This window comes from Pteronotus mesoamericanus, unplaced genomic scaffold (assembly GCF_021234165.1).
Source record: "Pteronotus mesoamericanus isolate MK-2021 breed Mesoamerican mustached bat unplaced genomic scaffold, CSHL_Meso_final scaffold_174, whole genome shotgun sequence".
Lineage (NCBI taxonomy): Eukaryota > Metazoa > Chordata > Mammalia > Chiroptera > Mormoopidae > Pteronotus > Pteronotus mesoamericanus.
In genome coordinates this window covers 14,580,350-14,868,707 of record NW_026555309.1, presented here as the reverse complement: position 1 = coordinate 14,868,707, position 288,358 = coordinate 14,580,350, and the positions used below count along the sequence as shown (strand labels likewise).

The 288,358-nt window shown below is 40.4% G+C and overlaps 3 protein-coding genes and 2 pseudogenes across 5 annotated transcripts in view; 2 read left to right on the top strand and 3 right to left on the bottom strand.

Annotated features, from left to right (window-relative positions):
- Positions 1 to 40,981: 40,981 nt before the first annotated feature.
- GEM (GTP binding protein overexpressed in skeletal muscle) lies at positions 40,982 to 52,733 on the top strand. Its single transcript, XM_054590265.1, has 5 exons — positions 40,982 to 41,084; positions 42,432 to 42,771; positions 49,107 to 49,183; positions 49,985 to 50,189; positions 51,573 to 52,733. The coding sequence occupies exons 1-5, from the start codon at positions 41,064 to 41,066 to the stop codon at positions 51,848 to 51,850; spliced, it is 921 nt and encodes a 306-aa protein (XP_054446240.1). The 5' UTR covers positions 40,982 to 41,063; the 3' UTR covers positions 51,851 to 52,733.
- Positions 52,734 to 74,619: 21,886 nt separating this feature from the next.
- LOC129084137 (synaptosomal-associated protein 23-like) lies at positions 74,620 to 75,211 on the bottom strand (annotated as a pseudogene).
- Positions 75,212 to 86,534: 11,323 nt separating this feature from the next.
- CDH17 (cadherin 17) lies at positions 86,535 to 173,686 on the top strand. The gene is made up of 18 exons (XM_054590135.1): positions 86,535 to 86,591; positions 117,598 to 117,669; positions 125,422 to 125,520; positions 135,256 to 135,390; positions 136,244 to 136,382; positions 138,843 to 139,001; positions 139,107 to 139,306; positions 141,735 to 141,866; positions 142,198 to 142,348; positions 146,507 to 146,722; positions 150,189 to 150,265; positions 152,166 to 152,357; positions 161,381 to 161,625; positions 164,064 to 164,194; positions 166,431 to 166,670; positions 169,134 to 169,250; positions 169,374 to 169,487; positions 173,586 to 173,686. Exons 2-18 carry the CDS (start codon positions 117,619 to 117,621, stop codon positions 173,684 to 173,686), a joined length of 2,499 nt encoding a protein of 832 aa, XP_054446110.1. The 5' UTR covers positions 86,535 to 86,591; positions 117,598 to 117,618.
- Positions 173,687 to 207,852: 34,166 nt separating this feature from the next.
- On the bottom strand, positions 207,853 to 208,875 carry LOC129084030 (5'-AMP-activated protein kinase subunit gamma-1-like; annotated as a pseudogene).
- A 72,477-nt stretch (positions 208,876 to 281,352) lies between these two features.
- Positions 281,353 to 288,358, bottom strand: part of PDP1 (pyruvate dehydrogenase phosphatase catalytic subunit 1) — a 9,244-nt gene continuing 2,238 nt past the window's right edge. For all 3 annotated transcript variants that reach the window (XM_054590264.1, XM_054590263.1, XM_054590262.1), the window contains one exon: positions 281,353 to 286,169. In XM_054590264.1, coding sequence (XP_054446239.1) covers positions 284,512 to 286,125 — 1,614 coding nt within the window. In that variant the 5' untranslated portion in view covers positions 286,126 to 286,169 and the 3' untranslated portion in view covers positions 281,353 to 284,511. The remainder of the gene's footprint in view (positions 286,170 to 288,358) is intronic.

Below are 288,358 nucleotides of genomic sequence, written 5' to 3'. Positions count from 1 at the left end.
CCTGCCTGCTCTCAGTTCTTTCAGCCTTGACCACCGAGTAAAGTTTTCACGGCACTCTGCAAGACGTATCCCAGCACCTCCAGCAGGGCCTTCCCTAGGTGCCCCTGCGTCAGTTCACCTTTAGGCAGAGCTTCCGTTAGGGCTTGAATGCCCACAGCCCTCGCTTCCCTCGGGAGATGTTCTTTGCTCAGGGATCATGACTCATGAGCTACAGGAAGTTCTTGGCATGCTCCCTGCACACTGAAAGAAAATTAACAGCACAGAACTTGTGTTTGCTGAAGGAGAAGGACGTGAGCAATGACAGCAAAGTTTCTGGCTGGAAAACACCTGCTGCTCCATAGGGAGGCAGGGTCCTGGTTTGGCAGAGTCCCGCACAGAATTGTGGGTCAGGCAGGGGGCAGGGTTTGCATGGGGAGGGAGTCTAGTGTGCTCCTCTAACCCATTGAACTTGAGTCTCTTGTCAGGTGCTCTGGACTTTATGTTTCCACTGGGTTTCTCACCTCAACCTGCCTTCCTCAAAATGCTATTGTGGATTTGTTTCTTCTCTTCCTCATCAAATCATGAACCTTGTCTTGGCTAGCATTGAGGAAGAGAGTAACTGGTTATACTGAGCCTCATGCAGCCTTACAAGGGCTGTGCTATTAGGAAGTGGTTATCATTCATTCATTCATTTTTTTCAAACAGTGAATATTAAGATATTAATAATAAGAGCCCACTGTGTTCTAGATTATGGGATACAATGGTAATCCAGTAATACCTCTTCTTTAGCCAAATGGAGCTTACAAGAAGATCTGTTTGGGGTGCAGGTCAGACAATTAAACAGGCAATAACACCACAACACGAAAGCGGGGGGGGGGGGCAGTGTGTCTCAGAGCATTTGTTTGGAACATCTAATTGCTTGTAGGTGTACGTAGGGCTCATTAATTCAGAAAGGAAAATTCTGATGGTGGCATTTCAGGCACTGCAACAGACTACCATGGGAAAAGCTGATGCTATGAGCCATGGGTTCCAGTCCCAACCTTGTTTCTAACTAGCAGAATGGCCTTAGAAAGTCAGTTTACTTCTTGACCTTGTTTTCCTTCTCAATACAAGGGCATTGTCTCAGGGGTCACTAAGGTCGCTGTGAACGCTAAAATATTTGGTAGGGCCCGGCTGCATCTGATGTTTCTTTAGGAGGCTAATACTTTGTAAATTTTATTTTATTTTTAACTTTATTGAGGAATAATTGACAAACATGATATAATTGTATATATTTCAAGTGAACAATGTGATGACATGATATATATGTGCATATATACATATATATTTACATTGTAGAATGATTACAAAGATCAAGATAATCAACACATCCATCACCTCATATAGTTTATTCTTTTTTGTGTGTGAAAATGCTTAAGATCTACTCTCAGGCATACAACCCTGTATTATTAACTATAGTGGGTGTGCTGTACATTAGATCCTCGAAACTTATTTTTGTAACTGAAAATTTGTACCCCATTTTCCTCTCCTCTCAGCCCCAGGCTAATACCATTCCATTTTCTGTATCTATGAAGTTGGCTTTTTTTCTCAGATTTCATATGCAAGTAGTACCATACAGTATTTATTTTTCTCTTTCTGGCTTATTTCACTTAGCTTAATGCCCTCCAGTTTTATCCGTTCTTCATGTAGTAGCAAATGGCAAGAGTTGCTTCTTTTTATGACTGAACAATAGTCTATTATGCATATTTTATTATGGAATATAGATATAGATATAGTTATAGATATAGATATATCACACTGTTTTTATCCATTCATTTAATGAAGGACATTTAGGTTGTTTCCATGTCTAGGCTATTGAGAGTGATACTGCAGTCAACATGGGAGTGAGGAGGCTGATTCTTAACCTTTTTGGATAACAGATCCCTTTGAACACCGTTGTATTTCTTCCAAAGAAAATGTCCTTAAGCCACACAGTATTTTGCATATAATTTCAAGGAACTTTCTTAGTGTTATGCAACACCTGGTGAATTTCCAGTGACTTTGACACAAGGGCAGTAAAAGCAAGTGAATCTCTGTGGAACGTAGACACCAACCCTTCAGCCGTGAAGGGGGTATTGGAGTACCTCAGAAATAATCCTGGGAAATGTTTCGCAGGACCCCTCTTACCTTTGTGTAGGGGAGCTTCTTGGCCTTCCAGGGCTCTTAAAATTCCCTGAGGAGTTGTGTGGCGGTGTAGGGGGGTTGTTGAAGTGTGGCCACTGCTGTTACACTGTGGGGGCGGGGATGCAAAGCCTGCCTCTGCCGAGAGCTGACTGAGTGACTGAGCAAGTCTTCAACCTTTCTGTGCTTCTGTTTTCCCATCTGTAAACTGTTGACGATCGTAATGCCACTCACAGGGTTGTAAGGAGAATTAAAGTGAACCCAGGGTCTGGCACATAATAAGAGCTCAATAAATCACAGTGACTGTCTACATGAAAGCAACCCTGTGTGTTGCTCTTCTGTCTCGCAGACAGAGGAAAGAACCTTGATTGAGACATGGAGAATAGATCTAAAATTACCACCTCCATACTGACTCTATCAGCTGCAAGTGTAGAAAGACCCAACAAAAAATGATTTACACAAATAAAGACATTCAGTATTTCATAGAAGCAGATGCCTGGAGCTGGTGGTTCTAGGGCTGGTTAATTTGGGGGGTGGGGCGTGGTAACCATGACCTGGTCTCTTCCATCCATCTTCTCAGGAGTCTTTGGACTTCAGCTCATTGTTGAGTCTGTCTCTTCAGGGTCAGAAGATGGCTGCTGTTGCCTGAGGCATCAGGTGTGGAGGGTTGCCTGGTCAACAAAGAAGGTGTCTCCTTCCATGGAGCTCTTTTAATTTGGGAGGAAACACCCTCCCATGAAACCCCTCAGGCCCTGCTTCCCTCAGCAGCGTTCCCTTCAGGACTCTCTGGCCACGGCTGGATCACAGGCCAGTGCTTGTGTTCCAAGGGAGGCCGCGAGGGTCTCCATAAACTTCAGCTGCGCCCTTGAGTAGGAGCATGGCTGCGTGGGAGTTTTCGGTGCCATCTGCTTCACTGACATTGGGGTGGCCTTGGCCCAGACGTCTCTCACATCAGCATTCCAGCCCCATCCTTGTATGTTCCTTCTACAACAAACCTGTCTTTCTTTTAGTGTAAAATGTATTAAAAATTTATAGCATCCAGTGAAGTTGATGCTTTGGGAAGATGCACCTGAGGTCGCCTGTGGCTTCTGTGTCAGTGGGTCCATGGGGTCCCTGGTTTGAGAAATCCAGAGAAAATAAATTTTCAGTAAAATACACTGCAAAATTCACTGAGAAGCTTTTTTAAAAAATGGAGGGATTCCAAGAGAAAATTGTGAACCCCCACATTTCTAGCTTCCAAGTTCGTTGGATGGAGGTGGTGGTAGAAAGTGTGATTCTGGTGGCAGCGCAGGACTTCATCTGGATGCAGAGAGTGACGGGCACGTTAGGTCCCAGGCTGGGGGGTGAGGGTCTGTGTCACAGAGCCCTGGGTCCCGCCGCAGCAGGAGTGTGGCAGCTCAGGGGCCCGGCACTGGGGTGCAGGCGTGGGTGGCATGCTGGGAGGGCCTCTTTGTTTTTTGCTGACCAGAGAAGGCTGCAGGGCACATCTGGATTTACTCAGCGGTCAAGTGGTTAATAAATACTAAAGTGTCCCCAGAAGATGTCTTTGGTTTAGCAGTTTACAGCTGGCTTAGAGGTGCATGTGTTTCGCCACCCTGGGGGCATGGCATTCAATCATGAGGGGTTTGTTTTTCATTCCAGAGATTGGTTGGAAGCTGGCTATCCAGGAGATAACATTTTTTGGACTTTGAATCAAGTGGCTCTTTTCATAAGAGTGCCTCTTCATGGCCAGGATTTCTCTCCTCTTGCCAAGGGAACGTCTCCTCCAGGGTTCATGACAGGCCTCTCCTGTGTGTCTGGAGATGAGTCACAGGAGAGTGTGGCTCCAGGACCAGGAGCCGGGGAGTGTGTGGCGTGGGGAGTGGGGCTGGCAGCTTTCGGGTGACAGACCAGGCTTTACAGGCGACAGACCAGGCTTCACCCCTGTGCTGGTGAAGGGCCTCCGTCTTGCGGGTTTTTTCCCCCTCCCAGGTACTGTGCGAGTGTGTGTATGTGCGTGTATCCAAGAGGGGCCTGATTGCCCAGGAATGTGTTCTTTCTCAGTTGTCCTTCTGTCAGTGTTTTCTAGAGTGTGTACAGGTACAACGCTGCATGCTGTGGGGGTATGGAGAGGTAGAGGGCCGAATCCCTGCCCTCTAGGATGGGCAGTCCAGTCCAGAGGACGAGACAGCAAACTGACAAGACTTAGAGCAAGAGTCAGCCCCTGCTGGGACACACGTAACTCAGGGGGGGCCGGCAACTTTAGAAGGGAGGCTGAGCTGGCTGTGGTTAGTGGGAAGTTGGAAGGTGGAACAGGGAGGGCTTCCGCAAAGGGGTCAACTGTGCTGGGCTTTAAAGGCTTAGGGAATTTGGGCAGCTTGATACGAGTAGTAGTAACGATGGCAGCCAGTGAGTAAGCCCCCACAAGTACAAGCGTTCTGCTAAGCATTTTACAGATATTATTAATTCAGTATACAACAACTTTATGGTGGATACTACTGTATCAACTTAATGGATGAGAAAACTAGTTCAGAGAAATTAAGAAACATGTCTGAAATCACACATCGTAAGAGAGGGCTCTAAAATTTGAACAGAAGTGAGCCTATCCCCTAAGTCTCTTAGTATCCTATGAGGTTAGTGGGAGTTCGCCATGTATCTCTTGTGTTTCTGCATGTCTTGTGAGTAGGCATTGGTTATGCTTTGTTTGGCACTATCTTTTCAAAGATGTTTGTACAGCAAACTGCCTCGGAAGATAACAATGACACCTCCTTCCAGAACAAGAGGTAGGCATGCTCACTGCTCACTGGAAAAGTTTCAGGGTCCTGAAGCATTGGATTCTTCTCCCGTAGGGCAATCTCTGTGTGAGCAAGTGGCCCTCTTCACGTTGCCCTGTGGGAGCTGGAGCTTGGGAAACCCATGCTGAATATGCCCATGATGCTGCTTGCTGCACCATGAGTGATAAGGTCCTTTGTCTCTGACCCAGGAGTCTTGTGTGTTTTGCCAGCATCCATGAATCTGCGGTAGACTCAGTTGTTAGCTTGCAAGTGGAACACAATCTCAGACGCTTTGTAGTTATTAATAGAGGTGTGTACGTGTGTGTGTGTGTTCTTGCCTGATGCATGGGAGTAAGGGAAGGCACTGGGTAGAACTTAGAGGGTCAAGCTGTGGAGGCAGGAAATGGAAGCCTTTGGTGGGGCTCAGTATGTATATGAGTTTGCCCAGCATGGAAAGTTTATGTGAGGGAGAAGCAAGAGATAAAGCTGGAGGAATAAACATAGAGAGCTTGTGCACTTCCTGCAAACTGAAAACGTGAGCACATGAGGAAAAACTACTAGACAAGGTTGGTGCTGGGACTGTTTCTTCAGCATTACATAGGACCGAATTTTAGTGTAGTCTGACACCTGTCACTGACAGCATGCTCTGAGCACTGGCTACAAGGACACCAGCAGCCCATACCCAGTCCCGCCTTGCTCAGTTGCCTTATGGATAATGGACCAGTGGAGGCCCTGATTTTTACTTCCTGCCGGCCCATTTCTCTGTTCCCAGACAAGTTTGGGCTTCAGCAGAAAGCACTGAAGCACCCTCAGCTCCCCAGCTCCTAATACAGGGCTGCTGTTCAAAAAGTTTTGCTTTGTCTGGACTGCTGGTTTGCCCAAACTGTGGCTGAGCATGATGGCCTGCCTGGCACCCTTTCTCTGGTCAGCCAGGCTGTACCTTGCCCCTTTGACTCCTTCTAGCCTTCCCCATCCTAGTTCACAGACCCAGTCAGGTCCTGGTTATTCTTGTTGCCTGCCTGGGTTGCATGTAACTTTTCAAGCATCACCTACCTGTACTGGGATGCACAGTGGCAAAGATGAAGAAGCCTTTGTGTGGCTGGCCATCCAGTAGGGGTGGAAGATAGCTAGGACTACTTGTACAGCCTCCCCCATGGCATAGCTGACCCCTAGGAATGTGTCTTCCCTTTCCCTTTCTTCCTGATTTGTAGATGCATTCCTTCTGCCCTTGAACCTGCTGAAGCCATAATTCTTTACCTCAGTGTGAGGATGCAACGTGGTATCTCAATTGACTGTGAAGTTAGTGTAGGAGCCATGGCAGGATCTGGAACTAGTGAAGGGAAATGTTGAGACAAGAGCAGCCTTTGGGGCCTCTTTGGCCCTCACCATTTCCATTTATGCCTGTCCTACTTCCGATGGCCAACACCACATCTCTTGTCTGAGGACTTGCTTTGGCTTCTGAGACCTACTTTCCACATTCACCAGGTGGGTTAAAAATTCCAGGGCATTGATGCCTTTGGAGACATGAACAGACAAGAGTGAGTATCAGTGAGCTTTGATATGATCCGAGTGGTGTACAATGTACGCGTAATTGGAGTCTCTGAAGGAAGATGGGGCAGAAAAATATTTGAAGAAATGGTTGCATCTTAGTTCATTGTATTAATGAACTATAATTTATTTAATCATTTTCTGTTGTTGGGCATTTAGGTTCTTTTCAATTTTATATTATTAGAAATAAAATTCTAATGAATATTTATTACAGAAATATTTTACAGAAATATTTTAGTACCTTTGTATTTCCTTGGGATAAATGCTTACAAGTCTGTATGTTGGGCCAAAGAATATACACATTTTAAAGACTTTTGAGACTTATTTTCAGGTGGCTCTGGAAGAACATTAATCCACTGTACACTCTCACGAGCATCTCATGAGGGGCTTGTTACCCTTTATGCACACACATTGGCTGATCTTCACCCATTCGATAGGCAGAGTGGTGTTTTATTATTGCAAAACTGCATTTCTTTGATTATTACTGAAGTTGAGCATCACTTTTATTTATCATTTACAGAGCTCGCTGCTTATGTCCTTTGCCCACTTAAACATTGTATCCATTTTTTTCTCAGTGATGTACGATCTTTCTTTATATGTTAGCTTTTATCTGTCATTTGTTTGCAAATATTTTACTTTTTGGCTTATTTGTTTTTGGCATTTTGGATCCAATGCCAGTGTGGTTCATTTCTAGTCATCTTTTGATGGACAGTACCTGTTAAAAGATAAACTTATGCATGTTAAGTTTTAAGAGTTTATTGAGCAAAAATTAATTCAGATGGGGCAGCAAGCAGTCTAGCAGGCAGTAGTTCTGAGAGCTGTACGGAATGAAAGACTTTTATAGGCAGAAGGGAGTGGAAACAAGGAAGTTCTACCAGACAAAAAAAAGCAGGTTGGTTATTTCAAGGTCACTTTCTTTTTACGGGATGGCAGGGGTTGCTCGGGCAGATGACCTTAATTTAATTAGTGCTGATCGTGTGGTTCCCGGTTTAAGATTCCATTTCTGGGAGAGCCGAAACTCACTTAGCTAAGATTCTGTTTGGTGACATGAGAGTTAGCATGTTTAACCATTCTGGGCCTGATGTCTTATTACTTTTAAATAATATCTATATGATGTAGAGAAAACTGTTTTTATTCATCTCTGTATTTCCAGTACTTTGCATGGTTGGTGAGTCACAGATATTGAATGAGTGAATAAATGAATGAGTGAGTGGAGATTCACTGCAGATGTTCAGACACTATGGATGTCTGAATTTGGACCAGAGTTTAATTTAATCCCCTGAATTCAAGCCCTCTGTGCTCTCTCCTGGATTTGTTACAATCTGGGTTTATAGAGGCCATCATAAAATTTGGTTATCCTGGAATTCTCTGCAGCCCCAGGGCTGATTCCTTCTCAGACAGGCTCCTGATACCAGCCAGGCTCTAGTTTCACTCTCTTGGGGCTGTTTACCAAGCCAAGCGGGATCACCCCTTAAACAATGTCTTCTTTAAAATCTTCCATAATTAACAATGGAGAGCCTACTGCTGGGGGAAGAGCAAAAATTCTCAAGGGCTCTGCTTTGGCTTGCCTGTCCTGAAGCCTCATGGAGTAGAGAATGCTGGAAGAACATTGCCAAGACTCGGGACCAAAAGGAAGGTAATTCAGTAAAATCTCAGAATCTTCCTAAGGAATGACTCCTCCCCCCGCCCCCCACCCCCAAAAAACCCCTTTCATCAGTGACTAATTGTTAGGAAATCTGTAGGTACTTTGCAAGTCTTAGCTTGGCTATTTTCTTTAATTGCTTTCCTTTGAACATATTGACTGTTTTTACTTTGGTGTCCCTGACTCCCCTTTTTTTCTTCACTCCAGTAGCTATAGTTGATTGAATTCACTTAACGAATTTACTCAGAGTCTGCATAATACTAGGCCCTTTGTGGGAACATAAATGTAAGTTGTGGTCTGCCCTCAATGTAATGAGTATAATAGCAAATAACTTACAATGCTCCAGACAATGTGCTAACAATTTTACACATATTATTGTATTTGCTTTTTCACAATGATTCAAGGAAGTAGTAGTCTTATTGTTTTCATTTTACGGACAGGAAAACTGGATATGGAGGTCCAATAACTTGCCTTAGTCACACAACCAGAACTCAAACACACATGCATATGGCCTCAAAGCCTTAGGTCTTAGCTGCTACATTGCATTCACCTCTCATGACCTGCCTGGTGATTTATACAATGAATTTTTAGCTATGAAATCTTAGAACACAAATAAACCCTACAATAAATTATTAAACGAATACTTTAATGCAAAACTATTAACAGATAAACCTTTATATTCATGCACAGACATAGCCACAGAAGGTTTTCATTTTCAATTATTTGTATTTTTTAGTTTTCAGTTACAGTTGACAATCAATATTATTTTTTATTAGTTTCAGGTATAGAGTATAGTGGTTAGATATTTATATAATTTATGAAGCGATCTGCTGATAAGTTTAGTACCCACCCGGCACCATACATAGGTATTACAATGTTATTGACTATATTCCCTATGCTGTACTTTACATCTTTATGACTATTTTGTAACTGCCAATTTATACTTAATCCCTTCAACATTTTCACACAACCCTCCAACCCTCCTCCCACCTGGCAGCTATCAGTTTGTCTTCTGTATCTATGAGTCAGCTTTTGTTTTGTTTGTCTGTTTTGTTTTTAGACTCCACATATGAGTGAAATAATTAGGTATGTGTCTTTCTTTGTCTGACTTATTTCACTTAGCATATTATCCTCTAGATCCATCCATGTTTTTGCAAAGGGTAATATTTCACTTCTTTTTATTTTTGCCAAGTAACATTCCCTTGTATATATGTACTACATCTTCTTTATCCAATACCATTATTGTCAAGAAGATGCTTAGTTTCAATCTTCTTAAATTTATTAAGACTTGTGTTGTGCCCTAATATGTGGTCTATCCTAGAAAATATTCCATGTGAACTTGAAAAGAATGTATATTCTGCTGCTTTGAGGTGAGGTACTCTAAAAAAAATCAATTAAGTCCCTCTTGTTTAATGAGTCATTTAAGGCTGGTATTTCCTTGTTGATTTTTGTCTGGAAGATCTATCCATTGATGTCAATGGGTGTTAAAATCCCTTACTATGACTGTATTACCAACAATCTCTCTCTTAATGTCTTTCAATATTTGCTTTATATATTTAGGTACTCTTATGCTGGGTGATAAATGTTTACAAGGGTTTGATCATCTTGTTGGATTGATCCTGTAATCATTATAAAATGTTCTTCTTTGTCTTTTATTATAGCCTTTGTTTGAAAATTTATTTTGTCTGATATAAATATTGTTACCTCAGCTTTTTTTCATTTGCATTAGCATAAAACATATTTTTCCATTCCCTTTACTCTCAATCTGTTTATGTCTTTTGGTCTGAAGATGGTCTCTTGTAGACAGCCCAAGTCGTGTCTTGTTATTCATTCAACTACTCTGTCTTTGATGGGAGCAGTTAATTTATTTACATTTAAAGTAATTGTTGATAGGTATGTAGTTATTGCCATTGTATTATTTCTATTTATGTTCTTTTATTCCTCCTTTTTCCTCCAGAAGAAGTCACTTTAACATTTCCTGTAATACTGGTTTGATGATGATGAACTCCTTTAGTTTTTTCTCCTGTGGGAAGCTCTTTACCTCTCCTTTAATTTTAAATGATAGTCTTTCTGGGTAGAGTAGTCTTGGTTGTAGACTTTGGTTTTCATTACTTTCAATATTTCATGCCAATCCCTTCTGCCCTGCAAAGTTTCTGTTGAGAAATCAGCTGACAGTCTTATGGAGCTCCATTGTAGGTAACTAACTGCCTTTCTCGTGCTGCCTTTAAGATTCTCTCTTTGTCTTTAACCTTTGGAATTTTAACTATGAGTGCCTTGGTGTGGCCCTCTTTTGTTTCATCCTGTTTGGGACTCTCTGTGCTTCCTGGGTTTATATGTTTATTTCCTTCACTAGGTTGGGGAAGCTTTCCATCATTATTTCTTCAGATAGATTCTCAATCTCTTGCTTTCTCTCTTCACCTTTTAATATCACTAGATGCAAATGTTGTTATGCTTTCCGTTGTCCCAGAGGTGCCTTAAACTATCTTCATTAATATTTTTCTTTTTTTACTTTTCCCATTGGGTGTTTTCTGCCACCTTGTCATACGTACTGCTTATTTGATCTTCTGCTTCATCTAATCTGCTGTTGATTCCTTCTAGGATTTTTTTTTTTTCATTTCAGTTATTGTATTGTTCATTTCTGACTGGTTCTTGTTTTTATTATTTCTATGTCTTTTTTATGTGCACTATCTTTCTCTCTCTCTTTTTTAAATCCTCACCAGAGGACATATTTTCATTGCTTTTAGAGACAGAGAGAGGGAGAGAGAGACGGGGGGGGGGGGGGAGAGAGAGAGAGAGAGATTGATGCACAAGAGAAACATCAATTGGTTGCCTTCTCTTACATGTCCCAACTGGTATCAAACCTGGAACCTGGATCTATGCCCTGACGGGGAGTTGAATCCGTGATTTTTCAGCGTATGGGTAGATACTCCAACCAACTGAGCGACATCAGCCAGGGCTGTGCTTACTATCTCTTTGCTGAAGTTTTCACCACCTTTCTTGAGTATTCTTATAACTATGTTTTGAAATTTGTGTGTGGTAGGTTGCTTACTTCAATTTTGTTTATTTTTTTTTTTCTTGAATTTTGCTCTTTCATTTGGGACGTGTTTCTTTGTCTCCTAACTTTGGATACCTCTTTCTGTTTGTTTCTATATGTTAGGTAGATCTGTTATGTCTCCCAGTCTTGGCAGGATGACCTAATACAGTAAGTGTCCTATTGGGCCTGGTGGTCCCATCTCCCTAATTACCTGGGTCAAATGTCCTAGGAGTATTTCTAGTGTGTCTTTTTGTGTGCTGTACTGATACCAAAACCAGACAAGGATACCACAAAAGAATTACAGGCACATGTCTCTGATGAACATAGATGTGAGATTCCTTAACAATTTATTAGCAAACTGAATTCAACAACATATAAAATATTATACACCAAGAGCCCTGACTAGTATGGTTCAGTTGATTGGGCATTGTCCTGCAAAGTGAAATGTCACTGGTTTGATTCCTGGTCAGGGTACATACCCAGTTTGTGGATTAGATCCCCAGTCAGGGCACGTATGAGAGGCAATTGACTGATGTTTCTCTTTCACATCAATGTTTATTTCCCTCTCCTTCTCCTTCCCTTCCCTTATCTCTAAAAATAAATAAATAAATAGTTGTTTTTTTTTTTTTTTTTAAAGAAAGCTTATACACCATGACCTAGTAAAAGTCATTCCAGGATGCAAGGTTGTTTCAACATCTGCAAATCAATCTTCCTGATATACCTGATTAACAAAATGAAGGCTAAGTATCATATAATCATATCATATGTGCAGAAAAAACATTTGACAAAATTCAATAACCATTAATTATAAAAACTCTCAACAAAGTGAGCATAAAGGGAATGTACCTCAACATAATAAAGGACATATATCATAAAACTCAGCTAATATCACACATAATAGTGAAAAGCTGAAATCTTTCCATCGAAGATCAGAAACAAGGCAAAGATGCACACTCTTGACACTTTTATTCAACATAGTATTGGAAGTTTTAGCTATAGCTATTAGGAAAGAAAAAGAAATAACGTTATTAAATCAAAAAAGAAAGAATATACATCAAATCAAAGAGAAATAAGTAAAATTGTCACTATTTGCAGGGGACATAAAATTATACATAGAAAACCCTAGAAACTCCACCAAAAAACTGTTAGAACTAACAAATGAGTTCAGTAGAGTTTTAGGATATAGAATTAACATAAAGAAATTTGTGGCATTTTTATACACTAATAACAAATGATTAGAAAGAGGAATTAAAAACCAGTTCCATTTCTAATTGCATCAAAAAAATAAAATACCTGGGAATAAATTTCACCAAGGAGGTGAAAACCTTTTTTCTAAAAACTTTAGAACATTGATGAAAGAAAGTGAAGAAGACACAAAAAATTGAAAGATATATTCCATGGTTATGGAGTGGAAGAATTAATATTGTCAAAATGTCCATTCCGCCCAAAGCAATCTACAGATTCAATGCAATCCCTATCAAAATTTCAATGTTACTTTTCATAGAACTAGAATAAATAATTCTAAAATTTGTATGAAATCACAAAAGATCCTGAATAGTTTAAGTACTATTGAGAAAGAAGAACAAAGCTGGTGGTATCATGCTCCTCAATTTCAAAGACTATTATTAAGCCATAGCAATCAAAACAGTATGGCATTGGCATAGAAACAAATGCATAGATCAATGGACTAGAATAGAGAATCCAGAAATAAATCCACACATATACATAAAACTAACTTATGACAAAGAAATAAAAAATATAGAATGGGGAAAGCTTCTTCAATAAATGATGTTGGGAAAATTAGATAGGTACATGCAAAAGAATGAAACTAGGTCCCTATCTTACACCTTACACAAAAATTAACTTAAAATGGATTAAAGATTTTAACGTAATACCAGAAATCATAATATTACTGTAAGAAAATATAGGCAGTAAGCTCCTTGACATCAGTCTTAGGGGTTTTTTTTTTGGATCTGACTTTGAAGACAATGAAAACAAAAACAAAAATGAACAAGTGGGACTACATCAAACTAAAAACCTTCTGCACAACACAGAAAACCATCAACAAAATGAAAAGGCAACCTACTGAATAGGAGAAGATATTTGAAAATCATACATCTGATAAGGCGTTAGTACCCAATATATGTAAAGAACTCATACAACTTAACATCAAAAACAAACAAACAATCCAATTTTAAAAAAGGAGCAGAAGACCTGAATAGAAATTTCTCTAAAAAAGATGTCCAGATGGTCAACAGACATATGAAAAGATGCTCAACATCATTAATCATCAGAGAAATGCAAATTAAAATCACAGTGAGATACTACCTCACACCTGTCAAAATGGCTATCATCAATAAATCAACAGAGCAAGTGCTGGTGAGAATGTGGAGGAAAGGGAACACTTGTGTTCTGTAAGTGGGAATGTAAATTAGTGCAGCCACTATGAAAAATAATTTAAAGATTCCTCAAACTCTAAAAATAGAAATACCATATGATCCTGTTATTTCACCTCTGAGTGTTTATCCAAAGAAATCCAAAATACTAATTGAAGATATATGCGCAGCTATGTTCATTGCAGCATTATTTACAATAGTCAAGATATGGAAACAACCTCAATGTCCATTGATGGATGAATGGATAAAATGGCATATATATGTCTGTGTGTGTGTGTGTGTGTGTGTATCTCAGCCATAAAAAAGGAATAAATACATTACTTAGTCATAAAAAAAGAATAAAATGACATATATATGTCTGTGTGTATGTGTGTGTGCGTGTGTATGCATATATTACTCAGTCATAAAAAAAATTAAATCTTGTCATCTGCAAAAACCTGGATAAACCTTGAGGGCATTATACTAAGTGAAATAAATCAGACAGAGAAAGACAAATCTTATATGATTTCACTTATATGTAGAATCTAAAAAGCAAAACAAAGAAAAAGCAAAACAAATGAACAAACAAAACAGAAACAAACTTATTAATAAAGAAAACAAATTGATGGTTTCCAGATGGGAAGAAGGTTGGGAGGATTGCTAAAAAAGGTAACAGGGATTAAGAAGTACAAATAACCAGATATTAAAATAGTCATGGGGATGGTACAGCATAGGGAATATAGTCAATAATATTGTAATAAATGGGGGTGTCCAACCCATCGCCCAGGGCTTCATGCGGCCCAGAATGGCTATGAATGCAGCCTAACACAAAACTGCAAATTTACTTAAAACCTTTTTTTTTTGCTCAGCAGTTTTCATTTGTGTTTGTGTATTTAATGTGTGGCCGAGACAACACTTCTTCCAGTGTGACCCAGAGATGCCAAAAGTTTGGACACCCCTGACGGAGACTAGACTTACTGGGCTGATCACTCCACAAGGTATATAAATGTCTAGTCACTACGTTGCACACCAGAAACAAATATTATGTCAACTGCCATTGAAAAATAAATTTAAAAACAACGACAAGAACAGGGCCAGAGTGAGTGAGCATAAGCAAAAATTTGTTTACCTGTTTTCAATATTGGTGGCATAACACTATTACTGTTACTGTAAGACATGTTAAAAGCACTTAGGGACCTACTTGAAGGGGCTCCCTCTGGCCAAAGAAGAATAATTTGAGCTTGAAAAAGACTGGTAGTTGAAGTTAACCAAAACCTATCAAATATATTTAAATCCAAGGTTTCTTAGCTTACAAATGTATATATTTAAATGTCATTGATAACCATTGGAAAATGATAGAGGAATAATTTATGTTGAAAATGTGCAAAGGACAAGAGTAAATCAGATATTTATTCTGCCTGCTCTTTTGGAACTGTCCTACTGGGAAACCATATTGTAGGAGAGGGGTAGAAACTCTTTATATATGTATTAGAGGTAATAAATTGAAAAAATGACAAAATCAGCCACCATTTTGCAATCATTGATGTATTAATAGATCTATGCATGGACCCTCAACATCCTTTGATATCAACAAAGACTGAAATCTGTACATCTTGTGTCTCCTGATGAAATAATACATCACCACCTTGAAACACATTATGCTAAGAAGCCAGTCACAAAAGGCTACATATTGTTTAATTCCATTTATATAAAATGTCCAGAATAGGCAATTTAATAGAAACAGAAAGTAGATTAGTGGTTGCCTAAGGATGGTGAGAGGATTGCAGGTTTGGAGTGTGATAGCTAGAGGGCATGAGGTTTCTACCTGGGATTATGAAAAATGTTCTAAAATTAACTGTAGTAATGGCTGCACAACTGTAAACATACTAACATCCACTGAATTGTCCACTGTAAATGGGTGAACCATATGGGATGTGAATTTTATCTCAATAAAGCTTTTACAGAAAAGAAAGGAAGAATAGAAAAAAAAAAAAAGAAAGCACACATCACCTATGTATAGTCTTGTTAAAATGCTAGAACCCAAGTCTGAGCCAGTCTCTGGATTCAGATGCCCATGTGCAGCATTACAGAGAAGGTGAACAGCGGGAGTCTGCATTCAGCGAAGAATGGACTACATGTTCTTCTATGGTCAGGGCAAGAAAAAGGAAGAGATGGAGGGGAAACCTTTCTAAATTCAAAAACCCTTAAAAAATTTGAAATTACCAAGATCAAACTATAATGTTTAGGGATGCACATTTGGGTAATAAAATGATTAAGAAGCCAAGGAAATGATTACTCGTGATCCCTGGGAGTGTTGAGATCCAGAGGGTGAAATGGAGGTGTTTCTGTGGTGGTTGTAAATTTTTATTCCTTGAGCTGAGTGGTGGTTAACTTGAGGTTGTTTTCATACGTATTCATGAAGCTATACTTTTGTATGGTGGGTTTCCTGTGTCTTTCTTTACAATAGAATGGGACACTAATAAAAATTTTGTTTACAATATTTTGATTCATGTAAATTCGATTTTGTGTAGAACACTCATGTGCAGCTGAAAGGAAATGTAGCCAGTCTGGACCAGTGTGGCTCAGTTGGTTGGGCATTGTCCCACAAAGCAAAGGCTCACCAGATTGATTCCTGGTCAGGGCACATGCCTATGTTGTGGGTTCAGTCCCCAGTCAGAGCCCATACGAGAGGTAACCAATCAGTGTTTCTTTCTCAAATCAATGTTTCTCTTTCCCTCTCCTCCCTCCCTTCCCTCTTGCTAAAAATAAATAAAGTCTTACAAAAAAATAAAAGAAAGGAAATGTAGTTATATGTCAAAACAAACAAACAAAGAAACCCGAGCTTCATAAAGTAGAATGTTCCAAACATCAAGGTCAAATGAAATTTTGTTTTCTACAATGGCTCAAAATTACCCTGTATTTCAGTTAGCTTCATATGTAGGTTGTGCCTTTTTTTTTTTTTTTTAACTTTCATGCTCTCCTTTTCCCCCACCCCACTCTCATTTTCTGTTTTTCGTTTGTGGACAAAAGAAACATATAACTTCACATTATCACCAAGACATCAAGCTGCTTAATCAGACTATTAACGTGACTTCATTTCTTTTTGAAGACTTATTCTTTGAGCTCTTGGATTTATTGTTTTAATTTGGGCCTGACTACTTCCTAAGCTGCTGTACAACTGTTCTCCTGGGCCTTTTTTTTTTTTTTTTTTTAAATCGAACTATTGGGTTAGGTCCTCTGTTTACTGTGTCCCATGTTTTCTTTTTCCTTTTTTTTTGGATTCCTTTTTATCATTTTGATTTACTGGTTACTATTAAAAAAATTAATTTCCAAAAAGATAGTCTAGGAGGTCATTCTTTTTGAGTCCTTGCATGACAGACAATATTATTTTTACCTCACACCTCATTGAGATTTTGGCTATGTACAGAATATTAGGTTCAAAATAATTTTTCCCTTAGAACTTTGAAAACTATTTTCTAACATCTATTGTTGCTGACATGTGACATCAATCTAATTCTTATTTTTTATAGTAAGCCTTTTTTTTTTTGGGTCTCAGGACAAAAGGATTTTCCTTTTGTCCTTGGTGCTCAGAAATTCACAATGATGTGTGGATCTTTTTTATTTCTCTGCTCAGGACTTGCTGAGCCCTTGTAATCTGAAGCCATATATCTTTCTTCAGCTCTGAGAAATTTTCTTCTGTTATTTTCTGTTTTCCACTCCTGCATCTTCACTATTTCCTTTCTTAAACTTATATGGAGGATACTTCCTGGATAAGTCCTTATGTATGACAACATTTTGCTTATATTTTCCATTTCTTTGACTTTTGTTTTATATTCCAGGAGGTCTCAGACTTTTTCTTATGGTCTTTCTAATACCTTAAAATTTTTTAGTTTTTTTTTAATTGTTCCTTTTTTTCACAGAAGCCTACTTCAGGTTTTTTAGGAATTCTTGTCTTAAATCTTTCTGGGTATACAGATTAAAATTATTTTAAGGTTGTCTTCTTGTTACTTAATTAGTATTTTCCCTTTGAGGTCAAATGTTTGGTCATTTAGGTTCTTTTATTTTGTGCTGCTGGTTTCCAACTCTGGTATAGGTCTGGTATAGCTCCTTTAAATGGAAGCTCTCATCGCCAGCCTGAAGTTAGTGTGTGTGGCCTGGAAGCCTTTACTATAGGGTAGATGGTCGAGGAGGCAAATGCTAACTGAGAAGTGCTGGACTCTGGGTTTACATATTAGTCATGGTTATTTAGATGCAAGGGAAATTTGTGTGAAAGATATGGGGTAGCATATAAAGTCTAGGAGGGTAAAGTGGAAAAACCAGGGTCAGGGGAGGACAGGAGCCAGGACTCGCAGGAACCAGAACATTTCTGAGGCTTTACCTCTAGACAAGAACAAAAGTTTAGGAACTGTGGACCATGGGAAAGGAAATACCTAAGGAGATAGGCTTTTTATGGTTAACCGGGCTCAAATTGAAAAGCAGAGCCTAGCAACATTTTCTAAACAGTGGCCTCTCATGCAAACTGCACTTCAGAGAGAAGCCTGCACTCACCTGCCTGCCTCCTGCACTGAATTGCCTGCCTACACTGATTCTGCCATCTGAGCCAGCCCTTATAAAGGAGTTCTTAAAATCATATTGCAACCAATAGGACTGAGACTTACTCTGTCCATTTGGAGCTGTGCCCCTATATCCCGCATCAGCATTTTTCACTGACCAATCAGAGCAGCTCTAATCTCAACAATTAGGACAGTGGTTTTTGGACCAATCAAACTGTGAGGATGGACCAATCAGTGATGAGGGGCGGGGACTTCTGCCTGTATGTCAGCTGCTCTGCGGTACCAGGGGCGCACTTTCTGTTTTTAGGGAAGATTGTGTTCCCCTACTTGAAACGCCATCGATGTCTCAGTGGGGCAGGCGGAGCACACAAGAGCAGAGCAAAGCTGTCTAACAGGAAAGGGGCCTGGCCCCAGGGCTGAGTCCCCTCAGGGTCTCTTCAAAGCTGTGCTGTTTCACAGCCCTGCTGTTTTACAGCCTTGTTGCTTTATAATTGAGCTGTAACACTATTAAGCTTTTCCACAGCTGTGCTGTCCTCACAGCCATGCTGTATCACAGTTGAGCTGTTTGCACTGAATAAAATTTCCTTCTTTACCCCACCCGCACACTGGGGATTCCTGATGGTGTTGAATTGGTGCCAACAATCAACAGTTGATAGAACCAACAGTTTCTACTGGTAGTAGAAAAAACTTGAGCATCATTTAGTCTTGGTGTAATCTGTTAGAGAGATGATTTGATTTGTCTCATTTAGGCTAGATGTCCACCCCTTGGCTAAGAGAGGAAGGCACCTTGGTCCAAAGTTTCTTGACTGGCCAGGACAATGAAAGATGAGTGGTTTCCCGAAGCAAGGTTAGGGTTCTAAAAGAAAGAGGAATGAAGGCAGGACAGGCAAAATGATGGGTACCCATTGCAGGTTCCAGCACGTGAACCAGCCAGCTTGATCCTCCCTAAAGGGGCCATTCTCTTTCTTTAGTAAGTGTATCCTGATTTTTTCCAAGTAGTCCTTCAGATGACAGTTGATTTCCAAGTGTAAAAGGGGGAATGTTCCTGACTCACCAACTATTCCAGTGCTAGGCCCTTTGTTCATCACGCTGATTTCTGCTCTACTTCCTCCTTCCACTTTGGCCCTGCGGATCTTGTACTCAGAGTGCTCCAGAATGGCTCCAGCCTTAGCTACAGCTTTCTTTGCTATGCCTTCTGGGATCTTGCTGCTTCTTCTCTTGCTGCTCGCTAGCATAATTTCATCTGCTGTCTTTGTTTCCAGAACTTTAACAAATTTCTGACCTATTGAAGGCTTCCATTATGTGATAAATTTCCTTTTTTCCCTTCTTTCCTGACATGTCAATGTGATTTTTGTAAGGAGAGGAATTAAAAGTCTGTTTAGCCTGCCATCTTGTATCAGAAGTCTTAATATATAGATTAATCTCTTGATTTCTTCGAATATTTCCATGGACAGTGGATTTTAAGGACTTTCTTGTTCTTGGAAAATAATCCACATTTGTTGGAAGTTAGGTGGGAAGCCCCTAGACTTTTCCTTGCTCAAGATGTAAGGAAGGCTTACTACTTATTTAATGCTCTACACTTTATAGCTGGCACTCCACAGATCCAGGCACAGGGTGCCATTGTATCTCGGCTATTGTCCGCCAGCTGGGCTGAGCTCATTGCTGACAGAGCTCTCCACATTCATCTTCTCCCTTGACTTTTGTGCTTGCCTGGATACTAAATTTTAAGGACAACTTTCTTCCCTCATCTGTTAAATTCTCAAAAGATTAGGTTCTTTCTATCCTGATAACCTTCCAGCTGAATAAAATTTTAGCTTTAGGAAATGGAAGGAGCTTACAATAACTTAAAAAAAAATAGAAATCAGAAGATGAAGATTTTAGCTCTGCCTTCATCACTTACTAGTGTATGACTTTCAGGAGGTCTCTGGAGATTTGGTTTCAACATCTGAAAAATGGGTAGGAATTTTGCCTTAGTTTTCTCCACCTGGCTGTCATAAAGATAGTATTTTATTTTTTAAAGACTTTACTTATTTACTTTTTAGAGGGAGGGGAAGGGAGGGATAAAGAGAGGGAGAGAAACATCAATAAACAGGAGATATATCAATTGGTTGCCTCTCGTACACCCTCAGCCAAGGAATCTGGGCTGCAATATAGACATGTGACCTGACTGGGAATCAAACCTGCGACCTTTTGGTTTGCAGGCCGGTGCTCAATCCACCGAGTCACACCAGCCAGGGCAAGATAATATTTTAAATAGCACTTTGTAAATTACTGTATCAATGAAAGCTGTTGTTCTGAAGAGTCAGCACTGTTGAAGCAACTCTTACAATTGTTTTAAGCCTATGGGCTCTGAAAACCAGATTTTAGTGGCAAGGTATAATCTTGCAAAAGGGAGAGTTGGTTCTAAAGGTATATTTATTTGTTTAAGAAATATTCACCAAGCATGTTCTCTGTGCCTGTCACAATGCAAAGCACTGGAGAGACAATGATGAGTGAATCAGCATGGTGCCTGCCCTCGTAGGACTTATAGACTAGAGGGGAAGAGATGCACATTATCCAGATAACCACCCAGAATGTAAATAGTCTGGAGCAGAGAATTTGTTTTGTTACTGCTGTGTCCACAGTGCCTAGAATGCTTAATAAATCATTAGAAACATTTGTTAAATATATTCTAATCCCTAGGGAGGAAAAGTCCAGAAAGACTCAAGAGTAAACACCCAGGGACCTAGTGTAGCCTTGCGGGTTGAGGACTTCCTAGAGCAAGTGATGTTTGAGCCAAGATCTGAATGATGAGTGAGAATTAACTTGGAAGAGGTGGGAAAGGAGTGTTTCAAGCCCAGGATTTAGGGGAGGAAACAACTTGGTATGATCTGGTGACTGAAAGGAGGTGAGTGCTTGACTAGCCTAGAAAGAGAGGTAGCAGGAACGTGGAGGGAGCCTGGAATGCAGGGAGAGACAGGGACTGTGTCTCACAGGGACTCCTGGAACCTTGAAAAGAGTGTGGTATTTAATTCTAAGAGCAAGAGGAAGCCAGTGACAGGCTTTGAGAATAGGAAGGTCAAGTCGAGATTTATTTTAAAACAATAACTCTCTGGTCTGTGAATTCAGAGAGAAACACATTAGGAAGCAGTGGATGAAATTCAGGCAACAGACGCAGTAGTTTAGAGGCAGGTCATTCTGAGAGAAATGGAGAGAAGTGCATGAAATCAAGAACTATTTTGAAGTAATACCAGCGGGACTTTGTGCTGGTTTGGATGTGAGAAAGGTGAGAGGATGGAAGAGTTAAGCTTGATCCTGAGTTTTTGGATGTAGCTGAGTAGATGGAGTGTCTCTATTGAGAGAGGGAACTTGGAGAGTAAAAAGTACCTTCTAACAGCACAAGCCCTTGGATGAAGTTCAGGAGTCTGTCGTAGAGTTTTCCTTTATAGTTCTCACTTCCTGCCACCCCTTTTATCTTCTGTCTGGTTTTATGCTGTTGTACAATGGTTGCCTGCAAGAATACCAAGCAAGCTATCCCAGAAAAGCTCATTGAACAAATTAAGAAGCTCAAATAACAACGACTATTATATCACAACAAGAACAAAGAGAAGGGCGGGGCTCGTTACACACCTAGGATAAGGTGCAGGGGCCACACTGCCTGAGTCCTGGGCTATGCAATGTTTGCATGTCCTGTCTCTCTCTGCCACATTAGCATTTTCTGGTGTGGTTACAAGGACCAAGTTGAAGTTCGAGTAACAACCAAAAGAAGGTACCTGGGACCAACACAAGGCATTGGGGCAACTACTCCCGACCACCCTTGTAGTTCACCAGGTCGCTGACCAAGCACTGTAGACTTTATCTGTGCATGTGTGGGGCCAGAATGAGAACATTGTGAGTGCCACCAATGGTTGTCCAATCTAGGGGTACCATGGCTGCCAGCTCAAACGTGGCATGATCATACCTTATGATTTGGCCTTTCTTTCCCTTTTTAAATCTAAGTAACATTCTTGCTTGTTCTATCACATATTCCATTTATTCTTATCTATTTTTAACAGATCTGACAGGTCTGTTAAATACTCTTTGTACTTAACATATCTTAAGAATTCTGTCTAATTCTTACAAGCTACTTGTTGACTCATTATCTATGTTTAATACTTCCTATGAGTTTTACTCATACCTTTTATAACTTACATTTTATAGGTTTCATCTGTTCTTCTTGTTTTTCTTTTTTTATAGCAAGGTTGAATAGTCTCAGTAATAAAACACACATTATAAACTCTATTTAAGGTTGTTTGAGTTTTGTAAAACACCTAGCACAGATCCTAGTACATGATAGACATCCAAAATAAAGAATAGATATTTAACATGTTTATATTTTGCTTATAGCATGTCTTACTTTAGTCAAACAAAATATGTAAAAATATGGATTCAAAGGTAAGTTAGGCAATGCTTATTTACTCTGCAAAATGTTGTTTCACTTTATAAATGATTCTCCATAGTAAGGTCTAGTGTATTAAAAACCTGATTCAGTTTATAACAATTGTAATTGTATACATGATCTCAGGTAACTTTTACATAAAGTGAAGTACACTTAGATTGCATAGGGCATGGTTTATCATCCCTCCTTTTCAGTGGCCTGTTACTGTGCCCTACCTCATAGACAGCATTTTTAAAAGGCAGGAAATAACCACTCAGAACCTTGAAACTGAAAGGTTAGGATACTAGTTTGGTTGCTATTGCAAAGGCCAACATAATAATGGCTTAGACAAGATAGAAGTTCCTTTTTGGGGTAGGCAGAGTAATGGCCCCCCAGTGATATCTATGTCTTAATAACCAGAATGTATGAATGTTGCCTTACATGGCAAAAAACAAAAAGAAAACAAAAAAACCAACAAAAAAGAAACAGGAAAAAAACCTTTGTATAGGTGATTAAAGTTATAGACTTCGAGATGGGGAGACTATCCTGAATTATGTGGGTGAGCTTTTTAAAAGCAGAGACTCTTTACTAGTTGTGGTTAGAGAAGGATATGATAATGCAGGAAGGTCAGAGATTGGCAAGAGATAATTTCAACCTGCCATTGCTGGCTTTGATGATGGAGGAAGGGAACCACAAACCAAAGAATAAGGTGGTCTCTAGATGCTGGAAAAGCAAAAAAAGGAAATTTTTCTTGCATCTAGGGAGGCGCCTAGCTCTGCTAACACCTCAGTTTTAGCCCTGTCAGACCCGTGCCCCTCTTATGACCTATGGTACGGTAAAATAATAAACTAGTGATGTCTTAAGCTATTGAACTTGTGGTAATATTTATAGCATCAATAGAAAACTAATAAAGACTTGGTTCTTGAAATTGGGGTGCTGCCATAACCAGTACTTAACATTTTTGAAATAGTTTTGGAATTGAGCAGTGGGCAAAAGCTGGAAGAATTTTGAGGAGACTAGATTGCCTTTATCATACTGTTGTTAGAAATATGGATGTTATATATGAACTGTATAAAATGGGCCCCAGATTGTTTGCGATGAGCTATAAGCAAGTGTGAATTTTTTTAGTACTGGACTGTGGTTGTGTTTGCTTCCAGATGTTGTGGAATAGAACATCAGAATTATAGTTATAAGCAGTTTATATAATTATATCTAGAATTATCTATGTTATTTTGATGATACTAGGGGCAGTATAGAGAACTAGCACAACTTTTCAAGCAGATGTCAACATTAGCTTCATTAAAGTTTAATTATTTGAATAAAACAAGTTTTTATGCCAATGAAAATGGAAAAAAACGGGGAAACCAGTTTCATAAGAGTGGAGTTTATCATGATGTAGTACCATAATTTTAAAAAGTACTGTAGTTTTATTATTTTTGAAATTTTATTTTATTGATTATGCTATTACATAATCAAAGAATTGTCCCAATTCTTCCCCATTTGCTCTCCCCCCACCCAGCACCCCCCACTCCCGCAGGCAATCCCCACAGCTTTGACCATGTCCATGGGTCACGCATATGTGTTCTTTGGCTGCTGTATTTCCTATGCTCTACTTTATATCCCCATGAATATTCTCTAACTACCAATTTGCACTTCTCCAGCCCTTCACTCTTATTGCCCATCCCTCTGACTCCCGTCCCATCTGACAACCATCAAAATATTCTCTGTATCTCTAATTCTGTTTCTGTATTGCTTGTTTGTTCATTTTGTTTTTTAGATTCAATTGTTGTATTGGCAGTTTTAATTTTGAAATCCATCTTTCACCTCATTGACAATCGATTGACTGTATTCCCGAAGACTTGTGCATTTATTTAACAAGTTTTAAATATATCCTCCGTATGCCGAACCTTTTCCTGGGCACTAGAGAGAAGATAGCTCATTAAGACGTGCTCCTGCTTGAGCAGACTGAAGCAAATGGCTGCACATTTTCCTCATCCCCCTGTCCTGTTCCCTCAGCAATGTGACTTTGCCTTTCTTCCCACCAATAGATGAAGTCTGTTTTCTAACTCTTGATTGTGGGCTGAGCTTGTGACTCACTCTGTTCAATAGAATGTGACAAGGGAGATGTTTATGGGAGTTCCCAGCTATGGGAATCCCAGGTCTTGTAGCCTTTAGTCTTGCTTTCTGGTAATTTTGCTGCTCCTCTGGGAAGAAGCAAAGGCCAGCCTCCTTCTTAACTGGACCACGCAGAGGGAGAGAGGGAAGCCCAGCTGAGGGCCAACACTAACTTCCTGTTATATGAGTGAGGCCGTTTTGAATCATCCAATCCATGATGAATTGCCAGCTGATAGTTGTCCCATGAATAAGCCCATATGAGACCAGGGAAGAACCAACCATCTGAATCTAGCCCAAATGGATGACCCATAGTCTCATGAACTAATAGTAAATTATGGTTGTTTTAGGCCACTAAGTTTTGGGGTGGTTTGTTACACCACAATATATGATTGCTGTGAGGGAGCTCACTGTTTAAAGAGTGTATTTCCATGGCTTTTTCATTCTAAAAAACTTACCTAGGAATTTTATATTTAGGTTTGTGATAATTCAATTCATTGGGCTTCTTACATTTATATATATTTTATTTTGCTTTTTTAGTCCAAATTTTCTGGGTGTCTTGTACTGCTTGTGGATTTTGCTAATAAGGGTGTATTCAATTTAGATCTGGTGTCTCAAGAGAAATTACCATTGGGTTTATGTTGGACTCCTACCTGGCAAAAGCTGTTTTACACCACAAGCTGGAAGGATGCAACCTATGACAGGGAGGGACTAGCTGAGCTGGATTTGGGTTCATTGCAAGAAGCAGGACTGTAGTTCTGGGACAGGTCTCTTCTCCCGGCTTCTGGGCCTGAGCACGAGAGTCATTCTGACCAGTGTTCCTCTTGCGGAGGCAGTGTATGAAATTGGATCATGCTCCATTACTGTAATAGAATTTTACATTTCAAGGATGCAAATGAGCCCCGAAAAGGGACTCTTCCTTGAGTGACATGTAGAAGAGATTGCCCTTCTGCGGTTATCAATCAGATTGAACTCCCCATAGCTTGATGGAGTTTTTCCCAGTGACATGCCTGATCTGCGCTGGCACACCCAGGGCCAGCTCATTTCTAGTTCTGGATAAAAGAAGCTCATGACAGCAGGGGGTCTGCTTCTTCGGTACAGGGCAGCGATTTTTAATCAATGTGCTGCAAGAATTTTTTTCCCCAGTGTTTCTCAATCTTCAATGTGCTAAAATAAAATCACCTGGAGCTTGTTAAAATGTAAGTTCCTGCACCTCATACTGGAGCATCTGTTAATTTAGGTCTGAATGGGGCCCAAGTAAGTGTTTATATTAATCATACCACTAGATCTATGGACTTTGAGAAACACTGTTCTAAAATAAAGTTTAGGCTATTAGACAATGTGGTTATCTCGCAACAATCACCACCCTCCCGCCTTCTTTTAAGCTTTATTTTCATTGTTGACACTATTACAGATGTCTCCATTCCCCACCCCCTTTTGCCCACCTGCCCCTATCCCCTGCCCCCGCTTTCCTGTCGTCAACACCACACTGTTGTCTGTGTCTGTGAGTGATGCATATATGTTCTTTGACTAATCCCTTCACCTTCTTTCATCCAGGCCCTCGCTCCCCCTCCCCTCTGACAGCTGTCAATCTGTTCGATGTACCCATGCCTCTGTTTCTATTTTGTTTGTCAGTTTATTTTATTCATTAATTTCCACATATAAGTGAGATAATATGGTATTTTTGTCTTTCTCTGACTGGCTTATTTCACGTAGCATAATAATCTCCAGGTCTATCCATGCTGTCATAAAACATAAGAGTTCCTTCTTTTTTATGGCTGTGTAGTATTCCATTGTGCAAATATACAGCTTTTTTATCCATTCATCTACTGATTGGCTATTGTAAACAATGCTCTATGAACATAGACATGCATATATTCTTTTGAATTGGTGTTTTGGGATTCACAGGATATATTCCCAGCAATGAGATTGCTGGCAAGGATATGGAGAAAAGGGAACTGTAGTGCACTGTTGGTGGGAATGCAGACTGGCACAGCCACTGTGGAAAACAGTATGGAGTTTCCACAATAATTTTTTTTCTTTTTGAGTTTTATTTTTTTTCCCCATTGCTATTTAGTCCCCTTATACCCGCCTCTGCAACCACCACACTGTTGTCCCTGTCCATGAGTCCTTTTTCCTTTTGGCTCAACCCCTCCTCTCCCTCTCCTTTCCCCAGCTGTCATCCTGCTCTCTATGAGTCTGTCTCTATTTTCCACAAGAATTTTTAAAACATGCAGTACCTGACTATTTAGTCAAGAGCACTGACCTCTTTTCCCTTAGATTGTCAAATAAAAAAATGACAACAGCCAACCCAACATTTGCTGTCCAATGTGAATGAATCAAATTTATACCTATTTTTTTCATTAGATTGGCAAAAACTAGAATATATTTTTTGGTATGGCGCAGAATTTTTGTAATTAGATTATGTGTACCACGAGATGAAAAAAGGTTGAAAATTGCTGATACAGGGAGGTGCTTACCAGTTACTGGATGCTTTCAGTCATGAATGAATTGGAAGCTGGGCTTGTATCTAGGCAATCAAAATATTTAGGTTCTTTTGTAAGACCCTACACATTTTGTGTGACATGATGTATCTCTTTCTAAAACTCCCATTGGTTCTCAGTGATATATTTTTTTGTTCTCAGTGAGATTCTTTCCTCTTACTTCATTTTTGTGTATTACTTTCCCCCCTCATTTATGGGAAGAGTTGGAACATTTTAACATTTAATATTATTTAGCTCATGTTTCTCACTGCAGGGCAGGAAAGAAAGATACTGCTTGCGTCTACTTGTTTAAATAAGCAATTTACAGAGGATTTTACAAGAAGAATCACAATCTTATCACCAAGATCATAAAACCTTAGTCACTGAGAAGTACTATAGCAGTCTTGATAATTTTGTGGTAGTGAGTGTTTTCTTTTAATCTATCAGTTGCTTGCCCTTTTTACTTTAATATTCTCAGGAGCTGGTAATTAAGGTGTATGAGGCTTATTAAAATACCAGTTGAGGGTACAATAGTATACTGAATAGTACAGTAGTAATTTTAGTAAATATATAAGAAATGCTAAACTAGTCATTGTTTGAAAATTTAGAATGGTGTTCGCAGAGATTCCTAGGCAGCTCATTTTATGTCCAAAGAGTATTTGGAGATAGAATGGGTCTTTTATGGTCTCAGTCCTAGAAGCTCATGATACCTTTTGAGGAAAACTACCAGGCCATAGCTTTCTTCTAGGAAAAGCAGACGCAGACAGTTCTTTATTCTCAGTTCCTGTTCTGTAGTCACATAACCCCAGTACCTTGACCACAGTTAATAGGATAATAGATCCACCGTCTGATGGATTGGTGCCTGATCCAAAGAGAGCTACAGGTCAGTCGAGATCCAATCCTATCTACATTTGGGGAGAGTCCAAATGAATTTCATTCATTTACAGAGATGTTGGTAATAAAGTGGCACAGAGGCCAAAAGACATGGAGATGGGCAGTAGGTAGCAACAAGAGTAGCTATAGGTAAGCAGAAGCCATGAGGTGGAGAATATGAGAGGGGAAAAGCTTAGTGAATATAGTGGAGACTATCAGTTTCTGAGTCACCATAAAGCCGTGCCCCAGACAGGAAGCAAGGGAAGCCTTCTGTGGAGAGATGACAATATACCCGAAGACAAGTAAGTACCTTTTGTGGTGTTGCTTAGTTCACTGCAACCCCTTTCACCTGGGAATGCCCTTCTTTCTCGCTATTATGGCTCCTTAGGGGCAGCCGTGATTGTGCTATAAAGCTCCACCTTCCAGGCCTCAGCTGAGTGAACCAAGGATCACAGTTTCTTCTAAACTGATCTAGTCAGGTGCTCTTTCTTGGGACTTTGAAATTGTGTCTGAGAGGTTGTCTCTGTCTGTGGTAGGAGAAAAGACACATAAAGCTGTGGGGTAAGAAGGCAAAGCTGGTGTGTGGAGAGAAAGGAAGAAACAGACGTGCGTGGGGAAGCAGACAGGGAGAGGCTATGTAGAGAGATGGAGGGACACAGTGTGAGTCTTGGTTTCTGCTCCCTCATTTCCATTTCCTTGCTCTGTGCCCTCAAAGTCTGTTAGTGCCTCAAGATGCCTGTGTTTTTATATCTGCCACCACTTTTTTTTTTTTTTAAATTAAGGTGGCTTAATGTAGTGTCCAGTTTTTGTGGTGAAGAGTCTCCACAAACACAGAGCTGGTGCAGTAACCTGTATGAAATTGTGCTCCATGAAGCCCGGCAGGGCAGCTGTCAAGATGGTTTTCTTTCCTCTCTTAAAATAAACTCCCAGCTGAGCATTCCTATTTTCTTCCAATCTAGAAGGGACTAGCAAACAAATATCCTCGAAGAATCTGACATAATGGAACGAATGGAGTTAGACCTTCAAACACCAAATACCAATTTCTATTTGAGGCTACTTCTGCTATTCTCTCTTCTCATTACCTTTGCTCTGTTTATGGCTTTGCTTGTGGGAGGCAGGGGCTGTCTTGGTGCAGGAGGAGCAGGGAGCCCCCGCTCCATTTCTCAGGCTCAGAGGTCCCTCTTTCCCCAATTAAAGTCTCACTATGACCCTGCCCATCTATGCTGACAGGATAGGCCTCCTTGGTACAACATGTTGGTTCAGTGATTGTGAGTTTGTGGAGGGCAAGGATTGTTTTGCTTTTATTGGTTTACCCTGGAGCCTAGCACCTGGCCCAGTACCTAATAGGCCCTCCATCAAAATTTATTGAGTCAAAGACTGAATAAATTGCTTTTCTCAATGGCAACTTGAAGGTACATAAAAGCGGAATATAAAACCTGAAACCCAACCATATAGTAAGTGATAGCATCTGAGGATGCAAATGGATAGAAGCCTAATACAATTCTTTAGGGTAATAATTATGATGACAGTATCTTCACTATGCAACTTCTTAATCCTCAAGGTGTGAATCCCTCATGTGGGAAATGTAGATAAGAATATTGGGTCTACGTGCCATTTGCAGGGAATTTCTTTTCTCTACCCCAGACTGTGCTTTAATTTTGAAAGAAACATGGCAAACTCAGTTGCCACTGGGTTATGTATCACTCCTGCTGGATTCCCCAAGGGAGATGATGTCACAATTTCTCGGAAGCTTCCACTTATTTCACTTGTCAGAGGAACGTTTATATTTTTCATATAAATTTTAATGGGCAGAAACATTTGTTCCCCATCCAACTATGATGTTTCATGTAGAGTATAGATGAGAATTCCTTGGCTGAGCACCAACCATATATGCTTTGTATTGGATGCTGAGAAAAATAATGTAGAATAAGGGCAAAGTTGTGGAGAGAAGTGAAATGACCAAGGAGGAGAAAGTAGAAGTGGTGAATAGAAGGAAACTTGGGCGACTGTCCCTCCTGGGCGGTCTCACTGGCCCTCGTAGATCCCAGGCCTACCCTCTTCCTTGGGGAGCAAAGCCAGTGGGCCTTATGAACTTCTTAGCTCCATTTTACAGAACCATTCTTTCTTGAAATTGGTGCCTCTCGCCCCATGTATGGGAAAGGGCAGATGTGCAAGAATCAGTCACGGCTCTGGCACCCATGTGGCCTTGAGGCTGACACAGCTGGCTTCCTGTTTGCTCCTGTACCATGAGAGGCTTCTCCTCCCTCCCATCACCTGAACTCCCGGAGGAAATTTTAGCTCATGGGGTTGGACTAAACAAAACTTTAGGCTTGCCCTCCATAGTGCAGAATTCAGAGGACGCTCTGGCCACCTTTGGAGCCATCTCTCAATACCCCTCTTCCATGTTCTCCAGCCTCTCCGAATGACTGACAGTCCCCCAAATGCGCATACTCCCGAGCCTTTGTGTTGGCTATTTTTTAAAATTGGAATGCTAACAGAGTGATCTGCTCAGCTTCTCTGACTCCATCTTTTTCAAGTCTACTTTGTTCCCATGGCCTTCAGGCTAATAACTTCTGCTTAGTTTTGCATGTAGACATGCTAATCATTAAAAGATTCTGCTTACTGCCTGAGTTTCACAAAAACAGTCCTTTACGAGAAGACTGCTTCTCCTGAAGAGATAAGGGAAGTATGCATTGTTTCTCAAAGATTTGCGGGAACCTTGTGACAGGGATCATATCTAGGATCAAAAAGACTAAGCACAATCTTCCTACACCTCTGCTGGCACCCAGATGTATGTGGTTGTCAATCACCACTTGCCCTTCTTGTTTCCCCTCCCCCTTCCCGCAACATAAAAGAAGTCTGAACTCTAAGTACTTCCTTCCTTAAAGTGGGATTGAAGAGTAGGTCTCCTGTCTTCTTGGTTGGTATCTTCTGGATTAATAAAACTTTCCTTATTCCAAACTCTGACTTTTTGAGTTTTGGCCTTCAGAAAGGGCTCATGGACTTTGGAAGGGTAACAGAATGCTTTCTATTTCCTGGTCCCTGTCCATGTGGTGGTATATACCTGTGCACAGAACATGCATGTGAATACATACACATGCCACTTGGCCAATTTCCCTCCATACTTCAAAACTCAGACTGCAGTTCCTTCTGTGAGGTGTTCTCTGACCCACTCAAATATAGTTCATCATCCCTTTCTGGCTACCCCGCTGTTCTGCACACATGCTCTGTGACAGCATCTGTCATGTTATTTGGATGCTTTCGGATAGAAGGAGTCTGGCTCTGAAGTCAAGTTGATTGGCTACAAATCACAGCTCCATCACTGGGCTGTAATCCTGGGAAAGTTACTTAATATCCCTATGCCTCACTTTCCTATTTTGTAAATGGGAATACAATTAATAATAATGAGGTAGTGTGGTGAAAAAATTAGATGATACATGTAAATCACTTAGCAAAATACCCAGCTCAATAAAGGAAAGCTATTAATAAATTCTTAACTCTTCAGTTTTACTTCCCAACCATCCTGTACAGGAACTGTCTCTTATGTACCCTGTATTCCTAGAGCCTGGCATGTAATAGGTTTTTCACATCTGTTTGTTGAATTGAATTGTAGAATTGATGGCTCCCAATAGCCTACTGGATTAAGTCCATGTTCTCTGGAATCAGAAATTAGAGTTAAAATTTTTATTACTTTCTACTTATTAGGACCTCGGGCAAATTAAACTTTTTATGTTTTAGTTTCTTCATCTGTAAAATGTTAATTATAATAGTACCTAGAGCTCATAGGGTACTTGTGAGGATTAAAAGAGATAATCCAATGCACAGAGCCTGAAATATGGAAAGATTTCAATAAATGTAAGTTGACACTCTTCTCATTTGTGTTCTGAGTATTATTATATTTAAAGGCTCATCATAAATATTATTATATGAACTCTTTCCCAATCACTCTAGGCAGAAGTAATTAAATTTTTTATTCAATCATTCAAAGTAATTACTAAATGTCAACTATAAGCCTGGCGCCACAGTAGATACTGGCTGTGCAGTAGTAAAGAAATCAAATATGAGCTCTGCATTCATATAAAACTTGGGGTTTGAGGGAGTGATAAACCTTAACCTGTTCTAAAGTCTTAAACCCATTGAGATATAGACTGAAGAGACAGATAGATGGTGGTCAAAATACCGGCTTTACAGCTGATTTTGCTGGATTGGAGAACACGATGTGGTCTGCCAAATTCAGTTTTCCTGTTACTTTCCTTACAGAATGAAGCTCACCTGTCTGTCAGATAGTTTGGTCTATACTTAACAGAAAACTTAACTGGTGGTAGCTTATCCTCTGACAAAAAGCCTGGAGGAGGGGGCCTCCAGGACTCTCTGCAGCTCAGTGATGTTTTTAAAGACCCAGGCTTTGCTTCTCATTATCTGCCTGTTGCCCTGTGGTCTCAAGTTCGCAGCTTTGGCTCCAGGTTGAAGCGATCCTCATACCCGCATTTCCAGGAGGATGGAAGTACAGGACAGCAAAGAAGGCTGTGTTTTTTTACTGAGGAAAATCTTTCCCAGGAGCTTTCACATAGACATCCCTTTACATTTTTTGGCCAGAACAGGATGACATGCTCATATTTAGACCAATCCCTGGCAAAGAGGGGGAGGTTACCTTGCCTGGCCTAGGCTATTTCATCCTCTAGTACCAGGGGTCCTCCATGTGTTAGAAGGAAGAGGGGAGAAAATGCTGCCCGGAGGTCATCCCCAGCAACTGTTTACACAGAGAGCACCTGCAGGCGTCTCCCCACCACAGCTGTGTGCTGCCTGGAGGGCTATGAGGAAAAGAAGCCACCCCTCCCACAGGCAACCTGGCCCCCGATAAGCAAGGAGGAGGCCTGATTTCCCGTGCTCTGTTTCTTCGTTGATCTCTCCAGTCGGGAGGGTCACGCCTTTCACATTGGAAGGAACACGCATGGGGAGGAGACCAGGGCAGTGGTGCTTCCCAGTACAATTCTTCCCAAGGGACAGGAGAGTAGGATTGGCATGTGTGCAGCCTGGACCCAGGCAGGCAGGTGGGAGGAAAGGCTCCAGAGGAGACTGTGTGGTACCCGTTTCTCATTCTCCATACGCACAGTCATCGTACCCTCCCACCGCCTTGGCATCAGCTTGTGCTCTGTGTCTTCCTCTTCCTCTGGCTTCCGAGGTCCTTAGGGATGTGGCCTTGTACCCTTGGCTGCGTACCCTGCACCACACCTCACCTACATCCTTGCACACATTAAGGGTTCAGCACATGGCTGTGGGTCGCTCAGCTCCATTGCCTCGGGCAGAGGCCCACTGCATTGAGGCCTGCAGAAGGAGGCATGGCCTGCCAAAGCGTCGCAGTGCGATGCCACCGTCGGGGAGTATTAAAGAACTGACTGGATAAGGTGGTGCGGGTGTGTGCTCTTTATTTATTCAGTTGTTCGTCAACAGTCACATCAAGTCCCCCCTGTGTGCCAGGTTTACCCTTAGGAGCTGGATAAAGAGATGGACACGAGGTACTGCCCACTTCCCCGCAGCTCCCAGTGTGAAGGAAGCTGGCTGCTCTGTGCCACCTCTGTATATGCCAAAGCAATATTGCCCGATTCTGTTCACTCACTTCCCACTACCCGGGGGCTGGGGAAGCAGCGCTATGCCTGTCTCTAGGAGCTGTGGAAAATCGCATTGCAAGGGCCAGAGTGGTAGATGAGAGTTAGACAGACTGAATCTGCCAATTCCAAGCCATGTAACCTTCTCCATAATCTCAGTTTCCATGTCTGTAAAGTGTAAAGTAGTACTTACTTCAGAGAATTGTGGTGAGGATTAAAGTAGATTTTGACACACAGGCTAGCCACTGTTATCATTATTCCATCTGTTAGCTTTACCACCTCCAATACATGCATCATTTTGGGTTAAAATGATACCTGGATTATGTAGAGAAAAAACGGCCTATGTTTGTTAGTTGAAAGACTTTTGCCAGATTTTAAATTATGAAGGAATCTTTTAAAAATAATAGTAACTTAGACATAACTTTTCATCAGTTAAGGAGTTGATTCATTTTTCTTTTTAAAAAACACTCTGGATAGTAGTTATTGTAGGGCTGAGTTCAGCGCATCAAACCAATACAAAAAGTCTTGCTCCCCTTTAAGTTTTGGAGAAACAATCCAATTGTTTAATAAGACTTAGTAAATCAGAAAGATGTGAGAGTAGAGAAGCAATTTTTGGTGAGCTTATTTGAGCCAAACTGACTACAATTTTTGGGAAGCAGTATCTCAACTGACTGAGAAATGCCTGAGAATGGAATATTAGCACCTTATTTTATACATTACAATCAAAGAAAGAGCCCTAAGTGGGTTACATGAAGTTTATTGGGATAGATTAGGGGAGGCAGGGGAAAGCAAAGCGGAGCGACCTCTTGGATTGGATAAAAGGTAAAATGATAGACACATACTTCTTTTACATAGGTGGGTAAAGGATAGTTAATAAGCAACAATTAACATGATAACAGTAACAACAAGGGGTATGTGGTCTTAGTTTGTGCATATGGAGTTTGGGAAAAGGAAAGTTACTTTGATATTCCAAAGGTATGTTATCATAGATGGAAAAAAGACAATAGACAGGCTTAGTTAAAGTAAAGATTGACCTTTGTTAGGGAAAAATACTGGCCTAGTCCATGACTGCCTGCCATGAACTGCTTTTAGTTAATAAGTTTTCATTTCAGACCATCCTTTGTGGTTACTGTAGCTCTCTGAGTTTGTAAGTCTGCCTGGCAGGCCTCCCCTGAGCTTATCAGGTTAATATGCGTCCCCTTTTCTTCCACAGTTTCTTCTACCAGACCATATATTCTATGAGTGTAAGTACCTTACCTTCAACCCTCAGAACACCTCCTGGCATAAGGCAGAGGCTCAGTAGTTATAGTTTAATGACTGAAGGAATGGGAGAACCTATGGAGAGAATGTTCGCTTTCTTCAAGAGGTTCCCCTTGGCCTTTTGAGACACATTCTGTCCTTCCCTGCAATATTTTCGAAGGACCCCTAAAGCCTGCAGGAAGCTGGGCTAATCGAGTGGAGGAAGGGTGACGGCTACAAATTTTTTTCAATGGAAAATTAAATATGTTCGGCAAGAGTCTGATGAGAAGCTGGGGCTGACCTAAAAGAGGCTGCAGCTGGAGGGAGTGTCCACTGGATTCCACAGGCCTCTGGATGTTGAGGGGTTATTCTTAGCCATCTTTTCTTCAGTTTTGTTTTTCCTCTTAATCAGAGCTGTCTTGATTTTGCAATTGGAACTTTTTTCCCCCTTCTGTAAAGCAATGATTTTCCATATAGTAATCCTTTCCTTCTTTAGACTTCCCAGAGCGGGTGGGTGGTTCTTTTTGTGCTCAAACACTTTGCACAGTGCCTCCCCCCCAGCTCCTCCCCAGTGCTTTTGTGGCTGGTGGAGATCTATTGTGTGTGCTGGAGATTTGACGCCAGCTCCTTGTTTGTCTACAAAGAACTTAACTATACCACTCTTCTTGCAATTACCTTTTCTTACTAACGGCAGTATGAGTACATTTCTTGCCCTTCCTCCCTCTGCTTCATGTGTCCTGAATTCTGCTGGGTTAATTTAACTTCAGTTTTCTTTAACAGGCAGCAAAACCCAAGGCAGGTGGCCAAGCTCCAGTCCTTGGCTCCTGCGTCATAATTGTAATCATTCGCACTGACACAGTGCTCTGTGGTTAACAAAACACTTCCACACTCAGTAGCTCTTTAGTCCTCAGAACAACAAAGCCAAGGTCTCTGGGGTTTGGTGACATCCCTAGCATCCCGTTCCAGGAAGAGGAGAGGCCTTGGTTTGAACTTGCTTTTCTGATGCTAAATCCCCCACATTGTTTTTCAGCCCTTTCAGGGGTCACAAAGTCAGATGCACTTGGGGCCAGGTAGGTAAGTGAATGAGAGAAGCTGACTGGAGTATTATGCTTCAGGGAGTAGTGAGGACTGTGGGGAATTGGAGAGCTTGCTTTGCCTGAAGGCATCAAAATGCAAAAACATTTAAAAGCAATTAAAAACATTTATTATATCCCCTATTCAGTGCTCAGTCTGAAATCTACCTCTTTGTTGGTGGAAAAGGAAGGACATGTGAATGGTGTCACCTTTACCTCTGAATAGCATCGATTTGGTGCCATGAGTGAAATGTAACCAAGCATACCGGGGCTCTGCCTCTTAGTGCCTTGACATATGACCTGACAATTAGTGTTAAAAGAAACAGGTTTTTATTAACAGGGTTCCAACCTGGGGGTGGGGTGTGATGCGAGGGCACTCCTGCTCAGAGCCCTCCTTTCCCACAAGACCCAGAGGCTCCCTTGCTTCCCAAAAGGCTACAAGTCAAAACCATGCCCAGAAGTTCCCCATTGCCTTATCCGTCCATCTCCCAGTCACACAAACAGGTCTCCATCCCCTCTGGAATGTGCGCTTGTGGGTTTCACAGTCACCATCCTCTCACAGTTCTCTCCTTCAGGATCTTGGGTGCACTGTTCTCAGCCTCCATGTAGTGGAGTGGAGTGTTCAGGAAAACATGTGCTGTGTTACACCGCATCGTGGTGGGGTCCAGGGAGGCACACATGCCAAGAGAATGGCTTTTTTTGTACGTCCTTAAGAGAAGCAAAAGTACCTCCTCTCTCCCTACAGACTGCATGGCTTCTCCCCTTTTCTCCTTCAGCCCACCCTCATTTTAATGGTTGGCCTGGAATTTCCTGCGCAACCTCATATCCAGCCCCTTCTGTGATGTGTTAGTGTCTGCCATTTTTGCCAGTGCCTCCATATATTTTACCTTCTTTTGGCTGCCTCCCTTAGTCAGGGCGAAAGTTCCCAGTGACTCACAGATATCCGGGGTAGGCATCCTCCCCCCTGCTTCTCACTCAGGCACAATATAACCTTCCCTCCAGACCCCGCTGTGTCATGAATCTCTGAGTGGTTTCACAGTCACATATACAATTTGCCCTGTTCTTCCCTTCCGGAAGTCTTGGCGATAAACTTGCCATTGTATCTTAAAGATGCAAAGTATCTTAACCGCTGCACCATCTACTCTTTCCTTTCCCCAATCAAGAAATATGGGGGTTTTCTCCTATTTTCAGGGACCCTCCCTCTGCATCCCGTTACATGAATCTGACTTTGGTTGTGTGAGTCTACAATATCGATGAAGCAGTATGGCACGTCGAAGGTTAACTGAGTGATTCTAATGCCTTTAGGATAATATTACAGATATACAGATCCTGGGCCTAGAGTTTTCAAAGGATGAGATTCAAAGTAATATTATATTAATGGTTGTGTGAGTCCCTGATGTTCTAACCCACCTCTTTCCTCCCTCTTCATGCTTTTTTTGAATTTGTGAACAAAAAAGGGGGTATGTGGTAAACCTGACAAGTCCAGGGGGCTACATGGCAGGCCTGACAAGCTCAGTGACCAAAAATAACCACACAGGATGGTCTGATCACAATCTGCTACCTAGTTAAACCATAGTGGGTAGTCACATAATGGTAGTCACATCCCATTATGTGACTACCCACAGAACTCTAGCTTCCTTAGCAAAGGTCAGTCTTCACCTGTGTGAGCCCTGTCCACAGTTCCTATGCATCTAAGATAATATACTTTTGAAATATTAGAGTAATTTTCTTTCCCAGGCCCCTCAAAGGTACAACTGCAGGCACCAGAGCCTGAGACCACAGAACCCCTCATTGTCATCTTGTTGCCTACACACCATCTCTATGTGCTGAAAATGTTAACTATTCTGTACTCACTAATGCGTAAAAGAAGTATTTGATTCTCCATTTTGCTTTTTGCCCAATCTTAAAGATTTTCCTGCTTTTATCCCTCCACGCCGCCCCCCCCCCCTTTATTCTACCGCTAAGGGATTTCAGGTTACCCTCCTCACAACTTCTCCTTTGATTCTAAATGTATAAAAGGAACTGCAAAACTGCCATTCTCCAGAGCACTTTCTCAATCCACTGAGATCGTGCTTTTCGGCATTTCCTTGGTGCTAATAAATTCTTGTAAAACTTTTCTATAGGTTTGAATGTTCTTTTTTGACAAATTCATGGGACTTGGTGGCTGAGGTCTATACGCTGAAAGTGAGACAGTGACAGTGATAGAGACTGTAGTCAAAGCCTTAAAGGAACCTCAAGGTCACTTTCTCTCCCAGGACACAAGACCTGGGAAAAAAGAGAAAGAAGAGCCTAAACTATGCCTTTAAGCAGAGAAATCTCACCCATTAGTGAAATGTGTTCCAGTGATGGTCATGGGCTTTGGCCAATCAAGTAAAAGCTTCTCTTTTGAGATGGTTGTGGTGGGGTTAGCATGGGAACTGGGTTGAAGTGTATCCCCTACTCTAAAAAGTGTAGTGGTTAAGACTGTGATCCCAGGGAGCACAGCTCTACTACCTACTAGCTCCACGGCTTTGGACAAGTTATTTTACCTCACTCCTCAGCACCTTCATCCATGAAACGTGGGCAAGTGCAGCAGGGATGAGAATTAACTGAGATAAGGTATGCACGCAATTCAGTAAATGTTTTTGTTGTTTTGAGTTCTGTCTCCTAGCCATAGGCTCCTTCATGTTAGCTAGAACCTGAGGAAGCCTTGAAATGCTGGCAGAGGAATATGAAGAGAATAATTCATAGAACAAGATATGACAATATTCTGCCAATTTTTCCTCTTAAAAATTTACCACTTGTCCAAATGCCCTGATTCCATGTTTTTTATTTTCCAGTTTCATACCCTCAGATGGTCCCAGTGAGCTGGAATCTTGGATGAGGTAGCTGGGACACCACTGGATAAGATTTGGCTCTCAAATATGATTTTTGCTGGGTGTGGCTGTGATTTTTGTGTAAATATTTGCTCAAACTTAACTGTTATTCAGTGGAAACTCTTCCTAATTAGTTGTTTTCTCACTTGGCTTCTTGCGGGACAGAAAATTTAAGAAGACAGATTCTTTTATTCAAATGCAATATGGCTGTACTCACCCACTCAAATCTGAGCTGAATGCTTCCTCCCGCCCTCATCTTTACAGAGTTTGTTTTCACTGTGTGCCTCACATATACCAATGAAAAATAGTTCATAGTGAGTATTGCCTAGGTGTAGAATTCAGTTCTTGTTAGTGTAAAGAATTGGGCTCTTGTCAATGGGCAAAAGTAGCATTGGGAGGCTACATGACATGCTTATAAACTGATTTATTCTTAATTTTTACCCACATAATGTTTCTTTTGAAACCAGTTGGCAGTGTAGAAGGCTTAGCACAGCAAAAGCATGGATAATTCTGAAATGCAGTTAGTTAACAAGTCACTTTACCTGTGTTATAGCATGAAGTCAGCAATACACTCTTTGGTGATTTCTCTTTCTCTCCCCTCAACGCCCCCTCCCCCCTTTCTTTCCCGACACCTACTGTCATCCTTTCCTGGCTAAGCCTAGAAGGAAAACTTGATTGAAGTGAAAGGCACCATCCAGGAAATTACAATATCCATGTTCTAGGTCCAGCTCTGCCATCTACTCACTTAGTGGTAGTCATCCTTCTGGATCTCAGCTTCCTTATGTATAAAATAAGCAGGAGGTTGCAGTTAAGGCACCTGGAATGAAAGAAGCTCTAAAGTCTCTGGATTCCCCCTTTGCCAGCTTAGGGCCTGGTAGGTCTCAGCAGCTGTAACCTGGACAATCCCCAAAGCAGGTAATTGCCTGCAGGATAATAAAATGGACTCTACTCACAGCAGTCTGGCCACACTCAAATAGATGCTGGTGCCTTTGGCTGCTTTTTGGAGTCATCAGCCAACAGAGAGATGAAGCTGGCTGGAAAAAAGCATGAAAGTGTTGGAAAGGCTAGCGTAGTGTCATCTCCAAATGCAGCATCTGGGGGTACCCATGTCTCCAGAAAGAAGTTACTGAAACCCTTCAGCTGGAGGCGCAGTGCAAAGAGTCAGGCACACCAGGTTTTGAATCTTGACTCTTGTCACTTATGTGTGACCTTGGACAAGCTCTCTGGCCAAGTGTCATTTTTTCCTCCATGGAAAGAGAGTAGCAATATATGTATCTTGCAAACCGTGTAAGGATTGAGGTATTGCAGAGGCCTAACAGTACCTAACCTACTGATTACAGGTACTCAGAGGGACTTGGTAAATGGTAGTGGTAGCGGGTGTTATTATTACCCCGTGCCCTTTATGCACAAGGACTCTCCGTGGTCAGTGGGCCCCAGCGTCTGGCCCAGGGATCCTCCCCGCGGCTGGGAGGCACTGACTGGCTCCATGCCCAGGCCCAAGCTCCTGGCACAGAGACGTTGCTGATTTCAATGCTGATTACATTCCCTGCTTGAGGAGCCTCAGCATCCTGGCCCAGAGCAGGAGGGTCGACATTTAGCACAATTTGGTAGAGGTTGATGAAGTTATTTTTCGAAACCGCCCCTTTCGAGGTCTTGTCCCCTTTCCTCACCTCTCTCTGGTCCGTTCTCTCTGGATCCCTGTCAGAAAAGGGACACAAAAAAGTAGTGCAGGGCTCCCCTTCTTCCCCGTTCGGTTGAGAAAGTGACAGGGGCTGGCACAAGCAGCTTTCCTTGCAGAAGGCGCGGCTAACACAGTCCTGGCCACTCAAGGTGTCTCCAGCCCCATTCTAGAAGCTAAGGTCTCCACGCGCCTGGCTGAGCCCTGTTTTCTTTTTCTTTCCTTCTTTTTCTTTTTTGTTGTTTATTTGTTTGCCTGTGTTTCGCAAAGCCGGGCTCACAACACAAACCTGCCTCTTCATGCTTTTCCGCACAGTTCGCAAGCGCTTCGCGGGTCAGCTAGATGAAGCGGCACTTACTTCAGTGTATTTTTCCATCTCCCTGTGTCCACCAGGTGAAATAAAATAAAACAAAGTAAATTGCCAGCCCAGGATTACACTGTCGTTATTTTTCAAAAGCAGCTAGGAGTCACATGATTGCGAGTAACTGATTTAGTGAAGCGGTTGCAAGTCGGGGTTTGCTGCAGAGCCGCCCCTCCCGCCGGGGGCGCTGACGTCACGGAAAAGCCCCGCGCGGGCGGGCCGGCTATAAACGCCGAGCGGCGCGGCCGCGGGCCCGAAGCGGACGGCGGCTCCGCGAGAGTACCCACTGCTCTGCGGCGGGGGATCGTGGCGCGCACCCGCGCTTGGACGCACAGATACGCGGATGCCCACCTGGCCGAGCCAGGTAAGGGTCGCTCTGGAGGGGCCCTCCCGCCAGCGCCGCGGGGGAGTGATTGGGACGGGAGTGGGCGTTCCCAGCCCCAAAACTTTCTAAGTTGAGATCGGAGCCCCTGGAACGTGCTTTTGGCTCTGTGGCAGGCAGAGTCAGACTTCAAGGTGTAAAGGAAGCCATTTGTTTTCAGCAGGTTCTTTAGTTCAATGCTATAGGAGGGTCACCTCCTCCTAGAGGGCAGCCCTCAGTGATACTTCATGCTTTTGTTGTTTAGATGAAAGTGTGCCAACTGAGGTGCTGCTTGTAAGATGAAAAAATCGGACCGGTCATCTTGGCTAGAGGTCGACGTGTTTGGGTGCGGAGTGTGGGGAGAGTGTGCGAGGGGGAGTGTCTGTGCTCTTCTTACTTTCGTCAGTGGATTAGCTGATTAAAATGAAAATGCTTCTACTCTGTCTCCAGTAGGCTGGCAGAACAGACCTCTGTACCACGGGAGGGAGGGAGTCTTGCGAAGGGAAAGCTGTTGTCAAGTTGTTGAATGTCTTTTAGGAGAGCCTTTGGCCTTCTGGTCTGCTCCAACGTGGAAATCTGAGTTGAATTAAGGAATTCTGGGAGAGGACATGGTTTAATGAGAGTGAAGCATTTTCTCTGCAAATTTGATAGGTCTGAGCGTGAGCAGGTCATTTCCCTGCCAGGATGACAGGGCTTGAGGCTGGGATTTTTAAACAGTGATCTCTTTGGGCAAGAGGGCAGAGCTGAGGCATAAACCTCAAACAGATTCTTTATTGCCCCCAAATAATAGATTATTTGGGCAGTTGGAGAGCTTTAGGGCAACTTGACTAAACATGGAAGTTCCAATCAGTGCTTGTCAAGTCCAGCCAGGGGGAGTGATGTCATTGCCACGTGTTTCCCACCAAGGCACAAAAGCCTGCTGGACGCTAGCGCAACTAGAGCCATGTTTAGACAAGAGCAGCTAACCTGGCCCACTGGTTCGCAGCAGCATTAGCTCGTGGATTTTCAGGCCGTTCCTGGAGGCTGTGGATCCTCCTTGCTGCCTCTGTGCCAGCTCTGAGTGGGGGTCCCAAGGCTTCCTGGAGGATGGAGGAAGCTCCAGGGCAGTGGGCAATGCTAACGGTACTTTTTTCTTTTTGCAAATGAAAGTCTTTTTGAGGAGCTAGTTACGTGTGTGTGTGTCCAGTTGAAAGCCTGTTGGATTTGGGGACTGTTTCATTGGTGTTCCTTATGTTAGGACTACTTGGATCTCATCCCATTTAAAAGAATATCAGATGACTGTGTGTTTGAGAGCCCTGAGGTCTTGCTCATGCTTACTACTGCTAACATTTTGGCCATTTTGCTCTCCAGGACCCAACAATGACTCTGAATAATGTCACCATGCGCCAGGGCACTGTGGGCATGCAGCCCCAGCAGCAGCGCTGGAGTATCCCAGCGGACGGCAGGCATCTGATGGTCCAGAAGGAGCCCTACCAGTACAGCCAGTGCCACCATCACCCTGCTGCCCCTGAGGACCACTGCCGCCGGAGTTGGTCCTCCGACTCCACAGACTCAGTCATCTCCTCCGAGTCGGGGAACGCCTACTACCGGGTGGTGCTCATAGGGGAGCAGGGGGTGGGCAAGTCCACTCTGGCTAACATCTTTGCGGGCGTGCATGACAGCATGGACAGTGACTGCGAGGTGCTGGGAGGTAGGTGGCTCAGCCCCAGCGGGCTTTTGTCCATCAGCAGTGGTCCAGGCAGAAAGAGCAAGTGGGTGGGTACTTTATCTGCAGAGCTGACAACTGCGATTGTGCATTCTCGGCGCTGGCTGGGGAGCTGAGTCCCCAGAAGAGTCCTGGCACAGGCCTGTGGGACAATAAAATAAAAATGCTTACAGGTAAAACTCTGGGCCAGAAGGGGAATTTCTTAGATTCCGGCTCTAAAGGGACCGGGGGCACTGATTAAAGAGGGCAGAGTGAGAGGGCGGGGCTCCCACGTCTGGCTTTTGCCAACTCTGCCCTGGACTTTTCAAGAGCAAAGTGTAGATGTGGCTTTTCCCCATGGTTATTCCTAAAATCAAACTGATTTGTAAAATGGACACATCTGTTCATTTCCACCGATGTCAGAGTTTTTTGAGGGTGTTTTAAGTCTGCATTTGAAATAGTACAGTATTTTTAAAAGTTTTTTGAATGACAATAATGATACATATGTTACAGAGTTTTACAGTTTTTCAAGACAATTTTCCCTGTACAGTCTCATTTAAAATATTTATTATTTCAACCCTGCCTAATTCCAGAACTGATTTGAGGTGACATAGTCTCCAAAGTGCATGTATGCCTCAAGGATGCGTAATGTGTAGCGCTATATTTTGGGAAGTGATAGTAAGATCCTAATTGTCACTGGAATTCACACTGTGTCTTTCAGCCATGACTTCTGTCTTAGCACACTTGACCAGGGTGGGTGTATGTCCCTATTCGCGTACATGACCCAGGGTGGTTGCATATCCCTCTTTGCAGCTGTAGAAATGAAAAACGAGTCTTCCAGGGCTTGCCCAGATGGCATGGTCTTTCTGTACTCTCAGATGCGACTCACAGCGGAATCACTCAGGTCTGCCCTGTACTTGTTGCCTAGGAATCTTGCTCCATCCTTAGTACTGTCTCCCCGCTTCCATTAACTGTTTATTATCCTTGATTGTCTCCAGTGTCAGGGAACTCCCTGCTTCATAAGGCAAGCTCCTGAACTGGGCTATAAATGATGACTCATTAGAATGTTGATTTCACATGCTGGAATCTCAGGGACTATAGATAAAAGAGTCAAGGAAGGAATAGGATCAGCATTGTACGCTTGCTTTTCTCTTTCTTTGTGAAGGCTGGTGGATGACTGCGGCCATAGGAGAAAGGGAGGAACTAACAACCTAGGGTGCACATTTGCAGTGGGAGAGGCACTTTATTGGGGTGTTTATATCTGCTACTATTTATTTTGGCCCTCACAAAATTTTGTACTCACGTAAGTAAACCGAGTCTCCGGGGCACCAAGTGGGTTAGCTGGGATTAGAACTGGGGTTTTATAATCTTAGTTTGGTGGTGTTCTCATTCTTCCATTGATGGGGGACCTATGTGCCAGGCACTGTGTGCTAAGTACTTCTCATAAGTATTTTTGATAATGTTTATAAAATTGAACCAATTTGCTACTTATTATCCCTATTTTACAGGTGAAGAAATGGAAGCTTAGGAATTCAGGTGGCCTTCCCAGGGTGAAAAAGCTAGTCCATGGTATGGTCAGGATTCAAACCTAGTTGTTGTTGAACCCAAATCCTATGTCCCTTCACTGTTCCCTGCAGCCCTGGATTTAGTGTCCAAATGCTATTAAGTACGACAGCATTTTGGACTGGGTTCGGCCACAAGTCTGGCTCTGTCTGAAGCTCTGTGGTGAATAATGTACAACATACCTTCTTAGGAAGCCACTAAATGGCAGTGGCTATAATTCAGAGCAGGAAATTATAATTATAATTTGAATTATAATTCAAATTCATGAATACTTTAAAAAGTAACAATTAAGTGCTTTGGGGATTGACATAAGGAAGAGATCAACTGAAAATTTTTGTTTTTGTTTTTTTTTTAAGAGGGAGAAATTGCAGAAGTTAGTGGATAGCAGACTTTCAAAAATGTTTGTTAATCACATTGGAATGGTATTTACGTGGAGGGTAGTATCACAGGCATCATAGAAGGTTAAGAAGACCAACTCGTACCTGGCCTTTGGAAGGCAGACTTCTGTATTTGGGAAACCTCTTTGTTTCATGGAGGGAAGGGATGGAAGACTCCCTTCCTTATCTGTTCAAATAGAGAATCTTTTTTTTAATCCTTTTTATTGGGGTGACACTGATTAACAAAATTATACAGGTTTCAGGTGCACAATTCCACAACATATCATTTGTACACTGTATTGTGTGTTCACCACCCCAAGTCAAGCCTCATTCCATCACCATTTAGCCCCCCATACTCTCCTCCACACCCCCCACTCCCTGCCCCCTGGCACACTGTACAGTGTTGTCCAAGTTCACACGTTCTTTTTTTTTCTCTCCAAGCAGAGAATCTTTGACAAGAAGCTTCTCTGGTGACCTATCTAAATGTGTCCTATTTAAGTAACTTAATTTATACCATATATGATTACATCCCTTATCTGTAGATGGCATTGGAATCACTAGTTGGCTTTATGTTTCCCAAGAGGAGGATGTTGCAAGGCACACATCTACACTGTCCTTTTTTCCACATTAACCTTAAGAAAAAAATCTATACAATACTCTCATCACTGTTTCTCCTAATAAAGATGGATGTTGGACAAATATATTGCAATAATCTTATAACTGTGTACACATTTAATGCCATTCACTTATTTATCTATTTGTTCATTTCCAGTTACTGAACATATACCTTGGAACTTGGTGAAGCACTTTGGTTCACGTAGGGTCATGGGGCTTCTTCCCTAATGATGCTTACAGTTTATGCAATGGAGACCATACAGTTTATGCAATGGAGACATACCAACTATAACTCAAGATGGGGTGTGATAAGAGTCTTGAAAGAGGTACAAGGACAATACCGTGGGAGTTCAGAGGAAAAAGGGTTACATCTGGTTGTGGAAATCAGAGAAGGGTTCATGGAAGAGGTGGTCTCTGAGGTGGATCCTAAAAACAACTAGGATGTGGAAGTTTTTAGATAGGTGAGGAAGCACAGCACACGCACACAGGAAGTACCTGAATGAACACTGGACCCCCAGGCTGATGATGTGGGCTTGGATCCCAGCTCCCACTGTGAATTAGCCAGGTGCTCTTGGATAAGATATGCTCCTTAAGCTTTCTCATTCGTAAATAGGGATGATACCTACTGCATAGGTACTAAGACGATTAAAGGAGATAACATCTTAAGCATGTAGCGTAGTGCCTGGCACATAGCAAGTATGAAATAAACATTAGTTAGAGCTGATTCTGAATCTACCATTTCCTTTCCCTGGGCCTATCTTCCAAAACTTCCATTGCTTGTAATCCCTGTCCACTTTGGTCACTCTTAGCTGGGGCCTGTGAGACACAGGAGACATGAGCCTCTAAAGGAGAGCACAGTATTCTTAGAGTAGGTGTTCCCTCCAGGGTTCCTTGGGAAACCTTGGGCTGTGAAAGCTAAAAGCAGTTGGGAGTTTTGGGGACGAGGAATGTGGAGCCTCAGAACCTTTGGGGGCTGCAGGGTCTGATTTGAGAACTGTGTACCTGCCACAGAGAGCACCCGAGCCAGTCTTGGGCAGGAAGGTCCTCCAAGTGCAATGGGGGTCACGTGAGGAAAGACAAATCGAGATGCACCAGCCCAAGGAAAGTGGCTATTGACCACAATCGCCCAATTGTAGAAACTCCATCCCACCCCATCCGTTTGACCTCTCTCGACACATACAGTGTGAGTGCATACGCTCAGCTTCCACGGAAAGCACTGGAGAAATGAGAATGTCCCCAATCTAGGTTAGTGAAAAGCCTTGGGTGCCAATGGGCTTCAGCCCTTTCTCTACACACCTTAACCCATGGCAAATTTCAAAGGACTCTTCTAGAATTTCATATTCTTTTATTTTCCTTCTTTTCACCTGATTAGCAGTTGAAAAAGCTAAAAGGTGAGTGACTAAGGGAGGAAAAGAAACCAGAGCTTGGCAGGTCAGCAAGAAGGCTGTCAAGCAGGATGCTTTGTGTGTTTGAAGACTCCTTGAGGTGCGTAGCTGGAGGCAGTGTTTAACCCCCTGCGTGGGGTATGTGCACAAAGCAGGGTGGAGATGTATCCTTTTAGGCTCCAGAGTTTCCAACACAATGATTTTCCAGCAGTGGGAAGTCCGGACAGAATGCTCCTGTCAGGAACCTTCCAGAATAGCAAAGCAGTTTGGCTCTACTTTTACAGGTGTAATCCTTAGTCCATTTTTTCCTCAGCTTGCTCTGATATCTCTTAAACCAAGAGGTGGTTTGTGTGCCTTTTCCTTTAGCTGTTGGAATACAGTATCTTTTTATGTCAACTGCTAGGGATTCAAGCAGGTGCCTTGTACCTGCTTTTGAGTGGTGGGCTGAAGGCAGAGAAAGTGCTTTGTGAGTTTCCTGGGTGCAGGGAGAGGTTTTAGAAAAAGCACTCCTCCACCCTGTCCGTGCTGCTCAGGCTCTGAGTTATACAGCCATTTGGTTATGTAGGTTTGCCTGTTGAGGTCATGGGGTCTACTCCCCAGGAAGGCGGTCCCATGCGTGCTGACTCTTGTGGGAAGCAAACGTGATGGGCGATGGTCGTAACCGATGTGTAATGCCCCAGTGAGAAACAGTTAACCGCTGGCTGGGGAATGGCACCTAAAGGAGGTGGGGAAGCTGACAGAAGCTAGTTAACTTTCTTCTCATTTGTCCACGTTTTCCTTTCTCTCCCTTTCCTGATTCTAGTTCCTAGATGAAGAAACATTAAACTGGGAACATTGCATTTGAGAACCCCTCACTATAATTAAAAAAAAAAATAAGAAATGTCCTGGTTCCCCCACTGTAGTGCTTTTAAGGTAGGACTTACCTACAGCAGGAGTGTGGCAAGAGCCAACTGTTGGCATCTGAAAAAGTGGTGATAACAGTAACATGTATTGCATTTCTACTTTGTACGCAGTTGTCACTCAGGTGTGGGTACTTTTATCAGTCCTGTTTCACAGCTGAAGGTCTAGAGAGTTTACGTGGTCCAGAACGGCATAGCTAATAGGGGATGGCACTCAGATTCTAATTTAGGTTTGCCTGTGCTCACAACCACAATGCTATGTTTATGATTCATCCATTCATTTGATAAGTATTTACTGAGCACCTGCAATATCCCGGGCACTGTCCTGCGTGTTGGGGATTATAGCAGTAAACAACACAGATGCCAATCTGTGCCTTAACACTCTGGGAGAGAGAGGGACATAAAACAATAAAATAAATTAAATGGATTGCATGTTAAATAGAAGTTAAGTGAAATGTTATTGCATGCACAATAACAAAAATAAAACTGGGGAGTAAGGAATATTAGGAGGGAAGAGGTTTTGCAATTTTCAGCAGATGGTCAGGGAACGCCCCATCCAGAAGGAGGTAAGGGAACAAGTCTTTTGGATATTTGAGGGAACAGTTTCCAGGGAAAAGGAACAGCAAGAAATATGAAAAAAAAAATCATTACAAAAATTGCAAGTTTCAAACAATGTAATTCAAAATAGGAAACCTCATTGTGAAAATAGAGTGGATGGGCTCAGTTTTGGAGTTGATGGGTATCTTGCAAAAATTCAGTTAACGCAATTCCCCGCCCCACTGGGCTTTCTGGGCTAGAGCTGCTCTGGCCCATGGTACTGTGTTCACCCTTTGGGCTCAGTCTGGGCTTAAGTGTAGAAAGGAAAGTTTCCATTACCAAGTAGAGCTGGAGGTTGTGCTGTACTTAGAAAAACAAGCCTGTTTATTCCAAGGGAACAATATTCTTTTAAGGAGGAAAAACTTTAACCAAAACAGGGATAGTCTCAAGATTTTTTTATTGCATGTCTCAAAAAAAGAGAAATGTCTCTGAGCTCAAAGTTCCCGAAATTGCCAGTGAAAGGTCAGTAATCACCCCATTGAAAGGTATAGTGGATTTCCTTGTAAGGCTTACGAATGGTGCTCACAGTTCCACTGGCCAGTTGGTGTCTTCTCACAGCATCGGAGCTTGACTCTGAGTCAAAAGCTCTAACGTGAGTTTACACTCATAATGGTTTTCTGGTATAGAAGGTCCAGCAATGATGAAAACAAATGCCTTTCTTGGCAAGTGGTTTAGTGATACATACTCAGGGGACTTAGGTGCTCTGTTTATAAGTACTGGAGGAATATACGTAGAATATTGTTCAAGGTGATAAATTGTAATCTGCCTTTATGACTATCTGGATATTTACATAATTAATTACATATTTAGTATATTTATTTTCTAGCATATTTTTTTACATGATCCTCTTATATAAGGGTGTTGCTATTTGTCTGACTCCAATATCACTGTTCTTTCTTTCCTAGAAGATACATATGAGCGAACACTGATTGTTGATGGGGAAAGTGCAACAATTATACTCCTGGACATGTGGGAAAATAAGGTAAGCAGAGCCCGAAGCTCTCTGTAAATTCCTGCGCGGTTTGCCTTCCAACAGGCTTTTGGGGATGAGGGTGACCTTGGCCTTCTTGGTGTTCCAGATGAGGTAGGCTCATTTTCTTGATTAAAAGCTTTTCTTTCTGAAGTATGAGGCTATTCTAAGGAACAGGTCATTCACAAATAAGCTTTGAATAATAAGTAAGTTGCAGCGATTTGCCCCTAGTTCTACTCAAAAATACGAAAAAGTATATTTGTTGTAGGGAAAGTGCCAACAAGAATGAATGGTAATTTTAAACTATATAAAACCACATTATATGAAGTTGACAGTCTCAATCCTAGCCTTCAACATTTGCTTTGTAAAGATTTTGGGCTTCTGTGCATATGATCATATGCTGGACTATCTGTTTGTTGAGAACATTCCTATTCTCACAGAGGATTCTTAATTTTATCACTTGGGAAGACAAAAGGGAGTTTTTTGGAAGTCAGAAAAGGCACATTTTTAGGAGCTTCGATAGAAAATGGAAATAATATTTGGTAGAGTCCTTGTCTAATTTATCAACTCAAGCTGTAGGAAGAATTGGACAATAAAACCTTTTTGGCATAAGTACCTTACGGGCCAGCAGTCTTTACAGCCACTGGACATCTTGCAGACATGGAAGAACAATGCATTTTGGGAGCTGGAATAAGTTTCCTTTCTTTCTTATATCAGCAAGGGTACTTTAGGATACATGTATTGTCTCTTTGCAAACTGACGCTTCATTTACCAGGCAACCTGTGCTCATGGAAGACCTTCTCATTTCATTAGGGGGAGAACGAGTGGCTCCAAGACCACTGCATGCAAGTTGGGGATGCCTACCTCATTGTCTACTCCATCACAGACCGAGCCAGCTTTGAGAAGGCCTCCGAGCTGCGAATCCAGCTCCGCAGGGCCCGGCAGACAGAGGACATCCCTATAATTTTGGTTGGCAACAAAAGTGACTTGGTGCGGTGCCGGGAAGTGTCTATTTCAGGTAAGAGGAGTGGTGCTAATACCTAGAAACAATCTCTGAGTCCCCTGCATTTTCTTTCACATGACTGTTCTTCCCTCCCTCTTCCATAAAGTTGGAACAACGGACTCATTCAAATGCTTTATGGTGTTTTACATACACTCTGAGACTCCTGTGTTCCCAGCTGATCACCTCTGCTGGGTGCTGCTCCCTTGTTCATCTGGTCTACGTGCGGGATTATAATCTCTCCCCACCCAAAGGTTTCCCTGGAATTCCTTTAGGGAAGATATCATACTCAGGGCTTTACTGGCAGTCTCAAACCTTTCTCCTGGCCCTTTCTGCTTTCCAGGGAGGTCTCAGGGGTTCAGAGAAGTAGAAATAGTATCCTCATGCAAGAATGAAGGGAATTCTTATTTAGGGGAACTGTCAGAAGGAGTTTCTCTGAGGATAAAAATTCTACTCAGGCTGCTCCTACCCTTTGCTTCCTTAATTTCAGCTAAGACATCTTTTATTGGGTTTGGTACAACGGGTAAAAATACAATATTGCATTGCAAGGTTCCGCTCAGGAGAAAAGAAACCTATTAAAGGTTTAATGGATACAACTTGTTTGGGAATGTCTTACTTTTAGGAAATGAGTGTCTACAGTAATCATTTTTTTCAAACTAAACCTTGGGCATATGCTCATTATACACAATGGAACATTTAAAATTTAGACTATTCCAGAAAAGCTTGCTTGTATGTTTGTATAGTTTGTTGTAACTGTTACCATATATTTGCAAATTCCTCAAAATTTTTTCAAAATATCTATTCAAAACTTCAAAAAAGTGTTGTTTTTTTTTTTTGAAGAGAGAAAGCCAAGTGGTAGGATTCTTATTTTCAGTATTTTCAGTTCAGGAAACTGAGTCAGGAGAAAGCTGAGAATGTGAGCTTGAGAATGAAGCAGGCCTGGATCCACATGTGCCACCCACAGGCCCTGTGAACTCCCTCGGGTTTTCAAAGACTGCCCTTCTCTCCACTGTCTTTATCTGAGAGGGACAATGTATTTTTTAAGGTTGTGAGTAGTAAAAAATATTTATAAAGCAGCCTCCAACACATAGTAAGTGCAATAAATGAAGGCTATAGTTTTCACTGTTACAGTACTATTTTGATGAGATGGGACCTTCATACAGTGAATTTGGTGGACCAGGTTTAAAGCCCACCTCTCCTGCTTCCAGGAATCTTCTTGTGAGACTCTTTGCTTCTGTTTATTCTATTTATGCCCTGGGAGGACATGTGGCACAGGGGCCTCCCATACTCATTGCATGTGTGACTCACTTAGAGTTACAGTGAGGGCCATTTAAAAGCATGAGTGTGGGATCATACTCTGCAGCCCTCCTAACTCTCTTCTTCCCCACTCCATCCCTGCAGAAGGGAGAGCGTGTGCGGTGGTGTTCGACTGCAAGTTCATTGAGACCTCTGCCGCTGTCCAGCACAACGTGAAGGAGCTCTTCGACGGCATTGTGCGACAGGTCCGCCTTCGGAGGGACAGTAAGGAGAAGAATGAGCGGCGACTGGCCTACCAGAAGAGGAGGGAGAGCATCCCCAGGAAAGCCAGGCGCTTCTGGGGCAAGATTGTGGCTAAAAACAACAAGAACATGGCCTTCAAGCTCAAGTCCAAATCCTGCCATGACCTCTCTGTGCTCTAGGCACCCAGAGTCACCCAGATGTCTCCCTGATGGACATCGTTGAAGGCCATTGGGACTGATAATCTATATTAGATTGGATCATTAAATATTGTTAGATGTGGCTCCCCCTAGTGCAGCTGTGAATTAATGCATTACCCTTATGGGCAAGAAAATGCATGGGAAATGAAAGATCTTTGTAGAGTCAGCATTTACAGGAAAAGACTGACCTTGCTACCTGAACACCCAAGACTCACTAGAGGATGTGTTTGGTGTTCACATGTGTTTCCCCTTCCCTTTGGATAGTAGAGGACTGAAGTGTATAAAAGAATGCTTAGATAAAGAACTTTACATTATTAAAAATTTCCCCAGTGTTTGGATATATGAATTTGAGGCCAATGGATCATAAACAAATGTAGTAATGTGTCATTCAAAGGAATGTTCAAAGGAGAGAGAACTTGTTTCTCTGTACCCTATATTCCTGGAGCTGGGACTGTGGAATTGGGCTCATCATGACTATTACTGCTCCATCAAGCTATGAAAAGAAATGGTGGACCTTGCTGGAAACTAAAGCTTGCAAACCATTTTTGTTCAGTGCCCACAGCTGTGGAAACAAAAATGTGTATCATTGGGAACTGATATATGTACCACTATTGGTTTCAAAAATCATGTCTTTACTTCTGTATCTTATATTTTTTTATTCAGGAAAATCAAGTTCAACTTAGTTAAACCACATTTTATGCTTCATTCTTTTTACAATCATAAGGCCATGATAAGAATATTTTTAAAATCTGGATTATTGATAATCTGGAATGTAAAAAGCCAAAACTTTAAATATAATCAAAGGTCTGAATTTTTATAAAACACAAAACATAAATACTTCCAGTACTTTGCGTTGACACTTGTATGCCACAGCTCTGCTCTATTTATTGTTATTTTGCAAAACAGTAACCATTTTAACATTTGATAAAACATATTTATGACATGTTTCTTAATAAGAAAAATGTCCATTTTATTACCATTTTCTATCTTTTTCAGAATATGCAAGTTTTTACCTATATGTCTTATAATAAAAGAAATAAAATTTTTGAAAAAAGGTGTTCTCAAATGTTTTCCCTCCCCAAACAAGATGATTATGATGACATATTTTGATAAAGCTTTTAGAATAAGCACATTCTAAAGAAATATACCTATCATTTTATTTCTTCTTTTCATTAGCAATAGCCCAGTGTTCATCTGTTTTAAAGAGTATCCTTGACATCTCTCCTTTTGGAACCATGAGTCACAGTAGTGCAAAGTCATTTTTGGCAGATATAGTTGGGAGGTACTGGTGGGTAGCCTAAATGCTAAGTTGCAGTAAAAGCCAGATTGATTTTTTTACTTTGGTCTGGCAAATTCCTGGCTGGACAGATGAGCCTTGCTTTGCTCCCTGAGGACTCATGATCCTACGCTTGACTAAAGCATTAGAGGAAATTATAGAGGATTAAGAGGGGGGAAAAAAGAGAAAGACACTGATCATTTTCAGCCTGAGATCTAGCCAGGCAAGGCTTTAACTAAATTCCCCTCTCTGATAGTATTATGGTTTGACATGAATCATGTGACATCTATCCAGTCGTGGTATGCAACCCTCTTGCTGCAGTGGAATCTGCTCTTATTCCCTTTGCACATCTCTGGCTCTTACATGTTCCCTCTCTCACTCTCACCTTATCTTCCTGAGTTTGTCATCAGACACACTAATAGTTATAATCATAGGGCTTTGCCTATTGGCTAAAGTGACAGTTTTAAAAAATGTCTCTGCTTGACTTTATTGGCCCTTTTTCCTCTCCCAAGCTGAGAGCAAGGGTTCCCATCCCTGTGCACTTTACATCATTCCCGGCCCCCCCCCCCCCCCCCCCCCCCGCCAAAGACTTCATTTATTTATTTTTAGAGAGAGGGGAAGGGAGGGAAAAAGGGAGAGAAACATCAATGCGTGGTTGCCTCTCATGTGCCCCCTACTGGGGAACCCAGGCATGTGCCCTGACTGAGAATCAAACCAGCAACCCTTTGGTTTGCAGGCTGGCACGCAATCCACTGAGTCACACCACCCAGGGTGCACTTTATATTTTTGAACTGCACAAGGAAATTGCACAGGGAAGTGATGAGGAATGATTCAGGTTACACAGGCCTGGTCTTGGCTGGGCCAATTAACATGAGTGTATCTTTGGAGTAGTTACAGATTAAACCTTTCTGGCCATCAGTTTTCTCACCCACAAAATGGGGTTGCTAATAACACTTATCTTTTAATCTACCATAATGTAAAGAGGTCGAGAGATGTCAGTTTTCATTGTTGCCTGTCTTCCATTGTGTATAAATTAGAGTCTGTCTCCCTCAATTGGAATGGAAGTCCTTAAAATCAGGGATCACTACTGATTTCCCATTTCATCTCTCTACTGTCTTCCTCTTCAGCACAGTGCCTTGCATCTATTAGGGCTTTTACAGTTTTTCATTGAGAAGAACCTTGGATAGGTTCTCTCAATGGGTCCATGATGGTGGTGGGCCATTTTACATCAAACCTATTAAAGAGGATAAACGACTTGTCCAAGTTTGTTCAGATGTTAAGAATCTGAGTCAGGATTAGGGTCCAGATGTGGCTCCAAGTCATTTGCATATTCAGTATACAAAACTGTTTCCTGTGGACACAGCCCTTTTAGTCCCATGGATTCCCACATACACTACACACACACATCATAGCACACACAAATCACAGGCATAGCACACACAAATCACAGGCATGTCACAACAACCACACAGCACACACACACAATGTACACATAACAAACAGCACACATATATCGCACATCAAGCACCACATACACTTACCCTACACATACACATTCTTTATCTACACTATTCTCCATTCTCATGGATTTGACCTTCCTCCTCTCTCATTTCAGGCCTTCCCAGTCAATGGCCAACAGTTCCCATGCTCTCCAAGCTTAAGGACAAGTTCAGGATGTTGCACAATGCTCCCTCAGCTTGAGCCAGGCCAGAACACCGCGGGTTGCGTTACAACCTGAGAGACTTTTTGGTTAAGAGCTATAGTTCTGGAGTCAGACAGACCTGGGTTTCAGTCTGGTTTCATCCCCTACTAGATGTGTGACCAAGAGTAACTTCCTTATCTTTTAGCCTCAGTTTCCCCATCTGTGACATGGTAATAACATAGTGCCCACTTCGCAGGGGTGTGGTGGGGATAATCTGTGACCTTAAATGTGGGTGTAGTCAGTTGAATTGTGTCCCCCCAACTCCAAAATTCATGTCCACCTCAAAACGTGACCTTAATTTGGAAATAAGTTCTTTGTAGATGTGATTAGTTAAGGATCCCAAGATAAAATCATTCTGGGTTTCGGGCGGGCCCTAAATCCCAGCAGCTGCGCTTTATAAGAGAATGGAGAGAGATTTGGACACAGAAGGGACATGTGGAGAAAAGCGTGCAAAGGCAGAGGCAAAGGTTGGAGTGATGCAGCTGCCAGCCCAGGACTGTCCTGGACACCTGGGACCAACAGCAGCTGAAGACTTTCAAGAAAGCATGGCTTGTAGACAGCTGATTTTAGATTTCTAGCCTCCAGAATTGCAAGAGAATACATTTCTGTTGTTTTAAACCACCAGGTTTATGGTGAGGTCAGGAGCCCTAGAAAATGAAATACATTAGGTTATTAACGGCGAGTTACTTAGCCTCTATAAGCCTCGATTTCTTTATCTGAAAAACAAGGATAATACCCATCTCAAAGGATTATAACGAGGATTAACTGTAAAGCGCTCAATTTATTCTAAGAGATGGAGAGCGAGTAAACCAGAAAATAAGTTGGAGAGCCACTGTAGAATACAGTGATTTGTAGGCTGAAAGTGCTGGATTTGCTTAAGAAGTCTTAGATATTTTCAAACAAGGGTGTGACAAATGGAGAGCTGCTGCTTCAGGACATCGTCCAGGAGAGTTGATCTGGCAGGACCGGGAAGGGATGAGGCCCCCCATGAGAAGACCAGTGGAAAAGCCACCAGAACACCTAGCCTAGTGCTCCGGGTAACACACCCGAGGCGGAGGGAAGGACGTCTACAATGGGGAAGCCACCCCTCAGGAAGTCCATTTGATCTGCTCATTGGACGTACAGAGTGCATATATGTGGCAGTGTTCAAAGTTTTGCACAAGGAGAATTCACAAAGCAAAGTGGCCTGAAGCCTCAACAGCCAGACAACAGTGCAAATGACAGAGAGACTGAGAGAAAGGCAGGAGAGCAGGCAGACCCCACTGTCAGCTGGGGCCCTGGTAACAAGATTACACTAGGATGAGGGTGTGGATTCCGACTTTGTGACTGCCTAGAAAGCAGCCACAAAACAGCAAGGGACCGTAACCATTAGTAACTGTCAGTCTAACTCCCGGGGAAAGAACGAAGTTAATGTTACACACCTGCTTTTCTTGTAATGTGGCTAGAGAAAAAGGTATGCAAACCAAGGACTTGAGGTTTTTAGCAAAGGACTACTGTAGTCTGCACAAGTGTCTCTGCATGTGCATGCGTGCATCCATGTGTGCGTGCATACAAGTGCCCACGTGTATGTGTGCTGGGGAGGGTTAGGGGTGGGAGAGAGAGGGCTTCCAATGAAAGGAAAAGTGAAGTTACTTCAATAATCAATTACACTGTCATCTTATCTGGTTCTACCTTCCAGTATATTCCAAAAATGGGGCTGCTGTCAGTGATCTGATTTATTTCAGTATCTACCAAGGACATGAAATATTTAAGCGGCACATACCTTTCTGCCACACAAGACAATTGGTAACTTAAGTTTGCTGGGCTTGTGGTCAAGTAAGTCAAAATAAAGTGTGCTGGTGTCTTCTGTTTTACTGAAATTTTTAATCGCTGGCTTTGAAGTTTATAAAAAAATCAAAATGCAGGAGGACTGAGAGTACTTTCCCTAGTATCATCCAGAGGTCCCAAGGGAGTTGTTTGGCCTGGAGAAACCTGGCTGCCTTTTGGGTAATTCGAAACAGTTTTGGAGGGCACTTTCTTGACAGCTATTGGGTTGGCCCAAAAGTTCATCTGGTGTTTACTGTACAGTGGCTCTAACAGCACTTAGTTGCCTTTAACTTCATTTGATATAATTTTGTTAGATTGTATTGTGACAGTTGTCATATCAGTGTACATTTAAAAAAAAACTGACCAAAATTGATTAATTTTTCTGTAGCCATTTTAATATTGAAGATGGAAGAAAATATGCAACATTTTCAGCATATTATGCTTTATTATTTCAAGAAAGGTGAAAATGTCACTGAAATGCAAAAAAAGGTCTGTGCAGTGTTTGGAGAAGGTGCTGTGATTGATAGAAGGTGTCAAAAGTGGTTTGCAAAGTTTTGTGCCAGAGATTTCTCTCTGGATGATGCTCCAGGGTTGGGAAGACCAGTTCAAATTGAAAGTGATCAAACTGAGACATTAATTGAGAACCGTCAACATTATACCACGTGGGAGATAGCTGACATACTCAAAATATCCAAATCAATAAAATTATTGGTGAAAATGAAAAAGTGTGTCTTTTATTTCATGAGAAAAACCATAAGGACTTTTTGGCCAACCCAATATTTGCAATTTTATATATGGACACACACACAGGTACATATATATATACACATACACACCTATACTTACATATATACTATGTGTGCACACATACTTATGTTTACACTGGCCTCATTAATAGGCAGGAAACAATTGAAAAGATGGCAGGTGTTTTAAGATAAATATCTGATGTAGGAATTATAGTCCTCACTTGAGTGTTGACATAGGACACCTAATCAGGAGTATCCACAGACAAAAAACAAGGGCAAGTATGTGAATGTCGGAAACTGGGCAAGACGCAGAGCTGTGAGCAGTGTAGCATAACCAGTCAGCTCTAACTTGACAAAAACATGCAAGCACATAGGCTTGAAACCAAGAGGGAGAAGTAGAAATCTTATTAAAAAATTCCAAGGAAATTGCCTTGTGATTCCTCTATTTGATTATGAGATGGAGCTGGTTGTTTAATATTCTGTGTTCCAATATTTGGTAACAGCAAAGTGAGGAGCTTCGCCTATTTGAGAAATGATTGGGCAAAAGTAGCTTTGAGTTGAGGTGAAAACAAAGGAGTGAAACTAAGGTGCCCAGATTTGTTTTGAATAAGAATCGCAACACCACAAAATGCAACCCAAGGAAGCGGGTGAGTGGCCTAAATATAACCTCACTTAGCACTGGGTGAGGGGCACATGTGACTGTCATGTGTGAATTAGCTGAGTCACAGCCAAGATTCTTGGCCATAAGGATGGCAGTTAGCTAATTGTTACGGTTGTAGCAAATGAACATTTGTTAAGCTGAGTACGGGGTGTGGGCCAGTGAGTGGAAGTTCCAAAAAGACCACAAGAGAAATTGAAATAGAGAAGTTCATTACTCATGGGTGTGGGAGAAAGTACACAGCACGCTTTGAGAGACCACGGGGGAGGTCAAGGCAGGGCCTGCCGTGAGAGAGGCAGGACCTAGGGTGCATGCCTGTATCAGGGTCCTGGGTGGAGTGTTTTGGGATTCTCTGGCTATGACAGAATTTATTAATTCAAACCAAAAAGAGCAGGGATTTTTGTAAACTGTGAGAGGGTCTTATCTAAGGGGCGGGGTGGGGAGGGGGGTGAAAAAGACCATTGTCTTCAAGGGCTGCTGGGGAAATTATATCAGGAACTTCCATTTGCTTGTGAGACTCTGTGAGCCATTAATCCAGGGCATGTACTTGCATGAGGGGGCTAGTGTCAGTTTAAGGCCCCTAGCTGGTCACGTGGCCAAACAAAATGGATGGAGCTGCTTAGCTAAACTCTCGACAATAATGTTAATAGATTATTCTTGGTTCCACGGCAGCACATGCAAACCCATTGACTCCAAAAGATGACAAGTTTTGAGCTTGAGGGGACCTGAAATACCAGGCCTCTTTCTCTTTTTTGCACAGAGAGAAACTGAGACCCTGAATTTGCTCAGGGTGACTAAGTGATCTAGTTGAGTTGGAACCCAGGCCTCCAGATTTCCAGTTCAATGACTTCACGCAAGAGTATGCGCTATGCACCTGGGCCCACCACGGGGGTCAGGCAGCTGCCCCTCTCCCTGGCTCAGAGAGGAGCTCCGCCGCTCTGCCGGGGCCTTCCCTCTTCCTGATGCCATCCTCCAACCTTGGCCCTTCTCAGTGCACCTATCAAAACGTCCTGGTCTCAGGCTCAGGCTTCTGCCAGGTGCAGGAATTGTGTAAGAGGTGTTGATAACCGCAAATATCTTAACATCCAGAGAACACTGGTCTTGGAGTTCAAAGCCTTAGATACTAGTTCTGGCTTTGCTGATCATTAGTAAGCTTTAAAATCCTCACATATAAAATAAGAAAATCGATACCAATCCCACAACGTTTTTAAGTGCTTGATAATCTCCAAAGGTTATTCAAATCTCTCCCAGGTTATTAAAGTGCTATGCACATATGATGGGGTATTAGAGTTGTTTGCATATCAATGGCTTAAATAATGTTTGAGGGAGTATTACAGGAGTGTATCTTTTGGAGTAGGAGGGCCTCTCCGTGCCCACCCCCAGCTCACCCTTTGAATTCCAGTGTGTTGACACTCACCTACTGGCGCAAACATTTTTAATTTTGATGAAGTCCAATTTATCAATTTTTTGGTTGCCGGTGCTTTTAGTGTCATATCCAAGAAATCATTACTGAAGCCCGTGCTATGAAGGTTCTGTGTTTTCTTCTAACAGTTTTATAGTTTTAACTCTTATGCTTAGATCTTTGGTCGATTTGGAGTTATTATTGTATATGGTGTAAAGTAAGGGCCCGACTTCTTTTTTTTTTTGAATGTGGAAAATAGGCTTCTTGCATCATCTAGGGTTTACTGGTTGCAAGCAACAGAAACGGAGATAGGCAAATTATTGGAAGAATTTTAGGCAGTTCACAGAATTAAGGGAGAATTTGAATGGTAAAATCTCTGGGACTGCAGAATGCCCAGGTTTTAGGAACCTCAGTAACAGGAACTCATGGACTATTTCTAATGGTGCTGCGATCTGAGAGGCTCATCTCCACTAATCTGTATATGTGTCCTTCAGTGCTGGGTGTCATGTTTTTGCTGGAGTCCTGTAGGTGGAAGTGTTTGTGTGTGCGTGCATTGAAGATGAGGTAGCATTGTCACTGAATGGTCTCAATAAATAACACCACATGAAATGCAGGTCTGAGTAGATGAGAGCAAGGAAGTTGTTCCTCCGCTAAAAAACCAGAATTCTGTTACAAAAGAGGTGAGAGGTACTGTAGGCCAGACAATTAAATGCCTACTGCTTTTTTTTCTCTCAAGAGTTTTTTTATCATTGTTATTAGAACATGTGACATGAGATCTACCTTCAGCAAATTTAAGTGCATAATACAGTATTGTTAACTCTAGGCACAATGATGTACAGCAGATATCTAAAACTTTCTCTTCTCGTACAACTGAAACTTTATACCAATTGAACAGCAACTCCCCATTTCCTACCCACCCCCCAAAATCACCATCCTATTCTCTGCTTCTATGTGTTTCACTACTCTAGGTACATCATTTAATTGGAATCATGCAGTATTTGTAGTTTGTAACTGGCTTATTTCATTTTGCATAATGTCCTCCAATTTTGTCAACGGTGTTGCAAATGGCAGGACTCCCTTTTTTAAGGCTAATATAACATTCCATTGTATGTCTGTGTCACACTTTCCTTCCCCATCTGTTGGTGGGTATTTATGTTGTTTTTACATTTTCTGTTGTGAATACTTTAGATAATTTTTTTAATTTAAAATTTTTTTAGTTTTTAAAAATTACAGTTTCTATTATTTTGTATTAGTTTTCAGGTACACAGCACAGCGGTTAGACAATTATACTTTACAAAGTGTTCCCCTGATGTTTCCAGCACTCCCCTGGCATAGCTATCTCTTTACAATATTGACTTCAGTTTTTTCCGATGTGTGGGACTGCCGGATCAGACGGTAGTTCTATTTTGAATATATTGGGGTAACTTCCAGAATGTTTTCCACTGCGGCCATACCAGTCTGCATTCCTACCAAGAGTGTACAGCGTTCCCTTTTCTCCACATCTTCACCAGCACCTGTTATTTCCTGTTTGTTTGTTTTTTAATTTATCCATTACAGTTGACATTCAATATTATTTATATTAGCTTCAGGCGTGCAGCATAGCGGTCAGACACATGCATAACTTATGAAGTGATCCCCTGATAATCCTCGTGCCCACCTGGTACCATGCATCGTTATTACGATGTCGTTGGCTACACTCACGATGCTGTACTTTACATCCTTGTAACTATTTTGTACCCACCAATGAGTGCCTCTTAATCCCTTTCCCTTTTCCACACAGCCTCCCACCTCCTTCCCATCTGACAACCATCAGTTTGTTCCCTGAATCTATGAGTCTGTTTGTGTTTTCTTTGTTGTTTATTTTGTCCTTTAGATTGCATGTATAAGTCAATTCTTAGGGTGTTTGTCTTTCTCTGCCTTATTTCACTTAGCATAATACGCTCCGGGTCCATCAAATTATTGCAAATTGTAAGATTTCATTCCTTTTTATGGCTGAGTAACATTTTATTGTAAATATGAACCATAGCTTTCTTATGCAATTGTCTATTGAGTACTTAGGTTATTTCCATATCTTGGCTGTTGTAAATACTGTTGCAATGAACACAGGGGTGCATATACCTTTTCCAATTCTTTTTTGATTTTTTCATATAAATACCCAGAAGTGGAATTGCTGGGTCATAAAATACTTCTATTTTTATTTTTTGAGGAACCTCTGTACTGTTTTCCAAAGTGACTTTACCAATTTGTAATCTATCCAAGCATGGAGGTTCCCTTTTTTCTACATCTTCACCAACAGCTGTTGTTTGTTGAGTTACTGATGATAGTCATTCTGACAGGTTGAGCTGGTATCTCATTAGGGTTTCAATTTGCATTTCTCTGATGATTAGTGACATTGAGCATCTTTTCATATGTCTATTGACTATCAGTATGCCCTCTTTGGAAAATGTCCATTTTTTAATTAGATAGTTTGTTTTATTAGCATTGAGTTTTATTGTTTCTTTATAAATTTTGATTATTAACCTCTTTTTGGATGTATCATTGGCAAATATCTTCTTTCATTCAGTAGGATGTCTTTTCATTTTGTTGATGGTTTCCTTTGTGTGCAAAAACTTTTTAGTTTGATAGTCTCATTTTTTAAATTTTTTCTTTTGTTTCCACTGCTTGAGGAGATACATCAGAAAAAAAATTAAAACTAAGAGAAATATCATGAAGTTAACCAGCTATGTTTTCTTTTAGGAATTTTATGGTTTTGGGTCTTACATTTAAGTCTTTAATTCATGTTGCGTTTATTCTTGTGTACAGTATAAGAAGGTGATCTAGTTTCATTTTTAGCATGTATCTGTCTGGTTTTTCCAACACCACTTATTGAATAGACCATCTTTACCTCATTGTATATTCTTCTCTCCTGTGTAATAGATTAATTGATCATATAGGCTTGAGTTTATTTTTGGCTCTGTATTCTGTTTTATGGATCTATATGTCTGATTTTATGCTTAACCATGCTGATTGGATTACTATAATCTTGTAGTAGTGTTCGACATCAGGTAGCTTTGTTCTTTTTTAAGATCGCTCTGACTATTTGGGGTGTTTTATAATTACATATAAATTTTGGGATTATTTGCTCTAGTTCTGTAAACTATAATACCATTGGTATTTTGATAGGATTACACTGAATCTACATCTTGCTTTGGGTAGTATGGACATTTTAATGATGCTAATTCTTCTTATCCTTGAGCACAATATATGTGTATCTTTTTATTTGTATCTTTTTCAATTTTTATCTTCAATGTTTTATGGTTTCTGAATACAGGTATTTTGCCTTCTTTGTTAAATTTATTCCTAAGTATCTTTTTCTGATGCAATTGGAAAAGTGAGATTGTTTTCTTGATTTCTCTTTCTGAGAGTTTGTTATTTGTGTATAAAAATGCAACCAATTTCTTAATATTAATTTTGTATCCTGCTACTTTGTTGAATTCATTTGTTAGTACTAATAGTTTTTTGGTGTTTCCTTAGTTTCATGTCATCTGAAAATAATGACAGTTTTACTTCTTCTTTTCCAATTTAGATGCCTTTTATTTCTTTTTCTTGTCTGATTAATGTGGCTAGGACTTTCAATATTATGTTGAATGATAGCAGTGAAAATGGACAACGTTGTCTTGTTCCTGATCTAGAGAAAAATGCTTTTAGCCTTTCCTCATTGAGTATGTTAGCTGTGAGTTTGTTATATGTGGCCTTTATTATGTTGAGGTATGTGCCCTCTATTCCCACTTTGCTGAGAGTTTTTGTCATGAATGGACCTTGGATTTTGTGAACTGCTTTTTCTGCATCTACGGATATAATCACATGATTTGATCCTTTATTTTGTTTATGTGGTATATTACATTAATTGATTTGCAGATGTTAAAGCAACTTTGCATCCCCAGAATAAATGCTACTTGATTGTGGTATATGATCTTTTTAATGTACAGCTGAATTTGGTTCATTAGTATTTTGTTGAGGACTTTTGCATCTATGTTCATCAGAGATATTGGCCTATAATTTTCTTTCTTTCTTTCTTTCTTTCTTTCTTTCTTTCTTTCTTTCTTTCTTTCTTTCTTTCTTTCTTTCTTTCTTTCTTTCTTTCCTTCCTTCTCTCTCTCTCTTTCTCTCTCCTTTTTCTTCTTTCTTTCTCTCTTTCTTTCTTTCTTTCTTTCTTTCTTTCTTCTTTCTTTCTTTCTTTCTTTCTTCTTCTTTCTTTCTTTCTTTCTTTCCTTCTTTCTCTCTCTCTCTCTTTCTTTCCTTCTTTCTCTCTCTCTCTCTTTCTTTCTTTCTTTCTTTTTTTCTTTCTTTCTTTCTTCTTTCTTTCTTTCTATGTATTTGTCTGGTTTTGGAATTAGAGTAATGCTCGCCTTGTAAAATGGGCTTAAGAACCTTCTCTCCTCTTGACATTTTTGGAATAGTTGAAGAAGTATAAGTGTTAATTCTTTGAGTGTTTGTTAAAATTCACTTGTGAAGCCATCTGGTCCAGAACTATTGTTTGCTGGGAGTTTTTAAAATTACTATTACTATTTTGTTAGTAATAATTGATCTGTTGAGATTTTGTGTTTCTTCTTGATTCAGACAATGTTGGTGTGGTGCTCTCAGTTTGGCTTCCTAAATCTCTTAGCATTCCCTCTTACTCAACCCAAACTGAAGTTCTCTGGCCTGTGGGTGGCACAGTGGAAGCCTGTGATAGCCCTGTAGAAGCCCCATCCCTTCCCAGGCTCGGGAACTACCACCACATTTGGCATCGAGTCATTTCTGTTTCTTACTTCAGTGCGACAGTGCCCCCATCTTCTCCTCCTCTGGTACTTAGTGATTCTGCACCAACAACTTGGGGTAAGAGGAGTACAGGCCAGCAATCGAACTTCAGTTCCATGGGGGAGAAAGGCTGAAGAACCTCGGGCCCTGTCCCCAGAGGTTCTGATTCAGCAGCAGAGCAGCGCCCAGGACAAGCTTCCTGGGAGCCTGACCTGTCAGTTCTGGTTATGCTTTGATGAGCATAGCCTGGGACAAAGGCCTGAGAAGTCTCTCAGGGGGAGAAAGAGCTCAGTCTTTTGAATAGCTGGCCTCCCAGCTTCCAAAAATGGACAGTATTCTTCTTCTAAAGTAACAATAACATAAAACCGATATGGTTCAATTTTTACATCTTGATTAAATTTGCTGTGACTCACCCCGTAGAGGTGTGTTTTAGATGTTCCTGTGAACACAGAGGAGAGAGTTTGGCTATTGTGGTCTGGCAGGTATTGGCATGATTTTGGCCAGGTACCTAGTTTGTTAACTCTTGGTGCCTGTCAGGCTGCCGGCCTGAAGTGAATGAGAGCAGAAAGACATGGGGGCTGGGTAGGGGCCTGTGCTCGTGGGGGTGGCTCATCTTCCTTAGGGCATGGTTGTAAACCTGTCATTGATCTGAGGATTTTTTGTGACTTTTCTGAGGATGTTTTGTGACTTTCAAAATGAGTGTCTTTTTATTTTCTGTTGACAGCTGCCCCCTTCCTGCTTCCTACTTCTCCCAATTTCATGCAGACAACTGTATTTCTATCATTTCACAAATGCTGGTGTTTGAAAAATGAGTGGCGGACCACCAAGAGCATAGCAAACCCATCAACTCCAGGTAAGGTGGGAATGATTATTTTTTAATTCCAGAATAGGACCAGTTGGCAGGATGATCTGAGGCTCTCTGGAGGCTGGTTTTGGGAGGGAGCAAGGGGCACTTTGCTAAGAGCCTCCTAACTCTCTGACTAGTCTTGCTTCTCAGAGGGTCAGGTCTGGGGATGAACGATACACACACTGAAGGCAACAAGCTGGGACACAGAGAATGAATGGGCTGTGGTGATGTTCCTCGTACGGAGGCTGGTGTTTTCTAGAATTAACCAGAAGGCAAGAAACTAGAGATCTGGGACCAGCCTCGCCTCTTCCACAAATGTCAGCATTATGTTTCAGGACTGTTTCCTGTGTACACTGAAGAAGATTGAGCTAAAACTGTTCATGCAAAAATAAACATTTACCGAGCTTTGATTATGCAGCAGGGTCTATGCTAAAGGAATGTGACGCTAAATAAAGCATGTATATGATCTGGTGAAGGAGACTTCCGAAGCTGTTTGCCACTCAAACATTCTGTGAGTCTATAAAATGGTACCTTTGACCACTGTGCGTTCTTTCCCATGCGTTACTACTACTGCGCTGTGAGAGATGTTGTCCTTCCCACTGTGTGGGAGCCAAGTGACTTGTCTATGGACACTTGGCTACTAAGCAGCAAACTGGATTTAAACCCAGATTTTCAGATTCTCAGTCCTGTGCTCTCTTCTCTGTAGCTCGCTGTCTCTGACTCTGCTCCCTCCTTGTAGATTTTCCCACCCAGTGAGACAATAGCTATCATTTACCACGTACTTATTTTGGGTCCTGCTACACACATTGTCTCGTGGACTCTTACAGCAATCTCGTTAGGTGCTACCATTGCTGTCATTTTATAGAGGAGGAACTGTGATTCAGAGAAGTTGAGTGCCTTGCAGAGAGTCACACACCTTGTCACTGGCATTTGATCCTAGGCCTGTCTGGGCTGCTCTGCCGCACTGCCTTCGGGGATCATTGACAGTGATGACTGAAAGGACAACGGACTGTTGTTCTTTTGGAGAGCTGACAGTGGTGCCTTTGGCAGCGTCCTTCCTGGGCTCCTACCGGAGGAGGAGGAGAAGGCCAGAGGACTCCAGGGGGCTGGTTGTGAAGAGGCCTGGGTCAGGGAGTGAAGGCCCGGAGGTTGGGGCTTCAGGGGGAAATATGACAGACTTCCAAGCCCCAGAGACATCCTGGGCCCCTTAGATCCAGAGGCCCCAACAGGACTCAGCTTAAAGGCAGGAGCCCCCTGTCATTTGCCCAGAACGGATGCTGCTGACTGGCTGGCGTAGCTGCTCTGGAGGTTGAGGCCCTCCCTTTCCACCGTGGCCGCTCTTCGGGGCTCCTTCTTGCCACAGGCCCCCAGAAGGCCTTTCTTCCTGAAGCCTGCCTGTGTCGCTCCCCTCCCCTTATCCAGTACTTGGAGGTTCTGAGAACAATTAACCCCTAGGCTGGGCCGTACTCCCACCTCGGGGCTCCTGCTTAGCCTCATGCCATCATGGGAGGGCTGAAAATAGTGGGGTGTGTCCCCACTATACAGATGGGGAGTGTAGGCTTAAAGGTGATAGAACTCAGCTCCTTAACTAACAGAGGGAGTTGGGCCTGAAGCCCGACCTTTGTTCCTGAGGGCAGGGTACAAAGAGCTGGCCCAGCAACATGGGGTAACCTTGCTCACCTGCAGTTTGTTTTTAGGCACTTTATCTCACCTACAACAGCCCAATGAGGCAGGCAGTAGGATCTCTGTTCTACAAATGAGGACAGATTAGGTAACTAGCCCAAGGCTGCTAAGCTTTGGGATCCCTCCAGCTTGTCCCCTGTCCCTTCTTCCCCCACTCCCACTCTGTGATTTTCCAAACTTGTAAAGGTCAGTCAGGCTGGCAGTTCACTGGATATGAGTGACACTCAGATGGTTCTTTATGGTGAGCGGCTAGAATTTGGGGCCCTAATTGCCCTTAGAAAGTTGACCCCTCAGGCCCTGGTTTTTAATTATCTTGCAAGCAGCTGCGAAAAGCTTAGACTCAGTTCTTAGCAACAGGAAGTGTGTGGGATGTGCAGAGGCTCTGAAGGGACCTTTTAAGGTAGCTAGCAGCTTGGGAACAGTTACAGGCAGAGTAAGCAGAGCAGCTCGCAGATAAACCCACAAGCGGTGGGGCCCCAGAAGAGGTAGCTTTGACAGTTGGTGAGGTCACCCTCGGGTGGCAGATGCTAATGCATGAAGGTCACGACCTCCATGGAGATGGGCATGAGGCATATATCTGTGAGTCACTGTGGGAGAGACTTGCAGGCATGCCCCAAACCCAGGGACTTGAACCAAGCTGTCTCTGTAGCCGCCCTTCCATAAAATACATGATTAATTATGATAAGACTTTCTTACAAATGTGAGGCTCCAAGCTGGGCTTGCAATTAGCATGAAGAGAAGGTGCTTCACATTCAATTATTTGTTACTTGGCCTGCCTGATCTCCTAAGGCAAATCTGTGCTCAAGCTGTAAGGATTAAATTCTCTGGGCCAGGACCAGGGGGGACTGCAGCTCAGGATCCTTCCAGACCGGACAGTGTATTTGAGAGCTGTGCAAACCCAGCAGATGTGGAAATAATGAGCTTAATTGTCCTTCTTGCCCTCCTTTGGAGATCTGGGAAGGTAAAATCAAGCCTATTCTTCTGGCATTTGAAAGAGGAATCAGGTGGCACAATTTTGTTTTGTTTTGTTTTGTCTTTAACCAAAGAAGCATAATTTTTATGGGGAAAATTTCCAGTGTATACAGATGATGTGGACCCTGCATTGGCAGAGACAGCAGCGGGAGCACAAGCTGTGGACTGGGCTCCCCTGGGTGCCTGATACTCCCTGTGACCTCCGGCTTTACTGAACCCTGTCAGCTGTGTCCATAGTGCAGTGGCTATCATGTTCGCTTCACACAAACCATGTCTTAGTTTTCCCATCCAGTACACGCAGAGGAACATGTTGGAGTGGGTAAGGCTTGCTCTGAGCTTCTCGGCCAAGTACGGGCTCTGGGGAGAAGCAACACATCTCGGGGTGGAATTTGATCACTGGAGTGATCCCGGGCTGGTCCCAGCTCCTGATCTGAGGGCCCAGTCCCACCAGATAAGGGAGGACAGGGTGGTCATGGGAACGCTAAGGCAATGGCTCTTCTTGAGAACAGGGTGTACGGGATGGAGAAAGCCAAGGCGACTGGTCACTGGGGTGAAAAATCCCAGGTGGTTGGTGGGGATAGCATTTGGATGGGATGGGAGGATTTGAATCGGGATTTAAAGTCACTTCAAATAAGGACAGGATTCAGTGAAATGCTACTGCCCAGGAGGCCTGGGAGTCTGGAATTTCAGGAATAGTGTTCAGAGGTCTGACCACCTAATTAGATTTACTTAGACAGCTGGAGTCAGACAAATCCAGTTCTACCTCTTCCCTGTTGAGTCATCTTGGGAAGGTTATTGAACCTTTAGATTAGAAATGTTTTCTCATTTATTATATAAGAGTAATAAATACCTCCCTGTTAGGGCTGATGTGAGGATCAAATGGAATAGTGCCAGCATGTCGAGGATCTGCTACAGGTGTGTTCCTGGGCCCTCCGGCCTAATGGAGTTGCCTTTTCTTTTCATATCCTGACAGACCCCTCTGCAGCCTGTTCCACATACTGTGGCTTGTCCCATCTCCCCTCCTTCACAGCTCTCTGAATTTTGGGGTTGAATCTTGTTTTCCTCCTGATAATCTCACTCTGGTTTCCTGCAGAATTTTCAGTTTTCCTCTTTTTTTGTTTTAAATCCTCACCCGAAGACATCCTTATTGATCTTGGAGAGAGAGAAGAGAGAAGGAGAGAGAGGGAGGGAGAGAAATGTCTATGTGAGAGAGAAACATTGATCAGTTGCCTCATACATGCCACACCCCGACTGGGGACTGAACATGTAACCTACGCATGTGCCCCGACTGGAAATCGAACTTGCAACCTTTCAGCTATGGGATGACGTTCCAACCAACTGAGTCATACTGGCCAGATTTCAAGTCCCTTCTTCATCTCCTGCTTTGCTTGTGCTCACTGTTCCCCAGTCCCTTTATTCACTAGGAAAAGTATCATTAACCAAGGTGGTTGCATTTATTGGAGATTTGGGCCTAGTTGGAGTGGTTCAGGAGCATTTACAGCATGGACCAGACAACAACCTAGAACTGAGTATTAGGTATTACCCTTCTAATGTCTCTCAGTCATTCCACGGGCCACCTCACCAGCCACCTGTATCAGTTAGCTATTGCTACATAACAAATCATCTGAAGTTTACTGGTCACAATTCTGGTCATTAACAATTGAGGATCAGTTATGCAGTTCTCGTTTAGCTGGACTCTCACATGGATCTCCAGTTAGCTGTGGGTCAGTGTGCTGATCTTGGCTGAACTTGCACACGTCTGGGGGCTTGCTGAGAAGCAAAAGCTCTATTTTGTGCGGTCTTTCAACTTGTAGCAGGTTAGTCCAGCCTTGTTCACATGGCAAATGAGTGGAAGCATGGAGGGCCTCTGAGAGCCAGGCTTAGAACTGGCACTCTGTCACTTCTACTGCATTCTATTGGTGAAAGCAAGTCACAGGGTTAGTCCAGATTCAAGAGGATCCTACTTGTGGAAGAGAGGATCTGCAAAGTCATTCTGCGAAGGGTGTGCACACAAGGAGGAGTGAAGTATTGTGCTCATGTTTTGTAACCTGCAAGACCATCTTTTCCCCTCAGGTTACCACCTGGTGTCCTATTGTTGGATCTTCGGTCTTTCCTCCTAGACTGTCTATCTCTTTCCAGATATTTTCTCCCTGTTCTAGCCACCGCCCCCCGCCCCGCCCCGCCACAACTCTTCTTCCTATTTGAAGAAGATTCCAAATGCTGCCAACTTTATTATGCAGAATATTTACTGTTCTTTGTCGACATTTTTTTTCCTTTTCAAATCATGCTCACACCAAAAATGGTCCTAAGTGTGTTGATTAAAGTAAACCAGTGGTTCTCAGCCTGCTGGGCATCAGAGTCACCTGGAAAGCTTTTGAAAATTACTGATGTCTGAGACACACGCCCAGATCTGGAGTAGGTTTTGCACATTGATATTTCAAAAAAAATACGCCCTAGGTGGTTTTAACAGGTAGTTAGAGTTGAAAAGCCACTGAAATAAACAAAAGTACCATGTCTCTCTGAGATGAATTTCACCCCTTCCTTAAAATATAGCAACCTTAGAGACTAATTTTTAAATTTAGTGAGCAAATTCCTTCTTCATATTATATTTGTAACATGTCCAGAGCATTGCATGTACTCATTAAATATAAACTATCATCCTTTTTTCATCATAGGCAATATAGTGGTAAGGAAGGTGGACGCCAAAGCAAGACCAATTCATCTATCTCTGTCTCAATTTCCTCATCTGTAACATGAAGATAACTAAAATATTTATATCATAAGTATCTGCCTACCTCATAGGGTTATTGTGAAGATTAAATGCCTTAGTTGTACTTAGACACAAAGTGACTGCATTCAATGGTGAGTATTATGTAATTATTGTTCCACTCATTCAGCACCTCATACTTTAATACGCTCACCCTCAGTTTGCTTTACATCTGGGATGACAATGGAGAGAGAAAGGTGGGCATGCAGTCACACAGGAGCATGCTAAAGTAGGAGGGATGCCGAGGAAAGACATTCCCAACACTCGGGAGAGCCCTCACCTCCACCAACTCTAGATGATTAAAAGCATTAAGAAAATTCTCTGGCAAGTTTGGGTATCTTTTTTCTTTTCCAAATTGAGTTTTCTTCAGCCCAAACATTCATTTTAATGGAGGCAGCCTCAGACTTGTGCAATTACTTGAGTAGTGCGTAATTGGCATATTTAGCTCTGTTCGGATGTCCTGGAGATAATAGATGTGATCAGGGATGCAAAAATCTGGCAGGTTCCTGAGTTGGATCCAAATGCCAGCAAGGGGGAGGGGCAGACAACACACTGAATCAGGGTGGATGGGAGAGAGGACATCTTGGAATCATTGAGTCAAAAGCAACAGGACTCTTTGGTATCAAGACTCACATACAAGGAAAGAGAATCCTAGAGAATTAAATATCTCCAAAGTTACGTAACTGGTGACTGGTAGGGGTCAGGTTAAGGCAAACCCTGGGGATTTTAACTGTTTTTGTGTCCTTCCCTGTGCCGGGCTTGTGGTAGGTCTTTATCTTTACTACCTTAGTGGTATCTAACTCCTCCAAGTGGCAGGGATTATTGGCTCCCTTTTGTAGTAGAGAGAACTGGGCCCTTTAAGAGTTATGATGTCACACAATTAAGTGAAGAGTTAGGCCACAGCACAGCCATGACACCACAAGGACTGTTTAAGGCATTGGAATGACATTTTAAAAAACTCCTATAAGATTTCTATTCCCCTTGAAATGCACTGCTCACTTCTCTGAAGATGCTGAATGAGATTATCTCCATGATATATGAGTTTAGGAAGACTGAGTAAAATAATATATATCCGTTCCAAAAAATAAAAAGCAGAAAACCCAAATTTGACATGTGAAAATAAACTAGAGCTCAATTTAAGGTTTTAATTTCTGATAAAATAGGGTCATTTTTGAAAGAAGCTAAAAGTTAATGTGACCTGAAAGCAGAAACAATACCGTATATATGGGAATGAGCAATGTGATCTCATGTTTTAAATAACCAATTATAACCAATTTGGGTTAAAACTTGGCCATCCCAGGACAAGTCACATATATGGAGAATTCTGGAGGTAAGACATGGACAAGATCTTATTTGGTGAAAAAAAGAATTGAAATTATAAAATACAGCAGTTCCCCTTTATCCACAGCTTTGCTTTCTGTAGTTTTGGTTACTCATGGCCAAGTACAGCCTGAAAATATTAGATGGAAAATTCCAGAAATAAACAATTCATAAATTTCAAATTGTGCACTCTTCTGAGTAGCATGATGAAATCACGTGGCACCCTGCTCTGTTCTGCCTGGGAGGTGAATCATCCCTTTGTCCAGTGCATCCATGCTCGGCGAGGCTCCCTGCACGTGAGTCACGTAGTAGCCCTCTCAGGTATCGCGTGGACTGCGGCAGGACTGCAGTGCTTGTGCTCAAGTAACCCTTATCTTACTCAATGATCATCCCGACGTGCAAAAGCAGTGATGCTGGCGATTTGAATCTGCCAAGGGGAAGTTGTAAAGTGCTTCCTTTAAGTGAAGAGGGGAGTACTTCACGGTAAGATATTTTGAGAGAGAGAACATTCACATAACTTTTGCTACAGTATATTACCATTGTTCTATTTTATCATTAGTTATTGTTAATCTCTTACTGTGTCTAATTTATGAATTATACTTTAAGTATGTATGTATAGGAAAAAACATAGTCTAGAGGGTTCAGTGCTATCTGCAGTTTTAGGCATCTACTGGAGGTCTTGGTATTTGCCCTGTGGGGGGACTACTTACTTAGAAAATATGCAGTTTTATTATTGTCTCTAGTATAAATTAATGTATGTGATATTATGCAGAATAAGATGGGAGAATAAAAAATGACAAATTTGAACAGCCCAAGTCAGTCTCATAAGTGTTAAGAGATTATAAAATTAGAATTCAGTGTAGTAGAGTGGTTAAGTTTTTAGACTTGGGAGTCAAACCTCCTAGTTTCAAATTCTGATGGAACCACTTTACTAGTTGTGTTGCTTTATGCAAGTTTACTTGTTTCCTTACCTAGAAAATAGCAATAATGGTATTAGATATATATCTTGTAGTGTCATTTTAAGATCTGAATGAGTCAGTGCATTGGGCTGGCCAAAAAGATCATTTGGTTTTTCTATAAGATGGCTCTAGCAGTGCTTGGTTGTCTTTAACTTCATTTGAAACAATTTTGTTAGACTGTATTGTGATATTTGTCATATCAGCATGCATTTTTCTTATCAAAATTGGTGAATTTTTTTAAATATTGAAGATGGAAGAGAAACACAACATTTTTGGCATATTATGCTTTATTATTTTAAGAAAGGTAAAAACACAACTGATATAGAAAAAAAGGATTTGTGCAGTGTATGGAGAAGGTGTTGTGACTGATCAAATGTGTCAAAAGTGGTTTGTGAAGTTTCGTGCTGCAGAGTTCTCTCTGGATGATGCTCCACGGCTGGCTAGACCAGTTGAAATAAATAGCGATCAAATTGAGACATTGGTTGAGAACAATCTACATTACACGATGCGGGAGATAGCTACTCTAAGTATCCAAATCGATAAGGTTATTGGTGAAAATGAAAAATGTGTCTTTTATTTTATGGAAAAAAATAAATGGACTTTTTGGCCACCCCGATATTATTATCTTCTTCCCAATGCAGGACTATCTTATTAGGAACCCTTTTCTGGTCCCTGCCCTATTGTTAGCAGTATGCTTTTTGAATTAAGGCAGCCATTTTTCTGGTTTCTGGTCATTATCTTTGCACTGGACTACCAAGATTACCTCTCGTCAGCAATAATTTACCACTAACGCATGGCTGCCTTGGTTTAAGGACTGACTGCTTCTGCATTGTTTTTCAGATTAGCCTTGATTTTCAGAGGTTTGGCAAACATGCACTGCACCCTTGTTTGCAATAAGAGGCACTGCGGAGGGGAAGACATCTTCCTGTGTCACTCTCGCCAGAAGACGGCCATGCCAGATCCAGCTTGCCTTGGACATGCCTCTTGGGCCATACCCCATGGGTTGGTTTGTGATTTTCATGTCTGCATTTGGAATGCCTGTGGCTCTGCCAAGCACTCAGCCTCTTATGTCCTACTTGGAGATTAGGCACTGGAAAAAAGCAGGTTTAAGGTTATCTGGGGGGCACAAGGAGAAGAAAGAGATAGACTGCTATTGCAGCCCAAATACCAACACAAACATTAAAAGCAAACAGCACAAGGGATTCTATTATAATCCCCATCTTATGTTTTCCTGATTCAGTGTTTCCTCTTGAGGACAGCGAGCTATAAATAAGGGTGGTTCTGAGCATGAGCCAAAGACATGGTTTCCCAAGAGGATCCCTGGTGTGGGTCACCCAAGGTTCTAGAAGGGGCCAGTTACAGATCAAAGAGCAGCTTGGCTGTTGGCTCCCTGCTTCTCAGCGGCTCTATGGAACAGCTCTGCCACAAGCTACAAGCAACCGTTAGTCTCAGTTTGGGGTTGGCAGAGATAAGAGACCACGTCATCTGCCTGGGTGAGAGCCCTTCCAGGGCCTCAGTAAAAATCTGTGACAAGTGATGATTGTTAAGAGGGTGTGACGGATTGGGAAATATGTCTTGCTACCAAAAACGTTGTTGAATCTCTTTAGAAGAGGACGTCTGGTTTGCAGTCAACAGGCTTGGGTATATATCTACATGAGTACTCTTCCCCAAGATTCCCCTAACTAGAGATTACATCATGCAACAACATGTAATCCTACACACTTACCATCACAGGTTTCTTTTCCTCTTGACCTCTGGGGTAGCATGAAGAGAAATCACAAGTGATATGGACTTTGAGGAACTGTGATCAAATTTAGATTTTTCTATCTATTAGCTAGATGGGTGCTAAGGCAAGTCGCTTTATTTGTTGATTTTGAGGCTCAATCTCATTACCCATGTCCAGGGCCACATTTTTTAGATTTCCTAGTATACTGCCCACTTGAGTCAGATTCTCTTCCATTTCATCTTCTCTGGCATCATCTGTTATATGCTTAATGTATTCACCACCTGCTGCTCCTCTGTTGGCTTGCTGAGGCTGACCATTTGTCACTCGGCCTGGCTGTTTAGATACTACATTGTTAGAAGAGTTGTCTCCACCATATCCTCATGTTGCCTTATAGGCTTTACCAGACTCAGAGTTCTTTGTCCTCTTTCTTTGTCCTATTACATGGGTAGACACAAAGGCCACAGTAATTGTTGAGTTCTGTTAAAGTCTTCTCTGCCTCTCTCATGTCTTTATTTATTTGGTCCATTCTTTCTTCTATGCAGTTTAGTTGTTCCCCTTGTTCATCCAGCATAGTGATAGTCTTGATTCCTGCATCCTGAGACTCAATGGCTAAATTCAGGATTCACCTTGTACTTGCCAGACACTCCTCAGTAACCTGGTGAGCCCTCAGCTGAATCTCTTCTGATGACAGATTATCCATGATGAATTAAAACTCTTGATAGGCACAGAAACTGAAATGTGGATATTCAAGCGATTCCAGTCACTCCTCTCTGGCTGCAGTAGTTCAGACACCACCAGACTAGACTATGAGCTGTACCCTTCCTGTGTCTGCACACACCAGAGTGTTATGGATATTTCTGTAAGGCTGTTTTTGGATGCATTTAACTTAAATTGAGTAAAACAGATTGCCCTCCCTAATGTGTGTGGGCCTCATCCAATCGCTTGAAGGCCTGAATAGAACAAAAGATTGATCTCCCCTGAGGAAGAATAAATTCTGTCAGCAGATGGTCTTTGGACTTGAACTGCAACATTGTCTCATCTTGGTTCTTCAGCCTGCTGGCCCACCCTGCAGATTTTTGACTTGTAAGCCTTCATGATTTCATGAGCCAGTTCCTTAAAAGAAATCTCTTTTCATATAGATATACATTCTATTGGTTCTGCTTCTCTGGGGAACCCCAGGTGATTCAGGGATGGAAAGATAATGAGAAGGTGTATTCTCTGCTTGCCGACATCAGCTGAGAGATTTCACTCAACAACAGTGCTCACTCATTTTTTCTGTTTTAGAAGTCTTTTTGTCTTATGTTTGCTTTTCATTTATTTGCTTACTTAGGATAAATTAAAAAGATAAAACGGAATAGCATGGTGATTGCTGCACTATGTTCATGTGAATCTTAAACTAAGACCAAAGACACATACCCACTCTCATAAAGACAAAATAAAAGGCGACACAAGCCAGTTTCCACCAACATGGTTCTATTATAATCATCTACAAGGCAAGGCTCATGCTGTTAGTAATTATAATAGGATAATAGTAATAATAGTTGCCACTTAGGAGTCCTAAATAATTATTGGGCATATATGGGACTTTACGTACATTATTTCCTTAAACACAGTAATGGATTTAGGAGGCCTTCCCAATGTATTGGTTAATCACTGCAGACACCCAAGTTGTAGTGCTAAATTTCTCCCTAGAAATGACATACTTTGAAAGCGTGGTGTCCAGATAATTTTCAACCATATTCTTTCTGGTTCAGTTTTAAGCTTGTCTTCTCCAAAATCTTCCTGTGATGGAATAAGTACGTATGGATGGCAGAGGTCGTATTTATTAAGATTCAATGGCAGAAAAGCCAGTGTGGTCAGAGAATGTGTTATTGTGGTTAATCAAATATCCGGGTTATATAGATGTCTTATAACCATATGCAGCTGAGCAGTTGACAGATAAATTTATTTCAATAAGATATATTTAACGCTCTGCCTCTCTGGAATATAATTGCATTTTGATGAGTTATAAACCTCTTTAGGAGATCTCATTGCCTTCGGGTCATCTTTACAGTCATCAATTCTCATTGGATTGGATCATTACCTTCTAATCAATAGGATGCTAAATAAATGAACTTTTATTTCATTACTTGCCACAGGGGAAAAGGGGCTGCATTTGTCCACAAAAATGTTCACAATCTGTTTTAAAATGATGTGAGTCTGATAGCTCCGGGGGCAGGGCAGGTTGGGGGGTGCAGGGATGGAGCAAAAAGGGAAAAGAACTCATGGACACAGGCAGCAGTGCGGTGACTGTGGGGTGGGCGGGGAGGGTGGTGGGTGGAAGCGGAAGAAGGGATAGGGGGCTAAATGGCAATGGGAAAAATACAATAAAAAATAAACTATTAAAAAAATAAAAGTGATGTAAGGTGATGGGAAAAAATGACCATTGTAATACACTTTCTCCTTACGCGACGCCCATCCGCACCTGCCAGGCTTTCTGAATGCTTTTGTCCTGGATTTGCTGCCTCTAGAACCAGCTGAAGCATGAATTGTCTTCTGAACTCACTTGCCTTCTGTAACAAGGTTTTCATCCTTTCCTGGGTAGTGCTGTTGCCTTTATTTCAAGGGTTAGGATTTTCACTCGGGAAATGCTCTGCATATAACCCCTGCAGTAACACCCAACTGTTGGTGTCCATGAAGTGCTGCACAATGGCCTGCCAATCACAGACAGTGGAGAAAGGGTTCCGCAGGCTGACTTCCCTACTTAGGAGGCACGCTATGTCCTTCACCTGCTGTGTACCCCTGAGAAAATTTCTTGACCTCTCTGAACCTCCTTTTTCTTATCTGTAAAATGGCGGTGTTTGCGAATGCCTCTGTCGTGGGGGAAGGGAAGGGTTGAAGATTCAACAAGGTAATTCATATAAAATGCTTAGTACATGGTCTGGAGTGACAATTCACAAATGGCAGTATAACTGCTTATAATCCCATCATCAACTCAGATTTCCCTGATAATTAAAAATATAGAACCTCAAACAATATTGTGAAAAGCTAAAGACATCCCCACAGTATCTGCAAATTCCTGAGGCTTAGTCTCAAGTGGACAATAGGATCCTTTCCCCCCACAGCCCCTCTTTCTTCAGGTCATGGGCTCCTGAGTCTGCACATGTGTTTCTGTTTCACCCTGTGCCCAACTGGCCATGAGTCCCAGCTCAGGTGTTACGTTACTTAGATGCTGGCAAAGGAGAAGAATTCTTATACTTCACCGCTAATATTTGAGTACCTTGACCTCCAAATTTACTTTCTAATTCAGGAGTCTTCATTTAAATTTTCTGAAAGGCCAGATCCAGAACATGAAATAAGAGGATTCAGCACACAATGTTATGGTTGAATAGTCTCTTCTCAGGCAGCTTTCCAATTCAAATGTGCTCATTAATGTTTTAAAGAAGTAAATGCCTTGATTGTTTAAACCATGATTTTCAACTAGTGTGCCTTGGCACACTGGTATGCTGCCAGAATTATTAATACATGCAGCACCTGGCTAGTTAGGGGCACTTACCTCTTTTCCCTGAGATTGTTGAATAAAAAATGACAAGCCCTGGCTGCTGTGGCTCAGTGGATTGAGTGCTAGCTTGCAAACCAAGAATGACAATAGCCAACACAACAATAGTGTTGAATTGTGAATGAATCAGAATTATACTGTTTTTCTCATATTGGCAAAAATGTAAAATATTTTTTGGTATGCTGTAGAATTTTAGTAATTAGTTTATGTGTGCCATGTGATGAAAAAGGTTGAAAATCGCTGGTTTAAACAGATTCACCACTCACCTACCATTGACCCAGATCTTCTACTTGAAAACAAGAGCTAGAAGGTAGAAAAAGTCAGGGTGTGTGTGTGTGTGTGTGTGTGTGTAATATTATGTAATAGAAAATTTCAAACACAAATAAAAGTAAAGAGAATAACATAATGACCCCCATGTACTCTCACCAAGCTTTGGCCATGATCAGCTCATGTCCAGTCTCATCTGTGCTTCCCTGTACCATACATCCCCACCGCCCAAATGGATTCTTTGGAAGCAAATTCAAGACAGGAAACCACTTTATAATTCTCTCCATTTGTAACTCTAAATGGTAAGTCCTCTTTGAAAACTGAAACTATATAATCATTATCATGCCTAAGAAAAAAAGAAAGAAAGAAAGAGAGAAAGAAAGAAAGAAAGAAAGAAAGAAAGAAAGAAAGAAAGAAAGAAAGAAAGAAAGAAACATTGGGATTTCCCTAATTGTATAATTTTTTTTTCCTTTTTAAAGAATTGGTTTGTTTCTATCAGGTCAAAATAAGTTCCAAACATTCTCTTAAATATCCTTTAATCAATAAGCTTCTTCTGTCTCTTTTTTTCAATTTACATATGAAAGAAAGAGTCATTTGTCTTCTAGTTTCTCACATTTTGTTTTTCGCAATGAAAAGTCATTTGTCTTGTAGTTTCTCACATTTTGTTTTTTCCAATTCTATCATAACTGTTTCCTCACAGACTCTTCAACAGGACATGTAGTTTGGGTTTTGTTAATCTGGAAAATTCTTACCAGAAGAATTTTCGTACTTATCAGATGAGCTATCATATTGTCTATATCCTTTATTCTGACAGCATTTTCTGTAAAGCAGTAGTTAGACCTACAACCTAGAATTGGAGGTTTGATTGACTCAGGTACAATTTTTTTTAGTGAACAATTCTTCATAAGTGGTATTACACCATATGAGCAGTTGTCTATTTGTTGTAGTTCATCACCTTTGTCTGGTTCCATTATTTCAGTAGGGGGTTTCAAAATGGCAATATTCTAATCCCACCATTCCTTCATTTATTAGCTGGGAGATTTCTATAAAGAGAAACTATTCCTTAAGAACTATTTGGTCACCCCCAGATAGAGCTTGTATAGTAAGGGCAGGTCAAATTTTTGATTCCTTCCTTGTATTTACATGTTTTCACAATAATGAATCTATCCCATAGCATCTTTGTTGTTGAGTATAATTATGACCTCATATTTAACATATTTGATGTGTTTCAATTCATTGCAGCCATTATTCTTACTTGTTCTAAAAATTTTCCATTTTTTTTTTAACTAGTGAGAGCTTTTTTCTCTTGGCTTCTGAATCCTTTGATAGAACTCTGGTGGTATAACTTCCTTCCTTCCTGGTATAATAAATGTTCTAGGCACATTTTATACATTTCCTGTGCCAGACCTAGAATCAGCAATTCCTCCAACTAGGCTAGTTCCTTTTGTGAAAAATGATATTTGAAGATCACCAGCTGGCGTTAGGGCTGCCTGTTGCTTAAGAATTGATCATTGTTTCTAGGCTGTGTCAGTGAACAGACTGATAAACATTTAGGAGAAAATATATCATGAGTTTCTGCTAATACTTTGAATTTGAACTTAGTATTGCAGGTTTTTAAAATCTAACTTCTTTGATTTTGTATTTGTATATCTTCTTTCTTCTGCCTAACATCTTGGTTCCAAACAATTACTTCTTGCTTTACCATCTCTTGGTTGTTGAAATATTCCATTATTCTAATCTTCAATCTTCTGTTTGTTTCCTTTTTTTTTTTTTTTTTGGTAATAGCTAGTGCTGCAATAAACAACCTTATATATACATTTTTGGATAATTTTTCCAGTGTATCTATGGGATATATTCTTAAAAGTGAGATTCCTAAAACAAAGGGTAAATATAATTTTGCTAATATTGCCAAATTCCCATTCATGGGATTGCATCATGTTGCATTCTAGTAGCAATGTGTGAGAGTAACTGTTTCCTCACAGACTCTTCAACAGGACATGTAGTTTGGGTTTTCTTAATCTGATAGGTAAGAAATACTTTTTAATTTATATTTTTCTTACTTTTAGTAAAGTATTTTATTTTCATATGTTTTAGGGTCATTTGCATTTCTTTCCTACAAACTGTTATGTTTCTTGTCCATTTGTTTACTTTAAAAAATTATTTGCTCTTTTTTGTTTCTATTTTAAGAAGCTTATATAGATTAAATATATCAATCTTTTCTCTGTTATATGTTGCATTTATTCTTTCTAGTCTATCAATTGTCTTTACTTTGTTCTTAGCAAAGTTGACCACAGAGCCGCTTCTGTAGAAGCACATTTTCTTCCCTAAGAAGCCAGTTTGGATGCTCTGGGGGGAAAGGCGCAGTGTGTGCAGGTGGAACACAAATGAAACAAGATTGGAGAGGAGCTGATAGCTGCTGAAGCTGGGTGATGGCCCAGGAGGGTCATTGCATTATTCTTTCTACTTCTGTTTATGTTTGAAAATTTTTCTATTACAAAATGTTAAAATGAGAAAATCCAAGTCTCATATACAGCCTGCAGCATTTGGTATCTGACTATAGATACTCTTCTGCCCCTTCTACATCTACCCTTGAATTGAATTAATTGCCAGCAGAAAGCTACGGACCGACCACATTAACTTAAACCCCTGTAGAAAAGTCTTGACTAAGTTAGCTTTTATCCTTTGCTTTTATCAACGACGGATGTAAAAAATGTCCTCATGGAGGTTGTTTCGGCATCTTCCATAAAATCACTGCAGAGAGACTGTCTCTTACACTGTAAGATCCACTCTCTTAGAGTCAGAGGTTGGACCTGCTTCAGGTATAATTCTTTTCAACAAAAACCCTGTGGAAATAGCACTGTATACTTTTATCAGGAGGCATATTGTGACCAGTGTCTATCTGTGATGTGTCATCCATTGATGATTTTTGCCTAGACTTATTTCATGATAGTTTGTGAAATGGTAATATTTAAAAAAAAATTTAATCTTTATTATATTTTTTCCATTACCATTTAGTCCCCTTATACCCCCCTCTTCCCAGCAATCCCCACACAGTTGTCCCTGCCCATGAATTATTTTTCCTTTTTGCTCAATCCCTCTACCCCTCGCCTCCCCTGCAACTGGTAATATTTGAATTCTATCATTCTCACTTCATTTACCTACTGAAACACTTCTTTCAGAGGAACTTCCTTGTGACCCTAGAGCTCCTCTCCACACAGCGTGGCAGACATCATTTAAAACTAGGAAATGCTAAGGGAATCAACCACCAGTTGTCTTCCTCAAGCTCAGGAGGGCCCACTGGGCCCAGGAAGCTTCTGAAAGGGAGAGCACTGCATTTGGACAGAGAAGCCTGCATGAATTTATATGACTATGACCTGGAGGGCACCTAGGAGGGTATGAAAAATAGAACCGGTTAACATTGCCTACCTGAACAGTAGAGAGATTGCCCAAAGCAACAATGTTAGTTTTGGCAGAAACAATTCTCCAGTGATTTTTGAAAAAAAAAAACCAAAACTGTTGTAAAACAGAGTTGGTGATGTATTAAGGCCTCTTTTGGTTGGTGGCACTAAAATCCTCAAGGCCAAATGATCAGAGAAAGGGTGTGGCCACAGTGTCCAGGGCAGGAGTTGTGACCAGGACATCCCTATAAACCAGGAGCAGTGTACACAGTGGCAAAGATCTTGAGTCAGCATATCTGAGTTCAAAATGCTCGCTCTGTAATCTACCAACTTGTTGACCTTGAGCTAGATCTTTGCCTTCTCTGGGCCTCGGTTCTTCAATTTTAAATGGGGGTTGGAGATTGTTACCCACCTTTCAGACTTGTGCACATTAGAAGTAACATAAGGCAATTATTTTCCCATGGCCTGGCACAAAATAGACATTCACTAAATAGAGATTATCAGGATAACGGTTGAATTACCAGAGTAAATAGTTAGTCGAGAATTGGGGCCCATCCCTAGATCTAGTAGATGAACACTTCAGGTGGCAAAATAACTTCTGGAGCAATTAGATAGGCTACATTTGAAAATTGTGCAAGGTTTCTGCTGGGGAGAGTTGTAGGTTCCACAAAATTTGAAGACAAAGCTACAGGGCTACGAAGTCAGGGCAACTATCTAGTCAGCTACCAGTAGAAATCAGAGTTCCTGCTATGCTTTCGGAAGTTACCTGGTGAGAAATGATGTGATCAAATCGTGTTCACTATGATGTTTAATGGCTTATCTCAAGCTCTCTCACTGATGTCTCCTGTATTTTAGCTTTTTAAATAGAAACTTATAGAAGGATTTGAGCTCAAGTTTCTGTGGCTTCCTTTGTATTTGGTTTGATGTGTTAATGATACCAGGTTTTAATTTTAGTTATCTAGTAGCCTTTGTAATAACTTGGGTGACCAGCTTCCTAGTTGCTTAAGCTTGTGACATATGAGGTCGATTGCTGTTTGCTGTTGGTCTGAATGTGGTTGGGAGGCACGTGGGAAAATGCTGTTAAGGCAGTGGAGTGGAGTTTGAAAGGCTCTTTAGAAAAGTAATGAATGGACACAGGCTCTGGGGAACAACGGGAAGACCACACGGGAAGAAAGGGGAGAAGGACTCTTGCTAGTGGGCTGTCAGAAGGTGCCACATGGTTTTGGATTAAGAGCTGGAGATTGCGGTGATGCAGCGGATGGTGCTGGGAACCGCTAGAGGCCTGCCTAGCCAAGTCCCAGACTTCTGGGTTTTTCTTCTGAAGGACTGTACCCCTGACTGGCCTGACTGGGCAAAGGAGTGGAAGGCAGGACTGTGTGTATTGTTCATCTATTGAGTTGTTCTTGTTTGGAGCATCTACTAATCATGCTGCTGGAAACATTCTAGGCTTCAAATGCTTTCCCAGACTGGTTCTTTTCCACGTGAAACCCTTTGGTGGCTAAGAGCAGGGACTGTGGATTCGGCAAGCCAGAGTCCGGTTTCATTTCCTGGCTGTGAGACTTTGGGCAAGTCAGCTGCTGTTTTATATGTCGAACCAGAAGTTTCTGTCATGTGTCTCACACTATGGGCATCCGAAGTCAGCATCTTTCATGTGACTGCAAGTTCCATGCTGACTTGACCTACTGGGGATTCAAACATCTACACAGAAAGAGCTTGGTGGTCTACTATGGGACCTGCTGAAACACCATACTCGCTTTGGAGCCTGAAGGCTGGATCCTGGAAAACTGGCAGAAGCCGGTGAAGGGGTAAGAATTCTTACCAAAGCCAGCTCTCCAGATGTCACTCTAGTGTCAGGCTGAGAGGGGAAGGTCCTTGTCCCCTGCTTTCTAGTTTAGATTCGAAAGAGAAATCTTTGGGCGAACTAGTTCCTTGGGTTTAGTGATTTTGGTAGAGATTTTTGTTGAGTACTCTTGTTTTCTATTGATCCATTTTGCTCTCAGAGATAGATGGTCACTGTTTTCTTTTCATTTGTCATGAGGACAAGAACCATAGGCGCACTGCCGTTTTCCTTTCGTCTAGTTCCATGTCCTGAGAGCTTGGCTTTGGAACCACTGAGAATCTTTTCTCTGGAGAGATGCATGCAGCTGGCAACCAGCTGAATAGCTTAGAGATCCGAGACATACAGTGACAAGCAGCTTTCTTTTTGTCTGATTGTGCCAGCTCCCATGAGAGTTTGCCATAAGAGGTCCCAGTCCATAAGGGGCCTTTGTTGTTTCAACCTTCCTTGTCTTCTAAGTGCTGGAATAGTCCGAAGCCAGTAAGCACCTGCCTGGTGTCAGATTAGTGTGTCTGTGACTGGAGGCACCTCACATTCTCGTGGGAAACCAGAGACAAGTTTGCACTAGACCATGTTTACTGCCTGTGACAATGCACGTTTACTTTCTCATGCTAACTTTTGGAGAGAGCTTTCTGATTTGTAAGAACTGCATATTTTGAACCCTCTTTTGGGATACCTCTTCCATCCATGTTTAAGCCAGAAAAAGGCTTATTAGTTTGAGCTGTTATTGAGATTAATGTAAGATCTTATTCATCAATGGCCAGGTGAGAGATCTTTTGATTTGAAAAAGCTTCTATGTTTGAAAAATTTTTTTAGAACGTTCTCATCCTCAACAATTGTCTTATTGGTGCCTATGGAAAGACCAAGCTGAAGAGAGGACATGAATGAATATGGTGAAGTCCTTAGCCTTAGGGACTTCCTTAGGAGATGAAATTACAAGGCTCTTTCCACCTCTACTTTCACAAGGTGTCTACCAAATTTAAAGAAGAGTTAAAAAAATCAGTGGTCCTGGAGTCCCTACTCACAGGGACCTTGATTGGCTGCTGAGTCCTATTCTTCCCATCTGTGATTATACTGTAGTTATCAGGCAGGATCTGGGCTTTGACACTTCCAGATTCTTGCACTGGCCGGAAAGCAAATGTCTGCTGGTAGCAACCACCTTGAGAAACTGCAGGTCTCATTCACACGGGCACTCCCACAGCCTCACAGAATTCGGCCCACACTGCATGGCCTCGGTGTCTGCCAAACCCTGGAAGGAAGGTATGCCTGCCTAGCCCATATAGGCGCATTTCTCTCACTGATTCTTCCCACCACACTGGAACGCCTGTGAGGAAAAACCATACCTGTGCTCCATCACTTTGTTTCTGGGGACGTCTTTCCAGAACTGAGTCAATTCTGCTAGGCCTGTGCCAGATAACTGTTCCATTTCTGCAGCCATTATCAGAAACCGGTTTTGGACAGAGACTGTTAAACCTGCATTCAAAAAGGGCAGCTGATTATAAAAAGGATTAGATATGCAGCTTAAGGCATTATTCTAGAAAGAAATTAAGGAAAAAATAAGGATGTGGAACTACCTTAAAAATAAAAAGAAAAAGTTCTAAAACTGAGACCTTCCTTTTTGAATTTCGATTTCAACTGGCATCAGTTTAAACAATCTTACTCGTTCAAGAACAATAAAAAATTAGTTAATGCTGGGAAGGACTTCAGAGAGCCATTTGCCTCTCTCATTTTACACGTGGGAAGAGAGATGCCTGCAGCGCTGGGGCTGTCATGTGGCAGCTTCCCCCCCCCCCGGCCCCCCACTGTGGGGAGAAACAACTGCATCAACCGATGCACCGGGTCACAGCTGCTGTTGCTAGGCTTGACTCTCTATTTTTCTGGAGCAGTTGTTCTCACCTGTTTATAAGCACAGCAGTCACATAATAACCTTTATGCTTTTTGGGGGAAATGGCTTAAAAAGGGGCTTTGAACAAAATCAGCAGTTAATACTAACCCAATTTACAAAATAAGCTTTGGTGATTATGCATAGAGCATATCTTTCCCCGCCACTAGGAGAAAGGAATCTTAAGATATTTAAAAAATATTTACTTATCTTTTAAGTCCAGTTGTTACTTAGCCTTCCTTTTAAATAAAATAATTACTCTGTCTGTCAAAAAAAAAGAATGAAAAGAAAAGTAATTAATGGGAAATGTTTTGATCTCCAGTTTCCACCTTCAATTTACACTTGAATATCTTGGTATCATTTTTTTTTTGACAGAGTCCAGAGCTCCCTAACAAAGATCCCTAAACTACCTTTTTTTTACACCTTGATTAGGCCATTGCAGTTATGAGCACAGAATAGGGGGTGTAATACTGGAAGTCTAATCAAAGATTTCCAAATCCGTGTTGGTGAGACATATAGAAGTCAAAGAAAAGCATTGGAATTGCAATTCAAATCTCAGTTTTCCATTCTCCAAAGTCTGTGGTTTTGGACACTCTGCCTTAAAGAATAGTAGACTACTTTACTAGGGATCTGAATAAAGGTGAGAGAGATGACTGGGCTCCCTGGTAATTCTCCCTACAGTCCTTTGCTTCATGAACAAAAAAAAAAAAAAAAAAAAAAAGAACCAAAAAGCTCTGTATTTCAAAAGCAGAAGAAAATTAATGTTAAAGTTCAAGGCCCCTGTAGACCAATGAATGTTAAATTCTAGAGCAAATGTCAACAATTCAGAACTGATGTATTGGGAACCACATAATACCCCAGCAATAGACAGAATGTTCTGTCATGAGGGTGGTACATTTTAGAAAGCCCACTGAGTCAGGAATAATTCAGTTACTGCTGGGGGCAAGGTGCACTTGGTGTCATTTATACCACTTTGAATAACATTGGTTGTTAGACCTGGCTTGTCTAAGCTGAGCTACAGTAAAGCTAACCACTTCCTGCTTAGCTCTGAGTTGAGCTGCAGTAAAGCTAATCACTTCCTCATTTTCTTCTCCAGACAAGCTGAGAGTGACTGGATATTCCTCAGCCAAGTGATACTATTGCTTGATGACGAAGGAGGTCAGGAGGAAATCTAAGAGGGTATCAGCCGGAGAGATTTGTCCGTGGGACAAAGTGGTTGGTGTTATCTGCTCGTGGAAATGACCCCCTGGGCAGATTTATCAGTTAGGACAGGATTCCCAGTGATGGAACTATCAGAAAAAGTGGAATGGGATGGATGGCTGGTGGGAATGTTACGGGGGTGGAGGTACGGATATTGTGGCTGTGGGTCTGTGAGCTGATCGATCTGCACAGGGAACTTGAGCCAGCCCTGTCGGATTGCTGCTCCTCGTAGGTAAGTAGAGTGGTGAGATGTGCTCGGGATGTTCTTCCCGGAGTTCAGCTGAGGGTAGCTGTTAAGTGCTTTGCCTTTTTAAAAAACAATCAGACTTAGATTCTAACATTGAAGAACCTATTTTTATCTTCTTTGTTCCTTATTTGTAAGATCATAATAATAATACCTATACCACAGGGTTGTTGTGAAGATTAAATGAGATACTATGGTAGGGGGGGCGGTGCCTGGCAAAGGGTCAGCATTAACCTGGAGGTTCTTAACCTCAGCTCTGGGCCTTGAGGAGAACTTTAAAAATGTTGCCAGGTTTCACCAAAGACAAATCAAATGACAGTCCCAATGATTCACACAGCCAGGGTTAAGAGCTCTGGTGCTGAAAATTGATTATTTGTATTCAGAAAACTCTTTCAGGGAGTTGATAAGAATGGCAGATTTTGGTTAACTTTTAGTCAAGTCCTGTGTTGTTAACTGGTATTGGTTTTCTTTTATATAGTGGTAATTTAGAGAAGGTAAAGCCACCTGTCATGTAAATTCGTTTGCATATAATCCTGGTTCTAGGCAATTCCCCTTTTTTAACTCATGCTTAGGGAGGGGAATTGGGAAGATCAGGAAGTAACCCCCCCCCCCCCCCCGCACCCCCCTCCCCTTCCTGCCAAATGAAAAACTCCCCAAGAGTCTCTCTGGAATCTGCCTTTCTGAGACACTGCCTATCTAATCAGGTTCAAACCAAGGGCAGGTGGGGTAGATGGGACCCCATAAATTTAACTAAGGTTGCTCCGCTGGGCCTCCTCCAGGCTGGCGTGGGTGAGCGTTCACTGGGAAGCTGGGCCTTCCTTGCCCTTCCTCTGCACCTGGGCTCTCCTGAGGCCTGGCGCGGGCAGTGGGATTGAGTGGATCGCAGATGTGAAATTTCCATTTCTGTGTTTCCTCCTGGAGTAAGGGGAAAATTCAGGCTTAAGAGAGCAGGACTTTTCCAGAAGTTCTCCTGGGTTGTTACTGGAACTAGGCTTCATGTTATTCAGAGTGGAAAGACCTAAGGAAAAAATTCGGCACCGTCTCCGAGTTACTAGGCTTCATCATGTACAAAAATAGTCTTCCTTTTGGGGCAGGCAGTGAGGTGGAAGAGTCTATCTAGTGTTGAACTGCCCGAGCTGCAGCCACGGAGAGAGACTGAAGGGCACCCTGGTCGTGGTATTTTCTCCTCCTTTCTCTGCTCAGGGCAGAGATAATCTTCATGTACTGAAATGTTCTAATTCACACTTCATAAAGTAAAACATAAAAGCGGAGATCAAGTAATAAGTAAAAATAAGTGTATTTAAATGAAAAGAAATCAAATGAGTAAAAAACATTGAAACATCCATGTTAATAGAACAAAAATGATGTGTTCTGAATTGACTGGGTTCAAAATGTTTAGCTTATATCTTGCGTATTCATATCAGGGCAGGATCGGTTGTGGGAAATATATCTTCCTTTTTTGTTGGTAACAGCTTTATTCAGATGAAATTCGGATACCGTAAAATTTATCCGTTTAAAGTGAATTAGTTTTTGAGTATATTTTCCGAGTTATGCAATAATCACTGCAAACAATTTTAGAGCATTTTTTTCATCACCCCAAAAGAAACCCCATATTCTTTAGCTATTACCCACAAACCACATTCTCTGACCCCAGGCAGCCATTAATCTACTTCCTATCTCTATGAACTTGCCTATTCTAGACATTTCATATCAATAGAATCATATGGTATTTGGTGTTTTCTGTGTGGCTTTTACTCAGCTTAATGTTTTCAGTGTTTATTCATGTTATATAGCATATACTAGTACTTCATTCCTTTTTATGGCTGAATAATATTATATTGTATGAGTATATCGCATTTTATTTATTCATCAGCTGATGAATATTTAGGTTGTTTTCATTTTGTCTATTATGAATAATGCTGCCACAAATGTTCATGTACAAGTTTTTGTGTAGAAACATGTTTTCATGCATCTTGGGTGTGCATACTTAGAAGTGAAACTGCTGGGTCAAATAGTAACTACGTTTATGTTTTTGAGGAAACTTCCAGACTGTTTTCCAAAGTGGCTGAACCATTTTACATTACCATCAGAAGTGTATAAGGATTCTGATTCCTCTATATCTTCTTCAATATTTGTTATTATCTTTTTTAATTTTAGCTACCTTAGTGGGTGTATCTTAATAGGTGTGAAGTCATATCTTAATGTGATTTTGATTTGCATTTTGCTTATTCCTAATGATGTTAAGTATCTTTTTATGTGTTTGTTAGTTATTTGTCTACCTTATTTTAAAAGTGTCTGTTCAGAGCATTTGTCCATTTTTCATTGGCTTTTGTCTTTTTATTATTGATCTGTTGGATTTCTTTGTATATTCTAGATATGTGATTTGCAATATCTGTGTATTATCTTTTCATCTTTTTTATTCTGACAGCATAAAAACTCATTTTTCAATTATAGTTAATATTTAATATTACTTTATATTAGTTTCAGGTGTACAGTACAGTGGTTAGACACTTACGTAATTTTTGAGGTGACCCCCTGATATTCTAGTACTCATCTAGCACCAAATGGCATGGATACTTATTATAATATCCTTATGCTGTACTTTACATCCCTGTGAACCTTGTAATTACCAATTAGTACTTCTTAATCCTTGCCCATTTTTTCACTCAGCCCCCACAACTTCCCTCCCTTCTGGCAACTATCAGTTTGTTTTCTCTATCTAACAGCCTGTTTCTGTTTTGTTTGTTTATTTGGTCCTTTATATTCCACATATAAATGAAATCATACGGTATTTGTCTTTCTCTGTCTGACATTTCATTTAGCATAATACCCTTTAGGTCCATCCATGTTGTTGCAAGTGGCAAGATTTCATTCTTTTTATGGCTGAGTCATATTCCATTGTATGTCTATACCACATCTTCTTTATACACTTGCCTATTGATGAGTACTTAGCTTGCTTCCATATCTTGGCTATTGTATATAACATAGAGGTGCATATATCTTTTTGAATTAGTATTTTGGATTTTTTCAAATATATACCCAAAAGTGAAATTTTACGTCATAAAGTAGTTTCATTTTTTATTTTTTGAGAACCTCCATACTGCTTTCCACAGTGGCTGCACCAATTTGTAATTCCACCAACAATACACGAGGGTTCCTTTTTCTCCAGATCCTCACCAGCACTTGTTGTTTGTTAATTTATTGATGATAGCCATTCTAACAGGTGTGGGATAATGTCTCAGTGTGGTTTTAATTTGCGTTTCCCTGATAATTAGTGATGTCGATCATCTTTTTCATATGTCTACTGGCCATCTGTATGTCCTCTTTGAAGAAGTGTTTATTCATGCTCTCTGCTCATTTTTAAATTGGATTGTTTGTGTTTTTTGTGTTGAGTTGTATGAGTTCTTTATACATTTTGGTTATTAACTCTTTATTGGTGAATATCTTCTCCCATTCAGTAGGTTGTTTTTCATTTTGTTGATGATGTTTTTTGTTGTGAAAAACTTTTTAGTTTGATGTAGTCCTATTTGTTTGTTTGTTTTTTGTTTCCTCTGCCCAAGCACACATACTGGAAAAAAAAAATTACTAAGAGAAATGTCAGAGAGTGCACTGCCTGTTTTGTTCCAGGAGTTTTATGGTTTTGAGCCTTACCATTAATCCATTTTGAATTTATTCTTATATATGGTGAAATAAGGTGTCTAGTTTCATTTTTTGCATGTATCTGTCCAGTTTTTCCAACATCATTTATCAAATAGACTGTCTTTACCCCATTGCATGCTCTTGCTTCTTTTGTTATATATAATGGGCCATATCAGCATGGGTTTATTTCTGGGCTCTCTATTCTAGCCCATTGATGTATGTATCTACTTTTATGCCAGTATCATTCTGTTTTGATTACTATAGACTTGTAGTATAGTTTGATATCAGGTACCGTGATACCTCCAGCTTTGTTATTTTTTCTTAGGATTGCTGTGGCTATTCAGGGTCTTTTGTGGTTCAATGTGAATTTTAGGATTTTTTGTTCTAGTTCTGTGGAAAATTTCATTGGTATTTTGATAGATATTTCATTGCATCTATAGGTTGTTTTAGGTAGTATGGATATTTTAGCTATGTTAATTCTTTCTATCTGTAAGCACAGTATATACTTCCATTTATTTGTATCTTTAGTTTCTTTCTCCAATGTCTTATAATTTTATGAGTCTTTTACATTCTTGGTTAAATTTATTCCTGGGTATTTTTTTGGATGCAGTTGGAAATGGGATTGTTTTCTTAGTTTGTCTTTCTGATAGTTCAGTATTGGTGTATAAAAATTGAACCAATTTCTTAATATTATATTTGAATCCTGAATTCATTTATTAGTGCTAGCAGATTTTGATGGAGTCCTTAAGATTCTCTCTGTATAGTATCACCTCATCTGAAAATAATGACAGTTTTATTTCTTCCTTTCCAATTTGAATGACTTATTTCTTTTTCTTGTCTGATTGCTGTGGCTAGGACTTCCAATAGTATGTTGAATAAAAGTGGCAAAAGTTGCCAACTTTGTCTTATTTCTGAACTAAAGGAAAATGCTCTTAGCTTTTTCCCATTGAACATGTTAGCTGTGGGTTTGTCATACATACCCTTTATTTTTCTGAGGTTTGTTTTCTCTATTCTCACATTGCTGAGGGTTTTTTTTTAATCATAAATAGATGCTGGATTTTGTTAAATATTTTTTTGCGTCTATTGATATGATTTTTATTCTTCATTTTGTTTACGTGGTATATCACACTGATTGATTTGTAAATATTGTACCAACCCTGCATCCCAGAAATGAATGCCACTTGATCATGGTGTATGATCTTTTTAATGTATAGCACAAAAGCTCTTAATTTTAATGAAGTCCAATTTGTTTTTTATCTATTGTTATTTGTGATTTTGAGATTATAGCTAAGAAACCATTGCTAAGTCCACTGTCAAGTAGTTTTACTCCTATTTTTCTGAGGGTTTTATAGTTTTATCTCTTACATTGAGATCTTTGATCCATTTTGAGTTAATTTTTATGAATGCTATGCAGTAGGAGTCAACTTCATTCTTTTGCACGTGAATATCCAGTTGTTTCATCACTATTTTTTGAAAAGATTAATTTTTTTGTCAGGAAATACTTCTTAAAGACATTTTCAGAGCCAATCCCAATGTTTTGGTGTCTAGTGACAGACTTGAAAGCAAAGAAGGGGAATTGGTGTTTATTGAGCTCCTAGTGTCTTAAGTGCTCTGATGTCCTAGGCAAGGAGTGGGAATCCCAGGCATATGCATTGCTAGTCTTCTATTTGTACCCGTGACAAGAATTACTAATCAATTACAGCACCATCTCTGGCTAAGCCTTGATGACTGCCAGGGCTAACATGCAGGGGTGCTCTCCCAGGATGATCTGTTTGGGACGAATTAAAACATTAAGGTTAATTTTGGATATGTTAGTTTTGTTGTGCATGTGGGACATGAGGGTACAGCTGTGGCAATAGGTGGTTGGATATAAAAGACTGGAGCCCAAACTGAGGGAGAGATCTGGACTGGAGAGAGAAATTTGAGACTTTGGCCTATAGATTAGGGCCAACCCAACCTCCTAGAGAGATTGACAAGGCATCTGATAAGCCCACACATATGACTTGGAGGGGACTGGCAGAGATGTAGAAGTAAAACCAGGAGAGGTTATTGGCAAGGAAATCAAGGGTAAAGGGAGATTCAGCGAGAGCTACTGATAGTGCCAAATGTAATGAAGGTACGATTAAGTGCAGACTGGAGGGTGTCTCTGATTATCATGACCAGGTGGTTGTTCACCTTGGCGGGTGCAGCTTGAGTGGGATAGTGGAGGTGGAAGCCAATGATGCAATGGTCTGAACAGTAAACTGAACATGAATAAAGACTTATGTTGATGAAATCTGATAAGATGGACAGAACTAAGTCTCAGAAAACCAAAACATTATTGTAATTTCTTGGAATTTAAGGAAAATCTGGGGTCAAATAAAAAGTTTAGTAGACTATGAGAAAAATACATGAGGCAAATCAGCCTGTTTGTGCCTGCCATTTCTAGTCTGCATGTGCAACACCAAATCAACCGCATCATTGTCTGAGACATTCCTGCAGAAATGAGCCCCAAATGGTGGCATAAAATTAAACTCAGGTACAGGCCTTGCTAAGAATATTTACTGGCAGCTAAAGCACAGAATCCCGAAGCTAGTGTTCCTATAAAAGGGTCCATGACCAGATTGCTTTAAAAATGTTGAATCCTGGGATGCATCCCAGACCTACTGAACCAGAATCTCATGGTGTAAGGCCCAGGTTTAATAAACTCTCCAGGTTTAGAAAGCTCTGGAAGCCATTTGTCTAATATATGGCTGGTGATGTGGATATTTACTAACGGTTCCATTCATAGGATTCTCCAGCAGTTTTATTACATGGATAACTAGAGCCAGATTAACTTGCCTATTGTACAGTTGCTTGGGGCAACCATCTCTAAATAGAGTCAAAATATTCCTGGAATAAGCAAGTGTAAACTGGGTCCACTTTTGTCTAAATAGATAGTAGATGGGGAATCCCTTATTAAACTCTATCTTTTTTTGAATATTTTTAGGTGGCTGTAAGCTAAGATTTGCAATCGCATTTTATAAAATAAAATTCTAATGATTTATTTTATTCCCTAAGTCTTAAATCACTTAACAATCCTTTAAAGAATTCTGGTTTGGAAGATTACTCCTGACTCTCCCAAAATAACAGCAACATGAAAACACAATCTCAAACAAACCCAGAGACAAGTATAAGAAATACATAAAAGTGGGGAGTGTTTTGCTTAAATTTATTAGAATATGGACACTGTTCTAAACACTGAAAGTCATTAGGGAAAATTCTGCTTCAGCCTAAAATGTTCACTAGTACAAAATTAGTTTTACCTCATTCCACTATATATGAAATAAAAGATGTAAAATATTGTTTTGAGGAGGTGCAAGATCATTCACTTGTGTTCCCATCAGCCTTTGTTGATCCTGCATGTCATTCTCACTGTCTGGAATTAATGAATCAAATACACATAAGTGAAAAGAGTTCAGTTCTAAAAAGTATTTATTGAGTGCCAATAGAAGACATAGTTTCTGCCATTATGAAGTTAACAGGATCAAGACAAATATTAAATGTTATTAAAAATATTACACACTTTTATTAGGTGAAGTTTGGGTGTTGATAGACTCATGATAAATGTTCTCAAAATACATGATATGTAGCACAAAAAAAGAGTACATATTAATATGCAAATACATAAAAATGGAAAGTTTAGCATCCATGGATTCTATTTACTTTGAGTTTTAAAGAATAAAAATATTAGAAATGCAACATATTTTGAATTTTAAGAATAATTCCACATTTCATCAATTTTTTTTTCATGGGATAATATCCAAACTTTATTTCTTGCAAACTAGCATTGCTCATAAATTAAACATTACTTAGAGATTTTTCTAGGGCTAATGTTGGAGCAATGGTTAAAACATTACTTGGACAAAAGTTCTAAAATGTCTTTAACACCATGAAGCTGTTAGGCAGAAGTATTTGCCCAAATCCTTTCAATTGTTCACTGGTTTCCATTATATAAATTATTTACCTTTTGCTCAGATAAAAGGAACCAGTAATTTTTATCAATTAAATTTTCTTATTCCTATTATTACTGAGTCAGCATTAAGTGATTGAACTACCATTAAAATGAACTCCTCGAATGCAATGGTGTTCACCCTGAAACATAGGGCAGAACATGCACGCTCTTAATCTTTGGATTTAATCGGGAAGAATATATAAATGATGAAACACAGTTCTCAGAATCTTGCTAACTGGTTCTCCTGGACAGCACAGGAAAAGCCTTTATTATTTAAAGGCATGATCACATGTCAATTTCTCTGATGGTTGGTTTTGGCCTTTTTAGAGTTTATCAATTTAATTTTCTGACTTGAAAGTCCAGTTTAGGAACTTGACCATCTCCCATCTGGAATGGGCTCACTCAGAGGTATTTCATTCTATGGACTTTTTATTACTCACATGGAGCTGGAAGGAAAATAATCAGGCAGATTCTAGAGTTGTGATCAGTAAGTTGCACTTTGTATCAGACAGACCAGGGCTGGAGTCCTGAGGCTGTAATCACAGGCTGCATGACCTGGGCAAGACAAGGCCTACCTCTTTGTGCCTCTGTTTTTTATCTGTAATATGGGCTTTACTTCATGAACATGTTGTAACGGTTAAGTGAAAAAACATATTTTTAAACCAACTTTCCAATATGCCATAAACATAGTTGTATAATATTGCTGAAAAACAATGCTTAAAAGTGATACATATATACACTTAAAAACTTTATTGACTTAAAAGCACTTTATGCATTCATTATTAAAAAGTTACCAAACAAGAAACAAACTCATTTTAGAGCAATGCCATGAAATGCTTGCCAGTGATTCCAGAATGTGAAACACATAGGTGGAAGCTATTTGATTTTATAGAACGAGATCATTGTATTCAGCAAATGGGAAGACAGAGATGTTAAGCATTTGAGAATCACTTAGCCTTACTGATTTCATTTCCCTAAACATAGTTAGGTTGGCAGTAAGACACAGGGAGAAGGATCCTTCCTGGATCTGCTGGTCCACCAAGTGTGTTGACCTCTGGCATGAGACTAAGTGGTTTTACTCTCAGGATCCCCAAGCTAAAGGAGGCTCAGATCAGTCATGAAGTCTTCTCAAGGGACCTGGGACAGAGGAAGCCTCCTAGACAGTGGGCTGTGCTCTTGTGCTTTCATTGTGCTAGATATGCACCTAGAGACAAATGGGAAACACAAAACAGCTTAGGAGAAACCCAGAGATGAATATCAGAAGGTCAACAGAAACACTGTAAAGTGTAACACATTCGACACAAAAATAACATTGTTTCTCATCTTCAGTGTGGATCCCTGAAGTGACTTGAGGGGTGCAAATCAGAAGTCAGTCTAACAGCGGCCTTGACTTAAGAAATGTGGAGCTATTGGCTTCTATTATTTAACTGGAAATTTCATTTTAAGTGGAAAAAAATAACTTGCTGTGAGGTAAATCCATTCTTAGAATTGTGAGAAAAAGGATATTCGTATATGCAGAGCTGGGGAAAACTCCTGAGACTGAAAGTCTGTCCCTGTGAGCAGAAGGCTGGGACAGACTGAAGAAAGAGGCTGTCCAGTCTGGTAATTCATAGAGCTTATAAAGGGAAACTTACATAAAAGGCATGTCTTGGGTGGTCGTAAAATGAAATGAAATGCTGAAAGCAACCCCTGTTTGGCCCGAGTCCAGCTTACAGGGCAGACTGTGGTCGTGTCATGGAACAGTTTCTCCTCCACTAAGGACTTGGTTGTGTTTTAGGTGAAGACTACTTCTGACTATTTCTTACAGACTTTGAAGGGAACCCTAGGATCTCAGAAACAGCTGCAGCCAGAGTGTCTTCAGTGGCGCCTTCTGAGTCACATCCTGTCTCCTGTGGCTGGTTATCAATGAACTGCGTCATTGCTCAGACATGGCATCCTGAACTCTATGTTTGAAAGAGAATCTACTCAAATATTAGTCAATTGAGTTTTCTGTGGCCACGCTGCCAAGTGTTGGGGTGGTGGTGCAGAATATGGATGAAACTCTGTCTTCGCTATCGTGGAACTCATACTCTAAAGATAGCTGAATAAACAGAAAGCTTTTACATTTTAACTTCTCCTTGTCTTTCTAATTTACTTATCTACACTCAAAAATTCAAACCAGCTTTGAGGTGTATCAGTTGTGACTTCTTTTGGTACAAATCTATTTCTTTCCTGGAGTGAATGTAATAATACCTTTTATGACATCTGATGGTTCCTGAAAATCAATAAAACCAGTCAATGATTAATGTTTGACTGAAGGTGAAGGGAGAGGCTTCCAGAACAGAGTAGTGCAGACGGAGTGTCCTCTGGGGAGATACTCAAGTCCCAGCAAGAGTCTCAACAGCTGAATGGAAGAAAATAATTTTTAACAGTTTGTTATTTACATACGGAAAGGTAAGTGTTTACATGTCTTTACTATGATGATAACGAATTTCCTTGAGAGTGAAAAAAAATAGATTGTGGAAGGGGGTACTTAAGAAGTCTCTGGACAGCCCTGGCTGGTGCGACTCAGTTGGTTTGAGTGTTGCCCCATGCACCAAAATGTTGCATGTTTGATCCCCAGTCAGGGCACACACCTAGGTTGTGGGTTCCATCTTCATTCTGGCTGGTATGAGAGGCAACCAATTGATGCTTCTCACAGCAACGTTTCTTTTTCTCTTTGTTTCTTTTCCTTACTCTCTCTCTAGAATCAATAAGTATACCTTCAGATGAGGATTAAAAAAAATCTTTGGACAAATTTATTTCTTGAGGGGTGCTATGTAATATTGCTGGGAAGGGAAGTTTATTCCTGGTGTGACAACATTTGCTTATGGAGCTTTCTTTCTTTCTTTCTTTCTTTCTTTCTTTCTTTCTTTCTTTCTTTCTTTCTTTCTTTCTTTCTTTCTTTCTTTCTTTCTTTCTTTCTTTCTTTCTTTCTTTCTTTCTTTCTTTCTTTCTTTCTTTCTTTCTTTCTTTCTTTCTTTCTTTCTTTCTTTCTTTCTTTCTTTCTTTCTTTCTTTCCTTCTTTCTTTCTTTCTTTCCTTCCTTCCTTCCTTCCTTCCTTCCTTCCTTCCTTCCTTCCTTCCTTCCTTCCTTCCTTCCTTCCTTCCTTCCTTCCTTCCTTTCTCTCTCTCTCTTTCTTTCTTTTTCTTTCCATTGTTGTTCAAGGTACAGTTGTCTCCATTCCCCCCCCCCACACCACTGTCCCCTGCTCCTCTGACCTTCTTTTCATTCATCTGTCTGTCACAAATTCATTTGAAGAAGTGGCTTTGGTTGAATCAGACTTGGTAGTGGAATTAAGAAAAGGTTGAGCCGTTGGATATTTAAATGAGTATTACACCCATTCTTTGTGGTTAAAATATGAAAGTACGTAGCCTTAAGATGCTCTGGCTCTCGTATCCTGGAAATTGGGGGTGGAATGTCATTCTCACAGTGTCTTCTCTCAGGGGTGGTCTTCAAAAACCAAGCATCCTAACTATTCTTCAGAGAATGAGATTCAATGTAGAATTCTTACAACTGTCTGGGATACAGCAGGGGAGGGGAAATGCATGAGAGAAAAGAAACCTTTCTTAAAAGTAGTAGAATGCAAATTGAAAAACAGAATGACAGACCTGCTTTCACAGGGAAAGCAAAGCTTGATGTGTGTATTTGTCACCTCATGGAACTTCGTTCAGACGCAGGTGGATGTACTATCTGCTAATGAGTGATTATTTTGAGACGTCAAGTCCCAAACAGCCTATCAGTACCTTCAAAAGTCCAGTCCCTACAGTGTTTCAGTTTTTTCTTTATTACGAGAGGTTGACTTTCTGGGGACAAGTGCCCTCTGTGATGGGGGATATGGAGGAGGAGGTTGGAAGGACAATGCATTCTCTGATATTTGCTCGTCTTTATTTTTCTTCAAAAACTTGGATAGCAAGTGAAAAATAGTTTGAAAGAAGAAAATACATGTTTAGCTGACAAGGAAAATGGATGCATTCAGCTTCCATCAGGAAACACAATGAGTCTTTTTACTGAGTAAGTGTTTATCATGGTTTACAAGTTATAGTTTATGAGTCGTCAGGGTTGGGCAGTGGGTTAGGCCAGTTTTATCATTTGCCAGCTAGCAGGCACTGAGCAGATTGCTAGAACTCTCTGAACCTTCATTGTCTCATCTATAAAATGGAGATGCTTGCCAAACCACATAGTTGTGAGAGTAAATTAGGTAAGCCCGTAAAGAAGTCAGTGTCGTTAGTTCTCCTTTCCATGAGAAAGTTCAAGTAGGTGACTCAGTCAAATTGCGAAGCTGTTATTTTATTCTCTAGCAGGGGAAGAACCTATAATGCTGCAATATATATTTCATGGTGCAGGACAGCAACTAATTCTGTGCTAAGAAGCTGGGGCCCCAAAATATAAGAGAATGATAAGACAACTGGGATTTACTTTTTTTAGGAGGCATTAAAAAACCCCTCTGCTGGTTTATATTAAGTCTTTTGGTGAGGTGGGATGTGGCATCTTTGAAACTTGCTGAGATGACCTCTGGGAAAGGTCATTGTTGTTCAAGGTAAAGATTGCATTTTTGGTACCTCCTTCTTTTCTTCTCTTTTTTTTCCCGAAGGTCAAAATATATTCTGGCAGCAACTCACCTCCTGTTTCACTGTTGAGAAACTCTCTGGAAAAGAGAGTGTGAGCACAACTTTTCTATCATGTCAACAGATGACTCTGAAAAGGAAGGCTGAGCATCACCATGCTCTTTTCTCCAAAGGCCTACAGATATGTGCTGTTATGGGTGGTAGTCTATACGGGTAAAAACATATAGGTGTTTTTACTGGCATAAAATTGCATTTGTTTAGAAATCTCTGGTGTCAAATTTAGAATGGGGTTAGTTGTTTTGTTACCTGTTCATTGAATAAACAAGGAAAGAGGTATTGAAGTTTGTTAGGGGACTATCTATATGTTAGTTGTAAGAATAAATGGTAATGTTTATTTAGAGACAAGAAATATTAATAAAAGAAGTTAGTCACTAAGTTGTTGAGGTATTAATTACACTGAAGTTGATTTTTCACTTAAGCATAAGTAACAGATCAAGCTATACTTGGTTGTTATGTATATGGCACAAAGAAAGCTTAATTTCTCTTAAAATATTCTGTAAAACTGACATGGTGAATTTTCTTATTCATGATATTCTGAGTCAATAATTTATGTATTTTATATATTTTATTTATTTACTTTTAGAGAGAGGGGAAGGGAGGGAGGAAAAAAAGGGAGAGAAATGTCAATCTGCAAGAGATACATTGATCAGTTGCCTCTCACATGCCCCAAACTTGGGACCTGGCCTGCAACCCAGGCATGTGCCCTAACTGGGAATCGAACCTGTGACATTTTGGTTTACAGACTGGCACTCAGCCCACTGAACTACGCCATCCAGAGCTCTTTCCATATTTTAATTATTTTAAAACATTAGGACCTGTACTTCTTGGTTAGGAAACAAAGAAAAATCAAAATGGTAGATTCGTGCCCTTAAAGAATTTTAAACTAGTCCTGACTGATGTAGTTCAATTTGTTGGGCATCGTACCAAAAAGCGAAAGGTCACTGGTTCAATTCCTGGTCAGGGCACAAGCCTGGGTTATGGGCCCCGACCCTGGTCAGGGTACACATGCAAGAGGCAACCGATCAATGTTTCTCACACATCGATGTTTCTCTCTCTCCCACCCTTCCCCTTTCTCTAAGAACAAATAAATAAAACCTTAAAAAAAATCTTTAAACTAAAGATGAGCATGTCTTCCTCACATGGAGGGTCCTGTGCTTGGTCTTGGCAGTCAGATCTTCCTTCCTCACTGAGCTTGGATTCCTGCCCTGTGGGGTGACAACAAGGTCTACTTTATAGAATTGTTGCAATATTTAAATAAATGAGTTGTCCAAAGTCCTTAACTTAGTAAATGCTCACAAATGTTAGCTATTTTTTGACATTTTAATTATAAAAATTTAACTCATGAGTGAGATTTTACATGGTATGGTACCTCTTATTAAACGAGAATTAAATTTATTTTTCCCTTATTCTCTTGTTCATCCACGTTGTCAGTTATGATTTAATTACAGAAATCAGACTATTATCCTGCCATACTTGAGTAGATTGCACATTTTTGTCATTAGAACCTTGCCTCAGGTTCACCTTATAAAGGAACTAGTACTATTGAAAGTGTTTTTTTAATTGTGTATGATTTTATTTATCTTATTATCATTTTAAATGATATTTTATTGATTATCCTGTTACAGTTGGCCCAATTTTTTCCCCTTTCTCCCCTCCACCCAGAACCCCCCACTCCCTCAGGCAATCCCCACACCATTGTTCATGTCCATGGGTCATGCGTATAAGTTCTTTGGTTACTTCATTTCATGTACTGTAATTTACATCCCCATGTCTATTCTGTGACTACCTATTTGCACTTCTTGATCCCTCACATCTTCACCCATTCTCCCCACACCCACATCCCATCTGGCAACCATCAAAATGCTTTCCGTATCCATGATTCTGTCTGTTTTTCTTGTAAGCTTAGTCTGTTTTTTAGATTCAATTGTTGATAGGTATATTTATTGAGATTTTATTGTTTGTAGTTTTGATCTTATATTTTTTCTTAAGTCCTTTCAACATTTTTGATAATAATTGTTTGGTGAGGATGAACTACTTTAGTTTTTTTTTGTCTGGAAAGCTCTTTATCTGCCCTTCCGTTCTAAATGATAGATTATCTGGGTAGAGGAATCTTGGATGTACTTCCCCAATTTTCATGACTTTGAATATTTCTTGCCAATCCCTTCTAGCCTGCAAAGTTTCCTTTGAGAAATCAGCCGAAGTCTTATGGGAACTCCCCTGTAGGTAAATAATTTCTTTTCTCTTGCTGCTTTTAAAATTCTCTCTTTATCTTTAACATTTATCTTTAACCTTAATTCCATGTCTTGGAGTGGGCCTCTTTGCATCCATCTTGTTTGGGATTCTCTGTGGTTCCTGAACTTGCAGGTCTATTTCCTTCACCAAATTAAGGAAGTTTTCTTTCATTATTTTTTCAAATAGATTTCCAATTTCTTGTTGTTTCTCTTCTCCTTCTGGCACCCCCATGATGCAAATGTTGGAATGCTTGAAGTTGTTCCAGAGGCTCCTTACAATATCCTCAGTATTTTTTATTCTTTTTTCCTTCTTGTTGCTCTGGTTGGTTGTTTTGCTTCCTTATGTTCCAAATCATTGATTTGAGTCTTGGCTTCATCCACTCTACTGCTGTTTCCCTGTAAGTTGTTCTTTATTTTAATTAGCATATCCTTTGTTTCTGACTGGATCTTTTTTATGCTGTTGAGGTTGTCACTAAGTTCCTTGAGCATCCTTATAACCAGTGTTTTGAACTCTGCACCTGATAGACCGCTTATCTCCATTTTGTTTAATTCTTTTTCTGGAGTTTTGATGTGTTCTTTCATTTGGGCCATGTTTCTTTGGCTTCTCATTTTGGCAGCCTCCTTGTATTTGTTTCTATGTATTAGGTAGAGTTGCTTTGACTCCCTGTCTTGGTAGCGTGGCCTAATATAGTAGTTGCCCTGTAGGGTCCAATGGCACAGCCTCCCCTATCACCCAAGCTGAGTACATGAGGTGCGCCCTTCATGTGGGTTGAGTACACCCTCTTCTTGTAGTTGAGACTTCACTTCTGTTGGCAGGTCAATGGGAGGGATTTACCCAGGCCAGTCAGCAGCAAGGACTAACTGTGACCACTGACCACCAACCTCTGCCCTCTGTGGAGGATCAGCTGTGCAGCGTTAGGGTGTTGGTACTCTGATATGGCCTGTAGCTGTTCACTGGGTGTGAAGGCTCTGGGGTTTCCTGGGTGGTGCAAGCCAAGGTCAGTCCCCACCTGTGTTCTGCCCAGGGCCACTCTGCCTGAGCTATAAAGCAATCTGAGATGGCTGCTACTTGTGCTGGGCTTGGAGATTCCCAGGTGAAGCCAAGCTGTGAATCTAAGCTGGCAGCTAGTGCTGAGCCTGGGGCCGCTTAGCAAGATGTACGGGGACTGAGGGCTCACTGAAGTTGGCTGTTGAGAGGATTTAGGAAGTTGTGAAGCATAAGCCAAGACCAGCCATTCATATGGAAAAATCACTGTTAACAGCTTGGGTAGATTCATAAGCTGGGTGGGACGAGTCTCAGGAGATCTCCCGGGTGGGGCAAACTGTGTTAGCCAGGTTTACAGACTCTCAGATGTAGTACCAGCCTGCTGGTTCTGTGACTCTGTGGGGGAAGAGTTCAGAAAAGGGACAATGATCTCTGTCTGCCTTTCTGTCTGGGAGGAGTCTGTCTTACTTACCTTGATGCCAGACACTTCAGTTCCTCTTGTATGACACTGGTGCCTTTCAAGCTGCTATCTGGTGCTAGAGCTCAGAGAAAGTGAGTCTGATTAAGTCCCTGTGGATTCTTTAATAGGAACTGGTTAGGATTCCAGCAATTTCTTCCACCAACTTAATCCCCACTGGTTTTTCCATCCAGAAGTTATGGGGACTTATCTTCCTGGCACTGGAACCCTGGGCTGGGGGGCCTGGTGTGGAGACTCCTTGCTCTTGAGAAATCTGTCTTGAATTTTTATCTACCACACGTGATGTGGGATTGGCCTGTTCCGCATCTCTGCCTCTTCTACCTGTCTGGCTGGATGTGGTTTCTTTAGTTCTATAGTTGTCAGGCTTCCATTCAACTCAATTTCTGATAGTTCTGAGTGATGATTGTACTATAGTTTAGTTGTAATTTTGATGTGGTTGTGCATGGAGGAGAGCTGTGTTTACCTATGAGACCATCTTGACCAGAAGTCTCATATTTATGTATTTTAATTAAATTTATTGGGTGACATTGGTTCATAGGGTCATACATGTTTCAGGTGTACATTTCTATGATATATGGTCTGTATATTGCTTTGTGTGCCTAACACCCAAAGTAAAATCCTCTTCTATCACCATATGTTTGGTTGGCCCCTTTACCTTTTACTAACTCTCCACCCCCTTCCCTCTGGTAACCACCATGCTCTTGTCTGTGTCTATGAGTTTCAGTTTTATATCCTACATATAAGTGAAACCACATGGTTCTAGCTTTTTCTGACTGATTTTGCTTAGCATGATATTCTCAAGATCCATCCATGTTGTTGCAAATGGCAATATTTTACCTGTTCTTATGGCTGAGTAGTATTCCGTATATATGTACCACATTTTTTCTTTAAATTTTAGTGTCTAAACCCAATGGGGTGGAATCTAATTTGGACTTGCCTCATACTGAATTTCTGAAGCCAGAATATGTGACTTTATTATCTTGACAAAATGCTCATCTGTACACTTTATAATCCATGAAGAAATGTTGTCTAACACATGATGAAACACTTTGTCAAAAATAATTAAGCCACATTTTATGAGAAATGGCAATTCATATCTTCCTCTTTAGTCCAGGGAAACCCTTGTGATGTTTTGATAGACAGAAAAGAAAGTTCTTTGCCAGCCTCCCTCCTCAGGTTTCTGAGGTATAAACCTGCACATCTCAGGGAATTCAATGCTGGCATCCTTTCTGCCAATGTGCTTAGACTGTTAGGGAAGCACCAGGACAGAATAGCCATTTGTTCTACCTATGTGGCTGCTTTCCTTCCTTTTGACCTAGTCAGGACCACCTTTCCATTCAGGGCTTGGGTGTCCTGTGTGAGTTTGAGAAAAGGGCTCCTCACTCCAACTACACCTTCTCTTGCTTGCTCTGGGGGACTGCCGGGTGGAACAAAAGCTATCCAGGAATAAATATTCCTTAGAACTCATTATTCTTAACTTTGATAATAATAATTATGCCAGTGATTTGATATTTATTTTTTTAATCCTCACCCAAGGATATGATTATTGACTTGAGAGAGAGAGTAAGGGAGAGAGAAGAAATAGAGAGAGAGAGAGAGAGAGAGAGAGAGATGCATTGATGTGAGAGAGAAACATCAATCACTTGCCTCCCATAGGTGCCCCAACTGGGGATCAAACCCACAACCCAGGTATGTGCTTGACAGGGGTTCTAACCTGTAATCTTTTGGTGTGTGGGGCGATGCTCCAACCAACTGAGCCTCCTGGCCAAGGCCAGTGATTTGTATTTAAATTGATCATATATATTTAAAACATTTTAAGTCCTGTAGGGGAGCCATCTCTATCCTCCCTTGAGCCCATTTACCCCACCATGAATCTATAGATAAAATTATTTTATCAAATAATCACCCCCACTTATAATATTTATAAATCCAGGTTTTCATATACTGAAAGATTGGCATATCTATTTAGCGAGAGAAAAAATGCCCACATTTACGTGCATGTGTGTGCATGTGTGGAGTGGGGGGACATCTATCCCTCCTTTTCTGCATTCCTTCCTCCCTCCTGATCAGCCCGAAATGCAAGGCAGCGGCCCTGATCTTATGTCTACCTGTTTCTAGCTTATTAATGGCCACTTTAATTTGGTCCCTGATTTGGTAAGAGTGCCAATTTGATCCTCTGTGACTCTTCTAACTTTAAATTATATAATTGGTGTCAGAGATTTGTGAGTGAGGTCAAAAGGAACATGATGGTCTGAACATAACTTGATGAACAATGGTGTGAGTGAGCTTTTACTGATCTTTAATTATCTCTGGTCTTGCTTTATAATTTATGCTGCTCTTAGCAATATATAATGCAAAGGTGAAATAAATGGCAGACAGGATATTTGGTGTTGTTTGGTCCTGGTGGTGTTATGAATTCCAGTCACATCTTTTCCTGCCCATATCACCTATGGTATTTGAAAACAAATTTGGCAGATCTCTCCTTCTTCACCTTGTTTGTTCTTTGGATATGCATGGTGCAATTTTAGGGCAGGATGAATTAATTTATTTCCAAGCCCTTAATGGATTTTTTTAAACAAAATAGGAGAGAGATAGCTGATTCTATTTAAAGCTTGCCTGTAACTTAGTTTTTTGTAAGGGAGGAAAAAAAAACAATGCTTGTGTATTGGGTTACTTTCAAGTTTTGAGACATGGGACATGGGAATTCCCTGTCCTTACTCAGACAAATTGGGAAATGCCAAGACTGTCTAAAAGTGTCTCTTGGGAGCACTGGAGCCTAGCAGGAGAATCAATCAGTCTTTGCGGGGACCTCCTGGGATGCTGGGGAACTGCATGTGTAACCGCTGAATAAAGCTCCATCGAGACTACCTCTGTCCTGGAATAGTGGCTCCTTTCTCAGTGAAAGCTAGAGTTTCTTGGTGTATTATTTTGCTAAGGCTGCTGTAACAAAGTACCACAGATGAAGTGGCTTAAACAACAGAAATTTATTGTCTCACAGACCTGGGGGCTGGGAGTTGAAAATCAAGGTGTGACTTTATCTTCACTCTATGCTTGTTTCTGTATCCAAGTTTTCCTTTCTTATGAGGACACCAAGTCATATTGGATTAGGGCCCACTGTAATGACCTAATTTTAATTCATCACCTCTACAAAGACCCTATCTCCAAATACGATCATATTCTGAGGTACTTGAGAGTTAGAATTTCAACATATGAATTTTGAGGGGTGGAGGGGAAGGGACATTATTCAGCCCAAACACTTGGCTTGATTTAAAAAAAAATAGGAGACTGCCAAGGTGAAGGCCAGAAGGGAAACGAGGAGAGATGGTACAGCACAGAAATACATGAGCCATAGGAACTAAACCTCCCAGGTACTGTTTCTCTGGGAAGGGAGAGTCATGTTGGCATCTGTGTAGGAAGAGTAGCCATTCAATGAAAAATAATAACTTTTCTGAATTTTTGGAATGATATGTGACAGATGAACTCATACCAGATGGTAACTGAGGATATTTTTGCCTTGGAAGGAGAATAATGTATGAATAAAAGTATAGGTGTGGAATTAGCCAGAGAAGGTGATCTTGAGCAAGTCTAACTTCTTTTTACACTCACCTTTTGATTTTCCATTTTTAAGAGGTAAATTTAATAATGCTTGCTTCATAGGGTTCTTATGAGAAATCAGTATGCCATATAGAAGCCTCAGCGTGTATGTGGCAAATTGCTTTCAATAAATGTTGGCTGCCTCTGTGTTGTTATCCTGCCTGAACGCAGATTTAGGAGGTGGAGGACTCTCAGTGTTTTGAGGACTGTGGTGAATTAAACGAAAGCATCAGCCTTAAGCAAGACCAACACCCTTGATCCCATATTTTTTAGTGGTCCATGGTTAAAATAAGTGGTGCTGGCTCCTCAAAATTTCTTTTTGTTCTTTTTTTCAAAACCTTTGACCTGTGTTACTAAGGCTGTGCTTGGCCTCTCACAGTTGCCATAGAAACTGTCTGAATTTAGTCTTTGAATCTGAGGGAAATCCTGAAATACAGCAAAAGTTCCAAGGAAGTGATTGGATCAATCATTTCAAGTAGTTGAGATAAAATGCCACTGAATTATCTGAAAAGCTCCTCCAGTCCTTTTTCAAATAGTGTTCATGAGGAAATCTATCAAGTATGTATGGTTTGGTGGTTTTAGGCCATTTCACTTATAGACTATAGTTTCCTGCCAGCATCCTTAATCAATTTCATATCCATGATCCAGGATGTGAAATTGACTAGTGGAATTATGTCCATGCAAGAGGAAATATAGGCAATACTTGTTTGAGAGGCCAAATTCCTCTGGCATAATCCAGCATTAATGTCGTTAGCGGTGGGGATGTGGCTGTGAAGGCTGCTTTTGAGTGTTCTTGTTATTGGGACCACAGAAAGCTGGGGACTAAGCAAGGAGATGCCTGTAGACAATGTTTAAGGCTGTAACTAAGCAAACTTGGGTGATAGAATGGATTTTATTTGACAAATACTGTTAGAAATATTAATTCAGTGAATCCCATAGCACTCAAAAGTAGATACTATTATTACTTTTTAATCCTCACCTGAGGACATGTTCATTGATTTTAGAGCAAGGGGAAGAGAGGGATAGAAAGAGACAGAGAAACACTGACGTGAGAGAAGAACATCAGTCGGTTGTCTTTCATACATGCCCAGACCAGGGACCCAAACTGCAACCCAGGCATGGGCCCTGACTGGGAATCGAACCTACGATGCTTGGGCTTATGGGACAACACTCCAACCAACTGAGCCACACCAAGCAGAGCTAGATACTATTATTATCTCTGCTTTACAGATGAATAGACATGAGTCAGTGGAAGAACCAGGATCCAAAACAGTCAGTCTAAAGCCAGGTGTTCGAGTTCCTAACAATCAAATGATTGTGTGAGAGGTTTGTTTGCAAATAAATCATGGCACCCTAGGCACCAGACTGGAGAGCAATGACTTCTATTTTTCACTGGAAATCCTTCTGTGAGGGATAAGACTGAACGTAAATGACACAATAAAGGATAAGGGCATTGCTAATTTCACTTTTTATATCCCATCAAAACACTCCAACCAGTAGCCTGTCTAAACATCTGAGTAAAATAAGCAATTTATTTTATTCTTATTTGCTTTTCTATCATTCTGTTTATATGTATTTTGAAGGTTAAAAGTGCTAGAAAGAAAATCAAGGTGAAATGATATATATTAACCAGTTTTTAACCTACTTAGCAAGCAGATATTTGTTAGTGTATTTAAAAATAAAACAGCCCCTTTTGCCAACAATTAAAAAGTCATTACTTTGCACCAAAATAAGTCTTTAAACCTCAAAGTGGTTTTCTTTAATACTTTGTTTATTCTAAAATCTATTCTCTTAAGCATTAGACAAATTAATAGAATATCAATGTTAGATATTCACAAATGTTTTAGAATTTAACAAACATCTGGTGAGAGCTAAATATATGCAAAGCATACTGTGAATAGCCATAAGAGGTTAAGAAATAACAATTTTAAAAACCAGGCCTTTGCTTTGAGGGATTTTATTTTCTAGTAGAGACACTAACGCTGACATGTAAATAAACAATGAAAAACAAGATGCAGGCAAGAGGGGCTTTGAGAAGAAGATACTTCTGGCTGGAAGACAGGGATGAGTTCACAAAGGAAGATTTCAGTCCCAGCTCTGTGGAGGCAGACTCTGCCCTCCTTATTTTGGTTCCTGAGTTTTTAGCAAGGGATCTAGAACATTATAGAAGCTTTTTTATAACAATTCAGTGCTTTTAAAATAAATGAATACTTTGGACCCCAATGCTAAGATATGAGAAGTAGAAGATGAGGTGAAGACAGGTACTCTCAGTGCAACTTCATGAAGCAAGTATCAACTGTCCATTGACTCCTGGTGGGGGCCTTGTGCCAGGTGGGGAGAACAGCATGGAGGCATGGAAGCTCAGGGTGCAAAGTCCACCTGAGTGTGCGGCCTCCTGGGTGTGGGGAGGGTGTGGGAGATAAGGCTGAAAGAGTCAGTTGGGGCCAGCATTGGAAAAAATCTTACACTGAGGAGTTTGAAGAGAAAGATTTCCAAATATGCTGTTATTGTCTGTATTTTTACTTTCTTAAGCAAATGTTGGTGATTGGCGATCATGTTTCTTTTGCTAATATAAAAAAAAAAAGCTAGTTAGACTTAAGAATAACAGCTTATTCTTTCACATATGTTTTATATTGCAATATGCTAGAACCAAGGGCTGTTATTTGTTCTATGTTTTTCCAAACCAGATAAGCAGTCTAAAGCAGTAGAAATGTGTCTCTCTTGTGTTTAACATAATGAGCTAGTTCTACAGTGATGTTTGGACACATCAGCCGAAGTAATTCTGAGGCAAAAGGTAATTTTTAAACATTCAAAGAATTTGTCCAGAAGGATTTTAACTAGGCTCTTCCTTAAAATAGCTGTAGAATTGTGGGGCAATTAATTTATATAGCATGTATAAACAATAGCTACATTTTATGTCTCTCTACCTCTCTGTGCCTATATCTACTTCTCTGCAGCTATCCCACTACATAGGGGGTAGCAGAAGCAGTCAAAAGTGCTTTTGAACTTTGGAATCTGATGGATCTGATTGGAAGCATGCAGTATCACTTGCTAGCTATGCGTCATTAGGTGAATTGCTTAACTTTGAACCTCAATTTCCTCAGATATAAAATAAGAATAATAATTCCTAACTCATGTTGCCTATGAGAAACCAATGAGCCTACATTTATTATTGAGTAATTGCTATGCACTTTCCATTGGAGGAAACACAGGCACAGAGATACTAAATAGTACACCATGGCCACACAGCTAATAAAAGGCAGAGCTCTCTGACTTAGAGTCCCTCTTCAGCACGACTGTTATTATGTTTGTAACGGAACTTCCATAAATCTACCACACAGATGATGCTCAATAAATGCTCATTTCTCTCTTTAACTCCCAGAGCATTTGGAAGGCTAAAAATGGGATAGTACTTTTACCTTTTAAAAGTTTAAATATAAGCTATCCAAATATAAGGCATTTAAAAATTTCAGGGTCTAATTTTTAGAGTGGTTAGAATTTTAATAACTGTTTTTCTATACTGAGTATATTAGTAATATGTTCAATGTAGAAAAACTTAAAAAAATAAAGACCCAAGATCATCCATAATCCCTAAAGATAATATGGTGATTAAAATGTTAGTAAAATGTTTTTTTAAAAATTGAGATAAATTGGTATGTAACATTATATTAGTTTCAGGTATACAACATAATAATTCAATATTTGTATATATTATGTAGTGATTGCCACAATAAGTCTAGTTAGCATCTGTCACCATACAATTACCCCCTTCACTCATTTTGTCTACCTCCATGCTCCGTTCTCATCTGAAAACCACCAATCTGGTCTCTGTATCTGTAAGTTTTTTTTGGTTTTATTTTAGTTGTTTCTTGTTTTTTTGTTTCCACATGTAAAATCATATAATATTTGTCTTTCTCTGACTTATTTCATTTAGCATAATACACTCAAGACCCATTCATATTTCCCCAAATAGCAAAATTTCCTTTTTTATGGCTGCGTAGTAGTCCATTCTGTGTGTGTGTGTGTGTGTGTGTGTGTGTGTGTGTGTGTGTGTGTGTGTGTATTACCATTTCTTTATCTAATCAGCCACCAATGGACACTTAGGTTGTGTTCATATCTTGGCTACTTTGAATAATACTTCGATAAACATAGGGGTGTATATATGTTTTCAAATTAGTTTTTTTAAAAGTAAATACCCAGAAGTGGAAAAGCTGGATGATATGATGGTTCTATCTTTAATTTTTTGAGGAACATCCATACTGTTTTCCATAATAGCTGCACCAATTTACATTCCCACCAACATTACTTGTGTTCCCTTTCTCCACATCTTCACCAACACTTGTTATTTTGAGTGTTTTTTGTTTTTTTATTATAGCCAACCTAGCAGGTGTTGGGTGACTAGCTCATTGTAGTTTTGATTTGTATTTTCCCTAACAATTAGTGATGTTGAGTATCTTTTCATGTGTCTGTTGCCATCTGTATGTCTTCTTTGGAAAAATGTCTCTTCAGGTCCTCTGCCTATTGTTAATTTGATTGTTTGTTTTGTTTGTTTGTTTTTCTTATTGAGTTGTTTGAGTTCTTTGTATATTTTGAATATTAACCCCTTATCAGACATAATATTTCAAATATTTTTTCCCATTCTGTAGGTTTCTTTTTCATTTTGATGAAGCAGAAGTTAATTTGATGCAGTCCCCCTAGTTTATTTTTGCTTTTGTTGCCCTTACTTTTAGAGTCAGATACATATATTCAACACCAAAATTGATGTCAAGGAGCTTAATGCATATGTTTTCTTCTAGTTTTATCATTTCAGATCTTACATTCAAGTCTTTAATAAATTTTGAGTTAATTTTTGTGCATGGTGTCAGATAATGGTCTAGTTTCATTCTTTTGGATAGTGTTCCCAACAGCATTTATTGAAAAGACTGTCCCTTCCCCTTTGTATATTCTTGGCTCCTTTGTCATAAATTAATTGACCATATATTTGTAGGTTTATTTCTGGACTTTCCATTCAGTTCCATTCATCTGTGGGTCTGTGTTCATGTCAATACCACATTTTTTGGATTACTATAGCTTTGTAGTATAGTTTGAAATCCAGGAGTGTGATACCACCAGCTACATTCTTCTTTCTCAAGAATGCTTTGGTTAGTCAGGTCTTTTGTAGTTCCATATAAATTTTAGAATTATTTGTTCTAGCCCTGTGAATAACGCCTTTGGAATTTTAATAGAGATTGCAGTGACTTTTTAGATTGCTTTGGGTTGCATAGACACGTAACAATTTTAATTCTTCCAGACCAGGCCTACAGAATATCTTTCTATTCATTCATTTTCTTTAACTTCTTTTATCAATGTCTTATACTTTTCAGTGTACAGGTCTTTCACCACCTTGGTTAAATTTATTCATAGGTATTTTATTTTTTGATGCCATTATAAATGGGATTGATTTTTAAATTTATTTTTGAAAGTTTGTTGTTAGTGTATAGAAACAGAGCAGATTTCTGTATATCAATTTTGTATCTTGCAACTTTACTGAATTTATTTGTTAGTTCTAACAGGGTTTTTTTTTTTTTTTAATGGAGTCATGGATTTTCTACACATAGTATTATGTCATTTGCAAATAGCAATGGTTTTACTGCTTCTTTTCCAATTAGAATGCCTTTTATTTTTTCTTCTTGCTTAATTTCTGTGGCTAGGACTTCTAATACTATGTTGAATAAACATGGGGAGAGTGGGCAACCTTTTTGTATTCCTGATCTTAGAGGAAAAGTTTGAAGCTTTTCACCATTGAGTATGATGTTAGTTGTTGGTTTGTCATATATGGCCTTGTTATATATGTTGAGGCATGTTCCCTTTATAACAACATTGTTGAGAGTTTTATTATAAACTCTTATAATTGTCAAATGCTTTTTCTGCATCTATTGAGATAATCATTTGATTTTTATCTTTCATTTTATTAACATAGTGTGTCATGTTGAGTAATTTGAAATGCTGAACCATTCTTGAATCCCTGCAATATAATCCTACTCAATCATGGTGTATAATCCTTTTAATATATTGATGAATTTGGTTTGCTAATTTTTTTGAAGATTTTTGCATCTATGTTCATTTTTTGGTGATGTTTTCTCCTGGATTTCATATCAAAGCATTGCTGGCCTCATAAAATGGGTTTGTAAGCATTACTTCCTCTTCAGTGTTTTGGAAGAGCTTGGAAAAGATAAATATTAAATTTTCTGTGAATATTTGGTAGAATTCACCAGCAAAGACTTCTGGTCCTGGACTTTTTTATGTTGAGAGATTTTTGATTACTGATTCAGCATCCTTATTAGTAATTTGTCTATTTAGATTTTCTACTTCTTCCTGATTCAGTCTTGGAAAATGGTATATTCTTTGGGATTTATCCATTTTTCCTATGTTGTTCAATTTATTGGCATATAATTTTTCATAGTTTATCTTATGATCTTTATAGGTCAGTATCCTCAACAAAAAAAACTCTTTCATTTCTGGTTTTATTTAGGTATTGAGCCCTCTTTTTCTTCTTGGTGAGTCTAGCTAAAAGTTTTGTCAGTTTCATTTATCTTTTTCAAGAATGAGCTGGTAGTTGCGTTGATCTTTTCTATTGTTTTTAGTTTCTATTTTATTTATTCTCTGATCTTTATCATTTCCTCCCTTCTACCAACTTTGATCCTCATTGCTTCTTCTTTGTCTAATTCCTTTAGGTGTAAAGTCAGACCGTTTATTTGAGATTTTTTTTCTTGTTTTTTAAGGCAGGCCTGTATCACTATAAACTTCCCCTCTTTGAACTGCTTTTGCTGTGTCCCATAAATTTTGGACTGTTTATTTCTACTGTCATTTGTTTCAAGGTATATTTTGATTTCTCCTTTGATTTCTTTATTGACCCTTTGGTTGTTCAGCAGCATATTGTTTAACCTCCACACATATGTGGGTTTTGTTTTTTTTCAGTTTTTTTTCTGTAATTGATTTCTAGCATTATACCATTGTGGTCAGAAGAAATGTTTGTTATTATTTCAATCCCATTAAATTTATTGAAATTTGTTTTGTGACCTAAAATGTGTTATTTTGGAGGCTGTTCTATGTGCAGTTGAGGAGAGTGTGTATTCTGCTGCTTTTAGATGGAATGTTTTGCATATGTCTATTAAGTTCGTATGGTTTAATGTGTCATTTTAGGTTACTGTTTCCTTATTGATTTTCAGTCTGAATGATTTATCCATTGATGTAAGTCTCCTGCTATTGTTGCATTAATGTCAATTTCTCCCTTCAATCTGTTAATATTTGCTTTACATATTCAGGTACTTTTATGTTGGGTGCATAAATATTTATAAATGTTATATCTTCTTATTAAATTGACTCATTCATCACTATGTAATGTCCTTCTTTGTCTTCTATTACAGTCTTTGTTTTGAAGTTTATTTTTTCTGAGGTAACTATAGCTACCCCAGTTTTCTTTTCATTTCCATTTGTGTGAAATATCTTTTTTCCATCCCTTCACTTGCAGTCTGTGTGTGTTCTTAGGTCTGAAGTGATTCTCCTTTAGGCAGCATATGGATGAGTCTTGTTATTTTTATTCATTTATCCACTCCACATCTTTTGATTGGAGAATTTAGTTCACTTACATTTACTTACTGTTATGTGCTATTGCCATTTTGTTGCTTTTCTGTTTTTTTTTGTAGTTCCTTTTTTCTTCTCTTGTTCTCGTCCCTGTGGTTTGATGAATTTCTGTAGTGCTATGTTAATATTTCTTTTTCATTATCTTTTGTATCTCTACTTAGGTTTTTGCTTTGTGGTTACCATGAAGTTCACATATCGTAGTATATATAACAGTCTATTTTAAGTTGATAGCAACTTAGGTTTGAATGCATTTTGCAAACCCTGCATTTACCAGCCTTCCATGTTTTGTTTTTAATGTCATATTTTATATCTTTTATTTTGTGTGTATATCTTAACTAATTGTTGTAGTTATAGTTAATTTTATACTTTTGTCTTTAACTTTCATACTAGCTTTATAAGGGCTTAATCTACTACTAAGTAAATTTAATGTATATTTGCTTTTACTTATGAGATTTTAACTTTCATATGTCTTCTTTTTACTTGATAGTGCCTTTTATTTTCAGTTTAGAGCAGTCCCTTTAACGTCTCTTGGAAGGCCAGTTTAGAGGTAATGAACTGCTTTAGCTTTTGCTTGTCTGGAAAACTTTATCCTTCTATATGAATGATAACCTTGCCAGGTAGAGTATTCTGGTTTGGAAGTTTTTCCCTTTAAGCACTTTGAACATATCATGCCACTCCCTTCTGACCTACAAAATTTCTGCTAAAAAAATCAGCTCATAGTCCTATGGGGGTTCCCTTGTTCACAATAACTTGTTTTTCTCTTGCTGCTTTTAAGATTCTCTCTTTATCTTTAACTTTTGACATTCTAATTACAGTATGTCTTGGTGTGGGTCTTTGGGTTCATCTTCGAATCTCTCTGTGCTTTCTGGACCTGGATGTCTCTTTTGTTTCCCAAGTTAAGGAAGTTTTCTCCATTATTTCTTCAAATTTTTTCTGCGCCTCGCTCTCTCTCTTCTCCTTCTGGCACCTCTATAATGTTATTCCACTTGATGTTGTCCCGTAGGTCCGTTAAGCTATCTCCATTTAAAAATTTTTTTTCTTCTTCTCAGTCTGGATGGGTTACTGCTTTGTCTTCCGCACTGCTAATCTGTTCGTCTACTTCATCTAGTATCTGTTGAACCTCTCTAGTGTATCTTTCAGTTCAGTTATTGTATTCTTCATCTCTGTGACTTCTGTTTTGTATTTTATTATATTACTATCTCTTTGCTGAAATTATCATCCTATGTTTTCCCGAGTTCAGTGAGCATCTTTATGACCATTACTTTGAACTCTAATAGATAAATTACTTACATTTCATTAAGGTTTTTTGTCATTTTTTTCATTTAGAACATATTCTCTGTTTCCTAATTTTGCCTGACTCTCTTGTTTGTTTCTAAGTATCAGCAGGAAGAGCTTTTTCTCCCAGTCTTGAAAGAGTAGCCCTGCATAGGAGATGAAACTTATTGTTTAACCTTACTCATTCTCTTGGTTGTCTCTTCAACCTTCATGATTGTGTAAGAAGCCCCAGTTATTCTTAATAGGTATTAGTTTTGGAGGGTGTGCCAAGATCTGTGAGTGTTCCTGAGGGAGGGATCTCAGTCAAGACTTAGTTTCAGGCTGAATGGAAGCTAAACCTACAGGCAACAGCTTTTAAGGCATGCAAGTTTACCCAATACTATGGAATCACAATTTTGAACCCTGCTGGCTTCCAGACCAGGTGATATAGAGGTTTCCCCTTGGTGTCAGTTATAAAAATTAGGACTCCAGACAAATCTCTTTCTGGGAGGTACTGGTGAACTGTAGAGAAGCAAGAGAGAGAGCAAAGATGGTGTCCTTCAGCTCACATTTCCTGAGAGCACTTTCGTGACCACTAGATGTGTGGTATACATGAAGCCTGCCCCTTAGGCTGAAGCTCCAGGACAAGCAAATAGGTCTTTTTTACTGGGATACTGAGAATGTGTTTTAGTCTGCTGTTTTTGTAGTGCCCTGGGGGTGGTAACCTGCCAATAACAGTTTTTCTGATTGTTTCAGACATATGGGGCTCAGAAATACAATCCTGTCTGGTCACAAGAGCCAGGCACTCCAGGGGCATCACCTGTGTGGATTGTATACACCTGCTGGCCTCGGCAGGGCCATGGGAATGCTTGGTGTGACGCAAAGGCAGGGCGTGCCCACTGGTGCTAGCAGGTTAGAGGGAGCATGTAAAAATTGTGCTCACTAGGGCCAGGGGTAGCAAGGTAGAGTGAGCATGCAAAAGTGATCCTCACCAGCACCCCTGTTCCTGGAGAGGGTTCCAACATGCTCCTGCCTTTCTGGTAAATACTTTAAGATTAGTAAATGAATTTCCTCCACACATGGTCTAGGTGCTTTTAACTGACTGCTTTTGCACTGGGTCCCTGGGTGAGTGAATCTACTTCAAGCCCTTTAAAAGTGAAATTGCCACTGCCTGCAGCCTTATGATTGGACATAAACCCCATTGGTTTTCAAAGCCAGATGGTTTAGGGGCTGTGTCTCTGGCACAGGTCCCAAGGGTTGGGATGCATCATGTGGGGCACAAGTTCCTCACTCCCCAGAGAGAAGCTGTATATTTCTTCATGGGTTGCCATGCCAGGGATGGGGTTATTGGCAAGACCACATCTCTCCTACTCAACTCAATGTGGCCCTTTTATCCTTTGCTGTGGGGGAGATTTTCAGCCAGTCTTCAGGTCCTTCCCAGAGAGAATCAATTCACGTGTAGTTATAGACTTTTGTTCATGAGACGAGGTGAGTTCAGTGCTGTCTTCCTGTGCTGTCATCCTGAATTGCCTCTGATTTTTTGAAAAAATTTTTAAAATTTATTTATTTCTTTAGTACTATGTAATAGGCAACAACCCTGCTTTATAGGCAATGTGAAAAATTTGTCTCAGGTCTTAAAATCTATAGTCACCACAAATCTCTGGATGAAAAGTATAATTTCTGTGAAATGTGAAGTGACAGGAGCAAAAGGAAAATAATATTGAACAGCAGAAAATAAGGACTGAATTTTGGATTCTTATTTCGTTGGCGTTGGAGTAATAAGAAGTACATGTTTTTCTTAAGTATATTGGATAGTTAACAATAATGTTTAGAAGACCAAAGAGATCTTTAAATAAAGAGTTGTGAGCATTCTCGTGTTCCTTCTGCTTGAGGAACCTCATATACTTGTAGCTTTGAATCAGAACCACTAACATTTTAGTATCTAGTTATATTGGCATTTGCTAAAGCATAGCTTTCCCAACCATATGATGGCTGAAAATTAAATTATTGCCTATCATTAAGACCCTTAAGTGAACATTATAATAAAGTGTAGCAGTTAAATAAATGGAAGAAGCATGAGCTTTATTGGGGATGTTGACTTGTATGTTGCTATGAATGAAGCATTGTGAAGCTTCTGGAAAACTGGATAGTTCCATATAAAGGCAAGCCTGGTCGTTAGGGATCCCATTCTATTATGTTTGTAACTGGATATCATCCAGTGATTTTTTTTTCTGGTTGGAAAGATGTGCTTTTAACAGACTGGTAACTAATCACTTTTATCTCTGGTTCATTCACAGGAGATTGAATAAAAGAAAACAATGATGGCACAAGCCCAACTGCGCTACTTGTGTCTCCTCACACTTTATTTGGTAAGAGAAGAGGATGTTCTTTATTTATTTTCAAAAATATTTTCTCCCATCCTTCTACTGCATGCCAAGAACACAATGGTGTTACCACTTTAAAAAAAAGTTTATCAAAATTAAATCATATACAAAAGATGCATAGTTTGCCCCAATGTGACGTTTTGATGAAATGTGTCTATACTCTCTCCTCAGCTCTTAAAAGCCAATAATGCTTGGTCAAGGTTTAAAACAAATCTATCTACTCAGGTCTAGACCTCCATGTATAGCTCATGGAATCTGGAAGTAAAGGCATACAGATACATATATTAGTCTAAGTCCTTTAATTGTGACTTTTTGTTGTTCTCTTTACTACAGCCATGAAAAATTATCACTGAAACACACACAAAAGCATTTTCTTGATTTTCAACCTTGCTCTGCTCTGTATTTTTTCCATATATATTTTTTGGAGATTTATAGTTAAATTTGTCTTTAGCTACCTGTTGAATTAACCCTCATGACTGACAGTCTTCTATAGGTTGAAGCTGGATGAAACCTGGAGAAATATAACCTTTGACTTTGGGTGGATAGAGAAGTGCCATCCTGATTTTACTCATGAGACTCATGCATGTCATATATTTGCCAATTTGTGGTATTATGAAGCAAGATTATGGGGAAAGCTTTGCTTTCTCTTTAGAAGAGTGCTTTTAGATGCCCATAACTCAAAGCATGTATTCCTTTCTTCTGTGACACAAAAATAACTTGTCAAATTTCAAGTCCCAGAGAGTTTCCTAGAACCCACAAAGCTCAAAATATTTACAGAGTGAAATAGAACTAAACTTTTGAAACTATCAGAGACTTCCTCCCAGGGTTGGAGGTGGAGGAGCAGATAAAATGCTGTTCAAATTTTATGAGCAGTCTGCATCCTCAAAGGCCAGGGGCTCAAAGCTTGTTTCTAGGACTCCCTAAAGACTGTGTCAAACACCCCCACTTGACTTCTGTCCTCTTCCTACCCTCTTAAATGTCCTTTGCTCTCTATAGTATCATAGGGTTGTGGTGAAGTTATATCTAGCTTCAAACTTGGCACTGTGACTTGCCAGTGATAGGAACTTGGGTGAGTTACTTAAGTATTGAACCTCAGTTTTCTGCCCTGTGAAATGAGTCTGATAAGAAAACTTATAGAATGTTTTGGCAATTAAATGAGATAATGCATTTATAAAGTCCTCATATCAGTGACTGACATGGTCTAAGTACTTAATAAATATTAACTATTATCATTACTATAGAGTTTTGTTTTTTAAGTATATTTTATTGATTATGCTATTATAGTTTTCCCAATTTTTCCCCTTTGTCCCTTCTTCCCAGGACTCCCCTTCCCTCCAGCAATTCTCCCCTTAGTTCAAGTCCATGGGTTATACACATGAGTTCTTTGGCTTCTCCATTTCCTATCCTATTCTTAACCTCCCCCTGTCTACTTTGTACCTATCAGTTATGCTCCTTAATCCCTGTACCTTTTCCCCCATTCCCTCTCCCCACTGATAACCTTCCAAATGATCTCCATTTATGTGATTCTTTTCTTGTTCTGGTTGTTTGCTTAGTTTGTTTTTGTTTTTGTTTTTTAAATTCAATTGTTGATAGTTGTGAGCTTGTTGTCATTTTACTGTCCATAGTTTTGATCTTTTTAAATAAGCCCCTTTAACATTTCATATAATAAGGGCTTGGTGATGATGAACTCCTTTAGCTTTACCTTGTCTGGGAAACACTTTATCTGTCATTCCATTTTAAATGATAATTTTGCTGGATAGAGTAATCTTGGTTGTAGGTCCTTGCTTTTCATCATTTTTAATACTTCTTGCCAGTCCATCTTGCCTGCAAAGTTTCTTTTGAGGAATCAGCAGATAGTCTTATGGGAGCTCCTTTGTGGGTAACTGCTTTTTTTCTTGCTGCTTTTAAGATTCTCTCTTTATCTTTAATTTTTGGCATTTTAATTGTCATGTGTCTTGGTGCAGTGCTCTTCGGGTCCAACTTGTTTGGGACTCTCTGTGCTTCCTGGACTTGTATATCTATTTCCTTTGCCAAATTAGGGAAGTTTTTTTTCATTAGTTTTTAAAATAAGTTTTCAATTTCTCGCTCTTCCTCTTTTCCTTCTGGCATCCTTATGATTCAGATGTTGGCATGTTTAGAGATATCCTAGAGTTTTTTTATTCTCTCCTTGTTTTTCTTTTTCTTTTTCTTTTCTTTTCTTTTTAAATTCTTGTTTCTTCATTCTGTTCTCGTTGATAGTTTATTTCTTCCTTATATTCCAAATTGTTGACTTGAACCCTGGCTTCCTTCCCTTCACTGTTGATTTCCTGTGGATTTTTATTTATTTCACTTAGTGTAGCCTTCATTTTTTTCCTCATACTTTTGCCACACACAATGAATTCTCTGAGTATCCTTATTACCAGTATTTTGAACTCTGCCTCTGATAGGTTGGCTATCTCCATTTCGCTTAGTTATTTTTCTGGGGTTTTTGTTTTGTTCTTTCATTTGGGCCATATTTCTTTGTGTTTATTTTGGCAGGCTCTTTGTGTTTGTTTCTCTGTATTAGGTAGAGTTGCTTTGACTCCCTGTCTTAGTGCACCTGTTAGGTTGTATGGAGTGGAGCCTTAGTTATTCACTAGGCTGGAGCAACCCTCTTTCTCTTGTATGTAGGAGAGGGGTCAGAGAAGGGAAAATGCTGCTGTCTGGCTGCTGGAGGCTTGCTCAGCACTCGCCCCATTTCCAGTCACTTTACTCCCTTCCTGTATGCGACTGGCACCCCTCTAGCTGCTGCCCCAGTGGTCGTTCCCAGAGTGGGTGGGTTTGTGTATGTTCTAGGTCTGTGCAGGTCCATAATTTCTTTTTCTTTTTCTTTTTAACCTTTTATGTATTTAAAAATCTATCAATAAAATATATTTAACATAATTCACTTTATATGAAATTATTTTGATTTGTTGGAAAACAGCTATCTTCATATAAAGACTTAATCATTTGTTTGAATAGATGGTAACCACCCATGGAAAATATATGTTAATAGATATATTAACTTATTGTTAATATGTTAACAATCTATTTTTTAGGTTTTTTTTATTGTTGTCTGAGTACAGTTGTCTTCATTTTCCTACCACCACTTCCCCCCACCCCAGCCACTTCCACCTTTGGTTTTGTCCCTCAATCCTAGCCTCCTTTGGCTTTGTCTATGAGTCCTTCATACATGTTCCTTGATGACCCTTCCCCTTCTTTCTCCTGTTATCCCCCTCCCCCATCCCCTCTCCCCTCTGGTTACTGTCGGTTTTTTCTTTATTTCAATGTCTCTGGTGTTATTTTGCTTGCTTGCTTGCTTGTTTTGTTGATTAGGTTCCACTTACAGGTGCGATCACATAGTATTTTTCTTTTACTACCTGCCTTATTTCACTTGCATAATTCTCTCCAGATCCATCCATGCTGTGTGGGCCTTTTAAAGGGACATTCCCCGAGAGACGGGCAGTTTCTTCCACTGCCCCAACCCCACTGGTTTTTACAGCCAGAAGTTATGAGGTTTTATTTTCCCAGGGCTGGAGCCCTAGGCTGTGCAGCCTAGCCTGGGGCTGGGATTGCTTGCTCCCAAGGTACTCCTCCCATTTTTTATCCACAATATGTGAATATGGGACCACCTGTTCTGCCAGCCACTGCTGCAGCTGCCTAGCTGCCTCACTGCCACACTACATCCTCTCCACCCCGGCTCCCCATTTCTCCCCCTTCAACCTGTCTGGATAAATATGGCTTCTTTAAATCCTTGGTTGTCAGACTTCCATAAGTTCAATTTTCTAGCAGTTCTGGGTGTTTTTTTGTTTGTATTTGGTTAGTTGTGATCCTTCCTATGGTTATACAAGGCGATGGAGCATGTCTACCTATGCCTCCATCTTGACCAAAAGTCTTACAGCATTTTAAATATTGTGTCTCAAACCATATGGACACTGACCTCCATGAGGAAGAGACTGTGTTTTTGTCATCTTTGTAGTCTCAGCACATAGCACAGTGCCAGGAATAAGGTAAATTAAATATATAATTATGGCCTTGTATTAGGAAACAACAATGAAATCTAAGAGAGAGAGAAGATTCTATCACAATAATTTGACATTAGCGGGCTCATCTGCTTTTTGTCTAAGAAGGGGACATATATTTTCTTCCTGGATAAAAGTTGAACGTAAGTTTTTCTTTTCTCTAGTCTCATTCCAGTAGGATTTCTACCTATAGTGAGAAGTACTGCCTAAACCCTGCTGAGAGCAAGAGCCTTGCCCCAGAGACAGCCACAAGCACAGCTGTCTGAGGTTGAAGGAAGACACTGCTACCAGTGTGGTGGGATTTCAGGGGCGTTGAAATCCCTGCCTCCACTAACCTTTACTCCTAGACCCTTTAGTATGAGGAATGGAAGTTTATTTGAAGCTTCTTGCCTTAGTGTAAGGCTTTCTTCAGCAGAGATAGTAATTTAACATGGTTCTCTATCATATACTCTATACTGCAAACGGCTCTCTTGTTATCTTCTGAGAGCTGGTTTTTTGCAAGGAGGTTAGAAATACTGCATGAATATATTGCAAGGTCACTGAAGAGAGAGCAAGTAAGTAATCCAGGGTTTGGGAAGGACACTGAATAGGGAGGGAGGCAGAGAAGTCAGGGAAAAGCTACCTAGTTTAGAGTTTTGCCTAGGACTACGCTTCCAGAGGAAGAATAGTTTGGCATTAATACTACATAATCAATGCAGAGAACTTTTGCTGGAAAGTGCAAAGGGGGGGACTACCAGGCAGGCAGATCTGGCAGTTGCACATGTTCTTTGATGGCCTGGAAAGGAGCGTAGCTGCACTGTTCATAGATGGGACTTGGTGGTCTGACAAGGCCGGCTCTGCCTCACTCTAGCTGTATCAGTGTCTGCTGTGCGACTTCTCTGGAAACAGTTTCCTGATATTGTTGAGGACTAGAAGAAATTATGTGCATGGAGGGTCCAGTCCCATAACTGCCACACAGAAACCCTCAAAAATGTCAATTTCATTCTCATCCCTTTCATTTCACCTTTTTGTGCAAGATGGTGGATATTATTCTCTCCAACTCCTGAATAAACCCTCTGGGCTGTTCACATATTTCCACCGCACTGTTCTTAGTTCTGGCAGTATGGCCTGATGACTCATGGTGTATACATGGATTTTGAAATCTTTATAGCCCAAGTAGCTGTGTTAATGGGCAGGAAGAAATGTTGATTGCCCTGATCAAAGAACCCAACTTTGAACTTTGCACTGAGAGGTATCCTCCTTTCCTGATAGGTGAGCCAGCTTATCTGCATAGGAAAAATGCAGGCTGGTTTCTGAGGTTTGTCTGACTAATGCAGTTTTCTTCTGGATACTATCACTGGTGTGATCAGCTGAAAGGTTGACCACCTGCTGATGTGAGTAGAAAGCTGATGAAGGCAGTTTTTGTTAAGCAGAAGCCCCACAGAAATTGTTGCCTTGGTCTTGTAAAAACCATAGTGGCACCTGGCTATCTGCACGCAGTTCCTGTGCCCCACCTTCCAGAGGAGCTAATGGAGCTAAAGATGGAGAAAAGGAGTGGAAAGTGGAGAAGACACCCCAGAGGATGATATACTTCAAAAGGAAGAGATGAGCTAGAAGTCCATAGAATTATTGTGTTGGTACAGAATATTTTAGCTTTAAGTAACAGGAAGTTCGGCTTTAGAGGTCTTCAATAAATGGGGGTTTATTTTCCTCAGATTAACAAGAAGACTAAAGAGGCAATCCAGGGTAGACGTAGCAGTTCTGTGATGTTATTAGAGACTTGGGCTTCTTTATCTTTGCTCCACCATTCTCTGAACTGGTTTGTCCCCTCATGGTTTCACGATGTTTTTCACAGCTATAGACAGGTCCATTTTCTGAGCAACAACAGGGAGGCATGAAGGGCAATGCCAGCCATGTCTGTCCTTTTTTCATCAGGTAAACAAAAACTTGACCAGAATCCCCCAGAAGACTTTCTCTTTTGTTTCATTAACTAGAAATGGTTCACTTGACCACACCCTCCTAGCTACAAGGAAGTCTGGGAAAGCAAATACTTAACTTTACAAGGGAGAAAGGTTGATAATGACTGGGGACAGCTAATTCAAAAGCTTGCTGCTACACTGACAGAGAAGAAACCAAATTCCAAACCCTAATGTTCTCCTATGTTATTGTTCCTTTACCAGGCAGCCAGTATCAACTTTAGATTCAATGAACCAAGGGATTTCTTTTAAGACTATTTGTTCCCATCATTCTCTTGCTAATTATTTTTTTGGGGGGTGGTTATTCCCAGCATTTCCATGGCAAGAATATATTTGCTTTCCCTAAAGATGTGGAAGACAAATTCTCTCCAATTTTCACCCACTTCTTCCATTTTTGGTGTTACCTGTCTAGCTCAAAGGCCACTGACTTGCCATATGCTTCTGATCCTAACCTATTCCACTCCTGGTTTCCAGCACAAGTAGGAGGTCTGAAGAACCACTCAGGAAGGAGGGCAAACCGGCATCAGATATGGGGGCTAAATCCCTCCTCCCAGAGGATGCCCCTCCATGGGTGGGTGTTTGGCTGACTCTCACTTCCTGTCTGCCACCTGCCCCATTCTGCCCCATGTTTCCTTTCAAAGATGCAGTCATCCTGGGAACAAAGGGATGGCAGCAGCATGTGCTGAATGCCCCCCATTCTCCGTGGTTGGAAATGGTGAGAGTCGTACCCTTGCACACACCCTGGATACAGCTGGCTTCCTGCCAGTTTGTCTCTGCTGCTTTTGCTCTCTGTGGTGTATAGTGGGCTTATAGTGGCTGAGAGGGCCAGTTTAAGAGTCACAGATTTTAATTCTGCTTCCTGACACAGTACCTGGCAAATTACTTAACTTCTCTGAGTCTGAGTCTCATCACCTATGAAACGGAGGTATTAGTAAGAATTTACCTCCCTATGGTTTTTGCCAGGATTAACTGTGTTTAGGGCAGATCTCAGCACTTACTAATTTAGCTACTGTTCCAGCCACCGCTTACTACTATTCCAGCCTGGATTTGGGCACCTGCATGGGGCTGCTTGTCTTTCAAGTTCAGGGTCTTTGGGTTCTAGAACTATTGTGGGGCTATTGCTTAAGTAAACGTTTGCGCTTTTATTGTTTTCTAAATGAGTATAGATTGCTAATGAAGTGTTAAAACAGTAAGCTTTTCTCAAAGTTACAGTTCAAATTCAAATCAAATTTGACTAAAATTTACCATATTACTATGTGCCAAACAAGTATTGCAGTAATCATATCTGTGTATTCTTCCCCCCCACCTTATGAATTCTGTTGTCCCTGGGGAGACTGTGAGCTTTAGAGAGCTGTGAATCTTCCATGAATTCCTTATAAACTAATAGAAGTGAAGGAGCCTTTGTTCAGTTAGATCCCTGTGTATGTGCTGTGTCAACAACTTACAAACTTTACTTTCAGCAAGTAGCTTAACCTCTCTGATCCTTATATGTACCACAGGAGTTAACATTCTCCCTATAGGGCCACTACTTGAATGGTTCGATGAGAAAAGCTATGCAAGGCTCATCACAAGCCATTTTGACATAGTAAAGCCTCAACAAACATTAGATCTCTTTCCGCCTATTTTTAACTAGATTTTACATTGTTTTCTTCCAGGTTAAAGTTTTGTGTTTCACTTGTCAGTCCTGGAAACCGTAATAAAACTAGCAAGTGATACTTTCATAATAGATAGTGATGCTAATTTTCTTTGTCTTTTTTTAACAGACAACTGGATATGGCCAAGAGGGGAGGTTTAGTGGACCCCTGAAGCCCATGACATTTTCTATTTTTGAAGGCCAAGAACCAACTCAAATGATATTCCAGGTAATGGCTACTTTTGATCACTGTCACCTTGATTTCTCCAGCTCTCACAGTAGACTTTTACTCTTATCTACTCTGCAACAGGAAGTAAAATAAAGGCTTGACAGATCTCATGATCAAGAATAATATCAGAAGCTATGTTAATAAGAGAGATGGGTGGCCTCAGTATTGTAAAGTGTTGTCTGACACCCTCATTTGGATTTCTTCAGTTGCGTCTGGGGCAAGCTCTCCCGTCCTGGGAGAGGGGATCTCGGTGTCTGTAGGCTCTGCCTTTCCTCCAACGGTGGGAAGAGAACCAGTTTTGGGAGTGGGGTGGCCATCTGGCTGTCAGGCTTAGTGGTCATGGCTGAATGTTTCTTGTGTGTGTGTGTGTGTGTGTGTGTGTGTGTGTGTGTGTGTGTGTGTTGGGGTGGAGGAGTAGGAGATGAAAGGGATTTCCTTCCTAGGTTCACAAAATCTTTGTGCTGGGAAAGACCTCAGAGACTTTTGATACCAAATGGTCGTTTTACATATAGGAAAACTGAGGCTTACATAGGTTAATGGCAGAGTTGAGACTAGAAAACAGTTGACTTCTACTCTACCATACTCTCTCTGTCTATATTGTATTGTGGAGATAATGCAGGAAACCTGGCTTTGGTAAGATGTGCCTTTGAACTCTTTTTTACAGTGTTGGGGAAGAGTTGCAGATTCTCTCATTCAGCATCACTTGAAATATTGGGTTGGCCGAAAAGTTCATTATGTTTTTTCCATAAAATAAAAGATGCTTATTTCTCATTTTCAACAATAATGTTATTGATTTGGATATTTTGAGTATGTTGGCTATATCCTGCTATTGGCTTCTAGTGGGTAGCAGCCAGGGGTGCTGCTAAATATCTTCCAGTGCGAAGACAGATCCGCAGCAAAGAATTATTTGGCCAAAATGTCAATAGTACCAAGAAATGGCACAAACCATTTTTGACACATTTAATCAGTCACAGCACCTTCTCCCTATACTGCACAAATCTTTTTTTGCATTTCAGGTGCATTCTTACCTTTCTTGAAATAATAAAGCATAATATGCCAAAAATGTTGCATTGTCTTCCATTTTCAATATTAAGTGGCTGCACAAAAATTCACCAGTTTTGAATTTTTTTAAATGCAAACTGCTATGACAGCTGTCACAATACAACCTAACAAAATTATTTTGAATGAAGTTAAAGACAACTAAGCACTACTAAGAGCCATTGTACAGAAAAAACGTAATGGACTTTTTGGCCAACCTAATATTTTTGCCTGGAGTTAGGGTGACACAAAACAAGCTCATTGCTCCATGAGGCTGATCCTTGGGTTATTAAAGTACCCTAAAAAAAAAGAGAACCAAATAGCTACAAACTTTTTTCACTAAGGATTTTCAACTAGCCCCAGCTTAGTACCTTCAGAGGCTTCCAGGTCATAAGACAGTATGATACAAATCTGAGATAGGTCACTTTTTTCTTTTTTCTTTGTATTAGGATATATCTCACATACCATAAAACCCATCCTTCTCAAATGTACTGTTCAGTGGTTTTTAATATCGCAAAAAGATGTCCAACCACGACCACTATCTAATTCCATGACATTTTTATCAGCTTTAAAGAAATCATGTATGCATTAGCAGCCACTCCTCATTCTCCTCTCCTCCCAGTTCCTGGCAAAAACTAATCTACTTTTGGTCTCAGATTTGCCTACTTAAACATTTCTTATAAATGAAGTCATACAGCATATGGCCTTTAGTGTATTATTTCTTTTTACTTAGTATAATTTTTTCAAGGTTCATAAATACAGTAGCATGTATTAGTACTTCATTCCCTTTTTAATGGCTGGATAATATTCCATTATATGGATATACCACAGTTTGAATATCCCTTTATCAATTGATGGACACGTATGGCTAATATGCATAATGCTATTATGGACATTCATGTACAACTTTTTGAGAGGATATATGTTTTCAGTTCTCCTGGGTGTATACCTAAGACTGAAATTGCTGAGTCATGGTTTAACTTTTTGAGAAACTGCAAAACTGTTCTCCATTCCCAAAACTATTTACATTCCCATCAGCATTGTATAAGGTTTCTTATTTCTCCAGTTCCTTGCTAACACTTGTTATTATGTTTTTTAATTATAGCTATCCTAATGAGGGTAAAGTGGTATTTCTTTGTGTTTTGGGTTTGCATTTCCCTAGTGACTAATGATGTTGAGTGTCTTTTCATGGGCTTATTATTATTTGTATATCTTCTCTGCAGAAATGTCTATTCAAAACCTTTGCCTATATTTTAATTGGATTATTTGTCTTTTACTGATATAAGAGCTTTTTATACATTCTCCATACAAATTCCTTATCAGATATATGATTTCAAAATATTTTCTCACATTCTAAAGATTATCTTTTTCCTATCTTTTTATCTTTTGATAGTGTCATTTAAAACACAAAAGTTTTTTATTTTGATGTTCAATTTATTTTTTCTTTTGTTTTTTGTACTTTTGATGTCATATCTAAGAAAATATTGTCTTATCCAGAGCCCTGAGGATTATGTCTGTGTATTCTCAGAGTTCTATAGTTTTAGCATTTACAGTTAGACCTTCGATGTATTTTTAGTTAACTTTTGTGTATGCTATAAGGTAGGGATTCTTCTTTTGCACACGGATATTCAGTCGTTCCAGCACCATTTGTTGAAAACACTATTCTTTCCCCTTTGTGTTGTCTTAGTGCCCTCATTAGAAATTAATTGACCGTAAATATAAAACTTTATTTCTGAACTGCTTCTCTCATGTCACTGATCTATATACCTATCTTTATGCCAGTACCACACTCTCCTGAATACTGTAGCTTTGTAGTAAATTTTAAAATCAGGCAGTGTTAAGTGTTCCAGCTTTGTTCTTCTTTTTAAATATTGTTTTGGTTATTCTGGACCTCTTTCATTTTCATATGAATTTTAGAATCAACCTGTCAATCCTACAAACAAGAAAACTGTCATTTCAGTAGGGATTGTGTTGAATCAGTGTTTCAACTTGAGGAGTATTACTATCTTAAAAGTATTAAATTTTGCAATCCTTGAACATGAGATGGTTTTCTATTTATTTAGATCTTTAATTTTTTTCAACAGTGTTTCGTAGTTTTCAGTTCACAAATCTTCTATTTCTTTGGTTAAATTTATTCTTAGGTAAGCCTTTTGTTTTATTGTAAATAGAATTGCTTTCTTAATATTATTTTCAGATTTTTCCTTGCTAGCATACACATATACAATTGATTTTTGTATATTGATCTTTTTTCCTGCAAACTTACTAGACTCGTTTATTAGCTGTCATAAAATTTTTAAGATTCTTTAAGATATTCCATATGTAAGATCATGTTATCTGTGAATAGATAGTTTTACTTTTTTCTTTTTAATTTGGTTGCTTTTTATTTCTCTCCGCACTCCCCCTCCCCTGGACTTCAAGTATACAATGTTATTTAGAAATAGCAATATTAGACATCCTTTTCTTCTTCCTGATATTATGGGGGAAAACTCACTGTCTTTCCATTAAGTACAATGTTAGCTATGAGTTTTTCTTAGAGGCCCTTTATTAGGTTGATTAAATTACTTTCTATTCCCCATTTATTGCATATTTTTTTTTACAATGAAAGGATGTTGGATTTTTGTCAAATGATTTTCTGCCTCTCTTGAGATACTCATTTGATTTAATGACCTTAACTTAATTGATTTTTATATGTTGAATTAGCTTTGTATTCTGGGGTAAATTCTACTTGGTCATCATATATAGTATTTTTATATGTCACTGGATTCGGTTTGCTAGTACTTTGAATCTATAGTCATAAGAGATATTGATTTATAATTTTATCATATTGTCTTGTCTGGTTTGCATATCTGGATAATAATGATCTCAGAATGATTTGGGATGTGTTCCTTACTCTTAGCTTTTTTGAAGCATTTGTAAAGGTTTGGTGTTAACTCTTTTTTTACATGTTATGTAGAATTCACCACTCAAGCCACATGGTCCTGGGTTTTCCTTTGTGGGAAATTTCTTTATTACTAACTCAATCTCTTTACTAGTTATAGTTTTATTCAGATTTTCTATTTATTCTTTAGTAGGTCTTGGTAGTTTTTTGTCTATATAGGAATTTACTCATTTCATCTAGGTTGTTTAATTTATGAGAAAACAATTATAGTATTTTCTTTAATTTTTCCTTTCTCTGTAAGGTTGGTAATGATATCCCCTCTTACATTCCTGACTTTAGTTATTTGAATCTTGTCTCTTTTTTCCTTGGTAAGTCCAAATGAAGATTTATCAATTTTGCTGACCTTTTCAAAAAATCAGCTCTTGATGTTGTTGATTTTTCCCCTTTGCTTTTGTATTTTCCACTTCATTAATTTCCACTCTAATCTTTATTTCCTTTTGTTTGCTTTGGGATTAGTTTATGCACCCATTTTCCATAGTTCTTAGGGTGGAAGATTATTTATTTGATACCAGTTTTTTTTTAAATAAGCATTTACAGCTACAGCTTGGAGATATTGTAGGTTAGGTTCCAGACCATCAAAATTAAAGTTAGTATCACAATAAAGCAAGTCACATGAATTTTGGTTTTCCAATGTATATAAAAGTGATGCTTACACTATATTGCAGTGTATTAAGTGTGAAATAGCATTTTGTCTAAAAATGTGCATAACAATTTTAAAATACTTTATTGCTAAAAAATACCAACAATCATCTGAGCCTTTAGTGAGCCACAATCTTTTGCTTGTGGAGAGTCCTGCCTCAATGTTGACAGCTGCTGACTGATCAGGGTAATGGTTGCTGAAGGTTAGGGTTGTAGAAATTTTTAAAAATAAGACAACAATGGAACCTTCACTTGAACACTCAGAGTTTATTGAAGGGTTATTAATTGGCCTAATTTTATTATTGTTGTGTCTCAGAGAATAGAAAGGCTCAAGAAAAGGGAGAGGGATGAGGGAGTGGCCTGTCAGTGGAGCACTCAGAATACAAACATTTATTAAGTTCACCACCTCATATGGACACGGTTCATGGTACCCCCAAACAATTAGTTGGTTGGCCAAAAAGTCTCTTGTTTTTTCTATATGATAGCTTTAGTAGCAATGGTTGTCTTTAACTTTATTTGAAACAATTTTTGTTAGATTATATTGTGACAGCTGTCATATCAGCAGGCATTTTTTTAAAAAGCTTATCAAAATGGGTGAATTTTTGGTTAGCCATTTTAACATTGAAGACAGAAGAAAATATGCAACATTTTCATCACATTATGCTTTATTATTTCAAGAAAGGTAAAAACACAACTGAAACGCAAAAAAAGATTTGTGCATTGTATGGAGAGGGTGCTGTGTCTGATCGAGTGTGTCTAAAGTGGTTTGCCAAATTTTGTGCTGGAGATTTCTTTCTGGACAATGCTCCATAGTCAGATAGACCAATTGAAGTAGATAGTGATCAAACCAAGACATTAATTGAGAACAACCAATGCTATACCATGAGAGAGATAACCGACATACTCAAAATATCCAAATCAATAAAATTATTGGTGAAAATGAAAAATGTGTCTTTTATTTTATGGAAAAAAGCTAAATGGACTTTTTGGCTAACCCAATAAAATAGTAATATCAAAGACCATTGATCAAAGATCACTATAAAAATATAATAATAATGGAAAATATTTGAAATATTGAGAGAATTACCATAACGTAACACAGAAACATGAAGTGAGCAAATGCTGCTAGAAAAATGGTGCTGATAGGCTTGATGGATGTAGGGTTGCCACAGACCTTTAATCTGTAAAAAACACAATATCTACAAAGCACAATAAATAAAGTTAAGCTCAGTAAAATGAGGTACGCTTGTACAGATTTCTCTCTAAGTACTGTTTAGTTTGCATCCCATTATTTTTGGTATATTTTGTTTTCACTTTCATTTATCTAAACACATTTTCTTATTTCCTTTTTAATTTTCCCTTTGACCTATTGGTTATTAGAGTGTGTTATTTCTATATATTTGTGCTTTTCCCCAATTACTGTTGATTTTCTATTTGTTATATATTATTGAAAGTGAGGTTTTAAAGTCACCAACTATATTTTCCTTTCAATTCTGAGTTTTTACTTCATGTATTTTTTTTGTCTTGATAGGTATATATATGTTTATAAGTGTTATAGTTTCTTGATGAATGACCCTTATAGAATATCTTTTTTTTTGTCTTTAGTAGGCTTTTTGTTTTAAATTGATATTATTATAAGGTCTTTTGTTCCCCTGATAGTATAGATTAATTTCACCCTTATTTTGAAAGATAATGTTGTTAGATATACAATTGGCAGTTGTTTTCTTTCATACTTTGGATGGACGTATCATTCCACTGCCTTCCTGCCTCCATAAGAAATCTGCTCTTCTTTTTATTGAGGATCTTTCGTATATGATGAATCTTTGCACTTTCAGGGTTCTCTCTTTGTCTTTCATATGTTTGATTATGATGTGTGTACATTTGGGTCTTTTTGAGTTTATTGTATTTGGAGTTTATTCAAGTTACTGGATAAATAAATTGATCTATTTTCTCAAATTTGGGGAGGTTTGGTTATTCTTTCTTCAAATAATCTTTCTGCTCTTTTCACTCTTTCCTTTTCTTCTATGCATCCCATTATGCATGTATTTGCTTGATGGTGTTCCAGTGTCTCTAGAATTCTGTTAATAATATTTCTTCATTCTTTTAAAATTTTCTTCAAGATGAATAATCTCAATTGATGTATTATTAAGTCCATTGAATCTTCCTTTTATTCAGATCTACATTGGGCCCTTTCTAATGAATTTCTTATTTCAGTTATTACACTTGTCGACTCCAAAATTTCTACTTGCTTTTTAAAATTAATTCTATGTCTTTATTGATATTCTCTATCTGGTGAGAAAATGTTCTCATACTTTCCTTTAATCTCTAGAAATAGTGTCCTTTAGTTTCTTAACCCATTTAAAATAGATAATTTAAAGTTCTAATCTAGTAAATTTAATATCTGGGCTTCCTCTGGGCTTCTTTTCCTGTATGTGGCCTTTTTTTTTTTATTTGCACAGCTCAGAATCATTTGTTGACACTGAGCATATTAAATACTATGATGTGGCAACTCTAGAAATCATAGCCCCTCCTCTTCCAGGGTTTGTCGTTGATGTTTGTTTAATTACTTTCTTGAACTAATGCTGTAAAGTCTGTATTCTTTGTCATGTGTGGCCATTGAAGTCTCTGCTCCATTAGCTCAGTGTTCAGCTAATGATTGAACTGAGACTTTCTTAAAACTTGAACTTATGAGTCTCCCAGCCTTTGCCAAGGGGCTCTGTGTGCATGTTGGGCACACCTTCAAGGATGTACCAATCAATTTACAACTCTGTTTTTGCCTTCACTTCCTGCTTGTGGGAAGTCTCAAGGTCAGCCAGAGGTGAGAGATTAGAGCCTTCCCAAGTTTTCCCCAGGCATGTGCACAGCCCTACTCATGAAGGTGGTCTTCTAGGCTCCCAGAATATATTAGAGATTTTCAATGTGCCTGAGGTATATCTTATTCACCATCTTTACCTTTAAGTTGTTTGGACAGTTTCTTGTTTGTGTTTACTGTTATTACTGCCCGAGGCAGCCCCAATATTAAGCAATTGCTGCTGATTACTTTAGGCAGATTCCCCAAGAGAAAAAATTGTTTGCAATGAATAAACTCTGAATTGGGGGGTGGGGGTGGGGGGTGGGGGAAAGCCCTGCGAGTAAGCCCTGTGTGAAGTTTCCAGGGAACTTCAAGACAGGCCACATAATAGCGTTTCTCTGAGGATGGGGAGTTTGGGACACTCGAAAGCCCTTTGCCCGCTCTGAGTATTGTGGTTGTGAGGCTGTTGGTTTTCAAGGGTACTGCATATCTTGAGAAGGGGCAGTGAAATTAGGACAACTCAAAATAACTACAAAGCTTAGTTTTTACTAATAGTAATTTTCTTAAACACTTTTTTTGATTTTACAAACATTTAGTTCTGATATTTACATTTTTTTTTTTTGCCAATTTCTTACTGCTTTTATGAAGGGAAAGTTTTTTTTGCAGATCCTCACTTCACCTTTCCCACTGATACACAAGTCTTTTACTTAAAATGCAAAATAGCAATACTTTTATTTATTATATAAACAAGATATCAATAAGCAAATAATCACACAAAAAAACCTTCTTCTCCCACAGTCCTACCCACTTAACACATCAACTGTTTTTTAAAGTTCCGTTCCTTGCCCACTGAAATGAATACTTTTGGTACTGCAAAAATCATAGTGTAGATTTATTCTTATATTCTCCTTTTGTTACTTTACATCATAACATTGTTTCTTATTTTCCTTCATAATTTGTAGAATAAACATTACAATGATTAAAACTGTATCAAATTTATGTTCTATAATAATTTTATCGTCTTTCTTTTTCACCATTTATACATTGTCAACATTACTGGTATTACAAATAAGGCTACTTATACTACAAGTTGTAGCTTACTGTTTAAAAAATATTTCCTTAGTATAAATTTTGTTTAGTTTTGTTTTCTATCAAGGGCTACAAATACTTTATTTTATGCCTCAAGTTATTTCCAAAAAGATTATGCTAACTTACATTTCCATAAATAATATGTTTTTTATATCTTTTATAACATCCTGAAACATTGGCTATTATTGATTTTTAAATTTATTAATAAAAATATATGAAATATACTAAAATTTATTACTGAGGTTGAATAACTTTTTTATCTGCTTTATTTTCTGGAAATTTTCTATTCTTGTGATCATAAAAGTGCTATAACTTTTCCATAATATTATGATAACTGTGTGTGGTGCCAGCTGGGTACTGGAAATATTGGGAGGGGCACTTTGTAAAGTATGCGATTGTCTAACCACTAGGCTGTACACCTGAAACCAATATAAAATATTATTGAAAGTCATTGAAGAGTAAACATTTAGAAGTTTTAAAATTTAAAATAGTGCTGTAGCTCTGTCTATAGTTGATATTTTCTTCACTTCTGAAAAGAGATAGTCATATAGAATCTTATGAAGTTACGGTCATTTTTAAAATATTTCCCTTAATATTAAAATATCTCTTAATCATTGTCTCAATGGTTGGAAGTACTAAATGACATCTTTTTAAATCATAACAATAAAGCTGCCCTTTTAGATATTTCTTATAAGTTAGTAATGAGATAGCTTTCAGATATTACCAGAAAAATCTCACCTAGCTCCAGTTATAGTTGAAACCATCAATTAACTTTTGTTAATTATATTAAAGTATATCAGACATTGTTTCTTGAAGAAAATGTAGTTTTAACATTAGTTAATGTTCAAGCAAACTTTTAGAATGTATCGCTTTATTTATTTATTTTTATTTTTGGTAAAGATTTTATTTATTTATTTCTAGAGAGAGGGGAGGGGAGGGAGAATGGGAAGGAAAGAAATAACAGTGAGTGGTTACCTTTCATGTGCCCCCACCCCCGGGACCTAGTCTGCAACCCAGGCATGTGCCCTGACTGGGAATCGAACCAGCAGCCCTTTGCTTCTCAGTCCAACACTCAATCCTCTGAGCCACATCAGCCAGGGCAGAATGTGTCACTTTAAAAGCTCATAACTTCTTAATTAATGATTGTACAACTGAAAACATTACCTGAAACTGGTGACTTTATACAGATTCTACAACATTGTTCTTTCTTACCAACTCACCTAACTTTTGTTTTTTCCAGTTTAAGGCCCGCCCTCCTGCTGTGACTTTCAAACTAACTGGGGAAACAGATGGAATATTTCAGATACAGCCAGATGGACTTCTGTATCACAACAAAGCTCTGGACAGGGAAACGAGAGCTGTTCACAAACTTCAGGTGAATTGAGACTAGAAAAAGTCACCTATGAACCTTTCTGAGCATCCTTGGTCCTGGAAGTATCACTGGCACCTTCACCCTGTGCATAGAATCCTGTTAAATCTCTCCTGACATTTATGGCATGCTTTGCAAACCTAATTTGTCCATTTTTTAAAATCAAGTGCACAGGGGTATAGCAAAGTCTCCTCTTCCTTAGGCTTTTTGATTGCAACCACCCAAATTACATTGCCAAGGCCCTCAGGTAGCATTACATGTATGGCATGGTCAGGCACCTGGATCAAAACCAAACCAACATTTCTCTGGCATCTATCTGCCTGTGTCTGTTGTGTGGACCCTGAATCCACAAAGAAGACAATGTAAGTGCTGGGATGGAGCTGCTTTGGCCCTTGTAAGAAGCAGAAATAACCAATGGTCAGTTTTCCTGTTTGGTATTTGAATACACAGGCATGATAGACAGCTAATTGTGGGAAAAAAAGAGCAAACCGAAAGCTTTCTGTCTGGTAACTTCTACTTTTGGATCTGCAGGTAGATCCAACCATTAAAATGCTTCTGTAAGAGGCCATGGGACTTCCATAGCCTCAGGTTCAAAGTGTTCTTATTTCACTGACTCTAGCTATTTAGAAAAGAAGCATGTCTAGTGTCCATGATAACCCACCACAGGCAAAACAGTCATGGTCATTCAAGTTTAACGAATAGGGCCCCTATTTTAGCAGCTCCCAAATTTGGGCTTTTATTGGTATGTTTCTCCCCTACAGTTACTATATATTAGTTCTTTGAACTCTAATTTCCCTCAAATGACTTCGTTGTATGATGCAAAGTCCAAATTTACCAACTCTTTCTCTTTCTACATCAGGTCTCAGCCGTGGATGCTAATGGAGCTACAGTGGAGGGCCCAGTTCCCATCACTATAGAAGTGAAGGATATCAATGACAATCGACCCTCGTTTCTCCAGCCAAAATACGAAGGCTCAGTAAGACAGAATTCTCGTCCAGGTAATAGACAGGAGTCTGGAGGTATTTATGGAAAAATGGAAGGGTATCAGGCAGAAGGCACAGATTTGTGTGGCTAACAGCTGCAGCTATCACTCATTAAGCACCCTATTTTATTTAAATTTTACAGCAATTCCCTGGAAGTTGTTTTATTATCCCTATTGCTCAACCTTGGCTCCATTGAGATCTTGGGCCTGATAATCCTTTTCCCTTTTTTTTGGTCAGGTGCTGTTATATGCACTGTAGGATGTTTAGCATCATCCCTGACATCTACTCACCAGATGCCAGTAGCAACCCTACTCCTAAGTTGTAACAACAAAGATGTCTTCAGACATTGCCAAATGTTCCCCGGTGGGGAGGGATCGTGTACAGTTGAGAACCACTATTGTAGTGTGAGCTTTAGAACACTTTAGAGCTCTGTAACACTTTAGAATACTCTGGAAAGGTGAGCTCACTCTTCCACATCCTCCCAGGAATCTCTCATTCACATGGTCACTGTTGGCTCCCATTTCTTTTTCTTCTCTTACTTCCAATCCTAGCTATGATGTATCCATTCGCTCTATTTCTACCCTTTACTTCCAGAAAAGCCCCTCTTCAAGGCATAGGTGTATGCCACAGGCTATGCTGAAATTTGAGCACTGGAAGGAGCATAATGTCATAATAGTGCACAAAACAAAAATGGATATTAGACTTAAGACTCTTGGCCATTTCCATCAACTCACTGTCGAGCTTTCCTCTATGCTACTGAATCTTATCTCTCATTCTTTTTTTTTTTAAAAAAGTTTATTTATTTATTTTTAGAGACAGGGGAAAGGAGAGAGAAAGAGAGGGAGAGAAACACTGATGTTCAAGAGATACATCACTTGGTTGCCTCTCACACTCCCCCAACTGGGGACCTGGCCAGCAACCCAGGCATTGTGCCCTGACTAGGAATCAAACCAACCACCTTTGGGTTTGCAGGCTGGTACTCAATCCCTTGAGCCACACCAGCCAGGGCTTATCTCCCATTCTTTAATGTCCACTTCCAATAACTCAGGAAAAGTATTCCTTCCATTTTGTTATGTGGAGTAATTTCACTGCCTTTGACCCTGAAATTTCATACCAAGGACTTCTAACAAGCTCTGCTAACCAACAATTGTCCATGTCTTCCCCTTCCTCTCTTCATCAATGGAATCGTCTAGAGTAATGGTTCTCAAGCTTTTTGGTCTCAGGGCTCTTGTATTTCCCTAACAAACAAAATGGAGACAGACTCATAGATAGAGAGCAGGTTGACAGCTATGGGGGAGGAGGGGTGGGGGGAGGAGAGGTTGGGGTGGAGGGGTTAGGGGGTGGAGGGATTGAGCAAAAACGAAAAAGGACTCATGTTCATGGACATGAACAACAGTGTGGTGACTGCAGGGGTGAGGGAGGTTAAGGGGGATAAATGTAATAGGAAAAACACAATAAAAAATTAATTAAAAAAATAAAATATAACCAGGGCTAAATTTTAAAAAAAGGTTATTAAGGACTCCAAAGAACTTTTGGATATATCCAGTGGTGTTATGTAGGTTATATCCAAAGGGATGCTGATAAATGTATGATAACTGTCTCTCTGGGTGAAAAAGCCCTCTTGTAGCATTTACTAACTTCTGTGGTAAAAATATTTCTACCATGGCCTATTTTAAGTTACCAATGGTGTTAATAGTTTGCTCGCCAAACTTTTAGAAACTCAACAATTGGTTCTCACAAACTGGCTCCAGTACAGCACTGGTTATATCTACCAATATTTATCATATTAGAAATTAAAACTGAGAGATTTCAAAATATTTATTAATTTAGAGTAATAAACATTATAATAAAAACTATATTTTTAAAGGCAAAAAGAATTATTAAGAATAATGCAGTGTTTTAATCTTCACAAATCTCTCTAATGTCTGAATTAATTGAAAACGGTTGGATTCTTATGTCTGTTTCTGCACTTGTTTTGTTGCCATATCCTATTTTGGTTGAAGCTTATGAAGAAAAACTTACCTCACACAGATATGTAGTTGGAAAAGGGAGGAATATTGTTATACCATTCAGATAACTATGACCATTCTTTGATACTATACCTAAACTCAGCAAGTGGTGGTTTCTTAAAGGCTGGTTACAATTTGGAATCTGGAACCACAGCAATGGCCCGCCCACCTTTTTTTGGTACTCCTTTACACTGAAATCCATTGAACTAATGCTCTGAGTGGGGTTTTTTTTCCATGTGCGTAAGTTTAGACTCGATTGATCCTAAAAGCAGTCTCAGAGTTTCCTAGAGGTCCCTAGAACCCCATCCTATGGGAAGGAAGAAGCGTAAAGATTTATATCCCTGCTGGTATGAATTATGGCATCTTCCCATTCTCTCTCCGCCTCTTAGAAGGCCAAAGTGGCTATGGTTGGTTTGGGTTTCAATTAACATCTTTTTTTTTCCCCTGCTTATATTTTGTTAAATAGGAAAGCCTTTTATGTATGTCAATGCTACAGACCTGGATGATCCAGCCACTCCGAATGGCCAGCTTATTTATCAGATTGTCATGCAGCTTCCCAAGGTCAACGATGTCATGTACTTTCAGATAAACAACAAAACAGGGGCAATATCACTTACCCTTCAAGGTAAGTCAGGTGGTGTCCTCATTGGACTGACTGAGCCAAAAAGGGGACCTAGATCTGTGTCAGCTTCAGAGATATTTCCTTTTCTATTCTTTCTACATTCCATAGGATCTCAGGAATTGGATCCCGCTAAGAATCCTTCCTATAATCTGGTGGTCTCAGTGAAGGACATGGCAGGCCAGCATGAGAATTCCTTCAGTGACAGCGTACCTGTGGTTATTATGGTGAAGGAGAATATTTGGAAAGCACCAGAACCTGTGGAGATTGTTGAAAACTCGACTGATTCTCACCCCATCAAAATCACTCAGGTAGCCTAGAGCTCACTAGATAAATGACCTCACTTTGTAGAAGCCCACCCTCATGGTCTTCACAGACACATTTATTGTGTACATTTTTACATAGCATAATTATAAAGCAAACTAATTAGACAAAGTCTCTGGACCTAATCTCTGGAGTTTACTATCATGGGTAAACCCTGGGATTCATCCAACTCTGTGTGAGTGTGTGTGTGTGTGTGTGTATGTGTGTGTGTGTAATATTTAAAAAAGAGAACTTTATCCAAGATTCAACATTTCCAAGATATCATCGATGTTTGCTGTTCCCTGTCAGTAGTATGGAATATGGCTACACTAGAGTGGGTTATATATGGTCTTTAAAAAAGAAACCTTTATCCAAGATTCAGCATTCCCAAGATACCACTGATGTTTGTGTTCCTGTCAGTAGGAAGGAATATGGCTTCACTGGAGTGGGTTGTATATGTTACACACATCATGTACATGTATTCTTATTCTTGTGGGAAGAAACTCTATCCAGAAGATTCATCTCATCATAGGCTGAGGGGCATAGACAGGACTGGCCAAGAGTAAGAGTTGAGGAGACAACCTTTACCTTTGGAGACCACCCTTCCCCAACTCCATCTCCTCTGTGTGACTCTCCTCTCCATTCACAGGCTCCCTCTTCCCACCTCTGTGGCTGGTGTTCTCACCTCCTCCCTTAGCTCCTATAAATATACGTTGAGCTCCACCCAGGTCTGATCTTTTCTGGAAGATCAGAAGCTTCCTTGAAATGAAAACTGTGGGTTAGTGAGAGAACACTTGGTTTGGAAGTAGATGACAAAAAATCACGTCCTTTTCCAATACTTTAATGATTGATCATAGAATAAGTCATTTAAATATTTTGCACCCAAATCTCTCAACAGTAAAATGGGGATAACAACATCTATAAGGACTGTTGTGGAGATTAACTGAGAGGTCATGTCTGTGAAAGTGGATAGCAGGTATTGATGTTATGAGTGAGTCCCAGTCTATGGTTCCCCTAAGATTGTTTTAAAATGATACTGTTGTTATTAAGGGACTCTGGAATGGTCCATACCTTTTCTATTTTATAACCTCAAAAAATTTTAATTTATTGAATGTTGAATTAATGAGCTTCACCATTAGGGAAAAAAAAAAAAAAGAATGAAAGCAACAGCTATTCTGCTTTGCCAGCTAAGAAGGGATGTCAAGATTCACTACCTTGACAATTGCAGATTTGGGGCCTTTACTAATGTCTTCCTATTTATTATTTTGGTCATCCCCATAAGGACTTGTAAATGCTAAAAAGAAAGAATATGCTTGTTTGCTCTCGGACCTGTCAAAGAAAAGAAATTCTGGGGTGCCACACCCAATGCCCAGGCCTGAGAGAAATGGTTTGGGTGCCTGGAAACCCAGGAAGAAGAGTGGAGGAGGTCAGCTGAAGAGAGGAGAACTCAGACTGAGTTTTTAGGGCAGAAGGAGCACTTATTTAGACCCAGTTCTTGGCTTGGAGAGAGGGCAGTATTTAAATAATTAGTGTGTGGGACAATGGTGCTTTCTTGATAGCCTTCCCAAGCCAGTCTGAGAGAATAGTTTAGTGTGGCAAATTCAAATGGCTGTTGGACCTTGAGCAAATCACTTAAATTATTTGTGCCCTAGTTTCCTCATTTATAGAATGGGGATAATGATAGTCTCTATATCATAGGGCTTTTGAGCATTTAATGAGATAATAGATAAAAGTGTTTAGAATTGTGTGTGGCATGTGGTAAACCTTCAACAAGTGTTAGTATTAGAATATCAGAGAGGCCAAGCTCTCTGTCTGTAGAGAGAAGACTGGTCTTAGTATTGACTTTATTTATTTTGCCAAGTTGTTTATAGAATAACACAAGAGGTTGGCAATTATTCTTAATCCCTGAAGTCTGTAAGACTAAATATTTAGGGAAGGGCTATGCTTTATTTATGTATTATTTTTCTTACTGAAATAATAGCATGGAGAAGAGTTTAAAATGTCTGCTCTTCATTGGTGAGTTTTTGAAACTTGTCATATATCATGGCTTAGTCCTCAGATAATGGCAGCTACAAAGTAGATTTGTTTCTTAGATTGATGTTTTATGGATATGAAGCTTCCACAGTCAGACTTCGAAAATAATGACCACACAAACTCTTTAGAGGGTTCACACACACACACAAAAAGTTGCTTTAGAGAAGAAAAGTACCTCATATGTGCTTTTTCTGGAACAACATGGCTTAGTAAAAAAAAGGGGGCGGAAACGGCTTATTTTAGGTTGAAAATGAAAAATGTAATTCAGTAGTTATAAGAAACCACAGGCATACAACAAGGTTGTCAGAAGCTTCAAACTAAGAGCCAGAAAATTGTTTCTTTTCTTTCCAGTTCTCTGGGTGCAGATGTCTCTTTCCTCACAATTCACTTTGCGCCCTGTAGGTGCGGTGGAATGAGCCAGGTGCTCAATATTCCTTAGTTGAAAAGGAGAAGCTGCCAAGATTCCCATTTTCAATTGACCAGGAAGGAGATATTTATGTGACTCAGCCCTTGGACAGAGAAGAAAAAGATTCAGTGAGTAAAACTGGGAGGAACTTCACAGGCAACAAGACCAAGTCCTGTGCTCACAAAGAGCTGAGAGCAGAAAAGATTTTACTTAAAAACAGTAACAAAAAACCCTAAACTGGGGTCTGACCCCAGTACATTATTGCTCTCAAAGACATGATAATATTCCCACAAATCTGACCTATTTTATTTTTTTCTCATTCCCTAGTTCTAAGTAAATTAGAAATAAGGGGGTAAATGAAAGAGGATTAAAATAGTCATTTTCTCTGCCTTTTAAAGGCTTTTTTTTTTTCTCTCTGACTTTTAAAGTCATGTCTTAACTCTGACCTTCCTGTTGTAGTATGTTTTCTATGCAGTTGCAAAGGATGAGCTTGGAAAACCACTTGCAATGCCACTGCAAGTTTATGTGAAAGTTAAAGACATTAATGATAATCCACCTACATGTCCACCCACACCGACTGTATTTGAGGTCCAGGAGAATGAAGGAATAGGTAAGAAATGAGAGCTATTTAAAGCTGTGTAACTATCTTTCTTATGTTAACTCTGTAATCTGTTTCTCCTCTCTGGCTTGTAAAAGATGTAGAGGTAAACTTGGTTGGTGATCAGTTGCCCATGTCTAGCACAGTATAGCGGTTGAACGCACCTTGAGACTCGCACAGGTACAGTATTCTGCTTCAATTACTATTTGGGTAGTGTTCTTAAATTGGAGCTTTTATGACTACCATCACCACCATTACCACTATTACTGCCCCTGCTAATTACTGTTGCCACTATTAATACTACCTCCCTTGCCACTAACACTAACACCGTAACCACTTACATTACTATCCTGTGCACGTATATAAGGTTATCTCATTTGTAGTGTTTTTACATAGATTCTTATTTGCCCTCAAACAAACTCTGTAACAGATAAAATCTAATCAAATTTGCTAAAAAATTTAAATCAGCATTTACACACAAGGTCAGATACCCTGCAATAAGTAAACACAACAAATGGGAATTGACTTTTGACCCTTAATGCTCCCTCTCTAGGAAGTTGCTAATAATCCAGGAGGCTGGTAGATGAAGTTCCAGTTTTAAGTATTTTTTGTCTTTTTGTTTTTGACTTGCTTTGTTTTCTTCTACAGTGTCCCATGATAGCTTTAGTTTGAAATAGGGACAACTGCTATGAGAACATTATGATTTCTGAATGTTTTATGACATTTGTGGATTTGGGAAGATTTTTGTCTATTGCTCCTTGGTGGTAAGCCCATTGGTTGAACAGGCCGTCTTTTCTTTTTCTTTCTTTTATTTTTAATTTTTTAATCCCCACCTGAAGATATGTTTAGAGAGAGGAAGGGACACACACACACACACACACACACACGCACACGCACACATGAATCTGTTGCCTGCCATATGCTTCCTGACCGGGGAATGAACCCACAATCTAGGTGTGTACTCTGACAGGAGGTCAAACTTGCAGCCCTCTGGCGTGTGGGACAATGCTCTAACCAACCAAGCCACCCAGCCAGAGCTGGCTGGTTTTTCTTAAAATGCCTTTGTCTTTTGTTTCCTGTAGGATTCAGAGATTTTACAAGGTTAAGAGTGTTTTACGGTTACCATGCCTCAGGCTTTGCTGCCCTTCGGGGCAGATCCGCACATGCCTGTGGGCCTTCTCATTGTTTTTTTTCTTTTCATCTCTATTCCTGTCACACACTTTTGACACAGTGAATGCTGTCCTAGTGGCCTGTAGGTACTTCTTGCATGGCTTGCTTTCACAATCTTACGTTTTTCTTCTTTCTGCCAGGAGCACACATAGGCTACCTATTGCCAGTGTGTTTTGCTTAGGTCCTCTCTTTTACATTTATTCCAATTCTTGCTGCAACAGGAAGTATTAAATACCAACTTAAAAATTTTAATTAATTATAAGGGAGAACCTTCTAACAGTGACAGTTGTGTAACAACAGTCAAGAAATACTTTTTGGAAATTTGGGATGGTCTGTGATGTTGAATGAAGGCAGAAGACCCTTGAAGACCTTTCCAGATGATGCCATAAGACTCTTGCATAAGGCCTAACATTTAGCGTATTAGTTGCCTATTGTTGCACAACAAATTGCTCCCAAATTTAGCAGCTTAAAACAACAAACACATATTACCTCACAGTTTCTGTGAGTTAGAAATAAGCCAGGAATTCTTATAAATCAACAGAGATTTAGTCTATTCTATATTTGTAGGCTAAAAGAGATATAAAACAATGCCTCTGCCCTTTGCAGGGCTTACTGTTTAGCTTGATAAAATACTAAATTATTCCTTTGTATGTCTATATTCTCCTGTTGGGAGTCTTACATTAACTAGAGTCTTGTGAGGCCTAATTCTCCAAGTCTTAGCAAAGCCAATGTTGATTTTGGAATCCCGCTTGCTACCAATTCCTGCGTGTTCATACAAGAATTTAGCCTTTCATAGAAGTACCACCTCTCTAAAGTATTTCTGAGTGCCCCAAGGATCACAAATTTGAGAAGCCACTTGTTTCTGGCCTTTGTCACTTAAAGACATGGCACTCCTTTCACTTCTGACTCATCCACAAAATGCTACACTCACACTGAGTGGCATCCTCTACTGGAATTTCCCTGGTCACTTGTCAACAGCCTCGTAGTGCCTCTGAGAGGAAGGATTTCCTGTGCAGCGTGAGAAGCACAGTGTCCTCTGTGTTATGCTCGCTCGTTTTAGCAAAAAGTCCAGAGCAAGGCTGCTCCAACACCAGAAGATCACAGAATTTGTAAGACACTCTTTCGTTCCAGCACACAGATACTTTTTTATTTTAACAAGGGCAGATGCGTGCCACAGAGGTGACTTGGTTGTGATGGAGTCAGAAATAGCAGTTGCAGCCCTGGCTGGTGTGGCTCAGTGGATTGAGCACGGGCCTGGGAACCAAAAGAAACAGCAGTTGCTACTGTACTAAGTACATATCTCCTCTGCTCTGTTGCTCATTGTTCCCCATGTTGCTAATGGAGCTGGACCCATGTAGGTGCCCATGAGCCACACCTACACGGGTCCAGCTCCATTAGAGACATATAGAGGAAGTTCCCTCCCTCCACAATGAAAATCCTCCAAATTTCCATGTAAGTCAGTAGGTGCCCGTTGATATAGGAGAGGGGATAAAGCCTCACTCCACAAATGGGATATATTCAAGTTTTAGTCCCACAGTGGGATTGAGGCCACATGTAGAGAAACCCACAATTCCCATTTCACAGAGCAAAATGATCCAGAACCTATCAGACCTCACCCTGTGCTGAGTGAGGTACTACTGAGTCATAGTCTCTGACTTTGGGAACTCCCTGGGCTGAAGCACTCACAGGAATAAATACTGAGGGCTGTGAACTGTAGGGAGGCAGAGAGGATGCATACGTGCTCTTTGCCTTGTACTGTATTATCTTTGGGGTGGAGTGAGTCTCTGCAAGTGTTCCGTAAAGTTGCTGAGAAGTGACTCGTTTGGCCTTTCTTTAGTTACACCAGTTGCCTGGTACATTAGTGTACAAGGGTGGTAACAAAGTACCACAAAGTCGGTAGCTTAAAACAACAGAAGTTTATTCTCTCAACAGTTCTGAAGGCTACGCTCTGAAATCAGGGTGCCTCTTACGGGATCATCGTTCTCTGTCTCCTCCACATGGCATCCTTTTTAGTGTGTGTGCATCTTTGTGTCTTCTTACAAAAACACTAATCACTAGATTTAGGGCCCCTGATAATTTTATCAAAAGATCCTTAACTAATTACATCTGCAATTAGATACAGAGTTACTAGTTACATCTGCAACTATTTCCAAATATGGCCATATCAAAGTTTTGAGTGAGCCTGAATTTTTGTGGGACACCCTTTGTTATGGGCTGGATTGTGACCCTCTTCCCGAAATTCATATGGTAAAGTCCTCAGTCCAGTAGCTCAAAAGGTGACTATTATTTAGAGATAGGATCTTTAAAGAAATAAAGTTAAAATGATGTCCTTAGTTTGGGTCTTAGTCTAATATAAATTAATGTTGGCATTCCTAAGTCTTGGGGACATGAGTCCCACAGATTCTGGCTCATATAAGATATCAAACAGGAGTGTGTGTGTGTGTGTGTGTGTGTGTGTGTGTAATTTAGTATTTTACTGAGCTAGACTGTACACCTCCCAAAGGGCAGGGGCATTGTTTTATACCTCTTTTACCCTACATACATGGAATAGATGCAATACAACATTCTGAATTCATCACTAACATGGTGTTCTTCCAAGAAGAGGAAACCTGGACATAGACACATAGAGGAATGGCCATGTGAAAACACATGGACCTGACAGCTATGTGCAAGCCGAGAAGAGAGGTCTCAGAAGAAGCCAACCTTGCTGACACCTTGATCTCAGACCTCTAGCTTCCAAAAGTGTGAGAAAATAAATTTCTGATGTTAAAGCTGCTCAGTCTGTGGTACTTTGTGATGGCAACTGTATCAAGCTACTACACTGCTCAACACACTACACCATGGAGAGGGATAGAAGAACCAAAACAAATCTAAGAACTTTAGTTAGCCTTTCAAAGTTATTTACAGAGCTTTCTAGGAACCTGCTTATCCAGTGGAACAATTTTAAATAAATTAAATAGAGTTTGTAATGGATAAATTTCCTTCTTTCTTTCTTCACAGTTAGCAGTATTGGCACTCTTACTGCCCATGACATGGATGAAGCAAACACTGTCAACAGTGTTTTACAATACAGAATTGTGGACCAAGCCCCTAAGTATCCCAAAGAAGGACTCTTCCTGGTCCAGACCTACGCGGGGGTATTCCAGTTAGCCATACAGTCCTTGAAGAAGCAAGATTCCCCTCAGTACAACTTGACAGTAGAGGTGTCCGACATAGGTCAGTATTACATTCGCTGTCAAGAGTGAAAATACTTGTTTTCCTTGTAGTTGTGGTTTGTTAGGCTGTGCTAGTGCCTGGGAATATCAGAAGGATGCTTCCTATGTGAAACACACGGGCAGCACAGAGGCAGCTGGTCCAAGCAACAGCTCGGGCAACATCTTGTATTGGTCCCAGGCCTCCAAGAAGCTGATGCCAAGAGGGGATTTTATTACAAGGTTTTATTAAGTACAAGGATTTTATTAGGGGAAATGCCTATGAGAAAAAAATGGAGAAAGATACAGAGAAAGCTGGGAGAACCATCCGACTATAATATAAGCCTAACCCTGCGAGAAGGAGACAGGGAAGGGAGGCTGGTGGGAGTATTATAGACGGCTGAGTAGTCAAAGAAAAGTTTGGCAAGGTCGTTGGGGAGTCCAAAATTGGATGCTGAAGGAGTACATGATATTTAAGAATGAGCCTGAGCCTACCTTAGCACGCCTACCTTCTGTAGCCACTGGTTGGGGGCAGCCATGGGAAGCAAGGCCTCGGTGCCAATGTGGTGATGGATTTCAGGGCGCAGCAGTGCGGCTGTCACCACTGAATATCCCTGTTCTTGGAGGTTGGCAAGGTATGTTGTCATTGGCCATCATAATCTTAAACAAAAAAATTAATGGCATTTCCCAATTCTTCCTTTTGGACTCAAAGTATTCTGCCATATGAAAGTGGAGGAAAAATGCATCTTTTGGGAAGTTCTTCTCCTATTAGTGTCTAGTTGGCCATTTGACAATATCAGAAGACATTCTTCCCTATTCCTTATACAATTTCAAAGCAAGTCGTTATTTTTGTTGAGTCACAAGACCCTTTGAGAATCTAATGAAATCTATGCATTCTCAAACAAATGCACTCATTCTCAAACAAAAGTGCACAGACACAGAAAATAGATGTATTCAGAGGTAGGCTTATTTTAGGGATATGTACACTCCTAAGTTAAGAATCTTTCTCTGAGTTAGAACTGAATCTTAGATTATCAAATAGTTTAGTAAGTGTTACGTTGGGAGTGCGAGGAGGCACAGATCCCACGCGCATGTGGAAGAAAAGGGCATCATTTCACACTGTGCTTCATGTTTTTTCCCTTTAAACAGATTTTGATATACTGAAGAAAACTGGGGTGTAACAGGTCCCCAATGTAGAATGTTTGAGGCTTAGTAATTTAGTAAATATTTGGAGGTCTAATATTTGTATAGCATTATGTTAAGAGGTATAACAAAAGTGATAATGAATACAATAAATCTGGATAAATTAACAATCTCACAGGAATAGCCATCCATTATTACAGCAAATAGTTAATGAGCATTTACCTTGTTTGAGCCACCTTTAAGGTATTGAGGATGCATCTGTGAATAAGACCCATTGTCTGTCCTCAAGGAGCAGTTATGAAAGAGGAAGATGGACATGTGAATAAATTAAGTCCAAGAAACAAGTACAGGGTTGTATGTGAAGGAAATGAGTGACTCAGTGGAGAGAGAGAAAGGATAAGTCTTCCTGGAAGAGGTCAAAGAAATCCCATGTATAAATGCAAGGGAACTTGAAGCAATTTAAGGCTGTAAGAACATAAAGTGGAAATCAGATTATATATTGTCTATGTATATGAATACATCTACAGAAAATTTGGGCCAGATAATAAAATATATTCATACATAAATATATATGTGTGTGTTGATAGAATTAAACATTTAAGTATGCTCTACAGAAAATTCGAGACTAGGCTGTAATAGTTTTACACAAAATCAGGGAGGGCCTCTTACCCGGGAGGTCTCCCACTAGCCCCGATGAGGTTTGTGCAAAGCAAGGAGCCAGTGAGTGCAGGACCTGGCCCACCCCCCAATCTTTAACCATTGTTGTTGTCTACAAATACTCTGGGGACTAACCCCAGCTTTAATCAACATTCATTTATTTATACTTCTATTGTAATTAGATTACATGTCCAGGGCATTGGGCAGGGGCCCTGGAGTAAGACTGCCAGAGTATATTACTTAGGATCCCCGCAGGAAATAGAGACACCCCCTCAAAAGGACTAACCACAAAGAGTTTAAAGCAGGAATTATTTGTGAGGGTTGTGGGCAACCAACAGACAGTATAAAGCACCTTAACGCATGAAGGATTGAGGGCGGGGAGCATGCCTGGAAGAGGCCAGCCTTGTGCCCCTGACTATACACAAGGCTACTGGCAATGGAGAACACCGCTGGGCCTCTCACCCACTGCCCTTCCTCCCACCTCCTGCCAGTGCTCCTACTGGCAGAAGCTAGCTGTTACCCAAAGGGCCAGAACGCCCCCTGATGCTGTTCGTAAGGGGGGCCTCCCAGACAACTAGTTAATTGTGTGACCTTAGGGTACCTAACCTCTCTATCCCTTGGCTTCCTCATGTGTAAACTAAATGAGAATGATTTAAGTACCTACATCACAAAGTTAATATGGAGATAAAATGGGTAACGAAGGTAACGCACTTAATATAGCGCCTGGTACCTAGGGAACGCTAACAATTTGTATATATCGGGAAATTCAGTTTGTTGTTATGTAAATTTTATGCATAAACTGACCAAGGCACAGAAACCTTGAGTGACACAATCAAACTCTCACACATCTGGTAAGTGGAAGAAGCAGAATTTGAATAGTGGGATTCCAGAGCTCAGATTCTTAATCTTTAAATGATACAGTATATCATGCTTGTTACAACAGGATGATGGTGACCCCAACAAAGAACCTATCGTGTTGTTTCTTATTCTCAATATTTGCCTGAGCACCCCATTCCCACCCATACTCCATGCTCATCTTAGAACCAGGCTGAAACTGCTGTGTCTAACTACATCTTTGAATTAACAAACCCGTCCTTCAAAGCCAGTGTCATTTCCCCAGGGTTCCATGAGCTACCTCTGCCCTTCTCTTGCCTCCAGCAAGCTGGGCAGTCAGGCCTTTTGAGGGGGACTGATTGTACGACTTCCTCCCATACTTGGAGGAAAGAGAGCAGGCATCATAACCCTTCCCACCACAAGAGCAGAGGAGATGTTGGACAGTAAGTGCTGGGATAATCAGAGGAGGAAATAACTGGCTGGGATGTCCAGACGAAAACTCTCTGGAAGGATAGTTTTGTTCTGGGCTTTGAAAGCTGCATAACTTTCACTAGTTAGAAAAAAGAGGCTGCTTCCCAGAAAACGAACAGTCTTGCCCAAGAACAAAGGAAAGGGCAAGTAGAGGGAAGTAGAAAGCCCAAGGGAATTCCTCTCAGGACTTTCTTTAACCTCTGTATGGTGGCCTGTTTGTGGGTGCAAGGGGGGAGCAGAGAATCCCGTTTCTACCAAAATTGCATGTCATAGCAAAATTGTGACTATGACTGTCACTTCCCTTGCCAATGTTTTACTTATAGGTTTCTAATTTTAACGCATGATTTTTCAGTAAAAAATTTCTGTGATATGACTTTGATTTTTAGATTTCAAGACCCTCTGTCATGTGCAAATCAACGTTATTGATATCAATGATGAGATCCCCATCTTTGAAAAATCAGATGTGAGTAGTTGTCACCTGTTGTTTTTTCCTTTTCTTTGTTCATATTACTTGATTCCTACTTCTGGAATAAAGACACAGGCACGTGGTAGTTAGGTAAAATGCCGGACTTCACAGGTAGCCTTAGCTAATGCATTGGTGACAAACCCAGACACCTTCTTAAGTGAAATTCTTGAGGGAATAATAACATTCACTGTTATAGTATCTGGGGACATCCATTTATGAACTTCTGCCAATGGTTCATTTATTCTAAGGGCTGCTTAAAAGCTGCAACCACAATCTTTGTTGGATTGAAAGGAGTTGAATTACTACTTGCAGTTTATCATTATATATTTGTGTGTAGTAGGACAAGGAATGGATTAATGCTAGGTTTCAAACAAACATTTTTAGTAAAAAGTTTAATATTTGCATAAGAGAAAAGGAGAAGAAAAAAACCAATCTCCAGCTTAAGCCAAAGAAAAATGTGCTCAAGACATTTGCAAGAATTAGGAACATTGGGCAGTTAAAAAACAAGAGAAAAGGATCAGTTGAGGACATCAAGAAAGCTGTTTACTTATTGTTGAAGTGGACTTTAAACTTGGGGATAGTTTTATCCCTGCTCCCCTTAAAAGGATGTCTCTGTTTATTTGTTCTGGAGCAGAGAGAAGTCCATTTGACTAGTTTGTTTGAAGCCAGTTATAAGGCAGAGCACCTATGATGATGTTCATAAATCAAAATAGGGACAAGGCTGTGACAAAGAAGGGGAATTGGTTTATGACAGAGTCTAAGTCTGTGAGAGGTGAGACTGAACAAGACTTGTATGTGTAACAGGCAGTGAGGCAAAGCAAGCAGGAGATAGAACCATTTGCTTCTCAGCTTCTCTGTTCCCCTCCTTGTCTTGTGAGTTTCTTATATTACCTCTAGACAGTGGTTTTAAATTCAAGGTGAGAATCCAGCTTTGGGAGCTTCAGAGTTTGGAAATGCAAACCTGGGCTTGAGAGAATGAGTCAGCTGCTTCACTGCTGTGGTCTCCTCCTGGATCCTGGCTGTTTCATTCTTTAAGATCGTGATGCCCAGAGAGATGATCTGAGGGGTTTTCAGTGGAAGAGGGGAGGCAGTCTAGGCCAGTGATTGAGAGTGTGGGCTTTGGAGGCAGACAAACATGGATTTGAATCTCAATTCTGTGTAATCTTGGGTGAGTTTTACCTCTCCATTCCTTTGCGCCTCTGTCAAATGGAGATATAAAATGGAGATATAATATAAAATGATGATATAACTACTTAGTAGTGCTTGTTGCTTATCTTTATTGAGTGCTTACTATGTGTGAGGCAATAGGAGCTTTATGTGCATTTTCTCTGAATCCTCATATCAAATATTAAGTAGTTCTATTATTATTATCTCTAAGAGATGGAAGATGAGACTGAGACTTAGAGGTGTTTGGTAACTTGCTTGAAGATACCCTGCTAATAAGTGGCAAGCCTAGGATTCATCCCAAGGCTGTTGGACTCCAAAGTTCAGTCTCTTAACCATTACTCTTTGGTTGGTTATGAACTAATTAAAATGATGTATGCAAAGTACCTGTCACATTATAATTACTCAATTTATAATATTTACTAATATTATCACTAATATAATAATTACAGTTATTAAATGTATTGAATGTTGGAGGGGGAATTTGTTTTGGGATCCTACCAGCAGCTCTTTGAGACATTGTGTTTCTTAGTATAATGGATATCAGTCTATGAGTATGGTTCATGTCAAAATCAACTGCAACATATTTATCAATAGGAAAAACATGCTTGGTGAGTATTGGTGTACATTGTGACTTATGTCCATTCTGCAGCTAAAGAGACAAGTTAGCCCTTTGGCAATTCTCAATGACAATGCACATTCTCATTGTCTCCTTCCCCGGTTTCCTTCTTAGTATGGAAACCTAACTCTTCCCGAAGACACAGCCATTGGGTCCACCATCTTAACCATCCAGGCCACGGATGCTGATGAGCCTTTTACTGGGAGTTCTAAAATCCTGTATCGACTTACACAAGGAGACGATGAGGGGCGACTGGGGATTGACACAGATCCCCAAACCAATGCTGGATATGTCATAATTAAAAAGGTAAATGGCCCTTTAATGGAATTTGTCTTTTACATGGATTTCAAGGACCTGTAAGCAGAGGTGATGCATTAGCAGTGGCCCCTCAGGCATGGCAATGGGCTCCTGGAGTACTCAGTCACTCCTGTCCTCCTAAAAGGCAAAAGGCCAGGCATCTAGTTCTGGGCTTGTCATTTACCATATAAAATACCTAAAACACAGGATAAACAATTTTTAGTATATGTATTTATGTCCCATATAATACTGAGGACATACTTATGTAACTGAACACAGGTCCAGCTACCTGGAGCTTCGAAAGTCAGTACTCAAGAGGCAGGTGCTAATATAAAGGAAAGAGGTTTATTCAGATGCTGACCACCTGGAAGATGGGGGACTTATGTCTCAACGTCCATCTCCACCTCTCAGTGGAGGCAGAGGTTTTTATAAGGAGGGAGAGAGCAACAGAAGAGTGAGATCAAGGGAGGGCATTGAAAAGTTCTCCACGTGCAGATGAGCACAGTCCATTCCGATAGGGCAAGTGATGGCGCAGGGTGTATCATTCCGGTTTAGTCATCCTGGATTCACGTCATCTCAGCTTAATGTCATCCTGACTCCACGATTAAGAATCAGCAAATCTCCCAGAGCGTGGATGCCTGAAGGTCAGAGTCTGTATCTTTTGAAGTTAGTTCCTAGGATTTTTACCCAAGCATGCTGCTTATCTACGAGCTACATATGAGTCAGAGCCAGCATTTACAGAAACAATGTCAAAAGGAAGGTGGGTTATAACTCCTCACTGTTACACTTATACTAAAAGATTATTTGTTGTTTATCTGAAATTCAAATTTAACGAGGTATTCTGTATTTTTATTTGCTAAATCTGGGTTGGCAGGTTGCTGGATGTGCTTAGTGCTTTCCTTCTCCCTTTGCAAAAGGAGGGTGTTAGGCTGGATGAACCCTATGAGCCATCTAGGCTGTAGACCTTTTATTCTAAAGTGCCAGCCATAGACTCTTCTTTAAAAATGACTGGAAATTAGTAGATATCCTTTCAAAGTTTAAAAGACAAGTTTATGTTTTTATCCCTTCTTCTCTGCCCACCCCCTCTTTTCATCTTTTATGGTATTGTTGAGCCGAGTGGCTTTTACTTTGTCTCTCCCTCTGTAAGGAGTAGGCAGACTGGAACCAAAGACTTGCATACCATAGAGTCTCCTTCCTTGTACAGGATCTTTCCACTCCTCCCCTAATCTACTCCCACCCCACACTGTGTACATCTAAATCTTGAACCTTTTCTCTGTGGCTGACTCATCTATGCTTTATGCAGGGGTGTCCAAACTTTTGGAGTCTCTGCACCACACTGGAAGAAGAGGAGTTGTCTTGGGCCACTCATTAAATACATTGCAACACGTAATCACACACACACACACACACAAATCATACTGTTTTAAGAAAGTTTATGATTTTATGTTGGGCTGTATTCACAGCCATCCCGGGCTGTATGCAGCCCACAGGCCAAAGGTTGGACACCTCTGCTTATAGGATTAAATGGTTTACCAGATGACTCAGTAGGAAGCAGCACTCAATGTCATCCAATATATTCAGAATTAAAAAGGGTCAGAGTTACAGCAAAAGAGACTCTGCAAACATAGCAGAATACTCAAGGTTTGCAGTGTAGTGGATTGTAGATTACATAAAGAGGCTCCTAAGAAAAGGTTTTCTTTTGTTTTATCCTCACTTGAAGACATTTTCTTTAAATTGATTTTAGAGAGATGGGAAGGGAGGGAGGGAAGGAGAGAGATAGACAGACAGACAGACAGAGACCAAGACTGAGACAGAGAAACATTAATGTGAGAGAGAAATATCAATTAGTTGCCGTCTCGTACATGCCCTGGCCAGGAATCAAACTCGTGACCTTCTGACTTGCAGGACAACACTTCAACCAACTGAGCCAAATTGGCCAGGGCTTGAGAAAAGTTTTGGACCAGAATAAAAGAAAGCTGAAGTAAAGACAAAACAGAATAATTTCACAGAAATGGATAGAAGCAATCCCCGGGGCCATGTCAGAATTCTGAGCCCATTATTGCCTCTGACCATGGGCATCATTGGGTTTTAGCAGGAGGTCTGTGTCATGGACCAACTCAAACCATTAGCATTCTGTGTCAGTCTGACACTTGGAAAAGGTACCATTACAACTTCCCCTTCGGTTCACGCTCTGTACATGGAGGAAAAGAATCATAGAGGAAGGGGTGAAAAACTCATTTTTCAGAGTTTGCAGCGGGTGCTTCAGGCAGCATATCTCCCATCCTCCCCCCGGACCAGAGCTCTCTAGGGATCTACGAGAAGATGGAGGCCATCTCCATGTGAATGATTCCCATTTTTTGTTTTTTATGGTAGCTTGTTGTGAACCAGCTCAAATTAACTTGAACCATTTGTGGCTAATGGGCACCTTTAAAGAGGGGATGGTAACTCCAGTGATTTGGGGTAGATGAGAGCTGCAAGTGTCCACCCACACAGTCTCGAGGGGGTACGATACAATAGAGCAGGCTTTGGACCAAAATCTTTGTCACACCCTTATTTTGTTTGTGGTTGTATTCCAAGAGTCTGGCACTTGGTAGAGGGTTAATAAATACTGGTTGATGAAATAGCTGAATTCTTTCAATTATCAGTTGTTAACAAGCATTCACAAAAAACAATATCATCCAGCTAGTAGTTTAGGCTAGTGAAGTCCTGCTCTCTGCCCCTCAGGCACTATGATAACAATGGTCTAGTGAAAGGTGATCCTAGTCAGGACAGGCGTCCTGGAACTCTGGAAGGTGTAAGCTGCTGGACCAGCCAGATGCTTACACCCATGTTCATGTGATGACAGAGATACACTCTGCTTACCAAACTGCATGTCTTGAGTACCGCTGATATCACAAAATCTCTTTGTAAGATCACTTTGCTGATTGACAAACTTTCTAGTGCTGCTTGAGATAGAGCTAACTTGAGACATATAGTGTGGATCTCTGATTAGGATCTTTCAAATACAAAGCAACTACCACCCCTGAGGTTTGGATTAGGATACACAAACTGTCCCTAGGATATATGTACTTACTATGACAGACATATGTATCTACACTGTGTTTTGGTGTTTTAAATAAATTTCCTATTCATTTAGGTATCAGGACTACCATTGATTCTGAACCAGCATGTTAATCATTTTAAGTTTTTAAACTACTTTTTTTTAATTGTGGTAAAAAACATAACATGAAACCTACCCTCCAAAATTTTAAGTGTACAGTACAATATTGTTAACTCCCTGCACCTTGTTGTGTATCAGATCTCTAGAATGCTTTCATCTTGCATAAATAAAAACTCTATACCCTTTGAACAAGCAACTCCCCATTTCCCTCTGTTGCTAGATCCTGGCAGCTACCACTATACTTTCCCTTTCTACACGTTTGACTGTTCTAGGTACCTCATATAGAGGAGCCATACAACATTTGTCATTCTCTGACTGGCTTATTTCTTTTTTTTAAGGTTTTATTTATTTAATCTTTATTGTATTTTCTTCCATGACCATTTAGTCCCTGTATTCCTCCCTCCCCCCATCAATCACCACACTGTTGTCCTTGTCTGACTGGCTTATTTCACTTAACATAATGTCTTCAAGATTTTTCCTTATTGTAGCATATGACAGGATTTTCTTTTTTTCTTTTGTTAAGGCTACGTCATTTTCCATTGTATGCATATACCACATTTTATTTATCCATTCATCTGTCAGTAGACATTTGGCTATTGAACATGATAGTACAGGCATTCTCTTTTCATTTCCTTAGGATGAGTGTTCAGAATGGGACTGTTGGATCACAGAGTAGTTCTAGTTTTAATCTGGGGGGAACCTCATGCTGTCTTCCATAGCTGTTGCACTATTTTACATTCCCACCACCAGTGCATAAGGGTTCCTGTTTCTCCACATTCTCACCAGCACTTGTTATTTTTTTCTTTTAAAAATTTTTTTATAATGGCCATCCTAACAGGCATGGTTTTGACTTGCATTTCCCTGATGATTAGTGCTCTTGCACACTTTTTAATATACCTGTTGGCTAGTTGTATGCCTTCTTTGGAAAAATGTCTATTGAAGTCCTTTGCCCATTTTTAAATCAGGTTATTTATTTTTTTGCTATTAAATCATAGGAATTTCTTATGTATTTTGCATATTAACTCCTTATTAGATACACAGTTCGCAAATATTTTTCCCGTTCTGTACGTTGTCTTTTCACACTGCGGATTCTTTGTTTTGCTTTTCAGTTTGATGTAGTCCCACTGTTGTATTTTTTGCTTTTGTTGGCTTTGCTTTTGGTACCATATCCAGAAACTAAGTGTCTTAATTACAAGTCTATTGGCGACTGTTCATCTAAATTACAAATGTGCTAATTGGAAGTAAACTTTGCTGAAAAACCCACACCCCATCTGTAACTCGTTTTACTATAGAAAGCACTTCTGCATATGCTCTCCTTTGCTTTTCACACTGATTATGAGGGAAGCAGAAATAAATCCCAGGGGCAGTTGAAGTTCAGGCCCACAGCAAGATACAGGCAGGTCCCCCAGGGATGGCAGCTGGGCTCTTGACCCCAAACTTCTGGTTTTTCTCAGGAAATGATTTCTGTTGAGGCTAGGTTTTGTCTTTACTTGCTCTGTGACTTTAATCAAATGATGGGATCTCTCAAGGCTCGGTTTTCTGATCTGTAAAAATGAGTAAAATAGTAGCACCTTCTTCATAAGGATGTTGGAAGATTAAATGTGAAAATACATGTATTGCTTTTAACATAGCACCCAGTAGATAGTAGACTTAAATGTTCAGCATTATTTTAATTCTAATTAATTAGAACTAGAGCAGAAGCCAGTATTCTTCCTATGGAGAGGTGTGCTTTCCCCTCCTGCCAAGGGGACCAAATTTGCCTGATATAGTAGTGAAATGGCACCCACTGGGGACTGCTGACTCAGCCTCTCCCTGGAAGGGCCTGGAAATCAGCAATTTTTAACAAGACTCCTGCAAAGGGGAAAAGAAAACACTTGTTTCTCTCCTTTACTCTCATACTTCTCCCACACTGCACTTCACTTCTGACACCTGCTGTGGGGGTTTTCCACACATCAAGCAATTCCTTAACACCAGCCTGATGCAATTCAGCTCAGCTCTGACACTCTCTGCGTGCGCATAGCACAGACCCCAGAGCTTAGGGGCTCTGTTCCACAAGACTATCCAGAAGTCAGTTGCAAACCCCAAGTTGTCATCTACACTTCTGACAGACGGGTTATAAATCGGAGGTTCCTATGGATCCCTCCTCAGATTTCATCATTTGCTAGAAGAGCTCATAGAACTCAGAAACACTAACATTTACCAGTTTCTTCTATGTTCAAAGATATGATAAAGGATACAGGTGAACAGCCAGATAAAGAGATACAAAGGACAAGCTCTGCCATGGCCCTGAGACCCGGAGCTTCTGTCCCTAGGAAGTTGGGCTGTACCACTCTCCCAGCACGTGGATGCGTTCACCAACCCAGACGCTCTCCAAACCCCATACTTGGAGGATTTTTGTGGAGGCTTCCTCATGTAGACAGGATTGATGATTAATTCAATCCTTAGCTTCTCTTCCCTTCCCTGGAGGGGATGGTGGGAGGGGGCTGAAAGCTCCAAGCTTCTAATCCTGGCTTGCTCTTTCTGGTGACCAGCCCTGTCTAGGAGCTCACTGAGTGTTGCCTCATTAAAAAAGACATTCCTACTACTCAGGAAATTCCCAGGGATTTAGAAGCTCAGTCTCAGGAACTGAGTCAAAGACCAGATATTAGAACAAAAGGTGCTCTTAGCATTCTTATCACTGAGGGAATTACAAGGGCTTTAGGAGTTTCTGTGCCAGGGACTAGGGGCCGAGACCAATATATATATTTCCTATTATTTCACATGCCTCAAGTGATGCTTAGGATTAAACAAGTTTTCGGAATGCTGTCCCACTCAATGTTGATTGCCACCCAAAGCTCTGGCCTAGCGTGTGGTAGATTGTGAGACTCTTGAGGCCAAGCAGGTGTCAGGAGCAGGAAGGCTGTTTCTTTGAGGCTCGGCAGCTCATCGACAACTCTCCTGGGACGCCCTTTCTTGAAATTCAGGGTTTTGTTTTAGCTTTAGTTTCTCAAAATGAAAATTTTGCCAGTTCTCCATTATAAATGGCCATTTTGAATTCTCAGTACATGACCTATTTTTTAATCAGCCCAGTGTCAGCTGGAAAACTAATGCATATGCTATTTTCTCATCACAGATCTTTGGTAAAAAGTGTTAAATATCCCGCATTGCAACTTTTACCTCTGCCTTCAGGCCGAATCTAAATCACTAGGTTTTACCTTTCAAGCAGTTGTGTGCAGAAGAGGAATTGTGGCTTGAGCATATTTTTTTAGCTTATTTGACGAAAGTGTCTCCTAGTCAGGACCTTAGGCCACCCCAAGAGGCATGATGGGTCACTTGACTTGGCTTTGACAGCACATCCCTGTGTTATGAAAGAGGATACACATGATTTGACAAGTCTTTTCCTTGATTAAGCTCTGCTGATTATCATGAGCTAATTTGCTCTTTCATTTCTAATTTTTCCCCTGGAAGATTTGGCTCAGTTTTTTTTTCCCAGTGTAAAAGCCAAGCAGTCCGACCAATGGCAGGCTGCTCCAATAGCGTTTAAGGGGAACTGACCCCTTTCCTAACTGATCTTCTAACTGCCTGGGTCTGGGTCTCCTCACATCCATCCCTCACATGGCTGCTCCCCACAGTTATCTTTCTGACACACTAATCTGACCCAGTCTGGTGCTTAACACCTCTCTCTGCTCCTCAAGTATAAAGTCTCAGCTCTTTAACTTGATGTGCATAGTCTTTTCCACCACCTCTTTCTGCTCTCAACCTCACGTGTTCTGTTCTGGCAACATAGGCTGCTTCTCAGTCGCAGACACAGTGTTCCATTTCTTTATCTCCCACCTCTGGGGGCCACAGTGATGGGATGGGAAAGCCACAGGGAGCTTCCCAATAGGACTTGGGACCTGTTTGGTGGTGAGGAGAAAATGTGCCTCCTCCGCCTGAGCACACAGATAACTGCGCTGCCTGCCTGGCTGGACCAGCAAGGAACAGAACACTTGTCCTTTGTCCTTATGGTGGGCTTCTTCTAGGGGCTGATGCCTTTCCATTCCATCTGCCAAGATTTCTCCATTTGATGCCTCTGCCTTCATCCCCTGAGATGAGGTGCGGGTCTCTGGGAGTCAGAGGCTCTAGTTCCCACCCCACCGCACCCCACCCCAGTGAGGAGCCCTATCAGACTACATGGCAGTAGTTAAGAGGACATTGTGGGACCCCACCCTGCAGACACTGTGTGCTTATCTCTGTGAACAAGCTCTCTCTTTTTACATCTCAGCTGGCTTATAACATTTTATATCCTTTATATTTACATTCTATCAATTGCTTCTTACTTTCTATCTCAGATGACTTTGTATCTTCATATATAATTCTTTCTCTTCCATATGAGCAATCTTTCTATCGAACTAGAAATTGGGTTGTGATATTGTGTGTGTTTGGGTGTGCATAGGGGAGATCTTCTCTGGGCTCTTTTCCTCTGGAGCTCTCAAGGGCTCACAAAGGACCAACACCTTCTCATTTTTGTGTTTCCTGACTGATGTGGGTGCTGCATGTCAAGAAAGAGATGAGAAGTAATGATGAACACAACACAATTCCTCCCCTCAGAGAGTTTATGGTCAATAAGAATCTAAAATAGATCATGAAACAACTAGAATGCCAGGACAGGTATTATGAGATAGCAGAGGCTGTGGGGCTCATCCATTTGGGGATGGAGGGTGGGGATCAGGGAAGCGGATCTGGAGAGACAGCACTGAGCCAACTTCTGACTCAAGGGGAGAATTTTTTTCAGATGTTAAGGAAAGGTAGGCTGAGCTAATGTCATCATGTGTTGAAACTTCTGTGAGTTTTTCTCTTCACAAATGGGTATTACCATTTCTGTTTAATAAGTGGTATAAATAGATACAAACTAAAGTTAAAGAACTCACAGCTCTCCAAGAGGTCCTGGGTCCCCTAGGCGAAGAAGAGTGAATAAAATAGTGTAGGTTCCATAATCTATAATGTACATCTTGGGCTTTGCTTTAGCTCCTTCATATTTCTGAGGTCCTAGGTACCACTGAGACTCTGATAAATCCACATATCCTCTCCCTAGAAAAAGTTCACATATGAACAGAATATTTAGATTTTGGTTTCTAGGGGTTTTCCCCCATAGAATCATGGACTGGTGCCTTGAGGGAATCCTTAAAAGTCCTGTAGAGCCAATGGCTTAAATGATATTTAAGTCCATTCTATGCTAGCCTGTCACGTGTGGTTTAAGCCCATTCTTGAAAAACTAGAGTGGAGAGCCTATTGTTTTGGAAGCAACTCTTTCTTTCTTGGGTAGTCCTAACCGTTTCATTCTTCCTCACACTAAATCAAAATTGGTTTCTTGATTTTTCATTTCTGGCCCTGTCTGGAATGACCTGGAACAAGAGCAGGTCAACTATCTTTTTGATCTTCTCTTCTAACCTCTCTCTCAGCCTCCATGAGTTTAAGGACATTTATTTTGGGGTTTGGATCCTGAGCTTCCTTGAAAATCATTCTCCATATAATGTGGAAATTTCTGTCTAAGCACTTCCCACACTGTCTTCTGGGAATTCTATTGAGCGAATTGTAAGTTTCTGCTGAATGAACGAATGAACTGTCCCAGGGTTAAATAATTTTGAGGAATGCTGTGTTGATTGGCTCTTCTAGGAGTCTTAGTGCATGTTAGCTCATTAAAAGCTCTGATAAATCCTGCCACACAGATGTCTTCCTGGCTCTGTTGTCATTCTGAGCAGGAGGTGTTTGCGGGCCCTGACTTGAGACCTGTTGCTCTGCAAGAGTTTTTAAAGGTGACTAGAGAATGGATATTTTAAGGGAGCTTGTCATCTTCAAATTAATTTTCTCTGTTTTGTTTGTGTGTTTGTTTGTTTGTTTTTGCCCTACACAGCCTCTTGATTTTGAAACAGCAGCCATTCACAACATTGTGTTCCAAGCGGAAAACCCTGAGCCTCTGGTGCCTGGTGTACAGTACAATGCCAGCTCTTTTGCCACATTCACTCTTTTTGTGACAGATGTGAATGAAGCACCTCAATTTTCCCAACGCGTATTCCAAGCAAAAGTCAGTGAGGGTGTGGCTAAAAGCACTAAAGTGGGAGAAGTGACTGCCAAGGATCCGGAAGGTCTGGACATAAGGTAGAGAAGCAGGGCCGGGCAATCAGAGCTGTGCTGTGACCCTGGCCAGCGGGAGAGAAGGGCTGGAGGGACAGAGGAGCTGGCCTGACTCCAGGTCTCTCTCCCAGGGGAGCAGCCAGTGATCCGAGCCATATCCAGTGCATGTGGTGAACTTGACCTTGGTTCCTGAAGGGGTCAGTGCTCTGGTGGGGAGGGAGGGAAATCCAGTCTCAGGCAAGTGGAAAGCATGTCAGCTTCCATCTGGCCACTCACTGAAGGTCCCACTGGAGCTGGTAAGTTCAGGAGATGGAGGACTAAAGTCAAGGCTGCCCAAACCCAGGTCCTGTGTCTGAACCAGTCCCAGAGGCTTGGGTTTGGGGAAGTGTTCCAGCTCAGCCCTTAAAGCAGACTGGGGGTCTAGATAGAGAGAATGAAGCAAAAGCCCAACTGGATGGACTCAGCCACTTGACAAGGTTAAGGGAATATTCTGGATGTAGAGTGTATAGGTTCCTTAGCTCTCTGGAGGGCAGATATGGGGCAACAATTCCAGAGCACACCCATGGGGAGGCCAATGCTCAGGCTGAGCTGGTTAAACAAATGTATAAATCTTTCCATTTTAGCAATCCTTAATCATTGTTTCAGTGCAATAGGATTCACACAAATTGGCCTTGAAAATATACAGTGATATAATTTGCCCAAGAAGTATATGTGTGTGTATATAGCTACATCTGTATCAATCCTCTATAACCTCTTTAAGGTTACATAGTTAATGAGCACATGGGACTTAAACCCAGATCTTTTGCTTCTGGTGTATAACAGCCCTACTGTCTAAGATATGACAAATATTTCAGCATGACATAAACCAGTGCATGTAGTTATGATGACAATTTCTTAAGTTTCTCTAAACATTCGAGGAGAGTCTTCCCTCCCAATGACCTGCCATTTAGGCACTTGGAATCAGTTCTAAGACCTTTTTCTGATTGTCAAGGAGTAAAGTTATCACCTACTATTTTTACTCTTCTAGTTTACCCCGTCTCTAGTTTTATAAAGAGGGAAAAAACCAATGGGGGCTCTGCTGTTCAGTTTAGTAGAGATACACTCCATACATAAAACTCACAAATTCTGATGGGGGACATATGTTTATAATTTCACAGCCATTTATTATTTAACAGATGCTTCTGCCTCCTTCATGAGAATGCTATAAAAATTATTAGTCCTGCCCTGGCTGGGTAGCTGACTTGGTTAGAGCATCATCCTGATACACCAAGGTTGTGGGTTTGATCCCAGGTCAGGCACATACAAGAATCAACCAATGAATGCATAAATAAGTGGAAATAAGTGGAATAACAAATCAATGTTTCTCTCTCTTTCTCTGCTTTCCTCTCTCTCTCTAAAAAATTATTTTAAAGATTTTTTAGAAAAATCATTAGTACTCATGGTCATGGACAACAGTGTGGTGATTACAGCAGGGGGAGGGGAGGAAGGTAAAGGAGGGTACGGGGGGTAAAACGGTGATGAACAGAGACTTGACTTGGGGTGGTGAACACACAATACGATACACAGATGATGTGTTATAGAAGTGTGCAACCTGCACAATTTTGTTAATCAGTGTTGCCCCAACAAATTCAATAAAAAGAAAAAAATTTAAAAATCATTAGTCAAAGACCAGTGAATAAAAATTTGAGTTTATGAGTGGGGAAAACAAAGGCATTTAAGAAAATTTCTCAGATAGATCAAGGAAAAGTTACAAGCTATTCCTTGGCCTCTCTGTGTTAGCTCGTGCAATCCCTTCTGCTGAAAGCCTCCTCCTTTTCCTTACCTTCGTTAACGTCTACTTCTTCAGAAGGACTGCTCTGATCCCCATGAACTTCTCTGGGATTCCACTGCGCCCCTTCTATTGTATTTACCACATTTTATCGGCATTATCCATCTTCGTGTCTGTCTCCCCAGCTGGCCTAAGAGCTCCTTTTTATAATCTCCTGTCTTGGTCCGCCACCTGGTATTTGCTAAGCACTCAACAGATGTTTATTGAATGAAAGCATCCGCTGGGCCACCAGCAGCCTCTGAGTATCCACTCATTCACACAATGCCTCCACCACGGGGTGCTCATATTTTCTTAGAAGGGTGGTTTGCTAATCAGTTTTAAAAGATAATTTCAGAGTGTTTTCATTGGAATACTTTGATTGCTAGCAAAGTTTAACTCCCCCCCCCCAACAATTTGTGACTATAGCTTTTCTAATAAGTAAAACTAGTACTTTGTAAAGGTGAGCGAATCCCCATTTTGAAGACAGACAGCATGCAAATAAAGCATTAATAATGTTAAATAATGATTTTTTAAATAGGCCACAGATAGCAGTGAAGGGATAGCGTTGACATAATAGCATAGTGATGCATAAACTACCTTCATGTTTTCATGTGCAGTAATGGGGGCCTTCTTTTGTTTTTCTCACCGTACGAAGTTATTCACTGAGAGGCGACACGAGAGGCTGGCTTAAAATCGACCCTGCCACTGGCGAGATCTTTAGTGCAGCTCCACTGGACAGAGAAGCTGAAAGCGTGTATCGGGTAAAAGTGGTGGCAACTGAAGTAGGTGAGCAAAAAAAAAAAAAAAAGAAAAAAAGTAACAAATTATTAGGGAATACATCAATAGAAATAGGAGGGAGGGAAAGTGGGTGGGAAAGTTGACTGGATCACATTGTCAGAATATCATATAGTGGAAGGCCAAGAAGGGTACCAAAGCAGAGGGATCTACTTCCTGGTTTTGTCCAAGAGGAGAACTACCTGTTCCCTGAACCCCTGTAGGTTGTCCCTACAGGCTGGCAAGGGTTCATGGGTGCTCACTCTGGTTTCCTGAAGGGGCTACAGCTCTAGAGAGGTTCCCTTGTGCCTACTGAACTACCCAACTTCTCCAAAGTGGCCGGGGTTTCTTCTGGAAGTGGGGTCAAACTGCTGCCTGGCTGACCTATACCGTTACTTTCTCCTTTAGCCTTAAACTGCAACAGCTCAGGTCTCATCCTTTTGAACCAAAAGGCTTTAGGCGATGTTCTCACTTTGATATGTGCCAGAATGACCTGAGGGACTTGCTCAGTACACACACTGGGAGTTCCCTTACTGATTCTGATTCAGTCAGTTTGGGTGGACCAGGGCATCTGAGTTTTGATGAAGTGGGGTGAACTTTGGGAACGCTTATTATTTAGACAAGACAAGGATTTTTGAATCATCTTTATGTAACCTTTGCATCCCATTTAATTCGATTATGGTGACAAGTATCACCCACTGGTTCTGAATGTGAAGTTCCAGGGAATTTAAAAAATTAAAATAAATTTGCAGAAATAGTATGCTTACCGGTGATAAAAACTGATAATTAAGACATTGAGCTTCTTTGCATTTAAATGGAATTTTTCAACTTTGAGTAGGAATTCTGTTGGTACCAAAGAATAAGAATTGAACAAATTGTGACTAAATAGATACAGTGTTAGACCAAAAAATATACTTTCAAAATGTGAGGCCCAGAGTTGGGAGCTGGAATTGGGAGCACTTCAGTAGGTGGGAATCATATAAATGTTACCCACACGTCAAAGGTTAACAAAAACAAAAGTACTGCAGTCAATGAAACCAACAAGGGTAGAGACACAGAAGTGTGTGTCGAGTTTTGAAGGGATGTGTGTGAATGGACCAACCACACCGACACAGGTTGGTCATTGGCTCTCTCTTGCATGTTTCTAGTTAGCACATTCCACTGTTACATTGTATACATTTAACTCTTAATTTAACAGCTCCCGGTTCATCAGGAGGAAGTGTATGTGCATTCATGCTGTGCATTCCACTACAACATACTGTAGGGGGTCAAAACTTCACTTTGCATGCTTACTGAAGACCTCTCACATTTCGCAGATTTATGAATCAAAACCGGAGCTCAAAATCCTGCTCCATTTTGCAGTCGTCAACCCTGAAATGATGCAAATAGATGAAATGACCTCAAGAGGACAGTAGCTTTTCCTCCTTTGGTTAAGTGTGGTCAGGGACATAGGAGACAGTTGAAAAGAAAAGCAAGAAAACAGAGTTCAATGGAATTGAAGCAGGCTGGAGCCAGACATTCAGAAACAGTATCTGTGATTGAAGTCAGGGAGAACGCGAACAGTGTCTTTGCGATGCACCAACAGCCCTGTTTAAGCACTCAGTGTAATAACTTACTCCTCATACAACCGTATGTGGTAGGTACTGTTATTGACCATATTTTATGGATGAGGAAACGAAGGCACTGAGCAGATGAGTAGCTTGCTTGTGATCACATAGCTACCAACCATTCAGTTGAAGGAGTCCAAATTTTTCACCACTCTTGTGTAGCCCTTCACTATTTTCTAAGGGCACTACATGTAGGATCCTCACAAAACCATATGCATTACAGCTGAAGAAATGAGGCTTCAAAGACCTAACAAACACGCTGAAGTCAGTGTTGAGGAACAATGAAGGTGTGGGCTCCAACATCAGACCTTCTGGGCTGGAAGCTTCTCTTGTGTATGACCTTGGGCAAGTCACAGAACTTCTCTGAACCTTAGTCTTCCCATCCGTAACTGTAAATTAGAGTCATCTTGAAGTAATGTATATAAAATATGAGCACATAACTCTTAGTTATAATTATTATTGAGACTAACCAAGAAATGAAAACAAGTCTGATTCTAAAAGTTTGCTATTTTTCTACTGCCTCAATATACCCAACTTCTTGAATTGTAATTTAAAAAGAAAAGAAAAGAAAAGAAAACATTGTTTCTTATTAAGAGGAAATGAGAGAGCTGATACCCTGTTTGAATCACTCAATTCCTTAGGTGGATCCTCCTTGAGCAGCACGGTGGATTTCCACCTGACCCTCACAGATGTGAACGACAATCCCCCGCGGCTAGCAAAGGAGTACACAGGCTTGTTCTTCTGCTATCCTCTCAGAGAACCCGGAAGTCTCATTTTTGAGGCTACTGATGATGATCAGCAGTCATTTCGGGGTCCACACTTTACATTTTCCCTTGGCAGTGAAGGCTTCAAAAATGACTGGGAAGTTTCCAAAATCAATGGTGAGTTGTCAGAAGTACATTAAGAAAAATGCTGTTGGATGATGAAATCAGTTTTTATTTGCCTTGTGTGCTTGCAGCACTCCATGCTCCAGGATGGAACTTCATGTGTGGAAACTTGCACAGGGTTGCCCTTGTATCCTATGACACTGCCGACCTCATTATCAGTTCTCTCTTTTTTTTAGGTTCTGTAAGTTTTCTACAAAAACAATCATGGTGTCAGTGAATAATAACAATTTTATTTCCTTTCCAATCTGAATGCCTTTTATTTATTTATTTTGCTTTATTACTGGCTAAAACCTTCAGTACAATGAATAAATAAAACCTTCAGTACAGTTGAATAAAGGTAGCAAGAGAAGAAATGGCTGGACTTTTTCCTGATTTTAGGGAGAAAGCATTCACCTTCACCATTAAGTATAAAGTTAGAGTAGTTTTTTTGTAGCTATTGTTAATCAGGTTGTGGACTTTATCTTCCACTCCTAATTTACTGAGAGGTTAGCTTGCTTTTTTAAAATTAAGAATGAATGTTAAAATTTATTTTCTGCATCTATTGAAATGATTATATGGTTGATTTATGGGTCTTTTTGTCTGTTAATTGGTGAATTATATCAATCAGCTTTGGATCTTAAACCAGTCTTCTGTTCCTGGGATAAAGTCTACTTGGTTGTGAAATATTAGCATTTTTTAATATTGTTGGATTTGATTTGATAAAATTTTAAGAATTTTTACATGTATATTCATGAGTCATATTAGTCTACATTTTTCTTTTTTTGGAGTGTCTTTGGTTTTGATGTCGGAGTACTACCAGCCTCATAGAATGAGTAAAATGTGTTCTACCTCTTCAATTTTCTGGAAGAGTTTATGTAAAATTGTTTTTTATTTCTTCCTTAAAGTTTGAAGCCATATGGGACTAGAGATTTCTTTGTAGGAAGTTTAAATCAACAAATACAACTTCTTAATAAATATAAGGCTATTCAAATTGTAGATTTCTTCTTGGTTGAGCTTGTAGTTTATACCTTTCTTATAATTTGTCTATTTGATTTAATTTGTCTAATTTATTGCCACAAGTTATTTATAATATTTTATTATTCTCTTTTTTTTAACTTTTGTGGACTAATGTTTATTAAGTCTTTATTGAGCATCCTTCTTTATTTTCAATGTACACTTTAAGATTTTATTTATTTTTAGAGAGGGGAAGGGAGGGAGACAGGGAGAGAAACAGCAATGTGTGGTTGCCTCTCGAGTGCCCCCTCCTGGGGCCTTGGCCTGCAGGCAAGGCATGTGCCCTGACTGGGAATTGAACCAGCTACCCTTTGGTTTGTAGGCCAGTACGCAGTCCAGTAAACAACATCAGCCAGGGCTATTTTAGTATTCTCTTAATATCTGCAGACTATGTAGTGATATCACCTCATTCTGATGTTGGAAAATAATGTCTCTTCTTTTTTTCTTAATCAGTCTGGCTAGAGGTTATTAATTTTATTGATATTCTCAAAGAACCAGCTTTTGATTTCATTCTTTATTATGTTTTATTTTGTATTTCTTGCGTGTATATATATTATTTCCTTTATTTTTCTTATACTACATTTAATTTGTTCTTGTTCTATTTTCATTTTGGTGGAAGCTGAGGTAATTAATTTGAGAACTTTTTTTGTTGTTGTTAACATAGGCAGTTGGTGCTATAAATGTATCTTTTACTGTCTCTTTAACTGCATTCAACAAATTTGGATGTATTGTTTTCATTTTCTTTCAGTTCAAAATACTTTGTAATTTTTCTTTAGATTTCTTCTGTGACCTATGAGTTATTTATAAGTGTTTTATTTAGTTTCCAAATATCTGTATATTTTCTAACTTAATTTCATGATGACAGGGGACATTTGACTGGAATATTTTTTAATTTATTGAGCCTTTTTTCTTTCAGTACTTTACAGATATTTCTCCACTGTGTTTTGGATTGCATTTTTTATTTTTTGTTCCTTTGAATGTAAGGTGTCTTTCTTCTTTCTGGATGCTTTTAAGATTTTTCTCCATATTACTAGCTTTAAGCAATTTGATTATTATGTGCTTTGTCAAGTTCTGATTTTCTTTTCCCTGAATTTGCTGGTCCTCTTGGATTGAGGATTTAGTTTTTATTAAATTTGGGAAAAAACAATTATTTCTTCAAATATTTTTTTCCTAATTCAGTGTTTATGGCAACTTTATAAAACATTACTACTTGGAATAATGATAACAGACTGCATTTAGTTTTTGAGTCTACTGAGAAATCATGAATTGAGAACTTGAAAAAATGCTTTAGTCCTTTTTTGACATTATGGAAGGTACGTGTGGAGTGGTGATACTTCAAATAGTTTAACTCATCTAATCATTTCCCAGTCACCCTTAGTATGTGATACAAAGACGAGCTTTATTTCTGCTGATCCAGAGTCTGAAGTGGTCTTCTTGTCATTTATTTTACCCTTATTGTGACAGGAACTCATGCCAGACTCTCCACCAAGCACTTAAGCTTCGAGGAGAGAGTATATAACATCCCAATTCGCATCAACGATGGTGGTCAGCCACCCTTGGAAGGGACTGTCTATTTACCAGGTAGGTATTTTGCTGCAGTCAACTTGGGATAATGTCTGTTATCATGGGTCATTTGAAAGAATTCTTGTCTTTGATTCTTCGTTTCACTTAAAAATTTAAACTGCCAAATATTCTGCTTTTCAGTTACTTTCTGCACATGTATGGAAGGGAGTTGTTTCAAGCCAGCAGATCACCATCCCGGGATGCCTACTGTGGCTGCAGCAGTTAGCACACTCCTGATCACATTTTTGGTCATTGGTGAGTGTTAATGTCTCAGATTCCAAGATTTCTGTCCTGGTCCTCCAAAACATTAGCTCATCTAAGGATCTGTCTTAATGAGTTGCTCTGGTGGCTGCTCAAGTGCCAACCTAGACAATAGCCAAGAATATAGATCACCAGTAAACCATATCAAACTTTCCTGGTTGGGAGATACTGTTTTATTACCATCATCTACCTATCGTTGCCTTGTCGGTTATTTTGGGAAATATTATAACATAAGAGGCTTTAAAACATAAATGGTTATATTTCATGTCTAGTTACTAAGCATTCATGATACAAGAAAAAGAAATGCAGTAGCTGTGCCCCTGCTACGTATCAGGCACTGTGCTTGGTCTGGGGCGCACAGTGGTGGGCAAGACATAAGAAAAACTACACTCACAGGGCTTATGATCTACTCTGCCACGTTGGAATAGAAAGAAGTTAGCCTTCCAGGGCAGATGTTGACTTTCCTGAAATGAGGCAGAACTTTCATTTGTGTCTTTCCATGACTGTGGACCATAAATCTTTATTAACTCATAGTCGTTCCACTGCATTGCAGGCTTTATTCGACCTCGGCCCCTGGTCTGGCTAAGCAGCACAGTCCCCATTCTAGCTGTCTGCTTTTTTCTGTGTGAACATCTCAGTGCCTACTATAGTAATTACTCTCTTTCAATTGTTTTCCTCACCACAAATTAAGTTTTATAAACAAACACTTCATTAATCCATGTGCACCTGAGTGTAGGTGTTTACACAGTTCCACATCCTTTCTTTTTTAAAAGAAGGGCTGAGGATATTTCAAGTATTCTTAATCTTTCTTTCAGCATCTGATCTTTTCTGCTATGGCCCAATCTGTCACACTGGACTCTGGTTCACAGGACTGTAGGAGCTCTCATTTCCTTATACCCTTCCATTCAAACACCTTAATATTATGACGTGGAAGAGCCTTCATGACATGGCCATTATCCATCTTAACACGTACATGGTGACCATCATTTCTCGCTGAGGACATCTGGTGCACACCTTTTATACTAATTGAGCTGGTTTTTTGAGGTCCCATTCAGATACCAAGCTCCCCTCTACCACTATGCCTTTTCTTATTCTATTTGACCTGCCATCTTGAAATGATTTTTGAGGTTATGCACCAAACAGCTATTTTCTAATATGACTATTTAATCTCATAATTTTACTACAAGTTAAAGATTGGGTGAGTTTTGTGATATATAGAGACAGAAGTAACAGAATTTTATCATTTCATAGTCTTACATTTTTAAAAATAGGGTTGGGATTATTGCAAGATTCTTTTTTTTTAAATAACCATAGAATAAACATTTATTAAAGTGTAGTTGTCATACATATTATTTGATTTTAAGGTGTATAATTTGGTTATTCAATAATTGTACAACTTACAAAGTGATCACTGCAATAAATCTAGTAACCATCTGTCACCATGCAAAGTAATTATAATACTAGTGACTATATTCCTTATGTTCTACATTACACCCCTATGACTTATTTATTTCATAACTGGAAAGTTGTACCTCTTTTTCTTCTTTGCCCTTTTTTTGCTCATCCTCTCATTCCTCTATCCTCTGGCAATCAACAATTCTCTATACCTATGAGTCTGTTTCTGTTTTGTTTGTTCATTTGTTTTGTTTTTAGATTCTACATATAAGTGAAATCATATAGTATTGTTTATTGCCCTTTCGTTAGTTGTTTTCTAGTTATATCTGAAGTTCTTCTCTGTTCCTTTCTTTTTCTCATGCTTTCATCCCTTGTGATGTGATGAATTTCTTTAGCGTTATTTTTAGATTTTTTTTCTATTTTTTTTGTGTGTGTATCTATTATAGGTGTTTGGTTTTGGTTACCATGAGATTCATACATAATGACCTATGTATGTAGCAGTCTATTTTAAGGTGATGATTGCTTAAGTTTGAATGCATTCCAAAAGCACTACATTTCTATTACCCCCCTCATTTTATGTTTTTGACACTATTTGTCTTCTTTTATGTGTTTGTATGTTTTTATTTCTTAACTAATTATTATTGATATGAATGATTTTACTACTTTTGCTTTTTAACCCTCATATTAGATTTATAAGTGGTTGATCACTACTTTTACTACAGACTTGTCATTGCCAGTGAGATTTTTCCTTTCATATATTTTCTCATATCTAGTTTTGGCTTTTTCTTTTCTGCTCAAAGAAGTTTCTGTAATATTTCTTGCAATGCTAGTTTTATGGGAATTCCACTGTATGTAACTTTTTTCTCTTTCTACTTTTAAGATTTTCTCTTTGTGTTTAACTTTTAAAATTTTAATTATGATGTATCTTGGTGTGGGTCTCTTTGTGTTCATCATGTTTGGGACTCTCTGTGCTTCCTGTACTTGGATATCTGTTTCCATTGCCAGGTTAAGGAAGATTTCAGCCATTATTTCTTCACCATAAGTTTTTTTGTCCTTTCTCTTTTTCTTCTCCTTCTGGGACTTCTATAGTGCCAGTGTTAGTAAACTTGAAATTGTCTCATATATCTCTTATACTCTCCTGACATTTTTTAAAATTCTCTTTCCTTTTTGCTATTTTGATTAGGTAATTTTCACTACTCTGTCTTCCATATCACCTATCTGTTCTTCTTAATCAGCTAATCTGCTGTTGATTCCCTCTAGAGTGTTTTTTTTTCCATTTCAGTTGTAGTCTTCAGTTCTGATTGGTTCTCTTTTATATTTTCCGTCTTTTTGTTAAAGTTCTCTCTGTGTTCATCCATACTTATCCTGAGTTCAGTGAACATCCTTATGATCGTTACTTTGAACCCTTTATCTGAGAGATTGCTTATCTCCATTTTATTTAGTTCTTTTTCTGAGGTTTTTATCTTGTACTTTTGTTTGGAACATATACTTCTGTCTCCATATCATGCCTAAGTCTCTGTGTTCGTTCTACATATTAGGTAGATCAGCTATGCCTTGCAGTATTGAAGGTGCCCTTAAACAGAAGTTGTCCTGTGAGGCCCAGTGGCACAATCCCTCCTGGTCATCAGAGCCAGAGGCTCCAGGGGTATCACATGTGGGCTGCTTGCACCCTCCTGTTGTGGTTGTGCCATTACTATTGTGGGCATGCTGTTGGTCAGGGCTAGCCACTGGCCTTGCTGGCTGCAAGGCCCAGCCACAATTGTCATGAGTGCCCTGGAATGTGGGACAGACCCTTGGCCCAGCTGGCTGTAGTGTTCAGCCACAGCTGCTGCTGATATACTGGTGTGCCATGTGGCTGCGAGGCCCAGCCTCTATCTGCATTTTGGGTGCATTGGTGTGTGAGGGCTAGCCTACCAGGTTGGAACACTGCCTTGGAGGGACTCCAGGGCCACCAGAGGTGACCTCCCAGGGTCCTTGCTTTAAGTTTCTTAGTGGGTCTCTGAGCATCCAGTATTTTCTGTCACAATCCTCCTATGAACTTACTGCCATGTTAATTTTTTTTTTTAAATAACTCCCTTTTCCATATTGGTCTCTGATTTATAGTACACATTTAGTGCCAGAATGCACAGTGTAATTTTGTAGGAGTTCAGAGATGGGAGAAATCTGAAAGGTTAGGTGGTCTGCTCAAACTGGAACCATAAGGAAGGTGCCAAGAAAATATACTTACTGTGGACACAGTGAAAATAGGCTTTAGGTAGGTAAACAGATCTGAGAACAGCTTTCTGGTTGTTCTGATTAGACTATTTCTTCTATGGAAAGGGGCAAAGGACTGGAATCAATATTACTGACTATGTGCAAAATTCAGGAACTCTGTCAGATACTTACACATTAGTTTTCAGAATAAGGCAGGCATTAGGTTCTATTTTACTTGATAGAAACCAAGCAATAGCCACCAGTTCAGGTATGATTTTGAGACTTGGTGTATACTTACTAGCAATAAGATAAGTGATAAGCTTACTTATCCAGGAAGGCCAAGGCCTAGAATCCCTTATTCACCAGGACAACGAAACTTTGTTGAACCACAAACAAGAACGAAGCTGTATGAGTCATTTTTTCCCACCATGGTACAACTTTATAAATGAGTGTGACTGTATATTTTAAGATTCCATCTGTTTGACCCTGAGTTTTCTGTTTCAGGTGTAATTTTAACAGTTGTGTTTGTCCGAATGAAAAAGAATAAAGGCAAAGACAATGTTGAAGGTGCTCAGACATCTGAAGTCAAACCTCTGAGAAAATGAATTTGAAAAGGAATGTTGGAGTTTATGTACCAAGTGCTATTTCAGTAACACAACCATTTAATCCCATAATTTTGCTTTTCATTCAACATGTGCACTATAATTTTTTACAGATATACCTTCTTGACCTTTAATATTTTATTACTTTTAGTTATTTTGTGTGCTATAGACATTAGAGATAGTTCCCATTTTGCCATGATACCTTTCTCCTCTGCAAAAGCCTTAGCTATTTATACCAAAACAAAATGTATGTGTTTTTCACCTTTAGGGAAAAATGGGATGATGAAATAATCTGTGTATTTTTTCTTCATCAAGATATATCAGTCACCCACCACAGAACTTCCTGGATTCTATTTATACTTTTTATCCATCCTGTGTCTCCCTCCTGTCTCCTTTAGTATTTCATGAATTTAAAAATATTTGTTGGAGAAAAGACAAAGTTTTATTAAAAATTAAAGAGAAGCCTTGTCCCCTAGTTTGAACAGAAACTCTTTAGTGTCATTAGCCTTTCTTAGTGCAGTGTGACTTATGTTGCTCTTCATTTGAGGTCTTTCCATTTGGGAAGGTCACAAGCCCACCACAGGCCACATGGAGCCCACTGCAGAAACCAATCACCGGCTGGGTTTACTTAATACCTGATACTCTTACTTACTTACATGCTGCGCATGTTTTCTTTATGTGTATACTAATGAAATTTTGGTTATTGTATATTTAATGTGTTGTGGGAAATGAGGAAGTGTCAAAGAAGTAGTGACAAAAATCAAGAATAAATGTTGACTATGGTTGTTTTTGTTTCCCTGAATCTCTTTCTTCTGCTTCCTTGTTCTTCACATTTCTAGGCCCAGAGCTATTGTATGACTCCTGATCTGAGCCTTGAAAGCACTGAACATTACACAACCTCTCAGAATTTTCAAGAATTTTCTGAGAGGCACTTATATCTGAAAAGTTGCTCTTATAATCATGGCTTAAGCAGGCCACAGAGGTGTATTTTTCATAAATAAAGCTCCGTGTGGGTTTTTATTATATTTCTAAGTCAAAAAAGTAAAACAAAAGAAAATATTCAAATTGTTTTTAAGACTTTGGTATTACTTTTTTTGATCCTGTGCCCAAACACTCTTTTACCTTTTTTTTCCCCTCCAACATGAGACCATTGGAAGTCTCATAATGAGTAAGATTCTCTCCTGATCACCACGCATCAAAAGACAAAACAAAAGATAACAAAATCCAAGAGCACCAAATTAAAACTTACTTCACAAATTATAACCCCAAACTAAAGAATAGTCTAACATCAGCAGCAGCTTCTGTAGGTATTTTGTTTGTGTGTTATTGACCAACAGTGACTGTGACCTGACACTTAAAATTGCATTATTGCTTGCCCTGCTTATTTTCAAGAAATCATATTATCATTCTTTAAAGGCCAAGGCAGTCTCAAGGCAAGTCTGCTGAGGTGGGCTCAGGAGGTCTCTCCTGCCTCAACTTAATGTTATCCTCTCTGGACCAACTTGTATCACCTAGTAACAGGCTGAACACACACAGCCTTTTCATTTAAAGTCACTGTTTAATATTCATACTTCTTATGCTATTTCTTCCTTGGGAGGTTCCCTCCCTCTCAACCATCTCTTGCTTCCATGACCACATCCTATCCGTTCTTAAGGTCATAAAGACCACTTTAAATACTAGTCCCTCCTACGGGATACCAGCCCACTGCCTCATCTACACTTTCACACTATGGTGAGGAAAATAGTTTGTCAGGCCAAACAGAAGAGAAGGCTCTTCTGGTAAGAGCACTTCTATTTGCCACTGGGTAACATCTCTTTCACCCTCTGACTGGTCTAAATAGTTTGGGTAGAGACAACCACATGTTTTTCTCCATCCCTCAGCTCTAAAGGTGGGAAATTTATCCCAGTGAGACTGACTTCTAGAGCTTTAGTTATAACTTTAGGAAAAGAGCTCTGTTTACATTGCATTTGTTAAACTTGTAGGAGTTTAGAAGTAAGGAGAGTAGAAGTAAGCTTAGATCAATCTATTTACCACAAGAGGTGAGCCTGTTCCAGAACAAGGACCACAAAGAGTCAAGATATCAGATGTGAATACCTGGATTCAACTGTGTCTGGACTCTTCCATCCTGTGAGGTATCACATTCTTTTTGTATTTAAAGCTCAGTGGATTTCTGCCCCTTGTAACCAAAAGACTAGACATTTGTACCTTGCTTATAGCCCTTCTCATGTTCTACAATTAGTGCCCTTTTCATCTCCCCAACTGGTCTGGGACTTCTCAGCATCCTCTCAGTGTGGGTTATGGTTAGGGTTAGAGTTAGAGTTAGGATTAAGGTTGAGTTTATGATAAGGTTTAGAGTTAGAGTTAGCTTTGAGATTAGGTTTTTAGATTAGGGTAATGTTAGGATTAGTGTTAGGTTAAAGGCAAGGGATAGGATTAGGTTTAGGGTTAGGATTAGGTTTTTAGTTATGTTTAAACTTAAGGTTTGGATTAGAGTTAGGTCTAGTGTTAGTGTTAGGGTTGAGATTAAGATCAGAGTTAGGGTTAATGGTAGAGTCTGAGGTATCTTTGAGATTTGGGTTTAAATTAGGGTTAGTGTTATGGAGAGGTTAAAGGATGGGATTAGGACTGGCTTTATGTTTTCAGCTCGGGTTATTATTAGAGTTAGGGTTGGAGTTAGTTTAAAGTTAGGGTTAGGGTTAGGCTTGGGGAAAAGAAGAGTCTTCTCAATGCCACTTATGACAAGTTTTGGCTTATAATGGCTCCCCTATAATTTTTTGAAGAATGAATAAGAGAAAAGGATAGCTTACTTTGGCCACTCACGCTGTTGTCATTGGTACTAACTCATTCTTCGTATTCATTTACAGTATACTCAAAGATTCCTTAAACTCCCGCCTCACTGCCTTCCTTTCCCTACACACAAACCCTGGTACTTCACCCAGACGTCCTCTGAGCTGTCTGAAGTGGCACATGAGGCCTGCGAACAACGAAGCCCCCAAGAATATCTGGATGGTTGAAAAATAGCTGCGAGACTGAGAGGGTCTCAGGGGTGGGGTTGGCAGGAAGAAGTGGTAACTCTTTTGAGAAGTGATGTAAAAAGTCTCAGGGGTTTCTGAGGAGCAGTGAATCAAGGGTGGAGATCTCAGGGTGTTGGCCCCGGCATGGTGTAGATGACCCATGGGCAGGAAGCTGAGACTACCTCTGAAATATCTTATGCAAGAGAGACACAGTTTGTTTCCAGGATTTTTGTTCAATGCCATGTGCACCAGAGAACCTTCTTAAACTTGGAACCTTAAAAGTTACCCCAAAAGATAAAATACCTTACAATTCAACTTTGAAAAAATCATTTAAATTCCTTTTAAATGCACAGTTCAGCAGCAGTAAGTACATTCATATTGTTCTGCAGCCATCAGCGCCATCCATTTCCAGAACTTTCTCACCTTCCCAAATGAAATTCTACTCAATAAACAATAATTTCCCATTCCCTTCCTCCCCCAGGTCCTGATAACTGTGATTTTAACTGTCTGTATGAATTTGACTATGCTAAACACCTCATGTAAATGGAATCATACAATATTTGTCCATAACATCAATGATTGAAAACTGATCTTAAAATAGTATCTGAGAAAGAAAAGGAGTAGCAACCGAGAAGTTACCTCATGAGGAGACTATTTCAAGGCCAATGCTGTTTTTCATTTTGTCTACATTCATATGTGTTGCACACATTGCATACACTTAAATGTCCATTTACACATATGTGAAGACATCTACACAATGTATACACAGTGCACATGTGTTCCCCAAACCACACACACTGGTGTTGCTCCCACATTTCTCCTCAGATGTTGAATGTCTGGGCTGTCCTCAGCGGATGTGTGTTAGAATCACCTGAGGGAGTTTTCAAAAAAATACTCATTCCAGGGCCTCCATCCACAACTGAATTAGTGTCTCAGGGTGAGAATTTTAAGAAATCCCTGCAAGTGATTCTAATGTGCAACAAAGCTAAGAACTCTTGTTCCGGACAATCCTGGGGAGCCAAGTTAGTACGAGGCTGAGGTGGAATGTGATTCATTTTAGGATGAGAGTCAGCGCTCTCCTTCAGAGCAGCATCAGCTCCCCAGGCCCTGCAACTATCTGGACATCCTTCACCCTAACCGGTCCCACCCAGACCTCTGCCCGGACACAAACGTGGCCCAGGGCTCAGAAAACAGGCAAGAACCCACTGTCAGCAGCCATTTCTGCTGCTCACAGACATCCTTCAACTAAGTGCAGCCTGGTGGGTCCAGGCCCAGTTTACTCCGCCACTACGTGGGAACCTGTGAACTCCAACCAAGAAGCTGAGAAGAAAGAAACTGGTTTCTCCTGCAGGACAGCAATCCCCTTTGGGAGCCAGATCTGAGCAATGAGCAGCAAAGCTTCACTTTTCACCATAAATGCATCTCTCAAAATTACTTAAAAATACATGTTTGCATAAAGCACAAAAACTGACTTGTGCTTGTACTTGGAGAGTTGGCTACTTTTTAATATAATTCTTTAAAGATTTCATTTATTTATTTTTAGAGATAGAGGTGGGGATCAAGAAAGAGAGGGAAAGTAGCATCAATGTGTGGGTGCCTCTTACACACCCCACTGCTGGGAACCTGGCCCCACAACCCAGGCATGTGCTCTGACTGGGAAACGAACCGGAGATCCTTTCATTTGCAGGCCGGCGTTCAATCCACTGAGCCACACCAACCAGGGCAAGAGTTGGCTCTTTAAAGTAATATTACTGATAATGTAAAAAACAAAAAAATATTTTTTATAATAAAAACCATTACTTCCCATTTTATTGTTTTTTTTCTTTCTTACATACTAGCATGGTACATGTTTCATGTGACATTTCAAAACAATGTTCTTAGTAGGTGCTGCGTGTTAGTTATTTGTAAGACACCTGGACATTTAAGATGCGGAGAATGGTCTCCTGAGATGGCAGGCAATTCTAAAGGCTAAGGGGCTGCCCTGGAGTTCAGGCCTAATAACATCGATACACAAGCACAAGTCACACTTGAGGCCTCCCTGTGTTATTTGTCTCTAACAGTCATTGGTTTCTTTGGACAGAAGCTAAAGCCTACCCTTTCTTCATGTGATCCCTGTCCTGGGAGAGCCAGCTGAACAGGCAGTGAGACAGGAAGGGCAGATGAAGGAAGGGCAGGCTATAGAAACAAGTGTGCGTGTGATTGAGAGAGAGAATTCTCATTTTCTTCCTTTGCAGCAACTGAGCTGATGTGTAAGGCCCGGATTTGAAAGGCTGCATTCGGAGGACAAGGAGAGTGTACACGTGGGGGGTGGGAATAAAAATAGTGCTGTGTTTATCCAGCGTTTTTTTTTTCATTAACTCTCTCAAATTAAGCACAGGACAGGGAGGAAACAATATATTTTTAGTAACAGAAGATACAACTGGGCTGCTTTGGCTGCTGACCAAGAAAAAAATCCCAAAGGCAGTATGTTCTGTGGCTGTGCTCAGGCACAACCGAAGTCAGGCATGGCCTTGGTCAGCAGTGGGCACCAAGAACCAGGGAAAGGTTCTCCAAGTGGCCAGGTCCCCGGCAGGGCAGGAAGGAAAAGGCCCTGCCTGAGGTTCCCCACTGGGCCTGGCTTTCTGCCGTGGGATCTCAGACAGTCTTCCTATGGCCTGGGATGGAGAAAGGATTTCCTTGAATAAGCAACTGTAGCCTGGTGCCTGGCTCCCTGAAATTCTGGCACAGTTTGTGGCAAACTGGGCACTGGGATAAGGCTTCCTTTAGGTTGAAATTCTTCCTAGGCTGTTCTACATCCTTTCAGCTCAGCTGCTTCTCCTCTCAGAGCACACGCTTGCCCAGGCAGGAAGCAGAGAAGTGTTGTCTGGATCCATGGAAGCACTAGTGTGTTTTCTAGGATCCACCAAGCAGTGGAGGCAAAGATAGAATTAGACTAGGGAGAGCCTTGTGGGAGGAAAGGCCTGTGAGAGATCCAGGTGAGCCCTGGGCCATGATGGACGTTTGATAGCTGCTAACCCGGGAAGGAAGGAGGGAAGGAGGATTGACAGGAAGGGTCTCAGGCCCTCACCCAGCTCTGAGAAAGCCTGGGCCAGGCAGATGCCAGGCCCCAAAGCAAAGGTTTTCTGTTGGAGGAGCCCACGTTGGGCAGAAACCACCCAGGTATAGAACCCCAGCGGCGCTCGGTCTCCGGATGGAGGTGTGACCCAGGAAGAGAGGGCAGTGGGCTAGCCCCATTGGCCGGGGTCTTGGGAAGTCAGATCTGAGCCATGGCTGTCATACTTCGCTCTTTTGCTCTTTGATGTACTCATCAGTTGTTTATTGTGTCTCACCTTGGCTGGATTTTGAATTGGTCCCTGGGAACAAATACCAGTAGTTGAGGATTCTACAAGGTTTACAATGTGTCAGGCACTATTCTAGATGCCCTAAAATATATTCCCATTGAATCCTTGAAACAACTGTGTGAGGGAGATACAATTACTAGTATGTCTTTTGCACCGATCAGAAACTGCTGCAATAGAGAAAGGGTGAGTGTGTGACTTGCTCAAGGTCACATACGGAATAAGTGATCCCAGCAGTTTTACTGTAAAGCCCATGCCCAAAGCTACAGTATTTTGCCATCTATTGTGAGATGTATCATTGTTTTATGTGACAACTAAGGGGAAACAAAAGCACTACTAATGAACTTCATCATGCCATTATAATAGGATGCACCCTCAGTTTCAGAGATGTTAAAATGTCCTCATGGGCTTCACGATTGTGTAGGAGAGACAGATCTGAACCACTGTCACACAAGGCAGCACAAGTATCACCAGGGGGACCGTGCGCTGCTGCCTGAGGCGGCGGCATCCCGCTGCAGCTTGGGGTTTCTCCAAATAGACAAGGGAAGTGTGGAATTGGGACATTTTGAGTATTTTAAGGGCCATGGTTAGTGATGCTAATAGTAATATACCAATAAATAATCATTTATTAAGTGCTCACCATACACCAGGAGCTGTGTTATGGTTTTTTCATGCATCATTCCATTCACTACTCATAGAAACCCTATGAGAAAGAATTCTGTTTAGGCCCATTTTACGGGAAAGGAAGCCGCAGCTGAGCAGGGGAACTGATTTGCCCCGTAGTGCACAGCTAGTGGGGAGTGATTCCGGATAAGAATCTCCACAGCCTGGCTCCCAGCTTTTCAGATTTGACCCTCACTGCTAGACCACCTCTCAGAAATGAATTAGTTTGATGGTACTATATTATATAATTAAAATTTGCTAAGAGAGTAGAACTTCTATGTTCTCAACAACAATGAAAAAAAATTAAATATGTGAGATGATGGATGTGTTAATTAGCTCGATGGGGGAATCCTTTCACAATTAATGTGTGTATCAAATCATCACATTGTACATTTTAAATATTTTATCACTTTATTTGTCAGTCACATTCAAATAAAGCTGAGGAAAAGTCATTCTCAGCCATTGAGCTCTCCATTTCCTGGGAGAAGCATGAATGAGGCCTTGACATTGTCAAACACAAAAATTGAGGCGAGCCCTTTGGGAGTCTCAGCCCTGAACCTGGATGACTCCTGGGTGAGGGGTTCTGCAAGTGTTGGTGCAAGACAGGGACCTCTCAGTCATTTCAGCTCCTGATATTTGCTGCACGTTTACTCTGAACAAAGCTGTGCGCTGGGCCTCGAGGGGACTGCTGAAGGAAGCCCTGGGCTGAGCACCAAATGTTGACCGAATGAAGTATAACATTGGGTCCCTTCGCAGGCCCGCCTGATCGGGTGACTGTTTTCGCTGACCTCGTCTCCTGCCTCCTCTTCCTTGCTCACCATGCTATAGTCACTCTGACCATCTGCTACCTCCTTGAGGAGGCTGAACTTCTTCCCCTTTGGTTCCTTTACACATGCTTTTACCAGGTACATCCTCCCACCCTAGACCCTTCTGTGTAACTGGCCTTTCCTCTTTCCTCTCAGAGGAAAGGCCACCTCCTCCAAGATGTTCTGCCTGTTACTTTCCATCATGGCACCTATTACTTTCCTTCTTAGCACTTTTCATGGTGTGTAATTACGTTCTTTAGTAGTTTGTGTCTCTAAGGGCAGAGCCCTTGTTCACTGTTGGGTCCCAGCACTGTGTATGGTGCCTGGAATAGACTAGACACTCCATATTCTAATGGACAAATGGCTTAGGTTAGAATCTAATTATGGAGCTAAGATGTACATCTACGACACTAAAAATAGTTAGCTGCTGAAGTACTCAAAGAATGACGAGATCGATGTGTGTGTAAACTGACAGGGGTTGTACTGAACTGAAAAGCTTTGAACAGGATGGTCAGAATTCAGGGACTTTGGGATGAGCAAAGAGGAAAAAGCAGCTGAGAGAAAAACCCAGTCAGTGGGAGGACAAAATATAGTTTTCCTTGCAGGTCTGGAGCACCTTTGTTTTCAGTGTCTGGAGTCACTACAGCTTTCTTTACCTCCTGAACTCAACTTCTGCTTATTGGAACATCGGCATAGGCCATGGTCACCAGTTGTCCAGTCTTCTCTCTCCAGAGCACCTAGGTGGACTTCTTTGGGGGACCGAACAATACTGAGACTGAACTCTCATATGGCTCTTCAGCCTAAGAATTAGGATTTTTGGAGAAAATATTATGGGTGCTGACTTCACTTTTACTGTGCGTAATAAAGCAACTCCCAATGTTCAGAAAGCACTGCAAATGGCCATGTTTTAGAATCCCATCAAGTATTTTAGAAGTAGGGATAGATCTCACCAATTACAGTCTCTTTAGTCAGCTGTTCCTGTTTTTCCCCCACACATAGGCATAATAGAGCACATCATTTGATGCAATTTCTTTTTTTTAATCCTTATGCGAGGGCATTTTTTTTTTTCATTGTTTTTAGAGAGGGAGGAAGGGAGAGAGTAAAACATCAGTGTGAAAGAAACATTGATTGGTTACCTCCGATATGTGCCCAGACCAGGGATTATACACGCTTAGACTGTGGATCAAACCCACAACCCAGGCATGTGCCCTGACCAGTCATCAAACCCGCAATCTTTCAGTTACTGGACAACACTCCAACCTGGTGAGCACGCCAGCCAGGGCCTGATTCACTTACTGACTTATGTACTTGCACAACTTTGAATTCCATGGATTTCAATACCATATATTTTGAAGGTCAAGGCTTGTTAACATTTTATACATATTCTTCCTGCTGTTCAATAGGCACTTGTTTATTTTACTTGTCTGGAAGGATGTTTATTATACTTGTTTCTCTATAAAGTGTCAAGTCTTGTTTTCATTATTTATTCATAACTGCTGCCTCCCATATGACCTCCATTGAGCACACACCCTGAGCTCCTTGAGGGCAAGAAACCAAGTCTTCTTATCATTGTAACTCTGCTGCCAAAAATCTTCAATAGAACAGCTTCCTGGTAAATGTTGTATTAAATTGAAGAGTTCCAAGACCTTCTAGAAGTTCAATTTTTTGCCCTTTTTAGCACAGCCAGTTGCCTCAATTCAATTGAGCACAACATTATTTTGCCCGTTAACCATGTAAACCAAAATCAGCATCCTCCTTGTCAGACTATTAAGAAGCAGATATCTCAATTTAGCCTTAATTGATCTGTGACTTAATTTGGAAAGCTGCTCCTTACCCAAGATTAGGCATGATTTAACAAGAAGACAAAAGAGTGAATTAAAAATAACTTTCTGCTATAATGGAACAACAATTTTTTTAAGAAATCTAAGCAAAACTCTTTGCCACGAATCAACCCTTTAGGAAGGTTCTAGCTATTTCAGAATTTGAAAGGAATATTAATCTCCATATTTTGGCCAAGGACAACACCAGCGATGAAGCTAGGAATGAAGTCATTTGGGCTTATGTTTTCTGGAATTCTGCCTTGAATAGTTTTCTTCCTGACATTATGTCCAGCTTTTTAATACAGCTGAACATTTGTAATGTGCATAGCCCTTTTGTAAAATCATCTTTAGAATATAAAGGAAGCATGGAAAAATTCAGAGAGTGAGGGAAGGAGAGAAAATTAAGGAAGAAAGCATTTGTTGAGGGTGAGCAAGCCTTCACCCTGATAGCGTACAGTGAAACCTGCTTTGCTAATGAGAACCTGAGCCATAGAGTCACCTTGGTGGTTGACAGGATATTTGTTCCTTGAATTAGGACACTCTAAACTTAGCTACGAATCAGCTTTTCTGGATTAATGCATTATGCCCTTAATCCACAAATTACTATTAATTACTTTTTTTTATTCCTGATAAGCAAGCAGGAAGTACTGGTAACAACCACGACAGCCTTTAGTCATGCAGTTTTCTTTCCATTAATCTCACTCAGCAGAATCCTGTCAGGTCTTCAAAAAGAATTTTAGATGTTCCGGACTCCAGGTTCAAAAACTCTTCCACCAAATCATTAAGTAATTGTATACATTAATATTTACCCTTCTTGGACTGTTCCTGTCTCTGGTATTTTACTGCAACCAGAACCTGATTGTAAGATCAACTGGAAAACATTTTAAGGAAATGAAAGGTATGAAAACCCCCTTGTGAGGCCAGACCATTGGAGCTACAGGGAGACTTGGGAAGAGACAGCCCGAGAAAGAATTTATAAACCGTGTTAAAAGTTTTGATGTCCTGGAAAAAGCTCTGAAATGTTCCAATCATTAAATTACTCAACTGAAATTACTTTCAGATGTGCAAATTTAGGACAGACGTTACCATCTTTTTAAACTACATCTTATGTTCCAAAAGCAAAATGAGAAACAAGAAAGTAGAATGGTCAGTTCTTATTCCACCTGCTCTTGCAGGTCATTCAGATTTAATACAAGGAAAGTGGAGTCAAAAGAAATCTCCAGTATATCTGCCCTCACAGCCAATAATGTGAATAAACCATTGATTCATTGGAATTTAATCTTTAAATCATTATGACAATTAGAATGGTGAATGTGTTTAAAATACTCAAATTACCAAAACTGACTTGGGAATAAATAGGAGATTCTTATGATGTCAACCTAGTACTGATCTATTGAATGCTATTGAAAATTATTGATTTGGATCAGGTTTTATCTGAATATATCAGTGTATCAAAATCAGAAGAAATGTGAGCAGGATTAGACTGTCCAAATAGAGCCAAACAACCTATTGAACAATAAAATATGTAACCATAGTTGATGGCTACATCGCTAAACAAATTTCCAAATTTTTTTTTTATTGACTTAACTAAACAAGCTGAATCAGTTGTTTAGGAGTTCTATATGTAATGCGGCACAGCCAGGGCCTCCCTGGAAAGGGTATTTGTAATGGGGTCCAGAAATTGGGGTGTCCAAGAAAAATATATTCTCCCCACCCCAAGGCAAGACGCTGTTGGGGATGGGAGACCTGGAGCAGGGCCACTGAGAGTCATTTTGCTCGTCAATAACAGGATAGCTTCATTCCTCATATGCAAAGAGGGTTATTTTGCCTATCGCCAAAGCTAATCAGGCAGGTTTGAAAGACATAATGCACAATGTAACTGGGAGAGGAAGGAGGAGACACAGGGGCCTGCGGGAGAGACAAAGAGACACACACTCTGGGGAACAGTGTGAAGACCACGCGAGAAGAAAGAGAGGAGAAAGGACTCTTGCTAGTGGGCCATGAGAAGGTGCCACATGGTTATGGATTAAGAGCTGGAGATCCTGGCGACGCAGCGGATGGTGCTGAGACTCGCGAGAGGCCTGCGTAGCCGAGCCCCGAACTTCTTTTTCTTCTGAAGGACGGTACCCCTGACTGACCTGACTGGCCTAACTGGGCAAAAGGGAGGAAGGCAGGACTGTGTGTATTGGTGGGTGTTTTAAAGGGATTTTGAGATTTAAGAGCAACATTTAGCCATCAATCCAACCTGTATAACTTTTGATTAAATAGTTTCTTTCCTTTTCACTAAACGCTGCCATTCAGAGCCATAATTCCAAGGGCGGTGGGCAAAGGACATACAAGAGACAGACCCTGGGGAAGGGGCGGGTCATTTCAGTAATAGCATCTGGGCACCCACCCTCCTACGGGTCTATTTGTTCAGTATCATATAAACATATTCTTAAACATTCAAATGTAAAGGCACTGTGGGATGGTTTACCCAACACCCATTTCAGTCACCTTCTTTCTTATTTTCTAAGCCTTCTTTGCATCTAGATAAGGCTCTCCATATGTCACCATTCCAACAAATGTTTTAAGCAGATGCCTTCTAGGGCAGCAGGAAGGGGATGCTGCCTTAGAAGGGGATGCCTTACTAAGGGACAGCCATCTTGCAAGTAAGGAAATTGCAGGGACAGTAGTTCTAACATCATTGAGCTGTTGATCAATAATGACAATAATGGCCTCTTTCTTGTTTTTTGTTTGTTTGTTTGTTTGTTTTTTGCTGTTATGTGGAAAAAATCTCTATTTCCATACTTGAAGTTGAGTTTTATTTACTTGCCACCAAATATAATCTTAACAGAGGATTAAAACACTTTATATACCCCCGTAACCAAGGACGCAACTAAGGCAAAAAGGGAGGCATCAATGCAGCTCTTCCCTTGACTGTCTATAAAATCTTAGAACCATTCCTTAGCACCGATGAACCTGTTTGACATTAATAGGTTAATCATAATAACAATAACAATAATATCTACCTAGTGAAAATGGTACTGAGAGAGAACTAATACAGTTCAGGATCCTTTTGACCACTGAAAAGAAGACAATATACTAACACAGGTATTCTTACACATCAGAATGGTTAAATCTAGGCTGTGGTCCTCCATGTGGCATAATAAAACTTTATTGAGTATCAGTAAAGGAGCCACATATTAACCTGACAAGGTCAAGAGTGGCCTGAGTGGCAGCCTTACAAACTCAGGGACCTAAAGCAACCAGAAAGGATAGTCGGAAATTAAAACTTTTAAAGTGTAAGTGGTTCCTGGGGGGTAGTCCTGTCCTAAGGCAGTATTTTTCCCTAACAAAGGTCAGTCTTTACCTTAACTAAGCCTGGCGTTCTTTTGCACCTAGGATAACATACCTGATAAACCTGCCTTTGCAATAACAAAAGCACAGTCACCACTCAAGGACAGAAACCACAAATCCCCTCATTGTTATATTATCATGCTGATTGTGACTGTTAACTGTGCTGTACACACTTGTGTAAAAGTATGTGTCTATCATTTTACTTTTATTCAATCGCAGAGGTTCCCTTTATCCAGCCACCCTTACCCCCACACTTTGCCTTCTCTCACCTCCCTAATCTACCACCAATGGATTTCAAGTAACTCCCTTATATTTTCCCTTTTTATTGTAATGTACAAAATAAGGTGCAAAACTGCCATTTTCCAGGGCATTTCTCAATTCATTGAGATTTTACTCCACGGCAATTGTCATCAGTTTGACTCAAATAAACTCACAAAAATTCTCTACAGATTTGAATGTTTCTTACATTGACAATGTGAAGAGTCTTGAGATATTTTATAGTCACAGACACTGAGAAGCAGTCAGCTCCTAAGAGGGCCTGGGAAAGTAAATGAAACACATTCAATTTTCCTCCAGCAGAAGCCTGTGACAATACTACATACGAAGGAATTTTTGGCTCTGTGATTCACTTTGCAAAGCCTGTGACCATGTGGAGAGCTCACAGGAGTTCACAAGACAGCTAATTCCCAGCAAAAACCAGGCAAGCCATCCAGGCATGGAGGCAAATGGAGCAAGACACAGTCATGCACCACTTTCAGTTGAAAAGGAAAGGCAGTGAGGTGGAGGCACAAGTATGGTGCCTTTCTTTCTTCAAAAATAGAACTCTGTTTGTTCATTATTTTTCGTTTTGTTTTGTTTTGTTTTTGCATAAAAAGATGGCTCTGCCATCACCAGCTGGCTGTGTTGAGGTTGGGAAAATAACTGACACAAGCTCTACCTTAATTTTCTCATTTATAAAGTAAAGATAACAGAGAGGGGAGCAGGAGAAAATAGTGGTGGGAAGGTGGAGACAAATGCATCTGAAGAATAAAAAATAAGTAAGAGAAAAAATAAAATAAAAAATAACCAAAAATAAAAAAATTAAAGATGATAGCCTAATAATAATAATAGTAATAGTAATAATAATAATAAACTATTGGGAGTTTACTGAATACAAAACACTATTTTAAGCACATTAAATATGTTAAATTTATTTGATCTTCACAACTCTATACATAGACTCTATTATTATTGAATTTTAAGATAAAAAGATGAGAAAATTAAAGACAAAGTTTAAGAACCTTTTCTGAGGTTACACAGCTGGCATCAGAGATTACATGAGGCTTACCGTCAGGATTAAAGGTGATAATACAGGTATGTAAAACCCTGCCTGGCATATAGTAGGTATGTGTCATACTAAATATTTGTTATTTCTAGGCCACTTTCTGCCCATGATGTCACTGTACAAATAACTGTAGAAATCTATCAGAGGTCAGGAGTGCGGAAAGTGGTACAAATAAGAACATTAAATATTTCCATTGAAAACCAAGTTAGTGGGATAGTAACCTGAAAAACTAAGACAGTTACTAGGTGTTTTCTAGAGGAAGCCATTGAGGAGAAGCAGCCGGCACAAGCCAGATACAAAGGTAGTGTTAATGGGGAACTAACGTCATGCTCAGCAGAGGAACAAATGCTGAATTCTCACAATGGCAGAGGGAGATATAAAAGAATGTAAAGTGGGTAATCCTGTAACAGTACTTTCCCACTTCTTTTAAAAATAATCTGCAGTGGTCAAATACTTCTGTTTTTCTGTTTCATAACTAAAGAATCATTGGCTATCTTTTTGCCCCGTAGATAACCCCACTCTATTAATATGAACTCTTAGAACATTTTTTCCATTCCCCAAGTTATACTTAATGCTAATCCTACTCTTGATTTCATCTTTTGCCAAGATGAATTTTATTCATCTTTAGTTATATTGCCTCCAACCATGTTTAAAAATTTTCAAAGAGTTTCTATTTTTCTCAAAGATGTTACCTGCAATCAAAAAGATTTATTCTTTAATTTAAATCTCATGGAAGTAATTTGGGTTGTTTTTTTTTTTTTTCCTTTCCTTTTTACAACTCTCCAGCACAGCTTTCTGCTCTGATGTTTTTAAGAAGTGGGACCTTTGGGAACTGTCTTGTGGTTTGTGATGTCCTCAGAGAAATGATTCCTTCCTTTCACAGAGACTTTCCTCCTTTGACCAAGTAAACCCCCTACCCATACCCTTGGCTCCATGCTCTCCTTACTTTCCCTTGAGTCTACTCTTTCTCTCCTTTTCCATCATCATCCATCTCTCCCTTTCCTATGTCCCGCTTTCCCACAATCTCACTGATTTCCTGTCTCTTCCCGTCTTGCTAATACATTTAGCTGTCTTCCTAGTTCCTTCCTGTGGTGCTCAATTCTTTCCAACAAGTGGTATCTATCACTTGTAGATTCAGCTTTGCCACTGCCTTCATCCTATTACCCTCCCCAAACCCTTTATCTTGGCAACCTATGACCTCCTAGTTGTCAAAGTCAATACCTTTCCCTGGTTTTGTCCTCCTTAATCTCGGTAGCATTTGGTGCTGTCGATCCACTTTATTCTTCCTGAAATTCTACTCCTTTATCTGGTTCCTCTTCTTGAAAGAAGGACCTCCTCCAGGCAGCTATCTCTGATTTCCCCAAATAAGATATGACTACCTCCTTTTTGCAATTGCATGTGTCTTTATCATATCTGTCTTCAAAGATTTTAAATTCCTAGAGGACATTGACCTTAGTTTTATACCTCTCCCCACATACATACAACCTGGAGCTAATACACTGCCTTGCTCAAAGGAAGTATTTAGCAAATAGTGAGTACAGATACAAATGTGGTCTCAAAATGTCAAGATGAAGGCTGAGTGTGGCCAAAAGATAAATTAAATTTGGCTTCTTTAGTGATTTAAAAAGATTTGAGTTAATAATCAGCATTTAAAAATTGGGGTATTTCACATAAAAAAATTCAGATGTTTTCATCATTTTCTTTGACAAATCTGATTTAGTCTGATCTAAGTCCCTATTCTTACATGGCAACAGCAGAATCAAAGCATCCACTGTCCTCTTGGGTAGGACATGTGTCCCAGTTTTCCACTTCACTCATTGACATTTCCTTCAGGGTCCCTCCAGGCATCTTTGTTATGTGAACTCTTGATAAATGAACCAAAACAATTGGATTAAGGAAGAATGGGCTTTTTCCATTCAGTTTGTCCAAGAGCTTTCCTATAAGCTTTGTCATCAGGATACCTGTTAAGAACTTGAAGGGAATGGAAAACTGGAAGTCCCTCTTAATTTCCTATAACTGGCCTGGACCTAGAAATAATGCTTCCTCCACGCATCAGGCAACCTGGAAACTCTTGGAACCTTGTACTTTAGGAATTTTTATGGAGGTCATTTGCACAGGCTTGTTTGATGAAATCATTGGCCAGGAGTGATTACACTCAGTCTCCAGCCCCCTCCTCTCCCAGAAAGTAGGGAGTAGGGCTCAAACTTCCATCCCTCTAGTCACATGATTTATTCCCCTAAAAACCAATCTCCCTTTATTAAGGGCTTTCCAAAAGTTACCTCACACTAACATAAATTCAGGTATGGTTGAAAGAAGCTTGTTACAAATAACAAAAGATGCCCCTTTAGTTTTTCCCATTCTTATTACTCAGGAAATTACCAGGGTTTGGGGAGCTACAATAGTTCCCCTGTTATCTGCAGTTTCACTTTCCACAGTTTCAGTCACCCATGGTTGACTTCATTCCAAAAATATTAAATGGAAATTTCCAAAAATAAACAATTCATAAGTTTTAAATTGTGTGCCATCCTGAATAGCTTGATGAAATCTCATGCTAACCGGCTCTGTCCTGCCTGGGACTTGAATCATCCCTTTGTCACGCATCCATGCTATATACACTTCTTGTTCATTAGTCACTTAGTAGCTGTCTCAATTATCAGTAGCTGACTTTTGTAGTATCACAATGCTTGTCTAACAGAGTGAAATGCTCCACCTCTCTGACTCCATCTTGTTCAAGCTCGCTTTGTTCCCTTGGCTTTCAGGCTAATAGTTTTTGCATAGTTTTGCATAGAGACATGCTAATCATTAGAGAAATTCTGCTTGTGGCTTGAAGAGATAAGGGAAATGTGATGTGCTGGTTATCAAAGACTTGCAGGAACTACATGCCTGGACTCACAGCAACTGGCATGTGTGTGATCTTCTTCAGACCCCTGCTGGCTCCCAGATGACTGCAATGGTCAATCACCTCTTGCGCCTCCTATTTCCCATTCCCTCGACATAAAAGAAGCCTGAACTCAGTGTTTTCTTAAGATAGACTGGAAGCACCACTAAGGCTCCCATCATCTCAGCTGGCACTGTCTCAATCAATAAATATTCCCTTAATCCAAACTCTGACATTTCAAGTTTTGGCCTTTCAAACCATTGGGCACACAGACTTTGGGCTGGTAAGAGTTGTGTTCAAGTAACCCTTACTTTACTTATTAATGGCCCCAAAGTACAAAAGTTGTGATGCTGGCAATTTGGATATGCCAAAGAGAAGCCATAAAGTGCTTCCCTTGAATGGAAAGATATGTATGTCCGTGCAGTATATTTAGCGTTAGGTACTACCCATGATTTCAGGCATCCACTGGGGTCTTGGAACCTCCCTATAGATAAGGAGGAACTACTGTATATGCCAAGAATGGGACAAAGGCCAAATATGTATTTCTTATTATATATATCATAATATCACAGGTACTGAGTACATGATAGGTGATATTAGTATTAGTATTATTGTTCTCTCTTTTCCTTCTCACATCAAACTCTTTATTCTGGATCTAGCTGCCTCATGACCCAGACACGTGATCATAGGGACATTCTAAAAATGGGGTCATTTCTGGTATCAAACAGAATCATTAAGACAAGACTTTTAGGTGCAGCGGACAAAAAAAATATCCTTTAAATCACACCGGACTTCTTCTTAGGAACAACATTGGTCACAGGTGTTCTTGAAACAGCCCTGTGGACCTCGTGCTGTGATTGCTGTGTGTGGGGCGCAGAGGGCCTGGCCCAAGTCCCCGGGGGCTGTTCTACAGCTGTAATAACATGGCCCCGCAACTGGCAAGCCCTCTGCCTTCATCACCACCCCCAAGGCCCTCTCTTCTCTTTATTTGTAACTTTCTCCAGCAAATAAGTCCCTCTTGGCAGAGTTATCCTGAGCAAGACTGCAAGTGCAATAGGGATAATATTTTGAAAATATTAATCTGATACAGTTGTCATTCGCTTATAGTGCTTGAGTCATAAGTCTGAAAATTAGGCTTGTTACTCAGAGAAACAGGGCAGTTGCTTCTAAAAATAGCAATGATATCATTTTTCATAGCCCATGCTTGGATGTGGGTTTCCACATTAGAACATTCCAAAGCATAGATTGGGTTATTTTTTACAAGGCCATCTGGCTCAAATGTCTGCTCTTAAGAAGGCACATTCCTCATGTTTCCCAGTTGGGGGTAAGGGAAAGCAGCATCACATAATAACTCCCTGACGAGAGCCCTCTTCTTCACCCACCCTGGATTCCTTCCCCCTTTTCTTTGGTGTCATCGCTTTTGTTTTGCTGTTCTCCACACCTGTCCTTGCTTTCTCTTTGACTATCATTTTCACCTTTCCTTTAAAATGCAGCTCAAATTTTATTTTTAGAGAAATGTGTGTCCCCAATTTCCCCTCTCTGAGCTCCAGCCAAGGGTATAGGATAAATTGAGGGGAGTGCTCAAGGCAGGGAATACTTGCTTTTTAAGGGACTCTAAGAAAAGCCTACCTGCAGGGGCCTGCTCTGAATAGCATGGGGAGCAGCCACATCAACTTGGAGGCACACAATCATATTTTATAGTTCTGCTGTGGCATAGCCAGGACCCAGAAGAACCTGAGAAACTGGTTACCACAGCAGGGTCAAGATTGTTCAGGATTACTTTCTTGAGCAAATGCCCAAGGAATGTTCTAATTGGTGATCACAGCCAGGCTTCAGAGAGGTCTTTAATTGCTTTAAGCTGTGATGGGGACCAGCCTCATTAGCATGCACTACTGGATCTTAGGAAGTTGCGAGAGGCCAGGTTGTGACCAGGTGAGTTCTTCAGTCATAGGCTTCCACTGCAAGGGTCAGAAGGGCAGATTGTAACTAACTAGTTAAGGAGCACCAACCAGAGGAGGTAGAGAAGATTATTCCTGGGCCTCTGTTAGCATATGTGGTGCCTTCATGTGCATTAGAAGAATGTGCATTTATGGGCAGATGGAAGGCAAAAAGCAGCCCTCTGGGATGATCAGTCAAAAACACACACCACTTCCCCAGGCTAATGCAGTTTCAGCCAAGTTGGGGCTTGGCAAGCAAGGCATGAGCGAGAATGAAAGCCACACTCCAACCACACTGCGGTGCCTTGTTCAAGACACAGACAGGCTAACCGCAGCTGCTAGACTCAGTCCCTTCTCTGGCACATCCCTCCCTCAATATTGTCTTGGTATTAGTAAGAGTAGAGGCTAACAACAAGCATTTTGATTTTAGAGAGACTCAATTTATGTAAATGAACTATGTAAAAGACAAGTATGCACTAAGGTTTAAGTTGAGATAGCCATATGATTAAAATTTTTATTCTCTGTATTTAAAGAATAGGGACTTGGGAGAAAGACCAGGTTGGTGATAAACTGAAAGTTTTGGTAGGTTGTTTGCAAAGATGGCTGCAAGGATTTCTTTTACCCCTTTTTGCACGTTATTTTGCAATGATTTCATTGCTCTTCATATCCAAGGAAAGAGTCTATTTCTCCACCCCTTTACTCTAGGATTGGCCATCTGACTTTCCTTGACCAATAAGATGATAATAAACATGCAGCAACAGAGGCTTATGTGCTTGTGTACTGGGCCTTTCCTTTTCTTTCATCTGGAAACCTTGAGAACAAACCCCAGATGAACCTGTTCGAGAATGAGATACTATGTGCAGAGACGCCTGAGAACTGCAAAAACTCTTGGTATGACCTGCTCCTTCCGAACTCGTGCACTACGAGAGGTGACCAAGCTCTAGCGTGGTTTCTAGCAGCCCTCAGGCCCCTGCTGAGTTCCTGTCTAGAAAAACAAAACCTGCCAAGAAAACATTTACTGCTTGTTCCAGTAGATATCTGAGGATAGGTCTCTGACCTTCCTTTCTTGGAGCATTTGTTTAAAAAAAACTGACGATTGTGAGTCCTTCCTCTGTCCCTTTCACTCACATGGTGATCTTTGGAAACAGTTCCTTGGGACACAGGTTGCGTAGGTCCAATCCAAGGGTTTGTTTTTAACATTCTAAGGTTTGAGGTATAAGACTTACAAGGCAGTTCTTTTGGCATGACCGCACTGGCTCCATTTTGAAGAGTCTATCTCAAGGCCCTGAAAATTATTCCTTTAAAATATCATCAGGAAGGACAGGACCTGGCCACAGCCTCGTAAGGAGGTAGAAGCCTAAATTTGATAACTGCCAGGAAGTAGACACAGAGGGCCTCATTGCATTTACATGGACCAACCTTCTTACCCACTTTGGATAATTTTTTACTTCCCTGCCTCTGCTTGAGCCCCCACTTGCCCCGTGTCCTGACTCCCTCTTTCTGCCTTTAAAATGCCAGCAACTTCTGCGCAAACCGGATTTGAAAGCTCAGCTCTTTCCTCTACTGTACTAATGATTGAATAAAGTCTGTTTTTACTGCTTTTAACTAATATCTGGCTTTGTTCATCTTGACAGGCCCCAAGCTGTCCGAGGGATCCTAGCCGTCCCAGCTGAGAATTCCAGACCCGTGAGTAAAGCTGCTTAGATCATTTCACTCCAGTAGAGCCAGCTCGGTTGAGAAGAACCACTCAAGCAGTAATAAGTACTTGAGAAATAATAAATATTTGTTGTTTGAATGCACTAAATTTTGGGTGGTCTCTAACATAAAAGAGCTAACTAATACTATTGAAAAACTATGGGGTTTTGTATGTGTGTGCAAACTCAATTTATAGAGCAAGTTAAATTCATGACTCCATCTACTTATTATCATATTTTGTGTCATGATATGAAGAATCTGTTAACTTGAAAACAAAAAGGCCTGTCAAAGTGAGAGGCAAACAAGTGTTTATTTGAGATCAGTAAGAATAGTTATTCGGAATGCACTGATTCAGGCGGACACCCAAATGGTGCTCTGAGTAGGAAACAAAGACGAGGGGTATTTTTGAGAAAAGGAAGGAGAACAATTACATCCATAGAAGGAAATCATTTCTATTGGTGCACATAACACAGTAATGTTAGTTCTAAACAATGTTTTAAAGTTTCAGTCTAGCAGTCATCATAATAACTAATTTTTTGTTATCCTGGCAAACAGTTCTTTGGGACACAATGTGTTATGTCATTTTGCCCTGTTTTGACATTCCAAGGTTTGAGACATAAGACATGCAAGGAGTTCCTCTGGCAGGACAGCTCCAGCTCCATTAAGTGACTCCATTTATATTATTTTTTACACAATCAATTAAAAGCTTGCCAACAAAATCCACTTCTGTGGTTGGATTACATAACAAAATACAAGGTGAATGGTCTCTCAAAATCACTAATTTCAACTACACTTCGTGTTAAGACAGAAAAACAAGTTCTCTGGGGGAAATAAATATCTGCCCTGTAGGGGAGATGGAATAGCAGCAGGATGAGAGTCCCGGGTGCCCAACTAGACTATTCAATTATCTCAACATTTTTTTAAGACTCTTACAGAGTAATGATATGTTGGTGTGTTGGAATCAGGTGCAGGGCATATAGTAATTAGTTACTATAAGCTTGTTCCTAGTATATGCTAATACCACCAATGGCTGACTTAAAGTTAAAGCGGTCTCCAGTTCTCCCAACAGAGTGGCTGTTCTAACTCCCTTGCATTGGGAGTGCTTTCAGGAGTGTGTGAGAAGTCTGCAGCTGCAGAGAATGCAAAGGGAATTGCATGTTGCTGCAGAGGAGCCATTTGTTTCATGCCACATAGGAAAAAAGAAAGATTAGGAACTTGGTGGGGTCTACCTGCCGTCTACCAATCAATTGACTGGCCTACCAGCTCTGAGGCGAGAAGCCTTTCCTGAGCATGTCTGTTGTTTTCTACGAGGCTGGGTACAAGCCTTATTTTTTCAAACGTCCACTTTTAGTATAGGTGGAGGACCTTCACTGTGTTGTTTTTTTAGCAGAATATACAAATGCAATAAAATTATTTTATTGTATCTTGAGTTCTATGCGGACTCTAGATACGTTTGCTCACAAAATTGATTCAGCTTAAAATACATTGTGGGACCTGAGTAGTCAGAGAGGAGAGAAGGTGATGGTGATGGGAAAAAATGACTTACCGCCTTTGAGGTGCTTCGTAGGCTTCTGTGAGGGAACATCTTTATTTATGGTCTGAAATATCAGGGCTCCGACATAATTTATGAAATTAACCAAATTTGGAAAGTGCTAGTGGCATACATAAAATGATTCAAATGATATTGAAGATAAAAGAATTCTGTGCAAAAACCAAAAATTATTTTCCACTCCAGAAAAAGATATGAACGAATATCTGGAAGGCACATTGATCTGAAATGCTGACTCTGTGGATGAGAAAACTCCCAGAAATTGGCAATTACAGGAGATTATTAATACACTTATACATTGGCATAAAATGTTTAATTTGTAAGCCACTTGCTTTCTATTTACAAATATTCTTTATACCATTGCTGGGATGCTTAGCGCCTTCAAAACTGAAAGTTATATTTGTTTAGTGTCAGTTTCTATGATTATGCTATGTTTACATATTACAAAAGCTATTAACTTAGCATACATTTATTAAGCACCTAATATTTTTCAGCTACTATGCTGGGTTAGAAAGTAATTGTTATGTAATATAAGAAAGAGAGGTGAAAATTTCTATGGGAGGAAAAAATGTTTTTGTATTCATCCTAGCTTAATTTTTCACAAACATGATCCTGTCAAGCAATTATTATTATTACATTTTATTGTTAAGGAAATTGAGGCATAAAAAAGCTGAATTAACATCATTATCATTATTCCCATTGTCACCTTTTCAATTTTTTTCAACTTTGTAATTCCTATTGAGTACTTTCTAAATGCTTATGCTTGACATTTATTTACTCGTTCACTGTTCACAGTAACTCCGAGGTTTAAAGAGATTCATTCATTCAACATTGAGTACGTATCGTTTCCTACGTGCTGGGAATGGAAGGATGAGTGGAAGGATGAATAAGACACAGTTTCACCTAATGAAGGTTGCCGCAGATATAATTTTTGCCTTCAAGCCACTTGCATAAGACACTGGAAGTAAGGGCAGAGCTTGGATTTAAATGCAGAACTCTCTGGCTCCAGTACTTGTGTTCGTCTCACTATGCCCAACACACCTTACTCAGGTGACACAGGGAGGAATTCACAGGGGGTTAAGGCAGCTGGGACTTGACCCTAGACCTCCCATACCAGGCCAACATTCTTCCTCCCACACCGCTGCAGCCCTGGTAACCCCAAGTTGCGCAAACCCCATGGGAAAGACTGATTGGGGTTGGGGAGTGTGGTCTCACCTGGTTCATAGGCGCTACCCCAAAATGGGCAATGCTTTCCAGGCCTGACTGGTGTCCCACCGCTCGCATCTCCTCCCGACCGACCGCTGGCGAAGGGCACTGACTTCATCCCTCATTCTTTGCTTCTCCTTCCTAGTCTGCCTGCATGATGGCAGGGCCTTAACGTACGCTTTCATTTCTTTTTGTCTCCTTGAAGTTTTGCTTCTCTGTTCTAGTTTCCAAAGTGCTGAATGATATATTGTCTTGTTTTTTTCTGGTCAGCTTACTGCAGAGCTACTCAGAGAATAACATATTTTAAAAAGGAATTGCTACAGATGCAGCCTGCTTTTTAAGGTTGTCCTTGTTATGCTGGTAGAGCCATTGGTCTTGACCTCTGGGATTTGTTTCACCTAATGAAGGTTGCCGCAAATATAATTTTTGTCTAGATTTTTACAGTTTTAGAAGGAAGTTTAGGATTGCTTAAAAACAGATTAAATCTATTTAGTTGAGCAAGCACTTTAAGGTCCACTGAAGTGCAGCGATCGATACTGCAGTCTCCCAGGCAGGAGGCTGAGGGGCTGGCAGGGATGAATGAGGCGGCCTCTGCCCTCTGGAAGGCTTTGATTTAATTGAAAAGGCGGGTTGTTTAGTGTAGTGCTTGAGAGGAGGGGCTGGCAAATATTTTCTGAAAAGATTCAGATATTTTAGGCTTTGTGGGCTGTAGAGTCTCTGTCATGACTCCTCAGCTCTGCCTTTGCAGCATGACGACAGCCAGAGACAGTAGTAAACAAATGGCCATGGCTATGTTCCAATAAAGCTTTATTTACAAACACAAGCAGTGGGCTAGGTACAGCCCACCAGCCATAGTTGGCTAACTCCTGGTTTCAAGCAAAGTCTCTGCTATCAGACTGTCTGTTCGAGAGCCCCCTGCCTTGAACCATGGGACTTGGGACAATCAGCTGAACCCCTCCAATTCTTAGATTTCTTATCTATGTGTCAGGTTGGGAATAAAAGTTGCCTCATGGGACTGCTCTAAGATTAAATGAGAGGGGCCTTATTTAGGGCAGTGGCTGGCTCCTGGTAAGAACTCAATAAATGTTCATTATTACCACTAAGCCAGAAGCTCAATCAGAAGCATTTCTCTGGTGAGCATACATCGCAGTGATGACAGCTATAGAAGTAGAGAAAGGCAACCCTAAACCACAATGTAGTATAGACAAACTCTTTTTGAAGTGAGAGGCTTATACAAGGCCCCCTTGGGAAAGGGAGTAAGGATCAGAGAGCCTCCTGGGGCCTTCTCTGGCCTCCCCATGCAAACTTTTTGCTCTGATCTCATGTCTTGTTTAAACCTCTGTTAGGGTGTTTGGAGGTCTCCCTGAGGAACCAATGATCAATGATTGTCCCCGCTCCATTAGGAGGCCCTCCTCCTGGGATCCCAGGGCCCTGAGCGGGCTGGGCTCATGTTAGGTGATTGGTAAGTGTTGTTTTATATATTGTTCAGTGTTTAGGATCCCATAAAAGGTAAAGAAATAGCTGTGCTGCAAGAGCCCTCAGCTCTACAAAGCCAATCCAGTTTTGAGGACATTTTGGAGAAACCCTCTAAAAATGCTGCTATCATTTGCCTCCTTTCACTCTAGTTCCTAAGCTGGATCTTCACCAGCCTCTGAACGTCTGTTTCCTTTCTTTCTAAGGGTCAAGGACTGACTAGTCCCATGTTCTTAAATGACTAGTAGCTCTCTGATAACTAAGTGAATAATCTTCTTTTACTTATATAATAGTAATGAAAAACAAGTTAAAATGCCTAAGTTGAACCACTTGAGCCTGGCGCTTCTGTGGCGGATGGAGGCCATGCCACTGTGCACAGACCCAGATAAACAAAGTGAGTGCAAGCAGCAGCCAGCTCTCCATCGCACGCTCAGCAGGCGTTCTCCAGTGCTTTCCTGGCACAGTCAGGAAGGGAAGTGCCAAATGGGGACATGGCTGACATCCACTTCAATTCTAACAGATGCAAATCAATGGACCCTGGCATCTGGTCCATCTCTTATTTGAATTGCTTTTGAAAGCCCAGGGTAGGGAAAGCCAACAAACTCTGCAACACAATGTGCTATTGGCTTTGGCCAAATGCACTTCAGCTGCATGCCTCTCCATTGTGGTGAGTCATTCTACGTAGGGGAGGGGGAAGGAGGCCTCTTTACAAAGAGTGCCCAGAAACTGGTGCCACACCCACATCCCAGTTCTTTGTGCAAACTGGGCATTGTTGCTCACTCCTGTCCAAGGCACAGAATCAGGGGTATAGCAGAAGGAAAGAATGGGGGGCTGGGACATGAACAAAACTAATATATCAGTGTGTGGGCAAGCACAGTGCGAGATGCTGAGACATGTGATCACATTAAATCCCCACAAAAAGCCTGAGAGGCCACCATGCCAGATTACCCCTTCTACCCAGAAACCTAAGTGTGAAGACAATTACCAAAGTCTTTTTTTTAGATTTTATTTATTTATTTTTAGTGAGAGGGAGAGGAGGGAGAAAGAGAGGAAGAGAAACATCGATGAGAAGGAGAAACATTGATCAGATGTCTCTTTCACGTTCCCCAACCGGAGACTGAACCTGCAACCCAGGCACATGCCCTGACAAGGAATAGAACAGGGGTCCTTTCACTTCGTGGAACACGCCCAGCCAACTGAGCCACACCGGTCAGGGCCCGAATCTTTGCATCGGTCTCCACAAACCTCCCAGAGGTTCTGACACTGCCTCATCGTGTCCCTAAGACCAGGCAGCATTTACTGTTGACTTTTCTCAAACTTGGCATTTTCTCCTTTCTTTCCTACAGTACCTTTGCACATGCTATTCCCTTTATCGGGAACTCTCTTCTTCTGACTCCTCTCCTTCCAGCCTTTTACCTAGTTAACTCAATATTTAGGTCTCAGCTCATTTCCCTTCATCAGGAAAGCCTTACCTAACGCTGCAGAGTATGTTGAGTGTCTTAACTGCAAGTTGGATTTCTTCTCTTCAAACCTCTTACCTCAGTTTGTAATTACCTGCTTATTAGTGGTTAACTTAATGTACTTATCTCTATCATTAGTACAGTTCCTGGCTCTACAGCTGAACTTTCAGAATTTAAATCCTCTTTCCAGCACCAACCAGCTGTCTGACATGGACAAATCCTACATCTCTCTAAGCCTCAGTTTCTGCATCTGTAAAATGAGGCTTCAAATGGTGTCAGTATCACAGAGGCGTTGGGACATATCCACGAGTGGATACTCTCGGAGGTGCTCATGCTGCTGCTTCTCCATGGTGTTGACACTTGTTTGGATATTTGCTTTCACAGGTGTAGCTGGGACTTCAGCTTGAACTACTCCTGACTTCTTGTTTTGACCAACTGGCTTTGCTGTCTGATTGTTTGATTTTTACCTGTTACGTTTATGATTTTTCTCTTCAATCCCTGACCCTAAAGCCAATGTGGACATTACTAACCTGGGCTCTAGTCCAGACTGTGACCACTGCTCCAGAGGAAAAGGGGAGAAAGGGGACAGTGCAGTGAAATTGGACAGGCCCAGCTCTGATCTGAAGACTTCACCACCGACAGGTGGGCCGTCAACAAGGGGCAGAGAGCTGACAGGGAGATGGATGCTGTGAGATTTTTCAAAAACCCGCCCTGGGGGCATTACATCCTGCTCCCTTTCACTCCCCTCTCTGATCTGGGCTGCATTGTGTTGGTGCTCATTGAAAACAGCGCTAAGGGGAATTATGGAGGTGGAGTGTTTTCCATTCTAATTGTTCTTCTCGTATCACATTATGATTGCATTTTACATGATTAGATTTTAACTTTATTTTAAATTATTTTTTAATTATAAAAGCAATACAAATACATGGTTTAAAAGTTCAAACTGATCAAATGCATAGAAAAGTTGTGGAAAAGTTCTCTAACTTACATATACTAGCATATCCCAGCCCCTTCTGAAGGGTGTCCATAGTATTGTGTGTCCTTCAAGGAAAGTGTTTGCCACATATGGAATGTGTATAAAAATATGTACTGTACATTCCTTTTTACACAAATGATATATTACACATATTGTTCTGCACAAAAGCACTTCTTTTAATGAAGCTGTGGCTTTATTTTTTTTAATAAAAATGAACAGTAACTGAAGGAGAAACAAAGGCATTCAAAATACCACTTGTCAACCTGTGCTGATTCTTCAAACATTCCTGATGTATGACTCATTCTTCCCAAGGTAATACAACTCTGTTCAGAAAATTCAGAAACATCATCATTTTAAAATCGAAGGAAAACTTTGTTTTAAATAGATATTTAATAGTTATTGTGCAAAGTAAGCATTTACCAAATGTTAGATATTACCGTTGACACTATTAATCATTGTTGGTGTAGAAGGGAAGTCTGCCTAAGAGGAGCTGATTACTCCTTTGTGCCACTGCTGGCCCTTGTATATATGTGGGAGCCACATTTATAGTTCTAGATTTATAATTATGTGTTCGTATGTACTTCCTTTTGAGTGTTCTCTTTCAAGCCCCATGGACTCAATAGTACCTGCGATAGAATATGTGATCAGTCTTTTTATTGCCAATGTTTTTTAAAACCTAACAACTTCCACACTTAAATATAAACAGGCAGCCAAGACTCACCAGGCTTGCAAAAAGCCAAGTAATAAATCCAAGAAATAGGAACCGCCCCCCCGCCCCCACCAAAATGAAGAGAATAACAAGGATGATGGTATAAATAAGTTCCAAGACTTTGCCACAGGCCTAGAAAGAAACCAGAGGAGATGGAGCAAAAGAACAGAGGATGTCTCCAAGGAAAAAGTGTAATTAATAGGTTTCCTGATGTGTTTGACCATGTGGAGGGAACTTTACAGTATTGTATGTGAATCTGGATATAAATTAATGATAAGTACATAAAAAATAAGGGAATAAAAAAATAGCACAATCCTTAAACCCAGGAAAAACAAGAAGTTCTACAGGAAAGCAAATTAAACAAACAATGCCTGTATAGTCATGAAATATAAACATCAATAGTAATTTAAGCAAAACTTGGGATATTAATATACTTGTAATAGGGGAAAATTAAGATGGCATAGAAGTATAGTAAAGTTTATTTTCCAGAGCATAAAACCAATAGATCATATCTATAAAATTGAAAGAAAATAAAAACAAGAATCTATAAAAGCATATTACTTAGGCAGTAAGGAAAAAATTAAATATAAAATTACCATATGATCCAGTTACTTACTTCTGGGCACAAATGCAAAGAATTGAAGGCAGGATCTCTAAGAGATATTTGCACATGCATGTTTATTGCAACATTATTCACAATAACCAAGAGGTGGAAGCAACCCACATGTTCATCAACAAATGGATGGATAAAGAAAATGTGACATATACATACAATGGAATATTACGTAGCCTTTATAAAGGAAATTCTGCCATTTACATTAACGTAGGCGGACAAGAAATGTATGATTCCGCATATATGAAATATCAAGTCAAACTCATAGAAACAGATAGTAGGGGTGTGTCGAAGATGATGATGGTGTAGGAGAATGCTGAACTTGGCCTCTCCCATGAACACAGTGAAATATACACCTGTATATAAAGCAATTACTCCTAGAGACAACTGAGGGCTGAACTACTTCTGAAAAACAAATGATAGAGACTGAATAGAAATGGCTGAGAAATGGCAGAAGTTTTTCATGATCTGGGGGAACTATCCAGGATTGTAGGTGCCAGTGAGTGCCATTGTTTATGTCCTCCTCCACTTCAGCTGAGTCAGCAGGAGCTCTATTCAGATTCTCTGGCCTACCTGTAAGATTGCCATAGCACAACCCTAGCCTCAGTGCCCGGAGTCCATTTTGGCTTCAAACAAAGAGAGCAAACAGGATCAACAAGGCGTCACCACATGCACGTGGCCTCCCTGCACAGAGCTGCTCCAGCCTGGCAAGCCAGGGCCCCAGGTGCTGTAAACCCTGCCTGGCTCCAACCAGGCTAACCAAGCTACTTAGCACACAGAGCCTACACACAGGTGGCCTCTACACAAGACCACTTAATGTACAACAAACGAGAGAAAAACCATATAAAGAAGGCTGAGAGCCCTGGTATGGCTTGGTTGTTTGGAGCATCATTCTGTAACTGAAAGGTCGTGGGTTTGATTTCCGATCAGGGCATATACTAGGTTGCAGGTTTGATCCTTGGTCTGGGCACATACAGGAAGAAAACCAATCAATGCTTCTCTCTCGTATAGATGTTTCTCTCTCTCCCTTTCTCTCTCTCTTTCTCTCTTCCTCTAAAAGCAATGAAAAAAATGTCCTCAAGTGAGGATTTAAAAAAGAAGGAGGAGGAGGAGGAGGAGGAGGAGGAGGAGAAGGAGAAGAAGAATGTTGAAGCTTTCCCAGATCTGTGAAAATTTTCTGTGGACAGAGGGGCCAGTGAGTATATGTCCCCCTCCACTTTGATAGAATTGGAGGGAGCTTTATCTAGGTGCTTTTGGCCTACCTGCAAGGTAGTCACAGCGTGTTCCTGAAAACACCACTGGGCCCATTTTGGCTCTGACAAAGGGAGCAGGGAGGATCAACAGGGCACTGCTAGATTCATCTGGCCTTCCAACCTGGAGTCTCTACAGCTCGGTAGGCCAATACCCTGGACACTGAAAGCACCTGTTCAGTTCCAGCTGGCTTGCCAAAACCACCTGGCACACTTGGTCTACACAGAAATTGCTTCTACACAAAGACACTTTTTCAAGACTGGGAGAGAGAGCTATTTTTTAAAAGATTTCATTTCTTTATATTTAAAGAGAGGGGAAGAGAGGGAGAAAGAGAGGGAGAGAAACACAAGTTGGTTGCCTCCCACACATTTTCCCAGTTGGGGACCAAACCCACAACCCAGGCATGTGCCCTGATGGGGAGTCGAACTGGCTACCTTTCATTTTACAGGATGACACCCAACCCACTGAGCCATACCAGTCAAAGCAAGATGACTATATTACCTAGATCTTAGATACAAATATAGAAAGTCAAACAAAATGAAAAGAGAAGCATGTCTCTCAAAGGAAGGAACAAGAAAAATTCCCAGGGGGAAAAAAGATAATAAAATGGAGATAAGTAATTTTCCTGATAAAGAATGTAAAGAAATGGTCATAAGGATGCTCACCAAACTTGAGAATGGAATAGAGGAACTTATGGAGAACTTCAAAAGAGAGAAAGTATAATAAAGAACCAGGTGGAGCTGAAGAATGCAATAACAGAAATGTCTGGGTCTAAGACCTAAGAAGCATCATAAAAAGGAAGTAAATTTAAATACAAACCCTGTTAATGTCTTCTTCCATTCAGTAGGTTGTCTTTTCATTGTGTTGATGGTTTCCTTTCCTGAGCAAAACTTTATAGTTTAATATAGTTCCGTTTGTTTGTTGTTGTTGTTGTTGTTGTTGTTACTGTTTCCCTTGCCTGAGGAGATATATCAGAAGAAATATTGCTAACAGAAATGTCTGAGATTTTATACCTATTTTTTCTTTTTGGAGTTTTATGGTTTTGAGTTTTACATTTAAGTCTTTCATCCATTTGGATTTTATTCTTATATATGATAGGCTAGTTTCATTTTTTTGCATGTATTTGTCCTATTATCCCCACACCTGTTATTGAATAGATTGTCATTACTCCATTGTATGCTCTTGCCTCCTTTGTCATATATTAATTGGCCATATTTATTTCTGTGTTCTCTATTCTGTTCCATTGATCAATGTGTCTGTTTTTGTGCCAGAACCATTCTGTTTAGGTTACTATAGCCGCATTGCATATTTTGATATCAGGTAGAGTGATACCTCCAAATCTGTCTCATGGTTCCACATAAATTTTAGGATTATTTATTCTAGTTCTGTGAAAAGTGCCACTGGTATGTTGATAGGAATTGCATTGAACCAAGGAATTATTTTTCTATGTAAGGCTTTTGGGATCTAATATTGCAGCTGGGAAAATGAATGTAATAGCACTTACTGTGTTTTGTTTTCTTTACTCAGATACTTTTTAAAAAATTTTTGGGAAAAAAATCCTGGATCCTCTAGTGGCATATCGCTATATTCTGTTCCCATAAGCAAGATATTTGTTGAGTGATCATAGAATCACACAAGGAAAGCACATTAAAGCACTTTTTAGCTGAGACAGGCTGAAATATTGTATTCTTACTCGCTACAGGAATGACATGGACAAGGAAACCCTAATGCTCCAGTCAGTTTGACTGAGACAGGGCTTGGAGGCGCAATGCTGGTCTTGCCTCTGTGACTGCCTTGTTTAAGGCTATCATGGTTAATTAAGCCCTTAAGATGACAGGATCCCTCTCCAAACTGGATACAGAATGATGGGTTGACAAGACCAATTAATCTTCCCTCTAATAAATTACAATGACATATGTGTTCTTGAGATTCTTCCCATATGACCTGGATCAGAGTTTGGTTTGTTTTGTCATCATATTTATAGACAAACTCTTGGCTTACCCCCACAAGTAGCTAAGACAAGGGCTGTATTAGTGAGTTTAAGCAAGCCAGGTTATACTGCAGTCACAAACAACTAAAACCATATCAGCGGCTAACAATGACAAAGGTGTATGTTTTAAAAAAGAGAAAGAAACAGAAAGTAGAATTGTGGTTTCCAGGAGCAGTGAGGTAGGGGGGAAATGGAGAGTTGTTCAATGGGTATACAGTTTGTTTTGCAAAATGAGAAAGTTCTAGAGATCTGTTGCACGAGAATGAAATGCAGTTAACACCACCAAAATGAACATTTAAAAATGCTTAAGAGGGTGAATCTTATGTTATTTTTTTAACCAAATTTTTAAAAACTCTTGAACTGTACAGGTAGAACACGTGCATTTTATTATATGTAAATTATACACAATCAATTAGAAAGGGTAAAAAAACATACTACTTTGAGAAAATACTAGAAGAAACAGCTCTTTAAAGAAACCTTTTAAAGGACCAGTCAAAAATGAAGAATACATAACTGAAATGAAGAGTACATTACAGGGAATCAACAGTAGGGTTAGATGAAGCAGAGGATCAAGTCAACAATTTGGCAGATAAGGAAGCAGAAAACACCCATCAGAACAGCAAAAAGAGAAAAGAATCCAAAAATGAAGATAGTATAAGGAGCCTCTGGGACAGTTTCGAGTGTACCAATGTTTGCATCAGGGGGGTGCCAGAAGGAGAAGAGAGAGGGCAAGAAATTGAAAACCTATTTGAAAAAAATAATAACAGAAAACTTCCCTAACCAGGTGAAGAAAATAGACATAAAAATTCAGGAAGCACAGAGAATCTCAAACAAAATGAACCTGAAGAGGCCCATACCAAAACAGTCATAATTAAAATGCCAAAGGTTAAAGACAAAGAGAGACTCTTAAAAGTAGCAAGAGAAAGGCAGTTAGCTGTCTGCAAGGGAGCTCCTATAAAACTGTCAGCTGATTTCTCAACAGAAACTTAGAAGGCCAGAGGGATAGGCATGAAATATTCCAATTGATGAAGAACATGAACCTACAACTAAGATTATTCTATCCAGCAGAGCTATCATTTAGGATAGAATAGATAAAGAGCTTCCCAGACAAGAAAAAGTAAAAGAAGTTCATCCCCACCAAATCAGTATTACAAGAAATATTAAAGGGTCTTTTTTAGGAAGAAAAAGAAAAAAATGATTAAAAGTGTGAATAATAAAGTGGCAATAAATACATTTATCAACAATTACTTTAAATGCAAATGGATTAAAGGCTCCAATCAAAAGGCAAATAGTGATTGAATGGATAACAAAACAAGACTCTTACATATGCTGTCTATAAGAAATTCACTTCAAATTTAAAGACACACATGGACTGAAAATAAAGGGATGGAAAAATACATTTCATGAAAATGGAAATTAAAACAAGCTAGGGTAGCAATATTTATACCAGACAAAAAGTACTTTATTTATTTTATTTTATTTTTTTCCCATGAAGAGGTTTCTTTCTTTTTAATTGTTTGTCATGAGAAGTAATAACCTCAGCGTACCACTTTTTTTGTCCTTCTCCACCTAACCCCACCTCCCTTCACATGAATATAGCACAAGAACCCAAAGCTCTTTCTCCTCGTGGCTCTCCCCATTCCCATTATCAGAAGAAATGTCAATAAACTGACTCAGCCTTCTCCATACAGCATGAAACAGGATGAATAAAAATATTTTTATAAAGAGTTGTGCTATCATCTCAGGGTTCAGGGAATCAGGGGCACAGGTTCCTTGGTTCACAGGGCAAAGGCCCAGTGAACTTTTGGATTTCTTAGTGTTCAGAATTTGCCCAAGGGGTACAGAGTCCATAGTTCACCCAGAATGAGGGTATGTCTAAAAAGACAGGGGCTAGGATGGGCTAGACTGAAACTTTCCTCAAGTGTATGTGTGAGAATAGGACAACTAAAAATCCATTCTCCTTCCTTCCTTCCCCCACACCTCCCCCAGCTTCCAGATAGCAGGGGAGGGGTCTCTTGGGGAGGGAACAGAGCCACAGTTCTCTCCAGTTATCATCTGTGATTCCCAGAGTTTTGTGCAGGCAGTGAGTGGGCGGACCCCCTGGTGCTGCCTGACCCCTTCCCCTTGCTCAGGGCTTTTCTCTGCCTCAGAGCACCAGGGCCTGCAGGATGTCTGACAGTGACACATTTCCTTTGCCCGAATCATTCTCAGCCACCTCTCCAAGTCAGTGAACCTCTGCTTCCACCAGCCTGATGAATGTGTTTTCCAGAGTTTCATGTGTGTAGCACTTGAGAACACCCTCAAGGTGATGTGATCAACATTACAGAGCTTTGGACGCAGACACATCTAGGTTGTTGCAGGTCTTCTGCCAGATCGAAACATCAACCTTGGAGTAGATGTCCACCACGCTCCATTTTTCAATGTCCACCACGTCATCACAGGCACAGTCAAGACTTGGTACTGAACAAAGATGGTCAGAGCCACATAAACGGGGTAGTAGTGCAGACCGCAGCAATATTGGCATAGGTGTCAATCTGTAGCTCTTCCAGAGATTTAGACATGAACTCTGGCTTGGGGAACTCAGTGATCAACAATTTGAGGAACTTGAGGATGCACTTCTTGGTGAGGATGCACAAGGTGTTGTGCAATTCTGAGTTAATAACTGGCAGCCTGCGAATCTTGTTTCGAATGAATGAAGAGACAGCATCAAACAAACTGACATTAGGAGAAAGGCAGACAAGTGATTTAAGGAGTCCTGTAGGACACCTAGTTCCAACATTCTGTCTTGTGTTCTTCTAGCTCAGAGATCTGTGCCAAGCCTAATTTATAATAGTGGTGCAGGACATTGATGAAATTGTTGATGATAGGCATGTCCACAAAACTTTGCTTCTCACTATCCTACACAGGGGCAGTTCATACACGATTAGTCACCAAAGCAAAGAAAGCTTTTTCACCTGCAGGGAAGTGTGAAATACAGCCAATTTAGAGCTTGTGGGAAGGAGGTCATAGTGGCGATGGGGCTTCATGAGAGAAGTCTACACATTCTCTCCCCATATAGAATCTTGTTGGTCTGAATCTGATATGGTCCCCATATAGAATCTGGGGTCTCTTGAGGATGCTCATTTTCCAGAGCTGGGGACCTATCTGAAGAAGTGATATCTCCATTACAGGAGGTGTCTGTTGGCTGCCCCAGGCAAAAAGTGCTTTAAAACAAAGACTATAACAAGAGACAAGGAAGGACCCAGCAATTCTACTTCTGGGTATTTATCTGAAGAAACCCAAAACACTAAACTGAAAAGACATATACAACCATATGTTTATTGCAGCATTATTTACAATAGCCAAGATATGGGAGCAATGCAGGTGTTCATCAACAAATGAATAGATAAAGAAGTAGTACATATATACAATGGAATATGACTCAGTCATAAAAAAGAATGAAATCTTGCCATCTACAACAACCTCAATGGACCTAAAGGGTACTGTGTTGAATGAAATAAATCAGACAGAGAAAGACAAATGACAGATGACTTCACTTATATGGGGAGTCTAAAAACCAAAATAAATCAACAAGCAGAATAGAAACAAACTCATAGATACAAAGAACATTTGACAGTGCCAGATGGTGGAGGGGGAGGGGTTGGACGGCTGGGTGAAAAAGGTGAAGGGATTAAGAAGTACAGATGGGGAGTTACAGAATAGCCATGGGGATGTGAAGTACAGCAGAGGGAATGTAGTCAATAATACTGTAATAACTATGTATGGTGTCAGATGGGTACTAGATTTTTCGGAGTGATCACTTTGTAAGTCATATTGATATAAATGCCTAAACACTGGGTTGTACACCTGAAACTAATATAATATTGTATGTCAACTATAATTGAAAAGTAAAACATTATTTAAAATAATAAACACACCGTTTCTAAAAGATCATCTCTAGTGATTGGATGGGTGAGGCAAAGACTACTAGTTTATATTTTAATTAAATGTTAAATCATGTTTAACATATAAACACTAAGTTTCCATGGAAAAAATGGTTCAAGGTTATGATTCAAGAAAGAAACACAAAGAGCTAATGAAAATAAGAAAAAGCATTCAAACTTATTAGTAACAGAAGAAATTCAGTGATACACTATTTTCCTATCAAAATAACAAATATTAATAAAGATTCATATCATTCAGTAATGGCTTGGATGGAATGAATAAACTGTTTCACACATTGTTGGTGTGTCTAGCCAAGAGGATAGTTTGAGATTGTATATTAAGACTCTAAAAGATATTCACATCTTTTAACCAAATAGCTTTATTTTAGGAATTCATCATAAGTGCAAAATTCAATGATTAAGTCAGAGGAATGGACAAAAAGATTATAAACAAAGGGTTCATCACTTCAGTATTATTTCCAATATTTTATTCTGAAGAATTTCAAACTGCCAATGTGAAATAAAAATAGGATATTCCCATAAACTGACCACCTAGATTCAACTACTGATAATTTTTTTCAATATTTGAAAGTAAGCTGCCATCATCTTGGCACTTCATCCTTAATATCTGGTGCTAGTGCTATTTACAAAAGCAAAGTTTAAGAAGAAAGAGAGCATATGTTGCAAAGGAATGCTACATAGATTCTAGGATATTATGTAGACATGAAAATGTTTTTCATGATGAGTTTTTAATTACCTTGAAAATGCTTGTAGTGTATTGCTAAATAAATAAAGTCAAATTGTATGACTTAAACTATAACACACCAATAGTTAACATTTGTTATGTCTGAATACTGGGATTGTAAGTAATTTTTACTTTTTGTATTTTTTTTTTTTTTTTTTAGTTTTTAGTTAGAAAACACACATTTCCAATTAACATTTTAGCAAAAAGAAATTCCAGAGAAGTGATTTATTCACTCAATAAACATAACACAATGGGTTCTTTCCTATATGTGGTGCTATATTGCACCCCCAATATTAACACCACTTCTGAAATCAAAATACTAGTCTCTGTAGAAGCTTTAGTAAAAATCTGTGGTTCCTCTAGCTTTTTGTCAAACTGTTCACCTTTCAGAGTTCTTAAGCTGCACGTCTTTTATCAGAAACTACAAGTGAATTCCTGTCCTGGTCAATCCAAGATTGTGTCCATTACTATTTTTCCAATTTCTGATGACCCCATAAATTGTCCTGAATTTCAACCGGTTGCCTCTCTTAACTGTTCTGGAGAGCAATCCCCTACTCTTGCCTATCCAGCTCACTCATACACCATCTCTAAGGTCTTGCGGGAATCCCTGGTACCTGATACCCTGTGGGAATTAGAAAGGCACACCTCCCATCCAGTGCTCCTCTGTCTCTGCTGCCCTGAGGCTCTCTGGCAGCCTGGGTTGTCACAGGTCTCCTCTCCTGCCTCCCACACTAGACTCTTAGCTCTTGAGGACAGGGCCTGCTGAGTTCAGCAGCCCCAGAACCTAGATGAGTGTAGGGCTCAGCTGCCAGGACTTTGAAATGCCTACTCTGTTGCTTAAAAGGTCGTTCCTTGTTTCTGGAAACTATTAAAAATTACCTCAGAACATCCCCTTGGCTTGTTGGGGTCTCTTAGCTTTACTGACAGAAAATGCCTAAAAAATGTGTGGCATCAGGCCACCAAGTGGGGAGCTCAGAATTCCTGTCCTTCCTCTGTGGGCTTGTTTCTTCGTTTGTAAGATGCTAAGTGTGGACTTGATGACTTCTCATCAGTTCGGTGTGAGTTGGAGGCAGCGACCCTCATCTAAGTCCTGATTGAGAGGATACCATCAGCCCAAATACCTAAGGAACGCCAAAGAAAATCAAGAAAGAAGACATTTAGAGTATGTGCCCACCCTGGTCAGGCCTCCTTTCCATGTTGGGGGGAAAATGTGTGAGACCCCGTCAGACTCAGCCTCCCATCCGCCTGTGGCAGGCCCCTGGCTGGGGGTTTCCTGAGCTCAACTTGCGGACCTAGTTTGAATTCCCAGTTGCAGGGATGGTGCAGCTTTATTTGGGCATTTCCTCCAGAGCCCGACACAAAGTTCTGCACACAAATTGCCTAACTTCACACACAGGGCCACAGTTTGCTGTGACCTCCTCCTGCTCTTTGGCCATTGTCCCAGGGCTGGCCTAACCTGCCAGGCGGCTCGGTCACTGGGAAAAGATTGCTTCACTTCAGAAGCAGGCTGGTTTGGGGACTGGTGTTTTTGAATCATTTTCAAAAGCAAAATGCACATCAATTTCAAACTCCCTCACATTCTCCGTATTCTATTCCCCTTTACCGACTTGCCATAAATAAGCAGATATAAAATCAGGTGGGAATACGGGTTACCATTTAGAAGGGAGCAGATTTATGCAAAGGTCCCTCATAATGTATCTGTTTTGAAACTCTGAGGCTGCTACAGAGTTTGAGAGGCTATGTGTTGGAATGAGCACTTCCTGTGACAAAGTAGGAGAAATAAATACCCTGAGGTCCAGGCCAAGAGCCCTAAGGAAACCAGGGACCTACCACGTATGGCCTGTGACTAATGTGAACTGAATTTTAAAAGGCATAATTTTGCAAAAAATAAAAAAAGCAGAACAATAATAAAATCCACAAGCCTTTTAATATAATGTTTATGATTTTTCTCCTGATATACTTTAAATACTTTGCTGGAAACTAAGGCACAGAGACTTAGGATACCAGCTATTCAGAATTAATAGTTGAAAATTTATTGATTTGTAAAAAAAGGAAGGAAGGAAGGAAGGAAGGAAGGAAGGAAGGAAGGAAGGAAGGAAGGAAGGAAGAAGAGAAAAAACTGAGAGCTGGGCAAAAGTGGAACTTCTAGCTTCATACTGTAGTATAATATAAAACAAAAAACCCCATAATACAGTGTTCTTATCAATGCCTCTTATTAGAAAGCTGTTCGCCTGGCTGCTGGCAGACACGCACTGGCTGACACCATCCGGTGGAAGCCTGGGTGAGTGCCCAGCCTGACCTGTGGGACCCATTTAGAGCCTCTGTTGGTGCCTGCAAACTGTCTTCCATACCGCTTTCCTTTGACCTCTAGAGTAATTTGAAAACAGATGATGTTTTGCTATGGAAAGTTCTGCTCTTGGAAACATGCCCAAGCTTTTGATATGGGAAAATTTTATATCTATTGCTTAATAATTCCCAACACATATCATAAACCCCCTGCAATTTAGGGAACTTTAGTTCACCGTACCAAAAATAAATAAATTAATTAAAAACAACAGAAGGAATTTATTTCCCACAGTAATTGAGAGGGGGAGGACCCAGCAGAGCTGCGGTTCCCTGGGGCAGGTCAAAAGTTGTTCCTCCTCTTTCCTTTCCGCTCGTTCTCTTCTTTCCTCACTCCCTGGGAGCTGCTAATCTGGCTGTTCAGATTCTGGGACACAGACTGGGTCACGTTCTCCTGGAACAAAGGTAGTTGGAGTTTCTGTGTGTTACTGATTCAGGGCAGACCTACCCATCTTCCTTTCTCAGCGGAGTGAGAGCTGTGGCCTTGCCAGTTGAGGAGGGAGCCTAGCTATCTCGTTCCCTTTCTCTCCTATAGATGCCACGTCAGGGGGCTTCTCTCCTTTGCTGCCAACTAGGGGGTGATGAAAGCCCAAGATTTGCACTTGGACTGAGGAGGAAACGACTGAGGACTCCCCTTCCTGCCTAAGGTGTCAAACCCTGTTCAGTCATTTTGCACAGAGCAGTGGTTCTCCGACTTTGACAAGCATCAGAATCCCCACAAGGGCGTGTTCAAATGCAGGCTGCTGGGCCCTAAGAAGCATCTGATTCAGTGATTCTGGGGTGGGACCTAAGAATCTGCATTTCCAATGCATTCCCAGGTGATGCCTGCGTTGCTGGTCCAGGGAAGACATTGTGAGAATCACTGGCCTAGAGTTTCAGACACAGGCCCAGCCCAGGAGGAAGTAGGATTTTGATTTTCACCCCCCCAACTGGGTGTTCCTTAGATGAATACTATCAGAACCTCACTCTGACACATAAAAAGAGTAATAAAATTATTAAATTATCCCAGAAATAGATGATGGGAACTCAAAGGTTTTTAAGCTGGAGAGGAAGATGTCAAATAATCTCTAGCGGGGAGCTGACCACATGTCCGCCATTGATAGTTAACAAAGCCTATGTGGCGGTGAGAGAGGGCTTGGTAGACATGCGGAAAGGCTTCCAAGCTGCCACAGCGATTGAAGCAAGCACACGAAAGGGAGCCTGGGGGGTCCTACCCCGGGGGGCTCTCAAAGTAGCACCAATGACCGTCTCACTTGTGTGGCTTGAATCTGGAAGGAAAATAAGCATTGTGGAAGAATTGCAATTAATTTGACCTTCATTCTCTTCCAGAAACTATGCCAAATGCTGTATTATGTCCTTTTAACAATTCTCTAAAGTCAGTGTTGGTATTACCACCATTTTACTGTTCCCAAAGGCCTCTCGCTCATCCACCAGGGAAGCAGCAGAACTCAAATTCAAATGCATGCCAGTATGCTCCCCCATCCCAAAGCAGGTAACATATGAAGCTATAATTAGCTATTGGCATTTTGTATTTTCAGATTAAAAAGTCATTCATGTCCCAGGAAGTTGGAAGGAAGGAAGGTCCCTGTAACTAAATGAAAGACACCTGACAGGTAAGTTCGGCCAGGCAGTGGGTGAGGGAGATGGGGCCAGAGGTGTTGGAAGCCTGAAGGCTCTGGCTAAGGAGGTGGGGGGGATGCGCTGGTGAATGTGAAGATTGTGGACACCTGTGGAGCAGACTCCCCTGAAGAGGGTGGAGGGAAAGGAAACAGTTCACAGCTTGCCTGTTTCACAATTTCTCTAAAGTCAGTTCTGCTGCTATTAAGACTCTGAGTGTAGCCAATATAAAAGAAACACAAATTCAACGAAGTGGCTTAATCAGAATGGAAGTTTATTTCTCTTTTATGTGAAAGTCCAAGCTAGCAGGGCAATTTTCCTTTACGAAGGCATCAGGGACTCGGGCTTCTCCTGTCTGGTTCTGCCATCCGCAACTTGTGACTTGCTCTCACATTGCAGCTGGCTGCTCCAGTTCTACAGCCACGTTCCTGCTACAGGGACCCGGTGGACGAGTTCACGTTACTTTCACTTTTATATGTTTGGCTGGACATATAGCCACATACATCTTCAGGGAAAGCTAAGAAATGTAGAGTGGCATTTTTTTTCTGGGTAGCCATGTGCCTAGTTGAATATAAAGCGTTCTATTATTATGAGAGAAAGAGGAAAGGGATATTGAGAGAAATTTAGCAGTCACTGTCTCGGTAGGCTCTTTCAAAGTATTCCCTGAGGACGCATTCCCTTTGGTAAAATACCATACTTACAAAATACATTTCAAAACCTGCTCCTTCTCTTTTAGTCTCCACCAACAACAAAGGGCACCACTAGCTGCCCTGTCACCTGGCTAGAAAATCTGGAGTCACCTTCGCTACCTTCCTCTGGCTCACTCTCCAATAAAAAATTAGTCCCATGAAAGCAGAGACTGTCTGTATTGCGTTGTTGCACTCTCAGTGCCCAGCAAAGTGCTGAGGGTATCACTCTCTGTTGAAAGCCCGTCAGACCTTCATGGCTCTCAGAATGAAGTTAGTGCTCCTTTGGCAGTTCCCAGGCCCTTCGTGGTCTGCCCCATCCTCCCTCTCTTCTCTCTGTAGCCTTCTGTTCTACTCACTGAAGCCATTTCTTACGCCCCCAGTGCCCCACGGGTAGCATGGAGCACTGCTACCATGGCCTGGAATGCTTGTGACCACCTGACCCAGCCACGGCAGTTTCTTGACTCTGGTAACCTAATAATAGAAAGCCCAAGTGAGAGGCAACAAGAGTTTATTTGAGATCACAGAATTGGAATTCAGGGGCACAGATTCAGACAGAGACCCAAATTGTGTCCTAATTATAGGGTAAAGGCAAGGGGTTTTTATGAGAAAAGAAAGGGAAATTATTACATCAACAGAAGAGGGAAATTTCTATTGGTGCTAACAAACTGAGGGTTTTTTTTAGATACACATGGCTGATTACTGATTCTATCTTCAGAAAGAGTGTCCATAACCAATAGTCTTTGTGGTCAGAATGTCTGCTTTCCTATTAGTTCTATAAACAGTTGTTTGTAAGACCATGTTGCTTTGGCCCAGTCCAAAGGTCACTTTGCCCAGTTCAAACACTGCAAAGGTTCAAGGAGCAAGATATCCAAGAAGTTCCTCTGGAACGGCTGCTTCACTTCCATTTTAAAACGGCTCCACTTATGTTAACTTTTTCACAGGTCCTAGTCTAGTTCCAAACCTTTAGGACCCCTTCTGTGTTCCTGTGTCTGCCTGAGCAATCCTCTTTCATTACACTCATCATTTTCCCTGTTTTATTGAGGCCAAAGACTATGCCGATTTTGTCTGTTTCCTCAGATCATAACACCACACCTGATATGGAGCTTAAATATGTTAAGTCCACTGAAAACTTCAAGAATCAAATTGCACACAGTACATCCATATCATGTACCTCACAAATGAGAACTGAGCCGAGTATAGTCAGGACAAGGCCAAATTCCTTCCACAAACATTTGCCGAGCACCTGCCTTGTGACAGGGGGAAAAGGGTTAGGTATGATGTGACCTTTTCCAACAGGGCGCTCCTAGTCTCATGAGAGAGCAAGCCACACTCCCAGCTAAGGATTCTTACCAGACAGATATGTTCTGACCACCTTCTCCCCTCTTGTAGGGAATTCTTCCTCCTCACAGGGTCTGAAAACGGGGCTTGGGCTAACCTCATACCTGCATGTTCCCTGACCTCCCTCCTAGGTCCCAGGGAACTAGCCCCAGAGAACCCTCAGGTCTCTCTACCTTTCACGCTATTTCAGGTTTTCAGCCTTGCCTCCTGAGGTGAGCATTCGTGTTCTGTCTCCTGGTTCAGTGCCTTTAAGGCATCTCAGGGCCTTCTATTCGGTCCCTTAACAATAACCATTAAAGGCAAGCAAAGCAAAGCTCTATTCGACCATCCCATAGGCAAAGAAAATATCCGGAGTCAGTTTATATTTTTAGGCATAGTATGAAAAGTTATCTCAGATCTGCAGGTAAAATACCATACCTGCATAGAGATCCAAATCTATTTCCCAACACATCTGGAGTCAAAGAAAAGGTCCCAGTATTGGTTTTCTGGTATTCACATAATCCAAGGACTAAGCATTAGGCAACCTGGTGGCTTATCCTGGGATAGGGAAGAGCTCTTGGAGAGAGGAACACCCCTCAGAAAGGGGCCAAGGCTGGAACCTTGCTCACTGGTAGGTGCAGTAGTCACCTAGCATTTCCTTCCAGCCAGGTTCCTTGTTAGGAACCTCAGGGACAAAGATCTATCGTGTCTTGCTTTCACCAGACAGGGCATGACATGTGTGTAAGGAGGTATATTACAGCATGGTTTATTGTAACAAAATGCTATCCACTGCTAACAAGCTACTTAGATAAATTATGGTCTCCCCATTCCATGGAATGTCAGGCAGCTATTTTATAAAAAGGTGCTAATATGAAGTGATTTCTAAGATATGTTGTTATGAGAAGAAAAGGAAGTAGAGAACAGGGTTCATAGCTTTGATAGGTATAAAACAGAGACTCGGTCTGTCTATTTAGCTATTTGGTCACACATACACACAAATATATGTGGTCTCAAATACTTAGCAGCTTATTGTCGATGCCCCAGGGAAGGGAGCCTGGAGAAATTAAGATAATAGAAAGGCAACCATTATTATATATATTTCAATAATATCTGAGTTTAAAAAACAATCTTTAGAGTTATGTTCCGTGGCCCTGGCTGAGTGCCTTAGTTAGAGTGTCATCCTTATACCCTATGGTTGCAGGTTCAGTCCCTGGTCAGTGTACATACAAGAACCAACCAATGAATGCATAAATAAGTGGAACAAAAAACCAATGTTTCCCCCTCTCTCTCACTCTCTCCCCCCTCCTCTCTTTCTGAAATCAATAAAAAAATAAAATAATATTCCTTTTTGAGTTAAAAATGTAACACATAGAGGGTTTGTAATTCACTATTGTTGAACACCCTGCTAGGCACTTGATGTACATTATTTCATTTACTCTTCAAAACAACCCATAAGGAAGGCACTATTACCTCAAAATCATGGTTGAAGAAAGACACTTGCAGGTATTGTGAGCGAACAAGGACCACCAGTGCCAAACCACCATGGAGGGAAATGAATGTCAGAACCAGAGACACTGATGATGAGGATGATGCTGATACCTGTTGATTCTCCAATTATATACCCCTGTGGTATGGCCTGGCGGACCACCAGCAAGATGTTCATAAATCAGATAATCTTCTGTTTGAGGCCAGTTATGCAGAATTCACATAAACTGTGATTACCAAAGGGAGGCCTTCAAACCATTGGCATCGGCATAGCATCAACTGGAGGTTTTTTAAAACATGGATGCTCAAGTTCTACCCTAGGCCCCCTGAATCAGAATCCCTGAAGCGGAGCCCAGGAACCTGATTTTGATGTCATCACAACAAAATGCTTTTATTTAAAGTTCAACCTCCCTTCTTTTCTTGGCTCTTTCTAACCTCCAACCAAGGATGTTACTGTATCTTACCAGTTTTTCCCCACAAATTCATGTCAGACACGTCTATGTGTGTGTGTGTATATAGGGTGAGTTAGTGGAAGTTTGGATAGTCACAGAGAAGCAAGTGTCTTTAGCAGACATCCTCTCCAAGCCTTAGCAGGAAAGCGGTGTCAAGTGACTTGTCAAGGCCACGCAGTAAATAGCACAGCATTGGAGATGCTGTTTCAGAATGCTTTACCCGCTAGTACATGGATTGCAGCGTACATGGCACAGCTAAGTCAATGGTCAGGTCTGAAAATAGACAATAAATGGATGTTTGAAGAATAATTATTGTTGCAAATTCTTATGAAAAGTGGGGACAGATTATTTTTTCCTTTCCTTGAGAAATGTAGACTAGCAGAGAAATCAGTATAGATTTTAAAGTTTATGTGATAGTAAAAAATAATAATAGAGGGTATATAGTATATGAGTGGGTCCCACCCCCATCCCTCCAAAACAGAATTATCTTCTGGAGGGCAGGCCCCTTGTAATTACAGGCTTCGCCCACTAGATGAATGTTCTAGGAACCCATCTGTATCAGTGCACCAGCTGGCGTTGTGAGAGGCTACATTTGGCTTCAGTGAATTTTTTTGAGGACTCTTTCAATGCTGCCCATTTCGTGATGGGTGATTTAGGAGCGCATCTGCCCACACTGCACGGAGTGTTCAGCAGTTTTTGACCAAAATACATGATTCAATGCCCCACCCTCCCTATTCACCTGATCTCACCCAGACTGACTTTTTGTTTGTTTGTTTGTTTCCCTGGATGATAAAAGTCCTCAAAGGGAAATGTTTTGCCAATGTAGAAGAGGTGAAACAAAGAAAAAAAAGGCAGAAGCACTAAAAGGCAATCGACAACCTCAAAAACTGTTTTGAGCAGTGGGAAAAAAAAACAACATCTCATTAGGTGTATTACATTAAATGGACACTGCTTTGAAGGTGACTGAAGTTTAAACATGTAAGAAAAATACAAAATTTTTAACAAATAAATTCTGGGGTTTTGCTAGGGGCTTATTACCTCACTTTATCCTCTTGACGGCTCTGTGAGATTGAAACTATTCTTATCACCATTTCAACAAAGAGAAAACTGAGTTTTATAAACCTTTTCCAATGAAGTGGCCAATATTGTGTATGGTTGGCTGAACCTGCTTTTGTAGCCTTACTTTCATGGGTGCTAGCAGGTGGGAACCTGTGACAGGAACAAGCCAGAGGACTCAAAACCCGCCATGGCAGAGGGAGTGGGAGGACCCCTTTCTGAACGCTCCCTTGCTAAGAGAAATTCACATACAAACTCATTTAATCCTCCTGGCAACCAGGAGACCTAGATACTGAGTTTCACTGGATCCATTTTAAAGATGTGGAAACAAACCAAAGAGAGATAATTAACTGGATGGAGGTGGAGCCAGGATTCAGTGACAGTTTTGTTAACTTCTGAATCCATATTGCTGATCACTATGCTCTATTTCCTCCTGATCCTCAATTCTTTCTTCTGTTAAATGGGGGTTATAACACCCTTCGTAAGGTTTGGGAGAAGATTACAGCGTGGTGCCAGGGAAATGACAGGGCTCTGCAAACTGTTAGGGCCTGTAGAGACACTTTCTGTGGAGATGAGCTGGGAAGGGAAGCTTTGTTTGGAAACACAGAATTGAAAACTTGAAGTTTTCCTTGGATCATTTGCTAATTTTTGTTCTAAATCTGGAAACTAAGATTCTAGATGCCTCCTTGCAGTTTTCCTTCTGCATACATTACTAAAATATGCATGCAATCCCAAGATGTAAATTCAGCGTGTTTATAAAAACCATCACCAGTTAAAACACTTTGTCAGATTGACGAAGAGGAGAGTTAAAAATCAAAATAGCAAGCTGGCTCCCAAAGGGTTTTTCCTGTTGACCTTGGGGTTCTGAAAGAAAGTAATTAAAACGGGGCCTGTGCAAGGTTCTCAGCAAGATTTATGGACAGAAACTTAAATACCTCAGCGATTCCCTCTCTGTTTAATTGCTCCATTGTCAGTGACCTCCACAGTGGAAAATCTGAGTCAGAGGGAGAGTGGGGGGCGGGGAGCTCTGAGGGTGCACAGCAGCGGGGACACCACAGTGGGGAGAGCGAGGAACCTCACTCTTGCAGGAGCACTTGGCCACCCTCGCACACATCAGAAGCAATAGCTCTTCAATAAAAGGTCAAGGTGTGAGGGAAGGACTCCTGGCTGCCTGCAGATATTTTTAATACATTGTATGTCCCCATGCTCACCACTTGGGTTTAGCATTTCTTGTCTTAGCCTTGACCACAGATTCTTCTCTCACTCACATACATATGCAGGCACATGCTTAACTTTTCCAAAATAGTACAGTTTGCCAAAAGAGAACTCTGGGACATTTGTTGTTTAAAACAGTATCCATTTCTTAGAATTAGTACTAACCAAAGCCAAGGATGACTTAATGTCTTAAAACTATCACAATGAGATGTTTCCAAATTTAGTACAGAGGGCATTCGCAGGGTGGAAAACAAAAAACCTTCTGCAACCCAGATCGCCACACTACAGGTAGTATGTTTTCATCCAGAGACTTGTCAGCTTGGGTAGTATCAAATGCTTTCTGTTTTCCCCTCTGTTTTTCTAGTTACCAAACTTTGTTTTAGATGATACCTTCATGGCAACCATATAAATAACAAGTCACCCCGCTGGAAGACTTCCAACAAGAGAGTACAAAAAAAAAAAAAATGGGTACGGGGACACTGCTGGCTTGCCCTTTGGAAATGGTTACATAGATGTACCTCAATCCAGCATTTGTGCTCATACTTAGACACACACAAGGGCTCGCCCCCAGCCAAAGTCATCCGGCCCATCTGAGTGAGCTCACAATATGGCCAAGATTCTTATTGCCAAGAAAGGGAGGCAAAGGAATCACTTAGGCCAACTTCCCTGCACTTCCCAGAAGCTAACTTCTTTAGCTTTGGCTAAGTGGGATGTATTTAGGTGATCATTTTAGATCCTTTCACAGCTCTTTAATTTAAAGTGGTTATTGATTTTCTCTGGAAGCCAATTGGCAGATAGAGTTATGGGGGCTCCAGCAGGAGCATGGGTGAAAGGACCGTGCGTAACAGTGGATGGGCAGCAATGCTGCCCTGGAACACACCCAAAGAATTGAAGACAGGAACTCACACACGTGTGTGCACGCGTGATCATAGCAGCACTATTCACAATAGCCAAAAGGTGGAAACAACCCAAATGTCCAAATGTTTTTTATATATGATTAATTATATATTGATATAGTAGGCAGAAAGGGCAGATAGGAGCAGAGCAGGAAAAATAGGCCAGATACAGAAGGTCACCAGGGCAGAAAGCCCCAGTGCCTAGAAACAGGCAAAACTGGGAGGACCATTCCTCCCCCAGCACATTGCTGGTCATGCAGTTTAAATGCCCTGACCTTTCATATTGCTGTTCATGCAGTTCGGACCCTCTGTTGACGTTTCCTCCCTTAGCATGTCACTGGAGGAGGAACAAGGGGGCTGGAGAATAGCCTCATAGGACTCCTGTATTAGCCCTTGCACATCCACACCCTTAAGCATTAAGCCCTCAGGACAATGAGGTTCTGATCAACATCAAATCATCTTAAGAACAGACTGAACAGAGACAGAGTTTTGGCCAAACTAGAGATAACATCTAGTCCTCCATTGTGTTTCAGCTCCAGGCCGAGAAAAGCAGCAAATGCCATGGAAGTGCCAGGAAGCCATGGCTGACATCAGGACCAGCAGCGATGACTAATGACCCCCTGCCCTGGCACTGACCAGTCAGTTAAGACAACGACCTGAAAGGACACACCGGGAAAACTGATGAATATCCTGTTGAGGTCCTTTCCTGAGACCTCCAAATAAAAACCCTCAGGAGGACAGGCCCAGTGTCTGGAGTCCGCCCATGCCTTTTCCTCTCTCCTTCTCCCAGGTGTATTCCCTTTGCTTTTCTTTCTTCTAAGCTTGAAGCACCCTTCTTTTGCCTCTGCATCTTGTTTCCTGAGTCCATGCAGCCCAGCCGGCCCACTTTTCCTATGGTTCACGTCCTCCGCTTCTGTGACTTTCTAAATAAACTTTCTCTTGTGTTTGAGTCTTGACTCTGAATTCTTTCTTAGCCAACCCAGGACCGAGGTCTACCATCTGGTGCCACACCCAGGCTTGCACTCTCCCTTAACACCTGTTGACGACCTGTGCCCTCAGCTATGCTTCTCAGGGAGGCTTAGCCATTACCTGTTAGCTGGTAGTCGGTGTGGCCCCTGGGACGCTGCCTTTATGTGTGGGCCACGTGCTCATCCAGTTTGCCTCCGCAGCTTCGAAGAGACCAGAGAGTTACAGGACATGGGAGGGTCCTAATGGGTCCTACTTGTTGCCAGAATCTTCTGACCTATAAATACGTGGTTTTCAAAGAACAAGAAAGCACTTCCGTGTTCAGGGTAATGAAAGTTAGATTATTGTCTTAGTCTGGGTCACCCAGAAGACTAAGTCCGAGACAAGTGCATATACATGCAGGTAGTTTATCTGAAAACTGATCCGATCCCAGGGAGGTATGAAGAATGGTAAAGTGGAAACAGGAACCAGGCAATAGGGAAATCGGACATAAAGATGCATTATCCAGTTGGCCCCTGCCACAGGTGACAGCTGCTTGGTTTTGTCTGAACTTTCTGAGGGACCTCAGAAAAATTCACCGCAATACATCATCTCAGGAATGTCACCTTGATGACCTAAGGAGAGAAGCACTTGTCCATTGACTCCCAGCCCCCTGTGATCAAAGGTGGCCCCGTAGTGCTCACATTTCTGAATTGCACCCTCATGAGAGCCCAGCAGTTCCCTGTGGCATCTCATACTCTGGCATCAGAGAAGCCCCAGGTCGGAAAGGAGAAGTGCACTTGCAGCAGCAGCGGGAGCAGGAAGTCAGGCTAAGGAGACCTGTATTTCACCAGGTGTGCAGTACCCAAGGGTATTAGGAGAGTGTCAGACTTAAGGAAACAAACGTCTGAAATGCTTCCTACAGCTTCTCTGAATGGCTGAAATATTCTGGCATGTGTTTCTGCAGTCCCTCTTAACACTCACCAACCAGTACACCATCACCAAATATGTTCTGCCTTAAACTTCCATCCATCCCCCAATTATTGATTGAGCACCTTCCTGTGACCAGCCATATTCTAGGAGCTGGGGCATGTAGCAGTGAATAAGACCATGTCTTTGCTTTTAAGAAGCTTATAGTCTGGTGGACAGAGACAGACATTATAAAATACAAAGTAAATGATAAAAATATCAGATGGGGGTGAGGTCAAGAAACTGAAACAGGGTCATGTGCTGGGGATTGACTGGTAGCACCTTAACTTGTAACTTTGAAAGGTTAAGCAGGTGAGTGGTTTGTCTTCTGGTTCCTGTCTTCAGTGGCTCAGTGACTCAGTCATATTTTCTTTAAACCCCATTTCAATTGCTTAGTCAGACACACTTGCACAATTTTAAGAACTAACATTAAAAAAAACAATTTCATGATTCATAAGGTCCCTGTGACACATACTAATATCAATGGAGTCTTCTTAGGCAAAATCTGAGATCATTCTCAATTCATTGTTCTCCCTTGTATATCACACACCTGTCACATGTCATCTCTACTTCCTGCCATTTCTCAAATCCATTCACCCTTCAAGTCCTCTGCACCCAGAGAGCATGTGTAGCCCACGCCTTCCATGCCTTCTGTCCACGCTCTGTCCTTAGCCTCCTGATGACTATCCAAGACTTGCTTTTCTCTGCAGCTTCATCTCCTGGTGTCTAGAAAATCTTCCTCTTCGTAATTTTCACCCACTAGTCCTGGTTATGGTCTCTATACTCAATAAATATTAAATGTAGACATTCTACCACACAATTGCCTCCCAGGGACTGAACAGGACACCGGGCCCTCCTTGTCCTCTCTCCCGCCTGCATCTCCCCTCGACCTTACCTGTCTCATCAGGCTTCCAGACTCTTCTTCATTCTGGTAACCCTGACCCAAACATAGTTTTATTGCTTTTAAGAGGTATTCAAAACTGAGTACCTTATTTCAAATGTGGTCTGAAAGTACAGTCATTCTATTTCTTCTCTTGAACTAATTCTGCTTTTAAAAATCGATCGTAAAGGGTGCAGTTCTGAGTTCTGACAAATGCATATAGCTGTGGAGCCACTGCCCAATTGAGAGAGAGAACATTTCCACTACTGCAGAAAGTTTCTTCGTGCCCTTTCTCACTCCAAACCTGCTAATGAGCCACCACAGACTACTTTGGCCTCTACCAGAATTTTATACAAATAGAATCATATAGAATGTATCTTTTGTGACTGGCTTCTTTCAGTCAACATTATGCTTTTGAGACTCATCCATGGTGTTGCATGTGTCAGTAGCTTGTTCCTTTCTGTCACAGAATATTATTCCATTGAATGGATGTGCCAGTTTCTCTCTTCTCCCATTGATGGTCATTTGGGTTGTTTTAAGTTTGGGGCTATAGTAAATAAAGCTTCTATAAACAAGTAGTTTTATAGACTTTTGTTTTTATCTTGGGTAAATACCCAAGAGTGCAATTTATAATGCAGGTAAGTATTTAATTTATAAGAAATGGACAAATCATTTTCCAAAATAGCAGCCAGTGGTGTATAAGAGTTCCAGTTCCTTGCTCCACATTCTTGCCAACATTGAGTATTAACAGTTTTTCTTTTCATTTTAGCCATTCTCATGGATGTGAAGTGGTCATTGTGGTTTTAATATGAATTCATTGAATGAATTTGATCATCTCTCCTGTGCTTATTAGCTTTCCACATACCTTTTTTTATGAAGTTTCTTGTCAAGAACGTTGCCCATTTTAATGGGGTTGTCTTTTTATCACTGAATTGTATGAATTTTTATATTATCTGACTACAAACTCCTTATCAGATAGATGTATTGTGAATATTTCCCTCAGTGTGCAGTTTATCTTTTTCTTAATAGTATCTTTTAAGAAATGGTTAGTTTTTATAAAGTCCAATATAATTTTTTCTTTTATACTTAGGGTCTTTTTTTTTTTTTAACTTAAGGAATTTTTGCCTAACACTTGGTCACAAAAATGTTTTCTTAGTTTTCTTCTAGAAGCTTTATATTTTCAGCTTTTATATTCAGGACTATCTATGATCCATGTTGAATGAACTTTTGTGAATGGTATGAGGTAAGGGTTGAGGTTTGATTTTTCTCCACACATTTACCCAGTTATTCTAGCATGATTTGTCTTAAAGACTTCCTTTCCCTCTGCTGAATTACCTTGCTTGTTAGTGATTTCCTATTCCATGCTGGATAAGAAGCGTCTCCAAATCCCTGTCTTTTTCCATTGCCATTTAAAAATAAGGTTTAGAGGGGGGGCAGGGGAAAGTGGTGGTGGGACAGTGGAAACAAATATATTTGAAAAATAAAAAATAAAAATAAAAAAGTAAAAATATATATAAAAATAAGGTTTATACAGTTTGATTCATTTTATACAGCTTTTAGCCTTACTGAATGAACAGTCAGCCATGACTCTTAGAGCTGGGGACAGATAACGCTTATCCTGGAAAATCTTCCATGTGTTAGTGGAAACTAACATAGAAGCAAATAATTTCCATTTCACATGAATACAGAGAAGTTTCAAAGGGGTTTCAGAGAGAATTAGAAGAAAGCATGTGGAAGGGAAACAGCATATCACAGTGATTTGAGACCATTAACTTCAGGTTTAGGCAAATCTAGTTTAAAATCCAGTCTCTAGCATCTTTTAGTTGTTAAGGCAGACCAGAAGGAAGCTGCTCAGACTTTCTGAGGCTCTGTTTCCTCAGAGTTGTTGAAGTATTATGTGACACAAAGTATGATATGCAAATGACATTTGCCTGGTACTCAGTAAATGGTTGCTGTTTTTACCCCCATGGGACTCAGGAAAGGCATCCTAGAGAAGGTGATTCCTCTGCTGAGCCCTGAAAAAAGGTTGGAAGTTGGCCAAATTAAGAAATAAAGGAAAGTACTTCAAGCTGACAGATACAGAATCATCAATAAAGTGTGAAGAAGTAGGCAGCCACAGAGATGAGGAGGGGCCAGGTCATAGGCCATGGTATACAGCCTGGGCAGTATTTTTCAGTCAATGAATGAACACTGTGAACAACCAGCGGAAGTGCGAGCTGCCTCCTCTTTCCCCCAACTTTGTCAGCTCGGGAAAGCTGGCATTCAGCTATAGCCCAGCCTGCAGGCTTACACCTGAAACTCCCCCCAGGGAGCTGGGGGTTGCATAATGGAGCCTCCAACAGGCCCGCCTGGCATGACAGAGTGCATGGAAAGTCTTGGGCACCCTGTCATGTAGACTGAGAGCCACAGGTCTCCCAGAATTCCCAGATGACACCTGGCATCCACTCTTCAGTTCTGTCCCACAGAACAGCCACCTTCAGAACAGAGCCTGCCCCAGACACTATAGTACTCCAGAGCTACAGCTGAACTTTTTGGTTCCTACCAGTACCTGTCACAAGCGCAGAGCCTGCCCCCTTCTAATCTGTCCTCTTATGGACAGGGATTCTACCAGACATGGGCAAATTTCCTTGGACTCTGTTGCCTTCCAGCTACTTGTTTACTTTGAGCTGCCAGTTTTAAGCATTTGCTACATATCAAGTCTATTGCTTGCCGAGCTTTAACTCCATTCCTTTAAGCTTCCCAGGAACTCCACAAACAGGCTGTATTCTTTCAACTCACATATGAAGAAAATAGGGCATAAAAGCATTAAATAACTTGCCTACACACAAATAGTAAATGGCGGGTCCAAAAGATAAGCCATCATCTCAACACCTGTGCATTACTGACTCCTGCTTCCTAAACAACCATGGGCCAAGGGACCTACTCGTTCCCTGAACCCCACCCCCATCTCTGGCCTGATGGGCCATCTCAGCGCCCTCACCTCTGTGTTCCACTTCTGTGTTCCTCACAAGATTACCCTTCAGGGGCTTGCCTTATTAGCTGAGTCGGGGGGAATGGGTTTGAGTAGCATCCCAGCTCTGCCTCGCTCCTTGCTGACATGGTGGCAGTGTGCTCTCCTAGCTGATCTCCAACCCAAACTGAATGCTTTGTTAACCCCATTTCACAAATCAGATAACTCAGATGTAGAGAGGACCAAAACATATAACAGCAAATCACAGCATCTAGACTCAAATCTAAATCTTCTGCCTCCAAAACCAGCAACATATCACAGGCTGTGCTTTCTTTCTCAATAGTTAGTCCCCTGTCCAGGAAGCATTCCGTCAGAGGTGAGAGGACAATCTGAGAGAAAAGTTGTATAAGCCCCTTGAAACTGCTGGTTTCTAATTCTGCCTAATGACTTGGGATATAAGGGTCAACTTGTAAAAAAAAAAAGTGAGAGAAAATAATGTGGACAGGCCCATATTATTAACAACATAACTCATAATCTGCCTACTTTTGACTGTCTTCTTATCAAGAACAGATAGAAGAGAGGAGGGATAAAATGTCCAAGGCATAGATTCATCATTCAGTAACCCAAAACAAAGATAAATATAAGAAAAACATAGAGCCCTGATTCACATTCTTACAGGCAAAACTTGTGCTGCTGAATCACGATGAGGGCCTGTCTCCACGGTGACATTATCTTGGAAAAGAAATAGAGGCGTGTGAAGCAGCGCAGAGCCGCAAAGCCCCGGCTGCTGAGAGTGAACCAGGGAGAGCCTGACTTTTGCTGCTTTGCCCAATTTGTTGAATTTAGAAAGCAAAAATCAAAAGCAGGCCTTTATTCCATGTCTAGTCATCTATTTCTGTGAGTCTGTCTGCACGACGCAAACCTCCGGGCCGCAGAGTTCCAGGCCGTCATTCTGCCGTTTTGACAGCTTTTCCGCTGTGCCCCTTGTACTGGAAAGCTGGAGAGCTGTGTGCAATAGTGTGGCCTTAGAACTGTAAACATTTTCAAAGTGGTGAGGTATTTACAAGCTGAAAGTGCAGCTATGGTCTACAGCTTCCAGGAATAACATGTACAATAAGGCAGGGCTCTTAATAAGGTATGTTGTGTATTTCTGTTCCTCGTAACTTTGGCTGGGATCACAGAAGTTTTTATGGCTTTACCTGTGAGTCATGAGCATGAGACCATTAAAGAGCAAAATTGGGATTTTCATCCAGATTAATAAATTCTATAATACCCTCTCTACTATAGTCTCAGAAGATAATTTTGTAGAAAGCATTCACAGATATTTTGTAAAAGTCATTGGCACTGACATGGTAGAATAACACATCCTTAGTATTTCCTGCATATTTGTATAATAGCAAAAAGGATGGAAATAACTAGAGAATAGAAATACAGCTGGATCAAGTAAAAAGCTGCCCCGATTATTTCCCAATCATTTTTTTAATCCTCATTCGAAGACATGTTTATTGCCTTTAGAGAGAGGGAGACAGAGATTGATCAGTTGGCTCCCGGACATGCCCCAACCAGGGATCGAACCTGCAACCCAGGTATGTACCCTGACCTGGAATCAAACCTGCAATCTGTTAGTGTAGGGGGCAATGCTCCAACCAACTGTGCCACCCAGCCAGCCTCCCCAACCATTTCTTAATCACCTTTACCTGTTATGTGCCAGGATCTCTTTCTTCCTAAAATGTAGAAATGCTAAATGCACTCCTTTCTTTCAAGGGGTCTCAGATTTAATGGGAGAAAAAACATATGTGCAAATAATTATGATTCAGTCCCAGTTTATGCAGAAGGTACTTTTGTAGCATAGAGGAAGCATGGATTAGCTGGGAGGCTCAGGGTGGACGTCACATTTGAACTGGGCCTGGAAAGGCATGTAAGAGTTTATCAGACAGGAAAGTTCAGGTGGGATTTCAGACAGAGGAATTCTACATACAAGGGCAAGGACTGCAGATGGGAATGGTAAGATTGGAAATTAACAAGTCATTTAACATGCTCTAGTACCTAAATTTTGAGCATTTGCAATAAGAACTAAAATCCTTCTGCAAATCATACACACTGATAATAAAATTATCAATCTGAAGTAGACTTAGGTAGAGCAGCGTGGATCACGGCCCGAGATAGACTAGGACCAAAAAAAAATCTGAATTCAAATATTATGACACCTGATACCAGGGATTCTGGACCGTGAGTTCTCCCTACAATCCACTGTAAAATCAGTGGATGTTAATGTTAGAATCACAATATTTACTATTTGTCAATAAGTATGTTATTATGTTTCATATATTACTTCCAAAATGCAAATTCAGATATTCCCAGCAAATCCTTTTGTTATGCTTGTAATGACCTCAAGTAAATATTGCCTTCAAGAACTGATAAAGAGAGGACAAGAAATGGGTAGAGCCCATTGATACTTGCCCAGTGGATAGAGTAGAGTGGCCCTTATAGAACTGTATCTGCAAAAGATCTGGCAGATAGTAAACACTCAATAAATGGTAGCTCAATGGTGACAAAAGGGCATATAAAAATAACACGTGAAAATTCACATAGTAGCGCAAACCTTGGTCTGGCTGGCTTTCATGTAGGCAAAAGCTGGTAAAGGAAAATTGAAAATCCAGATCTGTGTCCATGCACATGAGAATCCAAATGTATGCTGTCTGTGTGACACCAGAACCCCGAGCTAAGAAATTCACACATGATCTAGTAGAGGAATATTGAAAACCCTAGGTGCTTCAGTAGACGCAAATGTCAAACTGTCCTGCCAAGAGGATTCACAGCTTTCATAAAACCTCCTCAAGAGAGGGGGAAACTTTTCTAGGAATGAGTTCATAATCAAAAATTGCAAACCACATGAAGAGACACGCTACCATAAAGGAAAGTCAGGAGCCATAAGAACTGGAAATAATGGAATGTTCTAAAAATGATTTGAGGGCAAGGGATTTGAGGTTGAGGCAAACATCTAACCCGCACACTAAACTGAATCCAAAACAGTTAAGAACAATAAAAGGTAACTCCATCTGCAAATTCTTTAATCTTGATTTATGGACTAAGAAATCAAAGTCAAAATGTTATTTGATACCTATCTGGCCAAAACCTGCCTGATCTGGTCAAACCAGTGTTTATAAGTTATCTTAAAAAACACAAAGACATAAAAAAAGCCAACTTAAAACAGACGTCTCATTTTGCCCAGTCAATTAAACCAGCCCTGAAATTGTCATAAACAAAATTATCTCTTTATGTTTCAGCCAGTGCTTCCATTTGGTTTAAGTGTAGTCTTCTAAGCCATTTACTTTGTTAGCAGATGTCAAACCCCAACAAAAATGCAAGATAAAAATGTTTTGGACCTCACTCTTTCATTAAAGCAACACTCCAAAAAGGTTTTACATAGTTTATTTTTACCTAAAGAATTCTACCTATTTCTATGACTGCCAAGCTTTAGTAGGGTGTTGAATGACAAGACAATAGCACTGAAGCAGGGGCCCCAAGTTCTTGTGTGTTCATCGAGATCTCTCTTGGTGTAGTAGTTGCTGAACTTGGGGGTTTTATGGATGAATAAGATTGCAAACTAACATTGAAGGAGTGGCATAGAATTGCCATCTTATTATTTGCTAGATACTGGCATTCCAAATAAATGTCCACTCCTTCCATAATCTCATTTTTAACAGAATTTTTTGGCACCAAAATAAGAAAGAACATCATCTGAGAAAAAAATGATAGTCCTCAAATTTGTATAAGGTAGCTTTATTTGAAAACATTAACACACCCTTGTTTTCTCCATTTGTCAAAAACTAGGAGAATATTGGTCATGGTTTCAGATTCAATACTTTCCAGATTGGGGATGTAGGGTGTGTGTTCTCTGAATGCTAATTTCAAAACAAGGGATGCACAATGCTATCCACTTAGATACATATTCAACTTGAACATGGACACACTTTACACCCCATGACCTGCCATTGTAACTAGACTGACTCTAAAACAATGGGAGTTTAGAGGGTTCCTTATGGTTTCCATAGCACTTACCTACATATGCATTCTCTCCTTTGATCTAAAAAGGAAAGAAAGAGAAAAGAACCCTGCTGCAAGAGGGTGTTATATTTATTCCTGTCATACAGAAGAAGAAACTGAAATGCAAAGCATTCATTTACTCATTCTTATGCTCGTACAGTCAACAAATATTTATTCAGTATCTCTGTGCCCTGTAGCACTCTACTAACTTGCAGTGATATTAAGATGAATAAAAAACGATGTTTTTTATTTACTCAAATTACACAGGTAGTTAGTGCAGAGCTGGGACCGGAGCCCAGGCATTTTGTGCTATCTCTACCTAGCCATGCTGCGTGCGCTCGTGTGCTCACGCGCTCGAACGCACGTGCTCTCTCTCTCTCTCTCTCTCTCTCTCTCTCTCTCTCTCTCTCTCTCTCTCGATTGTGAATAGTTCTCTACCACAGGCAACACTCCGACTCCTCCACGCACTGTCTGAGCTCCCTACCTTGGCCAGATCGAGACATGTTCAACATACATTGCTATGCTCAATATTTATTTCAGGCAATTAAACTATGGAATGGGGTTGGCGGTGGGAAGGAGAAATGGGGAAGAGGACCGCTGGAGACGGTGCCCAGTCCCCAAAATAAAGGCCCCACAGCCGAGCAGGAAGTTCAAAGACCAGGTATTATTATTTGAACGTGAACATGATTACAACACTCTTAATCCTGTCCTCGCCAACCCACGTAATTTATCAAAATATTCCTGTTAAACATATGTAGTTTTTTTTCCCTGAATAGAGAGCCAATAAGTACAATACAAATTTCTCCAGTTCCTTATATTCCAGCAATGCCTTAATTCAACACCTCGATTGCCCACCCTTTAATCTTTCTCTGCCAAAACATATTTTCATTATGCACAATTAAAACCATATTTTTTCCAAAAAAAGACTACTATGACACACTTAGAACATTTTGTTCTCATAGTTCAATCTCCACAGATCTCAGCATCTGGCATCAATATATTCCAGGATTATACCTAAGCCTGTGCCCACCAAAGTGTAATTGGATGGACATTTGTCCTGGTGACATGGATGTTATGATTTTGAATGTCACTCTTACATATATTGCTATGTAGTCACTTGCATATGTGAAATCTTTGTAGATACTTGTTTCATGTCTGCCATACTGAGGCATGTTAGAGATCAGAGGTTAGTTCTAAACAGAAATAGATATATAGATATAGGTATTTGTAATATGTCTAATGCAGTGTCAAGTAATAGATTGTTATGAATTTTTTCCTGACAATTTTGAAGAGGTAAAGAGAAATACTAGTCTCAATCCTTCACTTACAACTCCACTTTACACCATGTTTAACGAGCAGTTTAAACTCTTCTATTTTTCTGAAAATAGAAAATATTGATGACATATCTGTATATACACTTGGTCTGCCTTGAAAGGTGCTAATTCAATAAAGAGAAATCCGTTGCCAACTTCCTGTTAGGTGGCCCTCTATGCACATAGATGCTTTGTCGCAAATGCCTCATAGGTGTAAGCCTTCCTGTCTAAGTCTTTAGGACTCTCTTTCAATTGCATGCAAGCTTCTCTGTGGAAAAAATTGTACAGTGCTTTCCAATTCATTGCACTGTGTCTTCCACAACTTTATCAGAGGCATTGAGAAAAAAATACTTATTACTGATCTATCATAAGGCATGGAGTACCATTGTAGACCCTGCAAAATGCCAAAACATATTGATTTGGTAATCAAGTCCATATGACCCTAGGTGAGGTGAGCTTGCATTTAGACTTCATCCTAAAGGACACTGAGTAAATACAATCACAAGATCATCTTAACTCTTGTGGGATCTGTAGTCTTCATCCTCAAAAATGCTTTGCACAAATTGGGAGACTAATAATTATCTGTTGAATAAAATTGAAGAACCGAATGAGTGAAAACAGATCCTTTGCAACCCAGGGGTTGTTAACACCCTCATATTTAAAAAATGAGATTAAAAAATGAGCAATGTACTTTTTAATCCCAGTGCTGGTCCTAGGGAAAGAGATCTTGAATCCTATGGACTGTCAGTAACTTAAGTTTCTCTTTAAATCTTCCCACTTTTCTTATTTGAAGATAGAATTAAACCCTATCAGCTTGTGAATTTCAAGAAGTAGGTTAATTTGGAGGGAAAATATTCTCTAAAGCAGCCACTCTAAAAAGAACATCAACTCTGCTTCTTGCATGAAAGTCATATTTGATTACTTGTTTAGTTCCTCCATCCCTTGTTAATTGCTTTTCTCTTTCCCACTTGAAGTTAGTAGAAGGTAGTATATCCCATCAGGCCACTTCCCCACCACAATTATAGGCATCCAGAATGCCAGCACTCCAAGGTCCATATACTAACTCTTGTTGCTTCTGTTACCGAGCAAACGGACCTGTGGCGGGGGTGCCCAGATGCTATTACTAAAACAATGACCCCCTTCCCCTTCCCCTTCCCCAGGGTCCCTCAGTTGTAAGTCCTTTGCCTGCCTTGGAATTATGGCTCTGAATAGCAGAGTTTGGTGAAAAGGAAAGGAACTATTTATTCAAAAGTTATACAGGTTTGATTGATGGCTAAATGTCGCTCTTAAATCTCAAAATCCCTTTAAAACACCCACCAACACACACAGGCCTGCCTTTCCCCCTTTGCCCAGTCAGGCCAGTCAGGGGTACAGTCCTTCAGGAGAAAAAGAACAGAAGTCCGGGGCTCGGCTAGGCAGGCCTCTCCCGGTTCTCAGCACCATCCATTGCGTCGCTGCGATCTCCAGTTCTTAACCCAAAACCATGTGGCACCTTCTCATGGCCCACTAGCAAGAGTCCTTTCTCCCCTTTCTTCCCCCGTGGTCTTCACACTGTTCCCCAGAGTCTGTATCTCTTTGTTTCTCTCGCAGGCCCCTGTCTCTCCTCCTTCCTCTTCCAGTTACATTCTGCATTTTGTCTTTCAAACCTTCCTGATTGGCCTTGGTGATATGCAAAATAACCCTCTTTGCATATGAGGAATGAAACTATCCTGTTATTGACATGTAAAATGACTCTCAAGGGCGCTGCTCCAGGTCTCCCATCCCCCAAGGCCACCTGCCTTGGGATGGGGAGAATATATTTTTCTTGGACACCTGAATTTCTGGACCCTATTACAAATACCCTTTGGGGGCGTCCCTGGATGTGCCCGGTTACACTTCTCCACCTTCCAAAGAAGTAGATGCTTCCTGCAGAGAGCATGGCTAACAGAGGCATGAGATCCTGAATAAAATCTTCTATGGCCAATGAAATCATGCAAAGAGGCACCTATTTTCCGATAGCTACAAGTTTTGTAGCCTGGGTGGATAGGAAAGAGATACCAGATATGGGAGTGGGATGTAGAAAGGTAGGGGAAAGGGCATCGAAAGTGAACGTGACATTCCTTTTTACTCCAAATGGTGAGAGGGCCAGCTGCAGAGATCGATTTGCAATAACAAGTTTTTATTTCAAAATGCAATTACACATGGGATCATTAAGCCCACAGTACTGGAGATTGCATTAAACTCAGTTAAGTCCTCTGCAATCAGAGTCATTATTTTGGGATGGGGGAGAAAAAAATATGTGCATTTCAGTTAAGGAGGAATGAAAAAGAAAATAATCTAGGATAGCGTTTCTCAAATCTACTGCATAAGAAATATCAGAGGAGTTTGTTGAAAACACAGATTTTTTTCCCCCTCCTTCTCCCAACCTCTTTCCTTTTCTGAGTGGTGGGGTGGAGGAGCAGGGGTTGATATTTTTAAAGCTTCCTGGGTCATCTGATGCTGCCAGTCCAGGAATGAGATTTGAAGAAGCACAGGTCTTGGAGGCTGGTTTGTTGCCCTAACCAAGTTTGACACTGGACTTGATGATGCACTGGGGCTGATTGGGACTACTATGCTAAGTACAGAGTTCACAAGAAATTTTTTTATAAACCAAAAGGCCAGCTCCCTAATTACAAGGAGGAGTAGTCCTTTGCCAAGGTCAAAATGCTAATGCTTGCTATGCAGAATACCTGGACAACCACACTTTCAATCAGGGGGTGGCCTGCTATTGATATGTGAATTCAGGTCAAAGGGATGCTGCCCCTGGCCTTTTCCTGCAGGCCACGGTAAGCAATTTTTGTGCCATACGCCTCAGACTAGATCTCCTTAACCTTGACCAGAGCTGGAGAAACTGCCAAATTCTTACCCTCAGACATTCTTATTTTAGAATTTATGATGACAATCACTCTTTCTGGCCACCTAGTCTCACTCCATGTGTCCACATCACCAATATGTTGGTGACTCCTTAGATGAATAAACTTATTTTGTATCCCTCTGCTCCGATCAGGTGTTTGGCCTTGTGGAACTTATATTCCAGTGGCGAGGAGAGACATAATAAATAAATGGTAAGAATCAAAGAGAGAAAAAGAAAGTGTGAGTGCTTTAAAGAAAGAAAACTAAAGCAAGTGTAGAAAGTGATTTGAGCTGCAAATCAATTAAGAAAGGCTCCTATGAATATGTGACATCTGAGTTGGGAGCTAGGACCTTATAATTATATTCACAACACATATTTATTGCCAAGGTAATGCAGAACCTTATATCTGCATTACAAATGCAGACATTGTTTAGCTAAAGGGATCAGCACATGTTTTTGTAAAATTTGTTATGAACAGCTAATGGGGAAAACACTCATCTAAATAGTTTGAAAATTCTCCCACAACTGAGCACAAAGAATGCTAAATAAAATATGGCAATATTTATAAATATGTTATTTTTAAATGAAGAGACGGGTTCACAATAAAGAAAAAAACCCAGTCCCCCAAAATAATGAGGGATATGAAATCCGCTGAGGTCAGTATGAGCACTGAAGCTTCAGCTGCTATAAGGAAGGAGTTTGGATACTAATCCTTGTATTGGACAGGAGATTTAAAAAAAAAGAAAGGCCAAGAGACAGGAAGTTAGATCTGAAACCACAACATGAAGCCAGAATGAAGCAGTATAAACATTTTTTTTTATTTTAATTGATTTTTTCATAGAGAGAGAAAGGGAGGAAGGGAGAGAGGGAGAGAGAGAAACATCAATTTATTTTTCCACTTATTATGCATTCATTAGTTGATTCCTGTATGTGCCTTGGCGTATCAGAATGATGCTCTAACCAGCTGAGCTACCTGGCTGAGGGTAGAGGGGAGTATTTTAAACCATCTATTAGCTTTGTGTAAGGGATTTTAAATAAAGACATCCCTGAGGATTTATAGACACATAACTGTCTGGTGTTCAAATTCACGCTATGGGGAAAATCTAGGAAACTTTAAGTTGAGATGACAGCTTAAAAATTACTGTTTAGATGGTGATGCTCCTGGAGTACCTTACAAAAGCAAATGCAAAACTTCTCTTGAAGAATATCTTCTTACCACAGTCTCCGTAAAGGTTGCCAAAGATTAAATTTAAATTAAGGCAAGGTCACTATCTAACACTGTAAAACATATGAGGAAACATATACAAAAGACTTAGTAAACAGTGAATGAGGCAGAATTAGAAATTTAAATGCTATAAATCTTGAGTACAAACTATACAAAATAATTTAAAGGATTAAATATATTTTTTAAAGTTTTTAAGAAAAAAGTATAAAAGCTTCTGAAAAAAGACCAGGCAGACTCTGAAAATAGAACCAAAAAGAACTTTAGAAATAAAAAGTATGGCAATAAAAGTTTAAAATTTATCGAAAGAAAAATATTTGCATGTCACATATCTAACGAAGGACTTGTATCTGGAATAAATAAAGAACTCTCCAATAAAGTATTGACATACATAACAATTTGGATTGATCTTAAAGTCATTAACTGTGTGAAAAAAAGATAATCTCAAAGGGTTACAAATTATACAGCTCCATTTATATAAAATTCTCAAAATGACAAAATTGGAAAACTAGAAAACAGACCATGGTTGTCCAGGGTTAAGAGAAGGGGGAAGGAAGGTGTGATTATAAAGAGACATTTTGGGGAGTTCCTCTGTGGTAGTAGAACACTTTTCTATGTTAATTTGGTGTTAGTTACATGAATCCATACTTTTGATAATATGTCATGGAATTATACATAAAGACATTAAATATTTCTTGGCTTTAGCAATGCACTTTAGTTATTTAACAGGTCACCTTGGAGAAAACATCATAATGGGTATACATGAATTGTCTGAACTTTTTCAGCTTCATATGATTCTATAACTGTTTAAACATAACAGTTACTTCAAAATCTTAAAGCTATGAAATATATATATTTAAAATTCAATGGACACATTAACAACAGGTAAGTCATAGAAAAAGTGAACTGGAAGACTGACCTGAGGAGATCATCCAAAGTCATTCAGCCCAGAAAGATACAGAGATGAAAAATATAAAAACATTGAGAGACATGGAGGACAAAATGATATGTTCCACATAAATCTAATAGGGGTTGCAGAAAGAAAAAAATACAAAAAGAAGGAAAGAGAACATTTAAATAGATAATGACTGAGTTTTACAAAATTGATGAAAGCTATGAATCTTCAGATGAAAGCTATGAATCTTTAGATTCAAGAAACACAACCATTTACAAATAGAATAAGTAACCATAAACTCATCCTCAGACATATTATAATGCAATTACAGAACACCAAAGAAAAAAGAGACTTTTTAAAAACAACAAGCATGGTTAGTTCTATCTGTTGCTAAACACAATTTTATTTTCATTGAAAAACCAGTTGCCTGGCGTTACTCTTGTATTTGTATTTGAAATCTCCTATTCAAATGCACTGATACCTAAGAATATCTAGAGTTTATTAATTTGGGGAAAAATTTAAAAACATTCTATACTGCCTAAACTTTGGTACTCTCTCAGTAATAAGAGTTGAGTAAATATGACATGTACCAGTCCTGCTGGCCAAAAACACCACAAACAATAAGTCTGCCTTAGTTTCCCTTAACTTGATTTTGTCCCTCTTAAACAATGAATAAGTCAAACCCACCCTTCCTCCCAGCCTGGTCTGTGGTTACAGTTCCTGTTTGGCACAATGAAAGCTCCGCGCAGGTACCCTTTGGTTAATGTGTTGAACTCAGAGGGTACAGGCTTGTCCCGCACGTATATTCCAGGAGGGCTACCAAATTCTGGCTTTGAATTGGGAAAACTTAACTTAGAGAGTGGAGGATAATGCTGTTGCTATTTTTCTTCTTCATATCTCTTATAGCTAGGGGACATGAGGCTTCTTTAAGAATCAGGCAATTGCAGTTAAAACTTCAAATGCGGGGTGATTTACAGTATAGAGCCATGGGGTGAGAATGGAAAGTTTTGTTTCTGACTTTTCCGGAAATCTCTTAACTCTCTGAGTCTTGTTTTTACTCCTCTCTAAAATGGTGCAAAAAAAAAAAAAAAAGACAAAAAAAGACTATACTTTCAGGCATCATTTCTATAGTTCATTAAAATTGTACAAAAATAAAACCCTATCGTACTGCTTATCTCAGAAGAAAAAGTGTTATATAATCCTACTTCACCACAACTTAAGGAAAAATGGAAACCATTTATTTATTTATTTTTCTATAAAAATCTACCATGTTAAAATTTTTTTTTAAATTTTAAGTTAAAATTAAAGTCCAGTTAAAACAAATTTCCTTTAGGATTAATTGGGGCAATGTAGAAGGATCATCCATCTCTTCCTGTCTGAATTCTTAGTAAATGAGCACATCAGGCTAGGGAAGGCATTTCCTTCAAAAGCAGGGACACATACATGGAGCAGGTTCTTGAAGAAAAGGAGCCACGCAAACAAGTATACTTACAATTTCCTCATTTGGGGGATTTCTGTGATCCTCTTCCATTGGACACCCTACCCATTCTTCATACTGTCCCTACTCTGTTGGACTCCAACAAATGTGTTTCTATAAACAGCAATTAGAAAGGAATTCTTAAAGCAGATTATGAACTCCCAATTCTAGGAGGATGAACGACCAGGATGAACTTTGTAGGAAGGAAGGTCATCTCTTCTCTTTCCATGTCCAGATCCTTATGCACATGGATGGAAAATGTACCCAGACTGACCCCTTGATCTGGAATGGAGGTCCGGCTCTGTTCCCCATGGGCTGCACAAGTGGGTCCTGTTGATATCAACCAAAGAGGATTTAGTCTCTGGCCAGAGGTTATCCTGATACCTTCTAGGGTGAATTTTTGATAAGAAAAGATTTGACCTAAAATTCACAATAGAGACATGTGCAAGATTTTTTACTTAATCTTTAACTCAACTGTGTTTTCCTCTCTTATGGATACACTTGCTTGCTCTCTCCCTCTCTCTAGAGTTCTTTGTTCTCTCATCATTTACGTAAAGCGTTGAAATCCTTTCAAAAATTGCTGTTAAATGAAAACAATAAGGAAATGGAAAATTGCTGCCACACTGAGGCTAGGAAGTAACTTAAAATTCTGGCAATATCAAATAAATATACATATGCTTTACTATTACTGTACATCACACCAGTAAATTGCAGCTGGCTAGCATCACTCTTACTTTTGAAAAGTAAACATTGTGGCAGTAAATGTTCCAAGATGACTTGGATGTATTTTCATTCTTTAAATTTCCTATCCAGATGATACACATAAAGTTGTTATTTCACTTGTTCCAGATAAAATTATTCTACCAGGTTATATCCTTCATTTAAAGAAACCTCTAGGCTCTGTTTGTTTCAACACACTCTGCAGCTGTTACTTAAGTTTTTGCTACATAACTAGTCTTTATTCAAAATCTGTCACTTGTTAAGGGACTTATCCAGCCATCTCTCACGTTCATGTGATGACTCCTACACTTTGTTTTTTCTGCTAAACGGTGGAGGCAGCTTTCAGTCCTAACCAAAATATTTGCAAGATGCTAATTACATTCTGTGAACCATCAAAATAAAGTCTGTAGAAGAGTAAATGAAAAATGTGCATCAAATTTCATCATTGCAATTTCAAGTCTTTTGGAACTAAGGATCTTAAAATTGGAGGAAGCACAAATATATGCACGCTCTTGGTTATGAACACTGGTATTAAAAACAGCTGAGAAGTATGAGTGCTCCCCATGGGCCCAGCCTGCTCTGAGATCCTTCCATATTTAATTTGTAAATAACCATATGCGATAGGTAATATCAGCCCATTTTACAGATAAGAATATTGAGGCCCAGAGAGGTTACGTCATTTGCCCAAGGTATCTCAGTGAGTAAGTAATGCAGCCTGAATTTAAACCCACACGTTCTGACTCCAGAGCCCATGCTCGAATCACTACAGCATCCTATTCTTAAGAAAGCTATTTCTCTACTTTTACATATATTTTTTCAAGAAGCTCAGCATCTTGTATACTAGATAAAGGAGAAAGGAGAAAGTCAGGAACCTCATTTTCTTGCCTTGATCCTGGTCCTCCTTTCAACTCTTCAACTCCTCATTCCCTCCCCACACCCTGTTCCACCTTCACAGTGAACAGACGTCCCGGTAGGACATGCAACTCCGTAGCAGCTGCCTTTCTTATTAAAGTTTATTTAAAAATCTGGTCTCAGTCTTCTGGCAATTTATAATCCAAATAAACAATATAAAGAGGCATATAATTTATAATCCAAGGAAACAATATAGAGGCATGTGACAAGAACATTTAGTCATGGGAGAGAAACATGAAAAAAGAGAGAGAGAGAGAAAGGTTGAACCAACTTTGACAATAAAGCAATGAAATTTGAGGTGTGTAACTGATAAGCAGCCTCTGACAGCAATTCCAGAGCCAAATTCCACAGGGTTTCTGCCCACCCATGGTGACAACTGTGAAATGACAACCCACACTTGGAGTATCTGTGTGAACGAATCCCATTGTTTTACACACACATACGCCTTGAACATCAAGCGGCTTTCACCACTCTGCGCTCCGGTGAAATTTAACTGGTTCTTCCTATATCCGGTTCTTCCTTTACAGCCACGTATGCTCCTTTTGCCCAGGTATTCATTTACAGCTCTTATGGGAGCTCTAGTCTTAGAAGACTAGCAAAGTACTCTAGGCACTCTGAGGACCACTAACAGCTAAAGGTAAAGTCCCCTTTCTCAAAGAGCTTACACAGGATCATCTTTCTAAACGCAAATCTGATGCCACGCATTACCTTCAAAACCATCCAATGATGAACAAAATCTACACTGGGCCTCCCCGAAGTGCCGAGTGGATACAGCCCAGCCTTGTCTCCAGCCGCATGCATCTCACACACTGTCCCTTCTGTTCATGGCTCTCCAGCCTTGTCAGCTCCTTGAATGTGCCAAACCCAGCTCTCCAATTTATAATCTGAAAGCATCTTCTTTTACAATTCAATATCCTTGCCAAAATTTAAAGATGTGTGCTCCTGTGATTAGTGTTGCTCTCCCCTACTGGACTGGACACTGCCGGAGTGTGGAGAGGAGGATAGGGGTCCCCAAAGAGAGAAGACAGGAAAATGTCAGCTGAAGTGAGACTGTGAAGATTTGCCAAGGTGCCAGCCTGAGGAAATTGGGCATGATTTTGTGTGCTTTGGGGAGTCATTAACAGCTTTTGAGCAACAAAGCAAGGTGACCAGAGGTGTGCTTTAGGAGTAGAGTTGAGTTTAGTAGCGCTAAGCAAGAAGGGCTGGAAAAAGACACAGCAGGGCCTTGCTAGGAAGCTGTTGCTGCGGTCTGAGTAAGAGCTATGAGAGGTGGCACAAGGGTGATAGGAAGGAGAAGGAGTGGACAGTCAGGAGACTGGGCCAAATCAACGTGTGATCTTTGTTTGGATGTGGGAACTGAGGGACAGGGAGAGCCCAAAAAGATAACAGGTTTTCCAGTCTGGGTGTCAGAGCTTAAGTGACTTCATTGATAGAAATAGAAGGTTAGAGGAGGAAGTCCCATCGAGGGTAAGATGATAGTGTCAGCTCTTGAATTGTTCAGCTGGAGGTGTGACTGGGTGTTGAAAGAGAGGTCAGGACTGGGGAGGAAGATGTGTGTGCCTCTTGCACTGAGATGACACTCACAGCTAAGGCGGGGCGGGGGTTGGGGGTGGGGGTGGCGGCGGGTAGGCGGTGGGGGGGTGGGGAAGAAAGGCACTGGAAAGTGGAAGAGGGTCCAGAGAGAGAGCCTGGAATTAGGGAGGCTAAGGGAGGGAGGAGTTCCAGTGGGAGGCCAAGATCGGTCATGCAACGGGCTCTGCCAGGAGCTGGAAGTTGACCCCTGAGAAAAGCCCACTGAAGTCCCCCATTTATGGAGGTCTGAGAGAGCCCTTTCAGTGAGTAGCTCTTTGAGGGTAAAAGCTGAATTGCAGGGTTTTTATTAAAACTACAGAGGTCATCGGGCCTTCTACTGCCCTCTGCTGCTGAGCTTGATTTAATTAAAAGCAGTATTTACCAACCACCTACCACGAGTTAGATACTTCATGCTACTTTAATTACTTTCACCACAGTCTTGTGAAGAAATCATCACTCATTTTAGTACTTTAGTATCCATTATTATATAGTTTACAGTTAAAAACAAACCCATGAAAATGCTGTAACTTGCCTAAGGACACATAGGGAGTAAAGCCACTAGACTCTTAGTTCCACAAGGGCAGGAACCATGAGTTTTATTCACCATCATCTATCATAGCAATGCTTGGCATATAGGATGATTTCTTTTTGATAAATAAATGAATGAATGAATGAATGAAGTTCGTCATTAAAATTAATTCCAACTCCCACAAGCCTTCCAGATATACATTGCTGCCTCTCTCATTTATTCTGACAGAAGGGATTGTCCTATTGTCATTTTTCCCCCCCAAAATCTCTTTAGATACTGAAGTGAAGAAATTGACTTTGTGACAAGTGTTATTTCTGAATAAAAGTATGTGATTATAACTTCACTTTGCAAATTACCTAGCTATTAAATCAAACAATCAAGTCTATCACAGCTACATTCATCTGAAGGCAGTTTTGCTTTCTAGATCATGTGTAAGCCAAAGCTTACAGGCAAATAAATATGTATGAAATTTAAGAAACATATTTTAGGAAGGAAGGATCCCAAGAATCAATCATGGGCCACATTGTTCCAAATTATAGGAAACAACTTTTTGTATACTTTTTAGAGAAAGTCATTTTCCTAAGGTGACATTCCTTCATCTATATTTCAGAAGGAAAATTCATAGGAAATAATGGTCACATATTTGAAACTAAATATTAGAATATATTAGCATTACTTCAATATTAGTTTTGAAAGAAAAGAGATTCAAATTTAACTTCTATAGGATATACATTTTGACTCCTTTTAATAAAAACATTTGGAAGAGGCATTTCCTAAGAAGAAAGGTTTGAACCATAACAATCTATTTCTTTCTGTTATAGGAGGCTGGCATCACACTAATCTTTGACTTCTTCCATTAGTCCAGATTTGTCTGGGAGCTGAGAGGCTGGATGGCGCATTAAAGAGCACGAGAGGTGGGAACAAATTTCAGGTCTACCTCTAATTAAATGCCAGTCTGGATAATCGATTAGACCATTTGAATATCAGTTCTTCCATTTATAATATGGGATTAAAAGTGGCTGATCTACCTAATTTACATAATTGTTTTAAAGATAAAAACACGTAATTTAAATATAAAATTGATGAGAAATGTTAAAGCACTACACACATGCAGTATCCTCATTATTGTCTCTTTTCTAAAAGATGCTTCCAATCCATCTCCATCCAAACAGAAGAATAATCTTCAAGTTGCCATGTTGCTGTTGGGTTTTCTCTGTATTACCAACTTACTGAAACGCAGAACTGTGTGGCTCTTCAAGAATTTTTCAGGCAAGGCCGTCCTGAAGCACCCTGGAAAGATAATTGTCTTCATTCATCTCATAAAGCTCTAGAATTGCAGGTGTCTGCCTTCTGGGAGCTTCCAGATATTCCTGAGGTTTTGAATCCCCATTACACTGCTAGGATCATTTATTCCCTGTAGATTTAAGTGTATGACTCCCCAGTCCAGAGGCGAAAAGCTCCATTGGTATGTTTCCCAAAATAAAATGCAGGGAAGCCAACACGAAGATTAGCTCTGGGAGCATCTCTGCAACCAGGAAGGCCTCTGAACCCTGGAGTCTGGTCTGTGGCTCCTTTTCCACAGCTGAGTCTTCCCAGCAGGGTTCTCTTGCTGTGCCCAGCTGGGTGAAGGAGATGGCTGGAAACAGGCCTCGCTCCCAGGAAGCCAGGTGCCTTCTCACTGGCTGAGCACTGAGGCTGCTGTCTCTCCCTTTGCTAGAAGCCACATCTCCAGCCTTACACTCAAAGGGATAATGATCTCTGATCAGGGCCTCCCCAGTCAGCACATCCCTTAACTGGCTCTCAGTGCAACCTTAGACAGTTAGATGGGGAGTAGGAGAGGGCAGGCAGAGCACAAACAGCCACCACGGAGTCCTTGGAGAGGTCCACAGTGTTAGATCTCAGGTTCACCTGGGAGTAATACGGCAGTAGGGCCAGAGAGGACAATGGCAATGTTGCCAACAAAAGTAACAGTTGCTATACATTTATTCACCTCTCCTTGTGTTCCAGGAATTATCTCATTTGGTCTTCACAATAGTTAATCCTACTAGGTAGATATTATGGTGCCCCTTTTACAGATAATAAACTGAGGTATAGAGTCTCATTTACACAATATATTTATTGAGCACCTATTATTTTTCAGGCACTGAGAATACAGCGGGGAATACAGCTCATTATTGTTGAAGAACTAATGGCTAAAAGAAGATCAAATAATTTGCCTAGTGCATTGTCACTGACACAATTTAAGAGCCAGGATTTAAATATGGATCTGTTCAGCTTTAAGCCTTCCTATCTGGCTTACAGGGCCACCTTAACTTTAATTCATTCACTTTTTTTTCCATTCAGTCAGTCAACAATAAAGTATTCAGCACCTCCTGTGTGCCAGGCATTATGCCAGGGAGAGGGGGGACAAAGTGAGGAGTCCGGTCGGGCACAGTTGGCTCATGGAGCTTAAGCCCCGTTGCTGCCACCAGGACTCCTGACCGGGGAGGACAGGCTAGCTCTCCTCTCCCCGGGAGCTATGCCCTATCACGTTACTTTAGGCTGGTTCTCCAAGGCCTTAGTTCACTCCAGTTACATCAGGCACTGTATTGGGTGCATTTCCAGCTGATTTTTCTTCCCATTTATGGGCAAGAACAATTTTTTGTTGTTAGAGAAAAATGTCGATTCTGGTTAGATGAGATCATTTATAAATGAGACTAGTATAAGTCAATAAATAAAATAAAAGGGACAGGTTTCCTGTCTTTTCCAAAGCAGATACTCCTTGAGGTCCAACCTCTGGCTCTCTATGACACAGATTCTCCTTAAGGACTAAAGGTACAAAAACGACTGCCTGTGTCCTTGGCTATGTCAGAGCCTCCGCAGGCTTCCTACACGCCCCTGTGCCGCCAGCTGCCCACGCCTTACTTGGGCTGGAATCCTATTTCTCTGACCAAGTTACCAGGACTGTTTGTGACATGTGTGTATAAATTTGATCAGCGTGCAAATGATGACATCGATCCCTGTTCTAGCCGGAAGCAGGCTTCTCAGCTCAAACGCCCTGCTCCCTGCGGCAAACAAAAGGGTTAGCAGCCCCCCAGCTCCACCTGTTGACTACTTCAGGCAACTGTCATCTCCTCTCCAAGAGCCTTCTTTAGCGCCCCGGAGGCTCTGGTTATCGTTACTCCATTTTCCTTCAGACTTTCGACTTCAGGATTAATTTTAGGATTAAAGTATGTACGATTTACCCTGCCTCGAGACAGTGTAATTTCACACTTGTCCTCAGTACTGAGAAAGGAAACCGTTGGCGCCATTATTTCCTCTTCATATCAAAGAGGTGGCCAGATGTTTCTGTGGGTCAGGCTCCCAATAGGAAAACCGCAGTCATCATACCTATTACTATTACATCATCATACCTCTGCTGGCTGCTTGTTGTGGCATCTGTTGTTGTCCTTTCTCCTGGCTTTCCTCCCTTTCTGATGTCCCAGCAAAGCCCATACATACTACCCTCCACCCCCAGTGATGGCTGGCTATTCCCTCCTCATCTAGAGTTTGCCTAGGATGTCTTAACACAGTGCTAAAATGTCCTATTTGCTGTTTACTCAGCTCTTTTCTGTAATTCTCCCAGTTTTTGCTCTCATATCTCAAGTTAATCAAGTATTCTGATGCATGGGTGCCTGGGTATCTCCCCGCCTCAGACACTGCTATTCCACAACAAACAGGTGCCAGTGATAGAGATGGAATTTTTCTTAAACTGGTTTCAGGCCAAATTTAGCCTTGATGGACTGGGTTGCCAGATTTAGGCTTGATAACACAAGGGAAAATTCCTAGCCTATTTCCTGGCACAAAACAAAATGTAATAAATGTTTTTTTCCCTTCCTTCCTTGAAAGAAATCTTTCAGCCTGGACTGTCTTAGAGAGTCTCCATTCTTATATATCCGTGAGTCTGTACTCAAGATTAGAGGAATCAGAGCTCTGCTCATAGACATTTCTACCTTTCCAAAACAACCCAACCTGGCAGAATCTGTGATATATAGAATCCTGGCGCTAACCTGGTCCTTCGCGATAATCTCTATTGACTCATAGGCAAATTTGACAGGTTTTAAATTTGACCCAGTAAACTTAAACTTAAAAATAAACAAGTAACAAGATGATGGTTGTTGCTGAAAGATCTCATCTTGGCATTTGCTTGAGTGCAGTCTCCAGTATGCTGACTATACTGGTCCATCATGCTACTTCTCCCAAGAAGTAATCTACTTTTCATGGGTTCATCAGTTTTGATATGATACTTGCTTTAAAAACATAGCCACTGACTTAGGGTGGTTCTTAAACAGACACCGCAGGCCCCTTGTGAGATCCCATAACATTTGAATTGGGATGACTTTCTTCAGAAATGACAGCACCTTGAAAGGCAGGTATGTGAGATGGAGGCAGTGAGGCAAAGAGCACTCCTCAGGCTGAGTTTGGGTTTGGCACTTTCTGGTTGTGGGAAGTCGTAACTTGAGGAATGAGCTCCTCATCTGCAAAATGAGAAGATTGATACCTACCACTGGAGATTGCTGGAGAAATTAAATGACTTTATGTATACAACATGTTTGACACATAATAAGCACCAATTACCATTAGTTTGTATCCTTTGCTGCACATTTGAACATCACTGTATCAAAGTCTCAAAAGATGTGTTGTTGATTATCTATCATGTCACTGAGACTGGAGTAGGATTCAAGGGAAGACTGCTTACAACACAAACTGTAATTTCTTTTTCAAGATAGTCCACATTCACTGACAGAAATAGATTTTCTGATAAATACAATAAAGAAGGCACTAGAATGATACTTTTCTCTTGCCTTAAATGACTGAATTCCACTTTTACTGTGACCTTGATATGCCTTACCTTGCTCTGAACTGCATTTGCACAAAATTTTCTCTTTTAATTAGTTATCATTTTTTAGTAACTCATGTATTTCATTGGGTACTTTACACACATTTTTCTCATTTAAGTCTCCCAATAATTATATAAGGAGTGTTATTATTGAAATATTACAGATAAAGCTCAATGTCATTAAGTGACAGGTTTGCTTGACACTTAACCCCTCTGGATTTTGTCAAGTATGTGGACCTCTGAAATGTAGCATTTTGTGTGCATGTCACTAACTCATGTTTAGTAGGTGTGCTATGTGAGTTTTTTCCCATGATGACATTGATCAGTACTAATAGATATATCTTGGATAAATGAACCTTCTCTTTCTCATCAGACCTTACTTGTAATCATCAATGTGTCTCTGTGTTATAGCTAACAAGGTCCAGGGAATGGAATTTTCCCCTCTGGGCAAAGATCTTCCTTTCACTTTTGCTAAGATAACCATGTTAGATGGGTCATGTATATTCTTTTCTTACTTACAGGCCTTGTATGGCCTGGTCCTTGTCTACCCCCAGCCTTCACACTCACTCTTCTCCCTAGCTTTCCTACAGGCAGCCCTACTGGGCTTCTTCTAGCCCAAGACCACATCATGTTTCTCCAGCCATGGGATCCTCACATTGTGTTCCATCTGCCTAGATATACCAGCCCCTTCCTGAAGAGCCAAGTCCTACCCACTCCTTAAATCTTACATAAAACTTCCTCCGGGAAACCCTATTAATTGCAAACCTCCTCAAGATGTAAGGGCTTAAAACAACCACCATCTATTTGTTCCTGAACCTGTGATAGAGTTGGGCTTGGTAAAGACAGCTCATTTCTGCTCCACACGGTATGGGCTGAGGCTAGAGGACCCAAGATGACTTCACTCTCATGCCTGGCACCTCAGCTGGGACGGCCAACAGGGTCCTACTCTCTCTCTGCATGAGATTTCTCTATATGGACTTATTTACATGGTGGTTGGCTCCCAAGGAGGTGAAAATGAAAGCTGCAAGACGCCTTAAGAACTATGCTTGAAAGTCCCTTCTGCTACATTCTCCTAATCAAAGTAAATCACAAGGTCAGCCCAGACTAAAAGGAGGGAAAATAGACTCCATCTCTTGGAGTGGCAAGTGCTTAGAGGGCTGGGAGGAAAAGCTGGTGGTCATCCTTGCCTCAGTCTTCGACACACTCCAGAGTAGGTTAGTTCTATTATATAAAGCACCACCTCCTTCTCTATAAAATAAAGTGCACTTGTAAGTACCTATTCAATGTCCATCTACATCTCCCATCACCTCCCACAGTAGCCTGTAAAATCTATTAGAACAGGAACCTGTTTGTCATGTTCATTGAGAATTATAAATATAGAGTGAGTGAATGAATGAATGATGAGTGAATGAGTAGTAGGTGAGCATACTAGTCTAGGCATACAGTACAAAGCAGTTATCACGCTGTAATAAGTATAGTTTTCTTGGTAATCATAAGCTTGACCTTTAATCTCATGTGGCAATTTTTCTCCACTAGAAATATTGACATGCGTTCATGAAGATTGAAATTTGACGATCTCTAAGGGCACAGAAAAGTTTAGTCTTTAAGAGTGCTTGGAAAATTCTGACTTCTCTAGGAGGAAGAGGTAGTGATTATGTTGTCAACAATCCTTCTTAAAGCTACTGTAGCATGACTTGTTGTTTTTTTTTCAGTGCCTGGAAAGATGCAACATTAGAAGATCTTGCCTTTCTGATGTTTGTCTAGAAGTGGCTGTTTTGGAAACACATTGGAAAATCCCTTCTCCCTGCCCCATCTCTCTTTTTTTTTGTTCTTAATAGTAACAAAAACCAGAAACAGAATTTCAAGAGCACAGCAAAACCAAACATGGCTATGCTGTATTCATGGGAGTTCATTTTAGAAACTCACATTTCAAATGCTAAATTAACTACAGGTTTATAAGAGAAACTTAGCACCAGAGAGAAAAAAGAGAATCAGCCCAGGAACTCGGTCAATGTGTATTTCTTTTGATGTTCTTTTTCATGAAAACAGAACAGGATGTGAAGCACAGGGAAACTGGGACTTTTCAGCCAGAGCGGGGCTTGAAAAATCTGGTTTTGACCTATGAGTCATTTGATGCACAGATGCCAAATCTGGAGCCTCTCTGGTCACTGCCCACGTCCTTGGCCTTCATCTGCATGAGCAGCTGAGCTGGGCCAAGGCGATGACAAGCAGAAATTGGGTTATCAGCCACCCCTGCATTGTGTCCCATATGCTCCTCCCCATATCAATTATGCTCAGGTGCCAGGAGTACTTGCAAGCATTTCTAAGAGTAAATGAATGCCTATTGAAAAATAGTTATTCATTGTGATTTTTTTAAAAACAGCTCAGTAAACTGAAACCCTGAGTTGCTTCAAATTTTTATTAAATGTATACCCATGTTTGTATACATAGATGTGTGTGCAATCTTTTTCAGCAGATTGCAAAGACAGCCTCGAAAGAGAAGAATGCAGGCTGGCATGGCATCTTAGCTTCGTAGACCAAATAAATACTCACCATCTCAGAGCTGAGAGTGGCCTATTTTTTGTTTGGATTTCTAGGTCTGAATTCAGCATTTATTTCTTTAAAAATACATATAAACAACATCTCTAAGAAACCATATCCAGTAATGGCAACAATATCTGAAAGCAGAATAATGACTTTCATTTTATCCTTCTTTTTTGCTACTTAGAAAATCTCTTTCACTCCATACCCACCAATTGCCCCCGACACATTCCCCAACAAAAACAATAGTAGTTTATAGGCTTTTTCACCACCAAAGAAGGAAACATTCCTTGAGCCTGAATATATTAAGTATCAGAGGAAAATGCCTTCACAAAATTCCATAGATATCACTCTAAATTGGTGAGTCTTTCCTACTGAGATATACATCAAAGGACGTAGGAGTTTTCCTTGGTTTCTGTCATCATCTGCCTCAGCTCAGGTTGCCTTCATCACTGCACAGTTGCCTAGCAACCTGCCAGCAATCAATCCCACTCCTTTCTCTTCATTTCCTTACATGGGTCCTTACAGGGTTTATTCTTGCTTGTTTGCCCTGCAATAGCAGGATCTGAACATCTAATACCTGAAAAAGTGGCTTAGAAGTTGCTTGGGGTTGTCCTTGAAGGCCAAGCTGGGGAGTCTCTCCCTCATTTGGTAGGTGAGAAGCAGTCGCTGTCGTTTTGAAGCAAAGCAGTGACAAGATCAGAGCTTGCTCCTGCTTAGAAGGTTGTGCAGCAACAGACCACAGTGATGATCACGAAAATGGAAACGAGGACACAGAGAAGAGCCACGTGGCTGCGGTAGAAGCAGTGTCAGGCTATGAGGCCCTGGAGATACTGAGGTGCCGGCTTCGCTTCCAGCCTGGGGGTGAGGTCATCTGCAGAAGCAGCGAGGCTAGAAGATACACAGAATCTCTGTGTAAGTACCAGGCTGGACATAATGAGTCTGAAGTGCCGGCGGGAACACAGAAGCCAAGAGGCCCACATTTTCTCCATAGTATTCTCTAGGAGGCCTGTTACCAGAGGGACTATTCCAGGAGGAGGTGCATTGCTAGGCGACTTCCTTCAAATCACAAAGATACTGTGAGGAAGTGCACGCAGAGGGACAACTCTCAGCGATTTCCTCAAAATCTCCGCTCTGCCACCGCCCGCCCGCCCGCAGGGCTGGCCCGCAGCTCTGGCTGGGCCAAGTAGAGCACCTCCTCCCACTGGCTCTGTGATTGGGCCTTGGCTGAGGAATCAAATCCCCCCCAAAAAGTCTTCAGTGGAAGCTCAAAAAACAAAGGTCTTTCTCTGGAAAGAACTGAGTCTAGAACATGTTCTGTGCCATTGAATGCCACCCATTTTCAGGAGGTGAGAATGAAACCAACTTTCAAAGTTGAGAACCTGACGGAGAATCCTGGTGGTGATCCCGACCCCGAATCCAGCCAGCGCTGAGGTCGGACCTTTCCTTGGCTGGGTCACATGAGCTAATAAAGTCTCTTTTTTGGATGAAGCAAGTTCAGGTTAGGTTTCTATTACTTGCAACTAAAGGAGTCCTGAATGGTATTGTCTTGCCATCTTGATTTTACAGACAAGGGAACTGATGATACTCAGAGAAGTAGCTAAATGCCTTGTGATCACAGGAAGGCATGTCAGGGTATACGCTTTTGTACCTGAGTTGGCCTGGACCCCAAGGCCAGGGCTCTTCTCTTTATACAATGTTGCCTCTAGACTAGTCTCGCAATTGTGGCACTCAAGAGAAGAGGCGACTGAACAGATGTGCTTGGATCTCTGCTCACTGTGCATAACCCTCTAGTGAAACTCTCTGTGACATTTGTTTCATGTCAGATGCCATGGAAAATAGGCGATCTGCTCACCTTACATAAATAGGTGGCAGAGGTGGGGAACGGTGCTCTGAATGGGGCAGGTGACCACCCTCTTCCAAAGCTCGAGGTTGAAGGCATGTCTGGGAATGTGACCATTGCAGAAACTCACAAAACCTTGTTAGCGTGCCTCAGCTGCAGCAGCAGACAACCTCTGAGCCTGTCTGTGGCTACTTTCAGATTCACAGAGCACAGATACTGCTTGGCATAGCACAAATCAAGGGACAAGTCCTACACTACCTACCCATGGAGGGACCAGGTTCGCACAGTCAGCTCAGACCATGGGGGCCAGAGGAGAAAGGTTGGTGGTGAGTCAAGCAAACGGTGATCCCAAGAGACGTCCACTGCTGTGTGATGGTGGGACCTGGAGGTGGTGACAAGGCTCTGTCACCTAGATCTGTGGGAAGGACCACAGGAGGGCCAAGAGACCACGACAGATGACATTTGTGAGCAAATGCGGGACACACCTGGGAATGCAGAGGGGTGAAGGATGAGGGCGCTAAGGGGCTGAAAATGAACAGTAATGGATGTCAATTACTCAGCCTGCCTGTGTGTAGCCCAGTCCTAAGCTCTTTACTCCCTGTAACTCATGAAATCCTCACCACCACCTGATATAACAGGAACCACAGCATTGTACACGTGAGTGAACTAGGGGTGGAAAGGCTGAGCGACTTGGACAAGGTTACGTGCAGGGGAGAGAGATGTCTCAGCTTTAAACACAGATGCTTCAACTCCAGAGGCGCTGTGAGTTCCCAATAGTTTTACTCAGCAACTGGGAGAATGAAATACAGGTCATTGCTCTTAAAGGGGACCCATTTGCAGTCACAGATTACAGTCAGCCCGGCTGGGAGCATCTGGTTTGTTTTTTGTTGTTGTTTTAGGTCAGCCTTATTCACCCCTTGACAAAGCACATCCAAGGAGTAGTGTAAACAGAATTACTTAGGAATCCTTCACTCTTCAGCCTCCACACGTACCCTTACTTATGAAAACTGTCCACATCCTTGTGGCTATAACAGCCTTTCTCTATTATAACCCCATAATGATGATACCAATTACATCCCGTAACATGCTGTTCCAACCATGGACTCTCAACTGTGTCATCGGGGCATAAAGCTTGTGCACAGGGCACCACAGTCCGGACGTGTGCATTCACACTGCCACCTCACCCTTTCTATAGGATGGAACAGTGTGGCCCTGTTGGGGTTTTTGTGGTTATGTAGGAGTTGCTGCTTTTGTTGCTTCGATTTTTTTCTTCTGGCATTCTTTTTCTTACTGGTCCAAATGGCATTTACTTTTGAACTAGACTTTAAGCCACGCTTATATCTGTCCCCTATGGGCACTCCTAAATCAACAAGTATGAAGTTTTACTCATGCATCCAGAATCAGGAACAGGGCTGGGGGCGCAAAGCAGCAGCTTGCGCAGGTGGGTCGACCACCACAGAGAGCTAAACAGGAATGGTAAGGCCTTCAGGGAATGGAGAGAGTCGCTGTATTCACAATCGCACGCGAGGCCATGAATAAGGTTCTCATCCAAGAAGGAATAGGGGCATGGGCTGCATTTCTGCTGTAAAGAAGATTTGCCATCTACTTCCTGCATGTTTGGCTAATTATATTTTCTCAGCTCCCCTTAATTATACAGACCAGATGCTTTATGACTAGAAATAAATACACAAAAAAGAAAAAGCATTCCAGACAAATTGTCTGTGACGAAGAATCATAAACTGAAAAAAATCAGCGAATTAAGGAGTCTAGTCACCATCACACTCCAGCTGCCGCAGCGCGTCTTCTCAATGTGGTTCATTTCAGTGCTGAATGTGACAGTGAACATTGAAAAAAACTTGGGGCCGAAGTATTTTGGTTGGGTTTTTTTTTCCCCCTTTTTCTCTTTTGAATAAGCAGCAAAGGAAACATCAATGCTAATTCCAAATCCTTCAGTGGAAAAATTCATCTACTAGAGAACATGGTACAGAAATTCCTCTGGTAGTACTCATTTTTTAAATTTAATCTGTAACTAGACAAGTAATACATGAATACACTCTCTGTGTTTAAAAAGAAAGAAAGAGAAATTACAGGTATGCATCAAGACCCCCACTACCTTCTATCTGCCTAGAGATAATAATGCTTTTCCAGACTTTTCCTAATTATTTATGTAGGTGGTGATACTCCACCTGAAGGGCATGTTTTGCTTGCAGCTTTCCAAAAAGCCCGGCTTATGTCAAGCCTTATGAAATACTAGAAAGATTTATTAACCAATATCACTGCCATGAATTTAATTTAAGAAAGAACAAGTTATGCCCTGGCTGGTGTGGCTCTGTGGATTGAGTACTGGCCTGGGAACTGAAAGGTTGCCAGTTCAATTCCCAGTCAGGGCACATGACTGGGTTTGGGGCCAGGGCCCTGGTTGAGGCAGTGGGAGAGGCAACCAATCAATGTTGCCACACATTGATGTTTCTCTCCCTCTCTTTCTCCCACCCTTCCCCTCTCTCTAAAAGTAAATAAATAAAATCTTTTTTTTTTTTAAAGAACAAGTTACTGTAAGTTTTACATTAAAAAAATAATAATAATACTAGGAAGAGCATTGGCCTAGGACCTGGTAGCCTGCAGTTGAATCTCAACTCTGTTCCCTGTTTAGTGACTGACTCTGGGCAAGCCACAGAGTGCTCTGCAAATGGGGCTAGCCAAGCCTACCTCAGACATTCACTCACTCATTCATTCGTTCTACAAATATTTACTGAATTCCTTCTACGTGCCAAGCACCTGTGCAATGTCCTGGTATAAGGTGGCTTGCAAAACAGAAACAATTACAATACAGTATGATAAGGAACATATCACAGATGTATCAGGTGCTGCTGGGATCATAGCACCAGGAGTTAGGGAAGTCTTCCTGGGGGTGTGATGACTAAGCTGAAATCTGAATGAAAGGATGCAATTAATGGGGCAAAGAGGAGCTGGGAGTGTGGGCCGCTGGGTGGAGTTTTAGGAGGCAGACGCGGTTTTTCAGGCAGAAGACGTTAAGTCCAAAGAGAATAAGATGCACTTGAGGTTATTATTACTTTTTTAAACTCTAATAAGCTAAAGTATGACTGAAACAGAGAATCTGAAGAGGTGTAACTAGAGAGAAGGTGGGAGAGTTGGGCAGGAACTGTATGTAACATACTGTATGAGGGCGTTCGGGCTGGATCCCATGGGCATGGGGAGCCACTCAGTTTAACCAGGTGTTAGGGAAGTGGTGAAATTACCTGGAATTGGCAAGATTAGCTTTTCTACCCCAGCCTTAGAAGGGGATCTTTGAGAACTAAGTTAAGCACAAGAAGACCTAGATTTGGGAGTATCAGACTTTGCAACTATGAAACTGAACCCGCCTACTTAGGATAAGAAGGGAGAAACCAAAGCAGGAACATGAAAAGGCGGCAGCGTTTGAACTGCAGAGACACGTATGCCACATCTGTCCTGGGTGACGTTATACAGTCACCCCAACCCCAGCATGGAGGCTGGGCAGAGTTTAACAGGGCACAATGTTGGAGCAGAAGATCACACAGCCTCAGAGGGAAAGGTACGGGGTCTTTCCTAAGCCCACGACTGTGGTTGCCCCACACCTGGAGGCGTGACTAGCTTGTGCAGGTGTCATCGCCTCAAAACGAGCATTGGCATCGTGGGGGCAGAGGTGGGGAAGTCCCGAGTGTCTGCGGCCCAACGTTACCAACACATTTCTTTCTACAGCGTTTTACTATTCTCGAGGTGATTATTCAGCATCTAACACAATGCTTGCACGTAGCAGTTTGAAATAATTAGTTAATGAATACCTCTACCATTTTCTTCTCTTGTTCATCTTGTCCTTGTCCCATAGCAATTATCATACTGCATTGTTATTATTTGTTGAGCTCTTTGTCTCCCCTGATGAACTCAAGAGCAAAGACCGTGCCTTCTATATTTTTATAGCTTCAAATTTATGAAAACTAGATTAAATGTAAAATGCATTTTAAAATATTCAACCACTGTTTTCTGAGAGAGAAGCTGAGCACGGGGAGAATGACTGGCTTGCTCAGAGCTGAACAAGCCACGGCAGGGCAGGGAGGGTGCTTGTCTGCTGCCGGTGACAGAGTGCTGTATTTTCCCAGTGCCCTTTGACATCCTGCATTTTTTTGTTTTTATTATTGTTTATGTTATTACAGTTGTTCTGCATTTTCTCCCTTTCCCTGCCTCTACCCAGCCCCACCCTCTCCCCTCCTTAGGTCAAACCCCATATTGTTGTCTGTGCCCATGGATCATGCATAAATGTTCTTTTGTTAATTCCTTCACCACCTTTCACCCCCATAACCCCCACCTCTTGAAGCTGTCAGTCTGTTCCATGTATCTATGCTTCTGCTTCTTTTGTTCTTTAGTTTATTGTGTTGGTTAGATTCCACATATAAGTGAGATCCTGTAGTATTTGTCTTTCACTGACTGGCTTATTTCACTTGCACAATGTCTTCTGGGTCCATCCATGCTGCCACAAAATGTAAGAGTTTCCTCTTTTTTACTGCTGCGTAATATTCATTTGTGTAAAGTACAGCTTTTTAAATCTACAACGTGTTTCAAATACTTAGACCATAATCTAAAACATTAAAAACTTCTTAGATGGAATACTTACAGCAATTTAAAGTATCCTTGTGTTATCGTTCTTAGTTTATTTCCACAAAAGGACTCTCAAAATAGTGATTAACTCTTGCACAGAAAAGGCACCTCTGACACAAACAGGTTAGGAACAAATAACCTGCTCCGTCACCAGGAAGAGTGCGTAGCTCTCTCCTGCTCAGAGAGGAGACACTATGAACCCTGCAAAAGGCAGGACGGTTTCCACGTTACAGTGGGAGGCCCTATGTCAAATTTTAAAAAGACCACACAGAAGGAAGAAGCAACAGCAGAGACAGTGTAGACAAAGACAAAAACTCAACCTTCACCAACACTTAGAATTTTTGTTGAGTGTAGCATTGACCTATCACCAGCATATAATACTTAGAACTAGATGATATATTAAATATCATAATATATGCTATCTAGAATATATGTAGAATAATATAGTTCTAAAAAGTAGAACTAGATAAATGATACATTGAATTAATGGTTCCTCTGTTTTTGTTTTCCATTGCTGCTATAACAAGTTATCCCAAACTTCATCATTTAAAACAACATAAATTTATTCTCTTACGGGTCTGGAAGCCAGATGTTCTAAAATCAAGGTGTTGGCAGAGTCACATTTCTTCTGGAGGCTCTAGAAGAGCTTCGGTGCCTTCTCCATCTTCTAGAAGTTGCCTGCATACCTTGTCTCGGGTCCCCTTCCACGAATCACTCCAACTTCTGTTTCTGTCATCATGTGTGTTTTTCTGACTCTGGTCCTGCTGCCTCTCTCTAACAAGGACGCTTGAAATTACATTGGGACCACCTGAACAATCTAGCATAATCTCCCCATCTCAACATCACTAACTTAATCACAAACAGTAAGTCCCTTTTGGCACCTGCAGTACCATATTCCTAGGTCCCAGAGATTCGAACACAGACCTCCTGCGGGGGGATTGGGGGGAGAGCATTATTTAGCCTCCAACACCCACCATGACGTCCATGATGCCAGAACTCGAGAGCAAGCGTGCCACAAGAAACCTCACCTTGATCTGCTTTACCCTGGGTGAGAAACTTAAGGTCTGGAGCAACCAGAACAGCGGGCAGCTAGGGTGCCTCTCACCTTTTCTGCTCCCTTGTCCCATCCCATTATTCAGAGATTGACAGAACACAATTAGAGAAGAGGTGAGGGGGCCAGGCGACCTGGCACAGCGGCAACTGACCAGGGCGTCAGTGTTCCCATTTAAGGGAGAGCGCAGGAGGACAAGGGGGGCCTGGAGCGTGTGCTTTGGAAAAAGAGCAAAGGCAGACCCAGCAGATCTTTGAAGAAAAATGTGCTTCTTAAATCATCCCCAGACTCTCCTTTATACAAAAAGACTCTTAAGGATACTAGCAGAAAAGAACCAAATTACACTAAAAGCTCGCCTGCAGCTCCGGAAAAAACAAAGGCATGGAGTTTTGAGGAGTGAAGGTAGCATGGTATCAGCCATGGGTGATCAAGTCACAGCCAGATGATGTGAATCAGTTTCTTCAAACGAGGCTTTTCTGCTGCCTGGTTGCAATGCTGATGGTGGTGGTGCGGGTCACCAATGTTACTCAGGTGGCAGCCACCTGCAGCCTGCAATCTCTTTTTCCCTCAGGCTGCATCTCAGAGCGGGCTCTTCCGTGGTGGTGAAGAGCTACAGCACCAGGATCCTGGGAGCCTGCAGTATCACCAGGGAAACCCTCGGACCAAGGGCCCACACCAGTAACTAAAAGCCTGCCCATTGCCTGCTCTGCGATTCCCCCATCCCCACCCCTCAGAAGTTCCACCTTCTAGATAAAGCCTCTACGTTGAGAGAGCGATTCAAATGCTGCAAGTGGCTAGGCCTGGCGAGGGCATCCAGGAGGCGGTGTCCGGAGGGCCCCGCTGAGAGCTGCCTGCTGAATGGGCGGGGACGCGAAATGATGTCAGGAGGATTAGCGGCGAGGGTGGCTACAAAAGCCCGGGGAAGGAGCTCAGGGGAGGCTGGAGGCCCCGTAGAGCTGATAGATGGCGCTCTGGCCACAGCTCCCCTCCTGCTGGTTACCACGACACCCACCGTGTTCTCTGCCTCACCCTGCATTTCCTACGACCGCACGCCGCACGCCCACTCCCTGCGCTACGCCTTCTCGCGGGCGTCCATCTTCGTCCCGTGCTGGGTCCCTCGAATCCGCCAACCTGCATCGGGTACCCCCTGGAACCATGTCACGAGGCCTAGCTGGTGGGACTGCTCCCCTAGGCGCCCGCCTTGTGCATGGCGGGGCAGGGTGAGGGGGGTACTGAGGCGCCGGCACTCTAAGCCCACTGACCCTCACCCTGACTTGGCCCCAGGCATCGCAACCAAGTCCACCCACGTGGATCATACAGCAGAAATAGACACTTTTAAAGACCTAATTATTGGAGTTATATGCAAACTATAAAACTATGCCTATTATGTTTATAGAAGTAAAACACAGGCTTAAAATTTTTTTGCAGGGACCCTGGAATCATATTTAAAAGTAACACAGCAGAATTGAGGAGAGCCAAATAAAAATTCTATAATTTAGAAATGCAATAAACAAAATTAATAGCTCAGGAGGAGTTTAATAGTAAATTACACATGGCTGGGGAGAGAATTGGTAACCTGGAAATTGGGAGAGAAGAAACGATTAGAATGCAGCGTAGAGAAAAAAGATAGAAAATACGAGAGAATAAGACTCCATGGATCCAGTGAAAGGTCTAACAGGGTTTTTTTCAAGTTCCAGAAGAAAAGAGGGGAAAGAACGGGGCAGTGGCAATATTTGAAGAAATAATTGGGATGCAGCTGGAATCAGGATCCTCGAATGTTCCATCAGAGGAAAGTTCCCATTGCATTCCTGGAGTTACCATATTTTGCCATATATAATGTACACTTTTTTGCCCAAATTTTTGAGGGTAAAATAAGGATGCGTATTATATATGGGTAGTACCTGAAATACCTTGTATCTATCTCTTGTGTTTTACAATTATTACATAAAATTTCTTGTACCATAATATTCAAACATATATGCTAAAATGCCTTTGTAAGACAAAAACGAGTATCTAAATATAAATAAATAAAAAATAAAACAAAAAAATTTATTTTCCTTAAAGTTAGGGCCAAAAAAAGTGGATGCGCAGTATACATGGCAAAATGCAGGTAAGCACCTGGGTGGCCCAGAGCACATATAGGTCCTCTAGGGGGCGGTGTTGCCTAATGCCAAACACTAGTCTCAGCATCTGCGACCTGAAAAAGCCCAAGCGCTCTCTACACTGATGGAAGAGGAGGCAGCTAGCTAGACTAAGAAGAGTGTTCCAGCCGGAGGAAGTTTCACTCGCAGAGCCTAGACGGCAGAGCGAAGGGAAGAGACAGAGATTGAGAGTGAGAGAGAAATGTGAATAACTCATAAAAACAGAAATGAGTTCAATATGTGTGGGGCATAGAAGTAGATAACAATGTGATAGCTTTTCACCTATCCATTCCTCGGACTCAGAAGGGATAGGTGAAAACTGGTACATAAAGAACCTTGTGAGCCATAGAGTGTTTCGGACTCATTCTATGGGCTATGGAAGGGGTTTTGAGCCAGGGAAATGATATGATCAGATTTACATGTTAATAGAATCACTCTGGGTAGAGTATGGAGAATTGATTGGAATGGGGATAGCCGTGATAATCAAGGGGCTGTGTTATAAATCAAGTGAGAGCTGAGGGTGACTTGCTTAGGTAAGGGTGACTCGCTATTTCTTTTAATGGCCTTTAAGAAATCACAATATCTAACGTTGGTAAGGGTACAGGAAACAGGTATTCTCAAATGTTGCTTTTAAGATAGTTAATTGATGCAACTTTTTGGAAAGCAATTGGGGAATATATAACAACGGTTTAAAAATATAAACTTTGACTCAGTAATTCCTCTTCTAGGATTATCCTAAATAAATAAGAATGTGCAGTTCATCTTAATATTAATTATAAGAGGAACATGTTAAAATCAACCTAAATGTCCAACACTGGGATCAATCAAATCATATTATAAAAGTCACTTCTTTATCTTTTTACCTTTTAATTTCTATAATAATGACATTTTTAAAAAATCCTCACCCAAGGATATGTTTACTGATTTTAGAGAAACCGGAAGGGAGAGAGAGTGAGCAAGAGAGAGAAACATCTAAGTGAGAGAGAAGCATCGATGGGTTGCCTCCCATACATGCCCGGGGCCAGGGATTGTCCCTGCAACCTAGGTATGTGCCCTGACTGGGAAATTGGAAACTTTTTCAAAGAAATTAATTTCAAAATAGGATTCAGAGCCAGAGAGATGTTACCAATTCCATGCTATGTGATTTATCTCAGAAAACAAAAAAGGGTAAAAACCTGGTCAGACACCAAGGTCTGACCAAGATAATTAAAAAAAATTATTTATATATATATTTATGCCAACTTATTAGAAAAGTGTGCAAAAATTCCAAATTACCAGCTAATGAAACTCAACTATATATTTTAAAAAGCTATTTTAGTTTTTTAAAAACTCTGCTATAATACTTTTCAAAAATAAAAAGATCAATATATGTCAAAATGACATTTGATAATACTTAAAACCTAATTAATGCTGGCTTAAAAAAATGTCTTGATAAAACAGAAAAAGAAGAGTACTTTCACTAAATATGGTATAAAAAGTATAGCATATATAGCAAATATAGTATATTTAATCAACAACCAAGATCACATTTAATGAACACTGGAAACATTTCCTTTGAAATAAGGAATAAAATGGAACTCTTCATGATCACTCCTCTTGTAAAGCATTAACTTGACAGTAAGTATAAGTATAATGAGAAAGGAGAGGCCAGTGGAAAAAAATAAAAGAAAGAGTTGTTGGGAAAAGGACAAATGTACCATTATTTTCAGATTATATAAATTCCTATCTACAGAACTCAAGAGAATTAATTTAAGCCGTTACAATTAATAACAGAATTCAGTCAAGAATAGAGAACAGAGGAGAATGATAGAGAGAAAAGGGGAGCTGGCAAAGGAAATAAAAAAACAAGAAAAGAAATTGTTTGCTCTGCCTTGTCATAAACACCAAACTCTAAATGCTATTTCCACTGTTGGAGATCTAACTCAGTAATGGAAGATGCTCTTCAGGGGTCATTTATTGAATGCATTTTATGAGCCAAGAATTGTTTTATGTACTTCTTCTGAGCATTTTTGACTTCCTGAGTTGGGATTCAGACAATGTGATCAGAGAAAAAATCTTCATCCTGAGGTCTTAGAGTCTTTGCGTGTGATCACTCATCTACTTGGAGCTTCATTTGTGTAACTGATGGTTGAAAAGGAAATTGAGTTGAAGGAAAAAGATGAGCAGGGTTTGTTATTTTTTTCCTGGCTCCTTAGATAGGGTTAAGGCCAGAGCCTGAATTCTATTTCTTGAGAAACTTGGGGGCTTGTGGACAAAGGGTTATGCCCAGAGGTGAAAAAATGACTCTTTCTTTTGATGCTCTGGGCACAGTCTGAGCTATTTCATGTCTTAGGTAATAAAGTGGCAAGAATTGGGGGGAAGCTATTGTCTTCTTCATGGAATCCAGCACTGCTGTGGTGTTTACCAAGAATGGAAACTTTTCTCACAACTACAGGGAAAACCTGGAGGTGGACATTGGCACTCTTGTGAGCAGGAAGGACTTTCACCCAAGTGACTTTGATAGGCTGGACACTTGGATAACTGGGAGTCAGAGAAGAAACGTGAGAAGACACTGGATGGTTGCTGCTGGAGACCATCTGATTTGGAAACTCATACAAACTGCTCTTTTGGACTCCCAGAAATCAATGTGATGAGCTTCGAGGGCACTGATTTCTTGTACTTCAGAGATGCAGGAAACTGACGAGTTGGTTCTAAAATTCACGTGGCAATACAAAAAAGTCACAAATAGCAAAAGCAACCTTAAAGGAAAGAACAAGTCAGGAAAACTTAAACCCCTAGATACCAAGACCCATTTTTCAATATAAAGCTATAGAAATTAAGACAGGGTGGTATATCCACAGAATAGCCAAGTAGACTAATGAAGCAGAAGACAGACTTATCCATAAGCAGAAAGGGACTCATACATGAACAGAAGCCTAATTTATGGCAAAGGGGAAAGTGAAACATACATGTCACAGGGGAAAGGGTGATCTTTTTGATAAATAGTGCTGGGTCAACTGGATATCTAATGGGAAAAAAATGTACCTTGACCTTTACCTCAAATCATAAATAAAAATTAATTTCAGATGAATCACAGATCTAAATGTGAAAGGTAAAATAAAAAGGCTTTGAGAAGATAACATAGGCAATAATCTCATAAAGAAGATAAAAAAAGGCACTCACCATAAAATAAAAAATTGAAAATTGGTATTGTTCAAATTAAGAACTTCTGTTCATCAAAGGATATCATTAATAAAATGAAAATGTAACACAGAGTAGAAAAAGATATTTGTAATACATATATCAAAACTTATATCCAAATACATAAAGAATTATACAAGTAAATACAAAAAAAATACAAATGATCCAATAAAAAAGTGGGCAAAAGGTTTTGACATTTCACAAAAGAGAATAACTAAATGCTTCATAAATATATGAGAAGGTGCTTGCTGTCCTTAGTCATCAAGGAAATGTACTTTAAAACCATCATGAGATACCACGATATAGCCATCTAATGGCAAGAGTGAAAATGAAAATACCAAGTATTAAATAGGATATGGAGCAACCAGAACTCTCATAGAGTATTGTTGTATGTATTAAATTGGTTCTAACCACTTTGGAAGATGATTTAGCAGCATCTACTAAAGCTGAACACATGTATAGCCTATGACCCTCTAATTCCACTCCTAGATAAACCATACTATTCCTAAAAGCCCAAACCAGAAAATACCCTATATGTCCATTAACCAAGAATAGATAAACAATGGCATATTTGTACAATGGTATATTATAAGGCAATAAAAATGATCTATTATACATCTACTTGCAACAGAATCTCATAAATATAATGTTGAGTAGGAGCTGGGCAAAAATCATACCTGCTAATATTATTCCATTTATATAAAGTAAAAATGCAGGTACAACAAAAAAGGAGAAAGGACTCATGGACATGGACAACAGTGTGGTGATTGCTGCGGGGAGAGGGGCATAAGGGGATTAAATGGTAATGGAAAAAAATACAGCAGCTCAGAGAAATATAATCTACAGAGTATGTGGTAGAAGCTGAACTGGAATTGAAATCTGTTGAAATTCCAGGTGACGCAGAAAGATTATACTAGCATGTCTTCAGGTTCTATACGATCCTTCTGAATAACCTTCATTACTTTGTCTTTTCTCTGCCAGTCTGTTCTAGCTCGAGTGCCCTTACTTCCCTACTATGCCAACACCCTCAATTTTCAAGGACCAGCTTAAGCTCTCTTCTTGTGTGAAGTCTTCCCTTATACCTCCGCCTCCTTCCCTATCTCTGGCTGTTTGCAGTTGGGATCCTAAACTCACATGCCTGCGGGGCACAGCATGTGTTGTAAATGAGGGAAGCAGCTGGGTGTGCAGTAGGGAGAAGTACATGTTGTGACAAAATGCAGAGGGAAGATCCATTTAAAAGTGAGAGCAACTACTGAGTCCCAACCAACTGCTGCAACAGAGGAATACAATATCAAGAAGCCAGAAGTATGGATTTTTATATGAAGTCTTCCTTTTAAATATTGCATTAAATCATTAAAACCAAACGTAGCATGTCTGAGGGCCAGAGTTAGCTTATAGGTGCCAAATTTGCAACCTAGAGTTTGGCAGGGTCAGACAAACTCCAGCTGATTAAAAACCGGCCCACTTTTTCCCTGGGGATGTTCCTTCTCCCTGCTGGAGTTCTTCAGATACAGCAGGTGACAGATGGCGGTTACTTACTCAAGTCCCAAGCTTTCATTCTTACCTCCATGAATGTCCCCCAAAACCTGGGAGGAACGGATGAAAGAAAAGTTTTGTGTAGCCCCACAGGCATCCCCACCCCTCCGCCCGCACCAAATGTCCTATGTGTACTCACTCAGAAATTGTTCCTTGTTAGTGTGTTGGTGTCTCAAAGCATAAGAGGAAAAAAAAAAAAAAAAAAAAGAGGCAGCCTTTGAAATGGAATGAAATCTGCCACACTGGAGCAGTAAGAGTACATACTGCTGGCAATCCCCAAACACTTGGACTTCTCCCTCCCAGCCCCAAATCCCGGATGAGGAGCCCTATCTGAAAAATAAAGCAGGCAAAGCAGGAGAGGCTTATGGAGGGCAAGGGTGTACATTTGGGACACTAGGTTCTCTGGTTTAAGACAACTGAACTAAAAAGTAGCTAGATTAATGTCTTGATATGGGATCAAGAGGGAGACTCAAAAACAGGAAAAGGCATTATCAGGGTCATATTGGTGTTTTTCTCTTGTTAGTTTTAAAATAGGTAATTTTCCTTCACAAGTTAGGTAAACATCTTGTCACTGCATCTGTTGTACTGCAGAAACAATCTACATGAAATTCACTTCTATTAGCAACAAATCTCCAGTTCCTTTTTTCTATTCAATAGAAGGGAGAACTGAGTAAGCAGACCTAAGCCCACAAAAAGATCATTTCCAAAGTGTGCTATTAGGTTGAAGTTTTGAAACTTAGAATGCATTTTGCACAGAACCAAAGTGATAACTAAAAATTAGGTTTTCATGAACAGGTCAAAAGAATCTATATAGCTCATAATAAAACTAAAAGGTTATTTTTGCAATTAAGAGTAGAAAATAATACTGTCCTAAGAAAGAATAACTAATAAAGCAACAAACAAATGGAATATCTCAGTAATCATTAACTATTTGCTTTGTGCAAGAGGCAGTTGATTTGAGTTTGATGTTTAGAAGATCGACAGTAGCCTGTGAAAGCAGATTTAGTGGGGGGAGAGGAACAAAAGTCTAATGAAGGCGGTGAGAAAGTAGAACAAAGTGAGACTGTTCTTTGTAGAACCTTGATTGGGGAAATAGAGAATATTGTCATGATAGCAAGAGAGAGAATAAGGACAGGACCTGGAGATTATTATGCTAAGCAAAAGAAGCCAGAAAAAGACAAATACCATATGATCTCACTTACATGTGGAATCTAATGAACAAAATAAACTGATGAAAATAATAGATCCAGAGGCATGAATACATGGAACAGAGTGACAGATCTCAGAAGAAGGGGCTAGGGGACTGAATAAAGGAAGGTGAAGAGATTAGCCAAAAAACATATATATACATAGCCCATCAACCAAACAACAATGTGGTGAAGGCTAGGGTGGGGGTGGGGGTTGGGTGGAGGTGGGCAAAGGGAGGGAAGTGAGAGAAATCTGTAATAGTGTCAATAATGAAGAAGAAGAAGAAAGAAGGAAGAAGGAAGAAGGAAGAAGGAAGAAGGAAGAAGAAGAAGAAGGACCAAGGGGTTACAGCTATTAGAGCTCTTTGAATTTGCCTTCTAGGCTGCTGGAAAGAAGCCAAGATAGAAAGAGAGGCAAAAATACAGAGTAAAGAGGACATAATCAATGTTTTTATGTTCTTGTGGCAAAGACTATCCGTTGCTCTCTATCTAATCTCTGCCTCCCTATTTTAGTAAGAGAACCTTGAGTTTTATCAGGGTACCAATGCACTTAGCTAAAAGACTACATTCTCCAGCCTCCCTTGCAGCTAGGTGTGGCCTTATAACTAAGTTCTGGCCAATGAGATATAAGTAGAAGTTTTAAGTGGGCCTTTTAGGAAGATTACTGACTTTGCTAGGAGGGAGCCACTTTATCTTCCCTTTGTCAAAACATATCATTGTTAAACACATAATTCCCATACATTATCCAAACACATGCCAAAGTGTAATGGATTCATTAATGAGGGAAGCCAGCAAGATGACAAAGCTGGTTCAGTAGGAAAAAAAGAAATCCTGAAATAAGAATGATAGGTTAGATATAAAAGAGGCAAATGTTCTTCAAGGTAATAAAACCACCTTTCTTGAAATAATTAATTTGTGTCTAACCAGTTTTTTTTTTCCTTTAATATCTAATTTTATGTCTGAACCTTAATTAGCAGTAACTAAAGAGTATGTCATTTTCCAAGTGAAATAACCCTTGGGGAACATGACAATGCTCTAGTGACACTGTGACATTGGCAGGATGCAAAGTCATCCTCTTGCTTTATTTTCAAGTTTTGGATAATTTTCCTGAACACCTCCTTTCTGTCTGCTGTCTGGAGTGAGGATGCAGTGGCTGGAGCTCTAGCAGTTATGAGGGAGGGAAGCCATGAACTAGAATGGCAGGGCAGAAAGGGGGAGGAGCCTGGGTCCCAGACGTCTGAAGCCACCAAAACAGCCCTGCACCACCTACTTCTGGACTTTTATAAGAGAGAAAGAAATAAACTCCTTTTTTACCTAAGCCACTACTATTTTGGATTTTACTTATATAAAGCGGCCATGCCTAATCTAACGGAGCAGGAGGCAGACAGAGAAAGAATTATTTGAATGGTGCCAGAAACCCTGTTGGCCATTGCACTCAGTAAGGCTGCCTACAGTCAGGGAAGCCTCTTAGTGAAAACCTACCAAAGAAAGTATGCATAAATTAGGGGTTTACAGACCACATATTCAAATAGTGAAATGCATTTTTCACGCTAGTGGGTAGTGATGGCTCTACTACAATCTTGAAGAAGAAACTGAAGAACTAAGGACTGGAGAAGAATTAATAAAGTTACACATAAAAACCAGGATGATGACACCAAATGGGAAATCAGAATATTCATAAATTTGCTCAAGTGTTCCAAAAAGCTTACTTAATTTATTCTCTCAAAATAATCCCTCTGGAATTTTATACTATATATTACTGTGTACCTTGTATAGTATATACCTTATGAAATATGTATTTCTTACACCTATATTATTGTCTATTCTGATTCACTCACAGCTACATATTTCTTTACAGGGTTGTACTCTTAAAGTCATATTTGACTAACATTTACAGGTAATTTGAGAAATCTACTCGAGTAATTTCAACTATATGTGATTTTTTACTATATGCTGATTTAAGAATCTAATCTCCACTTCAAGATACAATTCCACTCCAGAGAAGCTGAAAGGGGATCTGATCAACAAGGTTACTTTGAGGATGAACCTTAGAACCAGAGAGCGGGAGGGGGATGTAGAAACAGCTAAATTTGTTGGTTAAGAAGTAGGAAGTTAAGCAAGTTCTCACCTAATCAACTCAGTGGTCTCAGTATAAGACAAGCCATCTTGGGGGTGGGGTGGGGAGGTGTGGGAATGGGAGAGGGAGACTTTCAGGATGCTTGGGGAAGTTATGGCACTTTGGAATAGCTGCTCTGGAAAATTTGGAAAGTGATCAAAAACTTGCAATAGGATAAACAAAGGGATATTCTTAAACCTAATACAAGGGTTGACTACAAATAGGCATCCTCTTCCCCTTTCTCTCTCCTTCCCACCATGGGACCTGGGGGGTAGGGAGAAAAAAAGTCAAGCAGTTATCCACTCAGAGTAAACACAGTTTGATCCGTAAATAAGATAACACCTAGCAATTTGTGTGATTTTCCTACATTTTGCTAACAGCTGAAGTTTTTGTTACTTGTTTTAAACTAATTTTAGAATTAAATTCTGTTCCTGGTGCACAGTAGGCACCTACAAAGTGTTGAATGTTTGGCCGAATATAAGCAAGCAATTGTTTTGTAGCTGTCTGAATTCTGCAAAAGTCATTGTATAAATGAAAAAAAAAATGGAAGAGGCCCTTAAGTAGCCAGAGAATTCACCTGTATTCCACCTGTGAAGACCTCTAGAGCTTGCACGTCTGTCACTGCTCTCTCTTCTCTCTTCTGAAGGCATACCTTCCTTTCTTAAACAATACTTCCTTAAAGTCAAAAAGAACCAGGGAATGGCGTCCTAAGAGAAAATTAGAATCTTACATAACATAGATTTTGTACCACAGTTTAAACCTAAAACCATCTTCCTTTAGTGTCTCTATTTATTTTTTGAGCGTACCATATTTTAATATTGCATGCTGTGCCGAACTGCTCTCCACTATTAGTCTATCCTGGGACTTTCTGATATCATGGAGCAGTTGGCTGTGTTTGTGTGTCTGGTGGTTACAAATGCCAACGAGACAATGCATCATCTTTTTGCAGAGAGACAGTAGAAAGCACCCTTCTAGATTTTAGGCAATGGTTAAAAAGAAGAAAGGGATGAGGAACAGGAAGAAGAAGAAGGCAGGAGGCAGAATCTGGCAGCATACTCCAAGCCTTGGCTGCCTCTTCTCATTAACATGGATCTCAATTTCTTGGTCACTAAGGGTGGTTAAACTCAGTTTGCTATGACAGGAAGGAAATAATTTCATTCTGCAGAAAGCAAGCTTCTGTGGTAACTAAAAAATTTAAGTGATCCAAGACAGGGAGACTTCCTTTTCAGGACAGGAGCTAAGGCAACCCTGAATGTAACTGAAACATACATTTGGCTGCCACAAGGAAAGCCAACTCCTGAGAGGTGCTGGTGCAAAAGATAAGAGGTTTATTCAGGTGCCGCAGCCTGGGAGAATGGTAGAATTCTGTCTCAAAGACCATCTTTCCTTCCTGCTCCAGTGTGGGGTTCCTATAGGGAAAGGGAGGGGAGGGCCTTTTTTTTCTACCCAGTTGTCTTGCTAGGTTTTGGCTCGCTCAGTGTAATAATCTCACCCTGTACCATCTCGGCCAATGGGAGAGAATCCCAGGGCTCCCTGATTCTCTATGGCATCAGGGTCCGGAAGCCTGGAGATGCAGCACCCCTCAGCCCACGTCCCAAAGCTGGATACAGCGTTTGCACATCCGGGGGAGATGTCTGGAGTCCTGGTACATACCTGGATCCCAGCATGCATGTGCTCCTGGTGCAGCTTCCTTGCAGCTTGCCCCTCCAAAGTGGCCAGAAATGAAAACTTGGAGTCATGAAGAATTAGGTGGTCATGGCTACTTACCTCCAGGGGATTTTGTGGTCCAGCTCACCCTGCCAGCCAGTTGCCCATGTTTGGACTGTCCACAGTAACATAAATGGAGAATAAACTAGATTTAGATGCCAGACTCAGTGAACTTAGCTTGAGCTGTTTTACAAAGTCACTAAATATGAACTTCGAGCCAAATTTTTGTGATGGTAGCCAGCCTCCCTCTACATTACCTTCCATGCCATTGTAAGAGAACTGCTGATGCAACAAAGAAGAGCTGGGCAATTTTGCCTCTGAGCTGCAAATATGAAGCCTGATCATCTTTACAAAGCACCTACTATGTGCCAGATACAGAGACCACCAGCATACAAGGGGCAAGCCCAACTTCCAGAGTCACCTCTCAATAGGCACAAGTGTTGGAATGGCTGAGACAAAGTGAGGAAGCAACTGCCTCCTTGTTGCCCAAGTGGGCTGGGCTGCCACAGTCTGTGTTCTCTGCCTGTGGCCCAGGTTGGGGAGCTGAAGTGGAAGGTTAGGGCCAGGCTTCTTCTATAAAAGGGGAAGTGATACAAATGGATGTCGTAGAGGAAGTGGAGAGCAGTGATGATCACATTCACCTACAGATGAGGAGTGGAATACCGTCTCCTGGGTGTGAAAAACAAGCTGTCATGTAGAACAAGGGTCTCAAGGACTGGGTGGTTCTTACTAAATGCTATTCTTGCTAAATGTTAAAATGTAGCACAATATTGTGCACATGCAGCAGTAAAAAGGATGAGCTGACAAGAACCCAAGGGATAGAAGTAGTCAACTGCAAAGAAAAAATCAACATGTAATTGACCAAATAGGGTATATAAGCAATAGCTAAGTCTCTTTTGGAAAGGCATAGCTTTGGATATGAATCCCTTCTCTCCTTGCTGCAAGTAAATAAAACTACTTTGCAATAACCACCCCCAAAACAAAAACCAAAACCTCAGAAGCTCAATGTGACCAAAGTGCAGCTGGACAAAATCATTTGGGTGTTATCCTGTTAACCTCATTTGCCTCTGCTGCCAAGTGCATAGCTGGGGAAGGGGAAGAAGAAAGAGGGTGTGTAGTGATGGCTCTTACTCACTAGAGGAGGGGGCAAAAGGGAAGATGGGGGTGAGCTGGGGAGGAGAGTGTGAAGCCATGAGGATTTACTGGGTGCAAGAAAGGAATGGAGGGCAGAGGGTTTAAGGATTAACCATGATTTAGAGTCTTTTAAATTATGACTTAGATTCTTCTAAATTTTTATAGAGAGCAGTAAAGCTGAAATGCCTGATTAAGCAGTGCATCTTCAAATACAAATCCACTCTGAAACTGTACTGTGTGGGTTGTGGCTCTGTAAATATGCTCCAACCAAGATAATAAAGCTGCTTATTGCCCTTTTGTGAGAAGGTTAGATTGAGGAAATTGAAGTTATTCTTCTTGACTATTTCAAGTACTTTCTCTGCCATCACAGGCCAACCAGAGTGGAATCTTGTCCTCTCAGCAAGTTGGGACAAGGGCAATTTGGGTCCAGTATTCCTCACCTGCCATGTCTAGGGTAGCAAGGGGCTGGGTGAACAAAGGGAGCCCCCAGTCTCTTGGTTGCACTCACCTGGACTTAGGCCCCTATAGCATAGACCTGAGGAGCTGAGAATAGTATAGTTCAAGTCAGGTCAGGAGCTAGAGGAAAGAAATGCGAACTTGGAGTCATGAACAATTAGGTGGTCACGGCTACTTACCTAGAGGGGATTTTGTGGTACAGATTACTCTAGAGTCAGACCCTTTCTTGGCTGAACCAATACCAGCAAAGCTGTAGGCTATGATTTAAGACAGTCTAACGCCTTTGTGAAATATGTAATGGTACAACAAGGTTGTACTTCTGAGCAGAAACCAGAAAAGAGGGCCAGAGAAATAAGGCAAAAATTGGGTGGAATGGGAGTCTCAGCAGGGAAGGAAGCAAAGAGTGGGAGGTGAACTTAGAAAAATTAGGAACTGGGTATTAAGCAGGTAGTTTTTGTCTGTCAAATATTCACCTCTCTACTTATGGACTGAAAAGCAGTAGAATCACTTAGTCACATTCTACAAACCTCCACTAAGGAGCAGAAATTCTCTCAGCTACTAAGTCAAAGGTGGAGTAAAGAGAATGAAACACAGCCTAAATTTAGCCACTTACCATTATTATTTTTTAATTTTTTATTAAGGTAACATTGGTTAATAACATGATATAAGTTTCAGGTGCACAACATTACAATTCAATAGCTGTATACACTATAGTGTACTCACCACTAAAAGTCTAATTTCCATCTGTCATACATTTGATCCCCAACCTGTTTTGCCCTCCCCAGACTTCTCTGATAACTACCAATCTGTTGTCTGTATGACTTTTTTTGTCTGCTCATTTGTTTCTTTTTTATATTCCACATAGGAGTGAAATTATACAGTTTTTGTCCTTTGTAATATGACTTATTTCACTTAACATAACCTCAAAATCCATCCATGTTGTTCCAAATGACATTTCATCTTTTTTATGGCTAAGTAATATTCCATTGTATTTATATACCAATTTTCTTTATCAAGTTATTATTTTTTAACTATGGAAATTAATCCAGTAAAAAAGAAACCAGATAGCTAACATATTAGTTATTTGTAATATAATAAAAATAGAAAAAACTAAGATGTTGGTTAAATATATTATGGTATGTCCAAACAATAAATTACTATGTGATTATTTTTATTTTTTTAATTTTAAATATTTGCCACCTACTAATTTTAACGTATTTTTCACAAAGAAAATAATATATATTTGAGGTATACAAAGTTATGACTTCATATACATTGTGAAATGATCAGCACAATCAAGCTAATATATTTATCATCTCACATAGTTGATTTATTTGGTAGTGAGAACACTTAAGATGTGCTTTCTTAGCAAGTTTCAGGTACACAATACAGTATTATTAACTATAGTCACCATGCTGTACAGAGGTGAGCAAAAGTAGGTTTACAGTTGTTCATGTGCAAAAAGACATAATTCAATAATACAATAATAAATTGTTTTACAACTGCAAACCTACTTTAGCTAACCACCCTGTATATTAGATCCCCATAATTTATTTATCCTGCATAACTGAAATTTTGTACCCTTTGGCCAACATTTCCCTATTTTCTTCACCCCCCTAATCCTAAGCAACCACTATTCTCTGCTCTGTTTTTATGAATTTGACTTTCGTAGATTCCACATGTGAAATCATGCAGTATTTGCCTTTCTGCATCTGGCTTATTTCACTTATCATAATGTCCTCCAGTTTCATCCATGTTGTCACAAATGGCATAATGTCATTTTTTAAGATTAATATTTCATCTATTTACATATCACATTTTATCTTTTCATCTGTTGGCAGACACTAAAGTTGTTTCTGTGTCTTTGCTATTGTGAATAATGCTGCAATGCGGGAGTACAGACATCTCTTTGAGATTCTGTGGCATGTGGCGTGTGGCGGGGAGCGTTGTAGGTCGTCACTCATCCCTGTTCTGGGCAACAACTGCCGCGGGGGACAGAGTGCGGCCCTCCGGGATCTGAGGGTTACTGTCTGGGGCCACCTGAGATGTGACTGGGGACTCAATCCTGCAGAGCCCATCCCAGGGGTGTCACGAACGAGGGGAATAAACACAAGTCATCACAAACACATCTGTTTGCGGGGAGCAGGGACCTGGCTTATCCTCCTAGTGGGGAAGGCCCAGAGTCCCTTTATTCAAAGGCTTTTATTGAAAGGGTTATCAGTGGGGCCAGATAACAGGAAGGCACAGGTTATCTCATTACATCAGTATGTTAATGTTTACAGAGAATAGGTGATGTTTTGAAGAAATGGCAGGAACACACTGATTTTCACGATTTTCATGGGTCTGAGAGGAGACTAGTAAACGTGAGAGCACAAACATAAGAGTGCCAAAGGGTTTAGGGTCTGTGAATAACGTAAATTTCCTTCTCAGCATGAGTGGGCTAGAGCTTCTGAGGGGAAAACAAAGCATACTTTAAAGAATTTACTTTTAGGCATGATTTCCCGGGAACCACCAGATTTGGTTTAGGACTGTCTCCTGTATTGTTTTGAGCCTGAGCCAGGCTGGGGGAGGGAGCCACCAAGAGACAAGAGACTGCTATCTGAAAAGATAGAATGAAGACTCTGGCATGTCTAAGCCGAGAAGAGGGGTGCAGGCCTTTTTGCCCTTTCTGTGTCCCCCAATTTCTTGTCTGCTTCCCATACCAGTCAATGTCTGGCTTAGGTTGCCCTTCCATTGAGGGGTCTTACCCGTCGTCAACAAGTGACCATCATAGGGCCAAGCAGAGAGGCAGGAGCTACGCCCCTGCTGGGGGGACAGTTTATGTCTCCTCAGGGGCCTGTTTCTCCAAGGCCTCCCTGATTCTTTCCAGCTTTGGGGCCCTCCTGCCTGTCGGCGGGGCTACAGTTCCTGAAACCAGACAGGGAATTTCCCAACAAGATTCAGATTTTATTTCCTTTAGATATCTACCCAGAAGTTGGATTGCTGGATCATATGTTAGTTCTATTTTTCATTTTTTTAGAAGCTTCCATACTGTTTCTACAATGGCTGAACCAGTCTACATCCCACCAACAGTGCACATGAGTTCCTCTTTCTCTACATCCTCACCAACACTTGTTACCTTTCTTGTCTTTTTGAAAATAGCTATTCTAACAGGTATGAAATCGTATCTCATTTGGTTTTGATGTGCATTTCTCTGATAACTAGGAGGTTAAGCACCTTTTCATATAACTGTTGGCAATTTATATGTCTTCTTTCAAAGAATGTCTTTTCAGGTCCTTTGCCTATGTTTTAAACTACATTACTTTTTGTTTGTTTTTAATGCTATGCAGATGTATGATCTACAGATATCTTCTCCCACTCTGTAGATTGTCCCTTTACTCTGTTGATTGTTTCCTTTGCTGCACAGAACCTTTTTAGTTTAAAGCTTCTATTTTTGCTTTTGTTTTCTGTGCTTTTAGGATCTTATCCAAAAAAAATTATTGCTCAGAATAAAGTCAAGAATAGTTTTTCCTTTTCTTTTTTAGTTTTACAGTTCCAGGTCTTATGTTCAAGTTTTAAATTTTAGTTGATTTTTTTATATGATGTGCAATAATAGTCCAACTTTATTTTTCTGCATGCAAATATCCAATTTTCTCAGCAGCATTTATTGAAGAGACTATCCTTTTCAAATTGTGTGTTCTTTGCACCCTGTTGAAAATCATAAATGGATGAACTTATTTCTTGAGATTTCCATTCTGTTCGACTGGTCTATATGTGTGTATCTATGTCAATATCATATTCCTTTGATCACTATAGCTGTGATATGTGTGTTTGTGCGTGTGTATGTGTGTGTGTGTGTGTGTATGTCTGATGCCTCCAGCTTTATTCTTGCTCAATTTGGGATCTTCTGTGATTCCATATGAATTTTAGGATTTTTAAAAAATTTCTGTGACAAACACCGTTGGAATTTTGATAAAGATTGCATTTATCTGTAGATTGCTTTGGGTGGAATGGACATTTTAACAACATTAAGTCTTCCAATCCATGAACATGGGATATCTAAAAAGGTATTTGTCACAGATTATTAAATGGACAAACCTGTTACAAGTAAATACGCACAGTACAATCTGATGTTATTTTTTATATATATCAAAATATCTGGAAGGATAATAAAAATGGCTCCCAGAAGCACTTTATATACATTGCCCTATACAATCCTTATAAAAAGCATATGAAGGAAGTACCATTGTTTTATCCATTTTAAATCCACGCAAAATCCGAGGCACCAAGAAGTAAAATAATTTCTAGGAAGTAGTCAACTAAAGAAACATGCCTGTACCAACCTGTATTTTAGCCATCGCTGGTTCCATTGTACTACACTGTGTCTCCTGATATACACTAAATTGTTAATAAGTTATCATTGAATAGCATAATGGTGGACTTGATTCACCTATTCATTATGTCTCCAGATATGTATTTTCTAATTTTCTACAATGAGTATTTATTGTTTATATGATGTAAAGTTTTAAATTTATTTTAAAATTATGTTTAGAATAATCAAACATAAAGAAATCATATTATATGACTTGATTTTTTCACTCACATGTCAGAAATTCTTTCATAAGACTGCATTTAGAAATATCTCCTTTTTCTTTTTTTAATTCGGGTGGTTTTTAAACATATGACTTCTTTGGTCATTGCACATCTTGTTTAGCAGATAATATTCAAATTGAAGACATCACTTGTTCAGGAAATAGTCTGATAATCAATGTCTGTATGATCAAAGGTAAGATTCTTAAGAGTATAAAAAGGTACTTCAAATGTTAGTGTCTAAAACAGTTATTCCTCACACAGCTTTTGAGGGTTGAAATTTTGGAACAGCTCGGGGTCTCTCATGAGGTTGCAGTTTGTGCTCTTGGCCAGGGTTGCAGCCTTAGATTTGACTGGAGCTGCAAGATCTGGTTCCAAGTTCACTCACAAGTTCACTCTCTCCTCAGGGCCTCCTTACAATATAAGGCTGCTCAGAACATGGCTCCTCCTTGAGTGAGTCATCCAAGAGAAAGACAGGGACAGTGACCAAGAAAGAAGCTGCAGTGTATTTTATAATTTAATCTCAAGAGGGACAGCCCATCATATCTGTTGTATTCAAATGGTCACACAAAGCAATTCTGGGAGCAAATTACATAGGTTTAAATACAAGAAGGTAAGGGTACTTGGGAGCCATCTTGGAGGCTGGTTACCACATATCCCAAACCCATAAAATAATGAAGAAGCCCAATAAACACTTGCTAGATTTGACTGAACCAACTGGTGGCTGACAATCTGATTGAGATATTGTCCAAGAATTTGAAGGGTGACTGGTTAGTTTACCCAAGTTCAGTTGTCAGATTGCCCCATACCTGAGTAGAGCTCAGCAATTGTGTGCTATGTGGTAACCAAGAAATTGAAATAAAAATATGACCGTGTCTCAACTAAACATAGTAGGTTTACATACCAGGTTACTATATGTGACTGTAGACACATGAATGGCTAATGGCAATATATAAATCACAGAGATGTTCTCTTGCTCAACCACCAATCCTCCTTATTTAGAATTTGTCAAATCTCTCACCTATGAATGGCTAGAAGCCAGATCTCAGCCTGACACGGTTCTGTCTGACCTTGCTTTGTACTTCTTCCTTGCATCCCTGCCCCCAACTCTTGCATACCATGATTGTCTTAGCTGGTCTGTGCCTTCTCAAATAATTGTCTTCAAAGGTATGCTGGATACAGGGGTGCTGCAGTCACTTTGTATTTACTTCAGGCTCTTTTCTGCTGTTCCTATCTTTCTGCCTCACAGTGTATGTTCTAGTCATGTAAACGATACTCAGGTCTTCAAACACACAATATGGTTTCATGTTTCTGTGCCTTGACATATGCTCTCCTTTTCCAGGAATATCATTCCTGGGTCCTTTTCTGCCTAGCAAACTTCTCACCTTTCAAATCTCTGCTCATGCATTGCTTCTTCTAATGAAATTTCCTTGACTTTCCAGGGCTTGCCTTGTCCCTGTGTCACACAAGGGAGGAGTTAATCGCTCTATTTTCCATACTGTTGGAACTTATACTTGTTTCAATTTCTGAACCATTCTTAACCCCTTAAGGGTATGTTTTCACATGTCTTCCCAAACAAATGGTGAACTTGAAGGCAGCCTGTACTTTTTACCCCCAACACCTATCCTCAGTGCCCAGGTTTTAGTAAATTTTCAATAAGTATTTCAACAAATGAACTGGGGAACTGAGAAACTACATATTTGGACATTGCAATGCACTGCTAAACTAGATACCTCAGGCTCTAATCTATAAAACTACAATTCCATTTATGTCCTCACCTGGCGCACTCCCTCCATCTGCGGGCGGCTCTATTTCCCTCGTGCTAGACTAACTGCTAATCTTTGCTACTTCTTCTGAGGATCTTTGCTTCTGCTTCTCAACGGGTCACTTTTTCATTGGCCACTTGATAGTCCTCAGGTCATCTAGATTCCAAAGGGGTCATCTGGTTACACGGAGAGGCCAGGCAGTGTGATGCGGCGATTAAACAGGCAGGCTTTGCCAGAGATATGGGTTTGCTTCGTGTGTGACAGGGCAAAAGTGATCCCACCTCTATGTACTCGGTAAAATAGGGGAGGTAACACTCAAGTTTGTTTTGAGCATTGCATTGGTAAGGTCCTGGCAGGAAACTAATTTTGGCCAGATTGTTCAAATACATGGATTACCTACAGAGGTGGGAGCAAGGATGAGGGAACAAACAAGGGTTGTTGGGGTACCCAGAGAGAAGCAACAGTAGGAAGCCATTACCATCCTGAAGGCTGGAAGGACAAAGGGAGGAACAGTATTACCTGAGCGACTGAGAACTAGAATGGGGAAGAGGGTCCCCCCCAACCAAGGCATTATAGTGTGGAAGGACTCAGCTAAGGCTGGAGATGGAGCCAGAGGCACGGAGGGAATAAGGAAGAAATTTCCTGGTATTGCTCCCCTCCCACCGCCTGCTGGTGTTACACATTGGTTGAACAGAAATGGCAGTAGGAAGGCAAGTGAACCTGCGAGGTACAACCTGCGGGGTTCAGCTTCCTAACAGAGCAGCGTAGAGACAGCTTCAAGAAGGGGCTGAGGGGCCAGAACATAGCCCGCATGAGAATTAAGAAAATGTATATGGTGCCCTTTCCACAGGACCTAGCACATAGTTAAGTGCTCAAGAAAAAGTTGTGGTTACTCTTAGTATTACAATGGCTGCAAGGCTTGGTTATACCTGGATGTCATCCTGGCCCCTCTAAGCAAGAGCTACAGGAAACTGATTTCATGGGTGCAAGGCCTTGCTTTACAAACACGCGCCCTGTGTTCAGGCTCACTGTTGTTTCTTCTAATACCAGGGCTTTAGTGATGCAATCTGTTTTTGTCAAGCCAGACTGTTTAACCTGTCTCTAGGTTTGAAGTCAGAAAAAATAATTTCTAAGCAAAGTTCTTTTAAGGAAACTGTCCATCTAGGCACCACAGATCCTATTCCATATGTGCAGTCTCAAAGACTTCCCTTTTCCCTCTTATCTAGAGCTGAGACAAAATGTCCTTACTAATGGAAACTGTCTTGCCGCTGCCTTAACATAAAGTACACAATTTCATGAGAAGTTAAAAATGTTTCAAATTTTTTACCTCACCACTATTCAGCTTGCTGCTGTCTGTCCTCTGCTTTGCTTTCATTCCTGTCACTGGTCCAAGGCCTTAGGAGTATCTGATGCTCCCTGCCCGCATTACTGCCTTTAATGATTACTGACATTGCCAAGACCATTCCTCTCCCTTCTCTAGCTTTTCTTCCCCCCACCCGCGCCCTCAGGTTTCACATTTCCCATTCTTCACAGCTTTCATGCTAGAAGGCTGACTTCAGTCAATACTGCCAACCAAACTGTTCCTGTCCTTCAGGGAGACAAACCGATTAATCAGATAAAATCTTTGGTTCTTTGACTCTTCTTGGCTACTTGTTTGTTGCTCAGCACCCAAGGTCTGAGGTTTCTACAAGGTTGAATGTGATCGCTGACCTCCTTGCACTGTAGTAAAATTTGATTGTGCAGTCTGCTAGAGTCTATGCTGCAGGCAGAAAGTCAGTGATAGACAGGTATGGCTTAGAAAGGCACACAAGTGAGACTGTAGGGCAGGGTCTTAAATGGGTCTTTACTACCCTCTATTGGGGTAGTAAAGTGAACCAAGATGAAATACTGTCCTTTTGGAGCTAGGTGCCAGATACTTCCAAATAACTCCTTCAGTTCTTGATGGGTCTTCAAAGAACTTTCTCCATTCTGTGCAGTAGGAGCTTCAGGGTACTGTAGCGGGGTGTCAAGAATTGGATGGGGGATCACTTAGCTAAGCTTTACTGTGAGACTTGAATTTGCTTGTGTTGAACTGACTCACTTGATAATTGAGTCAAGGAACATGGAGGAAGCCATTTCCCCTGGGGAGGGGCTAAACCTGTGAAGGGGCCAATTTGTATACTGGTACTTTAGTGCTTTCCTTTTAAATATTAGATCTTTGCAACAACAAAAAATTAGTTCATAAAATCTTAACTATATAATAAAACTACAGCTACAGGAATAAATTATTTCTTTGCATCTGGATTGAGATGTTAATATCCGATGAACAAAAGAGAGGATTTCTTAAAATTCACTTAATTTTTTAAGTTATTTATGTCTCTAATGTGAAATACTTAACATATTTTATTTAATATTGTTTGATACAAGAAACAAAAGTAAAGGGGCCTGCCCTTTAAATACTGAAAATTTTGATGGATAAACAAGATAAACTTCAAAAATTATTACAACTATTTAAAACCAGATATTGGCATATTTTATGAACCTAAATGACTGAGCACGAATCTTTAAAATATATGCACTGGATAATCATTGATGGCACATGAAATGCATGAATTTCACCATTCTTAATATACTCACTTTGAAGGCTTATAATTTGAGAGCTATTTAGCAAACAATGCTGTATATTGTTAGGGTTTGATCCAAGGTATAAATTTTGTCATGTCAGGCAGACAGGGTTTCCTGTATTTTGCTGCATATAATGCACTGTGTATAATATGCACCCACATTTTAGTGCTAATTCCCATGTAGAATTTGCATTATACAATTTGAATTAGTACTACCCATGTGTAACATGCATCTTTATTTCCCCCTCAAAAGTTTTGGGCAAAAATGTGCGCATTATACATGGCAAAATACAGTAATGGGATTAAGCTTGACTTTCAGAGTAAATTCTGAAAGGAACAAAGGAAATGACCTTCATACTGTATGTAACAAGTCAGTTCACACGCCATCAAGATGTCATTTGCCCAGCTTGTCCAGGACTCAGCTTTTGAAGATCTGAAACAGCAACTGTTTCATTATTTATGAAAAAGGTCAGAATTAAGGTATGTTAACCTACAGGCAAAGGATACACAGTTACCTAGACACTCTTGCTATACCTAAGGACAAAGCTAAAAATAACCCACATTTAGGCATATTTGACTAGAGAACAGGGAAGCTCGTTCTCCATAGTGTGAATCTTGTTTAATAAAAGTAGAAAAACTCATCAGTCATGCCATATCAGTCCCTTCAATAGTCAGCATCAAGCCGCTTTCTTCCTCATCCCTAAATATAGAGCAATGGCTGATAGTGATAAAACAAGACTATCAAAAAACAAGGTGTAGTTTGCCCTTTTTGTTATAGGAAGACATTAGCTCAATCATTTAATACATTTAATTAACTCAATAAAATTCTCGGTGGGAGAGGTACAGAGAGGTCTATAGCAAAGAACCACACTCTAATCCTTCCAAACTTTTCACCATGAAAAAATTTCATCGCCTGTTGAAAGGGCATTAAAAAAAAAAAATTCCTCCCTTTAAAGTACAGAAGGTAACACTCAGCTGTAATTGTATTTGCAAAGTTAAAACTACACTTCAACCAAGGAGTATTTCTGAGAATTCCTGATCTAAAAGTTACCTTTAAAAGGGGAGTGGAAAGAAACAATGCTTATCAACAATGGATAAATTATGATATACTCATACTATGAAATGCTACTTGAAAATGGAGACTATGAATACCAATATAAGTGAATCTTAAAAAATTGCAGTCACAAGAGCACATATTTACAATTTCATTGATATGAATTTATAGAACGAGCAACACTAATCTATGGCAATACAAATCAGAACAATAGATAATATGGAGAGGAATTAACTAGAAAGGGGTGTGAGAGAATTTTCTGGAATAATGGAAGTTTTATCTTTATTGTGATCGTGGTCACCAAATCGCAAATGACATTCTCAAAATATGTGCATGCTACTGAATGGAAATTATACCTCAGGTTTTAATAAAGTTCTGTCTACTGGATTTTAAAATTAAGTATAATGTACCACCATAGAGAGAATCTAATGCATCTTACTATTATTAAAAACCAACACATATAGACAACAGAATGGTTACCAGAGGATGGTGGGGGTGAGGAGAGGGCAAAGTGGCTAAAGGGAGTCAAATATGTGGTAAGAGAAGAAAAATTAAGACTCTGAGTGGCAAGCATGCAATAGTACAGATGTCATGTTGAAATCTTGCACACGAAAATTATATAATGGTATTAACCAATGTTACCCCAATAAATTTTAAAGAACCAACACAGGGCATTCAGAAAGCAGATATGAAACTTTAATTCTCTGTGGGCATTTCTCTGACCATTCTCTATTATTATAAACTTTTCTTATGTCTTCACACAGATACATTTTATAAAAGACAGTTTTTCTATCAAGTACTGTGTACCACACCACCATTCCATTTAACTAGTTAAGGGCATAGTATAAATATCATGAGCCATTGATTAAATATAAATACAGAAATCAATACATATTGTTAGAAAGTTTAAATAATAAGAAAATGTTTAAGAAAGGCTAAACAATGAAAGGTTACATGTCTTCTTTAATTCTACATATATAATATCACAATGACAACAAATTACAATAAAATCACAAGTGCTTTCAGATGATAGTACATTCAGATTTCTAACATCCAATTATTTTCATTTCAACAATTTACACTCCACACTGTTTTTTCATTCTGGAGTAGACCAGCGTTTGGACTGCAGACCAAGTTTCTTGTGTAATAATAAGAATTACTGTGTTGATCATGACCACTGGCAACTAAATTTATATTTATTGCACTATGCAGAGATGAGACTTTTTAAGTATATAATAATATGATGGAACTCTTCAGGGTGGCACTCAAGAGAAATTCAAATAGTAGCCTAAAAATGGGTTTCAACTGCTACTGCAGTCTATATATATTTCATTTTAAAAAGTCTCTGTCAAAACATTTAGAAATAAATATATAGTACAGCCTTCCCTCCCTTGAAAATGCTGCCTGGAAGAAAAGCTCCAAGCTGATGGAAGGGAAAAACAACAACAAGAAAAACAAACTACAAACAAAAAATGAGGGGGAAAGACCTCAGAAAAGAAACATTTGATATTCTGAGCTGCAGTCTGCCCGAGTCTATTTTTCAGCTGGAAACATTTTGCAGTCACTTCTATGGTGCTTTAGTGTCCAGTCCATGGGGAGTCCTTGACTATCCAGTACACATTCTACAGAAATCTGAAAGGACTCCTAAACACCCCTCAACTAATTACACAAGGGAAAGATAATTGTTTTGTATTAAAATCTATATGAACATCATAGTTATAGTCATTCTTTTAAGTGTTGCTAGAATAAATGATGAAAATATATGCAGAGCTGTACAGAGATCACCATTGAACACAAGAACAAAACACCATTTGATGCAAATCAAGTAAATCCCAAAAAGCCAATTTGAATATGTTTACTTTCATTTACTTTGATATGGCATTAGAAGAGACTGCATATAATTATGGAGACTGCTGCAAATAACACTTGATACTACTAAGTGTTCTATTAAGCACCAGGCATGCAAAATAGTTACCTTTTAAGATTTCTCATGTGTATAGCTCAACATCCCTATTTATAAGCTACATTATGTTTAAAGCATTTAGTAATTTTTAAACCAAATATTTTAATTGACCTATGTCTAAGTGGGGAAAAACAAAAACTTTCTCCCTTGTCTCAATGCCTGAAAGTAAGCCTTACTCCCCAAATTGATAAACTTAATTTGTTATCCTTAAAATTCCAAGTGATGAAATTATCACTATGAAATTAGAAGTATGATATACAAGCAGCAGTCTACCACCCACATATTACAGCATGCCAAACCTTCAAGAATTACTAAGAATGACGTGCTGGTGTCTACAGAGGACAAGAGTTGAACATATCCATCTCTTTTTATTCTAGATCTTTTTATTTCAAACTAAATAAAGCTTTTCATTAATACAAACTAAAAAACATTCTTTTTTTTTTATTTAACATCAATATAAGAGTAGATAAAACTAAAAATCTTTATTGTCTTCAAGTGTGTGGCAACATAGAATGTCTCAATGATATTAGGTAATTGGGTAAAGGAAATAGTTTGTTTACCCCATTTCAAAAGCATTCCAAATAATAACAAACACAAATTCAGATTGCTTGGTTCTTAGTCATTTATGGCTTAAAAGTACTGCATTTGAAAACCTCAGGATGAAACAGATTTATATGAATAATGCATAGATTGTATATGTAGCAAATCATGCAATAAATACTCTCATGTACACTGGAATCCTAGTGACAAAATGAGCCTGTAAGTGTAAACAGTAATGTTTCTTTTACCAAGAAAACACACCCAGCAAGATTCTTGCCTTTGACCTATTCGAAATCTCACTTGCCAAGTCCTCCTGATTTTCTCAGACTGATACAACCCAATGTCACATGACATTTGCAATAAGGAACAGACTTGCCTCAAGTGCAGGCACTGTGAGGTCCGAGCCAGACGGTGACACTCTCATTATCCTACCGCCCTACTACCAAGTCAATTGGATTCACAACTAGCTAGAAGATCAAATGGGTAAATGTTTAGAATGGCCACTGTAAATGTTTATTATTTTAGTATCTTTTAAAAATCTATCTATCCTGCCCTGGCCCATGTGACTCGGCTGGAGTGTTCTCCCGTTGACCAAAAGGTTGCAGGTTTGATTCCTGGTCAGGGCACATACCCAGGTTTGCAGGTTTGATCCCTGGTCATCGATCCCTGGTCAGGGCTCATATGAAGGCAACCAACTGATGTTTCTCTCCCCCCGCCCCCCCTCCGTTCCCTTCCTCTATCTCTAAAAGCAATGAAAAAAATGTCCTCGGCTGAGGATAAAAATAATAATAAAAAAAAATAAATTAAAAAATATCTATCTATCCTTTAAATCTATTTCGCTTGGGAATCTCCAGGATAAGATTCATTCACTATTCCTGGTTTTGATATGCCCCTACAACATGAGAATTGAACTGAACTACAATAATTGTAATGTCATCTCTGTACATCCGAGCAAGCTCTTCAGGAAGACTCAGCATTTTGGAGAGGCGCTCGTGATCAACAGTCCCAAACTCATTGTTGCCCACAGCATGGCGAATAAGATGCGTTGCTGCATTCTGATCCTCGAATACTGAGGACATCTTGGCTCTCCTTTCTGTTAACAGGCTGTGCATCTGTCCCAGAGTCACCTTGTAGCCACCAACAGCTATTGGCTGTTGGTGATGCATGCCCGTTAGGTACTCACCCACAATCCTAACCACATCCTGCCTATGCATTGTCTCCCACAGCCCATCAGTTGCCAAAACTAGAAACTTATCCTGTGGCCTTAATCGGTGGTAGGTTACCTCTGGCTCAGCAGTGAGATAAGGGGGTGTATAATAATTAGGAGGGATGAACTTGGTATATTCATTGTCATTCAGCTGGTCCGGGCCAGATTCTATCACTCTCTTTTGAAGGTCAATGCTCCATTTGAACTTTACATCTCCAAAAGCCCTAAAAGGCATCAGCAAGCCCAGCAGCCGATCTTGTTTCACCACACTCTTGGCCTCATTCTTTGGATGTTCCAATTTCAGCCTTTCCACTTCCCTTTCATTCTGAGCATTGTGGTCATTAGAAAGAGTGACTGCTGACCAGGAGCCATCCTCTTCCTGCACACCCAGCATGGCTCTGCTATCGCCAGTATTGGCCACATGAAGGTCGACACCATCCACATGGGCCACACAAGCGGTGGCCCCAGAAAATGCTACTCGAAGGACCAGGTAGTTGAGGAAAGAATTGGGATCACCAACCTGAGCCTCCAAAGAGATGTCATTATCGAGCCTCTTGAAAGCATTGATTAAAGCCTCCTTAACATCAATATCAGCTGACTCCCCAGTGTTGAGGTCTATCAGCTCTTGCCAGTAAGTCCTCAAGCTGTTGAAGTACAGTTTGGATGCTTCCTTACTGAAGTAATCATTGGGGTGCTTGTGCCATTGGAGAATGGGTAGCAGTGCTCGACCACTCTCCACTGCATTTTCAATCTCTAGCAAAGTCTCATGGGGTAACAAAGAGACAGCAATATAATAAAAGAGTCTTTCGCTGACTGCTTGGGAACAAGCACAGCCTGCATGGCCATCAAAAACCCCCAAAAGCATTCCTCTAGTCTGCAAGCAGGTTGCTGCACTTCTCCGGTCCTCAATGGGTGCGTTTGCAGGTAGCTGATTGCTGTCAAATCCCAGGACAGAACTGACATTTTTGCCATCAAATTCTGGCACTTTGAAACTGTATTCATTAGCTTTCAGGATGCTGTTGACTTGTGGAGGCGTGAGGTAAAATTTTTGTGGTGTAGAAACATACCTCCTTCCTTGGGTGTATTGCCACCAGTTCTCCTTTGGCCTAGAAAAGGTAGCATATGCTGGATGGGGTGTATACCTCAGGCGACTCTGAGAAATGAAAGGGGGTGAGCAACAGAGATGTTTGTGGTGGCAGTAACACGCAGTGCCATAGATTCTACTCAGTTCACAGTTACGAATCACAGGGAAAAACAGCTGAGTTGGTGCTGGCATGGCATCAGAGAATAGTGGCAGGCTGGAACTTCGGACTGGGATTCCTACAATGCAAATTACACAGGTACACACAAAGAAAAAGTTATACTTCAGATAACTTAACCTACCTTTGCTTTTATAGCAAATATTTAGCAGGTGACTCTATTTACTAAGCCCTGTGCTAGGAGGCACTATATTTTATACCCATATCATGTACTATTTCTGTAGGGTATATTCTGTTGAGCGCTTCCCAATCCTTTATGGAGCCAGGATTGAAAGGTAGTCCAGCTTTACTTTTTTCTCTTTTCATACTTCTTTGTGTAGCACAAACTGTGCACAGTGTATAATAGATTTAGCTGGGGAGACCTGAGGAGATGAATGTTACATAATATTATGCAGTGGCAATCTACCTGGCCAATCACTCTTCTCCCTTTATATCCTTAAAAAAGATTTTGTATCTCTCATATTGCTCAAGGACTTTCCCCATTTATGAACACCCTATTTCTAGACCTGTGGTCAGTTGTCAGCATGGCTATGACCAAGAAAGTGTTAGGATGCATCCCCAACTTAAGTATATTCATACACTACTTTTAAGTTATACACGCATACTACTGTATTAATACAATGTTCATTATAACATACACAAAAAATTTTACATTATTAATAAAAAGAAATGTCATTATTACCTTTCCATACCCCAGTGAATGGTCTTGCAAACAATGTTTCCTAGACCACTGCACCAATTTGGTGAGCTTAGGGACATAGGTCTTCCACCAACTTGCCAAATTAATCCTGTAAAAGCTAGTTCACCTCGTAGGGTCTCGCTTTCCTAAGTTGTAATTGAACACATCAGAACAGACTCTATCTAAGGCTTCTTCTAGGACTTCAAGCCTTTGTAAGTGTTTGTTGAAGTGAGGCTTTAAAATCAAATGCAGGTTCCATTTATTCATTGTTTAATTTTACAGTGTCCTTCATGATAAAAATGTTTAAGATAATTTATGCAAGAAAAATATCTTCTTTCTTCCTTAATAATATTTCCCCGGAATTCTTAAGGTATTGCCTCAAGGTATTCATTTGGCCTATAAACAAAGCGGCTTTACAAATGCTTTAATTAAGGAAATACAGTAAACAAAAAGAAGGAAAATAAAACCAAGTGAATCTTTGTATCAGCTACTCCTTCCAAAGGTTAAACTCATTAAGAAGTAAAAAAATTATGAGTATCACAGAGTGTTAGCTATATATTACATTATTTTAGCATCCCCTCTTTTGAAGAGTAATTAGAGAAAAAGTGGTAAGTGCATTGTGGGGGAGCAGAGAAAAACAAACACTGAATAATAACTGATCGTTATTTGCTTCTGTAATAACTACCGCATAAGCCAGTTATACAGAACCCCTCTGGCAAGTGGTAGGAAGTATCATTTTAACTGTACTCTTTAAGTGGGGATTTGTTTACAAAGTGAAAGACAAGATTAAGCAATAAAAGGTAATGATCAGAATTTTGGAAATAAGATCAATAATTAAATAAGCATTCTGAAATCCAGTAATAAAAAATAGAAATTCCATAAGAGTAATCTAGCAACACTAACCACTTAAATAATAGCACTTCAGACTGAATACCTGAAAGTCATCCAAAGGTTAAGTATACATGACTGAGCCAGGAGATGTGCTCAAATGTTGGGCCACATGACACTGGTTTCCAGACAAACCATATCTCCTGTCAGGTTTGCACACAGAAAGCACATTAACTTATACCATGCTCTGTATAAAGATTTTCTATTATTAAAAATATAAACAGATGCCAATCTTAATGAAAAGAAAGCTTCTCCATAACTTTACATAAGTTTGTATTTGTGCTTACTTTAAAACTTAAGAATCTTACAGGAAAAAAAATGAGTGTGTCTGATGGAATGTAGATTCAATCAAAATACTGTGTGTCTTGTCTGTGTTTGGAAAAAAGTGTCTGATAGATATAGAACAAGATTTCATTATTCAGAGTGGGGCAAAAATAGGTGAACAGTTGTTCATATGGGAAATAATAATTAGTAGTAATACAAGAATAAACTGTGTTTCCCATACTCACTGTAAACCTACTTTTGTCCCACCCTGTATGATGTCTAATCAAGGAATAACAAGTCCAGCAAACCTGCACTTTCCTTACATTGCTTTGTTTTGAAAAATTTTATGCTTTTTTTTAGTTGATTGCAAAATGAATGAAATATTATTGCAAAAGAACTGAGTCATGCAGCAAATGCTT

Coding starts and splice junctions, on each gene's coding strand:
- CDH17 (XM_054590135.1), top strand. CDS start 117,619: ATGATGGCACAAGCCCAACTGCGCTACTTGTGTCTCCTCACACTTTAT. Junction 146,723..150,188: donor AGTAGAGGTGTCCGACATAG/GTCAGTATTACA, acceptor TTTGATTTTTAG/ATTTCAAGACCCTCTGTCAT. Junction 161,626..164,063: donor CCGGAAGGTCTGGACATAAG/GTAGAGAAGCAG, acceptor CACCGTACGAAG/TTATTCACTGAGAGGCGACA.
- GEM (XM_054590265.1), top strand. CDS start 41,064: ATGCCCACCTGGCCGAGCCAG. Junction 42,772..49,106: donor TGACTGCGAGGTGCTGGGAG/GTAGGTGGCTCA, acceptor TTTCTTTCCTAG/AAGATACATATGAGCGAACA. Junction 49,184..49,984: donor TGGACATGTGGGAAAATAAG/GTAAGCAGAGCC, acceptor TCATTTCATTAG/GGGGAGAACGAGTGGCTCCA.